Source organism: Bubalus kerabau, chromosome 20, assembly GCF_029407905.1.
Source record: "Bubalus kerabau isolate K-KA32 ecotype Philippines breed swamp buffalo chromosome 20, PCC_UOA_SB_1v2, whole genome shotgun sequence".
In the NCBI taxonomy this organism is placed as follows: domain Eukaryota; kingdom Metazoa; phylum Chordata; class Mammalia; order Artiodactyla; family Bovidae; genus Bubalus; species Bubalus kerabau.
The window spans coordinates 60,059,739-60,325,382 of record NC_073643.1 but is presented as its reverse complement, the minus strand read 5'-3'; the positions used below and the strand labels follow the sequence as shown (position 1 = coordinate 60,325,382).

Genomic DNA, 265,644 nt, shown 5'->3' with positions numbered 1-265,644 from the left:
GCTGAGGCCCAGGGAGGGGAAGGTCCTGGCTGGACTGTCAGGACCGGAAGTCTGGGGGAGCCTGGCTAAAGGGCCAAGGGGCAGAGGTGAGGGGAGGGCACGTGTTTCCCCCAAACACGTCCCGTCCACTCTCCTTGGGCGGAGCAGGCATCCTGCCAACTGTCACTGGGGGTACTCCACTCACACACACAGTGACCCCCAGGGTACCCCTCCAAGCAGCCGCTGGCCACGACATGCCCACTCAGGCACCTGCCATATGGGGGGCAGGCTCCCCACTGCACACAGCGGGGCTCACAGCTCTGGGCATGCTCCCTCAGAGCATCTCGATAAAACTCAGGGCCCCCAGGCTTTCCAAGGTGACATCTGTGGTCTTTCATCCTTGGTTTAAAGGTATACGTTTATGAGTAGGACATAGAGCATATTAAGCACTTTACAGGTTGAGATACAATGAGGATTGACCCATAATTAGAATATTTTATACCATGACTTGATATAATAGCTTTTAACTGTCATATAAAATAAGCTACTCAGAATCTGAAATTATGTGAAATTGTACTGAAAGTGGGCTTTATCCATTTTGTCACTCAAAAAGTGAGAAACTTAAAAAAGTAAGATCCAGTTAGATTGGGAAGAATTAACTTTAGAAGTTAATTAACTGACTTCTCTCCAGGTGTCCTAAATTCAGAACATCTCAACCCAGCCACGCACGCCCCTGGGGAATGCCACAGGCCTGGGGGACACAGGAGGCCTTGTTTGAATGCACTGATCCATCACCCCAAATTGGCACTTCCCTGCACCCCCTAGTTTCGGAGCCGAGAGCTTTTTATACCCAGAACAATAGGCCATAACTCTGTCCCAAATGGGTGAGGATATGAATCCAGGCCCCAGCGTTCCTTCCCACTGCTCAACACTGCCCCCAGAGGACGCTGGGAGTTTCCGATATGCCTGGTCACTCAGCCATGTCCGACTCTTTGCGACCCTTTGGATTATAGCCCGCCAGGCTCCTCTGTCCATGGAATTCTCCAGGCAAGAACACTGGATTGGGTTGCCATGTCCTATTCCAAAAGCAGCTTCTGACCTGCGGCTCATACCAGCCCCTCTGACAATGTCCCACGCCTGGTTCTGACTACCCTCCTCCTAGGAGCCTCCTCCAACCCAGCCGCGTCCCTCCCCTGAGGCTGCAGCACGCCCCACCCACAGGAGCAGCTCTGCGCCTTGCTGGGTCTCCCCCTGCCCCACCGAGAGAAGCCTTGTCTGACTCATCCCTCCAACTCCCACCCTGCCAGCTCCTGGGGAAGCAGAGCGTTGACAAAGGCTGCCAGAATCTCCTGGAGGTGGTAACAGCACCTTACCCCTCCCGGCTCAGGGAACAAAATTACCGGCTTGACAGCCGACAGGAGTCTGCCTCCAACTTGGGCGCCTTGATCATTTTCCTTTGATTTAGACCATGAGCTCCTGTTCTCCTCCCCCACAGGGGGGCGAATGGCGTTTCCGTGGTTCCTGAAAATAAAGTATTATGTTTACACAAACACCCTACCTCTGTCCATCAATGCCCTCCACCTGGACCCAATGGGCAGTAGGGGCAGGAAGTGGGGCCTACATCTTCTGCATTTTAAGATGCTTCGGTCCCAAACCTATACTTTTGAAGAAAAAAAAGACACACTCCAGCACACAAAACATCCTTCATCCAGTGCCTCTGTCTTTGTCAGCTGCCAAAGAGAAGCTGATCCTTTCGTGTCTGGTTATGAGTGAGCTAAAACTAGTCCTTTCCTGCCTCTGAAATGAGTGGCTTGGGAGTAGGTTAGTGGGCAAGGTGGGACTCCTCACTTCTGTTGATATCAGCTGACTGGCCGTGGCTGCCAGAATGCTGGACTGTAGGGAGTCCAAGGCAGAGTCCTGCCTGAGCAAGAAAGAGAGTTCTGGGAGTGATCAGCAATGTCTGCCAGGGACACAAGAAGGGGCCGGGGGCAGGCACGTGCCAGAATGCTTACTGTTCATGGAGCAACTCAGAGACTGAAAGCTGGTGGCCTGAGAGGTTTCTTGGGCCTCCACAAGTTGGTTTTTCTAAAAAATATATATATATATTAAAACTTTATTACCAATATGTATACACAGGAAGGTTTTACCTCCCCCGAGCTGGAATTTCAGAGTCTCTAGAAAACCAGAAGAACGGGCCAGCAGGGCTCTGCTCCCACCTGGCAGGTGAGCCCAGTGGGCGAGGCCACCCACCCTCAGCCCCGCACTCTCCGGGCCGCGTGCTGGGCTGTCCCGTGGTTTGTGAGCCTGCACCTGCCTGTGATTTGACTCCATCGGCCTGGTGAGCGGCAGCAGGGACTCTGGCGGGGAAGGTTTCACAGCCCCCAGGAGAGCGAGGGCGGTTGCCTCCAAGCCCCAGGGAGACGAAGCTAGAGCAGCTCACAGTTACTGAGCGCCACGCGCTTGCTTGCCAGCATGCTGGGGGTCTAACACAGCAGCTCCCGGAAGCCACACAGCGCACCGTGGAGGAGGAGGCTGCGTGACTACTGCCACTTTGCAGATGGGGGAACTGAGGCTCCGGGAGGTGACAGGGCGTCCTCAAGGTCATGGCCGCCTGCTGGTGAGCGGCAGAGGCAGGCGCCCTGCGGTGGCCGGGCCCGTGCCTCAGGCCCTGGGCTGCTGCCCTTGGCCTCCCGACACGCCCCACTCCGTGGAGAAGGACCCAAGGGGCGAGCCACCGCCACCCCGGGGCGACGGTCCCTGGGAACCACGGAGCAATGGGAAAACGCACCTCCCGGTGCTTGCAGTCGTCTCCATTTGCTTTCAGCAAATACTCCCCACGTGAAAGTGGTCACGTCATGAGTCTGCTGATGAAATCCTCCCCGCAGGAGTTTATGTGCGCCACTTACATACAACATAAAACCCAACAAGAGAACAGACGATCCCCAAACGCACGGTTCTGGCTTTGTTTTCTTCCCGTCTCTCTTTAACTGAGATCGCTCACCTCATGTGACATTAAAATTGGGGCTCCAGACGGGCTCCTTGAAGGTTAGTCGTGGGGGAAAGGCCCCCGCCATCCACCGATGAGTCCTTGTGTCCTGGGTGGCTACTCCGGGTGGAGGAGGAGCAACCTTGACCGTCAGGAGAAGGGCCTGGTGTACTACCCGGGGGAGGAGGGCCCGCTAGTCACTTTCTGTCTCTGGGCCTCAGTTTTCCCGTCTGCACGATAAGGGAGTTGAACAACAAGAAAAAGTACAACTCATGATTGTTCTCTGTTAATGACCTTGACTCTTGACCCCCTCCTCTCACACCGTGACTTTGCAGCACCCCCCAGCCAAGGTAGCCTGTCCCCAAGCCTTGATTCTAGATTCAGATTCATGACTCGCTTTGTTCAAGAGACTGGAGAGCAGCGGCTCGCAGCCCAGCCCCGGGGGCGGTGTGCGTCCCCACCTCCTCTCTTGGTCCTGGTCGTCACCTGGCCCACTGGGGTGATGAGAGCACAGAAGCCCAAGGAGGAGAAAACCAGAGCTCTGGGGAGGAGGGCCCTGCGTGGTTACCTCCACGGCGCCTGCCCGAGTGCCTGGTCGGGGCGCTGACGCAGGGCACGCTTCCCACTCCTGTCAAGGCCACCAGGAAGGCCTGTCAAGCTCCAGGCAGAGCCCAGGAACGAACAGGCTGAGGGGAGGGGTCCGAGGCCGCAGCCGCGTCACTCAGACTCTGAGACAAGCAGTGGAAAGCTGCCCCACCGGGTTCAGCCAGAAGGGAGTTCATGCCGTGCTTTGTAGCAGTCACCTACTGCTGCAGTAACGCTGCCCGACAAGCCGCCCCCAGCGTCGGTGAGCTTGTAACCGCCGTCACTCACGCCCGGGCCAGGCGGCTGGGGGTGGGGACGCGTGTCTCAGGTGCCCTGGGCCCCCCTGTGATTCTGTCAACGGCAGAAGCACACGGAGGGTCAGGGGAACTGGTGAGGCCTCTAAGCCCAGGCTCTGAATGGACACGTGGCCACCTCCACCCACATTCCACTGGCCAAAGCAAGTCACGTGACCTCCACGGCGGCGGGGTCACGCATTCAGCCTTGGGGGAGGCGCAGGGAGGCGGAGGGCTGGGAGGAACGTGCAGCCCATGTACCGCCTGTTACCCTGGTGCCACCGCGGGCTGGCGGGTAGGGAGGCCCCCCAGGTGTTTGGAAGGCCGCTCTGCAGACGGGGGAACATGAGCCCCCTCCCACCGCAGACAGTGGGCCTGCACCTCGGCCACCTCATCTGTAAACCCCGTGCCTTTCCCACCCACCTGGACGCCCAGGCTGTGGTGTGTCTCAGAGCTGGTGTCTCAGACCTTGAGATGTAACATGTCTAATACGGCCCCCTCCCCGCCCCCAACACACACAGACATAGAGAAACAGGAGGAGACAGAGAGAAACAGAGTTATTTTTTGGCCAAACTTAGGAATTCTAGAGGGGAAAAAAAAACCCTATATGCAATACTGTATTTTTAGCACGAAATGGTGCTGAAAGCATTTTTTGGCACCCTTGAGAGAGTGAAAGTTGCTTGGTTAGCTCGGGAACAGAAAACGGAGGCGAGTCACCGGGTTTTGTCAACGCCCTCGCCTCCGGCCGGGTCTGGTTGTTTCCAGTAGCACGTGCTTTAAGATGATGGTGACGTCTGGGGAAAAGAAAGCCCAGACCTCTCGGCCTTGGCCCGGGTGTCCGTCCAGCTCTGTCAGGGGTCAGAGTGCCTGAGATGAGCAAAGGGAGGAAGACGCAGTGATCAGGGAGGAGACCAGCTGGGCAGACCCTGACACATTACCATTTTCATCTGAAAGAAGTTGAGTCATCCGTGGCCCTCACCTCCAGGGGCTGGGAAGGGCCATGGTTGCAGACTCTGGCCAACAGGTAAGGTGGGAGCTGTTTGCTGAGGAGCCTTCCAGAAGAGAAGCCTTCAGCCCTTAGAAAGAGACAGGGAGGGTTTGTCTCTGCGCTTCTTCTTCTGGACGCTGCCATGTCCAGTCGTGATGTGATACCTGGATCCTGGCAGCCACCTTGTGCCACTGAGGGCCGTGCCTGAGAGCTGTGCTGACTTGTACTGAGTGCTGAGTGCCAGGCGGGCCCTGTGCTGAGCATGTGTGCGTGTGTTAGTCACTCGGTTGTGTCCGACTCTTTGCAACCCCATAGACTGTAGCCCGCCAACCTCCCCTGTCCATCAGATTCTCTGGATGATCTCTCTAGAGGAGATTCTCCATTCTCCTCTGTCCTGGGTCTCCCACATTGCAGGCACATTCTTTACCGTCTGAGCCACCAGGGGCATATGGTATCATTACATGCTTTCTAGGTGTTCCTGTGGACCAGACTGCAGAGACACACCAGGTCTGTTCCCATCCTCGAGGCTGGATCAGCCAGGGCGGGGCAGTAGGGCTGATGATGGTCACAGAGATCCCTCAGAGGGGAGGGAGGCCCGGGTGTACAGCCAGAGGAGAGGCCCATAGAACAGACCCGCTCCCCATATTCACATAACGGGAAGTGGCAACACCGGCCTGGGTGGGCTCCAGGCAGGACGCAGGGGACTCCGGCAATAATCACACTCGTGTTAAGAAATTAAATCGAGCTTTATTAAATAAACCAAGTAGAAATGTGCCTATTTACATCCAAGTTGTCAGTTTGAGCTCAAGTAATATGCCAAGGCACAATTCTTCCTGTCTCTAGCTTTAAAAAAATAAATTGCGTGGTCCAGCCCCAAAGGACTGAGGCAGATTCAGGCATACGGCTCAGGTTCAAAGCTGGAGGCCCCACGGCAGGGTCCACGCGCGCCGGGCTCTGGGGCTTCCTGGGGGCAGCCCGGCTCCCCGGCCACGGGAGGGCCGTGTCCTGGAGGTCTCAGCTGCCACATGGACGAGGGCTGGGCAGGAGGCCGTTTTCCGAGCTGCCTCTTCCCTGGCCCCTTCTGGGGAGCTGCCTTGAGGGAGCCTGTCCCGCAGGGCGGCGGAGGCTCAGATCGGCAAGGTGCTTCGTACAGAAGGCGGGGCGGAGAACGCGGGCCTGTGCGTGGGTAGAGGACTGAGCACACGGGCAGTGCCTGGCTCCAGGTCAAGGACACCTCCCTGATTCCAACTCTGAAGCCCCTGTGCTGATAGTGAAGCCGGGACAGGCAGGACGGGCTGTCCCCCGGGGCGGAGGCCAAGTTCACCACCGGGGAAAACAAAGAACCACAGAGGACACTGTCCGTTCACAGCGGCCCTCGGTGGGGGCAGGAGGAAAGGCTCCCAGCTCCGGGAGTTTCAGGAGCCCCTGAGGCTGATCTGGGCGCCCTGGCCCAGCCCTGAGGCTCCTCATGTAGCCCTGGGGTGGCCCCGGTCACTTGCGCCCATTTGCTCCAATCATTTCCCAGCAGGAGCCGGACGGGGGAAGTGTCGGGTTTCCAGAGAGAAAAGAACTCACACAAATAAAAAACATCACTGACAAAGTCCTTTCCCTGAGAACACTGCTCTCACAGCATCTACAGAGCCCTGGTCCACAGACGGCCGCCTGCTCTAAGCCTGAGAACGGTGTCATTCTAGAGACCCCAAAATAGTAAAAGCTGCGTGTGCTTCAAGAAGCCCCAGACAACAGGTCGAGGAGGGAGCCAAAGTCTTGGCCTCTGCAAGACTCAGTAAAACAAAACAATAAAAACAAAACAAAACAAAAAACCCAAACAACAAACTTAAATTCCTACATGTAAGACTGAGCTCGTGGGCACAGCCTAGACTCCAGTTACAGGCAGGGGGTGGCGGTGATGGTGGCAGGGGCGGCTGGGGCCGGGGCTCGCTCCAGGCTGGACCCTGCAGGCCCGTCCCTGGGGGCGGTGGGGCCCGGGGTCTCGGCCAGCTGCCTAGTGGGACGGGTACCATGGGCTCCACAGCCCCGAGGCGGGGCTGGTTCGGCGGGCAGGAGGGAGTGCGTTGAAAGGTGTTGGCGATGAGGCAGCAAAATCTAGGCAGGAAGAGAGACGCGGTCAGCTGAAGGGAGACCTCAACGCCCCTGGACTTCGCAGGCCCGCGCCAGATGATGGTCAGGAAGCGGCCCAGGCTCCCGGGCCGGTAGGCGGGGTCCACAGGGGCCTGCTGAGCTGCACAGGCAGAGGCCTGGGCCACAGCCTGACCTCCCAGAGCGCACAGCCTGCCGGGCAGAGACTCAGGATCTCAGGACCACGTCCCATCCAGGGGGCACTCGGGGAAAGGGGCCTGTCCATCTGGGCAGTGAAAGCTATAGGAACAGAGTCCAACGTGTGTGGGTGGAAGGGTCTGGGGTGCTCAGGAGGCAAGGTGAAGCCCCCGGCACGACTCCCGCAAAACAGGGAGGCGTGTGCTGGGGGATGCGGGTTGCAGGGCGAGGCCCACTGCAGGACAGCTGATCAACAGGACAACGACAGTAAATAACAGGACGACTCTGTGGTCAGAGTCGACACAGGGAAGCGAGCTGCTGAGCAGTCCACGGCCTCCCCTGGGCGTCACAGGCCTGAGAGCTAGCCTGGACGAGGGCTGTGATTCTGGGGTCCAGGACACGTGGAAGGTCTTGTTACCCAGCAACATGCATCTATACAGAAAGCTGTGTCCTCTTCCAAGAAACTCACAGGCCCCTTGAAGCCAGGCCATGCCCCCATGTAGGTCAGTAGACACCCCCTCAAGGATTCTTTGTGTCGAGGAGGGAACCCTTGAAAGGGAATCGGGAGACACAGGGCCGCCATGTACAGCGGTGCAGGTTGCACACTGCACAGCCCCAGGAGACGCACTCGTGGGGTCACCAGGGCCTCAGGACTGCAGAGACAGCTGGATTACGAAGAGGAGTGAATCATGCGATTCTTCTCTGAGCATCATCTCCTCGGGACCGCCCAAACCCTCACCTCTGAGTCAGCCCATCCGCCCCTTGCTGAGAGCCCTAGGAAGCGGCTCCAGTGGGCGGGAACCAGCTGCCCGAGCACACCGGCAGACCCAGGGTCCCTGGCCCCAGCCCCTCTGCCTTCCCTGGTCTGCCCCAGGGAAAGCTCTCCTTGCCCAGGACTGACGTCCACCAGCTCCCGTTCCCCGGCCAGCGCCCGGACCTGCCCTCTGGGGCTCACACCCCAGCTTCAACTCACGCCCGGGGCCGGGCCTCGTGAGACCCAGGGTTCCCCCACCCCTGGACCGCTCCGCGGGGCGGCTACTCACAGTGAGGGTTGTGCTGAGGGCTGGCTCTTGGGGAGAGGGCTGGCGTGGCGGGGGCCTCCCGGGGCGCGCAGACCGCGTGGTAGGCTGAGAGAGGCACAGGCGGCTATTAGAGTCGGGGCGGGGACGGCGGGGCAGACGGAGGGGGACGCGGCGCGCCAGCTCACCTATGATTGTGGCCGCCGTCCCAGCCAGCAGGGCGAAGAGTGTGAAGAACATGGCCTGGTAGGAGTCCAGGACACGCTGGAAGAGCCCGGCGCCATCTGCAGCCCAGGACACAGTCACCAACGCGCCCACAGAGCCCCGAGGGCTGTGCCCACGCTCGGGGGGAGAGGCCGGGCCCGAGCCCAGTCAGCCCAGGGCCCGCCCTGTCCATCTCCTGAGCCCACCCCCTGGGCCCAGGGCCCACCCCGTCCATCTCCTGAGCCCACCCCCTGGGCCCAGGGCCCACCCCGTCCATCTCCTGAGCCCACCCCCTGGGCCCAGGGCCCGCCCCGTCCATCTCCTGAGCCCACCCCCTGGGCCCAGGGCCCTGCCTCCTGGAGCAGGGAGGAGGCTCAGCTTCCGCCCCTTCAGGGGCATGGTGCCCCGAAAGCCAAGGCCATGCTCAAGGGGTACAATTCAGTCACATTTAACAAGACCTCCGGCTGCCCTGTGAGCGCAGATGGGGGTGAGGGGAGCAAAGCCCGCCCGCCAGTGACTCAGTCACTTGCTCGGGGGGGCACGTGCGTTTCTGCTCCTCCCGCCCCCACACTCCCAGTTCCGCTCTTGGCTGGACCACACTGACCGCCCTCCCCCTGGGGCCCTGTCCCATGACTCACGAGCACCCGGGCCTCGGCGGTCCATCACGAAGGCCACGGTGACTGGGATGGTGACAGCCTGGTCAGTGCTGGGGCTGGAGAAGGTCAAGGTGGTGGACAGAGGCCCCTGGCTGCCGGCCGCGGGGTCGGAGATGCCGACTGTGTAGGTGACGAAGCTTGGCAGCCCCAGAGACTTCTCCTTCATGAAGGCCAGCACGGCCGGGGACCCCGACTTCACCTGGGAGACACGTCAGGGCTGAGGATGTGAACGCCGGCTCAGTCGTGTCCGACTCTCCGCGACCCCGTGGACTGTAGCCCGCCAGGCTCCTCTGTCCGTGGGATTCTCCAGGTGAGAATACTGGAGTGGGTTGCCATGCCCCCCTCCAGGGGATCTTCCCGACCCAGGGATCGAACCTGCATCTCTTGCGTCTCCTGCATTGGCAGGTGGGTTCTTTACCACTGCGCCACCTGGGGAGCCCCAGGGCTGAGGGCACACGCCCACTTCTTCCTGACACTCATGGTGCCCTGCTAGCTGGGCATATCCAGCCGACAGGCGCGCAGCCCACAGAGTCAGAGGAGCACACTGTCTAGGCTGGGTGTTTTTTAAAAGGACACATCAGTACCACGGAATTCTAATCAACAGCTCCTTTTAAATACTGCTGTGCTACGTGAGCCATCCCCAAACTCGCTTCCCGAGGGGGCAGCCGGAGCTCTGTCATTGGGCTGTCAGATGCCAGCAGCCCAGCCCAGGGCCCAGCAGACGCTCCCCCGTCAGCAGCCAATTCATCTCTGCCTCACTCTGCAGCCAAGGCTGCCGCAGCGAGACCAGAAAAGGCCGAGGAGATGCCGGTGAGCCCTGCACACGGCGCCCCGAGCTCCTCCACCCTGCCGGCTCCGGAGCCCCCGTCCTACACCACCCTTCTGCACGGGGTGGCCCAGGCCCAGAGCTGGGGACCCGCTGTCGGCAGGCGTGCGGGATCTGCGATAGGAGAGGGCTCAGAGCTGCTTGCCCTGCTCTTGGTCACCACGCATCCTGCCCTGAACTCACTCGCGGACACGTGACGTGCTTGCTGAGCATGTACTGCGGAGGAGAGGAGCAGCCACGCCCCTCACACAATCATACGGGCCGACAGACAGCGCTGGGAAGACCCTGATGCCCGGAAAGACAGAGGCAGGAGGACAGGGGGAGACAGAGGAGGAGGTGGTCGGATGGCATCACTGACTCAATGGACATGACTTTGAGCAAGCTCTGGGAGACGGTGAAGGACAGGGAAGCATGGCGTGCTGCAGTCCACGGGGTCACAGAGTCAGATACGACTTAATAACTGAACAACAATAGACAGGGATTCTGCTCTGGGGAAAAAGAATGGTCAAGAGCGTCCAGCTCTGTGCTCATTTCCAGGAGAGGTGGCCCAGGACTTCACGGCTGCAGCTGGTCCTGCCCGCCTCCCTCTCCCGGGGGCCTTGGCTCCCGCCTGCTCAGGGCTCACCTCCAGGTGCTCCAGAACCTCCATGGTGCCAAAGACCTTCACCTCGGAGCTGGTGTAGTGGTTGCTCAGGAGGATTTCGGCCTGGTCTGCGTAAAGCCCCGGGCTGAAGGGCACCTCGGCCCCGACCTGCTCCGCCGGGGAGGGGCTGCCCGGGAGGCTCGCTGTGACCAGCAGCGCAGTCCGCTTCAGGCTCAGGTGCTTCAGCTGCCGCTCCGTCAGCGGGAGCATCGTCACGGAGCACAGGTACCGGCCTGCAGAGACAGGGGCACCGTTCCGCCCGGGCCCTTCCCCACCCAGGCCCTGCCGCCGCCCCTTCTCCCTGGAAGCACCCGGGTGAGGCATGCCGTCCTCCAGGGGCCTCCTGGGAAGGCCCTCTTCAGTGTCCCCGCCCGCTGTCCTGGAATCCTCCGTTCACAGACTCCCCTGGGGCAGGAACGCCAGGTCCATCTCTGAGTCTTGGGGCCCCACCAGGCTAGCTCAGAGCGGGGGTGAGGGACGGGTGAACTGACAGCACGGCCCAGCGCTGGCCCCACGCCCAGCGGGCTGACTCTTCCATAGCCCGCGCCCCGGGTGCTGCAGGAGGTCCCACGGCCGCCTGGCTGGGACTGTTTGGAGTCCATACCTGGTCCACAGCAGGTGCCTGGGCTGAGTGGCCACTGCTGAGGGTGCCTTGGGAGGCTCGGTGAGCGGGGACCAGGGTGCCTGGGATGGGTCCCCCCGTGCTCCTGCCAGCCAGGCGCCTCGAGGCCAGTCCCTTCCTTTCCTCCTCCCCCACCGCCACCAGCTGGGAGCCCCCAGTGAGTCAGCATCCTGGCTGACTCTTTGTCCTTCAAGTGGGGGTAACATCAACCCCGTGTGGGGCCGTGCGGGAGAATCCACAGGGCCTGGGACAGCTGAGGGCCTACTCTGTGCTAAGCCCGAGCTCAGTCCTGCACACAGCATGCCCGCAAGTACACCCCTGGATCCTAGACAGCGGCCAGAGGGACAGACACAGAGTGGACAGAGGGCCTCGCCTCGGCCTGAAGCCAAACTCGCCGGGTGACGCCAGGCCGCGCGTCCTCAGAAAGAGCCGAGCAACGCGCTGCACGCCCGTCCACGGAGACTCTCAGGACAACACTGACTCGAGCCGGGCGCCGAGCGGGCTCATCACGGGGACCAGCTGTCCTGGGCTGTTGCAGCTCCTGTGACTGCGGCCCTCCTCTCAGAGCCACCCTGTGGGGCCGGCCGCCAGCTCCCTGGCTCCGGTCAGCAGGTCTGTGCAGCAGCTCCACTCCAGAGACGCCCGGGACTCTAAGACTGAATAAGGGCCCTGCCTCCGCGGAGCCCCCCGCCAGAGCCTCATCATGCGGGCGGCACAGGGCACCACCCCTCCTTCCCAGGTCTTGAGGGGACCAGCTCCAAGCTCTGAGCTGAGAAGACCAGGAAAGGCCTTGGACCAGGTTTCTCAGCTCACAAGCGCGTCCTCTCCCCGGGTGGAGGCAGCCGCTGGGGGAGGAACACAAACCCTCCCGGAGGTCGCGGTGACCCGGACGCCAGGATGACCACATCCGTCCCCAGGACAGGCTCCTGACAGACACGAGCCCCACGGACAGACCGCCATCGTGAGCCAGACACACCGCAGGCACACCGGAGTGCAGGTCATGTCCCCTTCCAGACCCGCAGGCTCACCCAGGGCAGCGTCAAACTCGGGCTCCACGGTGAAGACCTCTCGTGCCGGGAAGTCGAAGACATCCTGCTTGAACTGCAGCTGGCAGCCAAGGAGGGCTTCTGGGTGCAGGGCTGCGATGCCTTCCGCCTGGCCGGGGGAGCACTCGCCTGCAGATGGGGCGGGGGGCGGGGGTGAGGGGCGCCACACCCAGGCCCCCGGGGCCCCCGCCTCGGCCCTCGCCCGCGGAGCCCAGCACAGGATGCCAGAGCAGACCACGCGGGGGCCGGCTGCTCCGAGAACCAGACCTGCGCCACAGCCCTCTTGACAACCACAGCTTATAAAGGCTGAGGGAACGGGCCATGTCAGCGTTTGCTCAGAGCCTGCGTCCAGAGAGTGTCCAGAGGCTGGGCAGCTGGGTCTGCCCCTGGCAGCACGTGTGTGTGTACACGTGCTCGGCCGTGTCTGACTCTCTGCGACCCCGTGGACTGTAGCCCGCCAGGCTCCTCTGTCCATGGGGATTCTCCAGGCAAGAACACTGGAGTGGGTTGCCATGCTCTCCTCCAGGGGATCTTTTGGACCCAGGAATCGAACACTCGACTCCTGCGTCTCCTGCATTGACAGGCGGGTTCTTTAGCACTGAGCCACCAGGGGAAATGGGCAATTCATCCCTGGACACCGGTTCCCCATTGGCGCCCTGAGCACTGTTCCTGCCCACGTGCCCTGGAGCGGGGAGAGGCCGCCACGACGCAATAAAGCTGCCGCAGATTGACGGCACTGGCGTTTAATTCTACTGGGTAAGTGGTGTTTTGTTTTGTTTTGTTTTTTTAAAAAAAACAACCTGTATGGATGCACTTGGGTTTCCCTGGGGGCTCAGCTGGTAAAGAATCCGTCTGCAATGCAGGAGACCCAGGTTCGATCCCTGGGTCAGGAAGATCCGCTGGAAAAGGGAAAGGCTACCCACTTCAGTGTTCTTGCCTGGAGAATCCCATGGGCAGAGGAGCCTGGCGGGCTACAGTCCACGGGGTCGCAAAGAGTTGGATGCGACTGAGCGACTGAGCACAGCACAGCCCGTGGACACACTTACTTCCGGCAGCTGCTGTCCAGGACTGTCGTGGGCAGGGGAAGAGGTTGACTATTCCACGCAGGACTTGAATTACGAAAATCAGAATGAACAGCGAGGCCGTCTAGGCCAGCTTTTCAGGGCTGTGTGGTAGCAGGGGGAGGCTTTCTCTAGTTGGGTGCCCGGGGCTGACATTGCATCGCCAAGCCCCAAAACAGGCAGTTTCTCAGCACTGGGCCTTCAGAAACATCCCTCACTGCTTCTGCCTTGGAGGACTCGAATTTCTAAAGAGCTGGAAGGGGTGTTAAATGGGCCAGCCAGGGTTAAATGCCCTTCCAGGAGATGGGGAGGCGAGTCTGAGCAGGAAGGACATAGAATCCGATCTGAAGGGCCTGCTGCCCAGCCCAGCAGGGCCCCCTAGGCCTCCTAGCCCCTCACTCCCTACCTCTCAGGTTGGAGCTCCGGTCTCCCACGGTGACCATCACTTTGGAGGCTGAGGCCTTCTGGAAGCTGCCCTGGACGGGGCGGGCGTACCGGGCCACGATCCTCTGAGGCAGGCTGACCACGATCTGGGGAGGAAGCCGGGGCAGGTCGTTGAGCGCCCGGGAGCAGGTACCGCCCTTTCAGCGGTACAGGGGGCAAGGCTGAGGCTCCGTGGCCACGTGATTTGCTTGGATGGGGCAGAGCTGGGCTGGACCCCATGCTGGCTGGACGCCCCCACGGAACCAGCTGCCTCTCCCAGCACGGGGCAGGGTCGATGTCAGGCCTGAAATCACGTGGCCTCTTCTCTGAATGTCAGCTCGGTTAATTAATCTTTCAGCAAAGAGAGAAGGACCTGTTTTACTTCAGTGCCATTTATTCAAGAAGAACCAGCCTGACCAAATGCAGGCTCACACGGGCATTTTGAGGGGTGGTCTCTCCCCGCTCACCCCTCCCATGCAACGCCTCCTCCCCCGCCCCGGGGAGCAGCCCCAGGCCCAGCTCCACTCGCTCCTGCTCCGGGAGGCCCTGTGTGTTCCCACCGCCTCTAGGGCTGCAGACCCCCCACACCCCCCACCCTTTGCCGTCTCCAGCGTTCAGCCCTGGAGCTCCTAACACAGCTGCCCAGCTGCGTGGTCCCCAGCCCTGCCAGGAGGAGCCACAGCCACCTCAAACCCCCATCACCCGCCCCCAGCTCCACCCGTCCTCCCTGCTCCCCTCTTTGCTCCCCTCTCATCGCCCAGGCCAGACCGACACTCACTCCCAAGTCTTCCTCCTCCTAAATGGTCACCGAGCTCCGATGACCCTCCCTCCTGAGTGTCTCCAAACCCTTACTCTGCCCCACCTAGGGGCCCCAGGCCTCACTGCCCCCTCCCTGGGGCTCCTGGGCCTCACTGCCCCTCCCTCGGGCTCCTGGGCCCCACTGCCCCTTCCTCGGGCTCCTGGGCCCCACTGGCCCCTCCCTCAGGCTCCTGGGCCTCACTGCCCCCTCCCTCGGGCTCCTGGACTCGGCCAGGTACCAGGCAATCTTTCCAAACGTACCTCAGATCGACATCACTCTTTGCCTTAAAAAAATTCTCTGATGAATCCCTACTGCATCTGGCCTAAGTTACAACATCCTTACCCTGAACAGCAGCAGCTCATGTCCGTGCTAAGGGCTTCACACCCGTGAACGGCTCATTTATTCCACACAACAACATCAGCCCCACTTTGCCAGTAAGAAAACTGAGGCACAGAGAGATTAAAGGATAACCCGAGGTCACACTGCCTGTCCGTGTCCAGCCGGGATTTGAACCCACACAGCCTGGCCCCAGAGCCCACACACCTAACCACGCTAGGAGCTACCTGGAATTGAACGCATGTTCTGATGGGCAGGGAGGCCTGGCGTGCTACAGTCCGTGGGGTCACAGAGTCGGACACGACTGAGCGGCTGAACTGAACTGTGATCGGATCGCAACGCCAGCCTCCGCTGCCCCAGAGCTGGCTCTCACAGCCTGCACACATTTGCTGGGTGGTGCCCTGCTCTGCCAGCCCCGCCCCTGCCCCCACCGCCCAAGCCTGTCCAGCTGCCCCCCGGGGCTTCTCGGGGTGGGGGGCACTGCTCTGTCGGTCAAACGGTGCCTCTGTCTGCACTAGCTTGCCCCAGCAGCAGCGCTGAACACGCCTGCTATTAGGTCACACTGCTGGGTTCCACAGAGCACACGCTGCTCAGAGAATGAGACAGACGCGTGGAAAGCAGCCAGACTCCGCTCATTGATTCATTCTTGGCTGGAGATAGACAGGAGAGAGCGCGGTCTTGTTCGCCTCCACAAAGACTCGAAAGGTGACTCGCTGGGGGAGACTGGCTTTGCCGGTGATGCTAAATCGATGCACGGGGCCGCCCACGGCTGCCACGCCCGGGGGGACGCCCACGCGGACAGTCCTGCCCACGGGGCTCTGTCGAGGAGGCGTGGGCACAGGGATGCCTCCAAGAGGCTGCCTCTGTCCTCCCACCGCCGTGGACGGAGGGGCCAGCAGCCTGCGAGGAGGGGCCAGCCCCCTAGCAGGCTCGTGACCCCCAGCCAACTGCCTCGCGAGGCACTGGAGCTTCTTACATGAAGAAGAGAAGCAGTCAGCAGGGAAGACGAGCTCTCTACCCCCTGGGAGTCAAACACATGTGCCCGAGGCCCACCTCCTTGTAGGTCCTCAGGTGCCCGGCGACTTCATAGTGGACAGTCACGGAGCCTGGCTGCCGGGCCACGGCCGCGCCCGTCTTGGGGTCGACGTGGAGGACGCTGCTGGCTGATGAGCTCCAGGTCCCGGGGACTCCTGGGAGGGGAAACTGCACGTGACCTCTTTCCCATGCCTCACACTCCAGTCGTTCCCATCGCTCCTGGCTCACCGGGCAGCGTCCCCACTGCCCCAAGCCTGCCCGCACCCCACCCCAGGCTCCTGGCCACGCCACCTGCTCCCTGAGTGCCACCCCGCAGGAGCATGCCACCTGCTCCTGCCCAGTGCCTCCCCACTGGGAACCTCACAGTCATTTCCCATTCTGGGATGACCCGGGCGCTGGTCCTCCAGGGCTGGCCCTCTGCGTGCCATCCCCCAGCATCGCCCCCGCCCAGCCACCCTGCTACGCGATCCTTTTTACACAAACAAAGCAGGTGGCAGACTCTGAGCTGTCACTAGACGGCGGTCCTTAGCGAAAAGCCAACCTCGTTACATAATACACACGATGAGAACATTCAACAACCACCCTCTATTTGCGGCAAATAATGTTTGCTTTTCTTTAAAGGCAGTGTGTAACTTCATTTTAAAATGCGGTTGTTGTTATCGTTGTGGCTCCGACGGTGAAGCGTCTGCCGACAACGCAGGAGACCTGGGCTCAATCCCTGGGTCGGGAAGATCCCCTGGAGCAGGAGATGGCAATCCACTCCAGTACTCCTGCCTGGAAAATCCCATGGACAGAGGAGCCTGGGAGGCTACAGTCCATGGGGTCGCCAAGAGTTGGACACGACTGAGCGACTTCACTTTCATCAACTCTTTTGCAACTCCCTGGCCCATAGCCCGCCAGGCTCCTCTGTCCATGGGAGTCTCCAGGCAAGAACACTGGAGTGGGTGGCCATGCCCTCCTCCAGGGGATCTTCCCCACTCAGGGATGGAACCCACGTCTCCTGCATTGCAGGCGAATTCTTTACCATCTGAGCCACCAGGTCCCTGTAAAGGGCCAGACGGTAATATCTGGGGTTGGACATGCCTGACCGTCTCTGACGCTGCCACTCAGCACGCAGATGAAAACGGCCGCTGACACGGGGAGCTGGAGGTGCAGCCAAGCACCAGTTATAGCCCAGTGCAGAGAGAGGCCGCAGGCTGCTCCGGTCGGGACAGCGGTTTTCCAATGCCCGCTCCAAAACCCCACCAAGCTCCACATGCACACCGGCCCCGGGGGGCAGAACAGCCCTTCCCGCCTCCCAACCCAAGACACGCGTCCCTCGGCTGGAACCCCTCGTACCTTCTGGGCTGACGAGGACCGTGGCCAGACAGAGTACGTCCCCCACCACCACCGCCCCGGACAGGTCGGGGGAGATGGCCTGCAGGACGGGCAGCGGGACGAAGTCGGAGAGGCCGCCGTGCGCTGCGTCCCACGCCCTGAGCAGCGTCAGGCCCACGCTGACCGTGCGGATCACGCAGGTGTTGTTGGCGACGCCCTTCCCAATCTGCACGAACTCGTCCCTGCAGCACGGGAGACATGGCTCTCAGTCTCGGGAGCGGCCCCAACTCCCAAGGAGGGGCTGGCACAGGTTTCCGGCTGGGCCCTGCACCTGCCCACTGCGCCCTGATGCCGCCCGGCTCAGGTTTACGGAGCAGCTGTTCTAGGTGAGGGGCCTCGGGCCATACCAACCAGACTTCCCCACCACCCACGGCCCAGACAGGACGCCCAGCTTCAGCACCCCCATGTCCCACGGGGAAGCTGAGGCCCAGAGCAGGTGATGAGGCTGTGCTCCCAGCCCGCCTGAGCAGGGAGCCAGGACACTCTGGGGGCACGGGTGGCCCTCAACCGAGTAACTGGGACAAGGGCATGGCCCCCGCCCACCTGCTTTCTCATCTGCTGAGTGAGGCTGACCATGTACCCACATCACAGGCTTGACGTGAGCAGCAAACCCGGTCAGCAGCTGGAAAGAGCTAAGGTCAGCGCCAGGCACGCGGGCACACGCGGGCACTCAGGAACGACAGCCCCTGTGGGCTGGGAGGGACGGCTGGGCTGAGCAAGCGGAGGGTCAGGGCCCAGCTTCATGGCCTCCCTCCCCACGCCCCCGCCTCCCAAACCCTGAGCGCTCTCTTGGAGACGGATGCGCCGGCCACGGAAGGGCCCATGTGACTTCCACAGGGGAGTTGGGGGGCTGGACGAGGGGCGGCCTGTGCCCCAGACCTGCAGATGCCCTGCTGTGTGCACGGAGCACCCCACAGTCCAGAGGCCCTCGTGACCACAGCCTCAGCTGGTGGCCCTGGGGACGAGGCCACTTTCCCACACGACAGATGTAGACATGGCAGCCTGGAGGGGTGACCCATCCATCCAGGCTCACAGGCCCCAGAGAGGGCAGAGCCAGGCTTGACTCAGGCCCGACTCCAGACCCTGCTCTCCCAGTACCTGGGCCCAGGTGTGCTCAGCGCAGGGCACACGTCTACTCCAGGGCCCACGGGAAGCCCAGGCTGAAGTGGTCACCAGCCCCTGGTCATGACCTGCTGTGCCCGGACAGGGCACGCTGGAGCCCTGCTGCCTCCTTCTGGGTCTGAGGCTCCTCTCAGCTCCTCCTGGCTTGGCCTACATCCCCTGGGATGGTGGTGCTCAGCCTTGACAATCACCTGAAAGCCTTGTTACACCCAAGTGTCCTGAGAACGTGCGTTAAGGGTTCCCAGGCAGTGGTGATGCTGCCCTGTGGGGACCACACTTTGAGAACTGCCGCTCCAGTGCACTCACAGGTGGGCAGGTCTAGCCTGGGGCCACAGCTCTCTTTCCTGGAGACCACTCCCCTCTCCCTCATATCTGGCCTGAGGCTGCAGTTTTATTCCGGAAGTGTCAGCCGAAAAGAACTGCCCTTGCAGCGCAAATGGGACCTGGTATTCAGACCCTGCTCTCTGGCTGTGTGGCCTGAGACACGTGGCCTGACCTCTCTGGGCCTCTACAAATGGGCAGCAGTGAGGAGTCAGCGAGACGGCATGTAGGCAGGCCTGCACACAGCAGAGGCCAGTGACCATCGGACGCCATCCTGGCCGACCCCTGAGCGTTGGAAGGCATGCACCTTCTCCGATCAGCTTTTGCAGAGGGAGCAGCGAGCGCCGCGCGTCCACTGACTGCAGGGCCGGGCGGGGCTGTGTGCGTCTCCCCTGCAGCCCAGCTCCCACAAGGGCTTAGCAAAAACCTCCAGCCACAAGCCCCGACCTCTGGGCTCCGCTTCCTGGGCATTAGGGGACGTCCCTGCCGAATGACTGTGTCTCATAATAAAGACTCTCGGTAACGGCCCCTCACGCCCGCTGCCTGGCCGAGCCTGGTGCTTCTCCCGGGGTCTGAGAGTGGGGTGAACGCCCTGCTCTTGGGAACCATGAGTGACGAACTCATCCTTCAGCAGTGCTGGCTTCTCTGCGTGGTCATCAGTCACTGTATGAGTCAGATCTGGATCTGATGGAGACGTGACTCCACGTGGGGAATGCGGGGGGCCAACCGCCTACCTGTTAGTTGCAAAGTTGAGGACGGAGTTGTGAGCGTGGAAGACATCTCCGGAGTTGTCGTGGAAGTGGACAGTGAAGGTCACGGTCACGCCCAGGGGCAGGGCCGCCAGGGCCTCCTTGTTCCGAGTGTGCAGGGCAGGGCTCATGGAGATCCTCAGGTAGGAAACAGGGGACACCTGGGGACAGCAAGCAGCTGCAGTGATGTACCAGGGATGCCCCCCAAGAGCCCCCCGAGCATGGGCGCCACTCCAGCTGCTCCCCAGCGCATGACGCCTGGGGGCGAGACCGACTTGGGGTCTTGGAGAGACTGGCCCAGCCCAGATGCCGGCCCTCCTCCTCCCTGCGGTGGCTGGCCTCATTCCGAGGAAATCTAACCCACAAGAGTCAGAGTCCATGACTGTGAAAAATTAGATCATTATTCATGTTGCAAAAACATCCCCTGGGCTTTGAATGCTGGGCTGCGTTGGAGGACCTGGCTCTCCAGGCATTTAAAGTAGAAACAATGTCCGCACGGACGGCGGTGGTATCTGGGGTTCACTGCATGCTGCCGAGGTGCCTGGAGCTGCTCCAGGGAAAGGGGGATGGGAAAGGAAGGGACGACAGCTTTCAGGAGCCTGGGAACCCAAGGTCCTTAGAGAGCCGCCTTGGTTCTCTGTCTCCAGTAAAATCCATTGTGGCCAAAACGCCAGCCCCTCAAAGACCCCGCTTCCAGGGATGGGCACACAGCTGGCACTCAGTACCATCTGGTGACCTGAGACGAGTCCTCAGTCACTTTCGGTCACTTGGAAACTAGGGTTGGGGTTCCCTGCTAGACGCCTGCCTTGAAACAAAAAGATACTAATAAGGAAAGACATCCAGGACCCAAGCAGAGTCTAAATATTAATATTCAAGAGGTCATGTATTTGCTCGGTCAGCAAGGATTACACTGTGGTTGTGATGAGATGTGCAAAGAAAATTCTGTTCAGGATAAACCCCGGGACCCGATCAAGGGGCCTCCCAAGGAGAACATCCCGTCTTCAGGAGCAGAGAGGCAGGGGACACACGGGAATGCTGGGCATGGTGGCGGGGGCGGGGGGACCAGGGTGCACCAACCCGGGGCAGGCCGACGTGGGCTGCAGCCCAGAGCCTGACTCCCAGCCCCTGGCGGCCTTGGCGACTCGACTGCCTCACCTGAGAGATGGGCCCCCTCACCCTCCAGGTGCTGTCTGTAATCGAGTGCTTTCTGGGCCAGGACAGCACACGCTGAGTTCATCGCGCTTAGGTGTCTGCTGATCCAGACACCGGGGTGCCAGTCCTGCAAACCTCATACGGCTCTGGGCCACAGTTATTCATCTATGAAATGAGCTCATTGCCATCAATCATGTCCAGGGATCTTTGCTCTGATACCCAGGAGATGCTTCAGCTTTTCACCTATTATTGCTGTTCAGTTGCTCAGTTGTGTCCAATTCTCTGCAACCCCATGGACTGCAGCATGTTAGGCTTCTGTGTCCTTCACCAGCTCCCAGAGTTTGCTCAAACTCATGTCCATTGAGTTGGTGATGTCATCCAACCACCTCATCCTCTGTCGTCCCCTTTTCCTCGTGCCTTCAATCTTTCCCAGCATCAGGGTCTTTTCCAATGAGTCAGCTCTTTGCATCAGGTGGCCAAAGTATTGGAGCTTCAGCTTCAGCATCAGTCCTTCCAATGAATATTCAGGACTGATCTCCTTTAGGATGGACGGGTTGGATCTCCTTGCAGTCCAAGGGACTCTCAAGAGTCTTCTCCAACACCACAGTTAAAAAAATCAGTTCTTTGGTGCTCAGCCTTCTTTATAGTCTCACCTAGGACCTTTAATAGTTTCTTACAATTTCTTGGTTAGAAGGTGAGTATCTTTACTTGCACACCTGCGAGGGGAAAACAGTACTGCCACTCTTATTATTCCAAAAGGAGGCAGACGAGGTCCTACCTTGACAGCAACAATGATGGTCTGGTTGGCCCCGAAAGCTTCTTGGGCAGTCACTTCGACCATGGATGTGCCGATCATGGACCCCGACGCCAGGAAGCCCTTCTCGTCAACATGCACAACGGGAACCTTCTCTGGCCCGTCCAGGACACGGTAGGTCAAAGAGGCAGCGCCATCCCTTGGGAAAATGAAACAAACCCATGCTCGCAGACAACAGCAGCCAGATGGCCACGGGGAGGGGCCTGGGGTTCGGGAGTCCTGCTGCTCAAGGAGAGAAAGCAGCACAATGCTGGCCTCATGACGCACCGGGCCGCCATGCACAGCCTGTCAGCTCACTGGCCACCGATGGGAAACCTCATTTGGAAAACCAAGGGTTCCCAGTAGGGCAGCACCTTCCACAGCCAGTCGGCGGGAAGTATGTGGGAGCTGAGGGTCTCATGAGCCACACGGACGCTTGCAGTCAAAAGATCCTTCCATTTCAAGGCTTCCCTGGTGGCTCAGTAGATAAAAATCTCCCTGCCAGTGCAGGGGACACGGGTTCTAGGCTGGTCCGGGAAGAGTCCACGTGCCACGGACCAACTAAGCCTGCACACCATGACTACTGAGCTTGCGCTCTACAGCCTGTGAGCCGCAACTACCGAAGCCTAGAGCCTGTGCTCTGCAACGAGGGACGCCACCGGCATGTGAAGCCCCCGGGCTCTGAGCCGGATGGAGCCCAGAGGCAGTCCCAGTGGCCCACCAGCAACTGTGTATCTTCAGACACACAAGTCCCCTCTCCCGGCCGCGGCTTGCTCAGCTGTGAAACGGGAGCGACGGCCTGGCCCCGTCCCATTTCTGCCAATAACTGGATAAAAACGGGCCGTTTCTATAATGAGAATGTGGTTCGGAAAACTACCGATGACGTGCACCAGAGAGGAGACAAATGACGCAGTCTCTTTTGCCCTTTTACATATTCATGATGTTACAAAGAAAGGAAGGAAAGAAAAGCTCCCAGGCCCGCCCTCCAGTCACCCTCCGTGCTGCAGCCCCACAAATCCTCTGCAGATGACTCCTTAAGCAAATGTCACCGCTTCTGCCTCAAATTCCTGCCCCCTCCACAACGCCCTCCTCTTAACCTGCAGGACTCCTGCGCATCCTGTGAGACCCGACTCCTGCATGTCCACGGGGGCCGTGCCTCCCCAGAATCCCGGCACGGAGGCCCTCCTTTGGGCTGCGGCTTCGTTTCGTTACAGGCCTTCTCACAGGACACTCCCGTCTCCCCCACCAGACTCCTCCAGGGTACCGCTGTCATCCGACTGGGACCCAGAGTCCAGCTCGGAGCCGGGCGCTGACACTTTTGGCTGTGTGCCCACCGTGTGTGTGTGTGTGTGTGTTTCTCCAACGTCCTTGCAATTCCCAGCTTTGCAACTGCAGTTCACACACAAGGCATTGCTACCCAAAGCACCGCCTTGGAACACAAGGCAGGAATCTGGTGTGCCCGCGGGCTTCAGAACTCCCTTCTCAGCCTTCACAGGCCTCTCCACCACCCAGGAGGGGCCGAGATCTGCATTTTTCACGTGCCCCCTCCCCCCAGCTGATGTCCCAATTCCCAGACTACACTGAGTGGCAAGTCTTAAAGACACAGGGCATTTGAGAGACTGAACCCCTCCAAGCTGGCACTTTCCTGCCTTTGAAGAACTGGATTTGTGCAGAAAGCATGAGACGTTCTGGGCCGTGGGGAGGAGGAGAAGGGCCCAAGGGGAGATGCCGCAGACAAGCAGGGGCCATCTCCACGGCCGGGAGGAGGAGGAGGACGGCAGGGTGGTGCAGCTGGCCCTTGGCACTCACAGCTCCTGCCGACGTTGACAAATGAGCCGTCGGACGTGAGCGCAGCCTCGCGACCCACATGGAGCTGCGCCGAGGCACGTACCTGTTTGTCTGGAGCTTGATGAACGAGTTTGGTGACATGAGCACGTGTTCCGCTTCTACTTCAGGGCTCAGCAGCCGCAGCTTTTCAAACACCTGGGGGAGAGGGCGATTTCTGCTCTCCCTCGATCCCCAGAACCTCGTGCAGGGTCGGCGTGCCTCCCGTGGGCCGAGACACCCGGGTGCCACCCTGCTAGGAGCTGGGGTGTGGCAGCGAGCGCTGAGGGCGTGCTGGGCAGGAGCAGCAGGTGCGCTGGGGAGGCCCCCGGGGCTCTTCATGGGGCGGGGGCCGTGATGCCCTGAGCTCTCAGGGTGTGCATGTGAAAGGCGGCACACTCAGCGATGGGGTCTAGGGTGTGCATGTGAAAGGCGGCACACTCAGCGATGGGGTCTAGGGTCCTGCCTGGTGACAGTGCCAGGCTGGGGGGCTCTGCCTGAATTCTCCTTCCCCAGCCAGACATGCTCTCCACGTCGGCCCCTCCCACAACCACCCCCAGGGACCCCCCTCAGCCCCACCTCGCACCCTCTCTGCCTGCCAGGCTCCTGCTGAATCCCACAGAACCAGGACAGGGTGCCTGGTGACCTCCGGCCAGTGGCTGATACAGCTGACGATGTCGGGGGGATCTGACCCTGCCCCGCCCCGGCAGCCCCGAGCCCACGAGGCAGCCCTCCCCCAGGGACTCCAGACTGCTCTCTGCACGCAGCCCACTGCGCCCACACCCTTCCAAGGCACTCTCTCTGAGGACCCTCAGGCTGCTGGCACCCCTGACACTGAGCCTGGGTGTTGAGCACACCTTGGGGCTCCCCGCTGGCTTCTGATACGATCAGGCCAGCTGGACGCTCCGAGGGCCTGTGTCTAAAACCAAACGGGTGATTTCTGAAAAGGAAACTGGCCTACGTCCCCTCCCTCCCAGCAGCTGCTCTGACCACACACTCAGGTGCGCCTTCCTCATCAGTAAAAAGGGTCCCGAGGGAAGCATCCTTGGTGCGCTCACCTCCCAGAGCTGGGGACGTGCAGGACACTACGGAGGGGCAGAGCTCCCTACACGGGGCATGGCCTTGGGGGCTGGACCAGGTTCCGGAGCCAGGTGAGCCCATCCACTGGGCCGACGGCTCCCAGAGCGAAGCTGCCTCACTGGCTGTGCATCACATGGGAAACACACGCCAGGCCCCTCCCACTGCTCCGGGCAGGTAACCCGAGGTCCCCCCGACACAGCGCTGAAGGCACAACGGGGCCTTCCTCTCCGGCCCCGTGACCTGCCGAGGAGTGCCAGTGCCCGCAGCATGGGGCACGGCCCCGGGGTCAGGGCGACGAGGGGGCCTGGGGGCTGTGACCTGGGGGCTCAGCTCTATCACTGAGGGGCTGTCTCATCTCCTGCCGGTTTGGCCGGTGGCATCACCCAACGTCTCCAGGATGAGCCGCACACTGGGCTTTTAGACAAAATCTTCCTATTTTTCAACGTTGGCAACAAATAAAAGACTGTTTCAAAGTACTGAGTGAGCCAAACAAAACACCTCTGTGGGCTGGATCCAGCGTCTCTGAGTTTCCAATGCGCTTGAAAGTTACCTGCTGTCAGCCAGGGAAACCGAGGCGCAGAGCTGCTAAATGACCCGACTGAGGTCACAGAATTCGGAAGACGCAAAGCCCTGTCTCTAATTCCAGGACAGGGTCAGAGCTCACTTCACTTTGTTTTCAGCTGGGAAGAGCACGTGCTTGTGTGTGTGTGTGTGTGTGTGTGTGTGTGTGTGAGAGTCTCTCTGTGTGTGTATGTATGTGTGTTTCTGTGTGTATTTGTGTGTCTGTGTCTGTGTGTTTGTGCATATATGAGTCTGTGTGTGTCTGTGTCTCTGTGTGTGTCTGTGCCTGTGTGTTTGTGTGCATATGGGTCTGTGTTTGTGTATGTGTGTGTCTGTGTTTGTGTATGTGTGTGTATGTGTGTATGTCTCTGTGTGTGAGTCTGTGTGTATATGTGTCTGTGTGTGTGTATGTATGTGTATATGTCTGTGTTTATGTATGTCTGTGAGTCTGTGTGTGTGTCTGTGTGTGTCTGTGTTTGTGTGTGAGTCTGTGTATGTGTGTGAGTCTGTGTGTGTATGTATCTGTGTGTGTGTGTATCTGTGTGTGTATGTATCTGTGTGTGAGTCTGTGTGTGAGTGTGTCTGTGTGTGTATGTATCTCTGTGTGTGTGTGTCTGTGTCTGTGTTTATGCATGTGTGTGAGTCTGTGTGTGTGTGTGTGAGTCTGTGTGTGTGTGTGTCTGTGTGTGTATGTATCTGTGTGTGTGTGTGTCTGTGTGTGTGTGAGTCTGCGTACGCACATGCAGGCAGGAGTCGGGGGCAGGGGCTGGGCAGACAGGCATTTCTCTCTGAAACGTGCTTCTTCACCCTGCATGGGGTATGTGCCTGACCTAGGATTGGCTTGTTTCTTCTTGAAGAGGGGCTTTGAAACTGTCTTTCCTCATGATATCTAGGAGTCACTTTCAGTCTTTCTTTGCAGTTTAGGGGGACCCAGATATTACATTTAAGGGCTTCCTGGATGACTCAAGTGATAAAGAATCTGCCTGTGATGCAGGAGACCTGGGTTCGATCCCTGGGTCGGGAAGATTCCATGAAGGAGGAAATGGCAACCCATTCCAGTGTTCTTGTCTGGAGAAGTCCACAGACAGAGGAGCCTGGCGGGCTACAGCCCATGGCATTGCAAAGAGTCAGACACGACTGAGCACATACGCACGAGGTCAGGACATTACTGAGTCTCACATCAGCAGAAGAGGGTCCCTAAAGCTAAATGTGCTCAGGCCAGTGGGGCTGGAGAGAGCTGTGGGCCAGGCCCTGGGTGGACAGCTCCACCCTGCCGCTGCCCCCTCGAGGGGCTCTGAGCAGGCCGGCTGCTCCCGTCCTGAGGCTCGGGTCCCATCTATGAATGATGGAGTCACACCCTGTCTCCTGGGGCACAGCTCTCGAGGCCTCCTGGGACCCTCCACTGCCTGCTCCCTGTGACCCCCCTGCCCTGGGGGTGTTTGCCTCTGTCTCGTCCTCCACGAGCGCTTGTGAAATACAGGCAATTAGATGCGTGCCCGGCCCAGATTTTCCAGCCTCTTCCCCCTAGAAGGCACCTGACTCCCAGCTCAGAGTCAGCTCCTGCTCTGGAAGTGCATCGAGCTACTGTAGACCTCCAGGCCTCTGCATGCACGGGCCAAGTCCCCCACCTGCCCCGCCAGGCCCTCCCAGCCCCAAACGCCTCCCCTCCACGAAGCCCAGGGTCACCCCAGCCCTGGACTCCCACAGCACCTTGGAGCCCGAGCTCAGGCCCTGCCAGCCTCACCACAGCTCCCCACAGGCCGAGCACCCCCTAGGGCTGGTCCCCAGCCCCCAGCACCCTCCACGTGTCCCTACAGGCCCCAGGGGAGCAGCGCCCTGGGCTGGCCAGCACTCCCCCACTGACAGCGACTCCTGCCCACCCGACCCTCACCTGGATCTGGATCTCATCAGAGAGCTCTTTGGCGAGGCCCAGCAGCTGCCCGGCAGTGGGGTCCAGGGCCTTGACCACCACCCTCAGCCCGGTGCGGCCCTTTGCCCGGCCGAGCACATTCATGGCAAAGTTGTATTGCGACGGCAGCCGGAGCGACGCCTGCAACAGACAGAACCGAACGTCCCGAGGGGCCCCGGGCCCGGCTCCCACAACAGGGCAGGCACCCCAGATCCCCTGAGCCGCCCGCCCGCCACCCTGCTGCCCTCTCGCCCCGGTGGGGGCCTGCCAACCCTGGCACGCGCGTGGGGCACTCCACGCTGCGATTCACGCCGTTCCCAGGGCCCACGGGAGAGGAGGGCCCCGCCGGTGTCCTCACGCAAGACTTCTCAGAGCCTTGGCCGCGGGGCTCAGGGCGGATCACCCAGACGACTTGGGCTTCGGGTGCTGCCCACAGAGCCCTTGTTATGGGGTATTTGTGAAGAAGTCACATGCCTGGGTACCATGGGGATGGTGTGGGGACAGGATCTGGTCCCATGGCGACAGGGGACCGGGGGTACTCGTCTTGCACTGTATGAGCTTCAGGCAGCCTCTAAGAGACCCCATTCCCCTGTCTGACTCCCTCTCCAGGCCCCCACTGTCCACAAACAAGACAAGGAGAGACCCCGGGAAGCAGCCACACTCAGGCCCCGCGTGACTGAGGCCCACCTGGGGTTACTGACTGGGTCACCCGGGTGTGTCCACCCTCCCCACACACGGCCTTCAGCTCACACACACGGGGCGGTGTGTCTCTCCAGCACCTTCCAGCACAGACCTGGGGAGGGGCCAGGGCCCCCCTAGGGAGCCTAAGGGGACGGGGTAGGGCCCTGGGACAAACCTGGAGAAAACTCCAGGGCTGCCAGAGGCAGGTGACATCTTAGAAAGGGGGTCAGACGCTACAGACTGGGAACCCCCACCAGGACCCCGTGACGTTCTGGGCCTTCGTGACTTTGCCACCAGGCTGTTGTTTCTGCTGCCCTCCACCCGCAGGTTGTCTCTAAACCCCTGGGTGGTGCGGCTGGTCAGCAAGAATGAGCTTAAGAGGAAAAGGCTGCAGCCTGTCCTGGGGCCCACAAGAGGGGAGCTGAAGGCCGGGTTCCTGGACACACGAAGGGCTGGAGGGTGCAGGGACCCCAGGGAGGGACAGGGTGGCTGCAGAGGAGGAAGCCTCACGAGGGCCTGACCGGCTGTCGTCTGGGATGGAGGGCGGGGTCTCGGGGGGTGACAGGCTGTCATCTGGGATGGAGGGCGGGGTCTCGGGGGGGTGACAGGCTGTCATCTGGGATGGAGGGCGGGGTCTCGAGGGGGCGGTGACGGGCTGTCATCTGGGATGGAGGGCGGGGTCTTGGGGCGGGGGCGGGTAAGAACCCTCCCGCCTCACGTCAGGGTCTCTGGGGCGGGGGGTGAGTACCTCGTGGTGCCGCCCCCGGACATCCAAGACGTCTCGCTTGGTGACAGACCAGTGGAAGGTCAGGCCCGGCACGGCGTTGCCGAAGGAGAAAGGGTTCTGGTTGTTGGTGATCCCGGTGACGTAGACGGGCATCTGCAGGGAGAAGCCAGGCTCGTGACCACCCGCGTCCCATGGCCGGAGCCCCCTGATGCCCTGAGACACAGCCTGCAGTGTCCCCCAGGGCCCGCTGCCGCCCTTGTCTCCTGAGGGCAAGGGGGGGCCTCGATCAAGTCCTTCCGAGTCGGAGGCCGGCCCGGCACAGCGCCAGCCCCTCCTGCCCGTCCTTCCGGGGCCGAGGGACCCCGTTCTTGAATAGCCGCCTAGAGCTCTGAGGGGCCTGCAGCCCCCCCGGCAGGCCGGCTCACCCTGTTCCCGTCCCTCTCAGTCTAGTGGGGGCCCTGCTCACAGCGGTGGGCTTGGTCTCCTACACTCTGGATTTACCAAGCGCTGATCCGAGGGCAAACGGACATGGAGGCACCGCAGCAAGGGGCTGGGGTGGACCTGAGTCCAGCTGCGGGTCAGCGCCCAGTCCCAACGCTCACTGGCTGCGTGGCCTCAGCAGACGCCCTAAGCCTGCCACGTGTGCACCTCCTCGTCTGCGATGCGGAGATGACCCCGGAGCCACCCCCGGGGGTAATGCTCTCCACGTGGACTACAACATACAAAGCACGAAAAACGTGCATGCCATCCAAACACCAGCTGCTGGGAGGCACCAGGTGCTACTCCAGGTGCACGAAGGCGACAGACCGGCACAGACACGGCGTCACCCCCGCAGGACTGCAGGGGTAGGCGCCACACGTACGGGAGCCGGCGCCTGGGGGAGAAGGACAGGGAGCCTGGGCAACGCAGCAGGAGAGGCGGGAGTGGAGCTGGACCCAGAGAGTGAACAGGGTCAAGGGGCTGCAGAATCACCCCAGAATCTGGGTCAAGGGGCTGCAGAATCGCCCCAGCAGAGGAAACAGCGTCCTGGGAACAGCTCCCCCAGGCTCATCCTGAACCAGGTCTCAGAGCCTGACACCTGCTGGAGGCTGCTCCGAGCACACAGACAGGAGGGGCTGGAGAGGTTCCGCCTCATATGGGTCCACGCCCCCATCCCCGAGATGGGAACCTCCCTGGTCCCGCCCCCATCCCTGTGATGGGAACCTCCCTGGGTCCCCCCATCATCCCTGTGATGGGAACCTCCCTGGGTCCCCCCCTCATCCCCGTGATGGGAACCTCCCTGGGTCCCCCCCTCATCCCTGTGATGGGAACCTCCCTGGATCCCCGTCCTCATCCCTGTGATGGGAACCTCACCTGGGTACCCCCTATCCCTGTGATGGGAACCTCCTGGGTACCCCCTATCCCTGTGATGGGAACCTCACCTGGATCCCCCCCTCATCCCTGTGATGGGAACCTCCCTGGATCCCCCCCTCATCCCTGTGATGGGAACCTCCCTGGGTCCCCCCTCATCCCTGTGATGGGAACCTCCCTGGATCCCCGCCCTCATCCCTGTGATGGGAACCTCCCTGGGTCCCCCCTCATCCCTGTGATGGAACCTCCCTGGGTCCCCCCCTCATCCCTGTGATAGGAACCTCACCTGGGTACACCCTATCCCTGTGATGGGAACCTCCCTGGATCCCCACCCTCATCCCTGTGATGGGAACCTCCCTGGGTCCCCCCTCATCCCTGTGATAGGAACCTCACCTGGGTACCCCCTATCCCTGTGATGGGAACCTCCCTGGATCCCCGCCCTCATCCCTGTGATGGGAACCTCCCTGGGTCCCCCCTCATCCCTGTGATGGGACCTCACCTGGGTCCCTGCCCTCATCCTCGTGATGGGCGCGCGGATCCTCACAGCCTGGAGCAGCAGCACCTCCACCTCCACAAGATCCTGGAAAGACAGCTTTGGGGCTCAGCCCGGCAGGGCTCAGGGGCTACGTGCCAACAATGGGTCCCTGCCCGAAACTCCCATTTCTGAGGCTGCAAACCCTTTCTGTAGAGAGGAACGAAGTAGGCCCTCCCTGGTACTTAATTTTACTCTCAACACGCCTGGTACTTTCTTGTTTTTATAAAATTGATAGACTTGAAGTATCCACCCTGTGACTCAAAAGGACTTTGCGGTCTGACCAGGATACTTGGAGAGACACTGGAACTGCTGGGAAAGGCGTGAATCAATGAACTCCGGGCCGGATAAAGGTCAGTCCCACCCACTCCAGGGGGTCCCAGCATGCAGAGCTGTGTGCTTAGATGCCCTGAACTCAGCAGGGCTCCTGGACCACTGTCAGGGACCCAGTTTCTGTCCACAGTCACATCACCCAGAAGGAAACACTCTCTTAGAGCTGGGGCTCCTGTGTGGCCAGGCCACCAAGTGGCTGCTCCTCCAAGTCACTGCTGGCCACGGACATGGGGCAGAATCCAGGCACCTTGAGCCCTTCCCAGGAGGGGACACGCTCTGCTCTATCCTTCCCAGAGGCCCACAGAAGTGCCCACTCCAGGAAAGAAGGGAAAGAGCAGACCAAGACACCCCCACCACCTGCTTGGGGCCAGAGCCACCACATGAGGTTGCGGGGCAGGGGGGCAGGATGGGGGCCCCTCCTGGGTGAGGCCCTCCTGACTCGGCCTCCAGCATCTCTACCGACCCAGAAAAGCTGCTAGGAAATGTCCCCAACTCCGGCAAGGAGGCCTAGGGATAATTTAACCTCTAGCTGAGCAGATACTAGCGGCTGACTCAGGTTTTCTTCTCCTAGAAATATCAACCCAGTCTGAAATACTACTGGTGCCCAGTTACCCAGGTTTATGGCAGCCAAGCCAGCATGTGCCTCTAAAAACACACACCATAAGCTCCCCAGTGCCCACAGCATCCCAACTCTACTGGGAGAATGTCTGCAAGCCCTGCTGGAAATGAATGAACTAAAGGCGGGAGGGCTCTGACGTGGGCAACACCAGCTCAGGCCTAGAACGGCTGTGGATGGCCGTGGGTGAGCTGCGCCCAGGCAGAGCAGAGTCCTGAGCGGAGCCACGGAGGCACGGAAAACGGCATCTGCCGTCACAACCGCTACACCACCCTGCACTGCAATGTCCCCAAGGCGGGAGAGCTTGGGGCCCCATCCCTTAAGGAGCCAAGAGATCAGCTGGCAAAGAATCTGCCTGCAATGCAGGAGGCCCCAGCTCGATTCCTGGGTTGGGAAGATCCGCTAGAGAAGGGATAGGCTGCCCACTCCAGTATTCTTGGGCTTCCCTGGTGGCTCAGCTGGTAAAGAGTCCGCCTGCAATGTGGGAGACCCGGGTCCGACCCCTAGGTCAGGAAGATCCCCTGCAGAAGGGAACGGCAACCCACTCCAGTATTCTGGCCTGGAGAACTCCATGGACTGTATAGTCCATGGGGCCGCAGAGAGTCGGACACGACCGACGGCTTTCACTTTCAGGGACCCTCAGTCTGGAGAAGGGCGACCGAGGTGGTGCAAGTGCAGGTCTGGCCTGGTGAGAGGGGAGGGCGACAGGCAGGTGCCTCGGGCCCCGAGGGCAGAGCAGGACCCTGGGAGAGGGGTGGTCCTCAGGTCCTGGGGAGCGGAGCGCCCCCGCCATTACCTGAGACACGACGACCAGCTTGCCGGTCTCGGCGTCCACAGCCTGCACGACCCCCGACACGGCGCCATGGCCCACCGCGAGGCCCCGCACCAGCCCGGCGCCGCTCACCAGCGCCACGCTCTCGTTGCTCATGGAGAAGAGGATGTTGGACTGGGGCTGGGGGCCGCCCTCAGAGGTGATCTGGAGGGGGAGGCAGCAGGACCCGTCAGCCAGCTCCCCCGGGTGCCCACATCCCACCCTCTGGGGCTGGGGCGCCGACACCCCGGAACACCCCTGCACAGCCCGCTCTGAAGCCCCAGGTGGTGGTGGGGGTAGGGCGTGGCCTTGAACTCCTACCTGCATCGTGGCCCCAATAATCAGCGTCACCTTCCTGGGGATCAGCCTAAACGGGGGGAAGACCTGGGCGTGGAGACACAATAGGGAAACAGGCCGCTGTGTTCCAGGCTCACATGGCTGGGCGCGGTCACCCTTTAACTCCAGGGATGCGGGAACACGGTGCACAGATTCCTGCCTCTGAAGGGGGCCAACGAGGGCCTGGGGTCCCGGCCAGGCCTGGGGTCCCGGCCAGCCCTGGGGGAGACCTCATGCACCCTGGGCCTGAGGCTCCGGGGGTCTCAGGGGCGTGTTCTGCCCTGGTGGGGTCGGCAGAAACGCCCGCTCCCCGGCCTGCCCGGGACCTGCCCATCAGAGGTGGGTCTTGCCGTGTGTTTCAGCAAGTCCCCAAGACAGTCTGGCCCATGCCCAGGTTTCCAACCCTCTGCCTTCGAGGTTCCCCAGCTTCCCTTTGGAAGGCTGACTCTTGCAGTTTCCAGATTTCTACTGAATAATCACCTAGAATAGTTCTCTACTCCCATGGTCTGCATATTTTCCAGATGAGGAAAGGGGGCTCGGGGGGGCAGGGCGAGGAGGCCCTGTCTCTGCAGCAGGGCAAAGCCCCTGCATCCTCCTCCTACAACCCCACAGTCCCCGCTTTGCCCAAAGACACGCCAGTCAGCCCAGGGGTGACATGTGCGTGAGGCGTGGTCTCTGAAGGGCTGCCCTGAGTATAGGCACTGAAGGCTGCCTTCTCACCCAGAGAAGAAGGGTGCACCTCCATCCTGAAGCACCACCCACACCCGCCGGCATGAAGCACCCCAGCCCGCGAGGCTGAGGCCCCAGCGGACGCAGCAGGAGCAGTGTGCTGCCACCGATCGATAAGCTCCAACACGACTTCCCGGCCCTGGCGGCCGTGGGCTCCTGTCTCAGCCTAACGCCGTGGGGGCACCAGGTCCCAGCCGAGCCCAGGTGGGCCCCGAGCTCCCTCACCCAGAGCTGCTGCCCCAGGGGCTCCCGCGAAGAGCCCGCTACCTCCAGGGCCCCGCCACCAGCGTGTGCTTCTACACGCGAGTCCAGACCCACCCGCTTCCCCGCCACTCCCCCGTCTGTGACAAGTCACTCTCCTCCTCTGAGCCACACCAGGCCCCCTGAGTCCCAGAGACAATGAAGTGACCCAGCCCCCTCACTCCTGGGCTCCCAGACCCCCAGGACTAGGGAAGGCCCCCTTCCAATCAGAGGACCCTGGAGAGCAGTTTAATATGGCCTCTCCACGTGGGGCCTTCCCTGGTGGCTCAGATACTAAATAATCCGCCTGCAATGCGGGAGACCCAGGTTCCATCCCTGGGCCAGAAAGAGCCCCTGGAGAAGGGAATGGCTTCCCACTCTAATATCACTGCCTGGAGAATTCCATAGACAGAGGAGCCTGGAAGGCTACAGTCCGGGGGGTCAGTTGCAGAGGCAGACACAGCTGAGCAACTAACACTTTCCCTTTCCACGGGGCTACCTGGGCTGCCCCTAAAGTCCCAGCCGATCACAAAAAATGCCATATCCCACCCCCACGGGGCCCTGGCGTGCCCCAGGGGCTGGGCCGGGCCCACGAGGCGTGAGGAGGAACCGCTCTACCTCAATCTGCTGTGGGGCTGAGTTGATTCTCTGTCCGGCCTTGTCGGTCACAGTCGCGGTGAGGCTGGTCTGGCCGATGGCCACGCCGTGGACGCGGAAGGAGGCGGTGTAGTCGTCTGGGGCCTCATCGAGCGCCCTGGAGCAGAGGGAGGGGCTGGGACCTCTCCCCCAGGCAGACCCGTTGCCGCTGCCCCCAGATGCCCTCCTCCGACCCCCGACCCCATGAGAACTCACACCAATGTGACAATCTGGGAGGCTGCCCGGAGCTTCAGGTCCATGAAGGCCAAGTACTTGGCCAGGAAAGGCTTCTTGTGGAAGTCCAGCACGCGGACATGCGCCTTGACCGTCTTCCCGATCTCCACCTACATCGGGGGGGACAGAGACTCCGGGTTGGCCTTCGGATGACCAATGCCACCACCTGTGGTACCCCAAGCTCACACCCAGAGGCCCACGATGACCTCCAGACGCTCAGCCTCCCAACAAGCGGAGTGTTTACATGCTTTCCGTGTGCAGGGGGCCTCGAGGGGGTACTCCGGTGCTTTGCCCGAAGCATAAATGTGACATAACGGTCACATCCCACTCTGAGAGAACTAACATCTGGGAGAGGGATAAATGAGGATGGGATTAACAGATACACATGACTACATATAAAGCAGATAAACAACAAGGATCTACCAATAGCACATATCTTACAATAACCTATAATGGAAACGAATATATATACGGGCTTCCCTGGTAGCTCAGCTAGTAAAGAATCTGCCTGCAATGCAGGAGACTCCGGTATGATTCCTGGGTTGGGAAGATCCCCTAGAAAAACTACCCACTCCAGTATCTTTGGGCTTCCCTGGTGGCTCAGAGAGTAAAGAATCGCCTACAATGCAGGAGACCTGGGTTTGATCCCTGGGTGGGGAAGATCCCCTGGAGGAGGGCATGGCAACCCACTCCAGTACTCTTGCCTGGAGAATTCCATGGACAGAGGAGCCTGGCAGGTTACAGTCCATGGGGTCACAAAGAGTAGGACACAACTGAAGTGATTAAGAAAAGTTATGACCAACCTAGACAGTATATTAAAAAGCAGAGAGATTACTTTGCCAACAAAGGTCTGTCTAGTCAAGGCTATGCTTTTTCCAGTAGTCATGTATGGATGTGAGAGTTGGACTGTGAAGAAAGCTGAGCGACGAAGAACTGATGTTTTTGAACTGTGGGGTTGGAGAAGACTCTTGAGAGTCTCTTGCACTGCAAGGAGATCCAACCAGTCCATCCTAAAGGAGGTCAGTCCTGAATATTCATTGGAAGAACTGATGCTGAAGCTGAAACTCCAATGCTTTGGCCACCTGATGCACAGAGCTGACTCATTTGAAAAGACCCTGATGCTGGGAAAGATTGAAGGCAGGAGAAGAGGACGACAGTGGATGAGGTGGTTGGATGGCATCACTGACTCAATGGACATGAATTTGAGTAAACTCCTGGAGTTGGCGATGGGCAGGGAGGCCTGGCATGCTGCAGTTCATGGGGTCGCAAAGAGTCAGATACAACTGAGCAACTGAACTGAAGTGAAGCGACTAAGCACAGCATATGTGTCTATAAATATGTATAAAACGGAATCACTTTGCTGTACGCCTGAAACTAACACAGCACTGCAAATCAACTCTACTTCAGTAAGAAAAAGAACTAAGGACCTAGTTAGAGAGCTAATCCACAGCTTCGGATAGCAACAGGCATACAGTGGGGGTTTAATAAGTGCTCAGCAGTTCACACCTGGCAGCACATAGTGCACACGGTGAAAGCTTTGGGAAACATGAGTCAGAGGTTCTCAGTGAAAGAACACAAGTCTAGAAGCAGCTCACCAGCGGAAACGAGACCAGAGAAGGCATATCCGAGGCTGAGGGAACAGTGACTTTGAAGGAGTCCACGCTGCGTGAATGCCCCTTCTAATGACCAGCCCTTCTCGCCCTCGGGAAGACCAGACCCTGAAAGCATTCCTCTGGAAACCGCTGCAGTCACTTCGTGTATTCAAGTTACATAAAATCCCTCTTCACATTAGAGAAAAGCCTAGATCTATTATGTATCCATTTTGCAGAAGCACTTGGCGTTAGGACGCTTTATTCACCTGCCACTGAATCTCTGAGAATCCAACAAGTACAGACGGGAGAAAATTCAAGCTCTGGCTGGTTAGTCACCTGCAGCAGCCAGAGAATAGGAATCCCTAGGCCGGGGCTAACGTGAGGACAACTTCCAGGGGGATTTACTGCCGGTGTCAACTGAGATGAAGATGGACGCCCCCAGAGGCCGCCCTGCGCTGAGCCCAGGATGCCAGGTGAGACAGCACCGCGAGGGGTGGGGAGATGCGAGGAAAGCACCCCCCACAGCCCCACCGTGCTCCTGGCTCCTGTGCAGCTAAACAGGGAGCGTATGGGGAGGCTGACACTGACCTTGTCCACCACGCGGATGTACAGCTCCTGAATGTCCGAGACGTAGACGTCGGCCTTCGCGGGGGCAGGGAACGCTAAGCACAGGTCGTGGATCATGATGGTGGAGGTGCCGGGGAGCAGAGGGTGAACCTGCAAGGTGGGAGTGGGGTGCGGTCACACAGCCGCTCAGGGCCGCGGCCTCTCGCCTGCTCGGAAAACCCGAACCCAAAGGCAGCCCTGCCCACCCCTCGCCGTGAGCCCCCACTGCCAGCCAGGCAACGGGCTTGGGATGTGATATGTTAGTGCTGGGATAGATTTCAAGGAGCATTTATTGCAACCTGGCACAAATTACAGAGAAGAAATGGAAGCTGCTCCAAGGAGGGGTGGTCAGAGCTCGGCGGAGAGAGGATTCACACCCAGGATCCCATATCGCTTGTCCAGGCCACCTGCTGCAACTTCCATCAGAGCAGAGCATCCTGTGGGGTCTCCTCTGATGCTGGCAGGGTGTGAGGCAGCTGCTTTCCACATGAAGCCCTCACTGAGGAATCCTAATCTGGACCCACAGACTCTCAGGACCTGGGAATAGGCCACAGAGGCCACCACATCTTCACTGTGAGCTCCTCGAATCTCACCCATCTCCACATTCATCTCTACCTCCACTGTGTTTGAGGGCTCCCCTGGAGGCTCAGACAGTAAAGAATCTGCCTGCAATGTGGGAGACCCAGGTTTTGATCCCTGGGTCAGGAAGATCCCCTGGAGAAGGGCATGGCAATCCACTCCAGTATTGTCGCCTGCAGAATCCCATGGACAGAGGAGCCTGGTGGGCTGCAGTCCACGGGGTGGCAAAGAGTCAGATGTGACCGAGCGACTCACACTTTGACACACTTTCCCTATATTAGACGTAGAGCCTGTGTAAAATGTTCAGAGTGGATGAACTCATCTGAGCTCCTGTCTTCCAAGCTTTCCTTGCCAAAGACCCTCTTTAAAGACCCTCTTGCCAAAGACCTTCTTCTCTCTCTACTTCCTTCCAGGGATCCCACTTCCAGAACCCCTCCCCAGACAGCCTGCATCATCACCACTTTCTCACGCGGCAGGTGGACTTGCCGTGATTTGTTGCATTGCTTAGACGTGCATCTCTGCTGAGTGGTCTGGGGCTGGGCGGGTGGAGGCGCGTCGCGGAGCCAGCAGGGGGCCTGTGGCACCTCCCACCTCTATGTGGCCCCGCTCTGCTGCCTGCAGTTTCCGGCCTACATTCACCAGGGGTAGGGGTGGGTACAGAGAACGGTTCCGTGTTGGCAAAGCTACAGTTTTAATGTCAAGAATGTGTGGGGGGGGGGGAAATGTCAGGAGACAACTAAATAGGTTAAAAGCCTTCAAAGGCCACCCAGAGTGAGTTTTATGTTCTACGAGAACCTGGCGTATCTGGCCCCTGCCCAGGGCTCTGATGTCACCGCAAACCGCGTTCCCCCACGGCCGTCACCCTCCGGCCAGCTGGCGCCCGCCTGCCCCTCTCAGGGCTGCACAATCCACCCCTGAAATCTGGGCTCCTCCCCTGCGTCCACCTGCTGGCTCCCTCTGAGCCTCAGCCCTGTCCCAAGGTCCCTCTCTGGCCAAGTCTCCCCCGGTCCAGGTAGGAGCCTTCGCCCCTCTGCTCACTTCTCCTGAGGCAGCTCTGCTGCTCCCACCTGGTCAGCAGGCAGACCTCCTGTGTATCCGCCCCAAGGCTGCGGTGGCAGCTACCGCCACCTCAGGGCTGCGCCTCGAGTCCAGCCTAGCCCCGCAGCGAGTATGTACACTGAGATCCAGGGGCACCGCTGCAAGGTGCTGGTTAACCTATGGGGACCTACGCGTCCACCAGCTCGGCTTCGGTCCTGCCTTCATCGAGACCAGAATTCAGAAAGAAGTCTGCAAACCCCAGGGACCCTCATCTATCTGGGAAGCGCTGATTCTAGTCCACACACCCCCAGTGGACATACAAAGAGACAGGCCCACCCAGGGTAGGAACCCAGCGTCAAAGGGGTGGTGCTGGGGAGGGAGCACAGTGCCTGAGCCGTCACTTTAGGGTGCCTTCTCCCACACTCGGCCACGCCCGAGAGCCTGACGCCACCAGCAGCCAGAGGGAGCTGTCGGGCAGGGGGCTGGGCCGGGCAAGGCCCAGGCAGGCAGACGGTGCCTGCAGCGCTGGGCCCAGGGCTCAGGGGCACAAACACAGGCGAAGGGTGCTCAGCACGCTTCACGTGAGGACGCAGGTCGCTCAATAAAAATCCCAGAGCAGAAACCCCACCGGCACCCCGAACAACGACCAAGCCAGCCTGACACCACATACACCGAGGACGGGGGTCAGGGCCACGGTCTCCAGTTCTGTGGTGGACGAGTCACCTGGCCGATTACATGTTCCCAAAAAGAACCCACTTAAAAATCCCAGGAAGACGCAGGGGCTCCGACCTGATCCCCCAGCAAACGTCACCACCGTCGGGAGCGGCACGTCACTCAGGAGGCAGAGAAATGATGGCTCGCTGCACCCACGGGGAGAGACCTGCAAGGCGGGGGTGGGTGTGCAGGGGAGGTGTTTTTGTCTCTCCTTCAAAAGAGCCATTTTGTATGTTTTAAACAAAGGTAACTGACAGTGAGGAAATCGGTGTCTCTCCCACTTGATTTCCCAGCAGCTGGACGTCCAGGCACCTCCCGGGTGACAGGGCGGAGGACGGCACCCCACAGAGAGACCACATGACCTACCAGGCTGCCCACACGTCAGCCCTGCCAGCTCACCCGACGGTGAACGGTGCCCACGGGTGAGCCCGCCTGCCGCTCTGGAGGAGGCGAGGGGCAGGCTGGCGGGTGGCATGGGCTGGGGTGGGGGGTCCTGTCCCCACCCCACTGCACAAGCATTACCACCTGCTTCTCCAGGCTCCACACCCACTTGCCTCTTGAAGGACGTGCAGGGGGGACGCGTGTGCAGGAGGGGAGGTGAGCGAATCCACCCCCAGAACCAATTCTCCTTCCTCAGGGGTGACGCTGCCCCCTGAGAGCTCCGAGGAGGCCCTGTCATCTCTCTGGAGCTGGGGACACGTCACTGCTCATAAGACGCTGCTGTGGAGCCAGGGGCAGCTCTGCTCAGGACGTCTGCCCACGCCCACCAGGCCCCGAGGTGCCAATGCGTCCTCATGGCTTCACGCTTCCCAGGCCCATCACACGTCATGCTTGTCCCTGACAAGCAGCATCTGTAGACGAGTGAGGACCCTGTGGATATCTCTGCATGTGACCGGTGCCATCAGCTTGCCTCCCATGTGTGCCCAGCAACGTCTCGTGGTGGCCAGGCCCACGCCAGAGGTGAGGATTGTGCCCCCCGCAGATACGGACCCCCTTGAGGCTGGTGGGGGTGGCCAGGGTCACACTGAGGTGAGAAATGCCATCCAAGGGGCCCTGCCCAGCCCCCAGGCTTCCTACAGGGCCAGGTTGGGGAGCGGTTCCTCTGCCCACTGTCCCCTCTCAGGAAAAAGGTGGGACACATCTGAGTTCACGTTGCCCAGCAGCCACCTACCACCCATCCATCTCAAGGAAGGACCCCCCACCCCACCCCGCCTCCCGCTGCCATGAAGCACCTCCTCAGAGGTACAGGATTACAGGGACCAGCCCACACCCCAGGACCCAGGACAGGGGTCAGCTCCCAAGAGCAGGGCCCCTGGTTGACTGCTCCCTGCTGAGTCGCCAGAGCCTGGCCTGGGCTGGCGCATGACGGGAACCCGCCTTTGCAGAGTGACTGCTGGATGAAAGGCCTGAGTGCTAGGCTCCTTCCCACTGCCCTTAGAATTACTACATGGCTTCTGCAAGGAGGGAGCATATGAGCTGTAAAGAGGTGATGAGAAGAAAGAAACCTGAGTTTAAGTCAGGTAAACCCTCCCGTGCATAAGCCAGCCGAGAAGGAAACAGAGGCGCCTGGCAGAGGGTGTGGGGCTGTGTAAGCCTCTGCAGCCCTGGGACCGTCGTGTGGGCACCATCGCCCCGCAGCAGCCCAGGTGCGCCCGCGCCAGGCCCCCGCCCGGAGATGCGCGGAAGCCGACACACACCCACGAGCCATTCTTGCCTCTGAATGGGCCTCAATAGCGAAAGAAAGAAACATTTCCTCTGAGCTAATTGAAGAACTGTTGTGGGCTTCCTTGTCTCTGTGATTAAGGGAAATGAGAATGCTGCTAATTAGCAGCTGGGAGATGCCGCAGAAATGTGTAAATGTCCTTCAGAAGGAGCGCTCTGAGACGCCGCGAGGACCTGTCATCGGCTATCAACACTCCGTGAAAAATCCCTCCTGCCCTTGGTGGAGGAGGCAAAGGAATCGGCGTCCGATTGCATCTGGAGCCACAGGGGCGTCTGCAGGCTGAGGTTGGGGGAAGCAGAGACCCCCAGGGCCGAGGCCCCTCCGGGACACCTTCTGGGGAAACGCGATCCTGGTGGGGCCTGCCTCATCGGACTCTGCTGGCATGCCCCACACACGGTACTAGACGGGTCACGGGGTCATGTCTGCAGCAGGGATCAGCCCCTCTCAGCAAGAGCCACGGAAGATGAGACTTGGGCGACGGCTTGTCCACCACGCGGAGAGAGAACTGCTCCAGCCCTTTTGTTGTTCAGTCACCAAGTCGTGCCTGACTCTTGTGACCCCACGGACTGCAGCACGCCAGGTGTCCTGTCCCCCACCGTCTATCTGGGTTTGCTCAAGTTCATGGCCATTGCATCGGTGATGCCATCCAACAATCTCACCCTCTGTCGCCCTCTTCTCCTCCTGCCTTCAATCCTTCCCAGCATCAGGGTTTTTTCCAATGAATCGGCTGTTCACATCAAGTGGCCAACGTATTGGAGCTTCAGCTTTAGCGTCAGTCCTTCCAGTGAGTATTTGGGGTTGATTTCCTTTAAGACTGACTGGTTTGATCTTGCGATTCAAGGGATTCCTCACTGTAGCTCGAGCTCGAGCTCTCTGGGACCATCTATAAATGGGGACATCATGCCTGCCTTGGCAGGGACAAGCCTAAAGTCTGCTGCCTACAGGGACCGTACACCGTAGGACATCGCAGGACATCGCAGGGGTTCGTAGTTCTGGGAAGACTTGACTCTGATGCTGTAATCCCGTCTTGAGTCTTTCAGACAAGCGTGCCAGCTTGAATGCCTCCCTGGACAGGGAGCTCAGTATCTGAAGCAGCAGCCTAGTCCATCACAGACTCTTAGAGGCTCTTGTTCCTGGAGGAAAGGTCTCTCCCTGGCCCCTGGGCTGCCCTCAGGGCTCACTCAAAATGTGTGGTGCGAGGTTAATTGTGAGTAAAAAGGAGTTCAAGTTTTCTTGGCACAGCACACATTTTTCTGAACTGGACACATCCCTCTTCTAGATAACAAGGGAGTTATTTTTAATCTCCAGAGATAAAGCAAAGCAAGGCATATTTCAAGCAGTTGGAATCATTTACAATTTGAGGTTTTCCTTTCAGTGGGAAGGATCTGATGGTGACCACTCATTTACACGGAAGAGGAATGGGCCGGGGGTTATCCTCTCTTGGACGAAAGGAATGACAATGCCTCGGGGGAGCTCCCTATGATCTCAGGCATCCAGCTGCCCCCAGGCTCCCTCTAACAACACACGCTCGTCCACAGGTGCCAAGGGACAGCTTTTTCTTGCTCTGATTTACGGTGATAAACCCAAGAGGCCCTGACATCCGCGATTCTGCCTCTGAGAAAAACATGCCTCCTCATGCTTCGCTGAGGGGCCCACAAGTGAGCTAAAGACCAAGGTTGCCCACTGGGGAAAAGAAGAACATGTCAGAAAAACAATGTAACAAAAAAACAATCCTCCTAGAAACTCCCATGCTACCAAACTGACTCAAAAAGAAACAGACAGTCTGAACAGACCAATCAGAGGTAAAGAGATTGAATTCCTATAAAAAAAACTACCCATGTGGAAAGCCCCTGACAATCTGGCTTCACTGGTTAACTCCACCAAACATTCAAGAGTTTGGTAGAATTGTTACCAGATTACTTGTTACCAATTCTACACAAACTCTTCCAAAAATTAGAAGAGGGAACACTTCAGAGTCATTCCATGAGGCTGACATCCTGATACCCAAACCAGACAAAGACACCACCAAAAACCACAAACCAGTATCTCTCGGGAATATGAACATACACTCAATTAAATACCAGCAAACTGCATCTAGTTACACATAAAAAGAATTACATATCATGATCAAGTAGCATTTATCCCAGAATGCAAGGTTGGTTTGATATCTGAAAGCCAATTAATGTATTATATCATATCAACAGAATTGAAAAAAAAAAAGCCCACATGATTATTTCAAGAAACACAGAAAAAATATTGGACAAAATCGATATACTGGCCTTCCCTGGTGGTCAGTGGTTAAGAATCCATCTGCCAATACAGGGGACATGGGTTTGATCCCTGACTTGGGAAGATCCCACAGGCTGAGGGGCGACGAAGCCTGTGTGCACAACTACTGAGTCTGTGCTCCAGAGCCAGGAGGGCAGCTCCTGAGCCCACACGCCCAAGAGCCTGCGCTCCAGAGCCAGGAGGGTGGCTCCTGAGCCCACACGCCCAAGAGCCTGCGCTCCAGAGCCAGGAGGGCAGCTCCTGAGCCCACACGCCCAAGAGCCTGCGCTCCAGAGCCAGGAGGGCAGCTCCTGAGCCCACACGCCCAAGAGCCTGCGCTCCAGAGCCAGGAGGGTGGCTCCTGAGCCCACGTGCCCCAGAGCCTGCACTCCAGAGCCAGGAGGACAGCTCCTGAGCCCACGTGCCCCAGAGCCTGTGCTCTGCAACAGGAGAAGCCCCTGAGAGGAGGAGCTCACGCACGGCAACCAGAGAGTAGCCCCCACTTGCCGCAACTAGAGAAAGCCCAAGTGCAGCAACAAAGACACAATAAATTTAAAAATCCAACATACTTCCATGTGTGTATGTGTGTGGAAGAACAGGGAGGTGATTATTATGGTTTTTTTTTTTTTGAGGTGCTAAAATACTCTAAAACTAACTTTGGTGATGTTGCCTTTATTTATGAATACACTAAAACCCACTGAATTGTGACTTTAAGTCGTGAATTGTATGGTATGTGAATTACAGCTCAATAAAGCTGCTACTAAAAACACTAACGACTGAGGAGCGGTCACAGCCGTCGCTGAGCCAGTCTCTGCTCTCTAGTTTGCCGCAGTCCGCACCATGCCCTAATCACCTGCAACACTACAGCTAAGCATCTGGTGTCGGCTAGCCCAGCTCCTCCCAGCGTGCTCCTTGCATCCTGCTCACCTGCCCCACTTACTCAACACCCGTCCCACTTCAGAAGCAACTGATGCTGTGACCCTTGCATCAAGAGTCATCGGACGCAGAAAGTCAGAGAAAGGGACCTGCAGGGAGTTACGGCTGAGAGAGCGAGGTGTCCAGCTAAGGCACGAATGTACCGCACAGCTGAGGGCAAGGTGCCGGGCTGTGTTTCTGAAGGAGCTGGTGGGACCAGGTCTCTGTGAAGGCCTAGTCCAATGGCACCCTTGCCCAGAATTCGTGTTTCATGCTCTTGCCAGTGGCGAGGGCTCCCCCGCACAGACGGGCAGTGCCAAAAGCAAGTGCAGACGGCAAGACTGCAGGCGAACCTGCCTCAACCCCCACCACACACCAAGCACCAAGTGCCCGGCCTCTCTCGAGTCCGGGACCAAGGCTTGCTTGGTGCTGGGATGACTGTAAAACCCCTTCAACGCCTGGCAACCAGCCTGCACCAGGGGATGCAGGTCGCAGGCTCTGAGTGGTGCAGAGCTCACAGCAGAGCTGCGATGCCAGAACACCGCCCGGTGTCGTGGTCACGACTCACATCAGGGGTTTGACACACTCCATCCTGAGGGTTTCCTTTTAGACACAGGTCAGTTTTCGTGACCGTATAATAATTCACTGTGCTGATGCACAGACAGCTAAGACATTGGGTTGCTCAGCCTTTACTCTTTGTCACAGCCATAGGAAGACCTTTTATTTTTTTGTATTTTTTGGCTTCACCACATGGCATGCAGGGTCTCAGTCCCCTGACCAAGCATTGAACCTGTGCCCCCTGCGTTGGAAGCATGGGATCTTAACCACTGGACTGCCAAGGAAGCCCCATAGAGAGACTTTTTAAAAATTAAAAAAAAAATTTAAGCAACTCAAACTCGCCACAAGGAGAGAATGCCTGAGTACGAACGATTGCCAAAAAATAATAATAAAAATCATCACCATCACCACCCAGCCTACAGAGCAATATGGAGAAAGAGAAAACTTGAATTAAAGCCCTGATGAGCGTGGAAGGCTCAGTTCTTCCGTGGTCACGGCTGGGTGGAGGTCAGGGAAGGAACACGGAGAAACAGAAAAAGCCGATGTGTCCATCAAGGCAACAGTCCTTCGGGTTCTTACAGTGTCGCTCATGTAATAATATTTCCATCTTACCCGAAAGGCCGACTGAAAGGAAACCATTAGGTAGCTAACAGCGTGGGCAGCTTGTGGAGACTCGGTACGGACCACAAAGGCAGCTTGAGGGTGTCTGCTGTGACCCCTGGGAGACTCTGAAGACCCTGCGCTGTGACCGACATGACCCACTGCTGACGGCAGAGGCAGGCAGGCGGAGCCCACACTCACCGTGGCGACGCCCCGGGCCTCCTGGTAGGCCACCCGGACCACGTCGGCGCTGCTGGTGTTGAGGAAGAAGTAGCCAGAGCCTTCTCGGACGTGCAGCTCCGCCTGCGGGAGGGGCCGGGCTGGGGTCAGAGGTGAGGGGTCCTCGGGGGTCGCGATAGGGGGCAGTGGGGTGGGGAATGGGGCGGCTGTACCTGCACGTCTGGGTGGTTGTAGATGGTCAGCTCTTCCGGGCTGACCCTCACGTCCTCCACCAGCATGAGTTCGATGGAGGCTGACACAGGCGTGAGGCGGTCGTGCTGAAGGGGCAGGACCACGCAGTCAGAGCCAGGGGGCCAAGGGCCAGACCGGCCCACAGGCGCCCCCCACGGAAGAGCAGCCCCAGGCGCTGCCATCACACCAGGGACCCCGCTGTCTCGGGGACACAAGCCCAACAACATTCGTCGAGCTTTGAGCCGCGTCTCTGTGAGGCCTCCCCTAGTCCTGCCAAATCAGCCACCTCACCTGCCAGGCCACGGGCTGGACTCCCCCCCCGCGCCCCAGGGAAGTGGGGCGGTGTTCCAGGCAGTGGGGGCTATGGGCTGAAAGGGACGGGGCTGAACCACCCGGGCACGCTCAGCAGGGGCTGTGAGGTGGGAGGCGGGGGGGAAGAGTCTAGATGGGCGAGCCCCTCTGCCTTTCAGCTGGACCCCCTGTCACCTGCATGCAGGGAGCACAGGAGGAGAGACTGAGGCATGGGGGCCAGCAAGGAGGCGCCCCCCGTCAGTGGGCCAGCTCAGGACCCCGGGAGCACTGGGCAGAGCGTGGGGGAAGCGGGAGGACGGCCCGCCCCGGGGGCCCCGATAAGTACCGGCTGCTTCACTCTGGCCACGTCCAGGTGCGGCTGCTGGTAGCCAGTGGCGGTGGCAGAGATGGCCGTGGTGCCCGAGGCCTGGTGAACCGAAATGGCCTGCAGGCCTGAGAGCGAGAGGGAAGCCGACTGTGATGCAGACCCGCCTTCCCTCTACCTGGTGTGTACTTGAAGTCTCCCTCCACCCTGAAACTGGGGGACGGGGCACACCGTGTGGACCTCTGAGAGCTGAGGGGCCCTGAGCAAGCTTCCTAGAGCTGCTCAGAGGAGCTGGAGGGGACGGCTCAGGTCCTGGCTGTTGAGGGTCTCCAACACAGCGTCAGGGTGTCTCGGAGCTCGGAGCAGCTGGGTCTGGGCTCCAGCCTGGTCCGTGCACAAGCTGGGCCTTGAGCTCGGCCGCCATGTGCCCTGAGCTGCTCCCCACCTCCCACCCAGAGTCTGTTCCTCCCTCGCAGACGTGTGAGGACTAAAGAGGATCCTGACGCTCCCCGGGCATCAGTCCTGGACAGAGGGGGTCCTGGCCCCCCGCCCACAGCCGCCTGCCCCTCTCTGAGCCCAGCTCGCCGGTCGGGGGCCACCGCTCACCGTGCAGCTTCTTCTGGCCGCTCCCGTCGTCCTGGGACACCAGCTGCAGGGGCGGGGCAGGCTCGATGCTGGCCAGCGACGGCCTGCTGGACTCCCACTGGATGCTCAGCGAGCTGAAGTTGTCGAACCTGCGACCCTGCTGGTCGTAGGCGGCCAGGTCCAGCAGCGGGCTGCGGTGGCTGGAGACAGGAACCTGCAAGAAGCCAAGCTCACCCACGGGCCACACCCCGGGCTGGGCAGGCCTGTCCCTGACACACAGCGCACCGTGCGGGCTCACGGGGGTCCTGGTGAGCTTCTGGGGGTGACTCGCTAAGGGATGCTCGCTACCGCTGCTGTCAAGGTGCCCTTGACAGTCCTACACAACCAGGCCTCCAATTCCAGCCCATGCTCCTCGACGGGGACCTTGATGTCTGGAAACATTTTTGGCTGTCACGACAGTAGGGGGTGCTACTGGCATCCAGGGGGTAGAGGTCAGGGTGCTGCCTAGCGCACAGGACAGCCCCCCAAAAAGGAAGGATCCGCCCCGAAGGGTCGGCAGTGCCGAGGCTGGGGGACCAGGCCTCAAGCACACTTGCAAGTTCCCTGGTCCTGCAATGGCAACAGCAGCCGCAAATTCACGAACGGGGAGGCCGAGGCGGCTCAGAGATGCTGAGCCTCTCGCCCACGGTCACGCAGGGCCTGCGGTGGACCGTCTGGTCTGAGTGTGAAGCCCATGGGCCTCCCTGGACGCTGTGCAGCCTCTCCCCCGCTGTGCAGGAGTCAGGCAGTGGCTCCATCCGAGCCCCGGCTCGGCACTCCGGGCCGACGCCCAGCTCAGAAGCCCGGGCTCAGGCTGGAGCGCGGCCCCTGTCTGTCACTGTGGCAGGTCAGCCCTGTTTCAGCGCCTGGTGTCACCAGTGATTTACTCTGCAAACACGTAAGGGCGGCCTCTGGCTCCAGAGGGGCATAAAGCGAAACTGACACGGCACCGGCATACATGGCAGGGATCTATCCTCCCCAGGTCCCTGCGAGACCACAAATCACAGGGGCCCTGTCTGCCTGGCTGCGGACTCTGCAGTCCCAGGGAGGCTGGATCTCCGGGCAGTTCTCTGTTCAAGCAAGATCTATGACACACAAAAGTCCACGCAGAGCCATGCTCGCTGTCCTGTCGCCGTCTTTCAACCAAGAGACAGCCCTGGGCTGACCCCGAGGTCACTGCTGACCGACGGCCAGACGCAGCCCTCTTGGCGAGCAGCCAGTGCTTATGGATAGGACGGATGCACGGGGATCTGATTATCTTATTCTCTGAAACTGAGGCGGTCTGGCCAGCCTGGCGGGGCACGAGCCGGAGTGAGGGGGCTTTGGAGGGGCATCCACTCTCCACGCCTGACCTCTCCCAGCCCTGTCCACCACGCCTGGGTTCGGGGTCCCCAGGCACGTGAGCCTGCAGAGTAAGAGCAGAGGGTGGCAGGGACACGAGCCTAGAGGGGTGGGGGGGTCCCCCGCCTCCCAGCCCCAGCCGGGCCCCGCTCTAGAACCACAGAGAGGGAGACGAGCAGAGGCGCAGCTTGGACGCGCCGAGCCCCTCAGAATCTGTGTTTTCAGAGGTCAGTGGCTTGGAGGTCAGGGCAGCCCTGCAGAGAGCAAGCCTGTCAGGGCCAGTTTTCCAGCAGCATTTGTTCGCTTTGCGTCTCCGGGTCACATTTTGGAAATTCTCAGTGCTTCAGGCTTTTTCATCATTACTGTCTGTATCTGTTAGGGCATCTGTGATCAGGGGCCTTTGAAATTACTACCACAACTCACTTCTGAAGGCTCAGATGGTGGTCAGCGTTGTTTAGCAATAAAGTACTTTTAAATTAAGGTCTGTACGTGGTTTTCCTTAGCCGTAACACTACTGCACACTTGACAGACTCCAGGATGATATAAACACTTTTAAATGCACCGGAGAACTAAGAAGTTCACGTGACTCATTTTATCACAACATTCAAGCTGTATTGGGGGGTCTAGAACCAGACCCAGGCTATCTTTGAGGTCTGCCTTCCTGCAAATTCTACAGCGTTAGGATGTCAGGTGCCTGGGGGCAGGGGTGGGGGAGGAGGAGCAAACCAGAGGAGGAAACGCTGGGGTCTCCCGTTGTTACCCTTGTTTAGATCCTCTGTCATTGCGACCCCACGGACGGTAGCCCACCAGGCTCGTCCGTCCATGGGATTCTCCAGGCAAGAATACTGGAGTGGGTTGCCATTTCCTTCTCCAGGGGATCTTCCCAACCCAGGGATCGAATCTGCATCTCCTGCAGATCCTGCATTGCAGGCAGATTCTTTACCACTGAGCCACCAGGGAAGCCTGGGGACACACATTAGATGGGGTCTAAGGCTGAGGAAGGCCCTCCCAGGAGGTAACGTGTGAGTGAAGAGCTGAGGGAGGCAGGAGAGGGCCTGGGCGTTCAGAAGGAGACCATTCCAGTCAGGGAAGAGCAAGCCAGACCACGGGGCCGCCCCAGCTCCGAGAGGGGACAGAGGTGGGGCGGGGAAGGTGACGGGCGGTCCCGGGGCCTGTGGGCCTCAGGAGGCGGGGGTGTGAGTCTAGCTCTCGCTCTGGGCGCACAGGAAGCCGCAGCAGGACGGAAGCAGGGAGCAAGGTGAGGCCCCTAAGGCACCCGCTGAGCACCAACGTGAGTGCAGCTCCCCTTATGCCTTTAGTAGCCCTGGAGGCCGGTCACCCCATGTCACTCAAAGGAGGCGGACACACGCGAGTCAGATCGGGGCTGGGCCTGCCGCCCTGAGGGCCCCTCAGCTCCGGCCTCACAGTGGACCCAGCGGGCCGGGTCTTCCCAGAGCCTGGACTTACATACGTCGCTCTTGCCACAGGGGATGAGAGCGGCGGCTGAGTCTGGCGTTTGAGAGGTTCCCTTTCTCCTGACATTGCCACAGCACAGGCCCCTGGCACCCCACGGCACCCCCAGACAAGCGCCCGCCGGGCAGGACGGGTGTGCCGACGAGGGAGGGGCAGCACCGGCCGTAGCCTGGCCCTCAGAGGCCACTCACCACCTGCTTGTTCTGCTGCAACAGCGGGCAAGACAGGTCCAGCTGGGGGCTGGCGTAGACAGGCGTCAGCGTGAGCCGGGAGGGTGGCGCACACACGAACTTCACCACGGCGGGCTCCAGCGCCGGGAAGGGGTTGGTGACGCTGGGCTTGTTCCCCACTGTGAGGGCGATGACCTGGCGGGGCGGAAGATGCATCGCACATCCAGGCTGAGTCCCCACTCCACTGGGAACCCCTGGACTCACGGTGCTGTTCTGCAGAATGGGGATGGCTGTGATAACCCACCCCAAGGGCTTACAACGGTCCAGGGATACGTGGATGGGAGATGGACGGACCTTCCGGCAGGGGCCCTGGAGCCCCCTACAAACAGGACAGAACTGGGCCTGCTCCAAGAGGAGGGTCAGGGGATGCCGTGCAGCTTCCCAGGACTGGCCAGCACGTATCAGGGTCCTGCCCCCTGCTCGGCCTGCCTGGTGTTCAGTCAGTCACCCCCTGCCCTGATCCTCAGTCTGCCTGCCTGTGGAATGGGTACAATGGCCGCAGCTGTGTCTTAGGACTATCTTGAGGATTAGACAAAACGAGGGTGCGAGGCACAGCAGGGCGCTCGGGGACATGACTGTCCACCCCTCCTCTGGCCAGGGTCGGCCTGGGGGTGGCTGCCTTCTCACCTGTTCACCCAAGACCTGGCAAGTCACGAGGATCCAGTGTTGCTGGTAGTTCCGGGAGGCAGGGGGCCCAAAGAGAGCCAGACTGATGCTGTCCGCATCCTCTGAGGTGACGTTGCGGAAGAACTTGGAAGGCTCCAGGACCCAGGGTCTGGGACCACCCTCAAAGAGCATCTCCTTCGAGGAGCCAAGGGTCACCAAGGCGACAGAGGAGGGGTCCACAGCCTGTGGGAGAAAGCAGCAGAGTCTGCGTGGCTCCTGGAGGAGCAGGCCCGCCGGGCGGGGGGCTCACTCTCTGGTCCTTGCCCCACGTGATGCTCTCCATCCTGCCAGGAGGATCTGTTTGGGTGTCTGTCTCCCCTCCTGGCCTACGGGCTCCATTAAAGGAAGAGCATGTCTGTTTCCCCTCATATCTGTAGCGTGATCTCAACCACGTGAGAAATGAAACACCATGTAGAAAAAAGTAAAATATTTTAAGGAGAGCAAATCACAACTACACTGGATACTATTTCTCTGCTGTCTCATCAGCAAAAATCAAAAGTCTGAGTACATACACTGCTGATGAGTCTGTAGCAACACATGCATTTCATTTATTTTTTCTTTGGCTGTGCCAGGCCTTGGCTGCAGCACGTGGCGTCTTTAGCTGTGGCACATGGGATCCAGTTCTCCAACCAGGGATCAAGCCCAGGGATAGATGTCCTGTGTTGGGAGCACAGAGTTTTCCCCACCAGGGAAGTTCTAAACACATACTCTTTCATAAAAGGAAGCTGTTTTCTTGAGATGTGATTGACATATAACATTCTATGAGCTTTGTTAGTACAGGACAGTGATTTGATGTTTGCACAGATTGTCAAAGATCACCGCAGTACGTCTAGTCAACAGCTGCACCGCAGAAAGTTACTAATGTTTTTTTCTAGGATCTACTCTCTCAGCAACTTTCAAGTACAGTATCATTGAGAAATGTGTTCTCATATCCTGCTGGGGAAGATAGGAAAATGGCACAACCCCAACAGGGAAATTCAGCAATGTCTGCTAAAGTCACAGGCCTATTCATCCCCTGTCCGAGCAGCATCCCTTCTAGGAATGGACTCGGAAGATAGGGCTCCATGAATACACGAACTGCAGGCACAGAACTGCACACTGCAGCATTATTTTTTAAGAGGGGAAAGCGTGGGAACAGCCCAAACAGCCGTCAGCAGGGTGGTAAACTGTGGTCTATCTTTATGACCAAATAGCAAGCAAAGCCCTTCCCGTGTGTATGTGAAGAGATCTGCAAGTCACCTTCTTTGTTTTTCAAGTAAAGGAGCAAGGTGCAGGACAGGGTATAGAGGCTGGTACCTCTGAGGACAAGAGGAGCGGGCAAAAAGAAAACCCACGTGACTATGTGTGGTGATGGGTGTTAAATAGACTCGTTATGGTGATGGTTTCATAGCACAGACAAGTTTCAAGTCACTGAGCTGCGCTAATGAAACCACACAACATTATCTGTCGATTACATCCCAACAAGAAATCCAAACAACCCTGGGCTGCTGTCTGCCCTGCATCAGACACTGTGCCCAGGGCCAGGGGTTCAGAGATGACGGTTTCTAATGTCCCTGAGCTTGCTCCTGGTGGGGCAGGGGAGAAGGAAACACACCCCAAACCGACAGGCCCAGAGGCGCAGACGCACCCTGCTCGGGTCTCTGTGTGAGGCTGCACGACCGCACGTGAGAGGAAGGGCCAGGCCCTTCTCGCCCACAGGCTAACTACTAACCCTACTGAGCATTTGCCACCTCCCGGGCATGGTGCTCAGCCCATCTGGTTTTGCTCAAGTCCTCCTCCTCACTACAATCCTGTTGGCAGGTGCTGTATTAACCCCATTTGACAGGCAAGGAAACTGAGGCCCTGAGAAATTAAACCAAAGTTGCAGAGTTGCTGTGGGACCTGGATTCAGGCTCGGGAGTTGGTGTCACAGCAAAGGCAGCGTGCTCTGAGCGGGAACACGCTTCACGCCTTCTGCACGCGTGTGCACAGGGGACCAGACGCTGACATTCACCTGGCATCAGGTGAGGGGCACGTCCAGACTGGACCCAGAGCCCTGAGGCCCCAGGACTCATACCATGCGCCAGGGCCACTGTCCCCACCGTAGGGCCCTCTGGAGACCCTGCGGGGTGACTCCAGAGTGGACCTGGAGCCCCCCGTCTGGATCCCTGTGGGGTCACTTCATCCACATGGATGTCAGCACTCACTGTCCGCCCTCGGGCAGGCCCTGCTCTGTTACAGGCTCCCGAATCCTGACTGAAAAGCGCCTCTGGAGCTGCTCCGATTTAATGCACATTTGCCAGAGCGGATGGGTAATTCGCGCCGGGGAGGAGGAGGGCGGGGCCTGGGGCTCACCTTGAGGGGCAGGTAGGCGGCGATGGTGACGCGGGCGCTCAGGTGCACGTGGCCATGCCTGTAGCTGACGAGCAGCGCGGTGTAGCCCTGGGCCTCCGCCCTCACCGTGACGCCGCTGCAGTGGTCAGGCCCCGGCCGCAGCCTGCCTGCAACGGGAGCAGCAGAGGTCAGCGAGCACACGCCTGTCAGGGGAGACCCGACGGGCTGACGCCCTCTTTCACGCCGGGCTTGATACAAATCCAATTTTTTTAACTTACCATTTTCAAGTATAATTCTCATACCCAAAAGCATTCGCATGTCGTAAGCATACAGCTCACCATTTTTCCCCGCAGACTGAACACGCCTTGTTTCTAGGACTGGGATCAGGTACCAGCATTACCCACTGGTACCCTCCCCGTGCCCCTCCCCAGAGGAAAACCTAACCACTTCTAAGAGCAGAGCCGAATCCTGCAGGCCTTGGAACTCAAACAAAGGGAACTGCTAGGCAGAAGTCCTTGGAAACTGGCTCTCTCCCGCTCAGTACTGGCGGTATCAGAGTATTTTTGGGGCTCTCTGTTCTATTTCACCAATCTCTAAGTCTGTGCAACCGCCACTCGGATTCAATTACTATAACTCATAATAAGGACTTTCCCAGGTGGCTCAGTGGTAAAGAAGCCACCTGCCAAGCAGGAGATGCAGGTTTGATCCCTGGGCCGGGAACATCCCCTGGAGAAGGAAATGACAACCCATTCCAGGGTTCTTGCCTGGGAAATCCCATAGAAAAAGGAGCCTGGTGGGCTACAGTCCACGGGGGGTCACAAAGAGTCGGACACGACTCAGAGACTGATCAACAGCAACCTGAAGTAAGTCCTGAAAAAGGGAAGAATGAGATCTCCCAGTTTCTTCTTTTTCAGCATCGCATTGGCTATTCTGGATCTTTCGGATTCCACACGAATACTATTTCTCCACATTCATTTTACTCCTGAGAGGCCTTTTCGGTGGAACCTTTAGGGTTTTCACATATTAAGTCATTTGCAAACAGATAAGCTTATCCCTTCCTTTCCAGTTTGGGTGTCTTTTATTTGCTTTTCTTGCCTAATAGCTCTGGCCAGGACTTCCGCTACTGCGTTGAGGTGGTGGCAGCAGATGACCTTGTCTTCCCGATCTTAGGGTGAATGTTTTCAGCCATTTACCCGGAGGATGATGTCAGTTATGGGTTTTCATATACGGCTTTTATTAAGTTCGTGGAGTTTCCTTCTATTTCCAGTTTGTAGGCTGATTTTATCAGAAAAAGGTTTTGAGATTTGTCCACTGATCTCTCTGCATCCGTTGAGATAGCGCCGCAGTTTTCTTCCTCTATCTTGCTACCGTGGTGCATCATGTTAATGTTAGACCGCTGAGACACTGCATCCCAGGAGCACATGCCCCCTGGTGCTGGCGTCTAACCCTTCTAACGCGCCATTGGCCGTGCAGGGCCACAAGGGCACACTGAGCTGCCTCGAGCACGTGCGGCATTTTTCTGGGGATGCACTTCAGCGTTTCTATTGGCATCCCACAGAGAGCGGGATTTCTTCTCTGGTCCTTACTGCCTGGGAGTGTCTATGCCCAGCTTCATCACCTTCGCCAACCATCCTCCCCAAACGGCTGTGTTGACTCACGCAGCCGCCAATCCGCAGTATTTTCCACCTGTTTGGAAAAAAAGCCATTCTGGTGGTATTTTACAGGTTTTTTCCCAAACATTTAGAAAGAATGATGCGGTGAAGCTGCACACCCAGCCTGCTAGATCCCACAGCGAACATTCGTTTCTGCTCCTCTGGCTGCCTGTCTACCCACCCAACAGTCCGTCCCATACCATATGCGTCTAGAAGTGAGCCTCAAGCATCGGTGCGTTTCATCCTGAATGCTTCGCACACATGCAGTAACCACAGGTCAGTATTTCTTTAGGGTTCTTTTTTCCCGAGGCGGATGTACACACGAGGAGGTGCGCAGATCCGGAGGAGAGCTCGTCGGCAGTTCTGACAAGGGCAGCGCTGGGACCAGGACCGTGGACCCCACCTGTCCTTCTCCTCAGTCCCCCGGAGCTCGCGGCTGCAGCCCCCCAGGATGCGTGGGGGCGGGGCGGGCCGGCGGGCCCCTCTCCTGCCATCACAAGGACGGGCCTCTTTCTTCTGCGCTGATGTTTTGTTGTTGTTCAGTCGCTCAGTCGTCCAGCTGTTTGTGACCCCATGGACTATAGCCCGCAAGGCTCCTCTGTCCACAGGATTCTCCAGGCAAGAACACGGGAGTGGGTTGCCGTTTCCTCCTCCAGGGATGAAACCCAGGCCTCCTGCGTCTCCTGTTTTGGCAACCAGATCCTGTACCGCTGAACCACCTGGGAAGGCCGTGCTGATGTCTGCTGCTTCTCTGAAGACACAGGACCCATAAGGCCTGGTTTCCCCTGGACAGTCTGAGAAGATGCAACCGCAGCTATGGGGAAGTATGTGAACACGGTGATGTCCCGGGATGTGCCATGACATCCGAGCAGCTTTGCCTTCAAACAGCTCCGTGAATGACCACAACCACGGTGGCCCAACGGGCAAGCCTACAAACACCTCTGACTGTCAAGCTTCCTAAACCCTGCCAGGATCCAGGGCTCACTCCTCTGCTCAGAAACCAGAGGTGGCCCCCAGTTCTGGCCACTTTGAGGTCCACGTACCCCAAAGCCCCAGTGATGCAGGGTTTGACAGGTTCCGCAACCTCAGGCCTCCGTGTGTGCACACGGCCGACAGGCGTGCTCATGAACACTGCTCCCTGCCCCTCACCCTGCCCGGGCTGTACTCACCATCAGTCCTTGGTTAGCATCACCCGCAGCCCTAGGGCACCCCGTGGGCCGACTCCCCCAGGGGGCCCCGTTTCCCGGGCACTAAGACTCTGGGTGAGTGCGGCACACACCCAGCCTTGCATTCCACCCTGAGGATCTGGCTTTGGGCCCTCGGGGGACCCTGGGCAGTGACGCGGCCTCGGTCTCTTTGTCCAACACGTGGCCTGACCGCAGCCCCTCCTCCCACAGAGGCTCTGAGTCTGGCGGGGTCATGCACGCCACGGGCACGCCCCACAGCAGCGGGCTGACACTCTATAGTGAGTGCCACCGCACCGTCACCACGCATGCCACCACCCAGCCATGCAGGCGGCCTGGCGCCAATGGCCCTGGAGGGGCAGACCGTGGCGTCACAGAGGTGCTGCCGTTCTGTCAGAACCGCTGCGGACAGTGTGTTCCAAGCAGCGGCCACATTCCAGGTGCTGTGACAGGCACCACAACACGCGAGTCTCCTTAGGATGATGCCCATTTTACAGATGTGGAGACTGAGGCTCAGAAAGCCGAGCGACATGAGGGCCTCGTGGCAGAAAGGTGCAGAGCAGACCATAGCTGGGGGTGGACAGGGGACCCTCCCATTGAGAAACGCCATTTCTCAACCCCTCCACTGGCTCAGTTCCCGATTTAGGAATCTGGGCAACCCGCGCTGAAAACTCAGGTCATCGGCAGTAACCCCACCAGTCGGCGGCCACTCACAGCGCTGCGTTACCTGGGAGTGGCTGGAACACGCCCTGGTTCTCCACCTCCACCACCAAGTCGAAGTGGGAGCAGTCGCTCAGGGTGACCACGTCATCGGCCCCGCCCGGCATGAGGCCGTGGATCCTGAGGGGCAGCTCCAGGCTCTGGCCCACACGGGCCTCCACTGGGCACGGGCCGAACTCCATGCCGCTGGGCTCGATCACGTACACCTGCAGGACAGGGATGGGGGTGTGGTCAGCCGGTCACACAGAGGAGGAAGAGCCACTGCTCAGCTTTCCTGATTCCTGCGTGTGGGCGCTCAGGACCCGCTGGTGAGAAGCCTGAGCTTGGTGGACACGACGCTTTATGCAGGGGGCAGAGAGATGTTCAGGGCAGAGATGCAGAGAAGGCTTCCCTGGGAAGGTGACGTATGAGCTTGACCTGGGAGCGTGTCAGAGACGGCCGGACCCAGTCTGGCTGAAGAGAGGGTCTGCGCAAAGGCCCTGAGGCATGTATAGCTCAGCACGTCGGAGGGAGGTAAAGAAGAGGGGAGCGCAGAGTGAGAGGCATCACCAGCGTCCACACCCAACAGAACTGCCCACACGCCAAGCTCCGTTCCAAGAGCCGGACGAGCGCACCCCATCCTCTCAGCCTCCTTGTCAACAAGGCCACCAGTGTCTCTGCCCTACAAGGAACCTGCTGTGGGGGTTGAGAGCCTGCCTGGCTGCAGCAGGGTCAGTCTGGGCCAGGCAGACAGCCCTGGAAGCCAGGCTCCGACCACTGCACACACTGCTGGGCTTCGAGTGGGCTCTGGGCTCCGCGGGGGTGGGCGGGGCACGTTCACCGAGATGAATCAGCCTGCGCCACAGATCATCCAAACACTTGGAAGCGATGCTACAGCTTAGTTGTCTCGGCTACAACCCTCCTTACGTGCGAGTTAGGGCTTCCCAGGAGGCGCTAGTGCAGGAGACATAAGAGACACGGGTTTGATCACTGGGTCGGGAAGATCCCCTGGAGGAAGGCATGGCGACCCACTGCAGTATTCTTGCCTGGAGAAACCCATGGACAGAGGAGTCTGGCTGGATACAGTCCATGGTGTCGCAAAGAATTGGACACAATAGAAATGACTTAGCATGCTCATGAGAGTTAGATGGATCTTTAGGTAGGTGTGTGCGGATGGAAGTAAAAAGACGAGTACGACCTGTGCATTAATGTCCCAAATAGTGTAGAAGGTTGGGGCTGGACACGCTACGTATGGAGCTTCCATTCTGGCCCTAAATGAGTGATAAAAGCAGCTGAGGTCAGGGTCAGGCGGTCAGGAAAGAGCTGGGGTCAGGAGGCCACCAGGCAGGGCTGTCCAGGGGGTCACGCCCACCTTCGGCCGTCGCTTGGGACGTCACTTGGGACGGACGCCAGGTGTAGGGTCCCTGTCAGGGGGACTCCTAACTTGGATCTGAACAGGAATCACAGGAAAGGAGCAGGCCAGTCTTGGGTCTGGGGGCTTCCTCTCCCTATGAATTTACAGCCCAGTACCCAGCAGCCTTTCTGATGCAGAGTCCTAGCTTTCGGGTCACGGGGCCTTCTAGAACGACTCCTTTGAGTGTCTCGTGTTTCTGAATTCTCTGACCTCCCTTTGGGATCCCGGTGGTCCCACCCCTGCCCGGTGTGGGATGGGATGGCTGTCTCCTGGGTCTGTCCATGACCTCAGGGGCCAGGCTGGACCTGACCCCTGACCCCCCTCACCAGAATCCCAGCCAAGGTCAAGACTGATGACTAAAGGGTGCTTCTGAATTAAGCCTGAGGCTGGTTAAGACAGCAGCCTGATCACTCCCCAAGCCGCCCTGCGGCTGCCCCGACCCGGGCCTCACCTTCATCTCGCCCTGCGGCCGCCCCGACTCGAGCCTCACTTTCGTCTCGCCAGGGCGGCCGCCCCGACCCGGGCCTCACCTTCATCTGGCCCTGCGGCCGCCCCGACCCGGGCCTCACCTTCATCTCGCCAGGGCGGCTGCCCCGAGCCGGGCCTCACCTTCATCTCGCCAGGGCGGCCGCCCCGACCCGGGCCTCACCTTCATCTCTCCAGGGCGGCCGCCCTAACCTGGGCCTCACCTTCATCTCGCCAGGGCGGCCGCCCTAACCCGGGCCTCACCTTCGTCTTGCCAGGGCGGCCGCCCCGACCCAGGCCTCACCTTCATCTCGCCCTGCGGCCACCCCAACCCGGGCCTCACCTTCATCTCGCCGAAATGCAGTGGGTTCTGCACGTCGTGTGCCTGGATCACACTGACCCCTGTGTCACTGCCTGTGGTCATCACGCCCTTGACAGTGACCGTGGCCACCACAGAGCTCGAGGAGGACCAGCTGAAGTTCCCGCTGCCGCCGTGGGCCTGGGGAGGGAAGGCATCATCGGGTCAGCCCGCCTGCCCTGCCCCTACATCCCTCTCCCTCTCACACCCTCGGTCGCACGCGTTGGCATCAAGTCACCACGTGGAGACACAAGGCATCAGCCAATGTCCGGCTGCACCGCCCCCACCCCTCGTTCTCCCCACCCTGTCTCCTTCTGGTCCTCGTATTCCACGGACCTCTGACTGACACACACGTGTATGCACACATCCCTGAGAGTGGCCCCAGGACCCAGGGGCACCTCCTGAGCTCAGGCTGCAGTGGGAAGACCCCAGTCACAGGGTCGTGACGTCCCTGCCCCTCCTGCACAGACCCTGCCCGCTCCAGTTATCTACCGTGAAGTCAAGGACAGCCCAGCGGCCTCCGCATCAGGGGCCACCACCCCCGAACCCTAGAGGGGCCGGGAAGGTGACACAGCTGAGGGAAGGGACAGTGGGTCCCAGGGCACACGCAGGACACTGTCCACACTGCCGGGGACAGCGGGGTGGATGGAGCGCGGCCCCCACAAACCCCAGCCCAAAGGGCCCTGGGCCCTGCCACTGACGCTGGGGGCCACGTGAACTTCAGAGACCAAGAACACCAGACGTGCGATGGAGTTGGAGACGACTCCCCCGCCAATTCCAAGGTTTTCTCTAAAGATATTTACACTGCTCCCAGAAAGCAATTATTTTTACAAAAAATAAAAACCACATGTGAAAGTTAAATCCATGCTCAGGACTTTCTTCATTGTGTTTTCTTTTCTATTTTTCAAGGTTTTTTCCTAATTACCAAAATACCCTGCTGTGATAGAAAACCTTGGAAGATACAGAAAGCATAAAGACTTTGATTTCAAATTCTTTCAACCAATAGAAGGTAATTTAACAGAAACAGAATGGAGTTAGAGCCCCAACACATGGAAACACCCAAAGAAAGTCACCCAGACGGGGTCTCCCAGTTACCTTTATCGTGTACTGATAGGCGCCTGCCTTTGGTTGCCATGGAAACGTCAAGATGCTCGGATGAAGGGTGATGGGGCTGTGGATTTCCACCTCCTGCTGGTTCCACACAGGCACCCGTAATGTGTGGACCCCTCCATCCTGCAAGGGGGCGAGGAAGCCACACGCCAGCATGACAACCAGACCCCCTCCCCTCCCCTCAGACTGTGGGGGAGTAGGAAGGAAGATGCCAGGTACCCTGCAGCCTTCTTCGTCTCCATGGAGACGGCTTTCGGTGGCTCTTCAACAGCCACTCGAGTCAGCACTGCTTGGCTGCATCCTTATGGCACATCCCATGGCCGGGTTGGTCATGGTTATCCCCACTTTACGGATGGGGAAACTGAGGCATGGGACATGAAAGCCACTCGCCAGAGCCTCCAAAGGAGAACTGGCCACTTCGGTAGGAATCTCTGCCTGGTCCCCAGGCCACAGCGGCCTCCACTAGGCCCAGGAGAGGTGTAGTAGGGAGATGAGAGTCCCTGCACCAAGCTTCCCATCAGTGGAATCTGCTCCCACTGAAACCGACTGGCCTTTCAAAAACGGGTGAGAATTTTAAAACTCTGAAGGACCCCAAACAGCCACAGAAACACTCATGGGTCCCAGTCACTGCACAGCTGGACACATGGGCCCCAACAAGGGTTTCTAAACCCAGTCCTAGAGGTGAGGGCTTGCTTTCTCAGGAGTCAGCAAGCGTCAGAGGAAGGGGGCTCTGGTCCACGACAGGGACAGAGGACAGGGGACAGGAAAAAGCCAAAGCCCCTACACCTGATGCCACCGGGAGCCTAGAGTAGGAAGGACCCCCACGGCACCCATTACAGCACTGAACTCTTGGGGCCCCGACTCCTCCGGCTCATGTCCACCCTGGGTTGGCATTTCTGCCTGCAGAGGGCCTGGGGTGGCCCAGGGAGGTGCCAACTTGCCTGGTCCACCACAGAGGTGAAGGCCGCCTCGATGACCGTCTGGCCCCGCTTTGTCGCCCTGACATGATGGTAGGACCCATTCTGGGAAGAAGCCAGCACCTCGAAGAACTCCACAGGTAGCACAGTTTCGATGCGGATGTTCTGGAAGGCAACGCAGGATGGTGAGAGGAGATTCAGGGACAACTCAGGGAAGTCAGGACGCGGCAGAGAAGCCACGTGGCCCCCAAAGAGCAGTCGGGCCAGACTGATGAGCCGCACGAAGCCCGGGATCTGAGCTCTGAGCCCCGAGCCTCAGCCCCTCCATGCATGACCGGATGAGCCGGGCTCAGGAGCACAGAGCCACAGTGGCTCTCAGACCCCGTGGTCCCAACAAGGAAACCACCAAATACAAAGAACAACAACGGAATCCCTCAGAGGTAACATCCCCCCAGGACGGTGATGGAGTGAGCCTAGTAACACAAGGAAGGTGGTGACTTCTGCCAAGTAGGCCGAAGGGAAACCTCAGGGCCCACAAGGAAGGTCTGGATATTCTCAGGATCCTGGGAATTGCTCACAAAGGAACAAATGCGGCCAAGACACCTCTCCGTCTGCCTGTTTGTGTGAAGCTCTTTCCAGAACCAGGAAGCTACTGGGCTTGGTCTCAGTCGAGGGGCCTTTGGGCAGTTCACAGGCACTTCTGGCCCTGAGCTGCTGTAGGGCCGGGAAGGATAGATTCTCAGGGGTGAGGTCCCCGGGCTAACAAGGAGGGAGCAGGAGGGCAGATGGTAGACGCCACCCCCGCACCATCACCGCCTCTGTGACCCTGCTGCCTGCGGCCTCCTCTCCCGGCTCCAGCCCTGATGGGAGTGCGGCCTTAGGGTGCAGACTCACAGGCTCACAGGGCCCTGAGATGCCCGAGGTTCCCCATCACAGGGTTTCCTAGGGATCCAGCAGTACTGTAAGAAGCCCCCCAGCTAAGCCCGCCTGCTAGGGGGCCCTGTGATTTGAGGCGGCTCTTCAGGCACCTTCTCCAGGAGATGTACCCCTGCACCCCCAACCAGGCCCGAAGGGGACTCACATCCGACAGGTAGACCTTGTTGCCGGACTTGTCAAGCACTTCGACGGTGATTTCGTACAGACGGCCAGTCTCGAGCACCCACCTGCCACCAGGGTGGACCATGAACCCTATGGAAGAGGCAGGTACACAGAGTCTCAGCACTGGGGTCACAGGGGCCTGCAGCTCAGGAAGAGGGCAAACCAGGCCCTGTGAGCACCGGGGCCACAGCCGCTCCGCTGCACACCTCCCAGGGAGGGACCAGTGCCCGTGATTGGCAGATCTAATGCCCGCAGCAGCCCTGAGCCCTCAGAAACCGAGCTGACCTCAGATGCCCCGGACCAAACCTGAACATTCACTCCTGGTGGCTCCAGGGCCCATTCAAACTTGACCTTATCCATGGTGGGCCCAGCTCTGACCCACAGATAGTCTGCACTCTGAGTCCACAGTAGGTCTGCACTCTGAGTGCACAGTAGGTCTGCACTCTGAGTACACAGTGCGTCTGCACTCTGAATACACAGTAGAGCCACACTCTGGGTGCACAGTAGGTCTACACTCTGGGTGCACAGTAGGTCTGCACTCTGAATCCACAGTAGGTCTGCACCCTGAATCCACTGTAGGTCTACACTCTGACCACTGCCCCTGGGCAGCCCCTGGGCCCTGGCTATGCTCCTCTGGGTCCTCTGTGGCTGAGAATTCCTTCCCTCCTCTCTAGGCCTCCAGCCTTCCCCTCTTTCCCTCCAAGACATCTCGCCAGCGTCCGCAGCCATGATGCGCTCTGTGCAGAGCCCAGGTATAAAGCCAGGAGACAGAGCCCTCCCCACTCTACTCTGTCCTGCTTCTCTCCCTGAAGAGCTGGCCACCTGCTGGAATTTGGCCCAGCCTCCCTCCACTTGTCCTGTACACAGACGGGGGAAGAACGGGGGTCAGAGTGGGAGCTGATGTCCCAGGCCTCCCAGCCGGCAGATCTGGCCAAAGTGAGGCCATTTTCTGGGGGGCTGTTGCTTTTATCTGACTCTACCTCCTGTAATCCCAGACAACCCAGGACACGCACACTCACCGAGGTACCCAGGCTCCACCACGTAGATTGTGCTGTTGGGTAGCCGGGAAGCTCCCTGCATGCGGATGCCTGGATTTTGAATTAAGGAGCAGTGAACAGGCCGGCAGGCTTCGGTTTGGCTCCTGCGGCTCCGTCATTGTCAACATCACACAGGCAGAAGCAAGGATGGAAGGGCCCCCGCCCAAGGCCTGCAGAACACAGGTCTTTCCAGGATCGGCGGCCACAGGGCACTTCCTCCACTCAAAAGGGGGCCTCTACAGGGACCCTGGAGACCACCTGGGGCACGTGAACCAGTCCGGGACACGTGACAGCCCACACGCTGGTATGGGAACAGCCTAGACCAGGCCCCTAGGATGAGACCAGAGAACGTTCCAGAGGCGGGGAGGGGGGCTCAGCCCCAGCCACCGCCTCCACCTCGGCGCCTCTCCAAGGAGCCCTGCACAGAGGTGAGCCATTCTGCTCAGACACGGTGCTATTTTGGTCCTTTTGATTTTCAGACCTTGAGGGGAAACGGCTATTTTTAGCCTCACCAAGGTTTCAGGGAGGAAAGTGACTTGACTTCCAAACAGCACGTCTGTGCAAGACACACAGGTGCGGCACGCCATCCGGGAAAAGGATACTCTTGTGGCCGAGGACCAGGCTACTTTGTCCCAGCTGCATGGCGGTGACCGTCGACGTGTCCTGGGCCAAGACCGCCACAGGCCGGCCCGGGTCTCCCTGTGGGTCCCAGACGTTGTTCAGAAGCTGTAGCTCGTACTGATCGGAGGGCATCGCGAGTTCTGGCCACCCAGAAACAGGGATGAGCAAAGCAGGCGGAGAGAGTCAAGACAGGAAATGTTAAAAGTCAACGTCATTCTCACCCACCCCCACCCCCACCACTGCAATCCCTGGACCCTGCGGTCAGTACAGCTGCTTGATTTTTTTTTTTTTTTTGCCTAATTTTTTTCAACACTTTCCATTTTAATAGTATTCTGTGTGCCTGTGGACAAAGCTGACACTCTCCATGAATCTTCAGAGGCAATCAGTTTTCTGTGGATGCCATGAGCAGCTTTTTTTTTCTTTTTTTAAATTAAGCACAGCCTCTGACTCAAACTGCCAGCGTCTGGCAGGATACCAACATCAGAGCCTTTTCTGCTTGTCAGGGAAGTGAGTGACGCTGCCTCTGCACTGAGGGACCCAGGGCAGGGCTCACTGGACCTGGCCACCTTCCGGAGGTCTGCAAAGAGATGCTTGTCCATGGTGCCCCATTGGGTTTCAAGAGATGGGTCTATAATTTGTAAAGAATTCTCTCTCTTGCTGTCCTGACCATCCTTTGGTGTTCTTCTCTGTGTCCCATTGTGGAAGAGAACTCACCCAGTCTGGGCCAGGATGGAAAACAGTTTCCCTGGGAAATAATGGGTTCTACAAACCCATAACCTCAGGGTCTAACCTTCACATGCACCTCACCCTTTTCATCCCACGACGCCCCTGAAACCCTCACGTGAGCACTGGGGGACCTGCAGAAATCAAGACTGGAAGCTTGCTAGGGGCCCCTCAGCGGCGGGCAGCAGACGTGGGAGGCAGACCACAGGGAGCAGGACCACGCGGACACGCCCTCTCCCCCGTCTGTAGGACTTCCTATCAGATAGCCCACTCCCCGAGCCTGTGTGTGAGGCCCCGCTCCAGCCCTCCAGAAAGGGACCACAGTCAGCTTCCCCGCTCACCACCGCGTCCCAGGCGGAGGCTGCCCCGGGAGGCGCCCAGGACAAGGATCCGAGAGGCGTTTCAACCAGAATACCCTTCAGAACTCCCAGGAATTCTGAAGGGGGCGGGGGTGGGCAAAGTGCCCATCTCCTGCCCTGGGGTACCAGTTGTGTGTTCCAATAAGTCCCCAGGAATTTGCCCTGGAGCAGAGTGTTCTCAAAGTGTGTTCCCTGGACCATCAGCATCACCTGGGAAGCTGCAAATAATTGGTCCCATCCCAGGCCCACTGAACCAAACTCAGGGAGCAGGGAGGAGTTGGGGGCCAGGCAGGGAGGAGACTGCAGGGGAGGACCAGCACAGGCCTGGCAGGGGATTCTGACAGGCTGGAACAGAGAAGCCCTTCTGGTCCACATGGCCCACTTCTGGTCCACACAGCCCACTTCCGGTCCACATGGCCCAGCGGTGGCCGAGAGGCTTGCAAATGACACACCCAGGGATCAGAGCACAGCCGCAGGGCGTGGAGGGCTGCTGCTGCTGTTTAGTCGCTGAGTCGTGTCCAACTCTTCTGTGACCCCATACGCTATAGCCTGCCAGGCCCCTCTACCCATGGGCTTTCCCAGGCAAGAATACTGGAGTGGGGTGTCATTTCCTCCTTCAGGGGATCTTCCCAATCCAGGGATTAAACCCATGTCACCCGCATCAGCAGGCAGATTCTTTACCGCTGAGCCACCAGGGAAGCCCCGCATCAAGGAAGCATCGTAACAAAAGAATAAGGCAACGCTGCTCCCTGAGCAACATCACTTGGTCTACTTTAGAAGCACCAGTGTGCTTCCTTGTTTAAGGTTCTCCAAACGGAAAAGGCCCTTTTTGGGAAATAAATAAACTGGCTCTGGAAGGATCTTTCACAACAAGATGTAACCCTATTTACAAAGCCCTAAGACAACAAAAATGAGGGGCTTGCCTGGTGACCCTCTTCAGGCACCTCCTCTACCACAGGACCTTACTACTCGTCAGAGCTCCTGAGCAGGGAAGGCTTTGCGGACGTGAAAGGTGCCTGTCCGTCCACAGGCGGAGGAGGTGGCTCCTGGGCCCCAGCCCAGCCCAGCTACCACTGCCGAGGGCATGAGGCCAGCCCCGAGGGTGCCGTTCCATGGCCAGGAGGGCAGCCAGGCTCTGACCCCCCTCAACCCTGGCTGATCCTCCAGACATGCTTCTGATCGCCGGAACCCCCACCCCCACCCCGTGTAGGCTGCAGGGATGACCACGGAGCTCCTGGGGAGGTGGGTCCGAGCCCAGGACGAGAAGCACACAGCCCTGCCTCTGAGCCCAGCCCTGCAGGCAGCCCAGTGTGCACTCGCTCTGGGCAGCCACAGCTCAGGGTGCACTGGGTCCTTTAATAGCTGCGTCCTGGACTCAGGAACCCCTGCTCCACACCCATCCATCTTTCAACCTCAGCCCAATTTACCCCAGGAATTTCCAGCAGTCCTGTCACCGAGGTCTCCTCAGCTACCCCGTTCCTCAGCCAGCACATCCTCCCCACGTCTTGTTCTCACAATTGGTCACTGCGCCAGGCGAGCCTGGACACCAGCATCATGCACTGAGGACCAAGCAGGGCCTCACAGACACCCCTCTTCCGGGCGCCTCGCCCCCTTCACCTGCCGCACTGCAGGCCATCACTGGAGCCCAGGTGAGTGGGCCCTGGGCCACCCCCCAACCACTGTGGTTCCCCCAACAGTGCCCACAGACAGAGCAGGGGCTCCATAAACAAACAGGCTCATGAGAAAGCAAGCCACCACTCAGCGGAGAAGGGAATGGCCACCCCCTCCAGGATTCTCACCTGGAGAGCCCCAGAGTCGGACGTGACTGAGCGACTAACACCCTCGCTTACACTGTCACTTAACGGAAGGCAGGCGGATGTCAGGAAATGAAAATAGGAAAGAAAAGGAGGAACATTACATTTTGAAGGAAGAAAGACTGAGAGAAAACCTGAAGAACGGATTTGGGGTAACTGCCCTCTGGGTGTCATTCTCTGAGCCTTCGGCGGGACACCATACAAGACTGGGGCTCGCCGAAATCCAGGTCCCCTGTCACGACACCGTCCCCGACTTCCCTGTCTGGCAGCCCGTTAAAAATGACAGCAATGTGAATTCTATGTCAATTAAAAACAACCCATCCAAAAACAAAAAAATGGGCAATGCGTTTCCACCCAGATGTCTTGTTCACAGTGGCCCGGTGCTGGCTCCTCCCCGTCTGTTCTCCCCGAGCATCTGTCTGGAAAGCACGCCAGCCCGGGCGCCTGGTGCCATCAATCATGCAGGTGTGTTTATTTTTAGAGGCATTTTCCATCTCATTACCCTACAGATGCAAGGGAGGCAGCTTAACTACTTCCTCTCCAGGGCTCACTTTCCCGGGTTCCATTCTTTGATTGCTACCGGAGGTCAGTGACCAAGCCCCAAAGTCTTCTGGGTGTCTTGGGATGCGCTGTCCATCAGACACTGAAGGGTAAGCTGTGAAGTCCGCTTTATTAAATCTCCCCCAACCTCCCTGGTGGGGGCACGCCTCTCCACCCTCATCCACCCTCACCCGCCCTGCCCTGGGAGGACAGAGAGCTCCCCCGGGGCCGGGATGCCCCGAGCCTGCAGGCATGGTATTACAGGCGAAGGACTGGCAGCCCTGTGACTATCGGGCGTCTGTGCCTCAGCTTCCTCATCCGTAAAACAGGGTAGTACTGAAACCCCCGTCACAGCGTTGTTGGGTCATAACGTGACGAGCATGGCACCAAGGAAACGCGTACCATGGTCAGACGTCTCCAGACCGCCTCCATCCGGTCACAAGCTGCTTCTCAACAGTGCGCAGGGGAGGCAGAATCGTCAGGAAGCCCCCCAGGTGCCCTCTGGCCTTTCGACCTGTTCCCACGGCGTTCCCCCTGAGCACTCAGGGGCAGGATCCCGAGAACTCCGCCCCTGAGCCATCTCCCCTTCAAGAGTCTCAGAAGGCCACACCTGGGTCCTAAATCTGGGGAGCACGCCAGCCTCAGGCCAGGACCCCGCCCAGCTTTGTACACACCCCGCCTCCACACTGACACACGCAGAAGAGCCAGACGCTGAGCGCCCAGTGCTCGGGGATGCTCAGGACCCCCAGTCTCCTGCCCTTCAGCAGGGCACCCTGAGTGGGAAAGAGGTGGACCCAGAGGCCTCCCCAGGCCTGCAGCGCCTGCCACACGGTAATGACGGACCAGACCCACCGCCTGATCTGCAGACCCAGCTGCGGAACAGGCCCGGCTGCTCCGACGCTGGAGCAGCGACAGCTTCTTAGCTGCTGCCCCGCCTCACAGGCAGGACGCCAGCAACTGGGGCAGGCGCCCGCCCGGACACGCCTCGCAGCCCGCAGGCCTTGAATGGGACACTCTCATACCCACGAGCCTGGACGCCCTGGGCTGACCATGAAACATGTATAAACTAAACAAAATGATGATGATGATGATGATAATTCTTAGCAGGCTTGGTGATGCATTAAGAACACTCACCACCAAGAACGCATCACACGTACACAGCGCTTTAGAGTTTCCGGAATAAATCCACAATAATTCACCCATCGTGCCCTCGACACAGGCAGAAAGGCCCTGAGGGCTCCAGCAGAGACACTGAGCCCTAAAGCGGGGCAGTGCCTCGTCTAGGTCGCCCAGAAGTCAGTGCCAGGCCAGGAACAAAACCCGGTCCGGCGGAAGCTCGTGGCTTCTGACATTTTTCAAAGGTATATAAGCCCCCAAGGACTGAAAGCAGGATCTCAAGGAGATGTTTGTTCACCTGGGCTCACAGAGGCACTATTTATAATAGCCAAGAGGCAGAAGAAACCAAGTGCCCATCAAAGCGTGAATGCCCAAAATGTGGTCTATACAGACAGTAGACCAGTACTCAGCCTGAGAAGGAGGGACATCGGGACGCCTGCCACAATCCAGACAGACCGTGAGGATGCTCTGCTCGGTGAAATAAGCCAGCCACAGAAGGACAGACACTACACGACTCCACTTCCATGAGGTCCCGAGAGCAGTCGGGTTCATGGAAACGGAAAGTACAAGGGTGCTTGTCAGGGGCTGGAGAAGGGGGCTGGGGAGTTAGTGCTTAACGGGCTCAGGGGAAGACGAGGAAGTTCTGGAGATGACGGTGGCGATGGCCGTACAACAATCTCTCGATAAATGTAATCATCGTCACTAAAACGCACACTTAAAAAGTATCTAAAACAGCAAGTTCCACGTTATGCCTATTTCACCGCGATAACAAGGCTGCCTGAGCGCGGCGCTGAGCCGGGACCCACCTGTGATTTTCCCTTGCCTGATCTTCTGCACCCTGTAGCGGATGGACGTCCCCACCAAGAGGTAGACGTCATAAGCCGGGTTCAGAAGGATGTTCTCCAAGATCAGCAGCCTGACCTCCGCGGGGTGGACATTCTAGCGTGAGGAAGAGAGAGAAGCGGAGGTGAGCCCGAGTGGGGGTCGGTGTGGGCGAGAGACAGAACCTTTAGGGCTTTTCAGTCTGTTCACTGAAGGCAGCTGAGGCTGAGAAACCCAGGCATCACCTTGGGACGCCCCAAGCCCCAGGGGGCCCTGTGGGAGTGGGGCAGGCAATCAGAGGTCATTGCCAAAATACACTGAACACAGCACTTTACAGGGCATAGCCTTCAGGTCAGTTTTAAATAGTAAGAAGTACAGAGAAGAACAAGAAGCCAGGAGCGATGGCCATGGAGACAGAGGCGCCAGGGGCCCGGGGGCTCCACGCAAGAGCCCAAAGGCCGGGGAGGTGGGGAGCCCGCTCGCAAACCCGAGGAGGAACAGCCGTGTTCTGACAAGCACCCCCTGCTCAGGCCACCCCCCGCCAGCCTGCCTCTCATCCCCACCCAGACTCCCTCCTCAGGGAGCATCATGACAGACTCTGAAGTCGGGGGCAGACCACCTGCATGGAGTCCGGGGCGCCCCCGGGTGATCAGACTCTATGGGGCCTGCACCTTCCGCTGTCTTGGAGCTGCTCGTCACCCTGCAAGTTGGGAAAAATGGAGGGCAGAGCAAGGGATCCTTGTCCACAGAAATGCAGACATGTGTTCCCTGGAGGACAAGCAGTGGTCATCCCTGGACGCAGGCCAGTTCTGCGTCTGTCTGTAGATCTCTTTGGATTTTCTACTGAACCAGCTCTGACATGTTACATGCATCCTCGCTTAAGAGGAAGTTACGGTTCCTGTTGAGGTTCCTGCATCATTCCTGGTGATGATGTAGGAAGACCCTGCGCTCACCCCCTGCCACGGACACACTGCATCTACAGCTACATATGCAACAATTTCCTCTAAAAAAAAAAACCCTAAAAACTGGCAAAGCAACCGCTTCACATAGGACAAATAGCAGGGAAATCACATCAAAGCGACTAGGATCCCAGGACAGTCTCATCATAAATCTCACCCCTCGTAGAGACCACATTCACAGGGAACCCAAACCCGAGGCTTCTCCCTGAGGAGGGAAGGGTTCGTATCTCACATCAGGCTCCCCACCTTTTAAGACCAGTGCCTGAGAGATGAGCCTCCAAAACATCTGGTCTTAAAGACCTGAGTCGGGGGCTTCCCTGGTGGCTCAGTGGTAAGGAATCTGCCAGAATCTGCAGGAGACACGGGTTTGATCCCTGATCCAGGACTACCCCACATGCCACGGAGCAACCAAGCCTGGGCACCACAGCCACTGAGCCTGTGCTCTAGAGCCGGGGAGCGGCACCTCCTGAAGCTCACACACCTACAGCCCGTGCTCTGCAGAGAGAAGCCACCTCAGTGAGAAGCCTGCGCACGGCAAGCAGACAGGAGCCCCAGATCTCTGCAACTAGAGAAAAACCCGCACAGCAGTGAGACCAGCACAGCCAAAAATCAATACATGTAGCTATGAGAAAAAAAGACCAGAGGGGCTGTGGGGACTGGCAGACGTCCCTGAAGGGCCCAGCTGTGCAGAAACCTACCGCCCAGGGCCCAGAGCAGGTACAGCCCGTGGAAAGTGCTCAGGGAATTCCCTGGTGGTCCAGTGGGTTAGGACTCAGCACTCTGGCTGTCGAGGGCATGGGTTCAATCCCTGGTTAGGGAGCTAAGATCCCACAAGCCGTGTGGTGGGACCAAAATATCAGAAAGGAAGGAAGAAAAGAAGAAGAAAGGAAGAAAGAAGATGCTCAGATGTGACGTGACAGAGACTCATCACCCACTGGACTCGTTCCCGCCAGCAGACCCTCGCTCAGCCATGCCCAGGAGCTCAGACCCGCCCCCCGGTGGCCTAGTTCTCATATCTCCACCCAGCTTTGTAGCTACCACCCAGGAAACACGCCAGATCACCGCATGCTGGGGGCTGAGGTGGGGGTGCTGAGCTCCTGGGCCCCACGGGACTGTTACAATTGGAGAGACCATTCCTGGCAGGACCCCAGCCCAGGGCATGCACAGACAGCAGACCAACACGCCCAGCCTTCCTGGGAAAGAGGCCGGTCGGCCTGCCCAGAGGGGCCCCCAGAGAGCTCTTGGGGTGGGGGGTGGCACCGCCACACCCCAGCCTCAGTCGAGCCCACCTGACTCTGACAGAAAGGGGGGAGCACCCATCTCCGGGCCCCTGACTTTGGCAGCTGCTGCCGGACGACACGTCTCCATGCCCGGCTCTGGTGCCCAGACACAAGCTCTCAGGTTCCACGAGACCAGAACCAGCCGAGAAAGTTCTTAACCGGCCACCACCCCCAGCGCACAGCAGGAGGCAGCGCACCCCGGAGGCTGACCTTTCTGGAGAGCAGCCAGCGGCTGGGGCTCAAGGCCGGGCACAGGGTGAAACGGAGGGACCGCCTTGGGGGTGCGGCAACGGCAGCATTGGCTCCCCGGCCACCTGTTCCCAAGCACGGCTCACAGCAGACCCTGGTCCCCGCACGGCATCTCCTCTCTGCTAGTAGACACGCCAGGGGCCCGTGCGTCCAGATGCCGCCCCGGAGCCAGGGCCGCCCGCACCCACCTTGTACACGGCCTCCTGGATGCGCGCCTTGAGCTTGGAGCTGCCGGTCTTCAGCCCGGACACCAGGATGGTGTCGCCCTGCTTGGCCGCCTTCTCCATCTCTGAGATGTATGAGGGGGGGATGTAGGTGGACTCCAGGAATGTCAGGATGCTGGAAAAGGAGCGTGTGCTCAGCTATGACATGTGGAGCCAGGAACCTCACACATTTCCTCTAAGTGCCTCCTCTAAGTGCCTCCTCCACGTGCTGCCAGGCGCCACAGAAATGACCCAGTGGGTGTTGCCTAGAAAACTGTCCCCAGAATGTCCTGTCTCAGAACTTCCAGCGTCCCCGGAAACACCCGGGCCCTCAGTCCCTGGCCCGGCCCTTGGTCTGCACCTGGGAACCTGCATTTTATACACATCCAGCTGTGATTGTGATCAAAGGCAGCACTGAAATTTGAGGACTGCCCACTTAGCTGAGGGCTTCCCTGGTGGCTCACAGGGTAAAGAATCTGTCCAAAATGTAGGAGACTTGGGTTTGATCCCTGTGTTGGGAAGATCCCCTTGAGGAGGGCATGGCAACCCCACTCCAGTATTCTTGCCTAGAGAATCCCATGAACAGAGGAGCCTGGCGACCTACAGTCCATGGAGTTGCAGAGTTAGACACGACTGAGCGACTTTCACTCACTCAGTCAACTTTATGAAAAGCTTTGGTCTCACGGACATGAAAGGTGAGCCCCGGGACCAGAGGCCCAGCGTGGGCTCCCCACTAGTCCCAGTCTCCTCTCCCCGGCCAGCTCCTGCATCTGGGAAACGGTTCAACGATGACCCCTCCAGTGTCAGGAAGAAGGGATCACGTTGCATCCTACCCTGGCCCTACGGTTAGGCTGTGGGAAGAAGGGAGGGAGAATTTGGGATGGAGTGGGACCCCAGAGTGCAGGCTGGTGAGTGGGCCAGCCTGAGTCTTTCCTGACAGCCTGAGATCTATAAATTAGCCCTCCATCCCGCCCGAACGGGAGCAGACACGTTCATTCTCCCCAAGGTCTGCCGAGAGCTGCGGTGACTCATTTCCTCGTCGTTTCACAAGGTACTGCGTGCTGAAATCCTTTTTCTTTGCATACAGAAGAGCTTTGGTTCTTTTTTTATTTATCATTTTTTTATTTTTCAGAGGGTAATTACTTAACAATATTGCGATGGTTTTCACCATACATCCGCATGAATCAGCCGTAGGTGTACATACGCCCCCTCCCCACCCCACCCCTCCAGGTTGTCACAGAGCACCACGTCTGGGTTCCCTGCATCTGACGTCATGACTCCCACTGGCTATCCACTTTACGTATGGTAATGTATATGCTAAGTCACTTCAGTAGTGTTGTTTTTGTGACTCTGCGACTCTATGGACTGTAGCCCACCAGGTGCCTCTGTCCATGGGATTCTGCAGACAAGAATACTGGAGGGGGTTGTCCCCTCCTCCTCCAGGGGATCTTCCCCACCCAGGGATCGAACCCGCGTCTCTGACATCTCCTGCACTGGCAGGCGGGTTCTTTGCCTCCAGCGCCACCTGGGAAGCCAAAGAATGCTGGAGGGGGTTGCCACGTCCTTCTGCAGGGGATCTTCCCGACCCAGGGATGGAATCCGGGGCTCCTGCATCGCAGGCGGACTCTTTACAGCCTGAGCCACCAGCTGCATCTGCGTATGTTTCAGCGCTCTTCTCTCACACCGTCCCGCCCTCCTCTTCTCCCCCCGTGTCCACAAGTCTGTTCTTAATGTTTGTCTCCTTTCTGTCCTGCATGTAGGATCATCAGTACCATCTTTCTAGATTCCATATACGTGTGTTCATAGACGATATTCGTCTTTCTCTTCCTGACTCACTTCACTCTGTATAATAGGCTCTAGGTTCATCCACCTCATTAGAACTTGACTCAAATGCATTCCTTTCTACAGCTGAGTAATATTCCCTTGTGTGTATGTACCACAACTTCCTTATCCATTCCTCTGGCGATGGACATCTAGGTTGCTTCTATGTCCTACTTATTGTAAATAATCACATGCTGAATTGAATAAAAGTCCAGGACACTCTGGTTCCAACGCTCTTAGCGCTGTTGGACTTGGGTCAGCACTCGGCTCACGTCCAGTGCTGTCAGGGGCCGCTGTCAGGGCAGGAAACAGGGCTGATGGAGGGGGGCAGGCAGCCAGCAAATCCTGAATGCCTAGTATGTGCTGGGCCTGGCGATGGGCTCTCATCCCGTCAACGTGCTCCTCACTCGGCACCCCTGGAGGCGGGCACAGCAACGCCTCCATCCGCTGGAGGAGGAAGGTGGTGCTCAGGTGGTCACAATCCTTGACGACGGCCACAGGCAGGACACGAAAAGGCCAGGACTAGGCGCCAGGTCTCTGTGACCTAAAGCCTGCACCCTGGGCTTACAAGACAGTGGGAGTTCCAGAGCTCATCATTCAGGAGATGGAGGCTGATGGCCCAGCCCCCAAAGAGCTCTGAGCCAGGAGGGCAACTGGCTTACACGGTGTCAGGGTGTGAGGGTGTCTGCTGTGGAAATGGCCGTGAGCTGAGCCCCAGTGCTTCCTGGAGCCCTGAGCTCAACTTTTGAAAGTGTAAATAAGAGGTCAGACTCATAACTCCCCATAAAAAAAGTTATTAATTGCAAGGGGGTAGAAAGCGACTTCAGAGTGGGGGACCTGGCAGACATCGCCCTCCCCGAGGGATGACAGAAAACAAACTCAGTGCTGCTTTATGATAAGATGAGGTGAGAACGTGGAATCTCGCCTCTGGTGATGTTCCTGCAAAGATGCAGAGCTCTGGGTCTAATCAGAGGGAATGTCAGATAAACGTGGAATGGGGGAAGTTCTACAAAACATCTAGACTGCCATCTTCACGAGTCCCACCTCCCAGGAGTCAAGGAAGGACCAGGAAACTGGACCAAGTCCCCAGGCTGATGGAGACGAGGAGAGACAGGACAGCTTGAGGCAGGGGGCCCTGAGCTGCGTGTTTTGCTACAAACTGGATAAACTGGCAAAACTTGAATGAGGTCAGGCATCGGTGTTAATTCCCTAACTGTGATGCCTGTCTCGTCGATACGCAGAAAAGTGTCCTAAGAGGTGGTAGACGCACACTGAAATAATCGGGGTCACAGCCCCCGGGCTGGCTGCTTGCTCTCAAATGGTTTGGAACCCACTTCCTGTACTGACTTGCAAATTTTCTGCAGGCTGGAAATCGCTGCAAATCTTTAAAAAATAAGTCTTCCTCCCCCCAAACTGTATTTAATATAGCACAGCGCAATGCAGCATTTTGCTGTTGTTGTTTAATCGCTCAGCCATGTCCAGCTCTTTGTGACCCCATGGACTGCATCACACCAGGCTCCTCTCTCCAAGGACTCTTCAGGCAAGAATACTGGAGTGGGTTGCCATTTCCTCTTCCAGGGGATCTTCCCGACCCAGGGATTGAACCCACATCTACGCATCTCCTGCATTGGCAGGTGGGTTCTTTACCACTGAGCCAGCTCCTATCCGGGGATATTAGCCCAGACTCCTGGAGCGCAGGAGTGCCGGCCAGCAGAACCTTCCGCTGAGCCACCTCCTATCAGGGGATATTAGCCCAGACTCCGGGAGCACACCAGTGCCGGCCAGCAGAACCTTCCGCTGATGGAAACGCCCTGTCCGCCCTGTCCAGTAGCGGGCAACACCGGCCACACAGCTAACGAGCACCTGGTGGGTTCAGTGCATTGGGGACCGGAACCCCCCGTCTTCCCTGGTGTAAGTGCGAACGGCCAGGGTGGGGCCAGTGGCCGCCAGGCAGCACGGTGAGGATTCCCACAGTCCAGAACAGTTCAAGTCCAGCTACACCCCTTACCAATCCAAGGCGAGTGGACAGGGGAACATCAGCCACACGGCTGTCGGGAGGACTGGCCAAGTCAAGATGGGGAGCAATTCCATCTCACAAGGTGTCCATCTGTCTGCAGTACTGGCCCCCCGCCTCCAGCCGGGACTGTTACCCACTCACCCCACCCTGGGGCCCCTCCCCACCCCTCCGGCACCCCGTGACAGCCCCAGTTATCAGGATGAGCTTTCTCTGCCGCAGCTGGACAGCCCAGTGCCCTGGACAACGGCCCCCAGAACACACCCTGGGACAAGGCCCCTGCACAGCTGCGCGAGCTGAACACTTTGATCAGTCCCGGGGTACATCGGCCGGCAGCCTGGGAACCATCCTGGGCTCCTTGCTGACGGGGCTGCTAACAGTGACGATGAGGGTGAAAGCCCCCAGCCCGCCCTCCCTCCCACCTCCCTCCGCCTCTTACCGGAGCGCGTTGTGGGTGTCTGAGTAGCCGTCAGCCTCCGTGTCCTTCACAATCGTCCAGTCAAAGACCAGCCCGGCCAGCGTGCTGAACGTGTTTCCTGCAGGAGTGGAGCAGGGGGTGGGGGGTGCACCAAGTTAACCCCCTGGGGCCAAGGTGGGGGGTGGACTCGGCACCACCCCCCACGGAGGAGGGGGCACCACCTCCAGCCTCCCTTCTGGAGGGGAAACCGAGGCGTAAGGGATCAGGGTCACGTGACCGAGTGGGGCTGCACCCCGGGACCCCAGGTCTCCCGGGGACATACTGTCCCGCCTGTGCACCCACCAGCCGTCGAGTGGGTAAGCGCCTTTCAGCCTAGACAGCGGCTCCTGAGACTGTGAGTCAGCCCCCCATCCCCTCCCCATGCTGGGAGAGGAACCCCGGCCGTCTGGTGTCACGTGCCCATCCTGTCTCCTCCCGAGATGCCGAGACCCCCGGTCCCGGGTGGAGGAGGTGGGCCTCACACAGCTGGCCTCTGCTCTGAAGTCCTGACTGCCGTCGGCACGCCTTGGGCCAGACGTGAGAACAGGCGGAGCCCAGCACGTGAGTGGGCGACGCTTTCTGGAGGAGCAGGACCCAGGCCGGGTCTGAAACCCTCTGTAAACCCCTTCTCAAGGTGAGGGCGACGCCTAGTGCCGCTGCACAGACCCAGGAGCGGGGCGGGAGACGAAGCCTGGGGCCAAAGGCCTGGCCTGCCCGGGGCTGCGGTCGCCTTTTCATGGGTGACTTTGATCTTGCCCCTTTCCACTGGTTCCCATCATTTCAAATGAAGAAGCGCAACGTATGTATCCAAGTTCACAAGTCCGCAGATCCGGCGGCCCAGCCCTTCTTCCTCTAGTGGCCTGCAGCTGGCCCAGCCCCTCCGCCCGACTTGCCACACGCCCCAGCACACGCTCCTGCCTCTCCCGCTCCACCTCAATCATCTATGGATATTCCCCACCCGGCCAGCCCCCAAACAGAGCCTCGGGGGCCTCGCAAAGCTCTTTCTACGGTGCGAAGACCAAGGCATTTGGAGTCAGACAGGCCTGAGAGTCTGCCCCAGCCCACCTCTGAGGTCTAGGGCTGTGGAGAAGGCCGAGAGGAGACGGCCTGCTGAGGACAAGGAGACAGAGGCTGGGGCAGGCCTCCCAGGGTCTCTTAACCTGGAATTTGGCGACAGGAAATCCCTGTCTTCATCCATTTCAGTGGCTACGCTTGGAGCTCTGTTTTTCAGCATCAAAATCCCTTCCCGCCTGCATGTTCAGATGTGAAGGGAGGGATGACTGTGGGACCGTTCCTAGAGCAGAAAGCATCCGTGGGCTTCTGGAAGTTTCGCCCACGTGGGGAGGTGCACACGCAGGGTCAGTGCCTGGTTTGCAGGGCCCTGGTTCGCTCGGGGCCTTCATCCCAAAGGGAAGGCACCAGGAGGCAAGTCAGACTTGGGGCGGTTGGAAGGAGGCAGAGGCAGCCCCAGACACAGGGCCGGATGAAGGGGCTCCCTGGAAGGGCACAGATACCCCAACGTGAGTGCAGACCCTCAGAGGCACCCAGAATCCCTGCCCTGCAACTCGGGTTACACACGGACATGCCAGCTACTGGGGTCCCCCCCTGCCAGCTGCTGAACCAACACTCTGCATCCTGGCTGAGCATGCCCCAGGAAACGGAGTCAGCATTTCCCCTTCCCGGCCCCCCGACCCCCATGCTAAACCTCTAAAGCTGTGCCCAGATGTGCTCAGAAGCCAGGAGAGGCCAGGTGAGAGACTCACTCTGGCCAAAACGCAGCCACTGGACCGGACGGTCCTGGGACAGGAAAGGCCTTAGCTGTGCTCCACCCGAGACACCCTGTCATGCTCGCACCCAGCCCAGGGGGATGGAAGGCGGCCGTCGTCGTGAGACAAGGACCACGACGGAGAGGCCTGACAGGATCCAGGACACCAGAGGACAGGGCACAGGAGGCAGGGAACCCCGGGGGCAGGGAGGGGGCAGGGAAGCGGCATCTCAAGTCCCCGAGGCTCCAAGTCCCAGCGGACCCCACTCACCACACACAAGCGCGAAAAGAGGTGCGTTAAAATTTCAAGACGGCAGCAGTGGAGCGTTAAATCAAGCCCGGGGCCCTGTGGCACACACAGCCCTGCGTGGAGCTGGCCCTGACGTCTGGGAGACGGAAGGAAGCCACAGGAGACAGCAAGCAGTCTCAGAGCGACTTCTCAAAGCAGACAGCGAGCAAGGGCACCTCCCCGCAGCACAGGCTGCAGGACCCACACGATCAGCAGGAGTTTGCAGGCTTGGGCGCTTGTCTGTTTCAAAAGTGTCTATTAGCCCTACTGTGTGCCGAGTGCTCACAGTAACGAAGAAATGCCGGGACCCAGTCTCTGGAGCTGGCACCGCCCCCGCCCTGGTCTCAGGAGGGCAGCTGGTAAACACTAAGCAAATGTTAATGAACATTTGCTGGACCAAAGTCCAGCACCAAACGTGCTGGCATGACCCTGACCCTGTCCAGAGGCAGAGAGAAAAGCGCCCGCACCCCAAGGCTGGGCTGGGAAGCGCTGGGGGTCTCACAGGGGAGGGACTCGCCCCCACCCCGGGAGCCCCAGGACAGGATATCACGGGGAGGCGGGGGTGCGGGTTGTGACCCGAGGGGCTCGGCCTCTGAAAGCAGAGATCCAGAAGTGGATGGGAGGTGCTCTGAGCAGAGCCTGGGTGTCAGGACGGGGGTGGGGCGTCTGGGGGACCAGGGCCACCCAGCGCTGCCCGGGCACCAGCTGCTGGGAAAGATCAGAAAACCATGAACCCAGGACAGGCACCCTGCAGACCGCCTCAGGCCAAAAAATTAGACCCCAGACCCTGGCGCAGACCCCAGTGCCCAGGAAAATCTCAGCAGGAGACGGCATGTGGCCCCTCCAATTTCAGTCTCAAGGATGAAACAGGATCCCGGCCTGGCGGACCCCACACCTCTCGAGGCTCAAGCATCACAGCTTCTAAGAAACTCTCCTGACCTGTGATCTCCACACCCCGCCTCTGAGCCCCCTGGGGTGGCTCCCCAACCTGTGGAACCTTCACCCTTTGCCCCCCGTGTGATTACCAACAGCGCCTGCTGGGGTACATGTGGGGCCTGACCTACATGTGCACCCCCAGCCTGAGATGTTCCCGCAGCCCGGCTGCACCCCAGTACCTGGCAGAACTCTGGAGGCAGAACCCACCCCACTGACGCCTAGCGGACTGAGCACCCACCGCACACCAGGCGGGGCGGGACCCTTCACCTCTGCTCACCAACGAGGTGAGCATCACTATGTCAGTCTCGCCAATCAGAGGGCAGTTCAGAGAAGGTGGGCAGCTCACCAGATGAATGATGCAGAGAGGAAAGATGGCTTGGAGACAGTCCAAAACAGGACTCTGACCCCAAAGGACAGTTGGCAAAGGCTGGGAGAGAGCCTCGGTTGTCACAGCTCAGGGTGCCCCTGGCATCCAGGCCAGAGACCCGCTGCTGACCACCTGCCGTGTCCTGTGCAGCCCCCACCACAAAGGATTATCTGCCCCAAGTGTCAACCCCAAGAGCCCGAGAAACCCCGAGCTGGAAAAGTGTTTCTAAAAGCAGGTGCTAGAGCGTTCAGGGGAGATTTCAAAGACAAGGTGAGACTTGACTTGGACTGCAAGTTTTAGAAGCTCCTTTGTTGAAAAGATGTCTTTGGGCCTGACCTACCTTCTTCAACAAAACCTCCACTTACAAATACTCCCTTTGTTCCCTGACTAAGAGGTCGGGCTAGAGCCGGGGCAGTCTGCCACCCAGCAAAACAGACATTGTGAGAAGAATCCCAGCCCAGAATAAGTCAGTGCTCTCTTACAAATGGAAGGACGGTGCATGGGGCTGGCAGCATAGACACACTGCCCACAACACACACACACGCACGCACACACACAGGCACACACACGCATACGCGCACACACACGCACACACGTGCCTGCACACACACACATGCGCACGCGCACACACACGCATATGTGCACACACACGCACACACGTGCCTGCACACACGCACACACGTGTCTGCACACACACACGTGCACACACATGCACGCGCACACACGCACACACACATACTCAGTCTGCAGTCTGGACCAGGAAGTCAAGCCCAGCCCTCAAGGCCTCTGCGGATCACGGCACTGACCCTGCGAGCTGCTCTCAGCTCCCACTGCTGCGCAGACGATGCTGTCGCTTCCCAAAGACACGCTGTACCTTCCGGGTCCCTCCAGGCACAGGGCCGATCTCCAGGCCCTGTGGAGTCGTGGCCGTGGCCTTGCTGCCTCTGGGGGCCTGGGGTCCATTCAGAGGCGGTCCTGACCTGTGGCCGATCACCCTCCTGGCCAGAGCAGCACCCCCAAGGGGAGAGCGGGCCACAGGCAAGGGGAGAGCGGACAGCCCGGTGGCCTCACCTTCCGAGTCCAGGGCCTGGATCTTCAGCTCCAGCGGGGCGTCCTCCAGGTAGAGCTCGCGGGTGGTGGAGACGATCTGAATGCCATGGATGAGGTCCACGATGGCGTCACAACGCAGGACCTGGCCGGTGGCTGCAGGCAGGAGTGTGTGGTCAGGCAGTGGGGGGCCCACACCCCCTCCAGCGCCTCGTAGGGTGGGCGGTCTCTTGCTTTGGCAAAGACTGGGGGTGACCAACGACCCCAAAAAAACAGGTCTGGAAGAACCAAGTCACCCTTAGGAGCCTCCCTCGGCCTGAGAGTAGCCCAGACATCCAGGAAGTAAGGGCTTTGCGGGCACATTCATTGTCCGTCTTGTACTTTTCCACCCTGGGCACCAGCATTTAAAGCTGTGGCAAGGGGCTTCCCTGGCAAGCTCAGCGGTCAAGAATCTGCCTGCCAGTGCAGGAGACACAAGTGCGATTCCTGGTCCAGGAAGATCCCACATGCCGCGGGGCCACTAAGCTCAGGAGCCACCATGACTGAGCTTACGCGCCCTGGAGCCCGAGCTCCACAACAGAGAAACCACCGCACCGAGAGGCTGGGAGCAGAGTGACCAGAGGGCAGCCCCTGCCCGCCGCAGCTGGAGAAAGGGCCGACCAAGGCCCAGCGCAGCCCAGAATAAATGAGTGAGCACATGGATGTTTAACATTGTGGCAAAACAGTTGCTAGACTTCCTAGTCCTGCTCAGGCTGTGACCACTGAGTCCCCGACAAGGGCTCTGGTATGACGAGTTCGCACCCAAAAAGACAACGCTGCTCTGAACGCCTGTCCCCGCCCTGAGATCAGGAACTACACCCAGAGCTTGTGCATCTGCGAGTTTGTACACTGTTTCTGCATAACACTATCAACCACGTGCTAAGCTGCTTCAGTCGCGTCCGACTCTTTGCGACCCCATGGACTGTAGCCCACCAGGCTCGCCTGTCTGTGGGACACTCCAGGCAAGAACACTGGAGTGGGTCGCCATGCCCTTCTCGCTGTACTGTAAAAGAGTGTGTGCACATCCACACAGAATTTTTTACTTGCTCCATCAATAAGACACATAAATGGTGTTACCTGGAGAATCCTCTAGGGTAGAAAAATAACAACTTGTGATAAAAAGTCATTCCGACTGTTCTCCAGGCATCATATAAAACTACCCATACACGCTTAACTTTCTGAGACAGTCATTCAGCCTCATTATCAAAAGCCTTAAAAATATTTACATAGGCTGTGACCCAGTAAAGCTGGGACTCCATCCTTGGCAGGAAATAACCTGAAAGAACCCAGAATCGTTGGTTTGTGTAACATGAGTTTCTTATGTAACACAAAACAAACATCAGAAAACAGTCTTGATATCCAGTACGGGGAAGGCTCATTACTCAGCCACTAAAACTAATCCTACAACAAAATGGGAACCTTTTCATGCCATCTTAGGCAGGGGGAAAGCACAATGGAAAATTCACTGTTTTCTGAGCACTCTTTGTGGCCCCCTGGACTGTAGCCCGCCAGGCCACTCTGTCCATGGGATTCTCGAGGCAAGAATCCTGGAGTGGGGTGCCATGTCCTTCTCCAGGGGATCTTCCCGACACAGGGATCAAACTGTTACGTCTCCGGAGTGGAGGGCAGGTTCCCAGCGCCCCCTGGGAAGCCCCTTATGACCACAATACGGTAAATTAAAGATGGGGAAGTGAATGCTGCACAAATCTCTTCATTTTGAATCACTAAGAGTTATTTTGGTAACAAATAACAACTTAGAATGGAAGCCCCCTTCCACGGGAGGGAAAGTGGGACACGGCGCTGGCAGGAGGGAGCAGGCTGGGTGGTGCTCACTTGGTGACCCCCACCCACTCTGCAGGCATCCTGCGACCCAACAAGAGAAGAGGAAGTGTGCCCGACCATGGCTCCACAGCCCCAGCGGCCCGGGGTCTCCGTAGGGTGTCCCTGCCTCCCCGCCTCCCCCATCCCCGCCAGGGCCAGGCCCGGAAGCCCTTACCAATGTCCTCTGCAAAGATGATGCTGGTCAGGCGGGCGGGCTGGGACAGGCGGGCCTGCACCACCGCCCTCCGGGAGCACTGCTGCTCGTCCTGGCTCAGAGGCTCGATGCTGGCCACCTCCGGCCGGGTTGACGACCTGCAGCCGGAAGACAAGAGCGCGCTCCCTGGAGCCGCTGGAGAGGCAGGGCTGCGACCCGAAGCCAGGGCCACAGCCTCCATCTGCCCCAGACTCACAGGAGAGAGGGGCCGGGCTCTGCCACTTCAGACTCGGGTGAGCTGGGCGGCGAAGCCCCTCTGCTGGGAACAGGCTCCGCCCACCCCGAGCTCATCCCACAGGAGCCGGGACACTTGGAAACACCCCTACAGTCAACAATCCTGACAGGATAATTCCCTGGAACTGGAAATAACTATTAGTGGAGAAAGTGCCTACAGTCCCCAGGGAGGAGGACAGGCCAGGTACCCGCTGATCTCTAGGCTGGGTCGGGCACACGGCAGCTTCCCAGATGGTCACCTCCGTCCCCAACGAGGTCTGCAAACCCAGAGCCTGCCCACAGGACCAAGACAACAAGCACAACGGCCCTGCACTCAGGGCCAAGGTTACATGAAGGTGGGCAGAAGGGCAGGTAGACATTCAGACGACGGATCCGCAGAATCCGTGACTTCCCACGGAGACTCGGGCCTTGGAGTAACCGGCCGAAGGGACAGCGTGATGAGCAGGCACCCAGGGTTAGCGTGAGGTTTCTCATCTGAGACCTGGTGTGTAGCAGCAGTTTCCAGGGGAGTGAGATGCAGAGAGTGGGGAGGAGCAGAGTGGACGCTGCAGTACCAGGTGAGCACGGCCACTTGGGAGGTCAGGACATCGATGCTGATGTCAAGGTGCTGAGGTCGGGAAGATGGCGATGCTGAGGTCGAGGAGACGGGGTGCTGAGCTCAGGGACCCGGGGTGCACAGGGCAAGCAGGCACTGGAGGCCACAGGAAGGAGCTAAGATTTATTCTGAGGACGATGACCAGCCCCTGGGCCATCTTGAGCAGGTGAACGTTCTAATCTGATCCCCACTTTTCAGAGCACAGTCAGGGCTGCCCTCTGTGTGCTCTAGGCGGGGAGGCCCCAGGGAAGGGCACCCGTGGTCCCCAGGGCTGCGTGCAGCAGCGTGGTGCCCAACAGGGAGTGGGCACTCCCGAGTCATGGCTGCCGCCCCCGCCCTGGGCTTTCACTGCCTGGAGCCTCAGTGTCCTGGGTTACTCAGAAGGAAACTTGTACAGTCTGCTGTTAAAAGGCAATGGTGTGAAATATACCCAACAGACGTCTCCAAGTCGATGCAAGCCTCTCCAAGCTCAGCACGGATGCTCAGACAGCGCAAATACCCAGCACACAGCAGGATGTAGCAACACCTCCGCTCTGAGAATGAACCTCACCCGAGGCTGAGGGAGACGAACGTCTAAGCCCCCAGGGAAATGCATCTGTGGTCCCCTCACTAAGGGACATCCCCTGAGAAGAGTGCATTTCAGAGACCAACGGAGACAACAAAGATTGAGCCCAGACAGGGAGGAGCGAGCAGGTCCTGGGCACAGCCTCGCCCCACACCACAGAACTGCAGAAGCTTTGTTATTCCAAGATGATTTCAAAGGGCATCAGACCTCCCCACACGTGCACAGAGACACACAAAACTGATGTGGAAATTAACACAACATGGTAAATCAACTATACTTCACTTTGAAAAAAAAAAATCTGACATGGAAACAAGAATAGAAAACATACGGAGATCAGATCTGAGAGACCAAGGAGACAAATGTGACGGAGGGCGCAGCTTGGATCCAGGGGACCCAAGGGTAAAAAAGGAAGCTCAGTGGACACCCTGGCGCAACCTAAGCCAGCTAGACTTTAGTCAACTCCAGTACCGGTGCCACTGGTTCCCTTTCTCAACAATCCTGGTCTTGAAGGATGGTAACTGTAGGGGAAGCTGGGTCAAGGTACAGAGGAACTCTCTGCATTATCTTTGTAACTTTCCTGTAAATCTAAAATTGTTCCAAATTTTAAAAAAATTTTTCAATGACAAGGGGAGTGAGGGATGAATAGGCTGAGCACAGAGGATTTTTAGGGCAGCAAAACTATTCTGTATGATCCTCCTCTAACGATACAGTCGCACACGTTTGGCTGGCTACAATGAATCGGTGCCGACTGTGGACAGTAACGGCACACACATGCTGGTTGTAATAAGGTGTCCGTGCAGGTACAGCTTCCCAAGCGGCGCCAGTGGTAAAGAATCTGCCTGCAGTGCAGGAGACCTGGGCTTGATCCCTGGGTCGGGACGATCCCTGGAGAAGGCCATGGCTACCCACTCCAGTATCTTGCCTGGGAAATTCCATGGGCAGTGGAGCCTGGTGGGCTGCAGTTCATGGGGTTGCAAAGCGTCAGTCACGACAGAACGCGCGTGCGCACGCACACACACACACACACACGCGCACACACACACACACGCGCAGGCTCATCAATTGAGACAAATGCACCATCTGGTGGGGGATGTTGATGGTGGCGGATGCTGTGGGGGGAGGGGGTATATACAGGAAACTGCTGTAATTTGGGCTCAATTTTTTTAATAAACCTAAAACTGCTCTTTTTAAGAGTCTGTTTAAAAAAAGTAAGGCCGCTCATCGTCTTCTGCTTCTAACTTTGAGAAACAATGTGGGATGCCTCTTGTTCAGTGGCCCTGGGAGCCAGGAATCTGGACTATAAATCCCTCCCCAACCCCGAATCTCGGGCTCCTCAAGAACAGGAATGACAAGCTCTTTCCGCACTCCCTCAGGGCGGTGAATTAATCTCACTCTCCCAGTAAAGAAGTCAACACAGATAAGAGCAGGCTGCCCTCATTTAAGTCCAAGAGGCCTGAAGTCCTCCTCCCACACCCAGGCCCTCCATGAGTGGCCTCTGAGATGCCTGCAGCCCCCTGAGCCTGGCCGGGAGCACCCCACCCCTCATCCAGGGCCCCCAGGGCTGCGGGGCTCTGCTAGGTATAGGGACAGCCCTGAGCTGCCCTGTCCAACAGAAATACACAGCAAATCACATTTAAAATGTCCTCGTTGCCTTACTAAAAAGCAATAGGTAGGGACTTCCCCAGGCCCAGTGGTTAAGACTCTGCACTTCCACTGCAGGGGGTGAGAGTTTGATCACTGGTTGATCTTAATTTTAATGACACGTATTATTTCACCCCAAACATCCCAATCATCCTTATGACCCGGGGGCCCCTGCATTTTGGACATAGTGAATGGCCCCGGGGCAGGCCTTCACGGGGAGGAGAGCCCTGCAGATGGTGTCTAATCCCAGCCTGGCTCCCTGGGCTCTTAAAGAAGCCCCTCCTCTTCGCACTTACGGTGGTGCAGCCTGGAGACAACGCAGAGCAGCCAGTGCAGATACCCACCCCCCACGCACAGGGGAGCTCAGGGCAAGGGAGCCACGGTCCACCCTCACAGGAAGCTGGGGTGCTGGAAAACACACCCCTCACCACCACCCCCTCTCACCCGGCTCTAGGACCCCACATCTGAAGCTGGCGGGCTCATCCCAACCACCTAGAGGGCTTAAGACAGGCTGGAGGGGTGTCTCTGTCCCCCGCAGAGGGTTGTTCTCGGTCGCCTTGGAGGATGCTTGGAGGCCCGTGTGCTCTGGCTGTGCCTTTAAGAGCAGAGAGCCCAGCAGGGGCCTGGTGTCAGGTGTCCCTGTCACAGACTGCTGGTGTGAGTCAGTGGAAAAAGCACTTTAGAAGGTGCTCGGGGATTCGAAAGGGAAAGGGACCCCTGGAACCCAAATTCAGAGTGGGGATTGGAGGCGGGGATGAAAACTAGGATCGGGAGCAAAGGGGGCTGCAGCTCCACCCACAACGTCTCCTTACCGGAAAAAAGCCGAACCGTAGCCAAACACACAAACTGCTAACAAGGCCCAATCTGACCCTAGGAATGTGGTGTTCACTGTGTTACTCTCTGTTCTTTTCTGTATTACTCTAACTTCTAAATAACAGTATTTCCCCGTCAACGTTAGATGTAACTTAGAGAGCTGCTGTGCCCTCATTTTACGGAGGAGTGAAGTGTTGCCGTGAAAGTGTTAGTCGCTCAGTCGTGACCCTTTGTGACCCCACGGACTGCAGCCCGCCAGGCTCCTCTGTCCAGGGGATTCTCCAGGCAAGAATCCTGGAGTGGGGTGCCATTGCCTTCTCCAGGGGATCTTCCCCACCGGGGGTCCACCCCAGGTCTCCCGTGTTGCAGGAGGATTCTTTACCATCTGAGCCTCTATAGCCCCCGGAGAGAAGATGGGCTGGTTTAGGGCCTCTCTGAGGACCAGAGAGGGTCAGGACACAGGGGTCCAAATCCAAACGTGGATGTTTCCTGCTGTTCGAATCACGTCTCAGTCCCTCAGAAGTGTTGTGTCTGTGTCTCAGAGCTCTGGGTCACCCTGAGAGCTGCCCACAGAGGAGCCTGGCTCCCTCCTGGGCTGCAAAGGGAAGAGCTGACCATGTGTGTGCAGTTCTGGAAAGCTGCTGCCTCCGGGACCTGGCAAGAGAAGAATCACCTCCTCCACACAGGGAGGACGGGCCATCCTTCACAGACACGACGGTTAATCACCCTGCAGCCCGAGCCAGGCAGAGAAAGTGGAGATACGGGGGGATGACAGGCAGGAGCCCCTTGCGTGCTGCAAACGCAGAGATATCCAGACACGGTTCTTTTAAAAACCAGAAGTGTGCTGGGGGCTTGCGGGGGCTCATGTCACGTGTCAGTCTGGCTGGGACATGAGGCGCCAGCTACTGGGTCAGACATTATTCTGGGTGTGTCTGAGGGTGTTTGGGGATGAGATTAGCACTTAAACCAGTAGACCAGTAAAGGAAATTACCCTCTCCTGTGTGGGTGGGTCTCATCCACTCAGTTGAGGCCTGACTAGAACAAAAAGCCCGCGCTTGTCTATGCTAAGTCACTTCAGTCGTGTCCGACTCTTTGTGACCCTGTGGACTGTAGCCCGCCAGGCTCCTCCGTCCAGGGGATTCTCCAGGCAAGAATACTGGAGTGGGTTGCCGTGCCCTCCTCCAGGGGATCTTCCCGACCCAGGGATCTAACCCACGTCTCTACGTGTCCTGCTTTGGCAAGCGGGTTCTTTACCACTAGCGCCATCTGGGAAGCCACGTATATATCTCCTATTAATTGTGGATCTCTGGAGAACCTGACCAATATAGGGAGGGCACAGAAGATAATGAAAGGCATTGTCTACCCTGTGTTAAGCCCAGAGCTAAATCCTTCGATCCGTCAGATTACTTAACCCTCCAGCAGACATGTGTGGATAAAGCCAAACTGAGACTCAGAGAGGTTGAGTAATTTCCCCAAAGCCACACAGCCATGAGTGGCAGGGCCAGTGGTCATAGCCATGTCTGTGTGAGCCCAGATCAGACAGTCCTCACACTACACGAGTGCTTTCCCCAGAAACACACGGCACCACAGAGCAGCGAGGCACAGATGAACTATGTTTAGATTGAGTCTTTATGTCTTTTAATTAGCACACATTCATCTTTACTGTGTCAGGAAAAACAACTGTATCAAACGTATGAGCTCCTAAATGTTAATACGGAGGAGCATCTCCAGTGTTCACAAAGGTAGTCATTTTGAAGGAAACAGTTCTAGTACAGGCAGGACATTAAAGAGGCAACGCGGGACAGCGGCCAGGTGGCTGCAGTTTGGGGAGGAAATACCAGCATGCATTCCTGGGGCAGCTGTGAGGGGCGGGCTCTGTCCATCAGCCGCCATCTCCAGGGTATCTCAGACAAGGACCGAGCGGCCTCCACAAGGCTGGCCGGAGCGCCAACAACCAGACTGTGCTCACGCTGCTTGGGGAGGACCCAGGCAAGGAAGGCAGGGAAAGAGGGAAAGACACCATGTGGGCCTCAACGGCTTCCCCGGCCTGACCCTTGCGGGCTTAGAGACGGCTGGGCACTTGACAGAGAAGACAGGGTCCGCGTGGGGCAGAAGGCTGAGAGGCCCACGTGGGAACTGGCCCCAACAGCCAGGTCATTTGGATACAGCCTCGTGTTTGCCAAAGAAGCAGGTTCAGGTTCAACGGCTTTTCTGCACAAGAGCCTTCCTCTGCCCCCAGTTTTTCTGTTTGCTGTTTTAATTATTAAAATTTTTCTATTTATTTTATGTTGGCTGCAGGTCCTTTGTTGCCTGCGGGCTTTTCTCTAGCTGCGGCCCACAGACCGTGGTTGACCCGTGGCACGTAGCATCTTAGTTCTCTAACCAGGTAATCATACCCACGTCGCCCGCATTGGAAGGCAGATGCTTAACCACTGGACCACCAGGGAAGGCCCTGCCGCCAATTCAAATGCACTGATGCCACTGCTCAGAAAGGATGAGAGCTGCTTCAGCCTGTCCGTCTGTCATTCTGTGCATCTGAGCCAGAGGTCAGCAGGCCTGCCCACCCTCCCTGCTCACTCACTCGCCCCAGGGCCCGCAGGAGGAGCTGGAAGGCCCTCCCCAGGCCCCAGGCACAGGCGGTGCTGGCAAGACGGCCCTTTTCTCTGCTGAGAAGGTGAAGGCCTAGGACAGCAGGGCGCTGCCACACACCAGCTGTGTGACCTTGAACAAACAACTCAACCTCTCTGGGCCTCTGTTTCTGCATCTGTACAATGGGAAGAAAAATGATACCTGCTGCAAAGGGTCGGGGTGGATTAGCTAGGATGATAGACACCTTATCACAGGGCCTTGCACAGAGTAAGCTCTCAAACTCAGGAGCCAGGAGCAGGTGCCCAAATGAAGCACTTGCGGCCCTGAGGCGTTTGGCGAGATTCCAACCACAAGAACTTTTGATTTTTAGAGGGAGGAAGAGAACAGGGGTCTTTCTAGATTCTGATCACTGATGCCTGACCTGTCCATCCACTTCCCTGAGTGAAGCCTGACCCTGATACCGGCTGGCAGGGCCCCACCACCAACCACAGACAGCATCCTCAGAAAGACCGCAAACATTCGGGTCAGAGGTGGGTTTCTCGGCTGGCGGGAGCCTGAGGCTTGACTTCTGCTCCAAAGTGCTCCTTCCCCCCAGTTCCGCTCCCCCCACCATCCCTGAGCTTATGCTGACCCCACAGCCAGTTCTCCGTGGGGTCCCTAATGAACTCATTCATTCATTCACGAATCCATATTTATTGGGTTTTGTGCAATGTTCCAGGTACTTCCAAGGCACTGGGAACACAACAAAGTACCAGCTAAACATTAACCCCCCGCTTCATGGAGCTTACTTTTGGGGAGGAGGAGGACAAGAACAGACAAATGAGTGCGAGAAGGTGAGCTCTCAACCAGGGCTGTGGACACACAGGAGGGAAGGGCTGCGGCTTCCACCTGGGTGCTGAAGGGAGCCTCGCTCAGGCGGGATGCGTGAGCAGGAGGGGCCACCACCAGGTCCCTGAATAACTGCAAGAAGGGCATTCCGGCAAAAGCACAGGAGAGCACAAAGGCACCGAGACCACGGCAGGCATGACCCTCCTCCCCGTCAGACTCCCTCGGAGACCGAGCGGAAAGACAGAGTCCACAGCATGCTCATTTCTTGCCCCCGTTGCACGCAGCTAAGACCCTGGTGCCAGTTTTTACAGATGCCCATTAATAGGTCAACAGGCTTCCCTGGAGGCTCAGATGGTAAAGAATCTGCCTGCATTGTGGGAGACCAGAGTTCAATCCCTAGGTCAGGAAGATCCCCTGGAGAAGGAAATGGCAACTCACTCCAGTATTCTTGCCTGGACAATTCTATGGAGAGAGGAGCCTGGTGGGCTACAGTCCATGGGGTCGCAAAGATTTGGACACGACTGAGAAACTAACACTTTCATTTCATTTTGTTATGGAGTCTCTTCTACTCCAAATTTGCCGCATTTTCTATCATAAGTGACTCTTGAATGCTCTGCACATATTGAGACCATTATATGGCTTTTCTTCTTCATTTGGTTGATAGAAGAATTGTTTGTTGTTGGTCAAGCAATTACACTGATTGGTTAGTATTAAACCAACCTCGCATTCCTGGGAACCAGCCCCAGTTGGTCATAATACATTACCCTTTTTATATTTTTCTGGATTTGATTTGCTATTTTGTTAAGGAATCTTGAACTCTGGGTCTGTGCATTTCTTTGTCTTGTAATATTTGTGCCTGGTTTGCAATCAATGTAATGTTGGCCTCATAAAAATAAGCTAGGAAATGACTGTTCCTTCTCTCTTTCCTGAAAGAGTTTATAAAGGATTTGTACTATTTCCTCCTTAAATGTTTCACAGAATTTACAAGTGAGGCAACGTGGGCTTGCAGTTTTCTTTATGAGAAGGTCTGTGACTATAAACTTAATTTTACCAAATGTCCTATGTGGACAAGGTGTTCTGAGAACCCTCCCCCGAGTGCTGCACAGGACGGGGGGTGGGGGCGCCCCACAGCTGGGGGAGCCTGGGGTGCAGCGCCGGTGGCCTGCGGCAGTGTTGCTTCTTTTCCTCTAGAGTTTCTCACCCACATTCCAGCAAGACCACCCCCACCCCTGCCAGATCACAGCAGCTCCCGTCAAGGGCCCCAGCTGAGCAAACCCAGGGTATACACGCCATCCCCACCCCCCCACACACACACACACACAGAGCCGGGTGGTATCATTCCTGCAGGGGACCCGTGTTGGGTTTTGGCTGCCCAGCCTCCGCCCCCTCCTCAGTAACAGCACCCAGCTTTTCTGTGGGTGCTGCTCTTCTCCACCCTCAGACCATGAGGTTCCGGGCACCCATGCTCCTGGGACACTGGGAGGCCTGGTCAGTCAGCAGTGTGAACCCTGGGCTGGAGGGGTGTTCACACCCAGGGCGTGCCTCGCCAGCCCTGACTGGGTTTGCAGGGCTGGAACTGCTGTCTAGGGAGCCCCAGGCAGAGGTCCAGACCTAGGACCTCAGACCAGGCTCTGCTGACCTCACTGAGCCCTGTGTGCAGCCTGAAACAAACTCTGCCAAAACAGAGTTTATTTAAACTTTACATAACTTCAAAGTTTATTTAAACTGTATTTAAACTATTATAGTTTGAGTTTCCTGTCACATGCAGGCAACTCAGAAGAGTCTAGCCAAGTGAAACCCCGATTGAATTCTTCAAGACATGTTGTCTCATTTCATTCAAACTATTGGTACTATTTTTTTTAAAAAAAGAAAAAAAATGTCATTTATTATGTGCTTATTATGTGTCAGGCACAGAACAAAACACAGCACAAATATTTTATTTGCCTCCCAACAATCCAACTGAAACTTCCATATGACACCCATGGAAACAACAGCATGGATGGGTGTAACTTGCCCAAGGATACATTCCTAGAAACACCTCAGTGAGGCTGGTCTCTAGACCCCTCACCCGGACACCTCCCTCCCCTCTTGTGATAAATGCACCCAGATTGTTCAAGACAGAGCCAGCAGACCCCCTCTACCTGCAGTTGCCCACAGGAGCGTCCAGCCCGACAGACCTCAGTGAAAAACGACTCCATGTCCTCAATTACCCCGACCCCACTTACATCCTTAAGCCTGCTTCTCAGTGTGCTGTCCACTTTCCAAAAACCCTCCTGAAGGAACCTGAGTGAAACAGCCGTTGATGAGAAGGCCTGGCACATTTCCTGGGCATCCCAGGACTGAGAAGGCACAAGTCTGTGACTTGTCCTTCGTTTTTTGAAGTGGGCCTTTTTTTTTTCCCCAGTCTTTATTGAACTTGTTACAACATTACTTCTGTTTTATGTTTTGGGGCATTTTTGGCCAGGAGGCATGTGGGATCCTAGCTCCCCGACCAGGGATCAACCCCACACCCCCTGCATTGGGAAGCAAAGTCTTAACCACTGGACCGTGGGGAAGTCCCTGTGACCTGGCTTTGAACTTGGCTCTGCTCAGTTCCCTATTTGTGCAGTGGGTGGTCACTCTTGAGGTGTTTTGTTTTCAGGATTGAGTGGAGACTAACACGCAAAATATGCAAAGGAATTAGCAGAAAAGCTGGTTCTGCTCTTTGGCTGTCTCGGCTGCCCCCACCTGCGGTATTCAAGCCCCTGCCTTTGGACCTGGGTGTCTGGCCACCCACCCACTGTGGCGGCTGCCTGGACACTGGCGCCCTCCCCAGTTCCCAGCCCCTCTCTTTCTACATCCAGTTATATCCAAGTTACCCTCCTATCATTTTCCTACTTTAAAAAAAAAATTGATTCTTCTTTATTGAAAAGTTACTTTAAAAAGTTTTAAAGTACCACGCCCTTTAGGCCACGCCCTGAGGCATGTGGGATCTTGGCTCCCCCACAGGGATCTACCCCACACCCTGCAGTGAAAGCGCAAGTGGTAACCACTGGACCGGCAGGGAAGTCCTGCACAAGTATTTAAAGAGGAAGCTGTCTATCCCTAGTGCAAACAGAAGGCCTATATGGCTTGCCATCCGTCTGAAGTAACATAAAAACAAACATGAGTCCAAACACTGTTGCTACTTCCAGGGATGGGGGTGAAGAAGGAAACAGGCTGATATCACCTGGTGTTAAGGAGACTAGACTGTGGATTTCGGGGCTGGAGGCGGAGAGGAGCGTTAGCGGACCAGGACTCAGTCTCAGTTTGGGAAGATGAAAAAGTTCTGGAGATGATGGAGGAGATGCTGCTCAACAACGTGAATGTAGCTGATGTCACTGAGCTGGACACTCAAAGACGGTTACTTTAATATGTGTATTTCACCAATTTAAAAAAAAAAAAAGAAAGAAAAAATAGAAACATATTGGTGCCAGAAATGAAATTTATCTTCAGGGTGTCTAACCGGACATGGGAACCCAAGGACAGGGGAGGTCAGGAGTGGAAAAAGGAGAAGTGATGGTTGTGCAAAGAAGAGGTGGGTGGGGGCAGAGGAAGACACAGCCCCCCTCCACCCACTGCCTAACCGTCCCCCCAACACACACACACACACACACACACACACACACACACAGGCAGAACTCACAGGGCGGAAGTCACCGCGAGAGCAGAGTGGGGTGAGGGTCAGGGACAGGAAGGGAAGCAGGAAGAAAGCCACCCGGGAAGCAGGTCCACTTGGTAAACACACTTGCCATCACCTTCTTCTGTGGGTCTGGGAGGGGGGACCCGAGCACCCATGGGGGAACCAGGACCCGTGGGCCGGGTTGGATGGGAGGGCCACAGCCAGGGTCACCAGCCCAGCAACCCACTCCAGTACCTTTGCCTGGGAAATTCCATGGGCAGAGGAGCCTGGCACGCTACAGTCCATGGAGTCATAAACAGCTGGACACGACTCTCTGACTGAGCAAGCACCCAAGCAATAACATGAAATATCAAAAAAGAATCAGGAACTTGTCACAAAACCAGCAATACTGGTGTGATGGGAGGGGTTCAGTCAGGTCTGGCCAATTAGCCAGAGGCTGCACATCCCCAAAGAGCGTGGATCAGAAGGCACCACTCCCTGTCCCCTGTCCCCTTCCGTGGGCTCTTGCTCAATGGAGACCACCACTCAGTCCCCCAGAGCACCTCCCTCTCGAGGCTCACACTGACATGTGAACAGTTTTGACTTGATAATCTCTATAGTTCTCACCTTAAAATTGCCTGAGTATTTGATGCTATAAAATCAAGAAACAGGAAAAGTAAACTTGAAGCCTCTGGCTCAGGTATGCAATGATCCAGAAAACTGGGAGCTGGGCTGAAAATTCAAAGGATGAGCAAAAACTCCCCCAGGGTCCAGGGGCGTTTTCACGTTCTCTGTTCTCCACCTCACAGACTTCACAGTGACCTCCTTGGTGAAGAAGAAGGCGGATAGAAAGCTTGCCTGCACACCCACTCTTAAAGTTCCAGAAGAGACTCTTCAAAAACTAAAAACAACACCTGACTGGACTAGGAAGAGCGGACTGAAAATAAACATTTCCAACGCTTGAAGAACAAGATTTTCCTGTGATGTTAAGGGAGAAATCACAGCACCAAACACCTCCGAGACACTTAAGCAGTCACACATTTGCTAAAAAAACTATGGATCAGATTCAAAACAAGTTATAAGGTACTCAGCACTCCTCTGATGCATCAGAGATTAGGAATTTTGTTGTTGTTTTCCCCCTTCCTCCTAAGAAGCTAGATAGGTAAATTAAAATCCATCAGTTTTTCCAAAAAAAGCCGTTAGGGGGGAAAAAAAAACAGTTGTTACTTCAAAAACAAAAAACACAGCTCTAGAATCTCAGGAAGTAGCACACAAGGACATCCAAGAGGGTTCATTTGAAGGCAGCTGTTTGTAATAGTCGGCTTCCTTTTCCTTGCCCCCACATCAAGAGAAGAGACATCCTCAACCAGAGAATGAGCACAGTCTCAGGCGAAGCCTGGCCTGACAGCTGATCACCCAACACCAGTCAGAGCCCTGGACAAGGATGTAGAGAAGTTAGAGCGAAGATCAGCCTCTGATACCAAGCCAGAAACACGACCCACCAGGTGCAGCAGGCACTAGCCTGAAAATGCATTTAGCTAACCTGGACTGTCATTCAGGAGGCGACCTTCAGAAAACAAATAGGTACTAGTAATGCATGCATGGGGGCTCCGTGGGTAAAGAATCTGCCTGCAATGCAGGAGATGCAAGAGATGCTGGTTCAAGCCCTGGGTTGGGAAGATCCCCTGGAGGAGGGTTTGGCAACCCACTTGAGCCTTGCTGCCTGGAGAATGCCATGGACAGAGGTGCCTGGCGTGCTACAGTCCATGGGGTTGCAAAGAGTCGGAGACAACTGAAGTGACTCAGGAGAAAGCAGTCGGAGCTCCAGCAGCATGCTTTCTCGATGTGCACGCACTTCTGGCCCCACAGACTTAACACACGCTGGACTCTGTAATGCGATCACACCTGTTACAGTCTAGCCTGGAAACAGGCAACCAAAGGAAGGAGCAGGGTGTAGCAGTGGGCGGCACCCCTCCCTTTCATCTCCAGCAAGGTGGCAGGGAGGTGTGGTAGGGCCTCAGCCACACCCAGCACTCAGCACCCGGCTAGGAATAGGAGTGGAGGCCACTTCAGGCCGCCTTCTTCTCCATCCGAGGGATGGAGCGGCTGGACCGCATCACCCAGCCACCTTGGAGTGAGGCGGACCCCTAGTCTCATTAGCTCCTGGGGTTCCCAGATCACACCCCCCACAAGGTGCAGAATTCCTGAGCCCCCAGCAAGCTAGGCATCCAGGCCAACCCTGCTCTGTGGGCAAGCTGGGGTGAATCACCAATCATTCTTTTGCATCTTTCATCTGTAATGTAGGTGTAAGTAAGTGTTAGTCGCTAAGTCCTGCCCGAGTCTTTGTGACCCCATGGACTGTAGCCCACCAGGTTCCTCTGTCCATGGCATTCTCCAGGCAAGAATACTGGACTGTGTTGCCATTTCTTTCTCCAATGTAGGCGTATCATGTGTTTAAAACCAAGGGTTTGTCCGAAAGATCTCTCAGCAAAGGCTTACATTCCTTCCCAAGACGCCGCGCTGCTGACTTAACTCCCACGCACACCTTCCCGGCCTGCCCACAAGCCAGGTTCCCACACCAGTCCGGCGCCAGGAACGAGTCACCAGACAAACTCCAGCGAGCTGCCTGGGTCCCCAACCCAGGGCTCTGCAGGGCGCCGACTACCCCTCCCGGAGCCTGAAGGAGAACGGGGTGCGACCACGTGGACGCGCATCCCGGGCCGGCAGCTCTCCTCTGCGACCCTCTCCACCAGCAGAGGGTCCCTCCGGAAGGCCCGGACCGACAGGCCTTCGGAGGCCCTCAGCAGCGCCCGCCAGACGCCCTCCGCGAGTCCAGCCTACCGCTGGGCTCCCGGCCGCACCCCCGCGCCCCGGCAGGCCCCCTCCTGCCCGAGCGCGCCGAGGCCCGGGCGGCGCCATGCGCAGTGGCGGCGACCCGCGCGCACGCCGCCGGGTCACGAGCGGCCAGTAGCCGGGGCAGTGGCCGATCGGCCGCCAACCCAGGGCCCGAGAGCGCGCGCCGGCGCACCTGCTGCGCGGGCCTGCGGGGGAGCGCAGCTCCCCGCCTCCCGGCGCCGGCCCGGCCCGAAGGCCGCGCGCCGCAGGGCCCGCCGGACCTGCCCGGGGCCGCGGCCATCTCCCCGCGCCCGCGCACCTGCAGCGCGCCCGCCCGGCCGCCCGCGTCCAAGGCCCGCGCCGGGCCGCGCCTCACCAGCGGTAGCAGCCCTCCGAGGCCTCCAGCGTGAAGTTCACGCGCGTGGCCCGCGTGAAGGGCAGCAGCACCTTGGGGATGTTGAGCTTGGCCGCCAGCGCGCCGGGGCCCAGCGCCAGCAGCCCCGAGAGCAGGAGCAGCAGAGGCCGCAGCGCCCGGCCCCCAGCCGCCATCCTCGCCGCGCTTCACCTCCCGCGACCCGGTGCCCGGCGGCCCGCGCGCTCCCCTCGCGCCCTCCGTCCCCGGTCGCGCGCGCCCGGCAGGCAGGTGATAAGCGCGGGAGGGAGTGGGGCGGGGCGAGGGCCGCGGCCCGGGGCCACTTCCTGGGCCCCGGCGGGACCTGAGCGCGGGAACTGAAGGGGCCGGGCTCCCAGCCCCAGCCCCGGGCCCTGCGGGGCGGAGCGAGGGGCTGGGGCGCGTGCCAGGGCCCCGCGGTGGGTGGGTGAGTGGGATGGGGCGTGCTCCCGAGTCACCGCGGGCAGGGTGAATACGGCGCCGGCCTGCAGGCCACCCCTCGACCACGCGGGAAGCGCTGCACGGTTTCCTGGCCTCCACGTTCGGACCCCTGGTTTCAGACCCCTCTCTGCCACCTGCAGCCATTCACTGGGCCCCGTGCAGCGCCTCTGGCCTGTGAGGCTGGCCAGGGCCCGACAAACAAGTCAGCTGGGCTCTTGAGACCTCGAGCTGGGTCGGAGGAGACCCCCATCAACACGCGAAGGAACAGGCTCCCAGGAAATCCGGAATGTGGACGCATCCTTGCCTGGGCATCCAAAAGAGGCGCCCAGTTCCGCAAGTATAAGCCACCTGCCGAAGTCCTGGACCCTTCTCCCTCCCCCCAGGGAGGCACTGTGACCCCCAGTTCTCGAGGAGAAACAAGGTGAGTTGGCCTGAAGGCCGCTCAGCCACGAAGGACAGCGCGGAGGCTCTCAGACCCCAAAGCCCAGTTCTCTGCGCTGCACCCACTCTCTTCCTTCCGGAAGCCATGGGGAGGTTACTCAAAGGGCAGATTTAGGGGCCGACACCACCAGAGCACATCCTGCTGCTCCTCTGCCCCCAACCGCGCGAGAGAGGGAACGCTCAGCGTCAGTGAATTCTGGGCGCAGAAGTCTTCGATCTTAAATTCAATCTACAGGTTGTGCTCTGGGTTTGTAGTTAGTTGTCTTTGTCCGGACTTACAGGAGGAGAGGGCTCAGCATGTACCCTACTCCCAGTTAAGATGCTAATCTGCTGCCCTGCGGGGAGGCCCCAGCCTATGGGAGGTCAGGAAAGGGCGGAGCAAGTCCCCAGGGGCCCCGTGTGTGAAGGGTCCAGGAAGTGTGCCCTGAATTGTTAACCCTGGAGGCCCCTTGATCCCCTGGAGGAGGGCATGGCTACCCACTCCAGTATTCTTGCCTGGAGAATCCCATGGACAGAGGAGCCTGGAGGGCTGCAGTCCATGGGGTCGCAAAGAGTCAGACAGGACTGAGAGACTAACACTTGGACTTTTCAGGCCCCTTGATGACCCTGTCTGAGGGTGGAGGGAGAGGCTGAACTTCAGTCCTGCTGGGAAAGGCTTCTAGGAGACGGTGGCCCCTGTGTTGGGCAAAGACATGTCACTGGGTCTCAGAGAGGCCCCGATGGCCTGAGCCTGCTCTCAGGGCCCAGCCAGCTTTGCGACAGTAGGGAGGAGTATTTGGGGATCACCCTCAAAGCCTTTCCTGGCAGCTCAGATGGTAAAGAGCCTGCCTGCAGTGTGGAAGACCCAGCTTCGATCCCTGGTCCGGAAGATCCCCTGGAGAAGGACATGGCAACCACCCCAGTATTCTTACCTGGAGAATCCCATGCATGGAGGAGCCTGGCTGGCTACAGTCCATGGGGTCACAAAGAGCCGGACTCGACTGAGCTATTTCACTTTCACTTCCACTCAAGGCCTAGAGGCCCAGAGATCTCTGTGAGCTGGGCTCTTCCCTGTGTGAAGCCCAGGGCTCTGGGAGGGGAAATTCCAGTGGGCTCTCTTATGTAAAGAAATAAGAGTTGTATGAAAAAAAACAGCCCCAGAGTGGGTATCTGTGAGGAATTCTTAGTCTTTGTTTGCATATTTTGCTTCGTTTTTTAGTAAATAACGGATGGTTTAAGCTAAAAAGGCTGAAAAGAGCTCATAGTAAAAGTGACTCCCCCCTTCTCCCCCTCACCCAGCTCCCTTCCCAGAGGCAATCAGTGTTTTCTATTTGGGTATGCTTCCAGACAGATTTTATGCATACATAAGCAAATACATGTGTGTATACATTTGAAATTCATGATATAACTCGTCATGTTCCAATCTGCCCACTTAAATTGGCAAACCAGGAGCCTTGCCCAGCAGGTAAGTAAATACAAGGGACTCGGCGGGCCATCAGGGATCTTAAGCCCATCTGGCCCATGGGAAGCATGAGTCCCTGTGACCCCACCTTTCCAGATCTTCTGATTACTGAGGAGCAATCAGTGATGTCGATTCGTAGATAAAACATCTTGACTGTAAGTGAATGTAATTTATCTTGGACATTTATCCCAGGAAAATGAAAGCTTAAGCCCATTCATACAAAAGCCCACACATACAGTGTTCAAGGCAGCTTTATTCAGAACAACCCAACACTGAAGACAGCATAGGAGTCCTTCCACGGGTGATGGTTAAACAGACTGGTCAATCAACCCCATGAAATGCTACTTGGCAACAAAGGAAAACAACTGATACGCTCAGTAACTCGAATTGGAAGGAAATTATGCTGAGTGGAAAAAAGCCAATCACAAAAGGTTACATATGGCATAATTCCATTCATATAACATTCTTTCAAATGGAAAAATTGTAGAAATGGAGAACAGGTGAGTGCTTGACAGGGGTGAGAGCCAGACAGGGGAGGGATAGGTGGTGATGCGGCTGTAAAATATGAAATCTTTGTGGGGATGGACATGTGTCTTGACTGTGAAAAAGTGAATGTGTTAGTCGCTCAGCTGTGTCTGACTCTGCGACCCCATGGATTGTAGCCCACTGGGCTTCAATCAAAGGGATTGATTGAAGCGCATGGGATTCTCAAAGGCAAGGATACTAGAGTAGGTTGCCATCCCATCTCCAGGGGATCTTCCCAACCCAGGAATTGTAGCTGGGTCTCCTGCATTGCAGGGTAAATCCTGGTTACAATATGTCCTGTGGGTTTTTTTCTAATTGACACATACTTGATTTATGGATACAATGTTGTCTTAGTTTCAGGTATACAGCAAAACGATTCTTTTTTTTTTTTTTTTCAAATTCTTTTCCATTCTAAATTGTTACCAGATATTGAGAGAGTTCCCTGTGTGTCCTATGGTTCTGCAAGAAGTCACCATGGGCGGGGTGGTGGGGAGGGGACTGGGAAGAGGGTGCGCAGGATCTCTCTGTCTTAAACATGTCTCTGTCTGTGTCTTGAAACTGCATGGGAAGGACTTTCCTGGTGGTCCAGTGGCTAAGACTCCAGGCTTCCAATGCCGGGGACCCGGGTTCCATCCCTGGTCAGGGAACTAGATCCCACATGATACAACCAAGACCCAGCACAGCCAAATACATAAATAAACACTAAAAAAAGGAGTTGCCTGTGAATCTATAATTACCTAAAAAGAAAAAAGTTAATTATGCAAACGGAAAAGCAAACGTACAAACAGGCCTAACAAAATAATCTGGGTAGACACAGCTTGTTGACCACCCGTATGCTTACTTTAAGGCAGTCAGGAAATTTCCCCTGAGGAAACCAGCCAACCGGGAAGCAACTAAATGATGGACAGAACATTTCCCTCCGCTCTTTCTTTTGCCCTTAGCCCTGCCCACCCCAGCCCCGCCCAGCTGCCCGCGAACCTGGTAAGGGGCGGCGTCTGGGTCCCAGACTCTAAGCAGCACCTGCCTTCTGTGTGTGGGCTGTGCGCGCGCCCTGCCTCTCGGTACCTTCTCTGGGAATCGAGTGCTTTATCTGAGTTTCAGGGGGATAGGAGGCCTGGCCTGAGCAGGACATGCTGCCCCAGGCACAGAGAGCCCTGGGGAAGGAGGGGACCCCACATTTGTCTGCCTGATAAATAAAATGAGATAGGACAGTGACTTCTATCAGTATGTGCCATGCCTGTTGTCTCCCACCACTCAGAAAAAATGTGCAGACCTGAGGACCACTGGTACTGGTATTTCCTATTTGTCTTCAAATCAAAGCTTCACATTTATTTAAGAAGGAGACTTTGTCAGTTCTGTAAATAGGAACACAGCATCAGTTGCTCAAATAGTAGCCATAAAATAAATACAATGAGACAATAGGATGCCATGATTCTACCAGGAGACGCTGCTTGCAGAACCCAAGGCCCACGCTCTCTGTTCCTGGGCAGAGGACCAAGCCCCGGCCGACAAGGACCTTTCTCCAGGAGCGAATGAGGGTCGAGAGGGGATTTCAAAGGCAAGCAACCTGCTTCTACTGGCATGTTGTCATATTAGAATCTATCTCCCACCTTTTTGCAACAAATACATTTTTTAAATGGTGCAGTGGAGAAGCTGAAGCATTCACAGCAGTTGCTAGAAGAGCATAATGAAGCCCCCGGCGGGACCATCCACCCCCACGACCACGGCTGTGGCCAGCCTTGCTCCTTCTGCAGCTAACCCCAGCCCGTACCCGTCTCATTTTGAAACAAATCCGAGACATCTTACCATTTCATCTGCATTTCAGTGCGTATCGCTAAAAGATAAGAACCCTTTTACATGTACACGATAACCACAAAACTATCACATCTAAAAAACGACCAGTAATTCCTCAGTCATAAAATATCCAATCAGAGTTCAAACTTGCAACTGTCATAGTTTTTTTGTTTTTTTTGTTTACAGTTTGTACTTTCAGAATCAGGATCCAAGTAAGGTTCACATGTTGCAAGGGGCCAAAATGAGCTTTTAATCTGCAGGTTCCCCGTCCGGCTCTCTCTGCCTCCAGGCATTGTCTGTGTTCCTCTTGCGAAAACAGTTCTTCTTTAGAGCACCCTCACTCACGCCTGCCCACCCCCATGCCATCCATCTGTGGGACCTGCCCAGCAGCAGTGGTCTTCCTGCGGCATGAGGCCACAGCTAGCTTCTGGTCATGGTCCCAGAGGATTAAGGAAAAGGTGGGGGGTCCCCATGGTGGGCCTTCAGCACCGTCTCTGAGCTGGAAACCTCAGCATTTAGGGAAATAAAAAATAAGAAAAAGGCTGGCCGCAATGGAACAGCTTCAACCCCGGCAAAATGCTTTCTAAAACTTCAAGGGAATGGCACCGTTTAATTAAGCAGAAATTGCAGCTTTTTACCAGTGCTCAGACATGCTGCCTGCTCACGGGATCTAGTTGTGATTTGTGCATTCGTGCTCACGAGGGATGGTTTTCTCACACTCGCCACTTCCATCCCCTGCCAGATCAGGGAATGCCTGGGCGAGTCCTCTGTCCCTGGACCACCGAAGCCCTCATGCTCACCCCCTGCTCTCTTCTTCCCCGAAGACCTCACTGTGGGACAGTGGAGGCAGGAAAAGCTGGCTGAAGCGCCACACCGTCAGGCCCCTCAGAAGTGCTGGCACGCGTGCTATCCCAGCCGCCAAGCCTGATGCCAGCAGCCCTGGAGGGACACACGGGGTCTCAACCTCACCAGGCCGCCGAAAACTGGAGGGGGGACTTCCCTGGTGGGCCACTGGCCAAGACTCCGTGCTTCCAAAGTAGGGGCCCTGGCTTTGATCCTTGGTCAGGGAACTAGATGCCACACTCCACAACTGAGATCTTGCATGCCACAACAAAGGTAGAAGATTCTGCACAGTCAAATAAATACATCTGAAAAATACTGGAGGAGAGTATGTCCCAACCTTGGCTTCCCAGATGGGCCCTGCCCACCACCAGGCAGTGGACGCTGGTACCAGAGTGGTCGACACAGACCACAGTACACGCCTGCCTGGCCCACCCTGCAGAGCCCCCGAGATGCCTTTGGCAGAAGAGTCTAAACTCCTCCGTGATCTTCAGGCCCCTCCAGGTATATCTGCTTCCCACTCAGCATCGCCTCTTCCATCCACCTCTCAGGCCCTCTCCTCCAGTCTGGACACACCTGGCTATTTCAACCTCTTAGGGACGAACATTTTTTTCTAACACTCCTTTATTAGACAAAATTATTTTTTTGATTTTTTAATTTAAAAATATTTTCTTTTATTAAAAAATATTACAGCCCCAAAGGGAAAGGTAATAGATTATTCTTTTTAATTATATCAGCAGTAGCAGCAGCAGTATATTTTTTAAAAACATACTTACATATCTGCCTGTTGCAGTAATAAATAACATCAGGGTGTACGGGTCCATTTACTAAATAAGAATGCAATTTAAAAGAAATTTGCAGTTTCGGGGGGCTTTCCTGGTGACTCAGTGGTGAGGATTCCACCTGCCAATGCAGGAGACATAGGTTCCATCCCTGACATGGGACAATCCCACACGCCGCGGGGCATCTAAGCCAGTTCAGCACTGTTGAGCCTGAGCTCTCGAGTCTGAGAGCTCCAGCTACTGAAGCCTGCATGCCCTAGAGCCTGTACTCTCAACGAGAAGCCACCACACTCAGCAGCCTGCACACCGCAGCTACAGAGTAGCCCCCACTCACAGCAACCAGAGACAAGCCCGTGCAGCAAGGAAGACCCAGCACAGCCAAAACACATAAATAAAATTATTTTTAAAAATCATTAAGATGATAAACTTTATATGAAATTTACCACAACAACAAAACAACGATTAAAAAACCCTCAACAGTAGCCACAGTAACTCTTTAGAACTTAAACCTACAGAGGCTCTCGGGCATCTGTGTATTTCATCCCTGTGTGATGAATTAGAAACATACGATGTGTCTTTTATCACTGACATTAATATTGCCTGTGCATGGTGGTTAAAGAAACCAGACAAACTTCAGTCCATCTTGTTACTGTCTTCAGAATCTCTGGACAATGCACCTTCATGTTGTGGGCAGCCCGTAGCTCATCCTCGGGCACAGCTTACTCTGCTGCTGCTGCTGCTGCTAAGTCGCTTCAGTCTGTCCGACTCTGTGCGACCCCGCAGACGGCAGCCCACCAGGCTCCCCCATCCCTGGGATTCTCCAGGCAAGAACACTGGAATGGGTTGCCATTTCCTTCTCCAATGCATGAAAGTGAAAAGTGAAAGTGAAGCCGTTCAGTCATGTCTGACTCTTAGCGACCCCATGGACTGCAGCCTACCAGGCTCCTCCGTCCATGGGATTTTCCAGGCAAGAACACTGGAGTGGGTTGCCCTTTCCTTCTCCAATGCATGAAAGTAAAAAGTGAAAGTGAAGTTGCGCGGTTATGTCCGACCCTCAGCGACCCCATGGACTGCAGCCTAACAGGCTCCTCCATCCATGGGATTTTCCAGGCAAGAGTACTGGAGTGGGGTGCCATTGCCTTCTCTGCAGCTTACTCTGCTGCTGCTGCTGCTAAGTCGCTTCAGTCGTGTCCGACTCTGTGCGATCCCATAGACGGCAGCCCACCAGGCTTCCCCGTCCCTGGGATTCTGCAGGTAAGAACACTGGAGTGGGTTGCCATTTCCTTCTCCAATGCATGAAAGTGAAAAGGGAAAGTGAAGTCGCTCAGTCGTGTCCGACTCTTAGCAACCCCAGGGACTGCGGCCTACCAGGCTCCTCCGTCCATGGGATTTTCAAGGCAAGAGTACTGGAGGGGGGTGCCATTGCCTTCTCATAACAGGTGCATATATATATTTGTCTTTACTTTCAACAGTTTTATTATAATGTGCCTGCTGCTGCTGGTGCTTACTCTGAGGCCTGTGTAAATGCTGCTCGGATGCCTTCCCTGCTCCCTAGTGTCTGCGTGGCCCTGAGAAGGTAATTGGTTACACCTTCATTGATAACATGGGGTTCCTCATGGTCTCCAAGGCACAGAGATTCCATTGACAGGACATGCAGCCTTAGCACAGGGCTTAGGACACTATGTAGTAATTGACTAATTACTTTCTCCACAAGGAGGATGTTCCTATTCCTCAGACAGAAAACACTACCCAGATTTCTTTCCTTCAAATTGCTTCCCAATATTTAACAATCAGGTTTTTGTTTTTTTTTTTTTTACATAAAATCTAGCTTTATAATTTCTTTCAAAACATCAGAAGTTTAAAAAAAATATCAGAAGTGCTGGCAACACAGGACTCATCTTTCCACAGGGTAATGACCTGCCAGAGACGAGTGGCCAACATCTTTTGAAAGAAGGATTTTCAACCTCCGCAGTCTGCCACAGTCCCCACCACTCCCTACTCATCCCAGTGAGCTTTACATTATACATAAATAAAAATTCAAACCCAGGAAACAAGATACATTAGGAAACTTTCGTTTCACCCAGACTTGCCAATGCAGTGCTCAGGAGGAACTTTGGGTTTTCCCGTAACTTTCCATACGTTCACTGCGAAGAAGCCACAGTCTGTTAGCCTTGCAGCAGGCCTCGGATGTCCGCCCTCGGGCCCAGACGCCTGTCAGAGCAAGGATGACTTCCTGTGTGAAGCTGCGCTCTCCCTCCCCGCCCATCCAGCAGGGCACTTGTTTTCATTTCGGAGAACAGCCAGGCAGCTTTAGCTAAACTGTTTGGGGGGTTTTTTTTGTTTCTTGTTTTGTTTTTGTAACTCTTGCCCTGGGCATGTGGGATTTTAGTTTCATGACCAGGGATTGAACCCACGCCCCCTGCAGTGGAAGCACAGAGTCTTAACCACTGGACCCACAGGAAGTCCCTAAACTGTTGACAATATCACAATATTTACATCACAAAGGTGCACAGTAGAATGTGTCAAATCGTACTGTCCTTTAAGTCAGAACGTGACTTGAGTGAATAATTTAGCTTTTGCATCCATTAGAAAATTTGATGAACTCAGAGTTTAAGTAGCTGGTGGGAGTAGGGGGTGCGATTCTTTGTTCCCATTTTTACTCCGTGGGCCCAGAATGCTTTCTGCAGGACTGAGACAGGCAGTGTCCATCAGGGAGGGGAAATTTCCCTCTTCCCCCATTGAGTTCCTGTGGCTGAGCTAATAATAAAATGGACATAAGGCACATAAGTAAATAAATTTTAATTTGTGCTCATAGAGGTTTCATAGTAATGGGACCTAAGAGGTGGCCAAAGCAAGCAGCTTGTATATTTTTTTAGAGAAAGAAACAATAAATTTGAGAGGAATTGACAGGAAAAAGGAAATGAGGCTTTGGGAACTCTAATCAGAGTTGGGCCTTGGGGTGGTAAATTAAAGAAGTAACAGGTGTTTATATAGACTCTCCGCCATGGCTCCCCTATTTCTGGCAATAAGGGTTCCTTCCATTTCTAGACGCAAGCAGTGACCCTTTTACAGGAGAGATTTATTTCCTGCTTTCTGGAAGGCAGAGAGGAGGGTCACAGGTTGCCTCGTGTATTAACATCTATCTCAAGTATTAGTCTCTCAGTTGTGTCCAACTCTTTGTGACCCTAAGGACTGTAGCCTTCCAAGCTCCTCAGTCCATGGAATTCTCCAGGCAAGAATACTGCAGTGGGTATCCATTCCTTCTCCAGGGGGTCTTCCTGACCCAGGGATCGAACCTGGATCTCCTGCATTGCAGGCAGATTCTTTACCATCTGAGCCACCAGCGAAGCCTTAAGTAATTTTAATTCAAAATAACCAGTGTGCCATTAAGGCATATTTGGGGATGGGCTGACCTGGCAGAAACCATCTTTACTTGAGACTTCTTACTTTCTGTCCTACCATTTTTATCTCAGGGCAAAAAGAGAAGTTTGTGAGAATAAATTCAACTTCTCTACCAGCTGTAAATTAGAACTACTTGAATATGATGTTAGAGTCAGTTTGTGGAGAGCTAAAGAAATCATTCAGAAAACGAAGATCATGGCATTCGGTCCCATCACTTCATGGGAAATAGATGGGGAAACAGTGGAAACAGTGGCAGACTTTATTTTGGGGGGCTCCAAAATCATTGCAGATGGTGAGTGCAGCCATGAAATTAAAAGACGCTTACTCCTTGGAAGGAAAGTTATGACCAACCTAGATAGCATATTCAAAAGCAGAGACATTACTTTGCCAACAAAGGTCCGTCTAGTCAAGGCTATGGTTTTTCCAGTGGCCATGTATGGATGTGAGAGTTGGACTGTGAAGAAAGCTGAGCACCGAAGAATTGATGCTTTTGAACTGTGGTGTTGGAGAAGACTCTTGAGAGTCCCTTGGACTGCAAGGAGATCCAACCAGTCCATTCTGAAGGAGATCAGCCCTGGGATTTCTTTGGAGGGAATGATACTGAAGCTGAAACTCCAGTACTTTGGCCACCTCATGCGAAGAGTTGACTCATTGGAAAAGACTCTGATGCTGGGAGGGATTGGGGGCAGGAGGAGAAGGGGACGACAGAGGATGAGATGGCTGGATGGCATCACTGACTCGATGGACGTGAGTCTGAATGGACTCCGGGAGTTGGTGATGGACAGGGAGGCCTGGTGTGTGCAATTCATGGGGTCGCGAAGAGTCGGACACGACTGAGCGACTGAACTGAACTGAAAGAAATCATACTGAGACGATAAACATACAGAGAATTCTCAGGAGAGAAAGTCCCAATGACCAATACACAAAGATCTGCCCATTCCTTGAGTCCAGAGAAAGGCAAAATAAAAGAGGAATGAGCTGTCTTTTCTCACTGATCAGATCAGCCAAACTTTTAAAGCCTGACTCTATCACGTCTGAGCAGAGACAGGAGATGAAGTCTCTTGTGCTGTTGGCGGAGGTGTAAATTGCTTCAGCCAATTGGAGGAGATTTTCAGTACATGTGTCTGAAAGTCCTTATTGAAAATCTGAGACCAGATATGTTTCAGAAATTTTTTTAATAATGTTTATTTATTTATTTTTGGCTGTGCTGGTCTTCGTTGCTGTGTGGGCCCTTCTCTAGTTGTGGCCAGAGAGGGCAGCTCTCTAGTTGCAGCAGGCGGGCTTCTCGTTGTGGCGGCTTCTCTTGCTGCACGAGCTATAGGGTACAAGGGGTTCAGCAGCTGCAGCCCCTGGGCTCCAGGGCACAGGCTCCGTAGCTGCGGCACACGGGCTCAGCTGCCCCGACGCACGTGGGATCTTCCTGCACCAGGAACCAGTCCCGTGTCTCTTGCATTGGCGGGTGGGTTCTTTACCACTGAGCCACCAGGGAAGCTCCTGTTTCAGAATCTTTTTGCTTTTCATTTAGTTTGAAAAGTAAAAGTGCAGAAACCCATTTTTGCATCACCACTCCCAGTGAATTCAGGAACAGCACCTCCTGTCCACACTTTGTTCTTAAATGAAACATCAGTGTTCACACAGAATGGGCAGAAGACTTTAAACAGTCTCAACCAAGTATGTCAGTTTTCCCTGCACAGGACTTTGATGAGAACGTACGGGGAAAGTGATATTAGAGGTTTTGGGGATTGTTTTTTATTTCAGAATGGTGGGGAGGGATCTTGGATCTGTATTTAGTAAACCTGAACACAGACATCGTTCAAGACCTGGCAATTCATCTCATAAATATGTACCTGAGAATATGAGATTTGAACTTTTTTTCTCAATTATAAAAAGTTTTGAAGCCTAGTTGATTTACAATGCTGTGTTAATTTCTGCTGTGCAGCCAAGTGACTCAGTTATGAATAGACATAGTCTTTTACATATTCTTTCCCATTGTCGGGTATTACAGGACATTGAATGTAGCTCCCTGTGCTATACAGCAGGGCTTTGTTGTTTATCCATCCTGTATATAACAGGTTGCACCTACTAATAGAATTTGAACTTTTCCGAGTGCAACCCACAGTATGAGAGACACCAGTCAGAGCCTTCCCGGGTGGTCCAGTGGTTAGGGCTCCGCGCTTCCACCGCCAGGGGCATGGGGTCGATCCCTGCTCAGGGCACTAATATTCCACATGCTGCTCAGTGCAGCTAAAAAAAACAAAGCAACACAACCATGTGTGACCCATTTCACAATACTCTGTGTGAGTGAAACCAGTTTCATGAAACAGCATTTACCTTCCTGCAGGTGACCATTCTGATATCTTCTGCTTTGTATTTCATCATTTGGGTGTTTAATATGTGCCAGACATAGTTCTAAGCCTTTTCCCTTATATTTCATTCTTTCAGAAGTTCTTGGATAACAACTCAATGATAAAAAAGCTGAATAACCCAATTTTAAAAATGAGCAAAGGGTCTGAATAGGTATTTTTCTGAAGAAGATACATAAACAGCCAATGGGAAGATGTCCAGCGTTATCAGCCACCAGGGAAATGTCAGTCAAAACCACAACAGATAGCATTTCACGTCAACAGGGATGGCCGTGATAACCAAAAAAGAGAAATACCAAGTGTTGGTGAGGGTGTGGGAACTGGAACCACAGGGAAGGAAAAACTTCCCCTGCCACATTAGGTTCAGTAATGGGGACAGATTAGCAAGAAGAGAGATAGACTTTTATAGGTACTGGAAGTTCACAGGAACTCTCTAAAGAGCTGAAGACTTAATAGGGGAGAAGGATACGGGGAAATGCTTCTGTGGAATAACAAATGGGTTTCCAGAGGAGCAAACGGGAAATAAGAAAGCCTGTGATGTTTGTTTAAGCACGCGGTGCTAGCGGTAAAGTACCCACCTGCCAATGCAGGAGATGCAGGTTCCATCCCTGGGTTGGGAAGGGATGGAGGTGGGCATGGCAACCCACTCCAGTCGTCTTGCCTGGGAAATCTCACAGACAGAGGAGCCTGGCGGCTACAGGTCCATAGGGTCGCGAAGACTCAGACACAGCTGAAGCGACGTGGCACAACACACGGGCAGCTACGAGGGTCTTCCAGTCTCTTCTTTCTGGCCCTAGAGAGGAGGTTTATGGCATCCTCACTCCAGAAGTTTCCACCTTTAATCGAATGAAGGAAGCTCTGAAAAGGCTCGTCCTGCAACTGTGACTCTCAAATCTCTTTCCTTTAAGATGATCTTTCTTTCAACTCTGGAGGCCTCGTTGGGCCCCCAAAGGACCCTCACTCAGTGCTGACGGGAATGCAAAATGGTGCGGATGCTTTGGAAACGAGCCTGGCAGTTCCTGAAAAATTAAACGTAGAGCTGCCCTGTTGTTGAAAGTGAACGTCGCTCTGTCGTGTCAGATTCTTTGTGACCCCATGGACTACACAGCCCATGGAGTTCTCCAGGCCAGAATACTAGAGTGGGAAGCTTTTCCCTTCTCCAGGGGATCTTCCCAACCCAGGGGTTGAACCCAGGTCTCCTGCGTTGCAGGCAGTTTTTTACCAGCGGAGCCACAGGGAAGCCCCCGTGGTGGTTCAGTCGCTCAGTCGTGTCCGACTCATGCACTGCAGCATGCCAGGCTTCCCTGTCCTTCACTGTCTCCCAGAGTTTTCTCAAACTCATGTCCATTGAGTTGATGATGCTATCTAACCGTCTCATCCTCTGCCGCCCCCTTCTTTTGCCTTCAATCTTTCCCTGCATCAGGGTCTTTTCCAAAGAGTTGCCTATGATCCAACAATTCTACTCCTAGGTATATACCCAAAAAGAAATGGAAACATTCCTCTACAGAAAAACTTGTATACAGGCATTCATTAAATTATTCACAGTAACCAAAAAGGGGGAACAACCAAACTGTCCATCAACTGAGGAGCAATAGGCGAGTGTGGTCTGTCATACAGTGGAATACTATTCGACAACAAAGCAAGGAAGCAAGTGTTGAGACACGCTACAACGTGAATGAACCTTGAAGGCATTGTGGTCAGCGAAAGAAGCCAGTCTCAAAACTCCACATATCGTATTATCCCGTTTATGCGAAATGTCCAGAATTTACAGAAGCAGAAACATAGGTGAGTGGTTGCCTAGCAATGGGGGCATGGGTGGAGAGCAGAAATGGGGGATGGTTGCTAATGGTCCAAAGGTTTGTTTGAGGGGTTCTGAGAATGTTCTAAAATTAGAGGGTGGTTTGGGACTTCCCTGGGCTTTCCTGGTGGCTCAGACAGTAAAGAATCTGCCTGAAATGCAGGAGACCCCAGTTCAACCCCTGGGTCGGGAAGATGCCCTGGAGAAGGAAACGGCAACCCACTCCCATATTCTTGCTTGGAGAAATCCACGGACAGAGAAGCCTGGCGGACTACAGTCCGTGGCGTCACAAAGAGTAGGTCACAACTGAGTGACTAACACACACTTGAGACTTCCCTGGGGGTCCAGTGGTTAAGATTCTACACTCCCAATGCAAGGGACATTGATTTGATCCCTGGTTGGGGAATAAGATCACACACGCCACACTGAGTGGCCAAAAACTAAATAAATAAAATTAAAACATTGTGATGGTTGTACAACTCTGAAATACCACGAAACACTGAATGTAAATGCATGAGTTTTTACGACCTGCAAACTGTATCTCGATAAAGCTATAAAAGAAAGTTGGTTGAAATCCGGGGCACTCTATGTCCCCTTTCTGATGTCTATGTCAGAAGCTTTCCCTGTCCTTCATACTTTAATAAAACTCTGCTACATACACACACACACACACACACACACACACACACACAACACACAATTTTGGTTGAAATCCCTTACATTCATCTCTCACCCGCTTATAGGCTGTGACCCACAGTGAGACGAAATGGGTACAGAGAAAGTCTCACGTGTACAAGCAGATGTGAAGAAGGATATTTATTGCAAGACTTTTTTTGTAAATATAAATAAATTGGAAGTGTCTCTAATTTCACTCAGGATAAAATACTGTACAGCAGTTAAAAAGGATGACCCAGACCTACAGACTGACAGCTTGAGATCACATCACAGCATTGCATGAAGCAGGCACGCTGTCAGGGAACACTGGGGCTTTCTGTTCTCAGGAATGTTCTTTTTCTACACCTGACTGATGGTCCCATGAGTGTGCACTTTGCACCCTTTTGTGAAACTGAACACTTTTCTGTATCTGCATAATTTATAAATAACTTAATTTTTAAAAAAAAGAAAATGCGGAATGTTATGTACAGCTTGATGGTGTTTATGTATAAATTTTACAAACATGCCAATCAATAGCATTGTATCCATCCATGCCTGGTCAGGAATTTAGAAGTTGTTCAAGCTATATTGAGCAGAAAGGTATTTAATGTAAATAACTGTTTTCAGTGTGTTGAAGGGGATGAACAATAGGAAATAGTACTCAGACATCAGGAGGCTGTCTCTGCCCCTGGACTGATGTCAAGAATGCACAGGTACCACTCACCCGCCAGAAGCCTTGCCCTCAACCATGAGCTCAGGGGCCCAGGGTCCTTCTCCTGCCGCAGCTCAAAGCACCATCAGCCTGCAGAGCTGGCGCAGAAAGGAGGACAGCTTCTTTCTCTCTCCTCCCTAATGCAGGTGTCAAATAATACTTATTATTATAAAATAACCTTAATCTCCAAATGCAGAAACAAGGGGGTTGGGCAGATCGCTTGGAAGCTTCCAGTCCCACAGGTTAAGCAGAGAGCAGGCAAAGACGGAACAGAGCTGACAGACATACAGGAAGGATTCCCACCCAAGTCACGGTAGTGATCAGAGCCAGCTTTGTTGTTGCTATTGCTGTTCAGTCGCTCAGTTGCATCGGACTCTTTGCGACCCCACGGACTGCAGCACACCAGGCTTCCCTGTCCTTCACTATCTCCATGAGTTTGCGCAAACCTGCCCATTGAGTTGGTGATGCCATGCTACCATCTCAGCCTCTGACTTCTCCTCTCCTCTTGCCCTCAATCTTTCCCAGCATCAGGGACTTTTCCAATAAGCAGCTCTTCACATCAGGTAGCCCAAGTATTGGAGCTTCAGCTTCAGCAATACTCCTCCCAATGAATATCCAGGGTTGATTTCCTTTAGGACTAACTGATTTGAGCTCCTTGATTCCCACCCAAGTCATGATAGTAATCAGAGTCAACTTGATAACAGTTTATGTCTTTAATTTTAAAAGTTAAATAAATACGAATGATTGTTGATTATGACTTTGGAGACAATGGGCACTTATTTTATTATTATGCATATTTTTCTACATCTCCTTAAATGCTGAGAGTCTAATATATTCTAAAAATCTAACTTCTAAAACTTCAGTCAAAAAAGAACTTAATGAAAAAGAGAATATACCAAAACCGCTAACGATTTTTCTGGTAGGGTGGTAACCTAAGGAATTTTTACCTTTTGTTTTAAATTTTTGAAGTATTATTTGACACCTGTGTTAAATTTATAGTGAGACATTATAGTAGGGATGGTCTTGACTTTTGCCTAATTTTACATGAGTGTAATAGTTTGGAGGAAACACCATGTCAAGAACATCATTTTAAGCTCTTGTAACTATATGAAAGATTAGCTTGAGACATCTGTTGGTGCAGACAGCATCCTTTCAAAAGAAAAAGAAAACAATGACAAAGTCAGTGGATTGTTTCTTCATTCAGCTTGTTGAGGACCCTGGGACAAGCCTCTCTGAAGACTGACTCGGGATACAGAGATGGATAAAATGATGTGTCCACCTGTTTACAGGGCACTACTGTGACTTATAAGGGGGCTTCCCAGGTGGTGCTGGTGGTGAAGCATCCCCTGCCAATGCAGGAGATGCAAGAGCTGGGAGTCCGATGACCCCCGGGTCAGGAGGATCTCCTGATGTAGGAAATGGCAACCCACTCCAATATTCTCGCCTGGGAAATCTGCTGGACAGAGGAGCCTAGTGGGCTGCAGTCCATGGGGCCACAGATGGCAGAGCACATGCGTATTTGCTCATTCAGATGATGAAAATATATTTCTCACAGACAACTGGTCCTCAGCCACAGTTTCTGGCTCAAAGCTTCCAAAACCCTTGGAACTTCCTGGGACACGAGAGCAGTAAGAACACCATTTGTCATAACATGTGGTTTCTTAACTTCAGCTTCAGAGCCATAAAGATGAAGTAGGCGTCCTGTTATTTATAACAAGCCCCTTTCCACCTCCACTGGGTTTCTGTTGACGAGGTGACTTGGGCAAGCATCTAAGGATGGGGCTGGTTACCAGGGGAGCCAAGTTTGAGCAGAGGGGAGAGGACTCATTTCGGGGAGGGGAGATGGGCTGGAGGGTGAGTGGCTGGTCAGTGGTCAGTGATGTGATCAGTCGTGCCTGTGTGAGGAAGCCGGGACAAAAACCTAAAAGCAGGAGGTTCAGAAGCTTCCAGGATGGTGAACCAGAACTTGTCTCCGTGTCACCGTACTTTGGGGATTTTATGCAGACCTTATCCTGTAGGTATGATTCACCATTAAGTGAATCTCCAGCCTCTCTCCCCTCTTCCCAGAGGTTAGGGGCTGAGGCTGAATGATCTAAGCTTCTAATCCTGGCTTGGTCTTTCTGGAGACCAGCCCCCTTCTTGAAGCCATCCAGGAGCCCACCATGTATCGCCTCAATATAATAAAAGACACTCCTAAAATTACCAAAAAAAAAAATTGTTTAAATTTTTTAAAAAATTTAGAAAGGAACTTCCCGGGGGTCCAGTGGTTAAGACTCCGTGCTTGCAATACTGGGGGCCCAGGTTCAATATTCCTGGTCAAGGAACTAAGATCCCGCACGCGGTACAGAGCGGCCAAAACACAACAACAGCAAGAAAAGACACTCCTATCATCCAGGAAATCCCAAGGGGTTTAGGAGCTCTGCCTGAAGGTCCCGGGTCAGAGACCAGTATCAGAACAGACAGTGTTCCTAGTGCTAGTCAAGTAAAATCAACACGGTTTCACAGATCTGAAAACGGAGCAGGACCAGTGGCTTCCGAAAAGGCACATGACCACTTGGCAGGTAGAACAGGACTTCAAACTTAGTTCTTCTGACATCCAGGTCAGGGCTAAAGATATTTCCAATTACATATATATATATTTTTAAATCAGAATTCTCTTCCTGTTTGCATTCTCACTTTGAGTGTGAGATGTCCACGTGAACAGGAACTGGACCCATATTCATTCTCTCTTCCACACTAATTAGCTTCAGTTCGCGTTTGCTCAGGTCAGCTCATGGACACACAGAGAAGAGGATATTAGTCATTAAAAAGGATTTTAAAGGAGCTGCTGTGAAGGGCTCTGCTGTTCTCCAAAGCCAGTTTCTGCTCCCAGAGGCGGGATGAGACGACTGTCTGTCACAGAACTGTGTGTGTCTTTCAGCAAAAATGGGCTGCACTTGGATGCTGAAGAGCTGACATCCTAAGAAACCTGGGCTTCTGAGATCAGGGTCTTTTCCTCCCAGGCAGGAGAAAATGACAGCCTGTGTGCACCTCAGCGGTCAACTTTCCAGGTGCCGTTGTCAGCTGGGATCTTTCCACCCTCACTAAACACCAAAGCACAGGGCAGAGCAGCTGGGAGAGTGCCTTCAGGAGACCCAGCACATGCACGCTTTAATGATTGTTCCCACCTTACATGCAAGGACACTGACTCGCAGAGGCAGAGTGAGGTGCCCGAGACCCCACAGAGCCTGGCCAAGACCCTGGCCCTAGAGCACGTTCCTGTATTTGGGGGCTGGGATCAAGGTGAGGTTAGAACACACCATATGTCCAAGGGCAACAGCATTTTGCTTGTTGGTTTATTTCTTAAAAAAACAAAAAAAACAAAAAAAACAACTGACCTTATTTATTTTTTGAAGTACAGTTGATTTACAATGTTTTGCTGCTGCTGCTAAGTCACTTCAGTCGTGTCCGACTCTGTGCGACCCCATAAACGGCAGCCCACCAGGCTCCCCCATCCCTGGGATTCTCCAGGCAAGAACACTGGAGTGGGTTGCCATTTCCTTCTCCAATGCATGAAAGTGAAAAGTGAAAGTGAAGTTGCTCAGTCGTGTCCAACCTTCGCAACCCCATGGACCACAGCCTACCAGGCTCCTCCGTCCATGGGATTTTCCAGGCAAGAGTACTGGAGTGGGTTACACACACACATATATATATATATATATATATATATATATATATATATATATCTTTAGATTCTTTTCCATTATAGGTTTTATAAAATATTGAATATAGTTCTCTGTGCTTTGCAGAAGGACCTTGTTGTTTATTTTATATATAATAATTATTTCTTTCCAGACAGGGAGATGGATCATGTTCCTGCTTAAAATATCTTCATGATCTTTAGACCAATGGCCAGGAAATTGTGAATAATAATCATTTTTTAAAGACCCATGATAGGTTAGGCAGAACACGATAGTTTCTTAAAGAGTGGCCATGAAATTCCAGTTCGAACATGATTGATAGGTTTCACCTGTAAGCGGAGACAAGCCGTAGCACCTCCAGGGACAAAGGATTCATCACCACCTGAATCAGCTGCTTGTTCCTCTGCCCCATGTCAACCCAGGGTCAACCTGCCCACAGCTTCCTTCCACCCCTCAGCCTAAACTCTGCCGCCCTCCTTCCCTCTCTATCCTCTGCACGCCGGACATAGGCCCACGGCAGGAGGGGACACCAAGACACAGCTTAGCTTGAGGATGAGGACTGAACCCCAACCCAAGCCTGGCTGTCTGCACACCCGCCCTGGCTCCTCCACCACTGATGGGCCTTGGTCAAGTAACCTTGACTTCCGTCCTGTCCTGAGAGAACTGATTACAGACCTTCATCCTCTCCTGACACAACTGCTTAGATTGTATTAAGAAGGGTCATCCAGAGAACCAGAACAGAATGTGCACATGTGTGTACATAAACACGTAGGTACATTTCAAGAGATTTATTATAAGGAATGATTCACACAGTTGAGGAGGCTTGCAAATCTCAACATCTGTGGTCTGCAAGCCAGAGACTCAGAAAGGCCGATGCTGTGGTCCAGTCCAAGTTTGAAGGTCAGAGAACTGGGAGAACCAAAGGGGCAAGTTCCAGCCCAAGGGCAGGAAAGGACCCAAGTCCCAGCTCAGAACTCAGGTCACAAAATTCCCTCTTACTCAAGCGTTTTTTTCCACTTGGGTCTTCAGTTAATTAGACTATATTCAGGATGGCAATTCAGTGTACTCAGTCTACTGATTCAGACGTTAATCCCACCCACAGATGTCTTCACAGACACATCCAGAACACTGTTTGACCACATGTCTGGGCACCCCCAGACCCAGTCAAGCTGGCGAATAAAACTTAATCTGCTAAATTCCTCCAAGCACTGGTTCTGGACTACCCACAAATTCTGACAGGCTGTGTTTTCACTCCCATTCAGTTCAAAATATTTTGAAACTTCCCTTGTTTTGTTTTTTGAGTGCACACTCAGCCAAGTCCAACTCTTGTGACTCCATGGACTGTAGACCAGCAGGCTCCTCTGTCCATAGGATTTCCCAGCCAAGAATACTGGAGTGGGCTGCCATTCCCTTCTCCAGAGGGCCTTCCCAACCCAGGGATCAAATCTGAGTCTCCTGCATTGGCAGGAAAATTCTTTATCCACTGAGTCACTTAGAAGTGGTTTGATTTAAAAGATTTTTGAGATTTTCTGATAGCTTTTTGATTTTCTTTTTAATTAAAAAAATTTTTTTCACTGCACCCCATGGCATGTGGGACCTTATTTCTCCGACCACGGATGAGACCTGCCCCCTGCACTTGAAGGCAAAGCCTTAAATCACTGGACCACTGGGGAACTCCCTAGTTTAAAAAAATAATAATGTGGTAAATACACATAACAGATATCATCTTCTCCACCGTCTTTAAGTGCCTACGTCACTGCCTTAAGTCCATTCACATTGTTGTGCGACCTCCATTACCCTCATCTCCAGAGCTCCTTTCATCTTATCAGACTGAAGTGTGTCCCCAGTAAACACTAACTCTCCATTCCTCTCTCCCTGAGCCCCTGGCAACTCCCTGTCTACATTCTATCGCTATGAATCTGACCGCTCTGGGTACCACATGTAGGTGGAATCATGCAGTACTTGTCTTTTTGTGACAGGCTATTCACTGAGCATAATGTCCTCAAGGTTCAACAATGTGGTCACACGCATCAGAGTTTCCTTCCTTTTTAAGGCTCAATACTCTGTTGTCTGCAGAGACCACAGTTGGTTTGTCCATGGTCTGTTGATGGACACCTCGGTTGCTTCTACATTTTTAGCTATTGTGAATGGTACTACTGTGCACATATTTGTAAAAATATCTCTGAAGACCCTGCATTCAGTTGTTTGGATGTATATGCAGAGGTGGAATTGCTGCATCATATGGTAATTCTGTGTTCATTTTTTGAGAAACTATCATGCTGATTTCCACAATGGCTGCACCATTTGAGCTTCCCACCAACAACGCACAAGAGCTCCAATTTCTCTACACCCTTGCCAACACTTGCTATTTTATGGATTTTTAAAAATAGTATCCATTCTAATAGTTGTCAAAAATAACTTATCTTCCCTGGTGGCTCAGCTGGTACAGAATCCACCAGCAATGAGGGAGACCTGGGTTCGATCCCTGCGTTGGGAAGATCCCCTGGAGAAGGGAACGGCTACCCACTCCAGTATTCTGGCCTGGAGAGTCCCTCGGGGTGCAAAGAGTCAGACACGACTGAGTCACTTTCACACTCTGAGAGCTATTTTACGGCCCAGCATGTGGACTATGTGCCATGTATATTTCATGACTACTTGAAAGGGACGTGTATTCTTCAAGAGTTCAGTGTAATAGTCCTTAAATATCACCTAGGACACTTTGTTGATAGTGTTGCTTAAATATTCTATATCCTTACTGATGTTTCAATTATTTTTTTGTCTACTGAAGGAGGTGTTAAAATATTCAATATTACAAACAGCTTTAAGCTAATAAATTTGACAACCTACATGAAAGTAACAAATTCCCTGAGAATCACAACTCAATGAAAGGGATACAAAAAAGACATAAAAAATCTGAATGATCCCTTAACTTAAAAAAAATAAATGTGCAATAAAAAACTTTCCCACAAGGAAAAATCCAGGTCAAGATGGCTTCTCTGGGGACAGTCCAGCACACATTTATGGAAAAAATAAGGCAAATTCATGCCTTCTCTTCCAGAATATAGAGGAAGCGAATATGCTTCTCTACTCCTTTTAGTGGGCTGATATAACTCTGATACCAAACTCTGACGAAGCTATACAAGCAGAGAAAAGTGAAGATCAATATCTCTCTTAAACACAAAAATCTTAACAAAATATTGGAAAAGAGAATCTAGTAATATATAAAAATATACTACATTATGATCAGGAAAACTTGTCCCAGGAATGTGAGATTGGTTTAGCATCCAAAACTCAATCAGGGGACTTCCCTGGTGGTCCACTGGCTAAGACTCCATGCTGCCAATGCAGGGGGCCCAGGTTTGATCCCTGGTCAGGGAACTAGATCCTACATGCCACAGCTAAGACTTGGTGCAGCCAAACAAACAAATAAATGTAAAAACCATCAGTAAATGTCATCACAGCAAGGAGGTAAAAGGCAAAAATCATATGACCATCTCACTAAGGCAGAAAAAGCAGTTGAGGACATTCAACACCCACTCATGATAACAGCTTTCAGTGAAATAGGAAGAAAACTAGTAAACGGCATCTATGAAATAGACATAGTTACTGAACGGCTTAATCATGAAACGTGGAAAACTTTTCTTCATATCAGCCACGAGGCAAGGATGTCTAATCTCACCACTCTGATTCAACATTCTATTGGAAGTTCTAGCCAGTACAGCACATAAGAGAAAAAAATAATACATATTGGAAGGAAAAAATACAGCTGTTTCTATTTGCAGGCAACACCATTCTGCATACAGAAAACCCAAAGAATCATAAAAAGCAAAATCTGCAAAAAACTAGTAAGTGAATTTAACAAGGTTGTAGGTATTAAGGAGGAGGAAATTTTCCTCTGACCTTCTAGGTTCTTCTGGTTGGTCTAAGCATTAAATTGAATTGAGATGGATTAACAGGCATCTGGTCCCACCACTTCATGGGAATAGATGGGGAAACAGTGGAAACAGTGTCAGACTTTATTTTTCTGGGCTCCAAAATCACTACAGATGGTGACTGGAGCCATGAAATTTAAAGACGCTTACTCCTTGGAAGGAAAGTTATGACCAACCTAGATAGCATATTCAAAAACAGAGACATTACTTTGCCAACAAAGGTTCGTCTAGTCAAGGCTATGGTTTTTCCAGTGGTCATGTATGGATGTGAGAGTTGGACTGTGAAGAAGGCTGAGCGCCGAAGAACTGATGCTTTAGAACTGTGGTGTTGGAGAAGACTCTTGAAAGTCCCTTGGACTGCAAGGAGATCCAACCAGTCCATTCTGAAGGAGATCAGCCCTGGGATTTCTTTGGAAGGAATGATGCTAAAGCTGAAACTCCAGTACTTTGGCCACCTCATGCGAAGAGTTGACTCATTGGAAAAGACTCTGATGGTGGGAGGGATTGGGGGCAGGAGGAGAAGGGGACGACAGAGGATGAGATGGCTGGATGGCATCACTGACTCGATGGATGTGAGTCTGAGTGAACTCCGAGAGTTGGTGATGGACAGGGAGGTCTGGCGTGCTGTGATTCATGGGGTCGCAAAGAGTCGGACACAACTGAACGACTGATCTGATCTGATCTGAACAGGAGAAAATCAAACAAAAGTTTAATAATATGTATACATGGGAGAGACCCAGGAAAACGAAGTAACTTAGTGAAACGGCTGAAAGCCTCACCTTAAATAGCACCTTCAGCTAAATACAGAGAGGATGCTGGAGGTAGTACTAGGTTTGGGACCTCAAAGGGCAGGAAGGCAATTCACAGAGACAGTGAAAAAGCAAATGCCCGGTAAACAAGTGATCGCTTGATCAGTAGAGACGATGCGACACTGAGAGGAACTTGAACCAGCAGACTTTGCTGGGTTCCTCCTTCCTACACACTTAGTTCACGTGATCTACAGTTATCTGTGGTGGCAGCTCCCTTCCTGGAACAGGATCTTTATCTGTGTTCTTTGAGACAGTGGTGTGTGTGTGTGTGTGTGTGTGTTCAGTCACTCAGTCATGTCTGACTCTTTGCAGCCCCATGGTCTGCAGCCTTCCAGGCTCCTCTGTCCATGGGATTCTCCAGGCAAGAATACTGGAGTGGGTTGCCATGCCCTTCTCCCGGGGATCTTCCTGACCCAGAGGTCTAACCCATACCTCTTGCATTGGCACACAGGTTTTTACCACTAGTACCACCTGGGAAGCCCCTTCGGCCGTTAGGGGAATGTCAGAGATTCTCCCAGAGTCTTTGGGGCCTTTATCTTCAACTCAAAATAATCTGCATGCTAGAGAGATAGTAATACATTTGGGGTTGGCGAATTTTGCTCCTTTACAGAGAATATAAGATCAATATACAAAACCTGGGTTTACATATACTAGAAACAAGGAAAAATATAGAAGGACATTGTTTGTAATATAAGAACATCACATATTTAGAAACTAATAAAATAGATGCAAATTTTCTATATCAAAAAGTATAAAACACCACTGAGAGAAATTTTAAAAGATTTAAATAGATGGATGGATACACTGTTTTCATGGATTGGAGGATTAAAAATCTGTAAGATATCCATTTTGGGAGGCTCCAAAATCACTGCAGATGGTGACTGCAGCCATGAAATTAAAAGACGCTTACTCCTTGGAAGGAAAGTTATGACCAACCTAGACAACATATTAAAAAGCAGAGACATTACTTTGCCAACAAAGGTCCGTCTAGTCAAGGCCATGGTTTTTCCTGTGGTCATGTATGGATGTGAGAGTTGGACTGTGAAGAAGGCTGAGCGCCGAAGAATTGATGCTTTTGAACTGTGGTGTTGGAGAAGACTCTTGAGAGTCCCTTGGACTGCAAGGAGATCCAACCAGTCCATCCTAAAGGAGATCAGTCCTGGGTGTTCATTGGAAGGACTGATGCTGAAGCTGAAACTCCAGTACTTTGGCTACCTCACGCGAAGAGTTGACTCACTGGAAAAGACTCTGATGGTGGGAGGGGTTGGGGGCAGGAGGAGAAGGGGATGACAGAGGATGAGATGGCTGGATGGCATCACTGACTCGATGGAGAGTCTGAGTGAACTCCGGGAGTTGGTGATGGACAGGGAGGCCTGGCAATTCATGGGGTTGCAAAGAGTCGGACACGACTGAGGGACTGAACTGAACTGAATGACTGAAGAGGTCCATCATCCCCAAATTCACCTATAATTTTAACACAAATCCAAGAAAAAACTCAGCAGGCTGTTTAGTAGAAACTGACAAGCTGATCCTCAAATTTATATGAAAATGAAAAGGGTCTCAGTTCAGTTCAGTCATTCAGTCATGTCTGACTCTTTGCGACCACATGGACTGCAGCTCACAGGCCACCCTGTCCATCACCAACTCCCGGAGTTCACCCAAACTCATGTCCACTGAGTCGGTGATGCCATCCAACCATCTCATCCTGTCGTCACCTCTTCCTCCCGCCTTCAATTTTTCCCAGCATCAGGAGAATCAAAATGATTTTGAAAAAGGACAAAGTTGGAAGACTTACACTTTTTAATTTCAAGACTCGTGAAGTAATTAAACTTTTATGGTACTGACATTTAAGAATAGACAAGCAGATTTATGATACAAAACGTACATGGTCAACTGAATTTTGGCAAAGATGCTAAAGTAATTTAATGGGAAACACAAGCTTTTTTAGTGAGTAGTGCACAAAAACATAAAAAATAATTTGAGATACAGCCAGAACCATAAATCTTCTAGAAGAAAACATGGGAGAATACCTATACAACCTTGGGGCAGGTAGAGATTTCTAAGTAGCAAAACCATACAAGAAAACAAACAGATAAACTGGACTTCATCAAAATTTTAAATTTCTGCTCGTTGAAGACACTCGCAAGACAATGAAAAGACGGCCACAGATTTGGAGAAAATATTTGCAAATATTTTCACAGTGAGATACCTTTACAAAGCTATTACAAAGGCTAGAATAAAGAAGATGGATCAAACTGAATGGCGATGAGAATGTGTTGGAATTTGAATCCTCATCCCAAACTGGTGGGAATGTGAAATGGTACAACCACTTTGGAAATTAGCTCTGCTCTTTTAAAGAAGTGAAACACACACCCAGGATGCGACCAACCATCTCACTCCTCGGTACTTACCCAGAGAAGCGGAAGGCGATGATGTCTCACAAAGAACTGGACCCAGATGTTCACGGCGGCTCAGGCTGATTTAGCCCCACACTGAAACCAACCCAAATCCCCATCAGCAGGGGTGGGTACATGCAACTGTGGTCTGTCCATACAAGGGGTGTGTGCTGACAATGAACTGGGCACTGGCGAATTTATCAATAGCAGTGCAGAGTGAGGAGGGAGGGAGGCGGAGCAGAGGCAGCTCTGCGTGAGCGACGGTCTGAGGGGGTCCGAGTCAGGGAACCTCTGAGGGGGTCTGGGCGGGCGGGGTTCAGGGGGAGCTCTGAGTGAGGGGGGGGTCTGAGGGGGCCTGAGTGGGGTCCGAGTAGGCAGGGTTCAGGGGGAGCTCCAAGTGAAGGGGGGTCTGAGGGAGTCTGAGGGGGCTCCGAGTGGGCGGGGTTCAGGGTGAGCTCCGAGTGAGGGTGGGTCTGAGGGAACTCTTAATCCGTGAGGGTGAGAGGAATCTCTAAAAAAAAAAAAAGCTGTGCTGATTGCTTTCCCCTTGGAAGAAAAGCTATGACCAACCTAGACAGCATATTAAAAAGCAGAGACCTTACTTTGCCGACAAAGGTCTGTCTAGTCAAGGCTGTGGTTTTTCCAATAGTCATGTATGGATGTGAGAGTTGGGCTATAAAGAAAGCTGGCACCAAAGAACTGATGCTTTTGAACTGTGGCGTTGGAGAAGACTCTTGAGAGTCCCTTAGACTGCAAGGAGATCCAACCAGTCCATCCTAAAGGAAATCAGTCCTGAGTTCATTGGAAGGACTGATGGTGAAGCTGAAACTCCAATACTTAAGCTGCTGCTAAGTCACTTCAGTTGTGTCCGACTCTGTGTGATCCCATAGATGGCAGCCCACCAGGCTCCTCCGTCCCTGGGATTCTCCAGGCAAGAACACTGGAGTGGGTTGCCATTTCCTTCTCCAATGCATGAAAGTGAAAAGTGAAAGTGAAGTTGCTCAGTCGTGTCTGACCCTCAGCGACCCCATGGACTGCAGCCTTCCAGGCTCCTCCATCCATAGGATTCTCTAGGCAAGAGTACTGGAGTGGGATGCCATTGCCTTCTCCATACTTAAGCTACCTGATGCAAACAACCAACTCGTTGAAAAAGACCCTGATACTGGGAAAGATTGAAGGCGGGAGGAGAAGGGGACGACAGAGGATGAGACGGTTGGATGGCATCACCGACTCAATGGACATGAGTTTGAGTTAACTCTGGAAGTTGGTGATGGACAGGGAAGCCTGGTGTGCTGCAGTCCATGGGGTTGCAAAGAGTCGAACATGACTGAGCACAGCACAGAAGCAGTATATATATATATATCCCAGAATGGAAGATTGTTTACCCATATAAAAGAGGAAATCCTGCCATTTTTGACAATGTAGATGGACCTTGAGGGCATGGTACTAAGTGAAATGTTTGAGAAAGATAAACACCATATGATCTCATTTACCCATGGAATGTACAACAAAAGAAAACCAGAAAAAGTGATCAGATTTGTGGTTACCTCAGGTTATGAGGTGGGGTGAAATTGGAGGAAGGTGGTCAAAAGATACAAACTTCTAATTGTTGAGAAATGACTACTAGGGATGTAACATACGGCATGGTATCTACAGTGACCACGGCTATGCGGCGTGTTGGAAACTTATTAGGAGAATAAACCCCAAGAGTTTTCATTATAAAGAGAAAACATTTTCAAAATGGGCAGCTGCTATCAACAACAAGGTGGTGGGTCCTCAACAAGTGAGACATAGAACTGACATGTTCCAGCAATTTCTCTTCTGGGAATATACAGAAAACGGCTGAGAGCAGGGTCCTGAAGAGACATCTGTACATTCAGTACCTGTCCTGGGTCACCCACACTGACTTTTATGAGAGAGAGAAATACAACTCCAGCTGATTTAAGCTTGCTGTTGTTTCTGGGTTTAGCAGCCAGGTTTTTATCCCAGTCAATTCAAAGGATTCTATGAAAGAAAGAGTGAGTATTGAAAGGACAGTAAATAAAAAAGAGGTCCTTTGGGACCCAGCAACCCCCTACTGGGCATATACCCTGAGAAAGCCACAATTATAAAAGACACGTGTGCCCCAACGCTCAGGGCAGCACTGTTCACAATAACCAGGACAAGGAAGCAGCCTAGACGTCCATCGGCAGATAAATGGACGTCCATCCATCCAGATAAATGGGTGTCCATCCATCCAGATAAATGGATGTCCATCCATCCAGATAAATGGATGTCCATCGGCAGATAAATGGATAAGGGAGAGGTGGAGAGATATATATACACAATGGGATATTACTCAGCCATAAGAAGAACGAATTTGAGTCACTTTTAGTGAGGTGGATGAACCTAGAGCCTGTTATACAGAGTGAAGTAAGTCAGTAGGAGGAAAACAAATATAGTATTAATATATTAGCACACATATGTGGAATCTAGAAAAATGGTACTGATGACCCTATTTGCAAAAAAAGGAATGGAGACCCAGATGTAGAGAATGAACTTGTGGTCACAGTCGGGGAAGAAGGGAGAGGAATGGAGAAACTATCGTGTGTAAAATGGATAGCTGGTGAGAAGTCGCGTGTAACACAGGGAGCCCAGCCTGGCCGTCTGTGATGACCTAGAGGGGTCGGGTGAGGGGAGGGGTGGGAATCTCAAGAGACAGGGGATGGATGTATACTTATGGCTGATCTGCAGTGTTGTAGGGCAGAAACCAAGACAGCATTGTAAAAAAATTTTTTAATTAATTTATTAAAAAAGTAAATTGTTAAAAAACGAAAGAATAAAAACCATGAAAAAAGGGAGGTCTAATACACAGACAATATAGACAGGGCCCTTAGAGGGCGTCACCTCTCTGCCAGCCCCCAGCCTCGAGTTTCCCTCCCTCTGCACAAGTTTCCAGCACAGCCAAGGCTTCCTGGGAAACTGGCCCACGGTTAGAAGGAATCTGGGAGTATTGACAAATGATCAGCTTGGCGGTCCTGGATGGATGCCGAGGTTGGGAAACAAATTGGAATTAATTATCTTCAACGCCTTTGACCTAGTTTTCCCTTTCCCTTGTAAGTGAGAGATCATTAAACCTTATCCCAATAATCCCGCCCATGCCTTTGCAGTCATGGCTGCAGATCTAGGAGCAAACCAGAAAAAGAGAAAAGAAGCCTCAGATAGGGACTGTGACTAACGAGAGAAAACCGCATTGAAAAGACAACTAAACAACAAAACTAAGGGTAACCTGTGCTTTGTTTAGCAACTTAGGGGCGGAAATAGTCCTCTTGCCTGGAAAATCCCAGGGACGGCGGAGCCTGGTGGGCTGCTGTCTATGGGGTCACACAGAATCAGACACGACTGAAGCGACGTAGCAGCAGCAGCAGCTAGTTTTTGAAACTAGAACAGACCTGAGTCTGCACACACCAGGTAAGCATGACTTTCTGGAAGATGGTGAAGAATTAATCCAGCAGTTCAAAGGAACTCTTGAAAGACAGCTGGATCCAGCCTCTCACAGGGTGCGCTTTGGTTGGGATTTCTCCCGTCCCTGCCACACTGTGGGTTTCCGTGGAGCCCCAGTCCCATGCAGCCTGGTCCTGGGCCAGTGTTCGGGCCACAGTGCTGTCCCACACTGCTTAAGGCTTGGGTTCCTAATCTCATGTTGAGCCGTCGGCCCCAGATCACGCCCACCGGGCCGGGCGTTCTTAGTGTGAGGACCACGTACACTCCCCTCCCAACACACACAACTAGGCCTGGCGTTGAGCCTGGTCAGGATAGCCCAGGGTGATGTCCCCGCTGATGGCTCTCCACATCCATTCTTACACGGGGTCTGCAGTCAGGACCACCCCAACTGGTTAGACAGGTCAGTGTGTGCTTTGCGTGTGCTCAGCTGCTCAGTTGTTTCAGACTCTTTGCGACCCCATGGACCATAGCCTGTCCGGCCCCTCCGTTCATGGGATTTCCCCAGCAAGAATGCTGGAGTAGGCTGCCGTTTCCTGCTCCAGGGGAGCTTGCCAATACAGGGCTCAAACCTGCGTCTCTTGGGTGTCCTGCATTGGCAGGCGGATTCTTTACCACTGCGCCACCTGGCAAGTCCTAAACCGGAGAATTCTTTGCACTCAGCCTCCTTTAGGTCCAACTTACCACTGTGTAATTTGCAACTATTTTCTCCCATTCTCTGGTGGCCAAGATGGGTCCTTTTAACAGGGGGTGCTGGGCAGGCAATTCCCCTGACCTACACCAGATCCATCTAGGCTTCTGGAAGGTGAGAGTTAGTCTTCTCTTCAAGGGGCACCTCCAAGGCCCACCGGAAAGATGAGAATGATTCCACCCAAACTGATTAGCTCCATCACCTTGAATTAGTCAGGTCCTGTCCCAAAGGTGCATTGGAAAGCCCAGTGTATCCAAGGATTTATTCCTGCTCTTTCTGGAATCAAGCCCCAGGTGTGACTCTTTCCCAAGACTGCACAGATTATTTTTTTCCTAAACCATCTAACTCCTTATCAGTTCCTGGCAGTCATAATTCACATTCATGATGGAATTTCCCTTTATGGAAGGATTCTGTGGAAAAATAGATAGTCTCGGATTTTCCTTTTCTTACACAAATGTCTTGCCAGTTGCACTGTTATCTCTGTTTCTCATATTTGGTACAGTATGTTACATACAGTAGCTTCTTTTATAAATTGTAGGAGTAGCATCTTAATAAATGTTCAAGATTGCAGCACATTTTTCAGTCTATAAGGGGATTTTAATTAATGTCCTTCTATTTATGCTGACGTCAGTCCTGAGAGAGAACCAACCAGGGAGTGACGTGTCCATTGTAATTCATAAACTTGAGGCTCAGAGAAGTGAAGTGACTTGCCCAAGATTACACAGGAATGGGTGCCAGATAAATGGGATTTACACTCAGACCAGCATTTACCCACAGTCTCTGCTCTGGGTGCTGCATCCAGCCGCCTCCATAGAGCAGAATGGAATAGAATTTTCCATGTGCGGTAGAGCACTCAGACAAAGTAAAAGATGCCTAGTTAAATTTGAATTTCACATAAACAGCGATTTTTTTTTTTTTAGTCCCTGGTGGCTCAGATGGTAAAATTGTCTGCTTGCAATGCTGGAGACCCGGGTTCAGTCCCTGGGTCGGGAAGATCCCCTGGAGAAGGCAATGGCAACCCACTCCAGTACTCTTGCCTGGAAAATCCCATGGATGGAGGAACCTCTTAGGCTACAGTCCATGGGGTCGCAAAGAGTCGGACACGACTGAGCGACTTTGCTTTCACTTTCACTTTCTTTCACGTCCCACATTGCAGGGACACACCAATGTTAAGAGTCTTTGTTATTTACTGAAATTCAAATGTAAATGAGCATCTTGCACTTTTATTTGCTAAACCTGGTAACCCTAACCTGGGGGACACCTTAAGTGGCCACTGAGGCCCAGAGAGGGACAGCGATCTGCTCAAAAACACACAGGAAGGGACTTCCCTGGCCATCCAGTGCTGAAGACTCTGCCTTCCAATGCAGGGGCACAGGTTTGAGCCCTGATCAGGGAACTAAGACCTAGGATCCCACATGTCTCAGGGTACAGCCAGAAAGTAAAACAAAAACCCAAAGAACACAGGGGACGTCAGAGCAAACCCAGGATTGAGGGTAGTGTGCCCATTCCCGGTTCCTGCCCCTGCGTGAGGTTGCCAAGTGCTCCCAAGTCCCGGGAGCAGGGGAGCTGACGAGCACAGCTGCCCCTCTCCAAGCGCTGCCTGCAGGCCGTCCCCTCCCCAGCCGTCCCACCTAACCGCCCACCCCAAAACCAGGAAGCACGTCCCAGTGCGGAAAGATGAGCAGAGCGCGGTCACACCAATTAGAGGAGATGGTGTTGATTGAGATTTCCAGACAAGGAGCACAGGCTGCTCAGGAAGGCGCTAATGAAGCAGGAGCCTCCAATAAGAAGCAATTGGAGTCTTTGCCGCAAACCCAGCGCAGCCAGTGCAGCAGAGACCCTCAGGCTGCTCTCGCCCCCGCGCAGCTCAAACGAGGGACCTCAGACCTGGCGTCTCCCCTCCCTGAGCTCTGCTTCCTGGCTTGTGAAATGAGGGGGTGATGCCGGTTGCTATTTAAGGACCCTGCTGACCACCACACGGGCAAGTCCAAGGAGGTGGGAGGGTTTTTTCCCCTCCAACATTGCACATTTCTTCATGGCATTCTAGTGTTCCCCGCCCCCCTCCGCCTCCGCTCTGCACTCCCCTAAGGCCATTATTCTCTCGATTGTTGTGGGCTCAAATGCTAGTAGCTGTAATTTTCATCCCTCAATTTAATTTCTATTTCCAGACCCCATTCCTCTAGGTTGGCAGTTCAAAGATTGCTCTCTCCCTAACCCCAGGATACACCGACATCCCAAGGGGATTAAATGTGGTGCTGACACGTGTGTTGGGGGCAGGTCAGGAGCCTCCACTGAGGTGTCATCTTGGTCCCAGCCGAGCATCAGGAGTGGTCCCTGCTGGTTGCCATGGAGATCATGCTTCCATCTGCTGAGGATGCAGCTTGTGGTCAATTCATGGTTATAATGGCCCCAATTTTTCTTGATTCCTAACATCCATATGCTTTGGTAGTGCTTGCCCCCACTGGTGACAGCCTTGCCCATGTGACCTGCTTTGGCAAGTGTAATAGAAAAAGCAGTTGACCAGCATGAAGTGAATGACTTTCATGTAGCAGGGCTCAATGTTCATTTATGCACTTGGATTGCACTTAGTTTTGCTTGGTTAGGAAACACATTTCTGTATCTTCCCAGAGGCATCAGGGGACTTATCTCTTTTAATTGCAATAAATGAATGTCAGGATATGTTGCCTGGGATTTGCTTCAGAATGGAGCCAAAGATACCGTTGAAACAAGTTCTTCATGAGTTGATCGTTACTGAGGCCAGAGGATGGGGACTTGGGGCTCTTTTGTATAATTCTCTCCACATTTGTAACTGTGTGAAATATTTCAATGGGGAAAAAGCCCCTTGAAATCCTGCCAATCCTCCAGGACCACAAAGTCATGCCCACCCCTCCTGCTGGCATCCAGTTCTTGCTTGGGAAGATGACAGAGCCTGAGTGACAAACTCAGCATTTTGCTGGGAATCTTCAAGCATGTTCATGCCCAAGGGGTCCGTCGTATCCAACTCTGTAATTCCATGGACTGTAGCCTACCAGGCTCCGCTGTGTGATTTCCCAAACAAGAATACTGGAGTGAGTTGCCACTTCCTCCTCTACATGGCACATAATAGATTCTCAGTAAATATCTGTTGGCCGAAGATTAGATCAGTTCAGTTCAGTTCCGTTGCTCAGTCGTGTCCAACTCTTTGCGACCCTGTGGACTACAGCACTCCAGGCCTCCCTGCCCATCACCAACTCCTGCAGTTTACCCAAACTCATGTCCATTGAGTTGGTGATGCGACCCAACCATCTCATCCTCTGTCTTCCCCTCTCCTCCTGCCTTAAATCTTTCCCAGCATCAAGGTCTTTTCAAATGAGTCAGTTCTTCACATCAGGTGGCCAAAGTATTGGAGTTTCAGCTTCAACGTCAGTCCTTCCAATGAATGTTCAGGACTGATTTCTTCTAGGATTGACTGGTTGGATCTCCTTGCTGTCCACGGGACTCCCAAGAGTCTTCTCTAACATCACAGTTCAAAAGCATCAATTCTTCGGTGCTCAGCTTTCTTTATAGTCCAACTCTCACATCCATACATGACTACTGGAAAAACCATAGCTTAAACTAGATGGACCTTTGTTGGCAAAGTGATATCTCTGCTTTTTAATATGCTGTCTAGGTTGGTCATAGCTTTCTTCCATGGAGCAAGCGTCTTTTAATTGTATGGCTGCAGTCACAGTCTGTCGCTGCATATCCAGTTCTAACTGTATGCAGATGCTTCTTGACCTGCATACAGATTTCTCAGGAGGCAGGCCAGGTGGTTTGGAATTCCCATCTCTTTCAGAATTTTCCACAGTTTATTGTGATCCACACAGTCAAAGGCTTTGACATAGTCAATAAAGCAGAAGTAGATGCTTTTTTGGAACCCTCTTGCTTTTTCGATGATCCAGTGAATGTTGACAATTTGATCTCTGGTTCTTCTGCCTTTCCTAAATCCAGCTTGAACATATGAAAGTTCACAGTTCACGTATTGCTGAAGCCTGGCTTGGAGAATTTTGAGCATTACTTTACTAGCGTGTGAGATGAGTGCAATTGTGTGGTAGTTTGAGCATTCTTTGGCATTGCGTTTCTTTGGGATTGGAATGAAAACTGACCTTTTCCAGTCCTGTGGCCACTGCTGAGTTTTCCACATTTGCTGGCATATTGAGTGCAGCACTTTCACAGCATCATCTTTCAGGATTTGGAATAGCTCAGCTGGAATTCCATCACCTCCACTAGCTTTGTCCGTAGTGATGCTTCCTAAGGCCCACTGGACTTCACATTCCAGGATGTCTGGCTCTAGGTGAGTGATCACACCATCGTGGTTATCTGGGTCATAAAGATTAGAGAGTGTGGCTCAAACTAGAATAACAGGCTTCCCACTTCCCTAAATCGACAAAATGATAGTAAAGTTCACCTGGAAAAACATATCTGTGAATAACGGCCAAGATTAGCCAGAAAAAAGAAGAGCAGGGACCGGGGCCAGCCCTAAAAAGACAGTCTGGTGGGAAAGAAGTAGCTTGATAGACCAGTGGAGTGCTGCTGAGCAGTGGCTCTCAGCCTTGGCTTCACGTTAGACTCCCCTAAAATGCTTCTAAAAAGCAAGCAAACAAACAAAAGACAAAACTTGGGCCTTATTCCCAGAGATTGTGATCCATCAGGGTGGCACCTGGGTACTGGTGTTTTCTTCCTTTCTAAAAACTTCAAATTTACCAGTGTTTAATTCTGTATTTTCTTAAATGCCTCCAGGGGACTCTTGCGCAGCCGGGACTGAGAGCCCCTGGGTTGGCGAGTCCCGAAGCGGGCTTGGCACCCAGGAACGTGTAATTCATGGTAAAGTGGCATTTCACACTGGCGGCAACAAGAAGGGTTCTTCAACCAGCGATGCTGAGATAATTACTTCAGCATTTGGAAAGAGCACGGGGTGTTTACACCTGGAATCAGATTAAATCCCATACGGATCAGAGTCTTAAATGTGACAATAGAAGGAGGGGAAGGAAAAGTGAAAGTTCTGAAGAAGTTATGCATAAGTTTATAATCATGGTGGGGAAGATCTGCCAAAGCTGATTATAACCCTAAAGAGGAAAAAGCCTGTAACTTTAAAAACATAAACACATTTGATTCCTGAATGTCACCAAATACGGTAAATGAAGTCAAAAAATGCATGACAATCTAGGAAAATCTGTTTAGAAGACATGTGCCAGACAATGGACTACCTCTCCGTGATTAATGAAGAGCTCGAGTCAGCAGTAAGGCTCTGACACCAATTGTAATTCTGCCCAGCAGTGACACTGTGTGGGCTCTGTTCCGACAGCAAGCAAGTCTGTGGCGCCAGCTGTGTCCCTACTGTGTGCAACTGTCAGTTGCTCAGTCGTGTCCGACTCTTTGCAACCTCATGGGCTGCAGCACACCAGGCCTCCCTGTCCTTCACCAGCTCCCGGAGTTTGCCCAAGTTCATGCGACAGGAAGTCACGGGTGCGCGCAAAAGTTGAGCCCTAATGTGCACACCAACAGTATTCCCAAAACCCGAAAGATGGGAACAACCCAAGCGTCCATCAGCTGATAAATGGATAAACAGGACGCACTCTGTTCCTATTGTGGAATGCTATTCTGTCGCAAAAGAAATGAAGTCCTGAGGCCTGCTACGACATGGACGAACCTCAAAAACATCACCCTCAGTGAAATGTCAGACACAGAAGTCTATATATTACATCATTTCATTTTATAAAATGCCCAGAATAGGCCAATCAACAGATGCAGAGAGTGGATTGATGGTTGCCCGGGGCTCGGGGGCAGGAGGAAGCACAGCAGCATCTGTTAGTGATTATAGATTTTTTTTTTTTGCGGGAGAGTGCTGATGAAATGTTCTAAAACTGATTATGCGGATGGTGGCATGACACTCAATATATTGAGATGATTAAAGGGTACACTTTAAATGGGTGAATTACATCTCAATAAAGCTGTTAAGAAAACACTGACATATGACTTTTCACTCCTCAGACTGGCAAAATTAGTGAGAGTGTAGGAAGACAGACTCCCTCTTATACCGTCGATAAAAGTGTAAATTGGTGGCACCTTTCTGAAAAGCATTTTGGCAACCGCTGCCAGATTTAAAAGCGCACACGCTCTTCATCCGAGGGCTTCCACTTCCAAGTGACCCTATGGAAATGTTGCACATCCAGGTACACCCAGGAGATGCGGCCGGGGCTTTGTAAGAGCAAAGAAACAGGAAATGAACACACGTGCACAGAGAATTTACTCTTACCACGGAAATAAAATACAACCATTCAAAAAGAGGTGGAGATGGAGGACGTGTTGGTCTGGAGAGATCTTCAGAGACATCGTTCAGGTACAACACTTGCAAAGTGCAGAACAGTGGGCAGAGAGCAATTCCCTTTTAATCAGTAAAAATGCTGATTTACCAAAGTATTCAGGAAGGAAATGCAAAAAAAGGAATCATCTCCCGGGAGAAGGACTGCAGTAGAGAAGCTTTTAGTTCTTATTTTATCATCTTTGGGGAACTGTTTAAATTTTCTAAATGTGTGCATACATTAACTTTAATTTTTAAATGCCACTGGGCAGTGGCATTCCAAGCCATTTTTCATTTTTCTCATGTTTTTCTGTATTGAAAAAGAAAACCTTGCAAAATCTCTTGCACTGCTGACAAATGTGTGATGGTTTTGTGTGTGTGTGTGTGTGTGTGTGTGTGATGAACTGCGGTTGCCCATGACGACCCTCATAGAATCCATGCCCTGGTCTCTGGGCCTGTTTCTCATACTCAGGGAAAGAGCTGGGGAGGTGGGCTGGGAGTACTGCTGGCTTTAAAGGCCAGAAGCTGTAACTTCACTGACAGCCCGAAGCTCTCTCCAGAGGCAGCCCCATACCCTTCTCCACCAGCCCACCTGGTTCTATGGGGGCAGGTGAGCTTGGAGGTGGGGTCCAGGTGAGACGGCAGGAGCAGGGTCCACTCCTCTGAAACAATAGGAGTGCAGACGGGGAAGGCTCTGAGCGGATGCTCTGCTGGTGTGAACCAGCTTGACCAAAGCCCACTTTCTAAGTGAGGGCTGAATGGGCCTCTGAAGGCTGGTGGCACCTGGGCCCAGCCCTTAATTGCCGGGATCCAGCCCCCGGGGGTCCAGCCCCGGTGGGTCCAGGGAATTCGAAGTGGGGACGGTGTCGGTGAGGATCAGGAAATAACTGCTTAATTAAATGTTAATTAAAGATATAAAGAGTGGTGAAATAAGGATAGCTCAGTGAGGAAATTCAGTGGAGAAAAGAGGCTGAATAATTCAGCCAGAAGGTGAGAGAAAGAACGACATGGGGAGACCAAGTTTCGGTGAACAAGGCCCGCATTTTATTTTCCAAAGTAGTTTTTATACCTTAAGTTATGCATAGAGGATAATGGGGGAAGGGGTAGAGTCATGCAGCAAGCCAGGCTTTCTTCCTGCAAACTTATCATATGCAAAAGTTTAGATGATTTGCATCATCTTCTGGCCCAGAGGCCTGTTAACATTTTAAGACCCTTTCTTCAGAAAACTTATTTTTCTTTAAAGGTGATTAGTCAGGCGCCACCCTCCAAAAGCATTAGATAAAGTTGCATTCCTATAGGGCAAAGGTGTGGTGGGCTATAACAAGAAAAAGAATTAACTCAAGGGTCCAAGGTTACAAACATTAAAGCTACTACTTACACGAATTATATTAATCAATACACTGCCAGGGACACAGTAGGTAAGGGATATGGAGACTTAGCAGCAAACATTGGCCCAACAAGTGAAAAACCCTTCACCAATACAATTTCTAATCAATCTTTTAACTGCTCAAAGGAATCTGTATTTAGACAGTTTAGAACATCTTATGCCTCTCACAGTTGGGAGGCTCTGAACAATCACATGTGGCCAGAAAAACCTATTCAGGCAGGCTAGAGGACTTCCAAAGGAGTTTGTAGGTTGAAACACTGTCACACCCAGGAACTTTATTAACTGGAGCTGTAAGTTCTCTTTTTTTTTTTCAGAGACAGGTAGTGGGGGACAGCCCCCCGTAAAGTCAGAGGTGTAGGTGACAGCACAAAGCAGAAAGTAAGCAGACTCTGGTTTTGGGGGTAGATGCTCGAGAATTTCCAGGGGGACTTCTGAGGCTTGATCCGCCTTTGAGTATGCCGAGCCTCCTTCCTCATGACCTTTGCCATGGGCGGAGCTCCTGCTCCTGGCACTTAATAGTCACCTGGAGGAGGTCTGGAGCCCGGGAACCTGTGAATGTGCTCCCATAGGTGTTTATGGGCTTACAGATCTGTGTTTCCTGCATGTTAGAAGTCACATGTGACATGTCCATGTCTGCGTCTCCGCCCTCCCTCCCGCCTCGCTTCTCTCAACACCTGTATTCCAGCAACGTCCGCCTCTGGGGCAGAGGCACCGGGGTGAAGAGGCACCACACAACTTGAAAACCCTCTTGCCCACTCTTTTGGCCTCAGGTCCCAATTCAGTCTGCCCAAGATCTTTGTTCTCTCACCAAGAGGCTCAGCCACATGACTTCCCAAACCACAGAGCAAGCTCCCTGAGATGAAGCCCACCTCTCCCAAAGACACAGGACTAGGGTGTGCACTTTTTCCCCATGTTATTATTAAATATTGACTGTTTCTTTTTGTGGCTATAGGTTATCTGTCCACATTCCCAGCCTTTGGGCAAAATACTTTATTCTGTACCCCCAGTTTCCTCATCTGTAAAACAGGGATAACCATAGTTTGACTCCTAGGTTTGCTGTATGGATCAAATTCTAGGTTTGTTCCTAGGATCAACTGAGCTTAAAGCTTTTAGAATTGAGCCTAACACATGCTCCGTGCTATTTTAATAATAATCAGCATGATTATCTGTTTGGATTCTCTCCATCTCTCCATGGGGTGGAAGGGCAGGCATCGCTTCACCTTGAGACAAAGAAATGAAGGACCAGTTGCCCAAGGCCACAGCGCTGGCAGGCTGCTGGCTGGGTCTGGACTTAATCCAGACCTGAACCTCAGTGACCTCATGATAAACTTGGGGTGATGATGGAGCCCCCCGGTAGTATTAGGTTGTGAGAGTCCATTGAAAGTGAAAAGGGTTAGTCACTCAGTCATGTCTGACTCTTCGCAACCCCTTGGACTCTGTCCATAGGATTCTCCAGGCAAGAATACTGGAGTGGGTAGCCTTTCCCTTCTCCAGGGAATCTTCTCCACCCAGGGATCAAACCCAGGTCTCCTGAGTTGGAGGCAGTCTGTTCACGTTCTGAGCCACTAGGGGAGCTCTGCGAGTCCAGCGCTGCCACACGATCAGGTGATAGGAACGTGGAGCACACCGTTCAAAAGACCGTGCCCTTCCCCTTCATAGGGACCCCCAACCGACAGGCCCGTCACACCTACGCTCTCACACAGCCAGCAGGGATCCCAGCTGTCCTGTGCCTGGCAGCCCTGGGGTCAGCTGCTTCTGTGTGCCGGGCGGGGCGGCTGGGCCGACAGAGAAGCCCATTGTCTCTATCCTCTGGGGCTCTATTGTTGGGGCCTCCTCCCAGGGCGCAGCCCCAAGACACTCAGCTGTTACCCGGCTAATCTTGGCTTCCCGAGGTGGAGGAGGGGTGAATGTGCAGATAAACAACTGTACCCCGAAGACCGGATCCCCAGTCTGGTTCTACCGATAAGGACACGGAGGCTCGGAGAGGCTAAAGGACTGTGTGCGGAGCGCTTGTCTCAAGTCAGATCTGCCGGACGCGGCTGGGCAGTGGGAGCAGGGGACCTCGAGGCAGCGAGGTCATGCATCGTATTAGGTTGGAAATGTCAAGGCCAGAACAGCCGGCCCCCGACCTCATCTCGCTAGTGCAAAACAGAGACCCTAGAGCGCACACGCTCGCCCAGCTGGGGTCGGGGTCACACAGCGACTCCGCCTCCGAGTCCGCCCGGAAGCCTGGCGTCCCTAGCTCCCAGGATCTCCGGGCCTTGGGACCAAGAAGATTGGGCGGGAGGCCGGGGCGGGGGCATAATGTGGCCCCGCCCCCAGGGCGGGACGATTGCTCCTGTTTCAGTTCTGCGACGAGCGGCCCTCCCCCTAAGGGGCGCGGCTTTCAAGCAAGGCGAGATCTCACTGGATGTTTGCCTGCGGAAGGCGGGACTTGGAGCTTGAAGAGTGCTGGGGGCGTGGCCTCCGTCCGCGCCGCCGGAGAGCTCGGCGCGGGACTCCGACCCTCTGTGACGCAGGACCGAGTCGGGGCGGGGCCGGGCCGAGCCTCTCGAGCTCCGCCCCCAGCGGAGGCGGCCGAGGCCGGGGGCGTGTCCTGGGCGGGCCCGCGCCCCGCCCCGCCCGGTCGCGGAGCGGTGGCAGCGCAGGGAGGGCCCGGCCCCGGGATGTGAGTGCGGCGGGGGCGGGGGCGCGGGCTGGGGCGCCGGCCAGGCCGCGGGGGTTCCCAGGGGTCCCCGCGGGCGGGCGCACCAGTGAGCGGGCGGCCGGGCTCGCCCGCCAGGTGCGGGCCCAGGTATGGCGGGCGCTCGGGCCGCTTGGCCCGGGTCAGCGCCCCGCGTGCTGTGGCCAGCCCAGTGCCACTCATCTGCGACGCACGGGGCGCTGGCCGGGCGGGGGCCCGCGACATGCGCGGCTTGGCGTCTTTCCTCGGGGTCCCCCAGCAGAGCGGAGGCCCCTGCGGTGGCAAGCCGGCTCTCTGTGCCCTGTGCGGCGGCTGCGGAGGTGTGATGGGGGTCAGCTGGCGCGGAGGGCCCGAGGTGACCCCATCCCTGGCTCCGGGTTGTGCCGAGGTGACCCCCTCCCTGGCTCCGGGTTGGGCCGCAGCCTGCGTGAGCCCGAGCTGCTGTTTCTGGGAGCTGTCCCCCTCGCTTGTCAGGGATAGGACGCATTCTGTGCTTGGTTGAGTGTGTTATCTCAGTCCTCCCGACAGACAACCGCACGTTTTGCAGCCAAGGAAAGCCAGGCCTAAGGCCACACAGCTGTTGGTTGTAATTGTCATGTGGAGCTGAAGTGCTGAGGCTTGCAGCCGGACACACCTGGTGCACATGGGCTGCTCCAGAGACCGGGTGACCTTGGGGTGCCCCTGGTCCTCTCTCTGAGCCTCTGGTGGGATGATGGTGGAGCCTCTACACCCACCCCGGGCTGCTGCCAGGATTGGGCCCAATGGTTCAGGGAGGTCAGGAGGGAGCCACTGTTTTCGTGTTGCTGTGGCCCTTTTTCTGCCGCCAAGGGAGCTAGTGGTACTGGGTCAGGGCTGTGTGCTCGGTCTGAGCCTGCTGGCGCGAAGGTACAGCTGCTCCCACACTGAGGCTGTTCCTGTCTGTGCGTGTCTGTCCCCATGCCCACAAAGGCCACACCCAACCCAGCTGTACCAGCATGTGCCGGACTCGCGTTGGCCCATCGTGTACTCGCCGCGCTACAACATAACCTTCCTGGGCCTGGAGAAGCTGCACCCCTTTGACGCAGGAAAATGGGGCAAAGTGATCAGCTTCCTGAAAGGTATGGAAGCCCCCCCCCACCCGGGACCTGCATCCGCTCCCTGCAGCCCACCTGCCACCACCACCCCCTGCTGCCTTTCCCTCACGCAAGCTTCAGATGCTCCCGCTCCAGCCTCTACCCTGACTGCCTTGCACCCGTGCTGTCGCGAGGATCTCGCCAACACAGCCCTCTGAGCTCAACCTGGCCCCACAGCACACCTTCACTGGCTCCCGTTCCCTGGGGACCCAAGCCCTGTCTCTGCCCCCAGAGACCCAGTAGCAGGGGAGCTGGTTGCCGTGGAGCCAGGGAAGCTGACATCTGGAGGGATGCACTGTCCATACCCCACAAAGTCCGAGAATCCTGGAGCTGGACCACCTTTGCTCCAACCCCACTGATGAAAAATCTAGGAAACTGGGCCCAGAAAGGTCTGAACCTCAGAGCTCTAGCCTCATCCCGTTTATGGCTCGTCCCCTGAGTAGGGTAGTGCTGTGGGGAGTGTGCTGTTTCAACTGTGGTTTGTAATCCAGGGTTGAAAATTCAAGCATCACAGTAGACTGATGGGAAAAAAAAAGATATTCCAATTTCCAATATTGGGGGTTCTTTAACTAAGGGAAGTACGAAGTATTACATGAAGTGTTACCTGGCATTGGATGAAGCATTGAATATCTCTGCATCACACAATGCCTTTGATCACGTCCTGGGGGATGTTTCATTTTGGGGCTAGCCCGCCTTTAACACCTAAGCCCATCTCCCTCTTTAACAAATCTAGAGCGAGCCTCCGGCCCTGCACCTTGCAGAAAATAGTCTCAGTGGAGGTTAATGACACTGTTGTCTTTGTATTTTTTTTTTGTTTTTGTTTGTTTTTAGCTTTGCTTGCCTTCTGTTTCTGGCAGGTGATACTGATTTTCCACCTGCAGTAGCGACCAGAGTGCTTATTCAAAGAAAAAGATTATGTAGAAAAGAGGACAAGTGTGCAGGCCTGGGAAGAGCTCTGGGGGTGGGGGGGCGGAGCCAACCTGCCTGCCCCTGACTGTTCTCTCCTGGGGGTGGAAGCTCACAGCTGTAACCATGGACCTCCCGGGAGTTCCCTCACGCCTCCCTGAATGAGGTCCTTCCCTCTGTCCTTGCAGCGGGCCTGAGGCTCTCTGCAGGAGAGGAGCCCAAGCCCCTTCTTGGGCTCGCATATCACCCTGCAGTGCAACCTAAGGGTGCTTTGTCCCCATCCCTCTGAGCTGACCATCTTCCTGAGTTCGCTTCCTTCTGTGATGAGGATGTAGATAGGAGGCAGGGCCATGTGGTGAAGGGCCTTGGGTACTGCCAGGAACAGAGCTGGTCCTTTGGGGGAAGGCAGTAGGGAGCCATGAAATGTTCTGAGCTCTCCATGGAGCTCTTTGTGGGAGATGTAGGGAACCAGGGGGTGTCTAGGGTCTTCCAGGTGGCTCCGTAGTAAAGAATCTGCCTGCCAGTGCCGGAGATGCGGATTAAACCCCTGATCTGGGAAGATCCCCGGAGGGGAAAATAGCAACCCACTCCAGTATTCTTGCCTGGGAAGCCCCGTGGACGGAGGAGCCTGGCGGGCTACAGTCCACGGGGTAGCAGAGTCGGACATGACTTAGTGACTAAAGAGCAAGCGGGTTTCTACCAGGGGTGGTTTCTGAGAGTGACATATTAGTACAGGTCCCATAGATTCTGACCTTGTCCTTCAGTTTCCCTAGAACCAGAGCGTCATGGATCCGTTCTCACAGTGCCCTAGACAGAGCACTTCCTCCCCTCTGTGTAACATCTTCTGTTGCAAAAAGGAGGGAATTTTGTCAGGTGTGTGTGAGGGGTGATGGCATAGCGTGGTGTTTCCCAAACATCAGTCATCGGCAAACCACTCCTGGGACCATGCCATCAACTCATACCGCCTGTTCTGTTATTTACATCAGAGTTTTTATTGACCTAGCCTTCATTTTTAAAAACTTTTAAATAAGCCTGTTTTAAAAGGGAACATTATGTCATCTCAATGGAAAAAGCCAGTTTCATCTGCCATAAATAGAAGGTCACGGTAAAAAAAATACATGCAATGAAAGTAGCAGTGTATTCCAGCTCAGGCAGCTTACTGTTGGGACAGACTGTGGAACGATTGCTGCTGGTGAGGGGGTTAAAAAAAGGGAGAGGAGCAAGGATCAGGCAAGTGTTAAAAGAGAGGCCCCCACACACAACACCCCCCATGACGTCACCCCAAGGTGGAGGAGACTCAGTCAGGAGAGTTTTTCTCACCTTGAGACGCAGCATTAATGACCCCTGTGCCACCTGCCTCTGCAAGTTGCCCAGCCACGCCTGAGCTCACCCCCTGGCTCTCAGTGCCCTGGGACACCGGAGGATCGCTGGGCACAACGTCCTTTGCCCCCTGGCCCGAGGGCCTGGCGACTCTCTCCACACTGGCCTGAGAGGTGGCCCGTTCTGAGACCACCCACAAGCCAGCAGGGGCCACCTTCTCCTGGGACGGGGCTGCCAGGGGCCACGTCTGAGCCCGCGGGAGGGGCTGGGGCTGGAGGCCAGCAGGGGTGCATGGTGCCCACTTTGTGGTTTCAGAAGAGAAGCTGCTGTCAGACAGCATGCTGGTGGAGGCGCGGGAGGCCTCGGACGAAGACCTGCTGGTGGTGCACACGAGGCGCTATCTCAACGAGCTGAAGGTGCGGGGCCTGGGGGCGGCCAGCCGGGAGGGGGTGCCGCAGGCTCGAGGGGCTCCATTCCTGTCCCTGCGCAGGGGGAGCGTGTGAGTCTACGGTCCCCATCGGGAGCCAGGGGCCCTAGAAGGGCAGGGACCAGGGATGTGCGTGGCTGCTCCTGGGGTTCGTGAGCCCCCACCCCTGGAAGTATGAAAGCATGGACACCCTTGATAGGGACTGAAACTTCGCTGGGGTTCAGGGCTTCTGCCTCAGTGACTTTCCATCTGGGCTTTGTGGACAGGCCTCCAAGACCCCTGCTGGGGTGATGGGTGGCGGACCCCAGCTCCTTGTCTCCCTCCAGCCGCGTCTGTTCCACCTTGGCCTATGTTTATATTGGGCTGAAGTTGAAGATTCTGTTTCAAGGGCTTCTACTGCTAGAGACTTGTTGGAAACTGTTGCGCTGAAAGCTAGTCTTTGTGCCCCAGGGCCCAGCTGGAAACGTACACAAGTGGTCAGGCGGGTGGTGGGTGGTATCGGGGCGAACCCGAGCTCCGGCCCCTCCCAGGCGGTGGCTGCCGCCCAGCTCCTCCGTGGGCCTGGCTTTCAAAGAGAAGCCAGGAATGCAGACCAGTGGGTGACGGCACCTGATTTCTTAATGTAGCGACTCATCAGAAGGTTTGTAAATTCACCTGCAGGCTGCCTGTGACGACCTCTTTCTAGAAGAGCCGCACGGCTCCCATCGGTGTGCTTCTGAGGGCGGAGGCATTGTTGGGCCCCTTTGTGGGGGCGGGAGGCAGGCTGGCCTGGGGGTGGCATCAGAACACGGTGGGTTGAGGATGCCCCAGGTTCTCTGCTCCCAGGAGCGTGGAACCCTGACATGTACTGCTGGGCTCCCAGCAGGACTCATCTTAGAGCCAGAGTGGACACCTGAGGTCACCAGGCCCCGCCTCCCTAGGTGGACAAGCCTGCAAAGAGGCCACACCTGATCAAGGTCACCCAGGCGGTCCCGCAGGCCCTGGGGGGACCCCAGTCAGGCCACCCAGCAGGGTGTCCTGGGCTCCTGGTCACGCCTGCTGCCCCTCGTCCTCCCGCGCGCGGGCCCGAGCTGTGAGAATTCTAGATGGAGCCATGGCAGCGCGCGCTCCTGAAAGATTACCAGGAAGAGGATGAAACCTGGCTCCCGGGAGAGCGAGGGGTGTGAGGTCCTGGCAGGAAGCCCAGCACTTGGCTGCCCTGGTTTCCCGGGGCCAGGACCTGCGTGGTCACAGTCCACAGCCCAGGGGCAGGGCCAGGAGGACATGCCTGCCAGAGTCCAGAGGGTGAGGGTGGGGCCAGGGCGAGGCCTGGATGGAGGGGGGCCGGGCTGCAGCCAGCGCCCGGAGAAAGCTGGGCGGGGGCTGGGCTCTATCTTTGAAGGTCCTTTTAGGGAACCATGGGGGGCTGACCGCATGCCTGGCCTCGGGCCCCCCAGTACCCTGAAGGCAGCTTTCTAGGTGCTATGTGATAATACGAACAAGTATTCACAGGTAGAGTCTCAAGTAGAAAACTGACGTTAGAGGCAGGAGGAGAATTCAGATATGCCAACGTAACCAAGAGGCCATGGCCGAGCTACATATCTGGAGCTCCCTGGTGGCCAGAGCAAAAGGAGAAACATGATGATTTCCATATGACCTACTGAGGCAAAGAAGTTCAGTCATGCAACACCTCTGTATGGAATTCTGACTGTGTATTGGGTGCAAAAACAAAACAATAAGCAATGTTCCCTGCTGCCATGGATCCACATTTCCTGGTAGAAGACTGAAAAGAAGTCACGGTACAAAGGCGTTTCAGAGCGACAGAGGGAGAAGAAAGAGGGTTGCTGGGCAGAGGCGGGCTCGTGCAGGCTGAGTGATCCGGGAGGGCCTCGAGGAGGCGGGCTGTGAGCTGAGACCAGAGAATGATGAGCAGGCGATACGCGTGGCGTTTCAGAGGGAGACGGTTGTAGAGACTCAGGCCTGGAGTGGGAGGGGGCTCAGCCTCCTGAAAGGGAGAGTGAGGGAGTGGGCTGGGCAGGCATCTGGGGGAGGGCATTCTGAGCGAGCAGGAGGACGAGCAGGGGCACGGGCCCTGACGCAGGAGTGCCCCGGCAGCAGTGACAGCACTGGATTGGAGGGAATGGAAGGGAGACGGTAGGAGGCGGGGTCAGACGAGGGTCAGGAGCACCGAGGGCCTGTGGTCACCGCGACTTTGCTCTGAGGGCGGTGGGAGCCCAGGACTGTTTCAAGCAGGGGAACGTGATCTGACCTAGGTTTCCAAAGCTTGGTTGGCAGCTGTGATGGGAATAGATGAGACCCGGCTATCAGGATGAAATCAGGAGCCCAAGAGGAAGCGGGTGGTTGCCGTGATCCTGGTGGGAGAGCCTGGGCGCTCAGACAAGGCTGGAAGCAGCCATGGCTGGGGGTACACCTGGAAGGACCCGGGGTTTGTTGTGAAGTTGGAACAACAGGACTTCCCTGGGCTCAGATTAGGTGTGGGCTCTGGAGGCCAAGGATGTCCTGGAAACTGTGGCCGGAGCCCCAGGGAGTCTGGGCACAACCTGGGCCTTGTTGCTGCCCCCACGGTGCTCTGAATCTGTGAGAGCAGAGACACAGACCCCCATGCACAGAGTACCCGGGGTTGAGCCTCCGAGGTTCCCCGGAAATGGGACCCCCAGGGTTATAGGACAGCTTCTCCACTTCTGCAAAAAACAAAAACCAAAAAACGCTATTGGGATTTCAGTAGTGATTATGAATCTATAGATTCCTAAGGATCCCAGGAAATAAAGGCTGAAAGTTCACACAGCAAGGGGCCTGGGGCAGCGGGCTGGTGAATGCTAGTGTTTCATTCTGTCTTCAGAGTCCCCTGGAGAAGGAAGGTCACTGTGCCCATTTTACAGATGAGGCAACTGAGGATCAGTGAGTTTGCCCCAGGCTTGACTGCAGCTCTGCCAGATCCCACAGCATGTTCACAGCTGCCTCTGATTTAGCAGGGGTGAAGAGAGGGTGCTCTCCAGACAGAGGGGTTTCAGGGGCGGGGGAGGGTGGGGATGGGAAGGTGCCAGGCAGGCAGCACATGTTGGGATGGGCTGAGCACCCCCAGGGTGCGAACCAGGCCAGTTCTGGGTAGGCTGGGTGGTGACCCGTCGTCCCCTGCAGTTCTCCTTCTAGACACAAGAGGGCAGCCGAGGGCCTTGGCCCACGAGGCCCTTGCCCTGACTTCACTTTAAGAACACCCTGTTGTGAGCATCTCTGTGCTGAGCCTGAAGTTCAGCCACGGTGGGAGGGCCCTCATTTCTCACCCAAGGAGCTGCGCTTGCCTGCAGCCCCCCAGGCGCCCTGAACCTGGTCCAGAGGGAATCTGCTGCCTCTGGGCCCATTGGGCAGAGGGAGACCAAACAGCCCGTGTCTCTTCCCGCAGTGGTCCTTCGCCGTTGCGACCATCACAGAGATCCCCCCGGTCATCTTCCTGCCCAACTTCCTGGTACAGAGGAAGGTGCTCAGGCCCCTGCGGACCCAGACGGGAGGAACCATAATGGTAGGTGGGGAGTAGGGGGCAGCGGCTGGGCGGGAACCCCCAGCCCCGGCTCCTTCGCTCCCTGGGCCTTTGCCCACCTGGGGTTTTGCCTCCAGAAGGCCTCGTCCCTCTGAGTAGTTGAGAAAAATTGCAAATGTTCTTCAAGGCGGCAACAGGAACTCTTTCTTCCAAAGCTTCTCCCATAGAAATCACTGCTTTTCCCCCAAGACCCCCTGTTAGAGTATTTACTGGTGTGTAAGAGGTGTCCTTAACCAGCCGCCCCCCCACCGGGGTGTGTCCTAAAACTGTGCCTCTGAGCGTCTCACATTTCAGATGAAAGCAAACCCGTGACCTCAGCGGTGGATGGTGGCCCTCACCCGCATCGGGGTGTGGCAGTCACCAACAGTCGAGGCAAAACTGGGTTTCATGTCGCGTGTCAGCTCAGTTCAGTCGCTTAGTCGTGTCTGACTTTGTGACCCCATGAATCGCAGCACGCCAGGCCTCCCTGTGCATCACCACCTCCCGGGGTTCACCCAGACTCATGTCCATCAAGTCAGTGATGCCATCCAACCATCTCATGCTCTGCCGTCCCCTTCTCCTCCCACCTTCAGTCTTTGCCAGCATCAGGGTCTTTTCCAATGAGTCAGCTCTTCACATCAGGTGGCCAAAGTATCAGAGTTTCCGCTTCAGCATCAGTCCTTCCAATGAAAATTAGCCACAGTCAGTGAGGAAAAGAAGTGGAAATGATTGAAATGTACAGTGATCTAACCAGACCTGGATCAACACCGGCTGACCCCTTATAGTTTTCTTCTTAGCTTTGCAAATTTGTGCACTTTTAAAGTTTATTAGAATAGTCCTGCTCACCCCAGAATGATGAGTTCCTACATGACTTCAGGACTAGAACAACAGTATTTCCATGAGCAAAATTTTGTCTGTTTTCCCTTCGGAAGCCACGTCAGAATCCTTGTCAGCTCACATGCAAGCCTGAGAACGGAACTTTGGTTTCCTCCAGTTCCCTCACACAGTGACACAGGGGTTTACACTTTGCAGGTGGCTCAGTGGTACAGAATCCGCCTGCCAACGCAGGAGCCACAGGAGATGTGGGTTCGATCCCTGGGTTGGGAAGATTCCCTGGAGGAGGGAATGGCAGCCCACTCCAGCATTCTTGCCTGGAAATCCTGTGGACAGAGGAGCCTGGCGGGCTACAGTCCACAAGGTCACAGAGTCGGACGTGGCTGAGCACGCACATATTACACACTGCCCGTCTCATAAGCCAGCCAGTCGGGGATTTGCCGGATGAGGGCGGGTGGTGCCCCCTGTACCCCACCTCACAGCTCATCCCCCGCTTGGAGCTGGCTACAGTGTTCACAGGGGCGGTGAGTCAGCGCAGGAGCGAGTGAAGGGCTCGGCCCCTGCCTGCCTCAGCCTGTGCTTGTTTTCAAAGGCGGGGAAGCTGGCAGTGGACCGCGGCTGGGCCATCAACGTAGGTGAGTGCCCCGGGGCCGGGCCCGGAGCCTGGTGGAGGCAGCTCGGATGCCATGATGGCAGAGCTGCCCCCCAACCCAGGGCCCCGGGGGCAGTGACCTGCCCCGGGGGGGTCTGTTTGCCTGGCCAGCCTGGAGGCCCAGAGCTGTCCCTGGGAGGACAGGGGTGGGGGGCTCCTGGGGCGTGCCCTTGCCCGGCCCTGCCCACTCCACGACTGTCCTCGCAGGCGGCGGCTTCCACCACTGCTCCAGCGACCGGGGCGGGGGCTTCTGCGCCTACGCGGACATCACACTTGCCATCAAGGTGCGTCCGAGCGCACGTGACGGGCGGCGGGGAGGGTGATCGCCTCCAGGAGCCTCCCTGGAACCCCAGTCTGGTGTTCTCACCCCGTGTTGTGAAGGGAATTGAGGTCCCGAACGGTAGAGAGCTCACCCGGGTCCCTAAGCTGGGCTGAGACTCAGACGTAGACGTGACAGCTGGTCGTCTGTGCTGCCCGTGACGGTCCAGAGGTGACCAGCTTCTCCAGGGGCCGGGGACCGGAGAGCAGCTTACAGGACGCTGCTAGATTATTAACAGGAGACAGGGCTTTGCTCAGGAGAGTGGGGAGGAGACAGGGATCAAGATCTTGATGGTGTTGACAGCGACTGGCATCTGCGGGGCTCACCCCTTCACCCTCAGGGAATGGGGCTGGAGGGGGTGAGGGCACAGCCTGAAGGGGAAGCGCTGGCCGTGGCCTCCGCGGCTGTCAGAAGCCAGCGCTCCCCCAGCACCTGCGTCCGGGCTCAGGCTGGGAGTCCGCGTGGTCCTCACGGCTCCCGTCCGCACACGGCATGGGAACGGATTGGGAGGAGGGGGCAGCAGACCTTGGCCGTTTGGAGAGTGAGATGCCAGGAAACCTGGTGGGAGGGGAGGGCGGGGGAAGGAAGGGCTTCCCAAGGAGGTGGCTTTAGGGCCGGGACCCTGTAAGAAGGCGGAGATGGCCAGACGGAGCTCCGGGTGCAGCCGGGAGGGGGACCCCGCTGCAGACACACACAGGCTCCTCTGAGCCACATGGACCTCCTGGTGGCCTGGGGTCTCCCACAAGCACGGAGGCGCTCCCAGCCCACCCTGTCGCTGACTGGGGCCCCTGGGGGGCTGCGCCTTCTGGCCCGGGGGGTCCTCACCTCTCCCCTTTCTTGCCCTGGGCAGTTCCTGTTTGACCGAGTGGAGGGCATCTCCAAAGCCACCATCGTGGACCTCGATGCCCATCAGGTGAGTGCCCGGCGAGGCTGGGGTCCTCCCCTCCCCAGGCAGCCTCTGACACATGGCCCCATGCGGTAGGGTTCCCTGCCCCGAGGAACACCCCCAAGCCCCGGGCTGGGCTTCTGCCACCCCTCCACCCAGGTACAGGGGGCATTCTCTGGGGAGTGCTGGGAGTCCTGGCCTGGCCCGGGCACTGGCCTGCCGTGAGCAGCTTCTGTGTCCCCCCCCGCCGCTAGGGCAACGGGCATGAGCGCGACTTCATGGGCGACAAGCGCGTGTACATCATGGACGTGTACAACCGCCACATCTACCCCGGGGACCGCTTTGCCAAGCGTGAGTGCCTGCCCCACCCCAGCGTGCCCGCCTGAACTGGGCTCTGTCTGCTGGGCTTCTCCCACGTGCCAGGCCCTGCAGATGTCACTTCACTTCTTGATCCTCAGCATCCCAGGGAGGGGGAGGCCGTCCCCACTTCACAGACAAGGAAACTGAGACCCAAAGAGGTCTGAAACCCACCGAAGACCACGTAACCACCCCCCCACCCCAGTAAACACACCGTGAATCCCTCTACTGGGGTGACCACCTGGAGAATAGAGTAGGATTTTCTCCTAGGTATGCAGCTGTCCGGTCAAAAACAGGGAAGGACAAGAAAGAAACAGAAAAATGTAGAAGCAGAAAATACGAGATAAGATGGCAGAAATCAGTTCAGACTTGACAGTTGTTAATGCAAGTGCGTTAAACTCATCGATCCAAAGGCAGAGACTCTTCGATGAAGCTTTGAAGACAGGGGGACCTGCCCACCTTGTGGGGAGGGGACGTTTATGCAGGAAGCGCCTGCGGGTCTGCTGCGGGTGACACAGCCACTCTGTGGCCCCAGGGACCCGTTTCTGAACTGAATCTCATCTCGAGGGGACTGGCTTCAGACCCGAGGGCGCATGGGGTGTCCCTGTCTCCGGCGAGTGCTTACAGGGGCAGCGAGCTCAGGGGCCCGGCGTGGGTCCCTGAGCCCCAGGGCAGTGCTCCATCCGTGGTCTTTGTGCTCTGTTAGCTTAGTTTGGGTGGATGAGCGGCTGAGCAGCGCTAGAGTCAGACGGGAAAGCAGATAGGGCCCCCAGCCCTGTTTCCCGCCTGCACGCTGGGGCATCGCTGTCTGCCCCGCCAGAGGCCATCAGGCGGAAGGTGGAGCTGGAGTGGGGCACGGAGGACGACGAGTACCTGCAGAAGGTGGAGAGGAACCTGGAAAAAGCCCTGCAGGAGCACCGCCCCGACATCGTGGTGTACAACGCCGGCACGGACATCCTCGAGGGGGACCGCCTTGGCGGGCTGGCCATCAGTCCACAGGTGCGTCCTGGGGTGGGGGAGGGAGCGGGGACGGGCTCTGCTCTGGGGACTCAGCAGCGACTGGAATGTGGGTAGCACGGGCGTTCCTCCTGAGGCCAGAGGGGCTGGGCGGCAGCAGCAGCTCAGAGCGGGGTTAGACTCACAGCAGGACCTCCGCCACCCTGAGGGCCCGGGCCTGCCTGAGCCCATCTTCCCCGTCTCCCCCCCACCCACCCAGGGTGTCGTGAAGCGGGATGAGCTGGTGTTCCGGATAGTCCGTGGCCGCCAGCTGCCCATCCTTATGGTGACCTCAGGCGGCTACCAGAAGCGCACGGCCCGCATCATCGCCGACTCCATCCTTAACCTGTACAGCCTGGGGCTCATCGGGCCTGAGTCCGCCAGCGTCTCGGCACAGAACTCAGACACACCTCTGCTGCCCCTGGAGGTTCCCTGACCATGCCGCCCTCTCGGAGGCTCCCCGCCTGCCGCCTGTCCGCCCACCCACCAGCCTCCCAGTGCGTCTCCTCCTCCAGCCGAGGGGCCAGGGGGCGCCTTGCACAGCTCCACTCTCCCCCCGCCCCGGGTGTCGGGGGCTCCGGGCTCCTCTGCAGACGGGGCAGAGGGCAGGGCCTGAATCCCGGCAGGACCCACGGGGGCATGGCCTGACCAGACCCTGCAGAGGTGATGGTTCTCCCAGGAGGGAGGAGGCAGGTGAGGCTCTGGGGCAGGGGGCGCCCCTCAGGGTGGGGTGCTCCAGTCTTCAGCACAGCACAGCCGTTTCAGACGGAGGAGGCTTGTGGGACCTCCCTCCTGCCTCTTGCATGCCCTCTCCCCCTCCCGCCAGGGGTGGGGCGTCCAGGAGGGGGCTGAGCCAGGTCTCTAGGACAGGGATCCCCAGGCAGCAGGCAGGAGCCCTGGTCCTGATGTGGGGTCGCCGGGAAGGGCGTGCAGGTGCAGGTGGGTTTTCCTGTCTGGCTTCTCCGTCAGTAAAGGAAGGGCTGGGCCCGCTGTCCCTGAGCCCCTCCCCGCTCTTGGCTGGGTGGAGAGGGGAGCCTGTTCCAGCAACATCTTGCTTGTCCAGAGGGAAGGGCAGGCTCGGGGTGGGGGAGCAGGGGGTGAGCTCTGGGCTCAGGGACAAGACAGGCCTGAGCTCTGGAGGCCAGAGGGGCGGAGGAAACCAAGGCCCAACCCAGGAGACCACGGAGGGGCAGGTGGCCAAGCGGAGTCCCGCAGGCCCCGAGGCCCAGTTGGGGACTGTGGTGCTGGTGAGGCCAGGCTGGGGTTGGGGGGCGAGCGGAGGGTCTCCGTCCTGGCTCGCAGCACGTAGGGCTGGGGGCTGCGGCGGGGCCCAGGTAGGGCTACAGCCTCCACTGGCCTCCCGAAAATGCCAGGCCTGCCCTGCACCTGGCGTCCCAGGTGGGCCCTGACCTTGTCACTGGCTCTGCTCTGAAGGGGATGCTCAGGACCCACCGCGAAGCCGGGGCTGGGCGAGGCATCCAGTGCCCCACGCCTGGTGTGTTCTTGGAGATGAGAGTTGGGGGAGGGAAGGTGGGTCGTCCCTGATCAACCCCACTGGGGACTCTGCTCCTCACCACCTGGAGGTGCCCTGAATTCTCCTGCCTTCTCCTTCACACCCCCTCTGCTGTGGGGGTGGGGAGGGTCCCAAGATGACCAAGTGTCACAAACCTTGGACGCCCTGCCCCGCCGCCCCACCCCCCGGTCTCTGCACCTAACACCCCTTCTCCTCCAACACGGGCCTGCGACCCCAGGGGGCAGGCGGCGATGGGCTTGTGTCGTGGAGCCTCTGTTCCAGAGAACCATAAAGGCCCTTCCCGATGCGAGCTGGCTGGCGTGTGTTCCTCAGAGGAGGAGTCCGTCCCTCCTAAGGATCCCAGGAAATAAAGGCTGAAAGTTCACACAGCAAGGGGCCTGGGGCAGCGGGCTGGTGAATGCTAGTGTTTCATTCTGTCTTCAGAGTCCCCTGGAGAAGGAAGGTCACTGTGCCCATTTTACAGATGAGGCAACTGAGGATCAGTGAGTTTGCCCCAGGCTTGACTGCAGCTCTGCCAGATCCCACAGCATGTTCACAGCTGCCTCTGATTTAGCAGGGGTGAAGAGAGGGTGCTCTCCAGACAGAGGGGTTTCAGGGGCGGGGGAGGGTGGGGATGGGAAGGTGCCAGGCAGGGAGCACATGTTGGGATGGGCTGAGCAGGGGCAGAAGGGTTGGGGCAGGTGGGGAGTCGGACCTTGTCCTTAGCCTGGCAGAGCGGCCAGGGCACCCCCAGCATTAGGGGCACAGCCTGGGTGGGGAGTGGGTGGTCGCTCGAGGGTCAGTGCCGGGGCAAGGACAAGTGATGAAGACATCAGGGTGGTGGTTGGGGTCCAGGTGTGCCCTGCGCTAGGTGTGAGGCGGGTGAAGGCTGGCAAGGGCGTCGTCTCTGTTTACAGCTGTAGATGCTGAGGCGTGCAATTGGCGGGGAGGTGGGGTTACTTGCTCAGAGTGTACCCTGGGAGCTGGAGGAGCAGGATTCCCACCAAGGCCTTGGCTCTGGAATCCGCAACTCTTTCCTCCTCTGTGAGATGGGCCTGCAAGGACGCAGTACTCACCCGGAGCGTGGGCCCAGGACCGAACACCCGGGGGATGTTCGGGACCGTTGGGGACCTCGATGGTGACTGCTGCAGGGCAGGAGGAGAGCCCGGGCTGGTTCCCGTGAGGGGTTCAGGCTCTGTTCTTAGGATGTGCGCTCTGTGCTCTTTGCAAGTGATCCCCCAAGTAATGAAACCCCAAGGGGAACGTGCCAAGCCCTGGCCGACCGGGTGGGCAAGAATGGGGCCAGGCTGGGAGGTCTGGGGTCAGACACGTGCTCGGGGAGAACCCAGGGGCCTGGCAAGCTTGGAAAAGGTCCTGCAAAAAGGAGCCCACGTGGGCCAGCATGATGCCCGGCGGTGGTGGGAATGTCTGCAGCAGGCGGCTCCAGAGCGTCCTGAAGATCTGACCTGGAGAACCCCTCGCCCCTACCGCACCCCATGCTGGGGAGTGGGCAGACCCCTGGGCCCCACGCCCAACACGTAGGGAGCCCTCTGGGGCCTCTCCGAGCCTCCGTCCTCAGCCCTCCTGGTGGCTCGTGTCCTGAACTTGCGAGGCTGGCCAGGGTGTCTGGGGTGACGCTGGAGCCAGCTCAGAGCCTGACCCCACGAAGCTGGTGCATGATCGCGTCCCCCCGTCATCCCCAAGACCCCAGCGCCAGGCCCGGCTGGATGCCCGCGAGTCCTGGGAGGTCCTCTCGAGAGAGTCCAGAGCCCCAGTCTCGGCTTGGGGCTGGTGCGCGTTCTCAGGCAGCACTGCCCGCCCAGGGCACCACGCCTGAGGCTGGAGGGGGCGGAGGCAGGAAGGGACATGCCCAGCCTGCCACCCAGGGCGTAAACACAGGCGGGGGCACTGGCAGGGCCCCCCAGCTTCGCAGGACTCCTGGGCAGATCTGAAGGAGACACAATGCCGCCCCGGCCTCGCATCGGTTTCATTTAGCCCAGCCAGCCCCGGCTGGGGACGCCCTGCCCTGAGCCCAGGGCCACCGCGGGGAGGCTTGGTGCCACGTCGGGAGTGGTGTCTTCCCGGGACTGTCAGCCAGGCTGCAGGGGGGCAGCGGTTAAGCCATGAGTGCCTGCCCCTCACTGGCCAGACCTTGAGTCCAGCCCCCACCCGTGGCTAGCCGGGTGCTTTTCCCTCTCTGCCTCAGTATACTCATCTGCAAAGTGGGAATGATACTCTGCATGGGGGCAGTTGTCACGAGAACTCAAGGAGCCAGTATTTGTTGAGAGCTTATAGTGCTGTCAAGCCTGGAACAGACACTCCATACCAGTTACCCATCAGCAGCTGCGTCACTGCCTTAGGGACAAGGAGGTTGAGACTCACAGAGGTCAAGTGACTTGCCCAGGGTCACACAGGCAACAGAAAAGCCAGGGAACGGACCCGAGGCTGCCTGACTCTAGAATGAGCGCCCTTGCCCCCTGACCCTGCAAGCAGGCCGTCTGGCAAAGGTTTGTAACGAGCGGGGGGCAGGAGAGGCGGAGCTCTCCTTTGTGGAGGGCCTACTGGGATACCAGCTCGGGGCTGGTGGTCAATCTGGAAACTGATGCCCAGGGAGGGCTGTTAAGGAGCCTGGTGGCCAGCTGGGGACCAGAGCTCAGCCTCCTGGCTCCCACCCACGGCAGCTTTCCGATGGGGAGTTGGGGGGTCCCAAGCATTGCCCCGGCCACCCCCTTGGGTATTTTCCTCTGCACGCCTTGTCGCCACCAGGGTCAAGGCACGGCTGTCAGGGCACGAGGGAGCCCTGGGCTCTGCCCTCAGGGCCGCGGTCTCTGCAGGAAGGACGTGGGCTTTGTGGCCGGCCAGCCTCGGTCTGAACCTGCTTTGCCACTGGCCTCGGAGTGACCCTGGGCAAGCGTAGCCCCAACCGCAGGCTGGCCCTCCCTCCACACAGGCCTGTGTTAGGGGACGGAAGTGGCCTGGCCTATGCGCTCCAGTCACTTGAGGACGGACTTAGGGTCCAGCGGGAGAGTGTGGGGTGGCCTCCTGGCCTGCTCTCTGGTCTCTTGCTACACAGACGGGAGACGGACACCTAGAGAGACACGGCTTCATTGCACGTGGGAGCTGACTCATCGGGAGGTGGAGGACACGGTGTTTGGAGCTGGACTTTCTTGCCAGCTGTGCGGCCTTGAGCTGTGCATCACCATGCTGAGCCCTGATCTCCTCCCCCATAAGATGCCGTGGTGTCGGCATGTTCTCAGTTAACATTGGCATCCTTCAGGAGGGCACCGGACAGGATGTTATCGGGGCCGGGGCATCTGAGATCATCTTGTGGCCTCTGCGTGCAGCTTCTGGGTTCACGACGTGAGTCGTGCACAGGCGTGTGTTCACTGGCTTCATTCTCAGCACAGCTGTGTCCACGGAGGAAGACGGATGCAGAGAGGATGGGTCTCCAGACATACCCCCCAGCCCCCCAGAGCCTGCACCCCGTGTGCTGGAAGTGCCCACCCTTGGGTGCCCCGTGGCTGTGACCTCCCCTCCCAGGGGGTGTGCTAGCGAGGGGGCCTCGGGCATCCAGCTCCGTGGCTGAGGGGCGTCCCACCCCTTTCTGAGATTTCCCATTGGGCACCCTAGCCTTGGAGCTCTGAGGAGGGCTCACACATGAGAGGTGCTCCCAAAGGGCCAGGAGGAGGGGGCGATGGCCCAACCAGAGACCCCTTCCCTGCTGGGACCCCCGAGCCGGCACTCACACCCCGCCAGTCATCGTGGTAACCGATACCCGGGCAGCCAGACGGAGTTATGGTGTGCGGCTGGGAGGCTATTTTGTCTAATGCGCTGAGAGGCGTTTGGAAATTCCTGGAGCCCATCTGGTCCTAGTTACGCCACAATATTGCTGTCTCTTCAGCTTGCAGACAAGGGAACACTTTTATTTCTCCTCTTGGAGCTCAGGAATGTGCCGAAAACACAGGCCGGCGGACGCCCATCTGGTTCCCGAGGTCTTCGGTCACGTGAGGACCCGCCGTCGTTTCAAAGGCTGTGGCTCCTTCCCCAGGAATCCTGCGATGCCGCGGGGGTCCGAGGCCTGGCACAGGGTGCCGGCTGTGTGATGTGTTCCTGGACCCCAGGCTCTCGTCCGCGCGGCTGAGATGGGCACTCCTGGTGATGGGGCTGGGGGGCACGCTAGCCTGGCACGTGGTGGGCACCTATCCAGCAGTGGCGGCTTCCCCGAGAGCTCCTCGAACCTGAGACAGTTCTTTGACCAGTCCGAGCACCAGTAGCCTCTGTCTAGTGGAAGCTTCAACTCTGATGGATGAGTCATTCCTGACACCCCAGCCTGCCCACAGCCAACCCCAGCACCAGAGGGGAAGCAAATAGAGAGGGTCCCCGTCTAACCCATCCCGGTGGAGTCCAGGCCAGACCACTCCTGCTGTCTCGCCTGGGCCGGAGCCTGACTCCTTATTCCCAGAGAGCTGGTCCCTGGGGGCTCCTCGGGGCTCCCGCTGCTGCAGTGCCCAGAGCCTGGTGCGGCCGCCCAGTGCCCCTGCTCACACACCCCTGCCTGGCCCAGCTCCCTCTTGGCCGCAACCCCGGGCGAGTGTTTAGAGCCGGTGGCACCCTCCTCCCCTTCCTGGAGGAGCTCCCACCCCTCCAGCCCAGGATGTAGTGGTCATGGTCCCCTGCCTGCCCCCCAGCCTAGCCCCTGCTGCCCCGAGAGTGCAATGTGATTCAAGGGCAGATCCTCCTGGAGGGTGCTCCTCTCCATCCCTGAGCTTGGACGTGCCCACAGACTTGCTTCATGAACCGTGAGCTCAGTGCCTGTGTGTCTCCCCGGGGACGCTTTCCTCCCTGGGGACACTTTCCCAGCCAGTGGGCGATGCTCCAAGTGCCTCGCTCTTGCTGCAGCGACGGCAGGAACACATTTTGAGCTGGGGCATCTGTCAGTCTGGGTCCCTGAAAGCCCCAGGTGAGCAGAGCCCCCTGGACAGACAGGGGTGGATGTTCAGAGTGAGGGAGAAATAAAGCACCGCTGAGGTTCTACATGGCGCGTTGCATGGCACAACCTTGCCCATCCTGACACCTGTCCCCTGCCTCTGACCACGGAGAAGGTTCAGTGATGGACCAGAGTCCTTACCTAGACTTTTATATTTGGGGGCGGGAGGGGAAGGGACTTTGTCTCACAAGTCACAGAGCAGCCTGATTTCAGCCACAAAGATAAAGCCTGTCTAAGGTACTAGAGAATGAAACGGAGAGAGAAACGGATAAAACACGATGGGGAAACAAGGAAGCCTGGCGGCGCTTAGACGGGGTTGCCATGGAAAAAGTTGTGCACTACACAGCTCTGATGTGTGCTGCTCAGAGGGGCATCAGGGTAGATGTATTTGCCAGGATACTTTTCCAGCAGGTGGCGGTAAAGCATCTCAAGGAAGTGGAGCCTTGCTGCACTTGGCACAGAACTTCATCCAGGCTGGCACCCTTGCGGTGTCAGATCCCCGAGTTCCGTCCTGGAGCCCCCACAGCGTCCGGAGCTCGAGGAGGACTCGGTGGCGCTTGTTCTCGCCATGAATTCCCCTTGTTGTTAAGCTCTGCTCACAGCAGAGTCATCGATGGTCCATTCACTGGCAAGAGGCATCGAGCTTGTTAGCCGCTTTCCAAGCAGAGCCTGGGTGCTTCTAGAAGTGACTGGACAACGACAGGAGAGGAGACAGAACAACCACTAGAAGTAAACACAAGAACAGCAACAACCAACTGCCAGTTTGGGGCCATCTGTGTAGAGGCGAGTAACCCCCGCTCTCTCCACAGGCGCCAGACACTCTGCTGTGCTGATGCTCTGTAGCCTGAGCACGGCTGGCTGGCCTGGTCATTTTTCTGTAGGATCACAGAGGAGACACTGTGTGGGCTTCACTTCCTCTTGAATGGTTAAGTATAACTGTGTTGTTGCTTAAAAAGGACAGACCAAAATTATCCGCAGAGGGCGCATGTGTGTGTGGCTTGAGCTAGGTAAATAATGTATCATTGTAAAAGGATGCTGTTGGCCGAGGCCCAGTCCCCCAGCTGTCCCTGGCACAGGAGGGGGCTGCCCGCTGGCCGGGGGCCCTAACCCCACTCTGCCTGGCTCATGCGGACTCCCTCCTATGACTCAAAATGCGGGGAGTTTCAGGGAAAGTTTTGGGAGAGACAGTGGGTCTTCCCTGATGGCTCAGCGGGTGAAGAATCCATCTGCCATGCAGGAGACACAGGAGACATGGGTTCCATCCCTGGGTCGGGAAGATCCCCTGGAGGAGGAAATGGCAACCCACTCCAGTATTCTGGCCTGAAAAATCCCATGAACGGAGGAGCCTGGCGGGCTACTGTCCAACAGTTTGCAGAGTCGGACACGACGGAGCGACTGAGCATGCAAGCCTGTGGGCTCTGACGTCGGACCATCAGGGCACCGGGGGGCAGTCTTGGTGTTGCCTTTCCCGGCGAGATGACTCCAGACAAGCCCCTGCCCCTGCCCATTTGGAGCTGCGGCAGCCAAGAGTGGGAAAGCTGACACCCACCTGCGGGGTCCTCGGGAGGGTCTGGTGGGCGGGCGAGGGGCCCAGGGCGTGGCTGGCGGGCACAGGGCCCAGGGCCCCTGATGCGGGTCCCCGGGTGCCCGTGGCAAGTCGCTTCGCCTCTGGGAGTCTGGGTTTCCTCGTCCGTCAGGAGGTGGCTTCCCAGGGTGCAAGGAGCAACCAGGCCCTTTCTGCTTCCCTGCCGGGCAGCAAGGGGGTGGGGGTGGGGGTCTGTACCCCCGGCGTCAGCCCCAGAACAGGGCCTGCAGGCAGGAAGTGGGTCCTCAGAAGCACCCCGTTTGTGTTCTGGTCTGTGCCCACGGGCTGCAGGAGACCGGCTGGGAGTGGTCCTTGCTGGGCCAGCCTAGAGACCCCCTCCCCACGCCACATCTGGGAGGGGGCCCCTTGCCCCCCTGAATTCTGAGCAAGTGCCCCGTCCAGGCCCCCCCCGGCCAGCCCCTCCCCAGGGGTCCCCGGCAGGCTGCTTGGCACCTCTGCTGCAGGGAGGGGGGCCCCGGGCCCCGCCAGCAGCCCTGGGCCAACACCACAATTGTTTTTCCACCTGGAGCTTCCAAGGGGCGGCTGGCAGCCAAGCCGGGGGGCTCGGGTGAGCCGCCAGCGGGCGCGGGAGGAGCCGAGTTTCAGCCACTCCATCCACGGAGTGAAGTGGACACCGCAGGTCGGCTGTCCACTGTCGTTTGACCCCGGGTGCGTGACCGAACCGCCCTCGGCTCCCGTTTCATCCATGAAATGGGGATGACATCTCAGCCTGGCTGGGGGGCCCCATGCAAAGGCCTTAGAACAGCGCCTGGCCCTGGACGAAGGCTCCAGAAGTCTGTTGCCGTGATCCTTACGGTTATAAGGCATCGCTCCTGCCGGTTGTCATCTTGACGCTGACGCAGCGTCTGTGGTGAAGCAGGTTGGACCTGTCTCCTAGCCGCTGTGTGTGTAGGGAAGCCGTGAGCCCAGAGACACCCCCGCCCTCCCACTGGTCCCTGTCCCCTCTTCCTGCCTTTAGCCTGGTGGCTACCCCCAAAAGTGTAAAGGATAGGTCACCTGCCGGCCCCCTGCGCTGCAGATGTGGTGGGCCTACGGATATCGCCACGTCCCAGCAGCCTCTGCGCGGATTTCGACATCCAGGCCGGGGATGGGGGCAGGGCAGCCCTGCAGCTGTGAGGTCCAGCGGGGCTGAGGGGCGGCCACTCAGGTCCCCAGGGCCCGGCTGTGAGAACAAGCTGTCCCCACCCACCTGGCCGCCGTCCCTCGCTGTTGTTTGGAGGAGACACGGGTCATCACACTCCGGCGGGCCTCCCTGCCTGCCCCTTGGCTCCCCCGGCTCTTGGCCTGGGACAGCCCCTGGCTGACCGAGTCGGACCCTGGCGGTCAGTGCTTCAGGCCTGCGCTCCCCCGGCCTCCACGTGAAAATCGGGGGGATGGAGCAGTCGGTCTCCGCGTGCCCTCCCCGCTCCGGGCCTGGGAGATGAGGATGGGGTGTGGGGGTAGGGGCCGGCGGGGGGGCACTCGGGGCGTTATACTCCCAGCCGCGTTTGAGAGGCCCTTTTAGGGAAGAAGGTGCTCAGGTGGGTGTGCAATCCGTCAGTGGGATGTGCCTCATCCTTCATCCCTCCTGACCTGGCCGGGCCTAGGCTGAGAAGCAGCTGCTGGGCTGTGGAATGACCACGCGCCCCAGAAAGGGACGAGGCCTCAGAAAGGGGAGGGGAGAGTCATTAACACCGGATGGGGGAGCTGGTCCCAGGCCAGTTGGATCCCGGGGAGGACCCCGCTGGGGGAGGCAGGGGCACCTCCAGGAGCCCGGTTCCAGGGCTTGATGACGAACATAACCCAGCAGGGAGACGGTAGCTGCGTGGGCACTGGGGCACCGGGGCCACTGGCACTGCAGGGCCCGCCTGCCGATGGGAGGAGGCGCAGGGCCCAGGCGGGGAGAGGCCGACTTGAGCGGCGTTGCAGAGACCAGGCCCTGGTTCCAGTCCCGCCTGGACCTTGTCCCAGCTGTGTGACCGTGAGCAGGGCCCTTCTCCCCTCTGATTCCCCGCTCCTCGTCCACAAAGCCGAGGAGGAATGCCTCCAACATGTGCAACTTGGCCCTGGCGTACTCCAGTGGCCGGCAGGCCGGCAGGCAGGCAGGGCTTTGAGCCTCTGGCCACCTCGGGCCTCCTGCTCTGACCGGGGGCTGGAGGATGCGGCCATGGGCACTGATCGCGCTGGCTCCAGCTCCCAAGACCCTGGAAGCTGCCAGGTCAGTCCCGGGACGGGTGCTCTGCCCATGGGAACTTGGGTCTGTCCCAGGAACAGGAGGGCAGAGCTCTGCCAAGCTCTCTCTGACCCGGGACGGACAGTGGGCACTGCCTGCCCGTCCAGTGCCAGCGGCTGCCGGCCAGGGTCTACGGCAGACAGCGGTCCTCCACCTCTGAGGGCTGGAAAGGGGGGCCAGGGCAGCCTGCAGGCTGTGAGCAAATGTCTCCCCAAAAGACGCCTGGAACTGAGCTGAATCGGGAGCTCCCTGTGGCGGCTGGACGCATGGACCAGGCAAGAGGGAGGCACCAGCTGGGAGTGAGGACAGGGCGTCCAGCTGGGCTTGGCAGTCAGGTGCAGAGCCAGGGGGCCAGGGCGAGGTGTCCGGGGCTGGGGCCATGGCTCCAGGGGCCAGCCTGCGGCCCCTCAGAGCCATCCGAGACGCCCGCTGGGAAAGGGGGGGCCCTGCGCAGACACAGCAGGCAGGCTCAGGATTGGTGGGGGGCATGCCCCCCGTGCCCTTGTAGACGCAGCAGCCCTGGCCGTCCTCAGAGCTGATGCCTCCTCGGGGTCCAGACGGGCAGCCCCCTTGGGGGGAGGCTGGCTCCCAGCATGGCCCTCGAACTTGACCTTGAGCCCCTCCGCCCTCACCGATGACTCCACCCTTTCTCCAACACCCAGAGTGCTGGCTCCGCAGCCGCAGGCTGGATGGTTTAGGATCTTGTGTGTAGATGAAGGCGCCACCCGAGGGGAGTGCCCCCTGGAGTGAGATCGGGCAGGGTCCCCATGGATGACCAAAGGGACCTCTGGCTGCCCCCACAGACACCCGTGGGCTCAGGCCGGGGCGGCCTGCCTCCTGCAGCCTCCTTCTACTCCCTGGGGTGCTGGGGAAGCCTGGCCCCCTGATGCCCCAGCTCCCCTCCTCCACCCAGCAGCGCCAGGCTGAGATGGGGTGCCCCCTCCCTCCATGGCACCCCGGGGTCTCTGAAGAGCCCCCCATTTTGCAGCCCGAGCATCACAGATGTGGGGAGAGCCCTCCACTCTTCTGCGCCTGTTTCCCCAACTCGCGCTCCGGCCAAGCCATTCCCAGCTGGATGGAGGGGGGTTCAAGGTAGGGGGCGGGGAAAGCTGAGGCCGGAGGAAACGTGGTCAGCTGCCCAGGTAGGGACAGGGCTGTGCCCACCTCAGGGAGGCACCCCCTGCCCGCCGAGGACACCTTCCTGCCCAGCGGGCTCCACGGGGAGGGCATCATCCCGGAGATAACACCGTGGAACCCAGGTCAGCCAGGGATACCTGGGCAGCCATCCACAGCCATCCCCCTGTGGTCCTGGTGCCAGTGCCTCTTCCTGATGTGGGGTCCTGGGCTGGGGGTCTCAGGCGAGGACAGACGCTTCCTGGGGTCGGGAACGCAGGGAACCTTGTGGTGGGCACGTGTGCGCGGTCACCGTGCTCTGCTTCCCACCTTTACTAAACCTGGCGGCCCTCATCAAGGGTCCTGAGAGGAAAGTGAGGCCCGCCGGGTGATGCGCCTGTCAGCGTCCCTCCAGGTAAGGACGCGGAGAGCCGGGGAGAGCGCTGCTGGCTCGCGTGCCCAGGGACGCGGTGACACGGGGCTCAGACAGACAGTCCGCGAGCACCAGGGCCCGGGGTCCAGACGGGCTGGGGATGGGAGTCATAGCAGAAGCACGTGGGGACAAGGGGCCCCTCCGCACCAGGCCTGTCCTGGGGACAGAACGTCTCTTTGTCCATAAGTGGGGTTCAGAGAGTGTTAGTTGCTCAGTTGTGTCCGACTCTACGACCCCATGGACTGTATGCCCCCAGGCTCCTCTCTCCGTGCGATTTCCCAGGCAAGAACACTGGAGTGGGTTGCCATTTCCTCCACCAGGGGATCTTCCTGACCCAGGGATGGAACCCGGGTCTCTCGCATCGCGAGTACATTCTTTACCGTCTGAGCCATGGCGGGGCTCAGAGTGGTCAGGAGCAAACCCAGGCTTATGCAGCTGGTGTGTGGTCGTGAGGAGCAGCCCTCCATGGGTGTGACACCAAAGCCCACGTTCGTGACCTCTCCAGCATTTTCCGCAGCTTAGCACAAGGGCTGGATGGCACAGGGCCTGGCAGGGGTCGACAGACGCTGGGCAGGCAGCCTGCTTTCTCCCTGGCCGTGGGGAAGGCCGAGACAGGGGGCCATGGTGAAGGCAGCTAAACAAAGGCCTTTTATGTGCGGGAGGGTTTCTGGCCGGCCTGTCTGCATGCAGGATTGGAGTCATCAGTCTGGCAGAGCAGGCACGGGTTGGTCCAGGCTGCCTGCTGGGCACCGCATCCCGGCTGGCGCGGGGGCTTGTCTGCAGGGTCATGTCTCTTCAGTGGTGTGCTCGAGGCCATCAGGGCTGGGGAAGTCAGAGAGAGACAGAGAGAGCTTGACAAGCATCTTTCTGGGGTGCAGGGCAGAGCCAGAAAAGGCTCCCCTCCAAGGGTCCACCTCGATCTAGCCCTACCATGCTACCACTCGGAGTGGGGGCCCGGCAGTTGCCCCAGGTGGGACAGAAGCTGAAGACCCTGCTGACTGGTGTCCCACCAGGGGCACCCAGCAAACCCAGGAAAGCCTACAGCCACAGGGCCTCAGCGGTGGTCCTGGGGTGAGGCCTGGCGAGCAGGACTCTTTTTCCAGAGCTAGTGATTTGACAGGGCCATGCAGAACCCGGTGGGCTGGTAGGAACAGCAGCCCCCACCCCCGCCCTGGCACAGCTCACATGGGGGCCTTGCCTGTGCATGAGTTGAATCAGTCATAAAGGCAGTCTGCTTTTTATGATCACCATGCTCCAGAAATTCTGCAACGAGTTCTGGATAAAGTGCTTGCCTGTGTTAAGCCATCGCCGTGGACACGGTCGCTTTTGTGACACAGACAGGTGTTTCAGATGTGCGTGTTTTAGAGACGCACCTTTTCATAAGCATCACATCATCTGTGGAATTGAACTCAACTCCCTGTGATACGGCTGCCCTGGCACCTGAGGACTCAACTCCAAGCACGTGTTTGGAGGGTTGAGTTGGTGACGGCTCAGGCCACACAAGGTGCATTTGGCGTCTCTGGTGTCCGCCGTGCCACCTATTCCTGTGCTTGGTCGGTGGATTGGAAATAATCAGTTCCTGCACTGTGATTACAGAGCTGGGAGAGATAGAAGCTGACTCACTTCCATTCTACGTGACCGCATGCAGCTTTTATCTGGATTTAAGATCTCAAATCTTTTGATGAAAGATGCAAATTCTGAGAGAAATGCATGCACTTGGTGGGTGCACATTTTTGTTCAGACATAAAATATTTTCATTTCGTGATTAAAAGTGAGGTGTGCAACGGATATCTGCACATCCGTGTCCACAGAAGTATTCTTCAGAGCGTGTTTTCAGGCGCTCAGGCGTGTCCGGCTCTTTGTGACCCCAGGGAATGCAGCACTCCAGGCCTCCCCGTCCGTCCATCATGGAATTTGCTCCAACTCACGTCCATTGAGTTGGGGATGCCATCCAACCGTCTCATCCTCTGTTGTCCCCTACTCTTATGATTCCACATATATGAGGTCCCTGGAACCGTTGAATCCTTAGACACAGGAAGCAGGACTATGCGGGGGAGGGCGTTGCCAAGGGCTGGGGGAGGGGCTGGGGAGTTGGGGTTTAATGGGCGCAGGGCTTCACTGTGGGAAGATGAGGACGTTCTGGACATGAGGTGGGGGTGTTTGCACAACGATGTGAGTGGACTTGACCCCACCGCGTTGTGCGCCTAGCAACAGTCCAGACGGTCACTGCTGTGCCCTGTGTCAGCTCACGTCAGTGCAGACGCTCAGTCCGGTCCGACTCTTTGCAACCCCATGAACCGCAGCACGCCAGGCCTCCCTGTCCATCACCAGCTCCCGGAGTTCACCCAAACTCATGTCCACCAAGTCGGTGATGCCATCCAACCATCTCATCCTCTGTCATCTCCTTCTCCTCCTGCCCTCAATCTTTCCCAGCATCAGAGTCTTTTCAAAAGAGTCAGCTCTTCACATCCGGTGGCCAAAGTATTGGAATTTCAGCTTCAACATCAGTACTTCCAATGAACACCCAGGACTGATTTCCTTTAGAATGGACTGCTTGGATCTCCTTGCAGTCCAAGGGACTCTCAAGAGTCTTCTCCAACACCACAGTTCAAAAGCATCAATTCTTCAGCACTCAGCTTTCTTTATAGTCCAACAATCACATCCATACATGACTCCTGGAAAAACCATAGCTTTGACTAGACGGACTTTTGTTATGTGTATTTTACTACAATTATGCGTTACGTGTAAAATGACTACAATTTACAGGCAGTGGCCATGAAGTTCCCATGGGGAGGGGAGAGGCGGGCTGGGGAGGCCGGCGTGGGGGCGCTGGAACCAGTGCCTGCTCCCAAAGCCCCGGGGCGCACCCAGCGCTGCAGTGGGACCCGGGCTCTGCACACCTGGCCCACCGGCCGGGGACCCAGCGCTGCTCTGGGAGGTCAGTATGGTGATGGACCCGGCCGGGAGGTGCCCAGTGAGCTGCTGTCTGGGAGGGCGATCGGGATTGGGGTGACACTGGACGCTGGCATGGGCTTGTCCACCAGCTATGCCTTTAACCTGCCACAGTGGAATCGATGCATCCCCGCCCTTTGTAGGGTTACCGTCCAGGCCAGTCTGCACAAAGACATTGACTGCATCGAGCACTGTTCTCTGTGCCCACTGAGACGACGGCGTGGCCTCCCGCGTTTCTTTCGCCACAGTGACCGGTCCTCCTGCCCTCCAGGCTCGCCGTCCTGGGCGGGCCACGCTCACACGCGACGCTTCTCTCTGCGGAGGCAGCCGGATTTGCTTTGTTCGCCTTCGTTGGGGTCCTTCGCGCCCATGTCTCTGGATGAGACTGGCCTATGCCTGTCCTTCCTCCTAGCTGGGGAGTCTTCCATTTCTCAGCCCTCTCCCTTGCCCCAGCCCCGGCCATGTTCTCACAGCTCAGCCGTCTAAGCTCATGGGGGCTCCAGGACCGAGGGGCAGGCCATCGCTGGGGGTGCTGCTCCCGGGGTCTGGGGAGCCTGAGCCCCTCTATGTAGCCTGGGGGTCCTGGGGCGGCGGTCCTGTTTTCTGAGGATGGTGCCCGCTGGCAGAGTCACCAAGCAGGCAGAGGCCTCCTCAGTCTGCCTGGCATATGGGGGTTTAATGGGGGGGGCTCCTGCAGCTGGGCCACAGCCTGGTGCCCCATGAAGCCCCGGTCTCTTCCTTTACGAGGCCCAGCTTCCTGTTTCACTGCCACTGGCTTGACGAGCAGCCTGCACTCCTGGGGGGACAAGGCAGAAAGCTCTTTTCCTTCCATCCTAGCTCTGCTGGCCGGCTGTTCCCTGATCCCCACCTCCGGCAGAACCCAGAGGGGTCAGCCAGGGAAGGCGGGTTCAGGACACTGTGAACCTCCTCTGCTGTGCCCCTCCCAGGTGGGACGTGGCCTGTGGCCTGGGGCAGGGTGGGGCGGTTGGGGCGGGTGGGGCGGCGGACCACCCCCCCTCGGCCCCCACCCTCCTCTGCGTCCAGCCTGCGGAGGCCGGAGGTTGCAGGGAGGAGGCGGCGCCCGCCTCTGCTGCCCCCCTGCCTCTTCTGCTCCCCACCTCCGCTGCCCCCCGCCTCTGCTGCCCCCTCGCCTCTGCTGCCCGCTCACTGCCGTCTCCGCAGCCCCCTGGGCTGCCCTGTATGGCCATCAGGGTCCCTGGGGTGGCCTCCATCCCCACCGTCGCGTTCGTGGGCATGTGAGAATCTTCCAGAAGCACTGTTAGGGAGAGCGCTGACCCTGGAGCACCTTCCCTATCCGCTCTGATGCTGCCCCAGCAGGGTGCTCCAGGCCAGGCATCCCTCTAGCGTGGGGAGCTGACCTGACAGCCCGAGCCTGGCCCCCTCTAGCGCTGACCATCAGTGGGCACTAGCGACTGCCCTCTGCCCTCCTCTCCCCTGCACACCTGGGCCCCGGACACAGGGCCGCCGGGATCCAACCGGGAGTGACAGGCCTGCCTCCTTGCAGATCCACACGGTCTGGAGATCCGGCTTTGGGGGGTGCATGTTTGGGGGTTACCTTGGCTTCTGGGGGAGGGGAAATGTGGCTTATGTCCTAACAGTATAGAGCCCTCCCTGGTTGTTGAGCCCCCAGCCACCACATCCTCCTGCTCCACTGCAGATTCAGGTGTGTGGTGGGTGCTCCTGTGGGGGTGATGGAGCTGCGGCTCTCTGGCTGTCTTTAGAAGGTGGGGTTTGGGACTTCCCTGGGGGTCTAGTGGCTAGAATTCTGCGCTTGCTCAGCCGAGGGCTTGAGTTCAATCCCCGGTCAGGGAACGAAGACCCCACACGCCAAGTAGCGCAGCCAGTATAAAAAGAAAGAAAAATATGCAAGAAATTCACAATCTGAGTCTATCACAGAACGTGGGCTTTGGTGGGCTTCTTTGTCTTTGACTCTGGGTCCTGGTTACTAGTTTTTGCAAAAGCAAAAGCCGCCGTCAAGATGCTGAGCGGCTCAGATAAGTCGGTGACTCAGCCCCGGGCACCCGCAGTCTCCTGATTAGATCTGAGGCGGCCGCCTGCCTCCAGATTCCCAGATAGGGCTAATCCCTCCGGCTGCCCTTTTGTTCCACATCTAAGGACACAAAAGGTGACTTGGAGCAAGGATTCAGGCACAAGGGGTAACCCGGAAAGCTCAGTGAGGGAGGGAGGGAGGCGAGGGGGAACGTCACCAGCAGGGGTTGCGTCGGCCCTGGGGTAACTGGGGCGCAGCCAGCCAGGGCCCCTGAAGGGACTGCGCAGGGCGCGCTTGAGAACTGCTCCCATCGGGGCCGAGGAAGCTGGGTGTTTGCCCAGCAACCCTGCCCCTTGCTGGCTGAGTTAACTCCACAGCACTGGGGTGGCCCTGCACACACACACGGTCCAGCTGCGCCCCTGAAGCCAGAAGCCACACGTGTGTGCAAGGCTGACCACAGGGGCTGCAGTGACCTCCTGCATGGGCTGAGGGTGGCAGGCAGGGTGTTGCCTGCCTTTGGGCCACTCTGCTACCCTCCTGAGACCTCATCAAAACTCACATAAACAGAGCTGGGGGGATATCCCAGTTCCCACATGATCCTGTCTTGGGGTAACTTCTCACGCCCCCAGCATCAGGGTGTGCATACTGGATCTTCATGAATCACACAGACTCATGAAACCGGCCCCCAGGTTAAGATTCAGAACCCAGGGACTTCACTGGCAGTCCAGCGGCTATTACTCTGCGCCTCCAGCACAGGGGACACGAGTTCGATTCCTGGTCGGGGAACTAAGACCCCACATGCCATGCACGTGACCAAAAAAAAAAAAACCACAACCCAAGAACCCTTCAAAAGTCCCCTCCGTGCCACCTCCCAGTTCTGACTACCCTGAGGGTCCCTGTTCCCAACTTGTAGCCGTACAGATTAGTTTTGCGTGTTCCCGAACTTCCTCTGTGTTCTGTTTGCGCCTGACTTCTTGGGCTGCGTTGCTGAGCGATGTCCATGTTGTCCCATGTGGCTGGGAACTGTTTGTTTTCACCGTGATGCCATCTGCAGCTGTGTGGACGCACTCTGAGCCCCGTATCCATCCCTCTGAGGTGGGCATGCAAGTGACATCCAGTTTGGGGAACTAAGGGCAGTGCTGGTGGGGACCGACTTGTCTGGCCGCTGGCGGACACACGCTCGCCTCCTCTGCAGGGGAGTTTCGGGTCATCCAAGTTCAAGTGCTCAGCTGTAGCCAATTCTACCAAATGGTTTCTGAGATGAGCGTACGGCGTGAAGCTCCCACCCGTGGCGGACAGGGATTCCAGCTGCGGCTCCTCCCGCCCACACTGCAGACTTGCGTCCTCTTCCTTCTACAAACCTAGCGGCCATGGGGCTCGTCCACAGGCGCCACGCCCTTCTGACCCCCGCCGGCCTCCTCCACGCTTCAGAGACGAGACAGAACAGAGGCCCAGAGAGGGAGTCCCTGGCCCCACGTCACACAGCGTGCGGGCGGCTGGCCGGGGCTTGAGCCAGGCTCTCTGCAGGAGGCCTTCTGCCAGCTGGCAGGAGGCGGGTGGAGGGGACGTGGGTGGAGGGGACGTGGGTGGATGTTCGGCAGATTTCCGGATGCGAGGTGGTGATCGGGACTGAGGCCCGCTCCTCTCCTGGAAGCCGTGCAGCCGGCCGGGTGATGACAGCTGGCCCTGCCCGTCCTCCGATCAGCCCCCAGGAGGGTGCCATGCCCCATCTTCCCAGGGCAGGACCGGGGAGGGTGAGTGGACGACACACCCACCCTGGCTGCTGAGACCCTGGCAAGGAGCCTCCGGGCAGTGCAGCGGAGTGCAGTCCAGTCTCTGCCTCTCCTAGCAGCGTCCCAGGACCTCTGACCACGACCTCCAAGCCTCTCTAGTTCCCCGTCCGCTCAACAGGCCATGGGCATGAGCCCTGCAAGAGCCAGGGTGGAGAGCATGCTTCCTCCAGCGCCCTTGGGCCCACGGGAGACTCAGACAGCGGGCTCTGGAGGCCGAGAGGGGGCTGGGGTGCTGCCCGCCCCCAGCCCCTCCTCCCACGTGTTGGCACGTGGCTTTGTTCAGCTGCAGCCAAGCTGCTGAAAGAGCCCAGAACACGGCCTCTTTGTTTGATCCCAGGTCTGCCTGCTCCCCGAGACTGAAGTTGTGGGCCCGACCTTGGGCTGGCCACCCACAGCATGACCTGTGATGAGAGGAGAGCCAGGACACCCCTCTGCAAGACAGGGAGACTCAGAAGACACGAGAGGTGCCTGGAGAACTCAGTCTGGCAGGACTGGAACCCGCCTCCAGGGCTCCCAGTCCATTGCCTGCCCCTCCTCCACCCTGTGGTCCCTGGGGCTCTCCCAGGGTCTCTCTCAGCGCAGCCGCTTTTCTCAAACATCCCCTAGCTGCCTCTGTCCATCTGTGTCTTCCACGGAGTTTTGCTGATCTGCTTCTGTGCAGCTATGTTCCCACTTACGAGGCATATACTTGTGAGCAAAACGGCCATGCTCTTGACCCTCAGGGAGTCTGCTGTTCAGTGGCAAAGGCTCATGAGCCAGTTGACAGTTATGGCACACAGAACAGAGCCTGGAGACAGGCCTTGTGGCCCCACCGTCCGGGTAGGGGTGGACAGAAGCCAGGAGGGCTCCCTGGAGGAAGTGATGTTTCAGCTGAGACATGAAGGCTGAGAATGGAGCGAGCAGGCAAGGATGTGGGGCTGCTGGGGAGAGGGAGGCTGAGAACGGAGCGAGCAGGCAAGGATGTGGGGCTGCTGGGGAGAGGGAGGCTGTTTCTGGCAGGTGTCACAGCACAAGCAGGAGCTGGGAGGTTGCAGAGAGCAGGGTGTGGACAAGTAAGTGGATACAGCCCCACAGGCGCAGAGAGGAGGGGAGACTGAGAGGAGAGAGAGAAACGCTCGGCTCCTCCTGAGGGTAGATGCCGATCAGAGCCCAACCACTCGAGGGCCTTGCCCGCCTGGCCTCAGGCGTGGGCTTTGCTCCAGGGCCCCCAGGGAGCCACGGAAGGGCTTAAAGGCAGGGAGTCACATGGGCAGACTGCGCTTTACAAATCAGTGATTGCCGAGAAGAAAACAGTATTTTCAGGGGCGAAAGGCCTGAGCGGAAACTTCACTGAAGAGCAGCTGCAGACCCCTGGCAAACATGTCAGAATCCTCATCCCCATTAGTGACCAGGGACATGTAAATTAGAACCACGCTGAGACACCATTTCACGCCTACTGCACAGGCCAGCGTTAACACGGGCTGGCGAGGAGGCGCGGCCCCCGCCGCCAGCAGCAGTTGGCGGGAGCCCGTGTGGGTGCAAACACTTGGAAAGAGCAGTTTGGCTTGAGCCGGTGGACTTGAAAACGCGCACAGCCGTGACCCGGCCGGACGCTGGCCCTGGAGGACTAGCACGGATGTCACCGGAGCAGCCAGAGCCGCGTCACGTGTAACAGGGAACCAGACCGCAGCCTGGAACGTCCAGACAGCAGACTCACCCGGCGTGCTCACCCCGCTGGACTACTACACAGCACTGAAAGCAAACCCGGACCGACGTGCGCATGCTCGCTGATGCAAAGAGGAACGTTTACAGGGCGTCTGCTAAGGTCCACTTCAAAACCAACCCAAACAGCATAACGATTTAGGGATGTACCCAGAGCTGGCCACTGCTTTTAAGGGGAGATGCTGCAACTGGGGAGGGGCCTAGGAGAGGCTTTCTGGATCTGGTAGACCCCGTCGTCCACAATCCCCCGCTTCTGGTATTTTCACAAAGTGGGAATCAGCCACTGGGCTCGTGTCACATTCCCTCCTGCTGGCTTCACATTTTTGCAATGGGTGTAACCTGCTTGTTTTATTATTAGTCACCAGCCGCAGGCGACGGCATTCCTATCAGGCCCACGTTGCGTCCCCGGTGCTGCCGGGGTTCCTGGTACCCAGTCCAGCCTCAGTCAGCGACCATGTGCGATGCAGGAATCTCTGGGCTCTCATTGGCTGGTGGCTCAGGGCTTCGTTGGCTGACAGCCAATCACTGATGAGCTCAATGAAGTCCCCAAAGTGTCTGTAGGGGATTTTACAGAGAACACACTTCAGAAATGTGTGTTGTGGGGGATTTTACAGAGAACACGCTTCAGAAATGTTTGCTATCATCTGACAGCATCTGAATCGAATGCAGAAGAAATCAAGTTCAAACCCAAGAACGCAAATGCAGTCACCCTGTGAGGGTCATTCACGGATTCCTCTCCAGGATCTGGCAACGGCCCCCAGTTTCCATTGAGAGGCTCACTCCCACACCCAGGCTTTTGGGAGAGCGTACGATCGGGGCTGAGCCAATCAACACAGCCTGTTTCTCTGGCTGCAGTGATTGGTCCAGGGCTGAGCATCTGACTTAAGCCCCTCCATCGGGAGAGAACCTTAAGGCCAGTGGAGTATTGCTTCATTTCGTCTAGACGTGAAGGGTTGTGGGCTGGAACTTCTGGGAATTTTGGTCACCAGGAGAGATGCTTTGGGTGGAAAGCGGAGAGAGGAGAGAAGAGCTGAGAGCCGAGGGGGAGAAACTTGTTCCTGGAGACATTTGGGCACCTGGATCCAGCTATGCCTGAAGTCCTCCTCTCTATATTGTTCCATTATGGAATTGACTACCTCCCCCCCCTCTTTTTTTTTGGCTGTGGGCCCCTGTGAGTCAAGTGTTCTGTGACTTGCAGCAGAAAGTGCAGTCCAGCACCCCTCCCAGCTCATCCGTGACACCTCTGGAGCCAGAAGCCTGGGAGTCGCCCCACCCCTCCCTCTCCCCAGCTCCCAGTGTCACACTACCCCAGGTGGTCTCTCTCCTCAGTGTCTCTCCAGTCCTGCCACATCCTCACGCCACGACCCTCATCCGAGCTGTGTCATCTCCCACCTGAACTCTAGCACCCAGCTTCTCAGTGTGTGCGTGCCGCTCAGTCGCTCAGTCGTGTCTGACTCTGTGGACCCCGTGGACTGCAGCCTCCCGGGCTCCTCTGTCCATGGGATTCTCCAGGCAAGAATACTGGAGTGGGCTGCCATGCCCCGCTCCAGGGGATCTTCCTGACCCAGGGATCAAGCCCACACCTCCTGCATGCCCTGAATTGCAAGAGGATTCTTGTAACTGCTGAGCCACCAGGGAAGCCCCAGCCTCCTCAGTCTCTCTCATTAAAATCCTTGAGCAGTTCCTCATAGCTCTCCGAATAAACACCAAATTCTTTGACAGCCCACTGGGCCTGGCCAAGTCCTCTCCTCACCAGCGTCCCTCCGAAGGACTCCTCAGCTTTGTGTGGGCAGCCGGGCAGCTAAGGGGCACTGCGGCCAGTGTGCTGGTGCTTCAGTATGGCCACCCTAAATAACCGCCTCCAGCATGGGTCACATCACATGAGGTCTAAAGGCTGGAATGTGGAAGGTGAAAATTCTCTTTGGACGGTGTAGACAGCCTCTGGCCCAGCCCTGGGAGAGGGACGGGCTTAGTTCGTCATAGGGTACTGGAGGAGTTGGGGGTCTGTCAGCTTGGAAAACAGGCACCCTGGAGCTCTGACTGAGGAGTAGCAGAGAGGTCTGCAGGTACCAGAAGGCAGGGCCAAGCCCAGAAAGGAGTCGCCTTCCTGTGTGAGGAAGACTTTTCTCTTCACACCCAACAGCCCAGTTTCTGGCTCCTTCTTTCAGATTCAGCTGGGACAGGAGGATCTGGGCTCCTCTACTCAGGGAAGGGCATTCTGGGCCCTTTCCTCCGGCATCGCTATAACCAGCTGGGGTCCAGGGGTCTCGGAGCTGGAAGAGGAAACCTGGAGCCTGGTGGGTTGTGTCTCTGGACTGGGAGACCTGGACTCAAGGACTTGGGACTCCGGGGTGTGGGTAGGGTGGGCACAGGGCTCACGTGAGCTTCCTGGTGGGAAGGAGAGAGGCTGGGTTTGCATCCAAGCTCAGGTCTGAGTCTCAGCTGTGTGGTGGAGAAGGATGCGAGAGAGGTGGTTGTATCAGAGGTTCATAAGCTAAATGAAGCTGTGGACTATGTTTTTTGTTTAGTCACTAAACAAAAGAGTCAAACAACATGTTTGACTCTTTGCAACCCCGTAGACTGTAGCCCACCAGGCTCCTCTGTCTGTGAGATTTCCCAGGCAGGAATACTGGAGTGGGTTGCCATTTCCTTCTCCAGGGTTTCGTCCTGACCCAGGGATCGAATCCACGTCTCCTGCTTTGTAGGTGGATTCTTTATTGCTGAGCCACCAGGGAAGCCCATGACTATCTTGATTACTATCTTTACCATTATTCTCGAAAGCTTCAGCCGGGACGAGGGAGCCCTCAGCCACTTTCTGCTGGGGGAACCCCGGGTCCTGCTGAAGTGATCCTGCTTTGGCAGCCACTGTGCTCAGTTGCTGGCTGGGGGGCATTTCACACGGTGGGAGTGGGGGTCGACCAGGCTCCTTGGAGCGGGAGGTCTGAGTGAGGCATTCCCAGGGCCACTGAGAGCATCAGCACCTGAAACTCCTCGGTACCCGCGGACTGGTCGGGTGCAGCCCTGTCGGGTAACTGGAGGTTATTTGGAGCCTCAGAGGCCAAACTTCATGATTTAAATAGAGATGTGTTTTCCGTCCCACGTTCCCAGAAGGGGAGGTTTCAAGGAATTACTGGAAATTCCTGTCCCTCAACAAGTCATGGTGCTGAAGGCCCAGCCACCAGGGGTGTGGGCTAGGGTGGCCAGAGACCTAGGGCTTAAATATGAGAGTAACAATGAATGAAGGCTGGATGAATGAAAAAGAGCTGGAAGAAAACACAGGTTGCTTACTAGTCCATCTTAGAATGGAGAAATCCTACGCACAAAGGAAACTGCTAGACAGTTTTTCTACATCAAACTTCACAAGTTAAAAAAAAAAAAAACTTTACAAGCTCTACATGTTAAAAAAAAAAAGAAACAAACAAATAATCTTAAAACAAAGGTGTCTGCAGCAGGTACTTGGCAGACAAAGAGTCAGCACTCCCACTATACAAAGAACTCTCAAAAATTTTTCAGATGAACACCTCAATGGTTAAAGCGAATGAAGAACAGGTTCATGGAGTTCTCAGAAGACACACAATCATTTACAAAGGCAATCAACTTCAGGCGGTGGGAGAACGCCTTCGCCTGGCAGATGGACTAGGACCTTGGAAGACGGGTGGTCCCCAGACATGGTGACTGGGTGAGGAGCAAGCGCCCTCACACGACTGTGGGGAGGAAATCTGTGTGGCTTTCCGGGGGTCCTTTGGCAGGATATATCGCAAGCATTCACACATCTGTACACCCTTGCAACTTCTGGATGGTGGACAAGTGCCCAAAAATATAGGTTGGAGGATATTCTTCAAATTATTTTTCATGATAAAAACATTGGAAATGATGAAGGGAGGATCAGATCAAGCATGGTTACAGCAGACAGTGGAATACCGGGCAGCTCTTGACTGTAGTTATGTAGATACGCGTGTTGATGTAGGAGATGGCCACTGTGTATCACATAAAAACGGAGCAGAAAGTGTGTTAGAATTTGATTGTGGGCATATATACAGACGGGCTTCCCAGGGGCGCTAGTGGTAAAGAACCTGCCTGCCAATGCAGGAGACACAGGAAACTTTAGTTCCATCCCTGGGTCGGGAAGATCCCCTGGAGGAGGAAATGGCACCCCACTCCGGTATTCTTGCCTGGAGAATCCCCGGGACAGAGGAGCCTGGGGGGCTACAGTCCACAGGGTCACAGAGTCGGACGTGACTGAAGCGACTTAGCATGCACGTATGTGTACGTACATACATTCATTCATGCAACTACTTGTTTTTATAAAACAAAAGGGGCTGGAAGAGTTTCTCTTGTGAAGGTAGATTTGCTAGTGTTGAGTGTTTTATTATGCACTTCCTAACTTATTTAGTAAACTCAGAACCAGCCTCTCCCATTTCAAAGATGGGAAAACTGAGGCTCAGAGCAGACAAGAGACTTGCTGGGATCAGGCCTCCCGTCTCTGGGCTGACCCAGTAGGGAAGGGGCGCTGAGACCTAGTTTTCCAGCCCTCCAGGGAGGTCCTAGCCCCCTGAGTAGAGCGCCCCTAGCCCCCTCCCCCTCTTTCCTCCTCCCAGGAAAGCTGGCCTGGTGGTGAGACTGGGCCAAGTCTTGTCTAGGGTGACCAGAACTTTTCAGAAGTGCCAGAAATTTCATCACACCAGGCAGAGGGATGGGCGGTGGTGAGTCACGAATGAGCTAGGCCACAGGAGGTAGGGTCTGGCCATTCCCAGATGGGAGGCGTCAGGCTTTCCTGGAATCAGCAGATGGCTTGGGAAAGTGGAGAGAAATCCTAGAGTGAGAGACTGTGAAGGCTTCCTCCAGCTCCTCTCTCCACACAGCCCTCTCCAACCACTCTGCCAAGGGGTCCCCCAGCCCCTGCTCACACCCCGTGGATGGGGAACCTCCTGCCTGGCTGCAGGGTGCTCCCCTCTTGCCTCTGGGAGGGCAGGGAGAGTGTGCAGACTCTGCGCTCAGACTGCTCTGGGCTGGGGCCTTAGCTTTGCCAACAAGCTGCGGTTTCTTTGTCTGTGAGATGGGGGTGATAATACCTAGTTTCTCAAAGACTACTTTTAAGATCAAATGAATTAATCAGTGTAGGGTTCCCATTAAAGTACTGTCGTTGTTGTTCAGTCACTAAGGTGCGTCCGGCTCGTTGTGACCCCATGGACTGGAGCACACCAGGCTTCCCTGTCCTTCACTGTCTCCCAGAGTTTGCTCAGACTCATGTCCATTGAGTCAGTGATGCCATCCAACCATCGCATCCTCTGCCGTCCCCTTCTCCTCCCGCCTTCAGTCTTTCCCAGCATCACGGTCTTTTCCAATGAGTCAGCTCTTCACATCAGGTGGCCAAAGTATTGGAGCTTCAGCATCAGTCCTTCCAGTGAATATTCAGGGTTGATTTCCTTTAGGATGGACTGGTTGGATCTCCTTGCTGTCCAAGGGCCTCTCAAGAGTCTTCGCCAGCACCACAGTGTGAACTATTAAAGTGTATGATTAACAGATATGAGTTTATTTTTCATTCCAATCAGTGTCACCTTTATTTAAGGCAGAGCATCCTTGGAGATCATGAAAAACAGATTCCTGATGGCTAACTAACCTGGTGTCCTAAGTGGGCCTGGGAACTGCCGGGAGGTAACGTTGCCACAGTGAAACTCAGGCTATCAGCTGAAGCTCTTGGGTGCAAGTAATAAAACCCCAGTTCAGATTGGCTGAAGCCCCAAAGGGAATTTAGTACGCCCTGGAACAGGGGGGTGGGCTGGCTTCAGGCCTACAGACCCAGGGCTCAGCACACCTGAGGGCTCATTTCTCTTGCAGGTGAATGGCCAGGCCAGGTTCGGTGACTCCACGAGGCTCAGGGATGGTTCCAACCCAGCCTGACTTCCCCCTGGTAGACAGGGGGCCACTCCAGCTCCGTGCCCACCCCAGGCCCTCGCTTCAGCCAGCAGGAAGGGGAAAGTGTTCTTGACCTCCTGCAGCCAGAGAGTGGGGCCACGCAGAGACCGGACACAATCAGCTTTCATCGGGTTGACGAGTAGGATGCTGGGGATGCAGAAAAGAGCGCAGACAGGCAAAGGGGCTGCAGGGACGGGTGGAGTCCAGAGCAGAGGGGGCTTGCGCGGGGCTCCAGGCCTGACTGTGTGCCTGGATCTGAGCTCCCTCCATGCTACCTGCCAGCAGCTGCCCTCAGCCACCCCTTGGGACTGGCGTGTGTCCACTGTGGCCACTCCTAGGGGCAGATCGTGGGACTCGGGGGCCGTTTGAGCAGGGGATTCCAGGGCCTGGCGTGAGGCATGGTGGGCTCCAGGCAGCAGGGACACAGTTCTGCCAGAAGGCTACAGGGAGCCTGAGTTTTCCCCACTTGGCAGCACCTCCAGGCAACTGGGGCTTAAAAAAAAAAATCCCAACACCTGGCTGCACCCTCCAGAGACTCAGATTTAATCGTTCTGGAGTAGGGTGATTCTAGACAGCAGCTTTGTCCTAGAGCTGAGTTCCCAGGGGCGGGGCAACCCCGGGTCTGTCGGACAGAAGCCTGGCAGGCAGCGCCGCTCTGGGGAGGAGGGCATCTGTCTGAAAGTCACTGTCCATCCACTCTGAATGTCTTTCCCGTGTGTAGGAGACATTCTGGCTGGGCCCGGACGCTTCACTTTCTGTGCCGCGCAGTTACTGTGAACGTAAGGCCAGAGTGATGGGAAAGCCGGCCCAGCGCAGAGCTCAGTCTTGGGAAAAGGAGGGGGTTCCCTGTCACCCCCAGAGGCAGCAGTAGGCGGATCCTGGGGGAATGAGCAGCCCCCACACTGCCGGCACACAGGGCTGCAGGGAGAAGGCGGCCGGCTCAGCTGGTGCAGGCTGCGTGGAGCTAGTGACAGCGGACGTTTAATTGAAGGCTCATCACGTGCCAGACTCGCCGTAAGCATCTTCAAAACAATCCCACAGGGCAGGAACTATTTTCCAGACAAGTCCACTGAGGGCAGAGGGCTAAAGCCCCCCACGAACGTCACGCAGGCAGATGTAGCTTTAAACCAACCCTTTGGCTGCAGAGCCCGTGCGTCCAAACCTATGTGATTGTTGTCTGGGGTTATCACTGTGGTCACTCTCGTCTCTCACGCACCAGGAGAGGCATGGGACCTCCTCCTGCCTACGCAGCAAGGATATAGACCCAGCCAGCTCAGTAGGCCTTCTCTGCCTCACCGGGGCTGGCATAGGGATTCAGGTGAGCTCCCACACCCGCCAGCCCTGGCGCCTCGATGCCTGGGAGATCGTCACCGATGTAACCCCTCTGCCCACTCTGAGCATTCTGTCTCAGCCTTATCGGCCCAGAACTTCCTCCAATCATGTCTTGGCCGGGCCCCGGGCCCCAAATTCCTGGTGGGTGATGTGCACGCTGTTTGCGATAACGGCCCTGGCAGGACTCTGAGGGGCCGGCTGCCTTGGCTCATCTCCAGCTCAGATAACAGGGAGGTATCTCCACTTTATCTTCTGGAAAGCTGGCCAGGCCTTGGGGGCGGGTTGGAAGGTGAGGCCCAACCTCACTGCCGCCCCTCCCGGCCTGGACACCTGGGGCGGAAAGGGAGTGCATCTGAGAGCGGAGAGCTGCCCAGAGCCTTCCATAGCTGCCCACAGCAGGAAGGATTCAATCCACCACTCACCCGATCACCAGATATTTACCGAGCTCGCCCCCGGGGCCAAGCCCTGATCAAAGTGCTCTGGGATTTCAACTTATTTAATCCTCCCCACAAATCCCACAGGATTGGCCCTGATGTCTTTCGGCTCATTTGACAGTTGAGACAATCAAGGCCCAGGAAGGTCAAGAAATTTGCCCAAGGTCACACAGCTGGTGGGTGGTGGAGTCCTTACCGGGTTAGCTTACTTCAGTTCAGTTCAGTCGCTCAGTCATGTCCGACTCTTTGAGACCCCATGAATCGCAGCACGCCAGGCCTCTCTGTCCATCACCAACTCCCGGAGTTCACTCAGACTCACATCCATCGAGTCAGTGATGCCATCCAGCCATCTCATCCTCTGTCGTCCCCTTCTCCTCCTGCCCCCAATCCCTCCCAGCATCAGAGGCTTTTCCAATGAGGTCTTTGCATGAGGTGGCCAAAGTACTGGAGTTTCAGCTTTAGCATCATTCCTTCCAAAGAAATCCCAGGGCTGATCTCCTTCAGAATGGACTGGTTGGATCTCCTTGCAGTCCAAGGGACTCTCAAGAGTCTTCTCCAACACCACAGTTCAAAAGCATCAATTCTTCGGCGCTCAGCTTTCTTCACAGTCCAACTCTCACATCCATACATGACCACAGGAAAAACCATAGCCTTGACTAGCCGGACCTTTTGGCAAAGTAATGTCTCTGCCTTTGAATATGCTATCTAGGTTGGACATAACTTTCCTTCCAAGGAGTAAGCGTCTTTTAATTTAATGGCTGCAGTCACCATCTGCAGTGATTTTGGAGCCCAGAAAAATAAAGTCTGACACTGTTTCCACTGTTTCTCCATCTATTTCCCATGAAGTGATGGGACTGGATGCCATGATCTTCGTTTTCTGTATGTTGAGCTTTAAGCCAACTTTTTCACTCTCCTCTTTCACTTTCATCAAGAGGCTTTTTAGTTCCTCTTCACTTTCTGCCATAAGGATGGTGTCATCTGCATATCTGATAAACTCTGCATATCTGATAAACATAGCTGTCATCTGTAAACTATAGCTTACTTAGAGTTACTTATAAACGGACTTTAAAAAGGCATCTAGGGACAAGAGCTCTGAGGAACAAAGCCGGTAGAGAGGGACGGAGGGAGGGGCAGTTGCTATCTCTGCTAGGGTCTCAGGGAGGGCTCCCTGGGGGTGGGGTGGGGAGTGACATCCCATTGTATGGGGATCTGGGGGAAGGGCATTCGAGGCGGAGGGAATGGCTAGTGCAGAGGCCCCAGGCGAGAACAAGCTTCAGGGGAAAAGGGCCCGCAGAGAAAGGGCCTGGCGGGTTATGGGGAAGCCTCTGGCCTGGTCCCAGGCTTTCAGTACAGAGCTGGCCTCTCCATCCGGTTCTGGCTCGTCTGCAGCCAGTCTGAGCCCCTCGGCACTCTCTGGCTTCACCTCCTCCCAGCTGGGTGACCCTGGGCAGGCGGCTTCCCTTCTCTCTGCCTTTGCCCTTGGCTGCCTCATCCCAGTCTGGGCTCTGGAGGCCCCTAGGGTGGGGGCAGGGCCCACGATGGGCCCTCGGCTGCTGCTCAGATGTGAGGCAGCGACCGCTACCACATGTCTCTTGGCAGGGACGGAAGGTGCTCCCAGAGGTCGCTGAGCTGAGACACACACAGAGACGGAGGACAGAGTCAGAGGGAGATGCGGGGACCGAGAATAGAGGAAGACAGAGAGACACAGGTGGAGACGCAGAGACGGAGAGACAGGGTCGGTGGGGAGGGGGAGACGCCCCCACAGAGCCTGGGAGACACGGGCCATTTGAAGGAGACACGCAGAGACACAGGGAGACGTTGACCCGCAGCAGCAGAGAGATGGGGACGGAGACACTAGCAGAGAAAGCTGACTGTCCGGACACCACTGAATGGTACTTGCCGTGATGAATTTCACGCTCTGTAAATTTTACAGCGAAAAGAGAGACAGCGATGGAAGGACAGAGTTCAGGGATCCTGACTCTCTGGGGCCCTAAGCGGTGGTGGGGAAGGAACCGGGGCTGGGTCCCTGTGCAGAGTCTAGGCCTCCAGGGCCCAGGGGTCTGGGGGCCAGTCCCCCTTTCACCGGGCTGCCCCGGTCTGGCAGTGGCCGGTTTTGCTTACGTGGGCTTTGGGACGGGTTCTGAGCCCTTGGCCAGGAGACAGGGCCTAGGAGGTCTGGGGAAGGCAGCCTGTCCCTGTAGGTCCTGTCACCAGCTCCAAGGCTGCCAAACCCAGGGAGTGGGGGCCGGACGATGCCCCCCGCCCCGGCTGTGGGGGTCGGCGTCAGGGCACTCAACCTTCTGAGCTGACAGCTTGGGGTGTTCACTGCCTGTCGCACCTAGCCAGGAGGGCATAATACGGGGTTCTCCGTGGCTCCCCACCAACAGCCCAGGATATGACTGCTCAAGAGATGAGGAGCCTGGGCTGAGAGAGGTCAAGGGCCTTGGCTGAGGTCACACAGTGGCCACAGGCAGCTGTGTGGGCTGGGGAAAAGGACAAGCCTAGGCTGGGGGCTGGGACCTGGTGCCAGCAGGCCAGGGGTGGTGTGGGAGACCCCCAGACGGGGAGCGAGAGGGTGAGAGGCGGCCAGGCCCCTCGGGCCCTCTCAACATGCTCGGGGAGGCCGGCCCATCTTCCCGGAGGGGACACTGAGGCCCAGCTGGCCGAGGCAGCCGGGCCAAAGCCCCTGTGGGCGGTAGGGCCAGGGCGAGGACTCCGCGCCGAAACGGGTCGGAGAAGGGGCGCGCCCAGGGCGCTCGGGGCTCGAGGCGCACGCGCGGCGCGGCCACGTCCGGCCCCGGGGACGCGGCGGGGCGGGGAGCGGCGGCGCGCGCTCGGCCCCCTCCCCGGCCACGGCCGAGACCCCGCCCCGGAGGCGGAGGGGGCAGGGCGGCCCGGGGGCCCGGCGCCCGCTCGGCCCGCCCCCGGCCCGCCCCCCGGCCCGCCCCGCGCCGCCGCCGGGCTCCCCGAGCTCTCGACGCGCCGACGGCTGGACGGACGGACGGGTGGACGCGCCGGCGGCCGGGCGAGCGGAGCGCAGCGCGGTGAGTGCACGCGGACCCCGGCCCTCGCCCCCGGGACCCCCGGCTCCCCCTCTGCGGCGCTCCCCCGCCTAGTCCCGCCCCCAGCCCCCGTCCCCGGAGGGAACCGGGCCCTGGTCGGTTGGCACCGCTCTCCTCCCCCGCGCGTCCCCCTACCGCGGGCGGCCCAAGTTCTCCTGCTCCCGCGCACGGCCACCCCGGACCCCCTGCGCACGCCCGGCCCCTCACACTCGGCTCTCTCACGTCTCTTGTGCGCGCACAGGTTTCACCCACACGTGCCTTGCACACGGGCGGCCCCAGACACGCACGCCAGTCTCCACCCCGCTGCCTGTGAGGCGCGTGTGCCTCGCCGCCGTGCACGCGGGTGTCTGTCCCACACGCCTCTCCCGTGTGTCACACGCATACCTGCGGTGGTGAGCAGACCCCACTCCCACACACACACCATGAATGCCTGCACAGACCAATAGCTTCCTCGTTGGGGGACCCCGGCCCCCCCACCCTCGTGGGCACCCCGCTTCATGCCCTCCTGACCCCGGTGGGGGCCCAGGCAAGCCCCCAGAGGCTTTGTCACTTGTTGGGGAGCCTGGGTGGCTCCCAGGAGCACAGGCCGGGGTGACTGGCCCTGCCAACCTCCCCCTCCTCTTCACCCCCACCCCCACACACCCCCTCCCTGTATCCTCTTCTGCCCGCTCTCCAGGCAGGGGTGCCCTCTCGCCCTTTGCGGTCACAGGGTCTCATTCCCACCTCAGTGTGTGCCCACCACTCGGGCTGGTCCAAAGCTGGCCTGAGCCAGCAGGTGTCACCGTGACCGGCCAGAAATGGAAAAACGGAAAGAACGTTTGGGTGCTGGCCATCACCCCGAGCCCCTTGGATCACCATGCGGCTGCAGGGCCCTCCTGGGGTCAGCTGGTGCCTGGGCCTGGCCCGAGTCTGTGGCTGAGTGATTGGGACTCTGAGTGTCCGAGTCCCCATGTACAAACAGGGCTGAAGATCCTCGTCCCGCCGCCCCCCCCAGGAGGAATGGAGGGCCTGGGAACTACTGCTGGATCGACTGCCCACCGCCCCGACCCCCGACCAGATCCAGAGCCTTGGGAAGGGCAGTGGGCAGGGCGTGGATGGTGTCAGAGGCTCTTACTCGGAAGGCGCGGACTTGCCAGCCCCCACCGAGCCTGGCCCTGCCTGTTTGGTTTGGCTCTCAGCACGTTAGTATTCTTTTTAAAAATTTAATTAGCTGTCAGCATTTACAGATCGGTGAGCTTCACAGAAAAGTCCGGATTTCAGTCTTGTGAGAAATCGCAGGGTTCCGGCGGCTTGGGACCCATGTCGCTGGGGGTTGGTGCCCTTGAGTAGTTTGGCTTGCCTGCCGCCCCTAGGGTCGGGGCCGGGGCCCACTTGGCTGTAGTCCCCAGCTGGCCGCTTTCACATTTGCGGCTCCCTCCAGACCTGCTGTATAAACTGGGATGTTCTTGCAGCAGCAGCGCCCACCCCAAGTGGGCCTGGGCCGGTGGACACTCTTCCTGCCATGGCCTTGCAGTCACTGTGACTCCAGGACCGCCAGGCTGCAGACCCCGAGTTCCCCAAGGCTGCAGGGCCTCGGTGTGTCCTGTTGGGCATCAGAATTCTGTGTCTGCCGTGGGGGGGAGCAGGGAGCACTTCCCTTCCCCACCCCTGGCCGGCCTTGGAGGAGGAGGTGCTCTCTGCAGGGCAGGGCTCAGGCTGGGGGACAGGCTCCCAGCTCCCACTCCTTGGCGGCCTCTCACTGGGTGGCGTGGGGCGGGGCGGTGGCTGCCTTAAGGCCTGGTTGCTGTGACTCTCTGCTCTCTTTCTGCCGCATGGATGTGGCTGAACTCATGCCAGCTGACTGCCTGTGGTGGGTGGCTCCCTGGAAGTTTGCTGACTGACTGACTGAGGACCGGCCCTGTGGGCGGCACGCGGGACTTGGGGGGTGGACTCAGCCCCTGGCCTCGTCCCTGTACCTCCAGAGGCTTTCATTCCTGCTACGGAGGAGGGTGCCAAGGGCCTGTTCCGCCCTTCCGTGACCCTGTGTCTTCTCTTCTGTAAAGTGAGTTCTGTCTGATGGCTTTCCAGGGCTCATGGTCCTGAAACGGGGTGTTGGGGAGGGGAGCCTGGGGTCCACTGCTCAGGAAGTGTCTGGGTATCTCCCCTCTATGGCTTCTTGAACCCTAATGTCCCACCTCTCACCACCTGCCCCCCTAAACTGAAGCCCTGGTCCTGGGATGTAGTTTCAGCCTGCCAGGTAGGGTGACTGAGGCAACAGAGAATTGAATTAGGTTGACTGCAGGCAGGTATAGTTGCTATAAAGGCGCTGAAGCCAACAGGGCAGCCCAACCCAGGTGGGGGGACAGGGTCCTCAGAGGAAGGGATCTCTGAGCTGAGATGGGAGCGCGCAGGCTGAGGGTGCAGCTGGTGCAAATGGCCTTTGGTGGGCTCTGGCGTGGTGTGTGTGAGCCTTGGCGTGTTCGAGGGACGAGGGACTGAAAGGGAGGAGGCTGGAGCCGGTAGGGGAGGGGAGGAGGGGCAGGGCAGGGAGTTGGAAAGCTGCGGAGAAGTGTTTATCCAGGGAGCCACGAGCTCTAATTGCCATTTTAAGACAGCCTCCCTGGCGGCGCAACCTGGGCGCTGTGTGCCCCCACCAAGAGGGTGCTGGCAGGAGTGGGGAGGCCCTCTCCGGGCCTGGGCCCGAGGGCAGGTCTCCCCCTTGAGATCCTACAGGGGAGGTGAGGAGACAGGGCCATCGACAGACCTTTGAGATCCAGGGTGATGCATGCTAGAGAAATAGGTGTTGGGGCAACCTCCATTGGAGTACTACGCAGCTGTAGAAAGGAGGCGCTGATCCTCGAGATCCATCGAGAGAAAAGAAGAAGGTGCTGAACAGTGTGTAAAATAGAGTGTGTCTTGTGCCATGTAAAAGCTGTGAACCCGGATTTGCTCGTAGGCAAGCGCTGGGAGGAAGCCCTGGGGCGAGTTGCAGTTACCTGTGCTTTGCCTGGAGGGCGGGTGCAGGTGGGGGCCAGGGTGTGAGATCAGGTGGCACTCCACTGCCAGCCTTATATTTCTGGATTTTGAGCCACACCACTGTATTTGCTGTTTAAGCATTACATTAGAGTCAGACGCAGCTGAGCAGTTGCTGGGTGAGTGTTCATTTGTGAGTTTTAAGTGCAGTGTTTAAGGACGGTTTCTAAGTTCCTTGCTCTACCGAACAGACTGACTTCTTCCTGGCACGGTATACAAAGGTTTCCACTGTGATGAAAATTAGATGCGAGCAAAGTCACGTTTTGCAAAGTTTGGCAACTGGACAAAAGAAAAAACGGCGCCCTTTTCTCTGCCCCTTTTCCTGTGGGAGTTTCCTTCTCCAGGTTTGACTGCTGGCTCTTCCTGGGGTGGGCACCATGGCACTTGGCGCCCATCCTCAGCCTGTCTCCGCAGTCTGCCTGCCAGTGGGCTGGAGCTTAGCGACAGGTCCAGACCACGGGGGCCTGCTGGACGCAAGGAAGTCCCCGCCTTGGCGACCCGCAAGGCTCAGATCCCACCTCTGCTGGTCGCAGGCCATGCTTTCTTTGGGACAGGACCCCCTCTGTCAAATGGCGTCACAACCCATCTCTTAGGGTTGTTGGAAGGAGGAAGGGAGTGATGCCCAGTGAGTGCTGGTCGCTGTCCTTGGGGAAAGCAGTGCCAGGACCAGCTCCTCTGCCCCCCAGAGAGCTCGCTGTCTCTGGGAGACAGACGGATGCTCACTGTGAAGTCCTGAGGCGGCCGGGTGCACCTGGGCTGCAGAGCAGGTGAAGCTGGCCGGGAACCTGGGTGGGGGTGGGGCTGCTGTAGGGGGTACGTCAGCGGAGGCCAGTGGGGTTCGGGGCAGGGGGCACAGCAGGGACTATAACCTGGAGCAGCTGGAGGAAGGACCCCCGTGAGCATGGGGGTGGTCAGATCTGGGGATACAGGGGGACTTGCAGTTTTACCCTGGGTGTGATGAGAAATCAGATGAGCGCGGGCCGATCTGATTGGGATTTTCAGGGACCCCTGGCTTCTGGGAGTGGGGTCGCAGCCTGCCTCCGGGAAGGTTGGGAACCCAGAGTGGGGATTGTGTGGGAGCAGCTGGGAGAGGCTGGCTGGACTCGGGGTTCCTTCTGTGTGAGGGACCTTGAGTCCCCTGCTCACAGCCAGCACTCAGGACAGCCTCTGGTGTGGGCCAGCCCGGGGTCCCTCCAGTAGCCATCCTGAGGGCCCCAGGCACCCACGTAGGCAGTTCTGAAATGCTTCTGTCAGAGTGGTTCTAGGGGAGAGCACAGAGCCTCTGGGAGTTTGGGCGTGGTCAGGGAGGGCTTCCTGGAGGGAGCGATACTTCTCTGTAATGTGAACATTGAGGGGTGAGGAGGAGAGCACTGGTTCCTTTCGGATGAGTGGGAGGGGAGGCGGGCTGTGAGGCTGGACTCACGCCCTGGACCAGACAGGGAGGACCTTAAGTCCTGCTCACAGGGTGGCGGGTGGGCAGCCTTGGGTGTTTCTGAGCGGAGGGGCGAGGGTCCGCCGGGCAGCGGGAGGCGTGGGCGGGTGACAGGGCAGGGAACCAGGCTCAGTGTAGGTGGGAGGCTGGCTGCAGTCATGCAGCATGTGAGGACCAGGGCTGGGCGGGGGCCAGGTCTGTCCACCTCGGGTCCTGCCCTGGGTTACAGGGTACCGTGGCGCGCAGGGACCACTCATTCCTTCCCTTGGGCTGGTCCCTTCCCAGGGCCCCTCGGGTCAAGTCGTGCGTCATTTTGCACCATTGTCCGCAGGGTTGTTGGAATCTGGAAGCATTGCAAAAATGCCCGTCTTCTCATATATGGAGATTATTGCAAAGAAAGTGCTGGTTTGGGGAAAGGTCATTTCCTTCCTCCAGGGTGGGGAGCCTGGCTTTTCGGTGAGGGGGGACGTGTGCTGTAATATGGGCGGCCAGGGCACCCCCGCCTGGGTCAGCGGCGGTGAGGAAGTGCTGTGCCTGTCTGCCAGGGGGGCGTAGTTGGTGGGGAGCATCAAGAGCCTCTGTGTGGCCAAGAGGGTGGGGGCCACCAGCCCCCGTGTGCCCAGGAGTGGACGACCTCCTGCGGCCCTGGAGGCTTTTGCCTTCGAGCAGACTCTGCTGGCCTCAGGCCATCTCACCTCCTAGGGCCTCAGTTTCTTCCTCATCTGCTAACTGGGGCCAGCCCTCCTGGCTCTGCTGTCACTTGGAGCCCAGGAATGGCCTGAAGCGTGAGAAGAGGGGTCCGAGGTGCTGGGTGACGGTGGGGTGAGGACCCCGCCAGGCCAGGGCGCCCGTGCACCTGCCTGGGCCTGGAAAATGGGGAGTTGGAGATTCGGAGCGAGGCTGTGGAGTCCTGACCTCCAGCCCGGCCTTCCTTACTCCAAATGGTCAGGACTCCACGCGCAGGGCACAGGGAGGGCAAAAAAGGCAGCTGTGGACGCCCAGGAAAGGTTTCCTGGCAGGGGGCATACTGAGCTGGGTCTTTAGGGATGAATAGGAGTTGGCTCAGGCCATGGGAGTGCCTGGCAGAGGGCCCAGAGCAATGGGCAGACCTGAGGGGCCGTGAGATTGAGAGGAGCCGAGGCAGGTCCTTTACTGAATGCCTGGTTTGCCTGGCTCCGTGCTGCGGTCCTTACATCTCCTCTGGAGTCTGCCCGTGTTGCCGGGAGGCTGTTGTGATTGGGCTCACAAACGAGCAGACAGAAGCAGGTCTGCTCTGGGGTCACGTGCTCTGAGCCGCCCACAGCCTGGGGGGAGCTGGGCTCACATTTGAACCCTGACCTCCAGGGTCCAGAGCTTGATCCCACTTGTTGCCCATCTCTGCTCCAGCAGAGTTGACTGACGGCCTTGGGGGCCCTTGGGGACAGCCGTAAGAAGTTTCTAAATTTCAGGGCCATGCAAATAAATGGGGGTGCTGGCCTGGCAGAGGCCCCAGACGGTCACAGAGCCTCCCTGGCTGAACTGCCTTCTGGATGCTGATGCTTCGGAGGGTGGTCCAGGAGCCCGGGTCTGCGGGACCGGCCCCCTGCCCATCCACTTCATCACACCTCCTGCCCATCCCTGTCTGTCTGTCTGTCTGCCTGCCGCTGCTTCCCTCTGTGTCTCCGTGTCTCTGTCTGTCTCCCTGCCCCCACCCCCGACCCCAGAGTCCCTCCCTGGCCTCCGTGAGGCTCAGAGGAGAGGACCCAGGAGACGGGGCTTCTGTATGAAGGGTGGACACACACCGGCGGTGGTTACGGTGGGACCACCACCTCCAGCTTGGCCAGTGACTTGCCAGGTGACGTCAGGTGAGTTTTTCTCCGTTGCTGAAGGCCCTTCTGGGATGAGTGCAGGTGACACTCAGGTTGAGGACGCATCTCATATCCTGTGCCGGTCTTGTGCTGGGGCCAGGCGAGCGAATCCAGCCACCCGTCCCCACTCTCCCACCCACCAGAAGCATCAGGGCTGAGCAGGAGAGCTGGGTCCCCGCCTCCGGCCCATGTGTGCCAGATGTCAGCTCCCAGCACGGGGAGGCAACCTGCCCGCCTTGGCCCCGTGGGCATCTGGCCTGTCTGGGCAGAGGGGAGGTGGTAGCAGAACCAGCCTGCCCAGGGCACCACGGGAGCCCGGAGCGCAGGGATGTGGGCAGAGCTGCCCGCGCTGAGGTTGGACAGGATGCGGGGTGTGATAGGCGCTGATACCTGGTCACATCAGTGCAGCTGGGAACCCAGTGGGGCAGGCGTGCACAGGCTCACACTCACACACACGTACTCCTACATGCTTAAACGTGCCTCGGGGCACACACCTGCCCACACGCATACTTACTTAGACTTCACGTGCACACAGATGCATTTACCTCACCCCCCTCTGCCCCAGCACTCCTGCTCACACGGACCTGCAGGTAATGGACATGCATCTCTCGTGGAGGGACCCTTGGTCTTTCAGCTTACCTTGAAAATGCATGTTGCTTCCGAAGGAGAAGGAAAACAGGAAGCCAGAGGTGGTCTGCGTGGTAGGTAGGGAGGTAGGGAGAGAACCGGGTCCCGGCCCCGATCGGGGACTCCTCTCTCCTCCTCCAGTGGTTTCTCAGTGTGCATGGACCCCAGGAGTCCAGGGGCTGGAGAAGGGCACATGCCTGGTTTGGGAGGCTCTGAAGGAATGGTGGACCCCAGAGTTGATCTCCTACCTTTGTGTCCTTTTCAAGGGAGAGACATTGGGCTTCCCAGGTGGCTCAGTGGCTAAAGAGTCCACCTGCAATGCAGGAGACACAGGAGACGTGGGTTTGATCCCTGGGTTGGGAAGATCCCCTGGGGGAGGGCATGGTAGCCCCCTCCAGTATTCTTGCTGGAGAATCCCATGGACGGAGGAGCCTGGAGGGCTGCACTCCATGCAGTCACATAGAGTCGTATATAACAGCATGCACACACGCAGGAGAGGAATTAAATCCCTGTAAAGGCCAGTGTATTCTGTGTATGTGTGGTGGTGGCGGGGTGGGTGATGGGTGAACCCATTCTCCATGTCTGTCAGGGAGGGAGCCCCTCCAGTAAGGACCGAGTGGATGATCCACTGTACCAGGAGCAACTGACTTCTCTCAGGACTTTTAATCACAAACTGTTGAAGCTTTCTGAGTAGCATCTATTGAAAGTCTCACATAGAATTTGTCTTTTAGGGAATTGCCTTGATTTTTCAGTGTTGTACGGCGCTTGCATTCCTGAGGTAAGCCCTGTTTGGACACGATGTATTATTACCCCTGTAATGTGCTGCTCGATTCAACTTTCTGATATTTTACTTAGGGCTTGGCAGCTCGATTCATAAGTGAGGCTGGCCGGTACCTCACTCTTGTCGTGTCCACGTCTGCTTTTGGTATCAGGACTTTCCCTTGTCTCATAAAACGGGAGGAGGAGGCCCCGTTCTTATTCTAGGCGCTGGAACAATTTTTAATAGAGTGGGAACTATCGTCAGCTCGACTGGACCAGGTCTTGGGCTGGCCGCTGCAGCTACGTTTCGATTTCATCCCACGGCGCCCTGCGAGGGCAGCGTGTTCTCCTTGCTGGATGGAGACGGGGAAAAGGAAGCTCAGAGTTGGAGCCTCTCAGACGGCAGGAGGGGGCTCTGCTGGGCTGTGAACGTGAGCCAGTCTGACACCCGCCCCGCGCTTTGCTCGCTGTTCACCGCAATGCAGGACTCCCCTGAGACGCTGGCCTGCAGGGGAGCCGCGGGCCTTGTTCTGGGTTTTCCAGGGAGGCTGGGAGGAGCACTGATGGAGCGAGAGCTCCCCTCACTTGCTCACGGTCTGCTGGCCCACCCGCCATCCGAGCATCCACTTGTCTGCTGACCCGCTTCCTGCCCAGCCAGCCCGTTGTCCTTCAGCCCTTCGTCCCCGTGCTGCTGCCCCCGCTGCTAACCCACCCTCCCGTCCACACTGCCTGCATCTCCTCACCCGTCTTTCCACCCACCCACCTGCCCATCCACAAGACATTTATCCACGGGCTGGTTACTCCTCCATCCACCGATCCATCTTCACATCCATCTGTCTTCCATCTGCCATTCATTCACCCATCATCCCTGATCGGACTGCCATCTGTCAGACACCCGTCCATCTCTTCATCATTGTCCATCCACATGCCAATTCATGTACCCATCTGCTAGTCCACCTTCTCATCCACCTTCCCTCTGGTGCCCACCCACTCATCTGTCCACTGATTCATGTGTTCATCTGTGCCTTCATCCACCCATCCATTCATCCATCCACCGGCCCTTGGGTCTTGGCCTTAGATTTGGGTGTGCAGAGATTCAGGAGGGAGGGTACTTGTGTTTGGGATAACGATATTAGCCAAAATGAGCGTCTGGGAACCAGAGCCTTAGACTTTAGCAGGAATTACATATGTGGAGGACAACTCAGAGAAATGGAGTAGGAAAGATAGGTGGGAGTTGCATAGTGACGGACTTTGAAAGCTAACCCTAGGAGTTTTCACTTTATCCTTGGGCCAGGGGTATTCAACCCTGGTTCCATGAATCCCAGAGAGTCTCTGAGACCCCTGAAATGATGGGCATCAGTTATTTTCTATATAAGCCCATATATCTGTTAAGACTTTGGGTTGCAAGTGATGGAAAGCGTAAGCAAGATGGGTTCATGACTTGCAGAGCTCAGCTTATCGCTTAGCTTCAGGTCTGGCTGGATCCAGGTGCTCGACAGCTGTCGCCGTGACTCCGTCTCTGTTTTCCTGTATCTTGGCTTTGCCTTTGTTTTTTTGTTTGTTTTTGAGTTGACTCCAGCCTCAGACAGTCTCCACCTGACAACACGATGGCTTCAGGGACCCTCATTGTTAAATCAGTTCACACCTAATACAGTGGGAACAAGAGAGGCCGTTTGCCCAGGGTCTCACCTCAGTTGGGCCTCATGGGCTCAGGTCGGCCAGGTGTGCATCCCTGGGCTAGGCACTGTTGCGAGAGGAATGAGAAGCACGGATGGCATGGCGATTGAGTGGTGTGGACCCCAGAATGAAATGCAGGGGCCCTTCTTGGAAGGAGGGTGAGTGTACGATGGGTGAATGAGAAGCCGTCCCGTGTCCAGGAAACTCTCACATTTTCCTTTTGTGGTGGAAATGGGTGCATTAACCAAGAGATTGGGGTGGTAGAGAACCATCAGAATTTCTAGCAACTGGGAGGCAGTCGGGTGAGAGGTCCTCGGCGGGTAGGACCACGGGCAAGCTGGATGCCTGTCTGTCTGCCTGGGGCCGGGTGGAGGGCGTGGGGACGCAGGTGGGGAGGGTGATGAGCTCAGCCTTGGCCCGGGCAGGGCCATTTCTCACCGCTCCGCCCAGTGTGTTTCCTCTCTCCAGAGTCTTGACTCCTGGAGAAGGAAAATATCAGCTCCGTCCTGTGCCAGAAACAGCATTTTCTTTTCTCGAGGGTTGATTGTGAGTCTTGGGTGTTCATCTTTGTAATTTTTCACCTGCTTATGTTGATAATGAGATTAGTGATTATATATGAAGGCTCAACTCTCACTCCAGATTTAAGGAGACTTTGATCATTTTACTTACTTTTTTTTTGTTTGTTTGTTTCTCTTTATGAGCAAAGAGAGGGAAGGGAGGGGAAGAAGTCTGGCTGTTAAACTGGAAGGATGGTCTTCCTGGTTTTTATAAGTCGCCCGTGGAGGGTCTCCAGGGCCATGAGTGTGAACACACGGGCCCCAACACCCCCTGTGCCTTCCACCTGGGCCCCACTGCGGTCAGTACTTTGCACCTCAGGTTGGCCCGAGACCCGGGGTCCCCTGCACTCTCCCTCTAGTCCCTGTCTGCCTTGGGGGTCCCAGGCTAGTCCCCTGTGACCTCAGCCATGCCCACTCTCCCCTGGCCAGACCTGTCTTTTTGCAGATGACGGCATCGATTACTGAGATGTCTTTCCATGAGAAAGGGAAGGAATATTGGGCTTTAAAGGTGGAAGCCAGGCCTAATCACTTTTCTTTGGGTGATTTGTGACTATTTTTCATATCTGTCCACTCCTGTCCATTTCTTCTGCCAGCAGCTCTCTTGTTTCCTTTTTCTGGACTATTATAATAGGCTCTTTTCTTTTAAAAGTCTCTTCCCTTGTGAAAAAACACGCATACCAAAACGTACCCAAAAGTCCATGAAAGTCAGCATACCAATGAAGAAACGCTCCTGTGACCACTACCGCCTCTGACCCCGGAGGACACCCCTTCCTTCCGTGGTCCTTCGCCCATCCCCGCCCCCACAGCACCCAGGTACCCACCAGCCTCACTGGGAGTGGCTGTCTAGCCCTGTCCCCTGTGCCTGCTCTCCCTCTTTGACGATGACAGAGTTTGACCCGGCCCTCTGCTTCCTGTGGCTGGAATCTTCCTCCGGCTTCCTGACGACTTCCTAGCATGCTGGGACCCGGTGATGCCTCCCACCACCCTGTTGGAATAGTGTCCACCAAGACACTTTGCCACGTTCCCTGGGGCCCTGGGCATGGGTGACTGACTGGTCTCCTTCTCACCTTCTCTTCTTCCTTAATTTTCACACTGCCACCTCTTTTCCGTCTTGCTGTTACCGTCAGCTCCTCTCCCTTTGTTCTTTGTTTCCGTGTGTGCCGGCCACAGGGAGTGTAGCCGGTTCATGCCACAGGGCCTTTGCACGTGCTGTTACCACCTCCTGGCTTGCTTCTCCCACATCTTAGCGTGGCCACCGTGCTTGTGCCAGGAGACTCTCAGCCCAAGTGTCGCCTTCTTGGGGAGGCCCGTGCAGCCCCATCTTGCCAGGGTAATCCCTCACAACCTCCTTGTTCCCTTCTTATGTGGTATTTGTCTCTTCTGTCCACCAGGATGTTGGCCACACGAGGTTTTGGCCGCCAGGGGTCTTGTTCGTGGCCACGTCCCAGTACCTGTTGTGGAGGCTGGCAGGCAGCAGGTGGGCAATGAATGTCTGCAACGTGGAGGACCCAGGCTGTGCTCCCTGGCCCGGCGGATCTGCCTTCCGATATCTGAACCACCTTTTACCGTTGGTGTAACTGTGGGCCTATGTGGGCCTCGTTTCCTTATCTGTCGAGCGTGGTTAAATAAAATCAACATGCTGGAAGTTCTCAGGCCGGTGCTGGGCATTCTTCGGTGCCGAGGAAGCAAAGGTTAATACGAACCTGATCAACAACTAAAATCCCTCCTGACTTTTTGTGCCAAGAGCACGTTTATTTTTCCCAGAGAATTAGATGACTTCCTCTGATCAGACAAGGAGCACCGGGTCATCCTCCGATTTCCCTTTTAGCCTTGGCTGCCAGGAAGCTTCCTACAACGGGGAGGTCTTGGGGGCGGCCCTGGCTTCCTGTTAGGTCTTTAGCACAGCACTTCTTTTCCTCTGTGCTCTCTGCTCCTTGACTGTTCATTTTCGGCTCCATAGCACACGTTTTATTACTTTTGGCTGTAGAAGATACATATAAAACTGACCCGCTGAGCCATTTTTGAATGGACACCTCAGTACCGCTAAGTCCACTCCCACTGTTGTGTAAAGGTCCCCACCATCCTCTACAAAACCTTCATCTTCCCAAGCTGACCCTCCTCCCCATTAGACCCTCGCCCCTCCCACCCACCGCACGCACCATCTTGCTTTCCGTCTCCGTGGAGCTGACTTCTCTAAGGACCGCGCGTAAGTGGGTCGTTCAGTCCTTGCTCGTGTATCTGACCTCTTTCACCGGGCAGTGTTCTCCAGGTTCATCCGTGTGGTCACGAGTGTTAGCACTTCCCTTTTACGGCTGGATAATATTCCGTTGTGTGTAGGGAACCATATAATGATGATCCATCTGTCTGTTGATGGACGCCTGGGTTACTTTTCCCTTTTGGCTAGTGTGAATAATGCTGTTGTGAACATCTGTGTGCAGAGACTATTTTCAGGACACGTGTTGTGGTGGTTCAGTCGCTCAGTCGTGTCCGACTGTTTCTGACCCCATGGACTGCAGCCCGCCAGGCTTCCCTGTCCTTCACCATCTTGCGGGGTTTGCTCAAACTCATGTCCGTTGAGTCGACCTTTTAGGACATTACTTTCTTACCTTTCTGAGCCTGGGGTGATCCCAGCCCAAATTATATAGAAAGTAAAGCTAGGTTTGGGGGTAGTTTCTTGGATTAGGCTCCCTGCCCTGCTCTTGTGCACAGCACATGTGTGTGCATCTGTGCGTGGCAGAGCCTGTGGTCCCCGCTGGTGCCCAGGCTGCTGCTGCTCCTGGCTCACGCCGGCACCCTCTCCAGACGCTCAGCCTTGGCCAACACGTGTTGCTCCCCACCTCGCCCCCGCCTCAGGCCCAGGAGGGGATCTCCCGCTGTCGTGCCTCCGCCATCGTCAGCAGGTGGCCCTCTGACGTGCCTGATGGGGGTGAGCCCTGGGTGCTCCCCGTGGGGTCAGGCGGGTCAGACTTCGGCCGAGACGGCGCCATTGCCATCATGTCCCCTTTCCTCTTCTCCCAAGGGCTCTTCCAGGGAGAACCGCCCTTCCTCCTGTGCTCAGAACCCATCTCAGGCTCTGCTTCTGGGAGGCACCAGCGTGCCACTCCCGCTTTCCCTCCTGTGCTTCTGTGTCTCGTGTGGCTGCATGGATGATGTCGGATTCTCACACCGTTGACCTTCCAGGCCGCCCGGGTAGGAGCGGGCTCCTTGGTTGGTGTTCAGTCGCTCAGTGGTGTCCGACTCTTTGCAACCGCATGGACTGCAGCATGCCAGGCTTCCCTGTCCTTCACTGTCTCCTGGAGCTTGCTCAAACTCATGTCCCTCGAGTTGGTGATGCCATCCAGCCATCTCATCCTCTGTCGCCCCTTCTCCTCCTGCCCTCAATCTTTCCCAGCATCAGGGTCTCTTCCAGTGAGTCGCTCTTTGCATCAGGTGGCCAAAGTATTGGAGCTTCAGCTTCAGCATCAGCATCAGTCCTGGAATTCCAATGTATATTCATGGTTAATTTCCTTCGGGATTGACTGGTTGGATCTCCTTGCAGTCCAAGGGACTCTCAGGAGTCTCCTCCAACATCACAGTTTGAAAGCATCATTTCTTCAGCACTCAGCCTTCTTTGTGGTCCTCCTCTCACATCTATACCTGACTGCTGGAAAAACCATAGCTTTGACTATACAGACCTTTGTTGGCAAAGTGACATCTCTGGTTTTTAATATGCTCTCTAGGTTTCAAGGCTCCTTGGAGTGGACTTCTTGGAGTGGGCACAATTCCCCAGCTTCCACTTAGAGAAGAGACAGTTCCTAGCCCAGAACACTAGGCGGTTCAGAACTCTAGGTGGGAAGAAGCAGGGACCCACCCCCACCTCCCCTGGGACTCTCTTGCCTGTGTGTAGACAGGAGAGGCCTGGGAGGGTTACAGGAGATAGAAATGGGGTGCTGGGGGAGCCCCGTGATGCCGATGGACAGCGAGCGTGGCCCCGCCGTGGACCACTGAGGCCCTGCCGTCAGGCCCAGCTTCAGATTTTCCTAGAGAAATTGGAAATCCAGGTTGACTGTAAAATGTTCTGATTTTCTGTGTTGTAACATTAAATCAATTCTATAAATTAGTAACACTGCAACGTTAATAACAGCAACTAATTTCAGAAGCACCGTGTGGATTCCAAACACACCCCGTGGACAGACGATGGGGTGGCTGGTCAGCGCTCACCCTCTGCTTGGACTTGGGGGCAGCAGGCAGCGGTCTGGACAGGCTTCTGGGAGATGCTGGGGCCAGCGCTGCTCTGTGAGGTGGCGGCCAGCAGGCCAGGTGGTCCCCATTGCTCGCGTGCTTGTAACTCGTGTGTCTACAAGGGTCCTGAGTGTTTATTTCCCTTCTGTCATCCCCAGCTGCTTGAGAGCCTCAGCGTTTGGCTGTGTCTGCCTCGGGTTTAAAAGAAAGATGCCCACAGATATTTTTAAAGTTTTGAAGCCACACCAGCGTCGACCTGAGACTTTGTTCTCGTCTGGGGTTGCCCGGTAAAGATGTAGGATGCCCAGTTACGTTGGAATTTCAGAGAAACGATGGAATAAGTATCTCCCAAATATCGCACAGGACTGACTTAGTACCAAACAATGATGCCTTGTTTATCTGAAATTCCTCTGTAACTGCCTGTCTTGTATTTTTATTGGCCAGCTCTGGCAAGCCTGTTCTTGTCAGAATCAGAAGGCTCAGCGAACTGGAGAAAGGAAGAATTCCCTTATCTTGTGAGTCACTGTCTGTCACGTGAGGCCAGACCCCACGCTCAGGAGTGGAGCCTTGGTAGTGGTGATGAGTCGGTGCCCCGCGTGGGGGACACCAGGGTGGCCTTGCCGGCTCAGAGAGTGTGAACCCAGGGCTTCTGTGGACGGGTGCGCTGTAGTCCATTTATGGGGGTGGGGGTCATCTGAATGGAGGAGCATGTGTCTGTGTTTGGGGGGGAGCTCGCAGCCAGGCAGGGAGGGCAGTGGAGGTGTGGTCAGAGTCACCAGCCCCCCGTTCCCCGGGCGCCCTGTGGATGCGGGGCTGTGGGACAGTAGGCATGTCTCCCTGGGCACCGTTGGAAGACAGCCTTGCTGAGCGAGCCCCGGCCCCATCCTGCCCACACCCCACTTGTGAGACCCTGGCCCCGGGACTGCATCAGAACCCCTCCCCGGCAGAGCTGTGGTCAGCCAGGGCCACCCCACCTCTCCGCTGCTGCCCCGAGCCTGCCCTGGGCCCGCAGGGCGGGACGCCCCCAGCCGAAGGCATCTCCCATCTTCCTTCCCGTCTAAAGGCCTCTTGTTTCTGCCTCTTGGTGATGGAGCATGAGGCCCTAAGAGGACGCCCATCACTGGCCATCGCCACGGGCTGCAGATCCCTCGGGAGGACCCCGCGGGTCAGGAGAGCCTGGCGCCCGCCCTGCACGCACGAGTGCCCCTTTCGCAGTGTCCGCTCCAGGGCTCACGTAGGCCGCTGGCACTGTGACCGTCGTAGTCTTATTATCATCAGCGTGCATGCCTTCCTTACCCAGCTTGGCTCATCTGCGGGTGTCGGGAGAGACTGGGGGAGCCTCTGTGTCTCCCTGGTCCCCGATGAGCCCCTACCTCGGGCCCAGCGCCCCCCAACCCCAGCCCAGCCACAGGCCCTGGGCAGTCCGCCACAGGGTCTCTATGTGTCCCCCAACTCTCTGGCTGCAGGAGGTCAAGAACCCTTTCTCAGCCCCTCCCCTCGTGATTCCTCTTTGTAGGTTGGAACGGGGGCCCCTCTGCAGAACCCAGACGTTTGGGGGGCTCTGTCCGGCAGGGGCCCTAGGAGAGCAGCAGCGGGCACCCCCTGGAACAGCGTGTTTGGATCCGAGAACCAGCTGTGTAGAGATCGTGCCCTCCCAGTCCTGTCTCGCGTGCGGGTTCCCAGTCGGCTTGCTTGTCTCCGGGGACGGGGAACTCCCTCTGCTCCCTGCAGCCTGGTCTGTCTCTGACCCAGAGGGGCTGCCTTTGTTCCCCCATCTCTGTGGTTTGTCATGTGGATCTCGGGCCTCCTTGCTGTGGGGTCTTCCATCCGCCTGAGGTGGGCCATGGGGGTCAGCCCTCGCCCAGGGACACCCTGGCTTCTGGCCCCACCACGCATGCCCTCCTGTCCTCACCTGCATCCTTACCGTCCTCACCTGGACCGTCCCCGGGCTTCTCAAACTCAGCCTGGCCCAGTCTCCCCTGCACATTGTGACCCTCCTCCATGGAAGCCCCAGCTCCATCCATCCTTCCGACTTTCGGGCCCAGACCTCCGCTTCTCCTGGACTCCTTACCCCCTACCCAGGCTGTCAGCCGGCCCTGCCACGTCCTCTCCCGCCACCCATCATTTGCCCAGCTTCCTGCTCTCAACGCAACAGCAGAGAAGCCCTTTAAGTCGAGCATCCTGTCGGATTGTTCCAGGCTCTGGGGCTCATTGGCCATGAGCACCCTGGCCCTTGCTCCCTGGGCTCCACCATGGTGGGTAGACCCTGCGGGTGGTGGGGCGCCCCTTTCCCCCTCCCCGGCCCCGGTCCTGCCTCAGGCCCTTTGCACTCGCCGTCTCTGCGTCTGCTGTGCTTTGCCTCCTGAGAGGGCTGGGGCTCAGGCCTCTGCTCACATGTCGCTTCCTCAGAGAAGCCTTGCCCGACTCCCCTGGCTGACACAGCCTCTCCCCGGCCCCGGCCTCTTCCTGTCCCATTTCCTGGCTTTCATTCATTTATGTCTCCATTGTCCTCATGGCCGCCTGGCGTTCAGTAATCTCCGGAGTCCATGTGGGTTGGCACCCGCCTCCCCACGCTGGGGCCACAGCAGTGGCGGAACAAGCCCCGTTCTGGAGGGTGCCGGCTCGGGGGCCTGTGCCCTCAGCCCCGGCCGACGGGCTGCGGGTGCGGGCTGCTCCTGCTGCTCTGTGGCCGCCGCGCCGCGCCGTCACCGCCCCGGCGGCCGGGCCCTTGTGCCACTGTCATGTCCTCCCGCGTTCTCTCACGTTTCTCCCATGTTCTCTCATTGTGTTCTCCCGTGTCTCTCATCATGTTCTCTCATCATGTTCTCCCATATTCTCTCATAGTGTTCTCTCATCGTTTCTCCCGTGTTCTCTCCTGGCGTTCTCTAATGGTGTTCTCCCATATTCTCTCACGTTTCTCCCGTGTTCTCTCGTGGTGTCCTCCCGTGTTCTTCCGTGTTCTCTCATCGTTTCTCCCGTGTTCTCTCATCGTTTCTCCCGTGTTCACTCGTTTCTCCCGTGTCCTCTCATGGTGTTCTCCTGTGTTTTTTCGTGTTCTCTTATGGTGTTCTCCCATGTGCGCTCATCGTTTCTCCCGTGTTCACTCATCGTGTTCTCTCATGGTGTTCTCCTGTGTTATCTCGTGTTCTCTCATGGCGTTCTGTGTTTTTTCATGTTCTCTCACGGTGTTCTCCCATGTTCTCTCATCATTTCTCCCATGTTCTCTCATCGTTTCCCCCATGTTCGCTCATCGTTTCTCCCGTGTTCACTCATCGTGTTCTCTCATGGTGTTCTCCTGTGTTATCTTGTGTTCTCTCATGGTGTTCTGTGTTTTTTCATGTTCTCTCACTGTGTTCTCCCATGTTCTCTCATCGTTTCTCCCATGTTCGCTCATCATTTCTCCCGTGTTCACTCATCGTGTTCTCTCATGGTGTCCTCCCGTGTTCTCCCGTGTTCTCTCATCATTTCTCCCGTGTTCGCTCATCGTTTCTCCCGTGTTCTCGCATGATGTTCTCTCATGTTCTCTCACGGTGTTCTCCCGTGTTCTCTCATCATGTCTCCCATGTTCGCTCATCGTGTCTCCCGTGTTCTCTCATGGTGTTCTCTTGTGTTCTCCCGTGTTCTCTCATGGTGTTTTCCTGTGTTTTTTTTGTGTTCTCTCACGGTGTTCTCCTGTGTTCTCTCATTGTTTCTCCCATGTTCGCTCATCATTTCTCCCGTGTTCACTCATCGTGTTCTCTCATGTTCTCCCGTGTTCTCTCATGGTGTTCTTTTGTGTTCTCTCATGGTGTTCTCCTGTGTCCTTGCGTGTTCTCTCATGGTGTTCTCCCATGTTCTCTCATCAATTCTCCCGTGTTCTCTCATCGTTTCTCCCGTGTTCTCTCATGGTGTTCTCCTGTGTTCTCTCATGTTCTCTCATGATGTTCTCCTGTGTTCTCTCGTGTTCTCTCACGGTGTTCTCCCGTGTTCTCTCATCGTTTCTCCAGTGTTCGCTCATTGTGTCTCCCGTGTTCTCTCATGGTGTTCTCCTGTGTTCTCTCATGTTCTCTCATGGTGTTCTCCTGTGTTCTCTCATCGTTTCTCCAGTGTTCGCTCATTGTGTCTCCCGTGTTCTCTCATGGTGTTCTCCTGTGTTCTCTCGTGTTCTCTCACGGTGTTCTCCCGTGTTCTCTCATCGTTTCTCCAGTGTTCGCTCATTGTGTCTCCCGTGTTCTCTCATGGTGTTCTCCTGTGTTCTCTCATGTTCTCTCATGATGTTCTCCTGTGTTCTCTCATGGTGTTCTCCTGTGTCCTTGCGTGTTCTCTCATGGTGTTCTCCCATGTTCTCTCATCAATTCTCCCGTGTTCTCTCATCGTTTCTCCCGTGTTCTCTCATGGTGTTCTCCTGTGTTCTCTCATGTTCTCTCATGATGTTCTCCTGTATTCTCTCGTGTTCTCTCATGGTGTTCGCCTGTGTCCTTTCGTGTTCTCTCATGGTGTTCTCCCATGTTCTCTCATCAATTCTCCCGTGTTCTCTCATCGTTTCTCCCGTGTTCTCTCATGGTGTTCTCCCATGTTCTCTTGTGTTCTCTCATGGTGTTCTCCTGTGTTCTCTCATGATGTTCTCCTGTGTTCTCTTGTGTTCTCTCATGGTGTTCTCCTATGTCCTTTCGTGTTCTCTCATGGTGTTCTCCTGTGTTCTCTCATCGTTTCTCCAGTGTTCGCTCATTGTGTCTCCCGTGTTCTCTCATGGTGTTCTCCTGTGTTCTCTCGTGTTCTCTCACGGTGTTCTCCCGTGTTCTCTCATCGTTTCTCCAGTGTTCGCTCATTGTGTCTCCCGTGTTCTCTCATGGTGTTCTCCTGTGTTCTCTCATGTTCTCTCATGATGTTCTCCTGTGTTCTCTCATGGTGTTCTCCTGTGTCCTTGCGTGTTCTCTCATGGTGTTCTCCCATGTTCTCTCATCAATTCTCCCGTGTTCTCTCATCGTTTCTCCCGTGTTCTCTCATGGTGTTCTCCTGTGTTCTCTCATGTTCTCTCATGATGTTCTCCTGTATTCTCTCGTGTTCTCTCATGGTGTTCGCCTGTGTCCTTTCGTGTTCTCTCATGGTGTTCTCCCATGTTCTCTCATCAATTCTCCCGTGTTCTCTCATCGTTTCTCCCGTGTTCTCTCATGGTGTTCTCCCATGTTCTCTTGTGTTCTCTCATGGTGTTCTCCTGTGTTCTCTCATGATGTTCTCCTGTGTTCTCTTGTGTTCTCTCATGGTGTTCTCCTATGTCCTTTCGTGTTCTCTCATGGTGTTCTCCCATGTTCTCTCATCAATTCTCCCATGTTCTCTCATCGTTTCTCCCGTGTTCTCTCATGGTGTTCTTCCATGTTCTCTTGTGTTCTCTCATGATGTTCTCCTGTGTTCTCTCGTGTTCTCTCATGATGTTCTCCTGTGTTCTCTCACGGTGTTCTCTTGTGTTCTCTCACGGTGTTATCCTGTGTTCTCTCATCGTTTCTCCAGTGTTCGCTCATCGTGTCTCCCGTGTTCTCTCATGGTGTTCTCCTGTGTTCTTCCGTGTTCTCTCATGATGTTCTCCTGTGTTCTCTCATGGTGTTCTCCTGTGTCCTTTCGTGTTCTCTCACAGTGTTCTCTCGCTGTGTTCTCTCTCCTCCACCCTCCTCTGTTCGCTCATTATGTTTTCCATGTTCTCTCATGGTGTTCTCCTGTGTTCTCCCATGTTCTCTCATAGTGTTCTCCTGTGTCCTTTCATGTTCTCTCATGGTGTTCTCTTGTGTTCTCTCATAGTGTTCTCCTGTGTTCTCCCATCGTTTCTCCCATGTTCGCTCATCGTGTTCTCTCATGTTGTTCTCCCGTGTTCTCTCATGGTGTTTTCCTGTGTCCTTTCGTGTTCTCTCATGGTGTTCTCCCATGTTCTCTCATCGTTTCTCTCATAGTGTTCTCTCATCGTTTCTCCTGTGTTCTTTCATGGTGTTCTCCCGTGTTCTCTCATCGTTTCTTCCACGTTCTCTCGTTTCTCCCGTGTTCTCTCATCGTGTTCTCCTGTGTTCTTTTGTGTTCTCCCACATTCTTTCATTGTGTTCTCCCCAGCTCAGCCAGGAGGCGGGCAGCTTAAAGGCTGTTTCCTCTTTCTCTCTGTTACAAATGTAGTAAAGTGAAGTCCCTATCCTTATATTTCTTGGGTGTGAAATTTACAAACTTAAAGTACTAGCGATGTGGCTTCAATGTGTTCGTTTCTAGGTCAGAGAACTTTAGCAGTGACTGACAGCACAGCCCCGGGGCGGGGAGTGGGTGGAGGGGGACCCCTTGTCATGCGGCCCCGGGCGGGGCAGGCCTGCCCCTGAGTCACGGCAGGTCCCAGGGCCGTGGGACCAGTGACTTTTGTCAGGATGGAGGTGACGGGATGAGTGAGGCCCTGTGAGAAGGTGACATTCGAGGAGCTTGTAGAGGAGGCTGAGGAGGGGCTGCGGGGGTCACGTGAGGGCCCTGGAGGGCAGGTCGGGGCAGCTCCCACAGGGAATCCAGGCTGCTCCTTGCTGGCCGGGAAGCCGTGGGGTCAGCTGCTCTCAGAGCACACTGGCTTTGCAGAGAAAGAGATGGGGGGAGGGAGGCAGCAGGCGGCTTCCAGGGTACTGGTAGGGGGAGGGGAGTGTGCGGCTAGAGCGGGGCAGGGCTGTGGTGATGGAGGGGTTGGGCAGGGGTGGGTGGAGGGGGGCGGGCAGGGGCGGGTGGGTGGAGAGGGGCGGGCAGGGGCGGGTGGGTGGAGGGGGCGGGCAGAGGTGGGTGGAGGAGGGCAGGCAGAGGCGGGGAGCTGTTCACAGGGCCCCATGAGTAGATGGCATTGGTGTGTGTGTGCGTGCACATGTGTGTGTGTGTGTGTGTGTGCAGGACAGTGTACGTGCAAGGCTAATTCTGCGAACGGCAGTAACATTTGCTGAGGAGGTTGGCAGAAGGCTGCCCTGCAGCTAAGCTTGCAGTCATGGGGGGGTCTGTTGGGGGTTGTTCCTGAGCTCTGGGACCTGAGGGCTGCAGTGGTGGGGGGCTTGGTTTCTGCGTGAGACCTGGGAGGGCCTGGTTCCCGCCCCGTGTCCACCTGGCCGTGTCCTTCGGCTGGCTGCCCCGGGCCTGTGGGCGTGTGGCTGGGGTTCAACCTGGATTTCGGTGGGGAGATAAACTGGGCGCTGCCGTGTGCACGTGCCTGGGACCATGTGTGCAAGACCACCCGTCGTGTCCCGGCACACGGGTGAGGCTTGGTGACACGGTGTTCATAAGTGCCTGGAGGACTGTGGTGGGGCCTCTGCCTGGCCGTCACCCGCGTGCCCGCGGCCGTGTGCCCGGTGAACATGTGTGACATGCGTGTGTGTGTGTGTGGGTGTGTGTGTGTGCCTGCGGGCCTGGGGGCAGAGGGTCCCACTCGGGGACGTGTCAGGAGGCGGGTGAGGGCGGGGGTCGCGGCCCTGAGCTGGGTGCTGGCGACCCTGTACATCACCCAGGTGAGAATCGAGGTGACCTGTCTGTGCAGTGTCTGAGCAGGTGGGAGTGTGTGTGCGGGGATGTGGGGCGAGTTCCGTGTGTGAACGGAGGCGGTGAGGCTGTCCAGCCGTGCCCCCATGTGCTGGCGTGTGTGCCGGGTGTGCACGCGAGTCCCCCCACCCCCACCATGCGGTGCTGACCCCTGTCCTTTCCGATTCCCCCAGGGCCTCGCGGGAGAGGACGGTCCGTCTGGAGGCTGCACGTGGCTCGCTGCGGGGCATGGCACGGCTCGGGGAGCCCGTGGGAGCCTGGCTGGCCCTGGCCCTGGCCCTGGCCCTGAGTCCCGGCGGTGCGGCAGCCCCAGGGCAGGACTGCACGGGCGTCGAGTGCCCACCGCTGGAGAACTGCATTGAGGACGCGCTGGAGCCGGGGGCCTGCTGCGCCACGTGCGTGCAGCGGGGCTGTGCCTGCGAGGGATACCAGTACTACGACTGCCTGCAGGGCGGCTTCATGCGCGGCCGCGTGCCCGCCGGCCAGTCCTACTTTGTGGACTTCGGCAGCACCGAGTGCTCCTGCCCGCCGGGCGGCGGCAAGATCAGCTGCCAGTTCATGCCCTGCCCGGAGCTGCCGCCCAACTGCATCGAGGCCGTGGTGGCAGCCGACAGCTGCCCACAGTGCGGCCAGGTGGGCTGCGTCCACTCCGGCCGCAAGTACGCCGCCGGCCACACCGTCCGCCTGGCGCCCTGCCGGGCCTGCCACTGCCCCGACGCGGGCGGCGAGCTCATCTGCTACCCACTGCCCGACTGCCACGGAGACGCTGCCCCCGGGAATGCCTCAGACGCCGAGGAGGGGGACCCCGAGCGGCACTACGAGGACCCCTACAGCTACGACCAGGAGGTGGCCGAGGCGGAGGCCCTGGCGGGCGAGCTCCAGGCAGGCGCTGGGGGCCCGGCCGCTCTGGGAGGCGGGGGTCAGCCACCTTCGGCCCTCCAGGCCACTCTCTGGCCGGCCGCCCTCCCCAGGCCCACGGCAGCCGCCGCCCTGGGTCCCCCGGCCCCCATGCAGGCCAAAGCCAGGAGAGTGACGGACGATGGTCAGGAAGACAGGGAGGCGCCAGCCATGCAGAAGCAGCTGGCCGCAGGCGGCCCCCGGGGGCTGGACGGACGGCCCACGGCAGGCCCTATGCCGGCTCACCCTGTCCCGGAGGAGGGGGCCGAGGCCAGGGCTGGGGTGGAAGAGAACCTCATCCCCGATGTGCAGGCCACGCACCACAGCGCCGGGCCCCCTCCCACGTTCAGCATGCCCAACATCCTCCTGACTGAGACCACGCAGGGCCCCCCCGAGGCCCCCACCGAGCCCAGTGCCCATGCCACCTTGACCACACTTCAGCAGGAGACGGGCCGTGCCCCACCTACCCAGGAGGTGCCCCAGCAGCCGGCTGGGCCCCGGTCCCGGCTGGAGGAGGAGGAGGACCCCAACTCCGTGCACTCTGTCCCGAGAGGTGGCCTGGAAGGTAAGACTCTTCCCTGGCTCCTCCCGGGATGCTCGGCCAGTGGAGGGCGTCCTTGGGTCTTGGTGCCGGCGCAGGTCTGTGCTCAGCTGGAGAGGGGTTGGGGGGTCTGTGGCCGAGCCCCACCCCTCTGAGGGAGCCCTGGGAACCTGTTGTCTGGAGACCTCTCTCCACGGCAGGGAGTCCACGTCCTGTCCAGTCCTGGGTCGTTCGCTCTGAAAACCTTCACTGGGCATCAGCTGTGGGCAGGCCCTGCAGGACCCTAGGGAGGCAGTGTGGGCCCGGCTGGCCCTGGTCCACGGGCTGTGAGCGGGCCACCCCTGGGCGGGGTCCAGGAGGGTTTCCTGGGGACGGGGGACCCATCTGTCCAGAGCTGTGGCCCTTGGCGTGTGTCCACGGTGTGCTGAGGCTGAGACTGCAGGCCCCCGGCCCGACGGCTCCTTCCCTGCATCCTGCTCCCAGTGGACGGCACAGAACTCGCCCTCACTGAGTGCTCACCCCATCTGTGGCTCGATCCCCCACAAGCTGGCCGCTGGGCTCCTGATTTTCAGCTCACCAGGTCGAGAGTGGAAAGGCGTGGTTCGTGGAAGCGGGTCGCATGGCGGGAGGTGGCGAGTTGCCACCAGGGCAGCGGGCTTCTGGGGGCTCCTCCTCACCCAGGCCCCCGGGCCTGCAGGAGGCGGGGAGCATAATGAAGTCCACGTGTGCCCGAGCGGGCGGGCTCACAGGCCTGCCTCCCGAGTCTGTGCCTGCAGCCTCCGGGGTTTCCAAAATAGACATGGCCCCCCGCCCCCTCTGCTTGCTGCCAGAGGCCTCTGTGGCTGTGGGCCTTGGAATCCTGGAGGCTTGCTTTGTTCTCGGGCTCCCCAGGTTTTTTCTTTGCCTGGGCTTTCTCAGATGGTCTTTGGGGTGTGGCTGCCGCTGCAGTTGGCCAGAGAGTAGGGGCCGTGACTCAATGCCCCTCATCCCATCCGAGGGTTGTCTTGGCAGGGGCCCAGTGGAGGGCGCAGACGGGACGGGCTGGGTTTCTCGGTGCTCCTCTGGGGAGGGAGGTGTGGATGGTGAGGGGCGGGTGGGGTGAGTGTCAGTGGGACCCAGGAGTTTGGCCCTGGCCGCATGAACAAGGACTGACGGCCGCCCATCACCCCATCCATCTAGCCGCCGCCTCCTCCTCACCCTGACCCCTGACCCCTCTCCCTGACCCCTGACCCCTACCAGTTCTGCCAGCCTGTAACTCAGGTGGGCACCACTTTGTGCCTCGTTCTCTCCATCTATAAGCACAGGGAAGGCCCTGCGTCGGGGGTGGGGTAGGGTTCTGAGCGTTAAATGAACTAACTCATTCAAGCTCGGGGAGGGGCTCAGCACTGCTGAGTAACTGAAAACGCTGGCCGTGATTATTCACCCTCTGTTACTTGGTCTGCCCACTCAGTTTCTACAACAGACGAGTACGGAACAGTCTCTCTGCACCAGGGCTCGTGCTGGTGAAACTGGGTGGGCACAGCCTCTGCCCTTCGTGGTCTGGTGGGGGCAGAGGGCGTGCGTGGATGGGCACACGGAATTATTCGTGGTGGCCACCATGCACACGGCGTGGGGAGGCGGGTGGGGGAGGCCTGGTGGGTGGGGGTCAGGGGTCCGATGGCACATCGCTGGGGCAGCCAGGGCCTCGGCGCCCTCTGGCTGCTGTTGCAGGGGGTGGCTGGGGGAATCCCGAGGGAAGGAGGGCCCTTGGGTGAAACTGGGGAGCTGGTAGCTTAGTCCTGCTTGCCCTTGGGACCTGCTGAGAGGTGGGTCACGGGGTGGAAATGCCCCTTGGCCACTCCGCCGTGGCAGCCCGGGCCTGGAGAAGGTGGTTGCCAGCCATCGCCCCAGGCCCGGCTCGGGCAGGGTTCCGAGCTTTGCCAGGGTTCCCGGCTGCCTCTGGGCATGTCCAGATGGAACCTGATGGAAGCCACATGCCTGACTCCCCCGCGGGGAGAGGGGCTCTGACGTCTCCTGTCACTGGGGGGCTCCTACTGCTGGGCTGGCAGGATGGAGGGACCCAGGGACCACCCCACCCCGCCCCCCCGAGCACAAGGGAGGGAACCTGGGGCCAGGGTGGCCCAGCTAGAGGCAACCCCCTCCCCAGAAAAGGACCCCAGGGAAACCTGCGGGCCCCGGGACCCTGTGGGAGGAGGAGCCCCCCCGCCCCCGTTGGGACTTTACACCCCCGGATTCTGCTGGGCAGGGCTGTTTGAGTGGCTCGACGTCCAGTTAATAGAGAAGCTTTGACATTGAGATAGCTGGATGCAAACTGCAGACCCCGTATCACGCTCAAGGCCTGTGCCTGCACCGTCGTAAGCCCTCTGGGATCAGAGGCCCTTTCAATTGTCACGGCCGCCCCCTCAGTACATGGTGGAAGAATCGGGGCTGCTTCCCCACCAACACACACGCAGGAAGTGGTGAGCCCACCTCACCCCCCATTTCTCCACGTCTTCAACCCAACAATCACTTACGGTGCCCAGGCTGCCCGGGGGCTGTGATGCATGCCAGATGTTCCCCAAAACCCAGTGTGGCCTTGTCGCTGGGACTGTATAGTTCAGTGGAAGAGAAAACCCCTGCGTCGTGGGAGCGCAGTGGATGTGCTCTGCGGGCCTGTCCAGGGGAGCTGACGTCCCCTGGAGAGGGAGGGCTTCCTGGAGGAAGGGCTGTTTGAGCAGGAGGAGCTGTTGACCAGGTGGCAGTGGGGAGCAGAGAGTGCGTCTGGCAGAGGCCACAGCAGGTACAGAGGCCCTGCAGGTGGGGGGGAGGTTGGGTTGGGATGAGGCTGTGTGGCTGGGGCGAGAAGAGGCCTGGGAGGGGCAGGAACTGGGCCCAGGGCAGCAGTGTTACCCTCAGCATGAAGACTGGGGCCTTTCCCCAGGGGCAGGGGGCGCCCCTGCCGGTGTGAGGCAGGAGCTGGTACAGTCTTACTTGGGTCATGGAACGCTTCCTCCGGGTGCAGGGAGCAGAACGTGGGTGGGGCCTTCAGCGTCTGGGGTTCTCCAGGGTCCCCCAGAGTCCCCGGGTTGTGGGTCTAGGCAGCAGAGAGACCCGCCCAACCTCTGCCTGGTCCCTGGACGATCACCGCAGACCGTCCCCTCCGCTGTCCTCTCCAGTCTGGGCGTGTGGGAGATTTAAACTCGCACTGGGTCTGAGAGGTCCCCGAGCACAGCCAGGGGACCTGAGGGAGCCAGGCTGGAAACCTGGACAGCTGAGCCCACGTCCTGTGCGAGGGCGCCTGGCTCCCAGAGCGGCCTGGAGAGGGGGCGTCCCCCCGCCCCCCATGCCGAGCTCATAGGCAGGCCAGGTGGCCCCGCCCCGCCCACAGCCGCTGGGAGCAGACCTGGGACCCAGGCCTCCCCCGGCCCCTGCCCATCCACGCTGAGTCCCCGGACGAAGCTCAGCCTCACTCCTCGTGTGACCTGAGGCCTGGGATGCCACCTTTCTGAGCCCCAGGCTCCTTGCTGACCCCGCACAGCTGGGGCCGGCCCTGCTCTGTCTTGTTTTGTTCAGTCACTCAGTCGTGTCTGACCCTTTGTGATCCCTTGGACTGCCGCACACCAGGCTTCCCTGTCCTTCACCATCTCCCGGAGTTTGCTCAAACTCCTGTCTGTTGAGTCAACGACGCCACCAGCTGTCTCATCCCCTGTCTGCTGTTGGGCTGAGGGTGCACGCCAGTATCACGGGTTAGTGTTTTTCTGAAAAGCACCTTCGTAAGCCCTCGAATTTTGTTGCAATGTTTAGAAGACGTAACATGAACATGAGCTTCCTGGCTTTTGTGAAGTCGGCAGCTGTGGGCCTGCCAGGCCCATGTGTCCTGGGGCAGCTGCCGGGGGATCTGAGAAGGGGCTGCCTGCCCGTCGGGGTGCAGGGGGGGAGCTGGACTGTCCTGGGCTGGTTCCCCTTGGTTTCATCACTGGCCCGGCCCCGGTTGGCAGCTGGGTGGTGGATGGGTCCTCTGCAGGGAGTGCCTGTCGGGGCACTGAGATGTCCTGTGTGGTGACCTTGGGAGGGTCCTTCTATTCCATGGAAGAGGAACTGGGATTCCGAGAGTGGAGGGGATGGGGAGGTGCTTTTCTAGAGGTCATAGTAGAGCTGAGCAGGGGGCCCTCGTCTTCCAGGCAAGGGGTGGGCTCACAGCTCCCATGGGGCACCAGGGGCAGGAAGGGGTCCCCAGCTTTGGCTGCCCCCAGAGCCTATGGCACTTGGAGGAAAAGGGCGCATTTCACAGCAGCTCCCCATAGTGAAGGTCTGGGCTGAGGGGGGTTTCTTGGCTTTAGAAAAACAAGTTTCCTTCCTTCCTGCCTCCCTCCCTCCCTTCCTTCCTAGACAGCTTTATGAGACATTGTTCGTGCACCACTAAGTCCTCCCATTTAAAGAGTACAATTCAGTAGGTTTTGTCAGGGTCATGAAAACATCATCAGAATCGAATTCTAGAACACTCTGATCACCCCAGAAAGAAACCCCATGCCAGTAGCAGCCACCTCCGGCTTCCTCTTCCCAGCCCCCAGCAGACTCGGGTCTAGTCGCCGTCCCTATGGATTGCGTGTGCTGGACATTCCTGGACATGGAATCACAGAGTACGTGGCCTTTGGGGACTATCCCCAGTTAGTTACTCAGCGTGACTCTTTGGAGTTTCCTTGTGTTGCAGCATGAATCAGGGCTGCATTCCTTCTCATGGCGGGCATTCCAGCGTGTGGATGGGCCACGTCTTTGTTCATATGCCAGGTGATGAAGTTGGCACCTTTCAGCTACTGTGAGTGCCACTGCTCTTAGTATTCATTACCTGTCTTTGAGTGGACGTGTTTTCATATCTTTGGGGAATGTACCATTGTTGGGTCATCTGGTAACTCTGTGTAACTGTCAGATGAAGCACCGAACTGTTAACCCACAGCGGCTGCCCCACTATCTTTGCCAGCACTTGTTATTGTCTGTATTTTTTAAAAAATATGTATTTAGTTTTCCGTTTTTTGGCTGTGCTGGGTTTTAGTTGTAGCCTATGGGACCTGGTTCCCCAACCGGGAATTGAACCCCAGCCCCCTGCGTTGGGAGCCCAGAGTCTTAACCACTGGACCACCAGGCAGGCAGTCCCTGTGTGCCTTTTTGAATGTGATGTGTTGAAGTGTTAGGTGATACCTCGCTGCGGGTTTCACTGGTGGTTCCCTGAAGGCTAGTGACGCTGAGCTCCTTTGCTCGAGTTGAGACCGCCCTGAACACGCACGTCCGCATTCGTTAGCCATCGCAGCGATGCCATCATCGCTGACACGTGGCTTCTGGAAGGTTCCACCGCCTACTCGCAGGAGAAGGGGCAGGCACGAAGGGGGCCGCCAGTGTTGTTCGGAGAGTAACCTTGACCCCGTGGGTCCCTGGCTTGGTCTCAGGGACCGCAGGGCGGGGGAGCACGCCCGGGAAGCACAGGCTCCCACGAGTGTTGGGTGTGTGCACCAGCTTTCACAGATACAGCGTCGTGCGTGCACCTGTGTGTCCTCTGCGCTCCTCCATGGGCAGCCCACCCTGGGGCTCTCCCTGTCGGCACGTGGGGAGGAGCTCTGCCCCCTGCACGCCCCCGCGGTTGCTCACTGTCCCTGCTGGCGGATGCTCGGTTGCCTCCATTGCCGCAGTGAACATCTTCCCGTCCTGGCAGGAAGTTGCCGGGTCCGTGTCCACCTGGGTTTCTGTCTTTTCTCTTGGTGAGATGTTTAGCCAATATAATCAGGAGACCTTCTGAGAAGTGTGCACGCGTGCGTGCTCCCAGTCACCCAGTTGTGTCCAGCTCTGCCACTGCTGCTCCAGGGCATCTTCCTGACCCAGGGATTGAAACTGTGTCCCTTGTGTCCCTGTGTCCCCTGCCTTGGCAGGCGGGTTCTTCTCACCGCGCCCCCTGGGCAGCCTCAGAAGCTTGCAGCTCAGTGAGATATCTCAGAGGTGAACGCTTGCGTGTGCAGCACCCAGATCATGAGGCATCATCCCGAGATGAGCAGGCTCCCCTCGTCTGTGCCTGTCCCCAGAACTGCTGCCCTGACTGCAAACAGCTCTGGGAGTTTTGTGAACGGGGCCGTGTAGTCCGCAGCAGCAGCAGCAGCAGCAGCAGCCTGCTCTCTGGGGTGGCGACTTGCGCTCAGCACAGCACTTCATGTCCGCATGTTGTGGGTGGCGCGGTTGGTCCTTTTTGTGGTTGAGAGCTGCTCCATGGTGAGGACAGACCCCGGTTGGTGGTTCCTTCTCCTGAAGGGCTGTGGGCTTGTTTCCTGTCTGGACCCTTCAGAGGAGGGCTGCTGTGTGCATGCCACTCCATGTTTTGATGACTGCCTGCACGCTTTTCTCCAGGGAGGCGCCAGCTGGCTGCCATGGGCTCTGCTGGAGACCACGGGGTGTGTCCTTCTAACCGGTGCCTGCCAGCTCCCCTCCACTGATGGTACCAGACGGTACTCACACCTGCCGTGTACAAGAATGACTGTTTCCCTAGGTTACTGAGTCAGCAAATATATATGAGAGCCTCCTGCATGATTCTAGGTGCCAGAGAGACAGCTGAGATCAAAACTGAATGAAGTTGGCACTCCTCACGGGCCTTCCACCCTGTGGGAGGGGGTGCCCACAGCCAGCCGTGAGAACACGTCAGATCTGTGTCAGACGCTGAAGAGCGCCAAGGAGAGTGCTGAGCAGGGCTGCGAGATGCTCGCGCCTCGGCCAGAGGGACGTGTCCCCAGGACCGTTGGTGTGTGCGTGCGCTCCTCTCTCCCCTGCTTTGGCCAAGGGCCCCCCGGGAGGTCTGCCAGCCCTGCGTGGGGTGCGGGGTGATCTCTCTGCCGTCTCGCCAAACCGGTGACAGTCCTTCCTGCGGGGCACGCGCCTCAGTCACGGCATGAATGAACGCGTGGTCTGCTGCCGACGCGGAACCTCTGTGGTACACTGTATGCATTTCTTCCCGATTCCAAGACCACGGGTCTGCAAGGCTCGCTGCCCCAGGCTGGGAGTGGCCCCTGGGAGGGGCTGCTTTGGGAGTGGTTGTTTCAGGACGGCCCCCACCAGGGCAGCTGCCTCCGCCCCACACGCTCGTTTCCATCGTGGAAACAGGGCTCCCAGGGAAAGGTGAGATGCGCACGGGGACTCTCGGACCGGGCTCGGAACCGGCTCAGCCACTGCTTTCTCCACGTCTGCTGCCCACCAGGCAGGACGCCGGCCTGGGGTCGAGGGTCCCTCTTGATGGACATTACAGGGGGTTTGGGAAAGAAAGGAAGCACAGTGGGTGGTCGTTGCAGTGAATCTGCCCCAGGCTGGTGCTCTGGGAACCTCATCTCAGCCCCCAAACAGCCTTCCAGCGAGTCCCCTCCCACCAGGGGACACAGCCCATGGCCCAGCAGCGAGCAGTAGTGGGCCAGCCGTGGATCCAGGTCCTTCTGACCCTTGGGGGTCCCTGGCCTGGTCCCCAAGGCTGAAGCTGCCCTTCCCCGTGCTGGCTGTGTGACCTCAGGCACATTGCTTCACTGCCCCGGGCCTCGGTTTTCTTGTCTGTACAGTGGGCTTCCTGAGGGCTCCCTGCTAGGGTGTGTTCTCAGCTGGCAGGAAGCTGGCGCCACGTGCTGGGGTCTGCTGCGTAGCAAGGCTGCCCTCACGCCGGTGTCCCGGGCGCTCCACTGGAGGGCAGCCCCTCTGAGCTCCAGGCTGCTTCCCATTCACCCACCAACTGGCTCTTCTGAGGCCCAGCCAAGCCCCCTGGGCCTCCTGTGCTGTGAACCTTCCAGAGCCTGGGTGCCCCATGACCTGCAGCTCAGAGGTGGGGGCGGTGGGCTACCCGGGGGGAGTGTCAGCCCCGTCGTCCTCCAGCGCCTCCTGCAGGCGGGGCTGGGGTTGTACAGCCTCGGGCCCCTGGTCCTCCAGCGTCTGGGGCCTCCAGGAGGAGCTTCTGTCCGGCCGAGGTCAGCTGTGCGTGGACCGGGTGTCTACCAGGCCCTCCCTGCCTGCTCCGGGATCTCCACGCAGGGAAGTTGGACGTGGGACTGACTTGTGCTGGTCATGAGCCAGCTTGGTCCTCCGAGGGTGAGTCCCTGGGCGCGAGCCCTGCCTCTGAGTCTCTGGCTGTGTGACGTCAGGCGATGAATGCACCCTCTCTGAGCCTCAGTGTCAGCATCGGTGAGACGGAAGGGTAAGCTCTCCCCGCCAGGGATTACTGACCGGTGGAGAGGGGACCACCGCCTGCTCAGAGCAGCTGCTGTGGCCTGAGCTCCATTCTATCCCTGCCCCGGGGCCCAGGACTCTGGGCGGTGGGCTGCAGGTTTGTTTCTGCTTAAGTAAACAGATGTGGCCTTTTCTGGGGCCAAGAGGTGTCCCTCTGGTGAAGAGGCAAAGGGGCCGGGCCTCGTAGGATTGGCTGGGGGCGTTCAGCAGCTTACTGCCTGCCCCTCCAGCCCCCCAGATGTGTAGAGATTTCCCCCCACTCCCCGCCAGGCTGGCCCCTGCCCTGCACCTTCATTCTGGCACCTGCCCACGGACTCAGCCCCCATCCTGGGGGGTCCTGCCTTCGGCGGCACAGCCTGGCCGTGGGCTGACATCCCAGAAACAGGGAGGGTCTCCTCCTTCAGCCTCTGTCGGGCTGTGTACTCATCCCGTGGCAGGCGCTGTGGTCCTCCCTGGACACGTATCGATTAGGGTGTTACCGCCTGGGACACCCATAGCGTGGGGGGGCCGTCATCCCCACCTCACAGCCGAGGTGCCTGAGGGACAGAGGTGATGTCCACGTGCAGGGTCACTGAGGACGGTGAAGCGGATGTTTGCCGACCGACCGCCGATGGTGCCTCCTGGGGTTCGTCCAGCTGCCTGGCCCGGGGAGAGGGGTGGTTCTCCCCGATGGTCAGAAAATCGAGGCTCCAGGTCCCCAGCTCCAGCGTTACTGCAGAATGAGAGGGGACGAGGCGGCATGACCTGTCACTTTAGATTTTCCAAAAGATGCCTCGGATCTGGAATTTTGAATCAAGTCTGCAGATTTGTAAATGTATATCAAGGCCCCAGCAAAGTGTGCAGTGGGCATCAGCTTGCTGCCATGGTTTAGACTCACAGAGCGCCAGCTGCCCCTAATTATACGTCTGGGACACAGAGGCCGACGGGGGGGCTGGCAGACTTCACAGCGAGCTCAGAGGGTGGGGTCCCCAAAGCTTCAGCTCCTGGCCCAGCAGAATCCAAGTCCAGAAAACAGGCTCTAGGCTCCTGGAGAGGGTGACCGAGGGGGCTGCAGAATGAGCGCACTGCAGTGGGGGCGGTCACCCCCGGCCTGGAGGGGGGCTGTGACCTTAGGCCTAGGCGGCTGTGCCCAAGCGGGGACCCAGCTCTGTCCATGGTGAGCAGGCCAGGCGGTGGATCAGGGTCAGCTGGACGCCACCTCCCAGCCGGGGAGCGGTGTGTGCTTCCTGAGACAGGCGGCCCCAGCTCGGTGCGCCAGGGTGGCTCGCGGGCCCATGCTGGAGGGAGGCATGGGGGGCAGACGCCGACTGCCGGGTGGAGGAGCTGTGAGAGTCAGAGCGGAGGTCTGGGCCATGGAGACCTGCTTAGAGAGGGGAGAGGCCGGCCTGTTTCTTTCCTGCCAAGTTGGCCCCACCTGGTCAGGTGGATGGCCTCGGGGGTAGGGGCTGGTCGCTCAGGGAAAGTCTCGTGATTCCTTGTGCATCACCGCCTGGCCCCCAAATCCTGGATCCCGGAACAGAGAGGCTGAGGGTGTTGTCTGTGGTGGCTCAGCCCGGGGGAGGCAGAGCAGGGTTCCGGCTTCCCAGCTCTGCACCCAGTGACGTCCAGTTTAGGGTCCTCAGTGGGGGTGGGGGTGTTACCCATCTCTTCACGGTCCCTTCACTTTGAATATTCGCCAGACACTGCAGACTGCGGGGGACGGGGACAAAGGATGGAGATATTTGCGGGTGGGGTGGGGAAGAGATCTGGCCAAGATCTAGGTTGGGTAGGCCACGTGTGTGGGTTACGAGAAACGGAAAGTTGCTGGGCGGGGTCGCTGGGAATTTGGTTCCAGAAGGACCCCAGACTGGCCCAGTGGCATCCCCCTTGGGAACACTGGAAACCTTGCAACCCCAGACCCTTGCCCAGTATGCACCCCCCCACCACCCCACCCCACTGCCTCATCTGATGATGGACTCAGGGTGCCCGCTGCCCCTTCCCCAGCCAGGACTTTTCATGTCGCCTCTGCTGATGCTCTGCTTCCTGTTTGCATCTCATCTCAGAACAGAAAAAAAAAACTTGTCCAGTTTTTTTATGTGATTTTTTTTTTTAATGTTTTTGACGAGTCAGTTTTATTAAGATGGGAATTGAAGTTATATTTACATTTCTCTTAGAATAAATACTGGCTCTGGAAAACCCAAATTGCCTTATAGATAAACATCTTCTCATTAAACTGTGTGCATGTACAATGAACTGGTAATTAAACTATCTGGAAAGAACAGGAAAATAGAATGATGTCGTTTACAAGATTCGTCTGTAAAACGAAAAGCTATCCCAAGAACTGGAATGCCATCAGACTCTAGTTTGAGCCAAAGCATCGTCTGGGGTAGCGGCCGTTTCTGAAGCTTGTAACGAACAAGAGCGAGTTCACAGTTCTTTCTAAGGAGAACAGAATCCGTGTCAGATGTCTTGGTTTTTCTGCAGTGTGAGTTACACTGCAAGGCTGTACTGGGGTACGGGGGTCTGCAGAAGCCTCTAGAAGCACAGCAAGGGAGTGAGCCCACATCTGGGGCCACCAGGAGCCTCGGCAGGGGCTGGGCTGGCCGGTGGCCGAGGTGAGCCTGGGTGGAGGGAGGGACAGGTCTCCTTCCAGATGAAGGCCACTGTCATGGGCATCCAGCCTCGGTCATGTGCCCTGCGTCAGAAAGATGCTTGCAGTGGTGTGCTTCTAGACTCCTCTCGCAGTGACTCGTTCATTCTTAGGGCGTGAGCTGTCCACTGCAACGTCCAAGTGCTTGGGTCTCTTTGTTCCTTCCCTGTTTCTGGGAAAGTTATCTTCTCAGAAAACAAGGCTGGTCCCGTTCCGTTTGTCAGCGTTTGCCTGCAGGTTCCATCTGCCCAGTGGCCCTTTCTGGGGTGGCATCCGCTAACCATGGTGCCCGGGCCCCACACACCTCTTGAACAGAGCAGAGCCTGTCAGGAGTCTCTGCATGGCCCCGATCAGGGTAGCCTGCTTTTGTATAAGCAGCTTTTCTCTTTTCCCGTGGTGTCGGCTTCTCATTGATAGTGAGGGTACCAACAGCCCTAGCTCTTTCAAATGCCCACGACAGACCCACGCCCCTACTCCCTGGGAGGCTGGGAGGGTAGGACTTGTGCTGGTCATGCGACCACCCCCTACCACCTTCCAGAGCTTCCCAGGACTGGCTGGAAGCCTGGCACAGCCCATCCACATCAACAAAGCCCACCATAGAGCCTGCAAGTAACTGCGGCTCTGCCAGCCACGGCAACCAGCGTCTCAAGTACCACCTGCTACGCCAGCGCCCACCAGGTAGCTGGGACAGACCCTCGAAGCGGCTTGGGCTCGGGAAAGAAATCTCAGACCCGTAATTGTCCAGGGCTTGTTCTTTCTCTCTGGTTTCAGTTACCGTGTGCACATGCGCGTGTGATGGACCCGGTTCAGTCTGGCACAGTATGTTGCAACAGAAATAAAGACACCTCTGGACACACTGCTACGTGCTGTGGTCCTCCACCTAACAGTTGTAGCGCCCTCCTGCCGCGTACATACTTCTCCGCCAGTCCCCGGAGTGCTGCCTCCAGTCCCTTTTGTAAAGGAGTATCTAATCAGGGACGATGAGATCTTTTCTGGTTCGTGTTGTTTTATTTCTTGAATTGCCTTCTTTCTGAAAGCTTTTATTAAAAAATACCATGGAGGCTCTGGAGCATCTTTTCATCTAGATTAATTTAATAGTACTCCCTTAAAACTTTTTTATGTCTTACTAGATAGTTTTATAAAGTATTATGTCTGTAAAGCACAGGGATCTTCATAAAAAAAGCTCAGTAGGTTCCAGGCAGCTCCACCCAGATCAAGACACAGAACATCTCGAGAGGGCCAGACTCTTGCTGGTGTCCCTTCTCGGCCGGTTCTGCTCTCCCTCCCCCCGCCCCACCCCCACCATGGAAGCCACAAGGCTGACTTATCGCTATCAATGACTCCTGCCTGTTCTTGAATTTATTCTGTGTAACGGGAACCATATGATACGGTTTCGCTTGCATTTAACTTCTTGAGCTCTGGACCGTGTGTTTGAGAGTCATCCAGACTACTGCGTGTAGCAGTAATTCATTTTAAAATGCTGCTCTTTATTGCTCCGTCGTAGGGATAAATCATAGTTTATTGATCTGTCGCGGTGTGGATGGAGGTTCGGGCTGTTTCTGGTGAGTGAGTGCCGTGGCTGTGGACATTCTGTGTGTTTCCGAAGGGTGTCCACCCAGCAGAGGAATTGCTGCATCCGAGCTGTGGCCGACCCTGCCAGTTTTCCAGAGTCTCACCCGTTTCTGTCCCCACCAGCCGTGAGCAAGACTCCAGCTGTCCCCCCGTCTTTGCCGACACTGGATGCAGTCTGTCTGTTTCATCATCGCCAACCTGGTGGCCGTGTAGCGGGATCTCATGGTGGCTTTAATTTGCATTCCCTTGCATCTGATGACGTTGAGCACATTTTCATATTACTGTTGAACAGTTGTTCTTTATCCGTTTCTAAATTAGGTTTCTTTGTCTTGCCAGTGCCTAGGAATTCTTGAGATGTTCTGGGGATACATCTTCAGCTGGGTCACAAATGCCTCATCTCATTCTCTGACTTTTCTTTCCACTCTCATGATGACATTTTCTGATCAGCACATTGCAGACGCTGTCTTCTGAGGAATGAAGACTTCTCAGTTTAGTGAAATACACTTTATTGACCTTTACTTTTATGGTAATGTATTTTTTGCCCTTTTCAAGAAATCTTTGTCTACCCTGGAGTCATGAAAATATTTTCCTTTGTGACATTCTAGATCTTTTAACTTATTTCACCTTCCACATCAGATCTCCTTTGTTTCTCTGGGTGAAGTGAGTAGGAGTCAAAATTCCTTCCTTTTTCTGTACAAAAGCTTTTAGGTTTAATCAGGTCCCACTTGTTTATTTTTGTTTTTATTTCCATTACTCTAGGAGGTGGGTCACACAGGATCTTGCTGTGATTTACGTCAGAGTGTTCTGCCTATGTTTTCCGCTAAGAGTTTTATAGTTTCTGGTCTTACATTTAGGTCTTTAATCCATTCTGACTTTATCTTTGTGTGTGGTGTTGGATCGTTGTTTTCATTTCATTGTCTTACATGTAGCTGCCCAGTTTCCCAGCACCAACTGACTGAAGAGGCTATTTCCCCGTTGTCTCTTCTTGGTTCCTTTGTCAAAGATAAGGTGCCCGAAGGCGCGTGGGCTTATCTCTGGGCTTTCCATCTTGTGTGTATCTCTGGTTTTGTGCCAGTACCATACTGTCTTGATTCAAACGGATAGTCAGTTGCCCCCAGTCTGGGTGTTGAGAAGCCCGTCTCCCCGCCCCCCGCCCACTGCAGTCTCCTAAGTCAGGATCGGGTGCGTGTGAGTAGGTTTTTTCTGATCTCTCTTTTCTGTTCCACGGTCAAGCTGTCTTTGCACACTGCCCTCAGTTACTGGAGTCCCTTGGGAACTTTTGCTGTCTGGCCGCCTGACTGCCCCTGGCTGGGCATGTGGTCGGGGCTGCTGTCTGCTCACCTCTAAAACGGGGCTGGGGATGGGACCTCGTCCTGTACCTGGAGGGACGGTGCTGTGGCTGCAGGCTGGCGCCCACCAGGCCAGAGATCTGCCAGTCAGCCAAGGTGGCCGGGCACCTCCCAGGTCAGGGTGGAGTAGGCAGCGATCTAGCCAGTGAGCCAGGGTGGCCGGGCACCTCCCAGGTCAGGCTCAGGTAGGCGGCAGGTGGGCAGGGTGCTGACTCAGGTCGGGGGAGGGAGTCAGTGGGCACCCCCCACAAGGAAGCTAGGCAGTGAGAGGGGCTGTGAGGGGCGGCGGTGCTGGGGGCCTCCTGCCCTGGGGGAGGGATGGAGGCCTCTCTGAGGGGCTGGATGGCCTGGGCCTGGCAGCTAGGCTCAGCCCAGCCACTCCTGCTGGTTCTCAGCCATCGTGTCCGGGATCCTGGGGCGGGAAGACAGTGCTCAGAGTCTTGCTTGTCTGTCCATCTTCCAGTCATTGTGAAAGGCGTCCAAGCACAGCCAGGGCCTGCAGGTGACCCCTCCCCCCAAGAGCACGGAGCACCGGCGCCGCAGCGTTCCCCGGGCTGTTTGCTCAGGCCCCGCAAACATCCTGTCCAAACAGGGCACTGGCCGCCCATCACCCTGCAGGTGGACATTTTTCTGCAGCATTTCCAAAGCCGCCATTCTCTAGGGCTCTGATGTCTGGGAGAGGGCACCCTCTGGAGGGGTCATCGCCTCCGGGCTGGATTGTTCTGGGCCCCCCCATTTCCTGTGATCAAAGGAGGTTAGAGTCCCCAGAAGCTCAGGGTCTTTTTTATAACACCACTTTCCTTCAATAGGCAATACCTGCCTGCGATAAGGAAAAGACATAAAAAGTACAAAGGAGGCCAACAGTGAATGACGGGGTGCTGCCTCCCCGCCAGGGCCAGGCCCCTCGCTGGGCACGCACTGTTACCCCTTCCTGAAACCCTCCGTGTGTGTGCCTGTGTCCCTTTGGAAAGGTCCTGGTAAGTCGTGCCTGACTTATGGCGACCCCATGGACTATAGCCCACCAGGCTCCTCTGTCCATGGGGTTTTGACAGGCAGGAATGTTGGAGTAGGGTGCTATTTCCTCCTCCAGGTTTGAAGAGGTTGGCAGTGGCTTACTAGACGCTGCTCAGCGTGAAGCCTGTCTTCTTTGCTCTGTGTCGTCTATTGGGAAATCGTTCCACGGAGTTGCATGAAGATCTCACACCGAGCGTGTCCTTTTCGACACTCGTGTGCGATGCGGCGGTCATGACACAGCTGTTTCATCGCTGCCCTGTCGGCGGGGTTGGCTGGGTCTGCATCTTCGCTGTCGCACGTTCCGGGGCAGCTGGTATCCGGGACTTGCATGTGAGTGCCCGCTGTGACCTGTGAGCTGTTAGATTTCTCAGAGGGGAGGCGCTGCATCACCCCTCTGTTTTTGCACTGCGTGCGTTATTTTCTTCCTGTTGTGGTTAACGACACGTAGCGTAGCCCTGGGCATTGCGACTGTTTTTAAGTGTACACATCCGTGGTGCTAGGTACGACCACCCTGTTAGGTAGACATCACCACCCTCCCCACAGTCCAGCTCCAGAGCGTATTCTCTTCTTCCCAAATGGGAGCTCTGTCCCCGTGAAACACTAACCCCCCCATCCCTGCCCCCTGCCCTCAGTAACCTCTCCTCTGCTTTCTCTCTCTGTCACTAGACTCCTATGTAAGTAGAATCCTCTGTGTAAGTAGAATCCTACGTAAGTAGAATCCTATCACACTTGGCCTTTGGTGTCTTGCTTGTGGCACTTTTGGGGACAAAGTTGTTCAGGACTCGTTGCATCTTCAGTCTGAGAATTTTCTAGCCAGACGATCTTTTCCAGTAATGCCTTTGTTATGGGGTATTTGTGAGTAGAGGAGCATGGGGCACTTGCTGGACGGTGGCGGAAGGGCTCGAGGTGGGTACCACCCACCACAGCACCAGCCGTGGGGGCAGGGGCTGCGGCCGCCTGCCCGGTCACGCCATCCTCACTTCTGCGGGCACGAGTGCCTCGTGTTCGTGGCAGCATCATCGCCTCAGCAGGCGCTCTGCCCTTCCGTGGGTTGGAGCTTCCCCTGAGAGGAAGCTCAGTGTCTGGCCATGACGGCTGCTCGCTCGAGGCCGTGTCTCTGCGGTTTGCCGTGTCTTCGTGGGGCATGGTGTGCCGTGTGCCCCTTTGCACTGCATGGACCTGCCCGCATGTCCACCTTCTCCTGGCCACAAATTCAGAGACAGGAAGCAGAACAGAGGTCACTGAGGGTAGGGGGCAGGGGCTGGGGAGTCCAGGAGGGTCCTGAGGTTGGCGCAGGGACGACCTGGGGAGAGGTGGTCTAGGGAAAGTCAGTTACTGGACAGACCCTGGCCGTGGGAGCGCCAGAGGGTGCCCCGGGCTGGTCGCTCAGCCACATGTGCAGGAGCAAGCCCAGACGAGCTCAGCCAACCAGGGTGTGGACGCAGGGAAGAGCCCTGGGGCCAGAACTCTGTGGGCGTGGTGCCCAGGAGCTTAAAAAGACCCCGAGAGACGAAGCTTGCGACCTCAGAGGGGGTGATGGGTGGGGCGGGGGTCCTGGGGTTGCTGGGCTCTGGACGAGGAGCCAGGGTCCACACCTGGTGGTCTTTGCTGGCCCTGCCTCCCGCTCCCGCGCTGTGGACGGTACCGGGCAGTGCCAGGCTTTGTCCCCGAGCTGATTCCCCCACCCGCTCCAAGTGGGTGGCCCTCCCAGCCTCAGGGGTCATGCCCCTGAGTTCCTTTGTCTGAGAAAGGGGGGAAGCCAGCGTGGGGAAGACTAGGACAGAATGGTGGGAAGGCTGCCAAGTGCAGGCTGGGACCTAGCGTCTGCTGGGGGGGCGGGGGCAGGAAGGGAGCCTGCTCCGTCCACAGGGCAGAGAGCCTCCTCCTGGGCTGGCGCTGAGATTCTCAGACAGGGCCTCCAGGATCGGCTGCATCAAGCCACCCGGGCGCCCAAGTGGAGAAGCTGAGGCTGGAGACGGGAAATTGAGGCGTGGGACGTCCAACTCCCCGCCTGATCTCGAGTGGGCCTGACAGCGGTTCCCACCCCTCATAAATGCCTGTGGAGATCAAAGCGCCTGGCTCCCGCCTGGCTCGTGGCCGGCACTCAGTGCATTCCAGCCGATGGTGTTACCCTGATACGGCACCCATCTCCTGCCATCTGGCTGAGCCCCAGGGGTCTGTTGCAATCTGCTAATCTTTAAGGCCCTCTTGGAGAAGGCTTAGGAAGAAGGAATTCAGTCCAGTGAAAGAAAGGATGTTGTGTGCTGAGCTGAGCGGAAAGGGACAAGCTGCCTGGGTAGAGTGAGCTCCCCACCACCAGAGGTGTTCAAGCAAGGCGAGACTCCCACATGCCTGGAGTGTGATGGGAGAGGATTAAATGTGGATGGTGGTGTCACTCTCAGGGGCCACAGAGACTCAGGCCCCTACCCTAAGGGGACGAAACAGACAAGAGGAAAAGTAAGCTCATAAATAACAGGAGGGTCTCACATAGTGATAAGGGCTGTGAGGAGACTGGAAAGTGAGTGATGTGATAAGATTGGGGCCGTGTTTTACCATCGGGTGTTTTCAGCTTTTATCCAGTTGCTTGGATTAAGGTTTTCCTTTTTTCTTGTGAATTGTATTTTCTTTTTTCCCCTAGCTTTATTGAGATGTTTAACTGTTGTTCAGTCTGTGCATCGTGTCCAACTCTTTGCGACCACATGAACTGCAGCATGCCAGGCTTCCCTGTCCTTCACTATCTCCCTGAGTTCACCCAAACCCATGTCCATTGAGTTGGTGATGCCATCCAACCATCTCATCCTCTGTCGTCCCCTTCTCCTCCTGCCTTCAATCTTTCCCAGCATCAGGGTCTTTTCAAGTGAGTCGGCTCTTTGCATCAGGTGGCCAAAGTATTGGAGCTTCAGCGTTAGTCCTTCCAGTGAATATTCAGGATTGATTTCCTTTAGGATTGACTGGTTTGATTATTGAGATATAATTGCTGTATAATATTGTGTAGATTTAAGGTGTACGATATGATGCTTTGATATACACATAAATAGTGAAGTGATGGTTATAGTTAGGTTGGTTAACACATCCGTCGGCTCGTATAGTTCTCGTTTTTTGTTCTTGTTTGTGCTGAGAACATTTCAGATCTCTCATGGGAGTGTTCAAGTGTGTAACACAGTGCAGGTAGCTACAGGCACCATGCTATGCATTAGATCCTGGGACCTACTCGTCTTGTAACTGGAAGCTTGTGTCCTTTGACCAACATCTCTCTGTTCCTCTAACTGCTCACCTCGCCTCACCACCCACCCCAGTTCTCCGTGACCATTCTACTCTTTCTGTGAGCTTGGCTCTTTTAGATTCCATATGTAAGTAATACTACAGTATTTCTCTTTCTCCATCGGATGTATTTCAATTAGCGTAATGCTCTGAAGGTGCGCCCCGTTGTTGCAGATGGTAGGATTCCCTTCTCGTTTATGGCTGAGTAATACTTGTGTGTGTGTGTGGTGCTTTCTTTATTCACTGTCGATGGACACTCAGGTTGCTGCTGCGTCTTGGCTTCTGTAAACAGTGCCACTATGCACATAGGGACGCACGCATGTTTTTGAGTTCGGGCTTTTGTTTCCTTCAGATAAATGCCAGAAGTGGGGTAGATGCGAGTTCTGCCCTTAATGTTCTGAGGAGCCTCTACACTGCCCACAGTGGCTGCCCCAGCTTGCATCCGCACCAGCAGCGTAGGAGGGTTCTCCCTTTTCTCCGCATCTTCACCAACACCTACTGTCTCTTGTCGTCTGGGTAATGTAACAGCCTTCCTGCCCGGTGTGAGGTGATGGCTTGTCGTGGTTTGACTCGCGTTTCTCTGATGACGAGCGATGTTAGCGCGTTGTCATACCTCTTGGCCACTTACATGTCTCTAGGAAAATGTCTCTTTTGGTCCTTTGCCTACTGTGAAAATAATTTTTGGTTTGCTGTTGACTTGTATGGGTTCCTTATGTATTTCTTGTTAACCCTCTCATCACATATCTGGTTTTCAGGTGTTTTCTCCCACTTCATAGATTGTCTTTTCATTTTATTGACTGCTGCTTTGGCTGCAGAGACTCTTCTTAGTTTGACGTAGTACCGTCTCTTGATGTTTGCTGCTGTGGCCTGCACTTCTGGCGTCAGTACCAAAAATTTGTTGTGAAGACCACTGTTCAGGATCTTTTCCCTCTATGGTTTCTTCTAGGAGTTGTATGGTTTGAGTAAATCGTTTTGAGTTGATTTTGGTATATGGTGTGAGGTAAGAGTCCAGTTTAATTCGGTGGATTTTATTTCTGAAGAAGCCTCTCTTTATCTCTTTAAGTTATTTCCTTAGGTTTTCTTCTAATATTGCCCTTATAGATGTGGAATTTATTTTTGTGTGTGATGTGGGGTAGATACCAACACCAGATATTCAGTCCTTTCCCCACTGGGTATGAATGCCACCTTTATCGTATACTAAATTCCCACATACACATAGTTCTGTTTCTGAATTTTATTTTGTTGCATTCATGTCTTTGTCTTTTTTAATTATTAAAACTTTAAGGTATGCTCCTCTTTATTTCTTTTCATGGATTTTCTTGGGTATTCTTAAGACATATCCTCTTTGCGATGAATTTTAGAATCAACTTGATAAATTTCATGACGAACTGTTTTGGACCTCTGGGATTCCACTGAAGCTGTAGATTAAGTAAAGGAAAATGGACATCTTTAAGGTATTTAATCTTCTCATCTAAATACTAGTGTATGTTTCTAACAAAGTATATGGTTATATCTATGGTGGTTGTTTAGTCACTAAGTCGTGTCCAACTCTTTGCGACCCCCTGGACTATAGCACGCCAGGCTCTTCTGTCCCCCACTGTCTCCTGGAATTTTCTCAGATTCATGTCCATTGAGTTGGTGGTGCTATCCAGCCGTCTCATCCTCTGCTGCCCCCATTCTCCTTTGGTCTTCAATCAAGGTCTTTTCCAATGAGCTGGCTCTTACCTATTAGGTGATTTTTTTCTTCACATAGATTTAGTGTATTTACCATAGATTTATTTCCAGGTTTCTTTTTAGTGTGGAACTTCTTTTCTTTTACCTTTTCTATTTAATTGTTGCTGGTGTATGGTAAAGCCACTAATTTGTATGTGTTGATTTTTTCTACCAAGTAATAATAATTAGTATTCATTTTAGTACTGTGTCAACATTGATTCCTTTGGACTTTCTAGAGAAATGAAACCATAACATCTGCAGGGAACGACAGTCGTGTCTTCTTTTCTAATGTTTCTGTCGCCTCTTTTTTTTTTTCTTGCTTTATTGTGTCTGCTAGCATCTCTCAGACAGCGTTAAACAGGAGGATTAGTGGATACTTTTCTGCCTGCACTGGGGCACCGTCTGCTGTTTCACCACTGGCGTGATGTTTGTTCCTTGTTTTGGTAGACGCTCATTTTCAGGAATGTTTTGCACGCCTCCTGGTGCCTCAGAACAGCCTTCAGGTTGATGTCAAAGCTTCCTGCCCCTGCTTTCAGAAGGGGAATTGAAACGCAGGAGAGCTCAGTGACTTGAAATGCACGCTACGCCGATAACACAGATGGTCCTTAGTGAGCTCTCCATTGCCAGAACCTTGCAGGCTGCTGCCGCGTCCTGATGCCTTTCTTCCGCAGCCCTGCTGGGCTCTGTGAACTGCTCAAGGACATTTAGAGGTCCTCGTAGGCTTTGGCAGCTGTGCAGCTGTGGGTCTGCATAACAGAGCAGGCCGCTGAGTCTTCAGGGAACAGAGATGACTGTGCACGGTAGCCCCGAGTTGTGGACCCAGGTACGACGTTATCCTGTGAAGCTGTGCTGCTCCTCAGCACGTACATAGGCGTCCAAGCTGGGCTTCGTCTTTGAATGTCATTTGTTTTCAGAGCGCGGAGGCAAATGGTTGTGTCAATTACTTCCCTCATTTCCTGGTTCCTTATCATCTTAGCAAGACTCTCTCGTTTTATTTATTTATTTATTCCTGTTTATTACCGACTCGATGAAGATGAGTTTGAGCAAGCTCTGGGAGTTGGGGATGGACAGGGAGGCCTGGCGTGCTGCAGTCCACGGGGTCACAAAGCGACACGACTGAGCGCCCGAACTGAACTGATCCTCTTTCCCCAGGGCCACCTCTCCCTCCATCTCAGCCTAGGCAGCGGTTCTCCTCAGTCTGTCTGGGTTGCTTTTTTGCTTTTCTGTGTTCCTGCACAGCGTGCACTTGTGATTTGCACACAGTCTTCTCAGTGCCCGTTCCCACCCGGTGCTCTGATCCCTGCTGCTGCTGGTTGCCGTGTGTGCTTGTGTCCAGGTTCAGTGTCATGCAGACACCTCGCCTGCTGCTTCTGACGGCCGTGGGGTCCTCCGTGGAGGACGTCCCCACGTTCCGTCCATGACTCCTGCAGTGATGAGCACCCCGGCTGCCTCCTCCCCACTGGCATAAGCCTCACTGAAGTGAGCGTCCTCGAGCTGCTGGAATGTGGGTCCGTGCGATGATGACTGTCCTGCCGTAGACACCGGGAGCAGGACTGCTGGGCCGGAACGCCGATGTGCCTAACTGTGTCCGAGGGGCCAGGTCTCCACCCGGACTGGCCTCTGCAGTCACCTCTCCCGCGCCCAGGGCACCAGGGCTCCCGCCTGTGCCTGGCATTCATCACTGTTTCCCATTTTTCTGGTTTCACAGATACTCTACTTTGGGGGTTGGTTTTTTTCATGTTTATTTCCAGGAGGTTACTGTATTTCTCAGTAGCAACTCTTTGTCAGTGTAGACGCTCCAAAAACACCTCCTAACCTGTCAGCAGTCTGTTGTATTTGCCACAGAGTTCTTGGTTATTCAGGGAATGTTAATTCTGAGGTAGGAAAAGGCATCCATGTTTTAACCCGTGATCTGTGCCTTTAAGACCTCCCAAGCCCCAGCTCCTCCCGTCCTCCCCAATCATCACACCTGTCCTCCCCAAGAACTTTCCCCGATGATGATGCCGCTGCTCACATGTTGGTGTCTTATCTGGTCCCTCAGAGGCAGAGTCTGGGTTGGAGGTTCTTGGGCACTTTGTGGTTCATTGGGTGAAACTGCCCAGGGAGGGGACCGGAGAAGGAGCTAATGATATTCCTGGTCCCACTGGGCTGTCCCCTTGGAGACGGAGTGGGTCTGTGAACCCCGCCTAGCCGGCTCCCCCTGGCTGGACTTAGCCACCCAGGCAGCTCTGCAGAGACGGTGGTGCCTGCGAGCTGCGGGCTGGCGGTGGCCCGCATGGGCGGCAGCAGGTGGGCGAGGCCGCTGCCCAGCGATGGATGGGGATCTGGCTGGGTGCCGGCAGCCTCCGTACCTGCCGGGCCTGCACGCCTGGGCACCGCGGGCCCCCTCCGGGCACTGACTCTGCCTGCGTTACTGCCCACAGTGTCCACGAAGGACCTGATCGAGACGTGCTGCGCGGCCGGGCAGCAGTGGGCCATCGACAGCGACGAGTGTCTGGACATCCCCGAGAGCGGCGCCGAGGGCGACGTGTGCAGGTAGGGCGGGAGCTGGCTCCGCGTCCCATATCCCCACCCCGGATCCCGCGCTGCCCCAGGAGCCCGCTGCACACGTCAGGTGCCCGCCCCATGTCCCCACCCCGGACCCCACGCTGCCCTGGGAGCCTGCTGCACACGTCAGGGGCCCGCGGGCGCTCTCCAGGTGTGGGAGCTCCGGACTGGCCCTGACAGCCAGCCCACCGTGCAGACTAGCAGCTGATCGGTCAGAAGTGGGCAGCTGGGAGCAGGTGACAGGGGCCTGCCGTCACCCGCGAACAGCTGGCTGCTTCTCTGACCAGGTGCTGCTCCTGGGCCCTGGTCAGCCTTGAGCCTTGATCGCTTCTTCTGACAGTTGTTCTCAGCAAAGGAAGCCTTTTTACCCACACCCTCCCTGTGCCAGGCCCAGGGGACGTCCTCTCAGACATTCACCCCCTCTATTCCTGGGGCGCGCCATCTCGTCCAGCCTGTTCCTCTTTCTACATAAGGTTCAGAGAGGGCATATGGTTCACCCCAAGCCACACAGCTCATTGGACATTGGGCTGGGTTAGATCCCGTGCTTCCTACTGTCCCGGTGGCACAGATGGTAAAGAAGCTGTCTGCTCATCTGACTAACACACGCACTTCCCTGCTGCCCACCCACCGTGCCTCTGCTGGGTGCTGAGCCGCTCAGTCGTGTCCCACTGTGTGCGACCCCAGGGACTGTAGTAGCCCACCTCGCTTCTCTATCCACGGGATTCTCCAGGCAAGAATACTGGAGTGGGTTGCCATGTCCTCCTCCAGGGAATCTCCCCGACCTAGGGATCGAACCCGAGTCTCTTACCTCTGTTGAATTGGCAGGTGGGTTCTTTAACCACTGAGCCACCTGGAAAGCCCTCTGTTAGAAATATGCAAATTCTAGCCTCGTCCCTTGGCTGTTGGGCTGCCTACGAGTTAGGGCGTGCAGTATTCATGAGTCTTGAACCTAGCAGTCCAGTGCTTGCTTGTATTCCTCCTGTGATGGGAACCTCACTACTTCATAGGCAGCCATTTCTGTCACCGGATGGCCCTTGCTGGGACATGGCCTTCCTCAAGCGAGGCTGAAGCCTGCTTTTTCATCCCCCAGTCTTGGGTGCTGGTCCATCGGCTATCTCAGCCCTATGGTTACTGGAGGCAGGACCAGGGACCCTGACCCCCATCATTAGTCAGGGACGCCGAGCCTGGAACCCTGTGGGGCCCAGGCCTGAGTCACCCTGGTTAGGCTGAGAACAGAGCTCATGTCGCTCGGTGGGGATGTGCCGTCTGGCTGCTGCCCCGGTGCCAGCAGGGAGCCCGCCCGCAGTGGACCTCGGCGGGGCTTTCCTTCCCTGAGCCGAGCATCCTCTGCTGGGAAAGCGGGGTCCCTGGAGGACGGGGTGTTCGGTGGGGCTGAGGCACGGCTCTATTGCAGGACGGCCCAGAAGCACTGCTGCGTGTCCTACTTGAAGGAGAAGAGCTGCATGGCTGGCGTGTTGGGCGCCAAGGAGGGCGAGGCCTGCGGGGACGAGGACAACGACACGTGCGGTGTCTCCCTGTACAAGGCAAGCTGCCCTGGGGCGCGTGCCCGAGCCCGAGGCCCTTGAGGGCAGAGGGAGTGGGCAGGCTGCGGTGCGCACTCCTGGGGGCAGCGGCGGGGCGCGGCCCTGCACCTACATAGGAAACACCGCCAGTTACCCTTGGACCCATTCATTCGGGAATATTGACGGAGCACCAGTGTGTCGGGCCCTGTGTCGTGTGTTAACAACACAGAAATGGCTCACACGAGATCCTCTGCCCTCACAGGGCTTTCTTTTTCTTTTTTGGTCCGTGTGTGGCTGCTCAAAGCCAGTGGCTTTGCTGGCTAGATCTAGGATGGCCGTCACTTGGGACAGTGTTTCTCTGCTCCGTGTGGTCCCACTGTCCAGCGGGCTAGCTTGGGCTTGTTCAGGTAGTGGCTGGGCAGCTCTCCAACACAGGAAGCAGAGGTGTGCGAGGCCTTTTGTGGCCAGAAGACCACTCCGTCACTTCTGTCTCCTCCTGTTGGCTGAAGCGAGTCATGAGGCACAATCAAGAGACTGGGAAACAAACACTCTCTTTCAATGGAGAATCAGCACTATCACGCTGCAAAGACAGGAGACAGTGAAGAGTGAACAACCGGGGCTGTTACTGCAATCTGTCTGCCACAGTAGTTTAAACAAATTAAAGGCTTTGATTTTGGAGGCAGGCAGGCTGGCACAGTGAATCTAAAAATATCTTTGAGCACCTAAGCATCTGTATTTCTGCTTGATCCTTTTTAGGTTGTAGTTTCCATCGTTAAGGTCACCTCATGACACAAGATAGCTGCTAGAGCTCCAGCCATCACATCTGTTCCAGAAAGGAGGAAGTAGGAATGTAAAAAGATGTGTTTTCAAGTTGAGTTAACCCCAATTAAGAGCTCTCCTGAAAGCTTCACCCAGCGACTCCTATCTCTAACTTCAAGGGGCCATGGGAAGGGCTGTCTTTTAGGCAGCCAGAATAGAATTGGAGTCTACTGGCAAATATGGGGGCAGTTAATGGGTGTGGCCAGGGGTTAACTTGTAGTTCTTTTCATAAGAAGTCATTTATGAATTATTAAAAAACACTTGCAGTAGCTGAGCCAGACACAGGACGTGGGGACAGGTGGCATGTCTGTCCCTGGAGAGCATGTCCTGGGCAGAAGATACAAGAGGAGGGTGAAATCAGCCCCGCCTCTGAGCCTGGGGGCTCGGAGTGAGCCCCGTGGGCCCTCAGGCCGTGGGGCAGGCAGGTGGGGAAGGCCTGGGCTGAGCAGCGACCGTCCGTTTCTCTCCAGCAATGCTGTGACTGCTGCGGCCTGGGGCTCCGCGTGCGGGCTGAGGGCCAGGCTTGCGAGTCCAACCCCAACCTCGGCTACCCCTGCAACCACGTCATGCTCTCCTGCTGTGAGGGCGAAGACCCCCTCATTGTGCCTGAGGTCCGCCGGCCTCCAGAGCCTGAGGCCGTACCACGGAGAGGTGGGTGCTGCTCCCCAAGCCAGGCGTGGGGGCTAGTGGGTGACGGGACAGCTGCTGGGGCTTCTGGACAGGGCTGGTGCCCTCTGGCCTTCTGTGGGGACCTTGGTCACCTTCCCAAGGTCCGGTCTGGACAGAGTTCTTCTGCGGCTTCCGATGATAGACTCCTATTATTTTCAAGATGGTGGTCTCATTCGCTTTTCTATTTAACCATCCATTCTGCACAACTGCGAACCACCCATCTCCCTCCGCTCTCTGCCCACCCACCCTCCAATTTGCTTTTTCACCTATGCATCCATGCTTCTTCCTCCCCATCCAGTCATCCGTTTCAACCAGCCCCCACTGGTCCATCTTTCTACCACTCATTCCCTCATCCTCTCATCCACCCACTCCTCCATCCATCCAGTGAGCCAAACACTCACCTCTCCATCAACCTATTCATCTACCCACCCACCCACCCCTCCATCCATCACACCCATCCATCCACCCCTCCATCATCTACCACCCCTCCATCCATTCATCCATCCATCCATCCATCCACCCACCCCTCCGTCCACCCGCCCCTCCATCCACCCGCCCCTCCATCCTACATCATGCTGTCTCGGCTGAGCACATGGAATGTTCTGGGGAGGACCTGATCAGATTTCCTGAGGGCCTGTGGTGTGGTCTCAGCCACTCGCTGAGGCCAGCCTGGCTCTCATCACGAGCACGGACCCCCGCCCCAGTTTCAGAGGCAGAGTTGGCGAGCCGGGAGGCCCTGTCGCTGGGCACGGAGACCGAGCTGCCCAACAGCCTGCCGGGCGACGACCAGGACGAGTGCCTGCTCCTCCCGGGGGAGCTATGCCAGCACCTGTGCATCAACACCGTGGGCTCCTTCCGCTGCGCCTGCTTCCCTGGCTTCTCGCTGCAGGATGACGGCCGCACCTGCCGTCCAGGTGAGGCCGGGCGGCGCGGGCGGGGCCGGCCCTGCCAGCAGGCCGTGGTGTTCCTGGGATGGGGGTTGGTCCTGCCCCTCCCGCCACGCATAGGTAGGAACCCACAGTTGCCAGGGGTCCTGAGCAATCGGTTTGTGAGCCCAGGCAGATAGCTCCCTCCTGGAGCTCCATCTACAGGGGAGCCCCAGCACCCCACCCTGGATTCAAGCTCAGGGCCAGGACCCGGGCCACAGAGGAGGCCCCCATGTCCCCAGACTGTGTCCCCAGCACTGGGCCCGCGGAGGTCAGGCCCCAGCACCCTGTCCAGGAGGACTTTCTCCCTGCCAGCTTCCAGGGTAGGGTCATCTGAGTCTAGAGACCCTTTCCCCTCCCTGCCCCCGACTCTGATTAACTGCGAGATGGATCTTGCCTGAAACGTGTTCCTCCCTGAGCCTCTGTTTCCTCTGCCTTGGGATTGGGGGTGCGGGGTGTGTGTGTGAAATGAGCCATCCCCACTTGAGTGCCCCGAGTGACACCTGAAAGGGCCTAAGGTTGACTATAGACATGAGACCCCCTCGTTTTTTTGCCCTGCCCGTGACAGATGGCGGCCCCCCCAAGCCGGAGGCTGCCGAGGAGTCTGCACAGAGGCCCGAGTCCGCCCAGGTGGCCCCCAACACCATTGCGTTGCCTGTGCCGCAGCCCAACACCTGCCAAGGTAAACCCGGGCGCGGGCAGGCGGGGAGTCCTCCGGGGCTGGGCGTGAGCAAGGTGGCCCTGCCAAGGGGTGCTTCTGCTCGGGGAGGTTGGCTGACCTCGCTGTCTGCGCTGTGAGAGGTGAGCTGGGGGACACGGCCTGGGACGAGCGTGTGGGGCCCCCACATGGCCCATCAGCTGCCTTCAGGCTCAGTTTCTGTAAAACCGAGAGTGTAGAATCCCCGCCTGCCCAGGCGCCGTGCAGCCTGTATTCAGCGACACACGGGAAATTCTCTGCATCCTCCCCTCCTCCCTCCCCATCTCCTTCTCCCCAGCATCCCTGGTACTTGAGGGAGGGGTGGGTGATGGTGGCAGAGCCCAGACCCCAGCAGGGATTGAGCAGGGAGGGGAGACCTTGTGGAAAGGGTCGGGACTGGGGTTCCCCAGCTCCCGGCCCCTCTGCATGTAGGCTGGAGCTGGGGGTGCTGGGCCGGGTGGTCTCCTGGCAGACAGTAGGAGTCTGCCTGCGGCACAGGAGACCCGGGCTCAATCCCTGGGTCGGGAAGATCCCCTGGAGGAGGGCACGACAACGCACTCCAGTAGTCTTGCCTGGAGAATCCCAGGGACAGAGGAGCCTGGTGGGGCTGCAGTACATGGGGTCGCGAAGAGTCAGAGCCAACTGAGCGGCTAACGCGTCCACTCTCCTGGCAGACAACGGGCCCTGCAAGCAAGTCTGTAGGGTCGTCGGGGACACGGCCATGTGCTCCTGCTTCCCTGGCTACGCCATCATGGCGGATGGCGTCTCCTGTGAAGGTGAGTCCCCGCCGCCCACCTGAGCGGGCCGGCACGGGGGAGGCGGTCCAGGGCTCGGCCCCGCTGTGCCGAGAGTGGGGAGCAGGCACGGCTGCCGCAACCGCCGGCGGCACGGGGAGCGGCTGAGACCGCTGCCTCACCACGTGCCAGGGGTGCGTGCAGCCCCGGCGGGCACATGGGGTGACTGCAGCCCCACCGCCCCCTGGAGCGGGCCTTCCCAATCCTGAGTGTGCAGCCGGTCCCCTGGGGGCCTGGGACCACGCCGATCCTATGATTGCCACCTGGCCCCAGAGATCTGACCCAGTAGGTGTGGGGAGGGGCCCGAGGCCCCCCTGGGCCCCGCTCTGACCAGCTCTGTCCTTGAGGGTCACCCCGCGTGAGTGGCCTGTCTTGGCTTGTGACCGCCTTGCCCCTGTCATGGTGAGCACTCCAGACTCTGAATCCAGAAATCCAAGTGCGTATCTCGGTGGGACCTTTCTGTTAGCCCTGCTGGCTCAGATGATAAAGAAACTGCCTGCAACGCAAGAGACTTGGGTTTGATCGCTGGGTCGGAAAGATCCCCTGTAGGAATGCAGGGCAACCCACTCCAGTATTCTTGCCTGGAGAATCCCCATGGGCAGAGGAGCCTGGCGGGCTACAGTTCCTGGGGTCGCAAAGAGTTGGACACGACTGAGCGCCTAACACGCCTCCTCTCGCTCACAGCCCCTGTTCCAGCCATGGGTGAAGCCAGGACAGCAGGCAGTGCCTCCCGCTGGCTGCCCTGGGGAGCAAGGCTGGGGCGGAGGCAGCCCAGGTGGGGAGCCTGCTCTCAGACACCATGGAGGGGTGTGGGTGTCGGTGACGTTGCCTTCACAGAGGGGCAGGAAAGGGTCTGGAAGCGCGTCCCTTTCTCACCTGTGAGCCTGCTCAGTCTGGGTCTGGTCCCAGGGGAGGGGTCTGCCCTGCGGGCTGGGCCCGCCCTCTGTGAGGTGGGGTCATCAGGGCGTGGTGCCCACAGTGAGCATCACCTGGAGCCCCTCCGTGTCTGGAGGCAGTGTGGGCGCAGAGCGAGCCGATGGTGTCAGAGATGCTTTAGTTCACGTTCAGGGGTCATGATGCTGGTGGGGGTCCTGGGGGGTTACGTCTGTCTGGGAAAGACCCCCATCCCTATCAGCAGCCAAAATCTGCCTCCGGCCGCTTGCCCATGACCATTCTGGTGTGGGCGGAAACCATCCTTATGCTCAGAAAGGGCAGGAGACTTGCCCAGGATGCACAGCACGGCGGTGCCTGGCAAGCCTTTCTCTCAGATGGTGGGGACCAAGCTGGCTGTGCTCCCCGTCTTCCGGGACCTGTGTCTTTCCTGGGCCCATGTCCCTGCTCCTCCAGGTCCCCGCTTCTCTCTGCAGGGCCCCCAGCGGTGAAGGCTGTGGTGTCCAGGTCAGGGGGTGCATGCGAGGGTGTTCCGTGGGTGCAGCCTGCCCTGCAGGGGAGTCCTGCTGGGCTCCATCCTGTTTAAAATCATCCACCAGGTGACCACCAGTGACAGCTCAAGAATCATTTTCAAGTGTCCAAATTTCAGGTTTTTCTCGGATCTTTATAACATCCGAGCCTGCAGCCCCGCTTCCCCTTTGGACAGAGCACAGGCTCAGCAGTGCCCACGGAGCCCCCTTGGCCCCTGCTCCTGTGGGTGTCCCCAGCTTGGCCCCCTACGCGCTCAGGTTTGCAGCCCCCAGCATCTGTTTCTCCCCTGGCCGCCCGTGGAGCTGGAGTGTCTCCGGAGCATGGGTGGGGGACAGCCTCTGGTCCCGCCCGCTGTGTTACCCCAGGTAGGCTGTCTGCCCTCTCTGAGCTTCACCTGGCCACCTGTCCTTACCGAGCTCCTGCTCCCTCATCTTTTGACTGCACAAACTCAGACTTGGGCCCAAAGCCCAGAGGGACTGCTGATGGATGGGCTGAGAGGCCCCGGGCAGCTCCCTGCCCCTCTGGGCCTCAGTTTCCCCATCTGTCACTGGAGGCCACACCTCTCTAACGGCCCTTCTGTTTCTCCTCCTGCGACTTATCACTAGACCAAGACGAGTGCCTGCTTGGCGCTCACGATTGTAACCGGCGACAGTTCTGTGTGAACACCCTGGGATCCTTCTACTGTGTCAACCACACAGTGCTCTGTGCTGAGGGCTTTATCCTCAACATGCACAGGAAGTGCGTGGGTAAGCCGGAGCCCCGCTCGCCGCCACGCCCCCCGCTCTGCTCCACGCCGCGCCTGCCACGCCCGCAGCCACGTGCCAAAGGGCCCGACCTTTGCATGTGAGCCCTCAGCACGGCCCCCACGCTCCATGTCCTGCCCTGCTTCTCCACTGACCCCCGGGGAAGCCGCTCTCCCCAGGGATGGGCCTGAGTCAGAGCTGGAACCGAGGCGTGACCCGGCTGCTCGCTGAAGAGGGGCGTTGAGACGCGTGGGCAGCAGGACAGGAAGTGTGGGGCTTGGGGGCAGGGAGGCCGGGCTTCAGAGCAGGACCGCCTGGTCTTGAGCTTCCTCTTGGGCCTCTGTTTCATCTGTGAGAAGGGGGTGCTCAGAGCACTGCTCCCCCTTTGGCGATTACGTGACATGTGCGTGGCATAGCCGGAACGCCAGGCACAGTGAGCATGTGACCTCAGCTGCTGAGGTTGTACGTCAATGGGGCCAAAGTCCCTTCCAAGGCAAATGGATGGAGCTGGGGTCCAGATGGTCCAGGGCTGTATACCCCAGCTGGGTGTTCATTTGCTGTGTGACCCTGAGCCATGGCTGCCTGGGCAGCTGGTCTTCCATGGCTGGAGGGGGCGGTCTGAGGTTTTCTCGGAGGAAGCATCATGGACCTGACCAGAGAGGGACCCAGGGTAGCGGGGCATGGGGCAGACTGGGAAATGCTATGGCAGGGGCACAGGCCGAGGGGGAGGCCGTTCCAGCCAGTGGTGTCTGGACACCCTCCCTGGAGAAGGCAGCATGGGCACGGGTCTCCAGTGACGGCAGGGACGCGGGAGATGAGGAGGGCAGGCGGGGAGGAAGAGCAGCGGCAGGAAGCGCATGGAGGTGGGAACGGCTTGCGCCCAGACCCCCTGCCTGTCGTCTCTGTGCTTGAGGACCATGCCCAGCTTGGGCATGTCCTCTGCCTCACCCACCACCGCTGGGCAGCTGTGTGGCCACTGCAGACATGTTTGCCCCCCGGCCCCCGGCCGTGGGCACAACATGAGCCCTGCGGAGCCTGCTTGTCGGCAGCTCCTCCCGTCTGGGTCATGTCTGTGTGTGTGTCTGGGAGGATGGTCCATGGGGCCTGCCAGCACCCTCCCAGGATGCGGTATGCAGGTTTTCCTGGTGGTCCGGACAGATGACTTTGTTCTCAAAGGGGTTGCCAGGGGGCTGGAAAACGGGTTTTGGGGTTAAAGAACAGAGGTGCCTCCATTCAGCAAGGTTTATGGTCGTTCGTTCAGTCTTCCCTCCGTGTCATCCTGCCCGGAGCCCGGTCTCTTCATCCTTGTTCCACGCACATGTTCATCTCGTCCGTGAGGGCTCACTCATTCTTTGCATCACTTGTGTGTCCATAAACGTGTCTTCTGTGGTGCGTTTGTAAGCTCCAGGCGTGTTCTGTTAACCTCGGCTGGTGAGACGGGAGATGGGTGCCCGGGTGAAGAGTGTGGTCTCTGTGGCCAGACGGCCAGGGTTCAAGCCCTGGCTCTGCCACTTTCTACTTGTAGGATCCAGGACCAGTCGTTTAATCTCTCTGAGACTCAAGTTTCTTCACCTGTGAAAAGAGAAACAGCATCCACCTCCAAGGGTCACTGTGCTGCTTAGATGAGTCTGCGTAAAGAACTTGCTAGAGTTCGATGTCATAATAATGATTCAACAAATGTGTTATACTGAGGCAGCCTGTATAGGTAGTGAGCTCCCCATCACTGGAGGTATGTAAGCCAGAGTGGGACAGGACTGAGTGGTGCCAAGTCCAGAGGACTTCTGACAGGCTGGTGACCTCTGTGGGGGACCCCCTATGCTTTTCTGTTGGCCTGTTGTGCCCTGTCCTTTGAGGACTGTTGTGGGCCCTGGGGAAGAGTGTTCCAGGTGGGTCGGGCTTTGGGAAGATGGGAGTCCCGGCTCTGTGGCCCACTCTGCGGGAGTGAGGAGAAGGCTGGGCACTCCGGGCTCTGTTCTTGTTGCCACGTGCAGGCCGTGGGACTTGGGTCCGGTCACATCCCCTCAGTGAGACCTAGTTCCTTAGCTGGGAAGGAGTGTTCAGGGTCATGGAAGGGCATTTCCTCTAAGCCAGCGGTCTGCACCCTTTTTGGCACCAGGGACTGGCTTTGTGGAGACAGGGTTTCCACGGGGAGGAGGGGGATGGCTTGGGCGGTAACGCGAGTGATGGGGAACGGCAGCAGAGCGGTGCCCGCTTGCCCACGGCGCACCTTCTGCTGTGTGGCCTGGCTTCTAACAGCCCGCAGACCGGTGGGGTTGGGGGCCCCTGCTCTAAATCACCGGATCCCTAGTGAGCCGTGCAGCCAGTGGCGTCTGCTGTCATCCCTCAGCATGCTTTCTCCCAGCCTCCGGAGCAGGGTGGGGACCGGGGGCGGGGGGCTCCTGACCCACAACGTTTCTGGGGTCCTGAGAAAGTGTCAGTCCAGTTTGTAAATCAGAAGTCTCTATCTCGCCGAGCCAAGCCTTTCTTGGAAACTGTGGGTCCAGAATCCCCTTTTCTTCTCCCTCATCCCCACCCAACCAGGCTTGGCTCGGCTTGGCTTATATACCAGTCGGCTCACCTGGGAGTTTGGGAGCATTTCTTTTCTGGTGGCTCAGAAAATAAAGAATCCACCTGCGATGCAGGAGACATGGGTTCGATTCCTGAGTCAGGAGACGGGAAAGGCTATCCACTGCAGTATTCTGGCCTGGACAATCCCATGGACCGAGGAGCCTGGTAGGCTACAGTCAATGGGGTCGCAGAGTCAGACATGGCCGAGTGACTAACACACACTTGCCCCACAGCCCGGTACCCCTCCTCTCCACCTTGTCCCTGTCCTGCTTGTAGGATCAGCTCTGATCTCAGTGTCCCCCAGAGCAACCCTGACATTCCAGCCCCCGAGCAGGTGGTACTTCCGAGACCGTGCCACCTTCCTCCCCAGTGTCTCCACCCGCCTGTCCCCTCTCCCCTGCCAGCTCGGGGTGGCCCCCACGCGGGTAGGCCACCTGGGCTTACCACAGAATAGGTGCTGGTTGAGGTGTGTCCAGGGAATGAAGCAATCAACAAGGACTGCTGCGCCTCCGCGGCCGGGTGGGGCTGGCAGGCGGTGTCCTCCGTGCGTGCTTAGCTCCCACCTGCGGGACGTCTGTGTTGATCGCCACTCTGGGTCCCCTCTGCCCTCCCCGGGGCTGCTTCTCCCTCCTTTGCGGGCATCTCCCCACCACCTGCTCCCACCAGGCGTCGGTCCTAGGCCTCTTCTGTGCCTGTCCTGTCCCCGAGCTGACCTTAGCATCCACCACGCCCAGCTTAACTAAGACCCATTCTGTGAACTCCAAGGCAGGACTCCGGCTGGCCCTTGACCCTCAAACTCAGTGTCACCTCCAGGGCTCCCAGCCTTCCTCTGTGAGCCTGCTCCCCTCAGCTGGCCCCATCCTCAGCTGTCCAGCTGCTTGGCCAGGAAGCTTTGGCAAGACCCCTTGGCTTCTTTTTTCCTTTCTCCTTCATCTCATTCGTCATAGATCTGTTGCTTTGACTTTCACATTGTTTTCAGAACGTGACTGCGTCTCCTCACCTCCATGGATGGCAGCCTCAGCCCCTTCATCTCCTATTCTATGAACCCCTCATCCCTGGAGTGTTCACACTCAGCCAGGGGCCCCTGTTACAAACAAGTCAGTCCACTCTCCTCCTCTGCTGGAACCCTCGATGGCTCCCGCCTCCCCCCGCGTCTCCTGATCACCTCCTCTTCCCACACCGCACCATCTGGACCTTACTCTGAACCTGCCCCCTCTGCCTGGGATGTGTGTTTGGCTCGTCCTGGGTCTCTTCAGATGATTGCTCAAGTGCCCTCTGCCCTGATGACCCTTCGTGCCCCCCACCCCCGCCCCCCACACTCCTGGTCTCCTCCACCCCACTGTTTCTGCCATAAGACTCCAGACCACCCTCCCTCTTTGGTCTGTCTGCGGGGCGTCCTCTGAGTGTGCCCCATGGCAGAGCTCCTGTCTGTCTCGTTCACCGGGTGCCCTGGGGCCAAGCACAGTGCTGCTGGCACCAGGCACGTGCTCCATAAATCTTTGTTGAATGGGTGGTGGCACAGAGCCTGCTGCTGTCTGGCAGGCGAGCACCTTGAGGGTGGGGCTGGTTGGCTGGTGCTGTCCCCAGGACCACCCCGCAGCCCCTGATGGCCTGGCCCTCCCCGCAGACATCAACGAGTGCGTGACAGACCTGCACACGTGCAGTCGCCGCGAGCACTGCGTGAACACGGTGGGCTCCTTCCACTGCTACAAGGCTCTGACCTGCGAGCCGGGCTACAGGCTCGAGGATGGCGAGTGTACAGGTGAGGAGGGCTGGCTGCAGGCCCTGCCCTGCCCCTTACCCTGCCCCGCCCCCCCACCCCTTACCCTGCCCCCCCCCCCCACCCCTTACCCTGCCCCGCCCCCCCCCTCGCCCCTTACCCTGCCCCGCCCCCCCCCCGCCCCTTACCCTGCCCCGCCCCCTTGCCCTGCTCCGCCCCGCCCCCTCGCCCTGTTCTGCCCCACCCCCTTACTTTGCTAAGCCCCGCCCCTCGCCAGCTCTGCTCCGCCCCTCACATTGCTCCGCCCCACCCCGGCCCTCACACTGTCCAGCCCCGCCCACCTACCCTGCCCCGCCCCTCACCCTGCTCTGCCCCGCCCCTCACCCTGCTCTGCCCCGCCCCTCACCCTGCTCTGCCCCGCCCCTCACCCTGCTCTGCCCCGCCCCTCACCCTGCCCCGCCCAGCCCTCGCCAAGCTCCGCCCCATCCCCTCACCCTTCTCGCCGCCCCGCCTTGCCCCACAGGCCGCTCAGAGCTTGCTCCCTCAGGAAAGTTCCAAGCTCCAGGGTTTCTGGCCCGTTAAGAGACCCCACAGATGATGGTGTTTGGGGGCAGAGGTGGCCTCCAAACTGGTGGCGGGGGGTAGGGGCGAGGTAGATGTGTCTGGGTCACGTTACTCTCTTCATGCCTCTGTTCCCACAGAAGGGTCGTTTCTGTCCTTGTTAACCAGAAGATTCTAACCTCAGAAGAGAGAAGTTCTGCTGAGCCATTTCAGCAGCTGCTTCCCCGGCTTCGTTTGTGGGCCCGGCAGGGTTCTGGGTGGTGGGGGTGCGGTAGGGGCGTGTTTCTCTGTCGGGTCTGCTGACCAGGGAGGCAGGGGCTCACAGGCACGCCGGGATGGCAGGGCTAAGGCTGGGTTTTGCTTTAGTTGGGGGTCCAAAGAGGCCAGCCCCCTGTGGGGGTGATGTCGAGGCAGGGACCTACAGAATGTAGAGCCCCTGGGAAGGGTGCCAGGAACACAGGTGCCAGCCCTCAGGGGACAGGGGAGGAGGGGGCCTTGGTGCCAGGAGCAGAGGGCAGTCTTGGCTGGAGGCACACTGCCAGTGCTGGGTTGGCAGGCCCAGGCAGGCAAGGACTTGGGAGTCTATTTCACACATGATGGGTGACAGTTTATTTACATGTCCAGAAGAATGTCACCCAGGAGGTGAGACCCAGAGCAGTGCTCCATTGTTGCAAGCTCAGAAAATTTTGATGGGAACCAACTCTGAGGTTGGGCATGAGCTCAGGGAAGTGACTGAACACACTCTGTGCCAGGCCCTGAGCTGGGCTCAGAGCAGGGGTGGAATGAGCTGAGAGGAGAGGAGCTCAGACCCCTTGTTGCACACCTGTGCACACCAACGCACGCCCAAGGCACAAGCACACCAATGGCGAGCCCCCTTTAGAGAACCCTGACCCCTGGGGAGCGGTCCTGGCTCCCTGGACACCCGGCACCCCTGACCCTCTGCTCCCAGGGCATCCTCCTTAGACCAGAGTGGCCGGGCAGAGGCTGTGTCCTCAGGCTTCTGGGGGTCCTTGGAGGGGGTCCTCGAGCCCAGAATGGGCCCCCTAGAGACTGGGCTGCTGTGGAAACCAGAGGGGGTGGACGAATGGACAACAGACAGACGCACGAGGTGGGCCTGGCCGTCAGGAGGCTGACGGAGTCTCGGCCGTCCCACGAGCCCCATGTGTCGCCTTTCGACTCCATCCTCGGCTTCCTCATCTGGGGAAAGAGCCCAACGTGCCTGTTGCGGGGTGGGGGGGGCACAGGCCAGCACTTTGTAAGCTGTGGGTGCTGGCAGCGGGGGCGGGGCGGGGGTGGGCTGTGACCCACTGGGGCCGCATGGCAGGTGGGGACAGTGGAGACACGCAGGTCTGGCGGCTCCACCCTTGGAAGCTCCAAGCCCGGCGGCCCGGGAGCAGCGCTGAACTGTGCCAGTGCCTCAGTCTCCCCCACGTGGGAGGGGGCTCCTCTTGGCCCTGGCCCTGGGCTCCCGTGCGCACCGAGTAAAGACGTACATCTCAGAGTGCCCGGCAGTGAGGGGTGAGGCCATCCTCACTGCTGCCCGGCCACGGCAGTGCCCCACGATGCGGGAGACCTTTGTAACATCAAGGTTGTGACAGGGGTGTGCGGGTGCGTGCCCGCCAGCCCCTGAGCCCCGGCCCCATCTCTCTGGCAGACGTGGACGAGTGTGAGCTGGGCACGCACAACTGCCAGGCGGGCGCCGTGTGCCACAACACCAAGGGCTCCTTTTACTGCCAGGCTCGGCAGCGCTGCCTGGAGGGCTTCCTGCAGGACCCCGAGGGCAACTGCGTGGGTGAGCGGGGCCTGCCCGGCTGTGTCTGCCGGCCCCGGGGGGTGGGCGGTGGTCTTTGGGGAGGGTGCTTGGGGGGATGGGCTCTGAGGGCTTTAGAGATCGGGGAGGCCTGGGTGGCCGCCCTTCCCTCCCCCAGCCTCTATGTTCCCTGTGAATGTCAGTGCCTGGGCCCCGGAAGTCTTTGCAGACAGAAGCTCCCATTACCCTGAGCTGTCTGATCATGGCCGAGTTGCTTCTCCACTTTCTCCCCCATCTGTGGGACTGGGCTGGATGAAGGTGCATCACATCTGTTTTGACCTGGTCAACAGTGCCCGGCTTCTGGGAGGGAACACCCTTGGGTCCTGGGACACAGGCACTGGGGGGGGTCTGACCTTCCGGCCCTGACCTGGGCTGGCCTGGGGCCCCAGGAGGGGCTGCACCCGGCTCCCTGTCACCTGCACCCCCTCCGCAGACATCAATGAATGCACGTCTCTCTCCGAGCCGTGTCGGCCCGGCTTCAGCTGCATCAACACGGTGGGCTCCTACACGTGCCAGCGGAATCCGGTGATCTGTGGGCGCGGCTACCACGCCAGCCAGGACGGGACCAAGTGTGTGGGTGAGGCCTGCCGCTCCCCCCCACAGCCTCCGCCCTCCTGGTGGCCCTGGGCATGGCGGCTCCTGCAGGGGGGAGAGCTCGGCCTCAGCGTGCCCTGCTGGCCTCCCCCTGCAGACGTGAACGAGTGTGAGACGGGTGTACACCGCTGTGGCGAGGGCCAGGTGTGCCACAACCTCCCCGGCTCCTACCGCTGCGACTGCAAGCCTGGCTTCCAGCGGGACGCCTTCGGCCGCACCTGCATCGGTAGGTGGGGCTGGTGGCTGGGACGTGCCCCCAGCAGTGCCCGCCTGCCCCAGGCCCCAGCCAGCCTTGCTCTGACCGCCTGCCTGGCCCTCTCTGGGCGTGTGTGCCCAGCTGAGGTTCCCCTCACGGTTCTTGTTGCCCTCATTTCTTGCCTTTCATCTGTGTCTGTCCGTGCATCCCTCTGTCTCCCTACAGCACCCCAGCTGCTTCCTGCTCTGATCTCTCCTCCCCCTCGCTCCTTTGGGTCCCTGGGTCCCTCCTCTGCCTGGGGTTGGGGTAGGGGCTGGCATCCAGGCCACTCTGCCCTCCTGAGGCCCCCCGCACCTGCTGCCCGCAGATGTGAACGAGTGCTGGACGTCACCCACGCGTCTCTGCCAGCACACGTGCGAGAACACGCTGGGCTCCTACCGCTGTACCTGCGCCTCCGGCTTCCTGCTGGCGGCCGACGGCAAGCACTGCGAAGGTACGGCGGCCCCCCACCCACCCGCGCACCCCGAGTCCCCGGCCTCGGCTGCCTGCCGCTTCCTGCAGGAACCCCCGTCTCAGAGCCGGGGGCTGGCTGGCTGTGCTGTCTGCACGCCCGGAGGTGGGAGTTTCCCCGTGTGCAGGGCTGGCAGCTCAGCTTCTGCCCCTTGGTAGGCTCCGGTCCCGGTCACCACTGCGGTGCCCTGGGGTCTGGGGAGGGAGCCAAGTGAGCGAGACAGGAGACAGGCCCGCGGCCCCGCAGCACCCCACTGATGCCACCCAGCCATGTGCTGTGTAAGCGGACCAGTCACGGTTTTCCAGATCCCAGCAACCCAGATATTTATCACGCATAAATCCTGCTGGGTTTTACATGTTGCTGGTAGGTTTAAACTTAAAAGAACACGCTGCGGGGTGCCCCGGGGCTGACGGAGAGGACCTGTGAGGGGCTGTCCCAGGTCTGCTGGGACTGGGGTGGGGGAGGCAGAGGTCTCAAGCTGCTCAGTGCAGGGGGAGGGGTCGAGGGGGTGAAGGGGTTGTGGGGTCTCCAGCCTCCCCTAGCTGGCGCCGTCTCTCCCGGCACCTTCCCCAGAGGTGTTTTCCTTCCTTCCCTCCTGGGGAGGTGAGTTTGCTGAGATCCACAGGCAGGCCAGGCCCCTCTGTCTGATTGCCTGGCCTGGCTAAAGAGCCGGCCTCCCTGGGACAAGTCCAGCCCAGGGGCAGCGGAACGTCACCAGGCTTGGCTCCGTCGCACGGCACTCGGATGGGCTCCCCAGACAGACCCTGTGGCTGCCATTCAGTCACTGGTGCTCCCATCACCTTTGAGCCCCTCCGCTGGGCCAGGTGGGCACAGAGCTGTGGGGGGCAGGCCATCGAGCCCACCCTCGTGGCGGTCCATTCTGCCTTCACCCACCCCTCGTCCCTACCTTGCCCACTTCTCTCGGGCTGCACGGTAGACTCGGGGAAGGAACCAGTGTGGCCTCGGAGCCTGGTAGAGGAGGTCAGGCACTTATGCATTCATTAGTGCCTTCAGTCATTCCGTGTGAAAGCGGTGCATGCGGAGAGGCCGTGAGCGTCACAGGTCAGGCGGCGGCCCCAAGGGCGTGTGCGATGTCAGCCCCACCCCACCGCGGCTCACCCTGCTCCTACCCCAGCACCCCCTGCCCATGCACAGGGCCACCCCCAGCTGCTCTGTACCTCATCAGCTCCAGAGGGTGGGGGTGTTTGTCTGTCTTGTTTGGGGCCGTGTCTACAAGCTGGGCACAGACCCGGCGCTTGACAGAGCTTGGCAGGTCTCAGCTGGATGAACGAGAGACAAGTCCCTTCCTGCACGGAGCTCGGGGTCCAGCCAGTGCTCCCCGCACTGTCCTCCACTCGCTCCCTCCCCGTCCACCGCAGACCGGCTCTTGCCTGTCCCCCAGCCCCGTGAAGGGGGTGAGGGCAGGTCCCTGTCTGCACCTCGGGTGACACTCAGAAACGCCTGCCCAAGCTGCCGTGGCCCGCAGTGGAGCAGCATCTAGTTCCCCATGGGGGTCTGCGTGCCACTGTGGTGCCCCTCCAGGCAGCAGGCCAGCACTCCACCACTCCCACCCCTGCCTCGCCGCATGTCCCCGGCTGACCCCTTGCCTTTTTCTGGACCTCGGGTTCCCCATCAGCCCCAGGCGGAGGCTGGACCCGATGGTCTCTCAAGAGAAGGCTCCACGTGAGCGAGACCTCGGTCCCGGCTCTGGTCCGGGTGGGCTCCTCCGTGACCTCCGGCCGGTCTGTGCGCAGACGTGAACGAGTGTGAGGCCCAGCGCTGCAGCCAGGAGTGCGCCAACATCTACGGCTCCTACCAGTGCTACTGCCGGCAGGGCTACCAGCTGGCCGAGGATGGGCACACCTGCACAGGTACCTCCCCTGGCCCGCCCGGGGCCCCCGCCCGGAGGCACTGCCCCCATGTGCCAGGCTCGAGAGCCCCCGCCGCAGTGGGGGGATGCTCCAGACACGCAGAGGCCTCAGTGTCGGAGCGGCGGTCCCATCCCTGCTGCGTGGCTTCCTGGCGCCTGGACAAGGGCTCCCCAAGTCTGACTTCAGGCGCCTTCCCTGCAAAGCAGCGACGATGGTCGTGACCTCAGCGGGGTGAAGGGTTAAGTCACATAGTTGACCCTGAACCCTGCAGGGCTCAGGGCCTACCCTCCCCTGGAGTCAAGTGTAACTTTACAGCTCGCCCTCTGTATCCGTGGTTCCACATGGGTTACTGGCCCGAGGGTGGATCCCACAGTAATTACTGAAAAAGTCCCTATGCACGTGGATGCACGCAGTCCAAACCCGTGTCGTTCAGGGGTCAGCCGTGCCTCGTCCAGGCCGTGTCTGGTACCTGATGGGCCCTCAGCCGGCCGCAGCAAGCCCGGAGCGGCCCCGGCGTGTGGGCCCGGTGTGGCCACGGGCGGCTCTGTCCTCTCTCAGCCCCGTTGTCCTCATCTGTGAGAAGGGCCCCCAGGCTCCCTGGCCGGGGCAGGGACGGGGTGACCGGGGGTTCCTGAGGGCTGACCCTCTCTCTGGCAGACATTGACGAGTGCGCCCAGGGCGCCAGCATCCTCTGCACCTTCCGCTGCATCAACGTGCCGGGGAGCTACCAGTGCACGTGCCCGGAGCGCGGCTACACCATGACGGCCAACGGCAGGTCCTGCAAGGGTGAGTGCGGAGTCCGTGCCGGCGGGGCCTTGGGCAGCCCCCGAGCAGGCGCAGGAAGCCTTTCACAGTCTGCCGTGCGCCTCGAGCCATGACACTGAGCATGTGAGCCCAGAACGGCCGATGCCGCTGGTGGCCAGGTTCACCGGGGCCCACGCCTGGGATGAGGAACGTGGCGGTTTTTCTGCTGCTTGACCCAGCTTAGAGTCTTGAAGGCTTGGACTCTACTCTGGGCCCTGTTCTGCGAATGGGACAGGGATCCTGGGGAGTGGTCCTGAAGGTGGGAGACCTCCCCAGGGAGGAGCCCGCAGAAGAGGAACCCCAGGGCTGGCCAGGGCTTCCTGGCTGCAGAGTTCTTACTGTTGTTACTGTTTTAATATTCAGTTCAGTTCAATCGCTCAGTCGTGTCCGACTCTTTGCGACCCTATGAACCTCAGCACGCCAGGCCTTCCTGACCATCACCAACTCCTAAAGTCCACCCAAACCCATGTCCATCAAGTTGGTGATGCCATCCAACCATCTCATCCCTGTCGTCCCCTTCTCCTCCTGCCTGCAATCTTGCCAAGCATCAGGGTCTTTTCCAATGAGTCAGCTCTTCACATCAGGTGGCCAAAGTATTGGAGTTTCAGTTTCAACATCCGTCCTTCCAGTGAACCCCTAGGACTGATCTCCTTTAGGATGGATTGGTTGGATCTTCTTCCAGTCCAAGGGACTCGCAAGAGTCTTCTCTAACACCACAGTTCAAAAGCATCAATTCTTTGGCGCTCAGCTTTCTTTAGAGTCCAAATCTCACATTCATATGTGACCACTGGAAAAACCATAGCCTTGACTAGACGGACCTTTGTTGACAAAGTAATGTCTCTTTTTAATATGCTGTCTAGGTTGATCATAACTTTCCTTCCAAAGAGTAAGCGTCTTTTAATTTCATGGCTGCAATCACCACCTGCAGTGATTTTTGGAGCCCCCCCGCAAAAAAAGTCAGCCACTGTTTCCACTGTTTTCCCATCTATTTGCCATGAAGTGATAGGACCAGATGTCATGATCTTAGTTTTCTGCATGTTGATCTTTAAGCCAGCTTTTTCACTCTCCTTTTTCACTTTCATCAAAAGTCTCTTTAGTTCTTCTTCACTTTCTGCCATAAGGGTGGGGTCATCTCTGTATCTGAGGTTATTGATATTTCTCCCAGCAACCTTGATTCCAGCTTGTGCTTCTTCCAGCCCAGCGTTTCTCATGATGTACTCTGCATATAAGTTAAATGAGCAGGGTGACAATATACAGCCTTGACGTACTCCTTTTCCTGTTTGGAACCAGTCTGTTGTTCCATGTCCAGTTCTAACTGTTGCTTCCTGACCTGCATACAGGTTTCTCAAGAGGCAGGTCAGGTGGTCTGGTATTCCCATCTCTTTCAGAATTTTCCACAGTTTATTACTAATTTTAATTAAAAAAAAATAACCAGCCTGGATTCTGTAAAAGGCAAGGATCCCACCTGCTCTAAACAGCCAGGTGGGAATGATGACTTCATGTGCCTAGAGTTTGGTTTACTCTGGAGGCTGAGGCCGTGTCTGCCTGATGGCAGAACCCAGAGGGGCGTCTCAAAGCTCAGACGCTGCAGTGACTTTGGCTCTTGAAGGTGCTTCAGGCTGGACACCTGTGTCCGTTCCGATTGTCTCCCCCTGAGCCTTCCTCCCCGGTGCCAACCCCACAGAGGCTCCAGGCCCTGACTGCTGTCCAGAGTGGATGAGGTGGGGACGTGTGAGCTGTGCATCCACAGGACCAGCTGCTCTGAGACCCAGGCCCCCAGGGTGGGCGGGGGCGGGGGGGGGCGGGGCTCGGACAAGGGTCTCCAGACCGGGCCCCTGTAAACCCGCCCATCACCCTCTGTTCCCCACAGACCTGGATGAGTGTGCGCTGGGCACCCACAACTGCTCCGAGGCTGAGACCTGCCATAACGTCCAGGGCGGCTTCCGCTGCCTGCGCTTTGACTGCCCTCCAAACTACGTCCGAGTCTCCGAAACGTGAGTCGTCCCCCCGCCCCCCGCCCCAGCCTTGGGCCCGGGCACCCTGTACCAGTCCCGCATTGCCCGGGGCAGAGGCCAGGTGGCCAGTGCGCCTGCCTTCGCCACCTCCTGGTCTTCCCAGGCCCCCTGTCCGGGGTGTGGTCTGACTGACCATAAATGGTGCAAAAAAAAGCACCTTGCAGGAAGTTTGGAGCAGAGAGAATGAAAGAAAGAAGACTCTCACACATAAGAAAAACCTCCATCTTTCTCTCTCTCAAACATGCACACGCTTATCTTCTGTTGTGTAACGAGTTTTTCCCAACACGTAGCATCTTAAGTATGACAAGTAGTTACCGTCCTCCACGGTGTTTGGAGGGTCATGACCAAGGAGCAGCTGAGCTGGGTGGTTCTGCTCCAGGCCCCGTGGGGCCACGTCCACTGGAGGCTTGCCAGGGCTTCACCATTCCGCTGCCCACTCATGGCTCTGGGCGGGAGGCCCCAGCACGTCACCACCTCGGCCTCTCCGTGGGGCTGGAGCTCCCCAGCCCGGGTCACTGAGAAGGCAGTGACCTTCTCAGTGATGGGTCACAGTGATGGAGACCCTCGTCCAAGCCCCCCTGGCCCGCCCTGGAGGCCTGGGTCTTGGAGCAGATGGTCCTTCGTGACCCAGGCTACTCTTAAAACCGCCGTATCATCACTTCTGCCACTGGCCGCACAGTCCAGTGCTGTGGGTGACAGTGGGCAGGTGTCACCTGGGAGGTGACCCACACGGTGTGCCTGCGGGAGGGGGGCGTGGGGGCTGTCTCACAGGCTGGTGACCATGTTCTCTCGTGATGCTTCTTGGCATTTTGCCTTTTTCCTGTCTTCTTACTAAAGAAGACAGGGCTTCCCTGGTGGCTCAGATGGTAAAGCGTCTGCCTGCAATGCAGGAGACCCAGGTTCGACCCCTGGGTCGGGAAGATCCCCTGGAGAAGGAAATGGCCACCCACTCCAGCAGTCTTGCCTGGAGAATCCCATGGTCAGAAGAGCCTGATAGGTTACAATCCGTGGGGTCACAAAGCTGGACACGACTAAGCAACTTCACTTTCACTTTTCTTACTAAACACACGTTTCCATAAGTGCCTGCCAGAGTGTCCGGCGTCTCTCCTCTGCACGGTGCTGCCACGCGGACGTGCTCGGGTGTTCCGAGCTTGCTTTCTCTGCTTTGCAGCCTCTTTTGCCTCTGCGTGTACAACCTGCCTCGGGCGGCCCTTCCTGGCACGTACGCGCCCGCGGTTTACTCCTGGCTGCCCTGCTGACCCTGTGCCATGCCCACTAATCTACAGAGCCGGGGCGGGCCGGTGTGCAGGTGTGGGGGGGTGTTTAGATGAGTGTGTCGAGTGGCCAGTGGCCTCCCTTCCCTGGGTCTCAGCTGCTCCGCCTGCAACACAGGTGATGGTAGCGCCAACCCCAGGGAGGGTGAGAGCACGTGACGAGCGAGAACGGGTCATGAGTTTACACAGGGCGTGACGTGGCCTGGTCCTGCCTGCTGTGGTCCCCCCCATTCGGGAACTCTGCTCAGAGCACCTCTAGAACTGCGGAGCCCTGGTGCCCCTGGTGGAAGCACTGAGCTTCAAGACGGGGGTTTAGTGATGGAGGAGACCGAGTCTCATTGCGCCAGGAAGAGACCAGATTATGGCTGAGCTTAGAAATCGAGTCAGGGGCCCCATGGGGTTTGGGGGTCACCCTGTAGTGTGGCCCGGCTTCCTCTGGGGCAGGTGTGACTCAGAGCTCTCTGATACTCGGAGAGGGACAAGGGCAGACCGTCCCAAGTCAGTGGGGGAAACGGCTCAGAAGGAGAGTCAATTACGGGAGAAAAGGGAATCTGAGAAACGATTAGAGTAATAGAAACACCATGGCCAGGGAATCCATGCAAATAGTGTGGGAAGGAAAAAAACTAGGGGTAGGGAGGTAAGAATGAAGGCAGACAGGAAGGAGCGCGCGGACCAGACGCTGTGGGCACTGCTGCGCGCTGCCTGGTTTATAACTCACCTCTTTCCGCCAGTGACACCGTGTGGCTGTTAACCCATCCTGCAGACGGGAAAGCTGAGGTCCGAGGGGGGTCAGGTGACCCAGCTCAGGCTGCTGGGGGCTGCCGAGGGCGGAGCTGCGGGTGGAGGCTGGGTGGGAGCTGCGAGCAGGAGCCTCCCTCCGCTGACGCCCCCGCGTGCACCCCGCAGGAAATGCGAGCGCGCACTGTGCCACGACTTCCTGGAGTGCCAGAACGCGCCCGCGCGCATCACGCACTACCGGCTCAACTTCCAGACCGGGCTGCTGGTGCCCGCGCACATCTTCCGCATCAGCCCGGTGCCCGCCTTCGCCGGCGACACCATCGCGCTGACCATCACCAAGGGCAACGAGGAGGGCTACTTCGGCACGCGCCGCCTCAACGCCTACACGGGCGTGGTCTTCCTGCAGCGCACCGTGCGTGAGCCGCGCGACTTCGCGCTGGACGTGGAGATGAAGCTCTGGCGGCAGGGTTCCGTCACCACCTTCCTGGCCAAGATGCACATTTTCTTCACCGCCTTTGCTCTGTGAGGCGGCGCCCGCCGTGGACAGCGCGTGGAGCCCGGGTTTCCCCGCTGGTCCGGCGCCCTGGCCGCGCGCCCGCCTCCGCGCTCCCGCCAGCCGCGTGGGGGACTGGCGCTGTGGCCGGCTTCCTCCGACCCTGTAAATTAACTTAATTTTGCTGACTTCCTTCCTCGCGTTCTGGCCTCTCCTGGGCCCGGGACGGAGCTGTGAGGGCAGTTCCAGGCCATCGCTGGTGCCCCGTGGAAGGGGGTCGGAGGATCGGAGGCTGGACATGGCGACCAAGACCGGAAACAGCGACCACGTCGGAGCTTTGGACTCAACTGCATGACCCGTCCCCAACGATGATATTCTGTTTCATGTTACACTGTGATTAGCTCTTTACTTTTTTTAAAGATCATTTTTGTGTTTTTGTTTAATTATAAAAGTAGCACATGTATATTGCAAATATATATATATTCAAATAGTTCCAAAGGGTTATAAAGTAAAAAAGTGAGAAAAGAAAACCTGCTTCCTTTTGTGAAGTGCTTGGGATGATGTTCCCGAGTGTCTGCGGTCCCCAGCCTGGCCCTTGCCTCTCGTTGGAAGGATGGCAGTGGGAACACGCTCACTTCTGACTCTGCTTCTCTTCCTGCCCCGTTGCCTGGTACCCTCCTTTCCTTCTCCCAGTGTGGACCTCACCTGGCTTGTCACCTTGGACATCACCCAGGAACCGGACATCTATGTATAGTATTGGGACTTCCCAGGTGGTGGTGGTGGTAAAGAGCCTGCCTGCCTGTGCAGGAGATGAAGAGATGTGGGTTTGATCCCTGGTTCAGGAAGATCCCCTGGAGGAGGGCGTGGCAGCCCACTCCAGTATTTTTGCCTGGAGAATGCCATGGACAGAGGAGCCTGGCGGGCTGCAGTCCACGGGGTCACCCAGAGTTGGGCATGACTTCGCGTCCACGCATGCGTGGGTTATGTTACCTGTTTGACCTCTCAACCTGCCACTGTTCACACCTTACAATGAATGTGTGTGGGACTGTTGAGCAGAGAAATTAGCTAACGATTAGGCAAGTCCAGTTTCTCTCTCGGGCCAGCCACTTTCCATTGGTGTCTTCCATCCTTCAGAAGCTGTAGCTCAGTGTCCCCACGTATCTGGCCATTATCACTGGCTTTATAGCCTCACCAGTGGCGCCAGGGCTACGTGGACACATGGCAGGAGTCGCCTGCAGAATGAGACTGAGGCTGGGGTCCCAGCTGTCATTAGCGATTCGTCCACTGCATCGTCTCTCCTGTGACCACGTGTCCGCCGGGGTCCCCAGCCTCCATTCCACCTTGTCAGACTCCAGAGGCAGGCGTGAGCCTGGCTCCCCACTTTCAGACGTGATGGAGCTGAGAGATGACATCGTCTCTTTCTCCAAGCCCCGAGATGGTCATGTGGTGCTGGGCAAATGTAATACCGCCTTTCCCTCTTGTATAACCATTCTTCCTTTCCCCTTGGCTGCAACTCCCTTTCTGTTTGCACCCTGATTCTTCACCTCTGCAGTGGACATCGCGTTTGGCCATGGTGCTGGTCTAGACCAAAGGCAGCAGTGCCTGTCCAGCAAGTGCCTCCCCCAGTCCATTCCGCCCCCCGGGTAGGGTTGCAGACACAGAGCCAGGGGTCATCCCTACCAGCGGGCGACACGGCTGCAGCCACCGTCCGCCTTGGTCTTGCCAGAGGGGTTGAAGGCAAGGCCCTTCGGAATTCTGCCACCGGGTTTAAGGTCTTAGTTTCTTGTTTAGGAATCAGGCCACTGTTGCAGCCTTGTTCCTGGCGTTAGATACAGAAAAAGAAGGTTGAAATAACAGCATGGCAGTGTCCTCCCGCCGTGGGAAGAATTGTGTATTCGTAACAGCATTCCCTGCCTCCCCCTCCGTCGCTCCAGACCACCTAGAAACACCGAGGAATCCGTCTAGCAGGGACCTGCCTCGTCCCCCTGGTGTTGAACATATACCCAGGAAACCTTGAAAGCCGGCACGCCATGGCTTTATCTCCCCACGCCATGTTAGACAGCCAGCGTTTCGGATGCCAGTCGAACTGTCTAAGCAGCATTCCAAGGAGGAGGCCTCTCTGCCTGTCATTGGCACTATGGCTGTGATGTGTGATCCTTGGTCTGAAGAAACGTGATTGGCTGGTTCAAGTTGGCACTCTCCTGTGCCCAGGCTCTTACAGGTTCTTGAACATTTGTGTCCACCACTGGGCTGAATGGACTCAATGGCCACGAGTTTGAGCAAACTGGGAAATGGTGAAGGCCAGGGAAGCATGGCGTGCTGTAGTCCATGGGGTCACAGAGTCGGACAGGACTTAGTGACTGAACAGCAACAAGCTTTAGGCACCCCTCATTGGGCTTCCCAGGTCCAGTGGTAAAGAAGCTGCCTGCAGTGCAGGACACACAGGTTTGATGTCTGGGTCGGCAAGATCCCCTGGAGAAGGAAATGGCAACCCACTCCAGTACTCTTGTCTGGGAAATCCCGTGGACAGGGGAGCCTGGCGGGCTACAGTCCAGGGGGTCGCAAAGAGTCACGAAAGAGCAACTGAGCAGTCTGCAGTCCTCATAGTGACTTTCATAGGTGCCCATATGGCCGTCTCGAGAGTAGGCGGCATTACTTTGCCGGCAAAGGGCCGCTTAGTCAAAGCTGTGGTTTTTCCAGTGGTCATGTATGGATGTTAGTGTTGGACCATAAAGAAAGCTGAGCACCAAAGAATTGACGCTTTTGAACTGTGGTGCTGGAGAAGACTCTTGAGAGTCCCTTCAACTGCAAGGAGATCAATCCAGTCAGTCCTAAAGGAAATCAATCCTGGATATTCATCGGAAGGACTGATGCTGAAGCTGAAACTCCAATACTCTGGCCACCTGATGCGAAGAGCTGACTCATTTGAAAAGACCTTGATGCTGGGAAAGATTTAAGGCAGGAAGGAGAAGGGGACGGCAGAGGATGAGATGGTTGGATGGCATCACCGACTCAGTGGACATGAGTTTGAGTAAACTTCAAGAGATGGTGATGGACAGGCATCCTGGCGTGCTGCAGTCCATGAGGTCACAGAGTCGGACAGGGCTGAGCGACTGAACAGCGTTGTAGACCGGGTGTCCATTGCCCTCTGCCTGACTGTACGGCAGGCCACCGGCCACCACCCGTGAGTCAGCGTTTGGCCCAACATGGGGCCAACTGAGTGTCTCAAAGTATCCAGCCAGTAATTGTCTCTCAAGGGGAGAGCCTCTGGTCCCAAATCCACGTTTGACACATTGCACAGTTTGAGGAAGTAATCCCCTCACAGCTGCCCTTGTATGCCAGTCAGAGTTGTCTAGAGAAACAGAACTTATATATTTGTGTGTGTGTGTGCGCATGTGTGTGTATAGATAAAATAAGGAATTGCTTGCACAGCTACGGAAGCCAACAAGTCCGGTGACCTGCCGCCTGCACACTAGCAGCCCAGGAAAGCTGGTGGGTGGTGCGGTGTAAGTTGAAGGCCTGAGGGCCCGGCATGCGAGGGGCAGAAGGTCGGCGTCTCAGCTCAGACAGTCCGGCAGGGAGCGCTGGCTTCTCCCTTCCTCTGCCGCGTTGTTCTGCTCAGACCCTCAACGGACTGCACGAAGCCCATCCACAGTGAGGAGGGCAAGCGGCTTTCCTGCACCTTCCTGTTCAAATGCTCATTTCCTCCAGAAACTCCCTCCCATTTACACTTGGGAAAAAAATGTTTAGCCAGATATCCAGTCAGGTTGGTACATAAAGTAGCCATCACATCCTCAGACACCAGCTACGATATCCAAGGACCACACTCACTTCAGACCAGCTGCCAGCTCAATCTGTGTTCCCTTCCGGTTCAGTAATTTGCTGTAATGACCCACGGAACTCAGAAAAGCGCTGCGCTTTTACAGCTTTGTTCACAGCAAAGGGATGTGTCCGATGGCTCAGTGGTAAAGCATCCGCCTGCAGTGCAGGAGACGCGTAGGTGTGAGTTCGATCCCTGGGTTGGGAAGATCCCCTGGAGGAGGCAATGGTACCCCGCTCCAGTACTCTTGCCTGGGAAATCCCATGGACAGAGGAGCCTGGCGGGCTACAGTCCAGGGGGTCGCAAAGAGCTGCACACGACTGAGTGGCCAAGCACGCGCACATGGGTGCTGGCAGAATCCACGAAACAGATGATAGTGAAAGGACACAGCGAAAATCAGCCGAGGAAGGAGACATGCAGGGCAGGGCGCGGGGGCGTCTGCACACAGGTTCTGGTCACGCCTTCCCCGTGGAATCCCAGGTGCGGGATAACCTCCTCCCAGCCTCGATGCGGGAGTGTCGCCCAGTGGGGAAGCCCGCCCCGGCCTTGAGTGTCCAGCGTCCAGGGCCGTCAGGCTGTGCAGGTGGTGTGTCTGAGCGCCCCTCATGGGTGGCCCAGGTTGGCTTCGTCACTCAGCCCCCCCCACACTGGGGCCCCTCCCAGCGAGCCAAGGGCCCACGTGCTCCGTGGCATGACTGACACCATCTTTAGAAAAGCTTTGCAGCAACATACTCAAACTTGTAGGTCTTCAGCTTTTCTGGAAACCCGAGGCTTCCTCCTCCTCGTAATTTCCCAAGGCAAAGCTGTTCTTCTAAAATGTTGATTTGGTAACCCCTGTGGCCCCTTATGACCTCATTCAATTCATTTCAGTCGCTCAGCCCTGTCTGACTCTGTGACCCCGTGGACTGCAGCATGCCAGGCCTCCCTGTCCATCACCAACTCCTGGAGCTTACTCAAACTCATGTCCATTGAGTCGGTGATGCCATCCAACCATCTCATCCTCTGTCTTCCCCTTCTCCTCCTGCCTTCAATCTTTCCCAGCATCAGGGTCTTTTCCAGTGAGTCAGTTCTTCGCATCCGGTGGCCAAAGTATTGGCCAAAGAGTTTCAGCTTCAGCATCAGTCCTTCCAATGAACATTCAGGACTGATCTCCTTTAGGATGGACTGGTTGGATCTCCTTGCAGTCCAAGGGACTCTCAAGAGCCTTCTCCAACACCACAGTTCAAAAGCATCAACTCTTTGGCGCTCAGCTTTCTTTATGGTCCAACTCTCACATCCATACATGACCACTGGAAAAACCATAGCTTTGACTAGATGGACCTTTGTCGGCAAAGTGATGTCTCTGCTTTTTAATATGCCGTCTAGGCTGGTCATAGCTTTTCCTCCAAGGAGCAAGTGTCTTTCATGGCTGCAGTCACCATGTGCAGTGCTTTTGGAGCCCAAGAAAACAAAGTCTCTCACTGTTTGCATTGGTTCCCCATCTACTTGCTATGAAGTGATGGCTCCTCATCTAACGTCATATAACCTCATAGCTCCTGCAGAGCAGGCCACAGCAAAGCCGTGACAGCCTGGCTGGAGGTGGTAAGCTCCCCGTCACAGGAGATGTGCAGGTTGGGCCCAGAAGGTCCGCTGGGCATGGGATGGGGCCCTGGACGTTCCAGGATTTTGTGAGGCAAGTGTTCTCCGTCCTGCTGCTCTGCAAGCCAGTGGGATGGAGGCAGCTCCTTCCAGCAGGCCCGACATCCCAGGCACGTGAGCTGGGCAATGGCGCCCCCTGGTGGTTGCAGCCCAGCCCAGCAGCTCTGCCCACAACCTGTGGAGCGAGATGGATTTGGACAGGTGGGGTGGGGGAAGGTGTTTCTGGTGGCAGGGGGGTTCATGCTGGCTCATGGGGACACACGAGAGACCCTGACCACGGGCCCGTGTGGCTGGAGGGGAGTGTGTAGTGGCATTGGAGGCTGGAGGCCTGGGGGAGGTCAGGTGGGGGGCACCGGATGTGGAGTGAGGGGTGGTCCTCGAGGGACGTGGGCCTGGGTGGTGCCCAGCAGAGCGATCACCCGTTGCTTCAACAGCAGTGTGTCCCTGGGCCCAACGCTGAGGTCTCCTGGGGTCTGCTCCTCTACTGCATCTGTGGGACCGAGAATTCCCCCCCACAGGAATCTTCCTGGCAGACGGATTTGCTGCCCTGCCCTGCCCTGCCATGGATGGGACCACTGTTGACAGCCAGGTGCGTTAATGGTGGAACTGGGGGCAAAGGGCGCCCCCCAGAGAACTGACATGCCTGGGCTCCACCAGCATCTACCTGGAGGCACCGCAGGGGTTCAGCCTCTGTGCTTGGGGCTCTGCGTTGCTAAGATTGCTTTTCATCCCGCTGTGACCTGTGAGTGAGGGCTGCTGTTCCCATTCCACAGAAGCGAAGACTAAGGCTCAGAGAGAGCGTGGGACTGGCCGAAGGTCATAGATTCCGGCCCAGGTGTGCCTGACTGCAAAAGCTCATGGCTCAATAGAACGAGAAGACAAGGGATCAAACACTGGCAAAAGACATACATAAAAAAAGGACAGTTCTCTAAAAATACAGAGAACTCAGAAATCAACAGTAAGAAAATGAATAACCTAACTTAAAAATGGGCGAAAGATTTGAACACACACTTCACCAGAGAAGACCTACAGATGACAAGGAAGCAGGTGCAAAAATGCCCTGCATTGTATGTCGTCAGGGAATTACAGATTAAAACGAGGAAGCATCATCACACACCTGTTAGAATGGCTAAGATATTGAATGCAGGTGACGCCCCATTCTGGTGAGCTTGTGGATGAGCAGGCTTTCTCATTCACTGCTTGTGAGAACACAAAATTGTACAGCTACTCCTCAAGATACCAGGCAGTTTCTTATAAAATTAAAAATACTCTTTGGCATACAAGTCAGCTGTCACCATCCTTGATTTACCCAGCTGAGCGGAAAGCTGGTGTGCACACAAAAAATGCCAAGATGGATATTTATAGCAGCTTTATTCATGCTGCAAAACTAGGAAGCAACCAAGATGTCCTCCCGCAGGTGAGTGGGTAAATAAACTGGTGCCTCCAGACAATGGGAGACTGTTCAGCAGTGTAAAGAAATGAGCTATCAAGTCATGAAAAGACAGGCAGGGACGAACCTTCAGTGCTTATGACTCAGTGAAAAAGCCAATCTGAAAAGGCTGCAGAGTGTGATTCCCACTCTGTGACATTCTGGAAAAAGCAAAACTGTGAAGACGGTGAAAAGATGAGTTGCTAAGAGTTAGCAGGGAGGGAGGGGCGAACCGGTGCATTCTGGAGGATGTTTAAGGGAGTGAAGCTATTCTTCATGGTATTATAACGGTGGCCACGTGTCATTGTACATTTTTGTAATCCCAGAGGACGTGCACCACCAAGAGTATAAACTGGACTGTAGTTATTAACAATGCAGTGAAATGGGCTCATTGACAAACACACCATGGTGGTGGGGCATGCTGATTGCTAGGGAGACTGCACCTGTGTGGAGGGAGGGCGGATGTGGGCACGCTGCATGTCCCAGACAATATTGCCGTGAACCTAAAACTTATGAAAAAGTAGTCTATTAAAAAAAAAAAAAATCACCGCATTACCCTAACCAGCTCCTGGAAGCTCCCAGTGTGGTGGGAATTGGACACGGAAATGGGTACGACCATCCCTACAGTCACCGCAGCGGTGAGGAAGCCGCGGGGGGCGAGGGGCTGTGAACACGCCGAGGAGCTGTTACACCAGCATCAGGGAAGGCTTCCTGGAGGAGGTGTCCAGTGAGCTTCGACAGCCCAGCTGGAATAGCAGGGCCGGCCTTAGGGACGGAGGACCCAGCACGCAGGACGGCACGAGGGTGCGAGGTGTTGGGGGCACAGCGGAAGTTTGGGGGTGCATAGCGTGTGCGGAGTTGAGTCTCAGGAGGCGCCCCCAGCCTGGAGGTGAGGTCTCTGGGTTCGCTCGGGCTTCTCTGGGCCAAGACGTGTGCGTGGCGACACCTGGCGGCGGCTCAGGAAATTGCGGGAGGCCGCGCAGGCGCAGACCGCGGACAGCCTGTGCCTACCTGGGCGGGCAGGCCCGGGCAGAGCACCCGGCGCGGTCGTGGAGCAGGAATCAGGAGCATCTGCGAATACAGACGTGCAAAGATGACATGGTTTGTTTGTCACTAACCTCGAGTGGAAGTGGAGCGTTTGCTTTCAGTACGAGCGCAGGCAGGAAAGCTCAGTTGCGTTAGCTGTGTTCCCCTCTCAGGTGTCTCAGAATAGCGCCGGGGCTCATCAGTGCTTTGCAAATCACCACCTGCGGCCGATCGTGTTATTCACGGCGCTAGGAAACAGGCCCACGTTGTGCCGTATTACAGACTTCTTTTTAGTGTCTTGAGAACTATAATTTCAATCTAAATTGGCGTTTTAAAAACCGACAGTCTCCTCCAAGCTGCCAGAGGTGTCTCTGGGACACACGTGCACACACAAACACACGTGCACACGCAGACACGCACACACAGTGTTTGAGACCCGCTTCCAGGAGGAAGAAGGACACCAGCAAGGACTCCGTGCGAGGTACGGGCTGTGTAACTATCGTCTGGGTCTGCACTCGAGGGAGAACGAAGCAGTGGGTGGCTGCACGGCCTCCCCCTCATGGAGGGCGTAAGGGCGTCAGTGGTTGCGTCTCTAGGTGAGTGAGCCTGAGGGTGGGTGCAGTGTGTGTGCGTGTGTCTCTGTGTGTCTGTATCTCTGTGTGTGTGTCTGTGCGTGTGTCTGTGTGTATCTGTGTGTGTGTACATGTCTGTGTGTGTCTGTGTGCGTGTCTGTGTGTGGGTCTCTGTGTGTCTGTGTCTGTGTGTGTGTGTCTCTGTGTGTGTGCGTGCCTGTGTGTCTGTGTGTGTGCTGTGTCTGTGTGTGTGCCTGTGTACGTGTGTGTCTGTGTGCATGTGTGTGTCTCTGTGTCTGTGTGTGTCTGTGTGCGTGTCTGTGCGTGTCTGTGTGTGTCTATGTGTGCCTGTGTGTGTGTGTCTCTGTGTGTATTTCTGTGTGTGTTTGTGCATGTTGTGTGCATGTGTGTGTGTCTGTGTGTGTATGTGTGTGTGTACATGTGTCTCTGTGTGTCTGTGTCTGTGTGTGTGTCCTTGTGTGTGTGTGTGTGTGTCTGTGTCTGTGTGTGTGTGTGTTTCTGTGTGTCTGTGTGTGTGTGTGTGTGTCTATGTCTCTGTGTGTATGTGGGTGTCTGTGTGTGTGTTTCTGTGTGTGTGTGTGTGTTTCTGTGTCTGTGTGTGTCTGTGTGTATGTGTATGGGGTCTGTTCTGGTGCCTGGGCTCCGGCAGCCGCCTCACCTGCAGCCCCGTGTTCAGCTAGCCGTTCTCATTGCCCTGCCCGGCCGCCTCCATGTGGAGTTGGGAGGGGCTCTGGCCTCCTCTGAGAGACACGGATGGACTGGGTGTGTCACCTTCTTGCATCACCAAGCTCATCCTTCCTCCCGTGACAGTGAAAGTCGTTCAGTTGTGTCCAACTCTTGCGACCCCATGGACTGGAGCCTACCAGGCTCCTCTGTCCATGGGATTTTCCAGGCAAGAGTACTACAGTGGGTAGCCTATCCCTTCTCCAGCGGATCTTCACAACCCAGGAATCGAACCCAGGTCTCCTGCATCGCAGGCAGATTCTTTACCAACTGAGCTATGAGGGAAGCCCCTCCATGATCATCGCCGTTTTACAGATGCAGAAACTGAGGTCCAGGGAGGTTGAGTATTTTTGCACAGGCCACACAGAAAGTGCAGCCATGGATGAGGGGCGGGTCTTTCTGAGCCTCCGAATCCCTGCTGTCACTTCAGGAGAGAGGGGTGTGAGGCTGGGCTGGAAGGGGGCACTCTGCACCGACCCCTGTCCCGTGCGCACCCCCACCCAGCTCCTCGTCCTTGCCCTCCCTGGCCTCCAAGCTCCACGCCTGCTGTTGCTCTCAGCCCACCCTGGTGCTCCTGCCATCCCAGCCCCAGCCCTCCCTGGCTCCCCCAAGTGCCCCCACACCTCCAGGCATGTGCCCCTCTGTCCCCTGTGCCGGGAGTGCCCTGCGGACCCACTCCACCGCACACAGAGGGGCGCGTCCTGCTCTGCACCCCGTGGCCTCCGCACAGCCCCTCTCAGGAGAAACCCACGCAGACACCATCTCCGTTTCCCTAGCTCTCAGCAGCAGGCAGGCGCAAAGCAGGCTCTAAAAAATGTTTGCTGAGTGAATAAACAAACATCTTTGCGTGCCCCCACCCACCCACCTACCCACCCAGGAGAGAAAGGCGGGGTCCTTTCCGTCTGTTCGGGTGGTGATCAGAGTTTGCCCAACTGTCCAGGCTGAGTCAGAGCTGCAGGAGGAGCAGGGACCGTTGGGGCGGGGTCCCAGGCTGGGGTCCATCTGCGAGCTTCACGGCCCACCTAGAGCCTGAAACATCGGCTCCAGGTTCCCATCAGCCTGATCTTGAGGGGGGTTCCCCCTGAGGGTCCCCCAAGGGCTTGGACCTCAGCGGCTTTCTCTGTCTCAGCCCTAAAAGGTCAGCGCTACGCCCCACCTCATCCGCTCCTCAGTCCATTTATCAGATCGGAAGCTCAAGGCTGGTCCGGTCTGGCTGCGCCCAAGGTTGCGTGCTTGTCCTCTGCACCCAGCCGCCCTGACCCCGGGGAACTTGGCAGGAAGGGAGGGGGCAGGAAGGGGACAGTGGGTCTCTGCGCTGGCCCCAGGACACTGTCAGCCGTGTGAGGATTTATGCCTGAGAGCTGGGCAGCGGGTTGACGCCACTGGGCCAACCCTGGGCCACCCCTGCAGAGAGCCTGGCCAGGCCTGGGCGCCGGGACTTGGCCCAGAGGACGCAGCAGCAGCAGAGGGGTTCTGAGACCCCAGGCACCCGGCATGCTGGGCCCAGAGTGGACGCAGTGTCCCCGTCCCTGCAGTGGCCGGCCCAGCCTGGGCCAGCTGAGACCTTGGCCGGGGCATCCTGCCTCCCTGGGCCTCAGTTTCCTCAACCGTGACTGGGCGTGAGTCTCCGTAGGCACTCCTTGGCCCCCTCGGACAGTACGTGTCCACTGGCCATTGCGGGGGCGCTAGCTGTCTGTGTCTGCTTGGGGGAGCCCCTTCCCCCCCACCCCGTATTCCTCCGGGGGTCTTCACTGACCACCTTCCTGTCCATCCCTCCAGACGAGGGGAGCCGATGCGGAAACCTTGTCAGCAGGGGTCCTCAGACACTGTCGGTGGATCAGATGTTCAAGAAGTAAGGGGAGGGGGTTTGGTGGGGGGCTGCTGGCTGCAGAAGTCACAGCGGACGGAGGGAAGGGCCCAGTGAGCCCGAGGTGGATCATGGGGTACAGGGGCGGTGGTGTCCCCAGTCCCCCGGGTGTCTAGTTAGGAATCCGGAGTAGCCGCACTTCTCTGTGAGCCCCGGCATCCGCGCTGTCAGAGTCCTGCCTGAGAACCCTCGGAACATTCCAGAACCCCACCTCCTCCTCCTCTGCGGCCCTCTCGCCTGCCTCCTCCTCCTGAGCCCTGCCCCGCCCGTCTGCCCAGCACCTTCTCCTCACTCTAAATAACATGCCGGTTCTGTGTTCCTTCTGTCCCTACCACCCCACCATGGGTTTGCCATCACTCCCGGGACAAACAGCAGTTCCTTAACTGTGGCCTCTAAGACCCTCGGAGTCCTGGCCCCCGACCCCCCAGCTGGCATTACTTCTCCTCCCAGCCTTTTATATTTTCCATCAAACCACTTCCACTCACGCTATTTTACATATTTAGTTGTGTGATCACCGTCCGAGGTCCACACCTGCAGACTCTACGGAGTGATGAGTGCTGCGCGGGGGGCCACGCGTGGGTGAGTTGGGGGGACACGGAGCAGGGTGCGGGCCCTCTCCAGGCCTCAGTTTCCCCTCTGCGCCCGACGGCCTGGGCCCTCCCTCTGGCGGCGCCGGCTGCCAGGGGGTGGCTGTGGGTAATTCTGAGTCTCCGCTTTGTCCTGGAAGAGGGGTTGCCATGGAAACAGAGGCTGAGGCTCCAGTGGGAGGGAGCCTCCACCGCCCTTTGTTAGACCCGGAGTGGTCTGACTTCTGGGGGGGGGCCCACTGCCTGGTTTCGGGGAAGAATGCCGCCTGAGGTCTGTGCTTGTTGACGGCCGGGCTGGCCACCCTCCTGACCGACCCTCCTGCCAGTCGCTCGCTCCACCAGGTGGTGACACCTGATGAAAAGGCAGACGCCCCCGGGTGGGTGGAGGATGGGGGACGCGGGGGGCCCAAGGCATCTGGACCCACCCGTGTGTTCAGGCGAGTCCCCCGCCTTTCTCTGCACCCCCGGCTCGGGCATTTCCATCAGCTGGCTGCACTTACGTTGAAGATGCACCCTGAGCCCTCAGGAAACCCGGTCCTGCCTCCTGGCCGAGCACGCATGGCCAGAAGGTCCCTGACCCTCCGGGGCTGGTGTGGGGTGTGACTGAAGGTCTTCCCTTCCCGCCGCTGCCCGGTCTGGGGGGACGGGAAGCCTGGGCCCCCAGGAAGGGGTCCCCCTGCCCCCTGCAGCTGGCGGAGCCGGCACTCGGAGTCATCCCCTCCCACTGTTGCCTGGCGCCCCATCCCTGCTCTGCCCTCGGGGCTCCCTGCTGCCTGGCACCCCGGTTCCCCCTGGCCTCTCCCCTCCCCCCGACCCTGTACTGAAGGAGGGTCGGAGCCGATAGGCCAGACGCCGCCAGGGGGCGCTCTCACCCCAGGGTCTGGCCGCTTGTCGCTGCCCGCGGGGAGGGACCGGCCGGCGGCTCAGAAGCCAGCAGGACCTCCGCTCCCGCCCTAGAGAACGGGCGCCGTTCAGAGGAAGCAGCCCCAGGGCTGGGAGGGACCTCATGGTGTCGTGGGCTTCTCTGAAGGGTACGTGTGCCCTTAACTGAGGTCTCTGGGAGCCGACGTTGTCCCGGAGAATTGAAGGCTGAGGTGTGAAGAACACCCCACAAAGGAAATCTCTTAAGGGCTTCCCTGGTGGCTAAGCTGGTAAAGAACCCGCCTGCAATGCAGGCAACCCTGGCTCGATTCCTGGGTCGGGAAAATCCCCTGGAGGAGGGTAAAGAGAACCCGCTTGCCAATGCAGGAGACGTAAGGGACACAGGTTTGATCCCTGGGTTGGGAAGAGCCCCTGGAGAATGGAAAGGCTACCCACTCCAGGATTCTGGCCTGGAGAATTCCATGGACAAAGGAGTCGCCTTAAAGAGTCGGACGAGACTGAGTGACTAACAGATACCCAGTGATGGTGGGCAAGCCCTTAATTTCTCGGTGCCTCAGTTTCTCCACCTCTGTCGAGCAGGGTTACTGTCACTCATCACAGCGTGCTTGACTCATGGGCTCAGAAACCCAGAGACACAACTGGAGGTGCAGAGATTTGGGGAGCTGAGACAGAGATGTGTGAATGCTGACGGCGGGGGCTGTCCACGAGACGTTTGGCCCAGACTTTTCCCTTTCTGGGAAGAAAAGGGCAGTGAGAGGCCCCAGCAGGTGGAGACAGAGAGGGTGAAGTCTGCGTGGGACCCAGACCATGGCCTGCAAGACGCCGGCCAGCTGGGTGCTGTGGGCACCTTTGAGGAACCCAGAGCCCATCTCCCCACCGGTAAATGGGGTGCAGACAGCTCTCGCGTGGCGTGGAGGAGGTGCGTCCGGGGTGTGGTGTGGCCCGCAGGAGGGCATCAGTAAATGTGGGTGGCTGCCTGCCCTAACTTTGCCACACCCTTGGGCTGGGGCCCTTGGGAAGATAGGGCCCAAAGCGCTGAGGGAGTGCCCCAATGTTAGTCACTGCTGCCCCGTAACCGGGGTGAGCGTGTTGGTTCAAAAGCCATTATTGAGCACCTACTCTATGCCAGGCCCTGGTGCTGACATGAATTTGCTGGAGGCATGAATTTGCTGGAGGCACGCACAGTCGGCAGATAACCAGGATGTGACGTGGGTGGCGACAAGGATGAAGATGAGCCGCAGGGTGGAGCTGGGGCAGAGAGAACGCGGGGCCTGGGTTACCGGGCGCAGGTGTCACCGGGCCAGGCGCCTCGAGGGTGAGAAAGTGCTGCCGCGTGAAAGGCCAGGAGGGTCTCGGGCAGAGGCCCCCACGAGGGCGAAAGCCGGGGAGTACGAACGTGCTGGTGTGGCTGGGCTGGGGTGGGTGAGGCTCGAGAGAAGGGCTGTGCCCGACGCCCCTGGGTCCGCTTGTCGTCTGCCCAGCCCCACCCCTTCCACGCCCCGGCGGGCTCTGGGACCCCGAAACTGCCTCCAGGAGGCTGCGTTGACTCCTTCGGCCACACGAGGGCAGCAGAGAACACCACTGGGAAAGACCCGGGCGGCTGGGCTGCCGCTGAGCGCCCTGCGGGCTCTCGGAACCCGCTTTGGGAACCAGGGCCGGATCCTGGACACCCCCCTCCCCAACCCACTTCTGTGCTCCCATCCTGCTAATCTCTTCCCACGCTCCCCCGCTTCTGACCTGCAGGACACGTGCTACAGCCGGGCTTCAGCACTTCCGGTACGGTGCAGGCGGTCCCCCTGGAGCCTGGAACCCGCATCTCTGAGACAGGAACAGAGTCCCACCTCCAGCGGCGCGGCGGTCGCGGTGACGATGTGTTTGCCGTCACACGTGCCGCGGCCGATGAGCTGGGTGGCCTTGGGTAACCCGCTTACCCTCTTTGAGCCTCAGTTTCCCCGTCTGTGAAATGGGGATGATGGCCTCTGGTGTAGGGATCTTGTGCAGGGAAACACAAAATGCGTCACGCACACCGGGGACTCTTTACTGAGCCCGGCTCTCAGTAAATATGCTCCATGGTGATAGTCAGTCATGACCAGGGCATTCATGACTGGGGGCGGGGTAGCGGGGTGGGGAAGAGCCCAGAGACCGTCTGTTCAGATCAGAAGCTGGAGCTTGTCAAGAAGGGTTTACCCAACGTTCCGCACCAGGAGCGAGGCCAAGAACCCCCAGGACTGCCCGTCGGCCTGTCCAGACCATCCTGGGCCGACCCAGGACTGGAACCCGGGCCGCCTGCTTTGTGGCCTCAGCTTGTCCCACTCTGTCTGGGAGCCTCCACCCACAAGGTCCCTGTCCCCAGCCTCTGGCTCAGCCCTGGACACTGCTTCCCATGGTGCCCATCCGACCCTGCTCGCAAACCCGGGGAGCTCACCTCCCGCCCTGGCAGCCGGTGTGGGGGCCACTGTAGAACTCCAGGGAAGAGCTGGCGGGGGAGGGGGCGCCTTTCAGGCTGTGACCCCTGGATTCCTGGTCTCCCCAGCTTCCCCTGTGCTAGACTGTGGGGGCCTAGAGACCAGGAAATCTTGGAATGCCACATTCTTGGAAACCTGGTCCCTTCCAGCCTGGGAATTCTTTGAGCTTCCTCTTAGGGGTGGGGCCCTTCATTTCCCATGGAGCTTGTGGGGGGCCGCTCCTTGATTTTGATGTCATTTGGGGTGAAGGAGGTGTTTCCGGAGGCTGGGCCGTCAGAGAGGGGGCAGCTGGAGGTAGGGGTGGGAGTTGGGCAAGCACAGGAGGGGACGTGGGGAGCACCGTGTGGACCCCCGTGGGGTAAACCCTCCTCCCGGGGGGCACACCTTTCCCCGTGGTGCAGAGGTGGGGAGAGGTCTTCCGAGCCCCCTTCTCTCCACCTCCTCGTGAACCACCGCAGCCCTCGCAGAGTAATTCTTCTGAAACCTCGAATACCTGCAGCATCTCCCAGGGTATTTTTCTTGTGGTTAAGGTGGTATTTACAGTGAAAACAGCTATTGAAGCGAATCGGGAAAATAATGTCAGTGTTTCCACTTTTGACAAAAATGGGAAGGCGGGTGGTTTCTTGTCTGTGATAAGCGCATCTGCTCCTGCAGTAATTACTGTTTGAGATAATTATGAAAAAGAATTTAAACACTTAAGGCATGCACAGGGGCCAGGACAACTTTCTTTCGCCTTATTCATAATTTCTCCTGCAAGTCAGAGTCTTGTCCCGACGCGGGCTGAGGGAGGGGCCCTGGGAGGCTGTGGGCCAGAGCTCAGACCCTCTCCCCCTGCCCCCCACTGGGGCCTGCTCCAGCGCAAGGGGCAGGACCCCTGGGTTGCAGCTGGATTTGTCAGGGGAGTGACTGTGGACAGGTTCCTCCGAGCCTCTGCTTCCCTATCTGCGTTAAGTCGCTTCAGTCATGTCCAATTCTTTGTGATCCCATGGACTATAGCCTGCAAGTCTCCTCTGTTCATGGAATTCTCCAGGCAAGAATACTGGAGTGGGTTTCCATGCCCTCTTCCAGGGGATCTTCCCGACCCAGGGATCAAACCCACATCTCTTACGTCTCCTGCATTGGTAGGCGGGTTCTTTACCTCTAGTGCCACCTGGGAAGCCCTTCCTTACCTGTGAAACGGGGTTAGTACTCGGGTGCCTTTGTGGATAGTGACGAAGCAGCCCTCTCACGTGGGCCGGGTCCCTCCTTGTGTTGCGGGAGGCCTGGGGCCGCTCCTGCAGCTCCCTTGCCCACGGAGGTAGCACCCTGTCCTTGAGAAGCCCCGTTGAGCTGGCATTGCCTTCCTCCACTGTCCTTCGGGAAGCAGACACTCAGGAGCTCGGAAAGGAGCAGCATTGGAGAGTCCGGGTCCCTGTGCCCAGGTGAGCCCAGAAGGTCACTCGCATGGCCCAGTTGGAGCTCAGCAGGGCTGGCCTGAGCTGGGCTGTCAGGGAGGAATGTTCTCTCTGTCACCTGGGGTGTCCCAGCAGGACCCGAGTGACCATCTGCCGGGGCGGCCAGGGAGCGACAGAGCTTGGGCTGAAGGTCCCCTGATCTTCAGCAGATCCTCTGGTCTTCAGATTTCAAGGCAAACCAGAGCCCAGGAACTCTGGGTCCTCGGGGAAACTAGAGAAAGGAGGCATGGAGGGTAGCGGCCGGGACTGACCAGGCACACGGGAGGCTTTGCCCAGGTTCACATAGATGCCCTGGCAGAGCCCAGGGTGCCCTGTGCCTCCACCCAGGGCTGCCTCTAGGGACCTTGGGCTCACCGTGGGTGAGAGTGAGGCGGGAAGCTGGCCTGGGCAACCTTGAGGGAAAAGCTCTTGAGACCCATTAGAGCAGAAACCAGAAGAGCTGGCTAGGGGCTCATAGGAAGACAAGGCCAGTGCTTCAGTTCAGGTCCTGCCCTGACTCATCATCTGGCCTTGCACAGGTCCATGCCTGACTCTAGTCCACTCGCCCCCATCTAGGCAATGAGAGGGTTGGACTGTAAATGAAAATCCCAAAGACCAATGACTTAAATAAGAGAGAAGTTTCTCTCTTTCATATTTAAGCCTCGGAGTGTGTGATACAGGAGCCAGCCTACTTCTAGCTCCTGGATGCACCAAACCAAGGCAGAAATCTGGTCCTTAAGGTCCAAGAGGGCTGCCAGAATTCCAGCCATCACATCTGACTTCTAAGTAGGAAAAAGGAGGAAAGAGGGAAAAGGGGGCCAAGTGTGGGTATCAGTTATCTTTTAAGAAAGGCTCCTGGGAGTTGATGCTAGACACTCTTATATTCCACTGGTCGGAGCCTAGATGTGCAGAGGCTGGGAATGGAATCTTTGTTTTGGGAGCCCTGCTGAAAATCAGAGAGAGAAGGGGAGGTTGGTGCTGGGGGCCACCAGCTGATTCTGCCATAAGGTGATGTGGTGTAGCCTTTCTGCTTTGACTCGGGAGGGGTCTGTGGGTCTGGAAATGTGCAATCTGCCATGTCTTGGACTTCCAAGAAAAGGACATGGACTAATAATAAGTTTTCAGAATTTTGAGACTCTGGCATTTCCAAATGGAGCGCTTGTGTGTGTGTATGTGTCCAGGCGTGCCGCCCAGGTGCCCAGGAGCAGGGCTCAGGTAGCAGATTTGGACGCTTGGGGCCGGGGCTGGAGGTGCCCCACGGTGGGCAGCCTCTGCGCCCAGCAGGCTGCTCCCTTGGCTCCTGGAATCCACTCGTGCCGGCCTGTCTGCACACGCGCCTCGTGTGCGCCGGAGGCCCGGGGCAGGGGCGGCGGGAGGGGGGCGCCCAGGAATGCTTGCTCTTTTGAAGGCCGAGCTGTCCCTGCAGACTTCGTCGATCTGGCGCCGTGGCGGGCTCCGGCGCTGGGGGGCGCCCGAGAGCAAGCTCCAGGCGCCGGTGGAGTGGGGGTGGGGTCAGAAGGGGGCTGACTCGGGGGTGCTTTGCAGCTGCTCCAAGTAAGGTTCTGTCTTAAGCACCGGGCACTCGGCAGAGAAGCTGCCTGCCCCCGGGAGGAGCTGCAGTCACTTGACAAAACATACAAGTGAATAAATGGGAGCCAAACCAACGGAGGAACGGGGAGGGGGAGGGCTGGTGACCGTAGGGACTGCAGGTTTGGGTCTAGGTGGTCAGGGAAGGTGGGAGGGCGGCACTTTTGCAAAGACCTGAAATGGAGGAGGAGTGAGCCCAGCAAGCATCCAGAAGCGTGTGGGTCAGAAGGCACAGCCTGAGCAGAGGCCCTGAGGCAGGAGCCAGGTCAGGGGGCCCTGGGAGCCAAGATAAGGACTTTGGCTCTTGCTGGGCATGAGGCAGGAACCATGGGAGGTCTGAGCAGAGGAGGGTCACTATGTGACCTGGGTCTTCATGGGGTGCCCCCTGCTGCCGTGGGGAGAATGTCGCTGAGGTGCTGGCGGCAGGTTTTCCACAGGCTGTGCCCACTCCTCCCGCAGCACTGAGCTCCATCTTCCCATCCTGTCGTCTCCTGAGTCTTCCTCCTCCCGGGCCCCCTGCCTTCTCCGCAGCCACTGTTCCAGCTCAGGCCTCAGCTTCTCTCACCGTGATTCTCTTGCTCCTGCTGCCTTTGTGTGGCACCCCCCTCACGATGGCAAAGTGGCTGCAGAGGCTCCAGGCCTCACAGGTGGGATTTCTAGCAGACTCGGCAGAGGTTCTGGACTCAGCAGGGATTGGGCCACTTCTGTGCTGATTGCCTGGGCAGGAGGATGCCTTGCTCTGGTTGTCCTCTGGGACCTGGGTCAGTTGTTGAGGCAAGTCCCATCCACACTGGTCCTTCTCCTTCTTCTACCTTTTTAAAGGACCCCTGT

The 265,644-nt window shown here is 57.0% G+C and overlaps 3 protein-coding genes and 1 non-coding gene across 7 annotated transcripts; 3 read left to right on the top strand and 1 right to left on the bottom strand.

The window, feature by feature from the left end:
• Window positions 1-5,558: 5,558 nt before the first annotated feature.
• NUP210 (nucleoporin 210) lies at window positions 5,559-95,837 on the bottom strand. Its single transcript, XM_055557838.1, has 40 exons — window positions 95,665-95,837; window positions 81,510-81,646; window positions 79,499-79,630; window positions 75,053-75,149; window positions 70,764-70,914; window positions 68,072-68,204; window positions 62,695-62,853; window positions 62,075-62,143; window positions 61,039-61,145; window positions 59,982-60,122; window positions 59,026-59,163; window positions 57,916-58,071; window positions 55,722-55,920; window positions 52,180-52,325; window positions 49,807-50,028; window positions 49,141-49,314; window positions 46,118-46,310; window positions 45,533-45,639; window positions 44,877-44,981; window positions 44,686-44,787; window positions 36,072-36,200; window positions 33,874-34,001; window positions 33,640-33,775; window positions 32,038-32,100; window positions 31,702-31,881; window positions 29,924-30,004; window positions 28,096-28,227; window positions 26,649-26,807; window positions 23,184-23,275; window positions 21,278-21,452; window positions 19,333-19,508; window positions 17,117-17,337; window positions 15,797-15,933; window positions 13,592-13,715; window positions 12,107-12,253; window positions 10,439-10,689; window positions 8,970-9,186; window positions 8,316-8,411; window positions 8,152-8,235; window positions 5,559-6,937 (listed from the first exon to the last, which is right to left on the bottom strand). Exons 1-40 carry the CDS (start codon window positions 95,835-95,837, stop codon window positions 6,837-6,839), a joined length of 5,670 nt encoding a protein of 1,889 aa, XP_055413813.1. The 3' UTR covers window positions 5,559-6,836.
• Window positions 95,838-135,675: 39,838 nt separating this feature from the next.
• Window positions 135,676-149,407, top strand: HDAC11 (histone deacetylase 11). Its single transcript, XM_055558135.1, has 10 exons — window positions 135,676-136,234; window positions 137,198-137,346; window positions 139,903-140,003; window positions 143,415-143,531; window positions 144,955-144,997; window positions 145,222-145,298; window positions 146,184-146,246; window positions 146,474-146,570; window positions 147,397-147,575; window positions 147,793-149,407. Coding segments are annotated over exons 1-10 (1,044 nt in total). The 5' UTR covers window positions 135,676-136,232; the 3' UTR covers window positions 148,009-149,407.
• Window positions 149,408-157,740: 8,333 nt separating this feature from the next.
• On the top strand, window positions 157,741-247,293 carry FBLN2 (fibulin 2). Of its 4 annotated transcripts, none has more exons than XM_055557396.1 (18): window positions 157,741-157,875; window positions 200,452-201,740; window positions 223,892-224,003; window positions 225,430-225,559; window positions 226,828-227,008; window positions 227,731-227,940; window positions 228,521-228,634; window positions 229,324-229,425; window positions 231,471-231,611; window positions 235,804-235,938; window positions 238,112-238,249; window positions 238,701-238,844; window positions 238,959-239,087; window positions 239,425-239,550; window positions 241,323-241,439; window positions 242,097-242,225; window positions 244,114-244,237; window positions 246,439-247,293. In XM_055557396.1, the coding sequence occupies exons 1-18, from the start codon at window positions 157,817-157,819 to the stop codon at window positions 246,794-246,796; spliced, it is 3,738 nt and encodes a 1,245-aa protein (XP_055413371.1). In that variant the 5' UTR covers window positions 157,741-157,816; the 3' UTR covers window positions 246,797-247,293. The 4 variants fall into 4 exon arrangements, with proteins under 4 accessions (XP_055413371.1, XP_055413374.1, XP_055413372.1 ...); XM_055557397.1 differs by lacking the exon at window positions 157,741-157,875 and adding an exon at window positions 178,524-178,619; XM_055557398.1 differs by lacking the exon at window positions 157,741-157,875 and adding an exon at window positions 180,511-180,678.
• On the top strand, window positions 245,107-245,178 carry TRNAC-GCA (transfer RNA cysteine (anticodon GCA)). The gene has a single exon. It is a non-coding gene; the product is annotated as a tRNA-Cys (tRNA).
• Window positions 247,294-265,644: the final 18,351 nt, after the last annotated feature.

Coding starts and splice junctions, on each gene's coding strand:
- FBLN2 (XM_055557396.1), top strand. CDS start 157,817: ATGCGGCCATGGGCACTGATCGCGCTGGCTCCAGCTCCCAAGACCCTG. Junction 225,560..226,827: donor GCGGTGTCTCCCTGTACAAG/GCAAGCTGCCCT, acceptor GTTTCTCTCCAG/CAATGCTGTGACTGCTGCGG. Junction 229,426..231,470: donor GGATGGCGTCTCCTGTGAAG/GTGAGTCCCCGC, acceptor ACTTATCACTAG/ACCAAGACGAGTGCCTGCTT.
- NUP210 (XM_055557838.1), bottom strand. CDS start 95,837: ATGGCGGCTGGGGGCCGGGCGCTGCGGCCTCTGCTGCTCCTGCTCTCG. Junction 70,915..75,052: donor GACACCCACAACGCGCTCCG/GTAAGAGGCGGA, acceptor CTCCTTTTCCAG/CATCCTGACATTCCTGGAGT. Junction 44,788..44,876: donor ACAACCACCCAGACGTGCAG/GTACAGCCGCCC, acceptor CCCCTCCCGCAG/GCGGAGCTGCACGTCCGAGA.
- HDAC11 (XM_055558135.1), top strand. Junction 137,347..139,902: donor AGTGATCAGCTTCCTGAAAG/GTATGGAAGCCC, acceptor TTGTGGTTTCAG/AAGAGAAGCTGCTGTCAGAC. Junction 143,532..144,954: donor AGACGGGAGGAACCATAATG/GTAGGTGGGGAG, acceptor TTGTTTTCAAAG/GCGGGGAAGCTGGCAGTGGA.